The sequence below is a fragment of the Bufo gargarizans genome, chromosome 6, assembly GCF_014858855.1.
Source record: "Bufo gargarizans isolate SCDJY-AF-19 chromosome 6, ASM1485885v1, whole genome shotgun sequence".
Taxonomy (NCBI): Eukaryota; Metazoa; Chordata; class Amphibia; order Anura; family Bufonidae; genus Bufo; species Bufo gargarizans.
Window position 1 is genome coordinate 270,589,928 of NC_058085.1, and position 288,358 is coordinate 270,878,285.

General features: G+C 43.5%; 2 protein-coding genes across 4 annotated transcripts; one reads left to right on the plus strand and one right to left on the minus strand.

Annotated features, from left to right (window-relative positions):
• The first annotated feature begins 233 nt into the window (after window positions 1-233).
• LOC122941032 (neuronal acetylcholine receptor subunit alpha-4-like) lies at window positions 234-66,431 on the plus strand. Its single transcript, XM_044298017.1, has 6 exons — window positions 234-436; window positions 15,571-15,722; window positions 32,919-32,963; window positions 34,504-34,613; window positions 59,874-61,254; window positions 66,292-66,431. Exons 1-6 carry the CDS (start codon window positions 379-381, stop codon window positions 66,415-66,417), a joined length of 1,872 nt encoding a protein of 623 aa, XP_044153952.1. The 5' UTR covers window positions 234-378; the 3' UTR covers window positions 66,418-66,431.
• Window positions 66,432-114,923: 48,492 nt separating this feature from the next.
• LOC122941116 (collagen alpha-1(XIV) chain-like) lies at window positions 114,924-236,491 on the minus strand. Of its 3 annotated transcripts, none has more exons than XM_044298128.1 (38): window positions 236,396-236,491; window positions 233,964-234,046; window positions 207,028-207,138; window positions 206,808-206,951; window positions 205,782-205,895; window positions 201,070-201,231; window positions 200,832-200,987; window positions 200,345-200,464; window positions 200,107-200,271; window positions 199,852-200,016; window positions 199,600-199,772; window positions 199,255-199,384; window positions 198,505-198,647; window positions 198,311-198,434; window positions 186,227-186,363; window positions 183,360-183,492; window positions 172,972-173,111; window positions 172,764-172,896; window positions 165,022-165,081; window positions 162,070-162,117; window positions 157,743-157,881; window positions 149,238-149,380; window positions 147,805-147,914; window positions 147,270-147,428; window positions 138,350-138,427; window positions 137,665-137,751; window positions 137,499-137,552; window positions 134,317-134,412; window positions 132,961-133,014; window positions 132,594-132,647; window positions 129,187-129,240; window positions 120,543-120,614; window positions 119,652-119,687; window positions 119,393-119,459; window positions 118,545-118,733; window positions 117,007-117,084; window positions 116,784-116,927; window positions 114,924-116,206 (listed from the first exon to the last, which is right to left on the minus strand). In XM_044298128.1, exons 2-38 carry the CDS (start codon window positions 234,034-234,036, stop codon window positions 116,178-116,180), a joined length of 4,074 nt encoding a protein of 1,357 aa, XP_044154063.1. In that variant the 5' UTR covers window positions 234,037-234,046; window positions 236,396-236,491; the 3' UTR covers window positions 114,924-116,177. The 3 variants fall into 3 exon arrangements, with proteins under 3 accessions (XP_044154063.1, XP_044154062.1, XP_044154064.1); XM_044298127.1 differs by having other exon boundaries at window positions 205,782-205,898; XM_044298129.1 differs by lacking the exons at window positions 205,782-205,895; window positions 206,808-206,951; window positions 207,028-207,138.
• Between the last annotated feature and the right edge of the window lie 51,867 nt (window positions 236,492-288,358).

Consider the following 288,358-nt stretch of genomic DNA (forward strand, 5'->3'; position numbering starts at 1 on the left):
TATGCCCGGTGAGGATGGAGAAGCTTGGTAGCTCTGTCTCCTGGCACCTCAGAGTCTTACACACCCAGTGCCCGAGGTGGGCAGGTCTTAGAAGAAGAGAAGCAGACTGCCCCTTCTCTGCCAGACACAGCTCTCGCTCATCAAGGAGCCAGCAGCCCAGGAACTCACCACTTCTTCCATGGGTGAGAATGTGAAATGAGAATACTTCAAGAGACTGGAAGACTCAGGTGACATCAGCCTATGGAGCAAAGGGTCAGTTCTAGCAAGGTCCCATTACACAGTGACTGGAGAAGGCGATGATACTCTAGTGGAGAAGACTTCCAGGACTTTCAGGCTGCTTTCCAATCATAGGAAACCCTAGGTCATTTGGTCAACATCATGACTTTCCAAGGTTCCTCTGCAGCTCTTCTCCTGGTGTCTTTGCTTCTGTCTCCAGGTGAGTCTAAGTTCTTTCTTGAAACTCTTAAGGCTCCAGGGGGCACCTACTCTGTAACATGGGAGAGGGTTATCTCTGAGATCTGATGTGCATTCATGTGCCTCCAAAGATATGATGGAGAGACAGGATCTTTGAGGGCTTCCATGATATACAATTTACTTTCCTATTCTATGATGACCTACACACTGACTTTCATACACTCACTGTGTCCTTCTCAAGCTCAGACAGTTCGTAAGGTGAAGGAGTCTTGCTATCAGCACCTTGGTGGAACCCAGTGGACTCCTCACTGAGAGTTAGATGGACAACATAGGAGCAGCTATCTAAAGACTTTGTCACTTGTCCTTTAAGGCATTGCTGTTCTTTCAGCACCATGGACATCTCATAAATACTGCTTATGGACACGTAGTCTGGCAAATGGACTTTATAACAGTACATTTATGGACTTTCATGATATAAGATTGTTGTGCTGCCATATTGTGCACCCTACTGCTATACCATGAAAGTCTGATTACTCTTACGTCATGACACCTTGGTCCACATAAATCTCTTTATGAATGATTTTTAGTGTTGAGCACGAATATTCAAATAGCGAATTTTTAGCGCAAATATCGCCACTTTGAGAATTTGTGAATATTTTGACTATAGTGCTATATATTCGTTATATCGAACACATGATTCCTCTCTGCTTCTTGCTTGTGGGCCAATGAGAAAGAAGCAATGTCAAGTTCCCAATCAGTAATCTGTAGTCAGTCCTGCTAAAAAGTGAAGTTGCACGTAGTGCGAAAAAATATTCTAATCACTGCCGATTAGCGAAATTGCGAATATATTGGAGCACTTGACCCTATCTGCATATAAAGCTATTGTAATGTTCTTCCGTGCCAACCCTTTTCTCCAGTCTCAGGAAACTTCTAGCAGCTTAAAAAATGTAGCCAAAGCGACCCACGCCTGTATTTTGCTTTACGAATTCGCATTACGTGATTTTTACATTGCCGATTTATCGCATTCAATAAATTAATCTTGAATATGACGAATATTCTACAAAATATTTTACAAATCACTAATGATTTTGGCAGGAGTCCATGGTCCAGAAGAGACAGCAGTGTCCTACACTTGATAGAAGACGGCTATGCTGCCATATTGTGCACACTACTTTATAATGAAGTCCAAATTTATATGAACTGCCCATGGTGCAGAAAGCGACAGCTGTGCCAGATGGGTGCTTTATCTTAGACAGCCTGCTCTATCATGAAAGCCCAGTAAGGGTGTTTTCACACTTCGGTTTTTGCCGTTATTTTCGGTGCATTTCTTGCTGTAAAACCACCAGCTCCAGAATAGAAAACTCAGGGCACACAAGCATCTTTTTTTTTATTTTTGCTTCTGGCCTTTTTGTTTATTAGGTGGCATATTTTTATCATTTTGGCTTCTTTTCAAAAACACAGCATGCTGGAGCTCTTGGCGTTTTCTTTTTCTTTTTTTGGGTATTTTGAGCTCACTGACAAATTGCTTATTCTGGCATTTTTTTTAGTGGTCAAGGGACACCAGTGCCAAACTCGCGTGTGTCAGTACCCGTACTCTTATCTAGAAGTCAGATCACTCTAGTCTATGAATACGTCACGATGCTGCCGGAGGTGCTGAAGGGACGGCAGCGTCTTGTGGAGTTCTCCCAGACCATGTAACTGAGCCTAATAAGGCTACGTTCACACTAGCGTTGTGCTGCTGGAACTGCCTGCCGGATACGGAAATCCGTATGCAAACGGATATCTCTTTTTGCCGTTAGACTTATTCATTGAAATACCAGATCCGTCTTTCTGGAATAACGGATCCTGTATTTAATTTTTTTCACAGCTAGAAACAACTGTGCATGCACAGACTGTAAAAACGGATCTGGCGATGCGGCAATTTCCGGAACACTTGGTACCGTATCCGGCATTAATACATTTCAATGAAAATTAATGCCAGATCTGGCAAGTGCGGTATTGTTCCGGGATTTTGTCTGGAAAAAATACTGCAGCATGCTGCGGTATTTTGTCCGGTCAAATACCGTACAAGGGAGGGAACGGAAGACATCCTGATGCATCCTGAACGGATTGCTTTCCAATCAGAATGCATAAGGACAAAACTGACGCTTTTTTAGGTTTTTTTTGCGGTAATGAGACCCTTTACCGGATTTCAATACGGTAAAAGAATAACGCTAGTGTGAAAGTACGCTAAGGCTTCATTTACATCTCCGTTTGGTAAATCCTATAGTCTTTTCTGGCAGAGGAACAGACTACCGGAGTTACCATATCCGGCATAGCCAGACAACACCAGGTTCCCATTCACTATAATGGAATCTGACATAAAAATCCCAGTTTGTCTCATCATTTATACCAGAAACTCGGCAGATCCCATCATAGTGAAAGAGAACCCGGTGTTGTCCGGCTACGGTAACTCCGGCAGTCTGTTCCTCTGCTGGAAGACACTCAAGGAGACGCTAAGGAAGCCTATGCCTGTAAAGGCTTAGCGGCTTGTTTAAGACTCTGCTGATCCTTCAGCTCCATGGACTGCTCCGAAGGGACTGTGCGTAGAGATTTCCATGGGCTGAGGGCATCTGGCTTCTAGATAAGGGTAACTGGACTTCATGATGGAACAGCCATGGGCACAATCTCCCCTTCCAGGCATTCAGTCACTGCAGCACCGTGGACAGGTCCTAAGTGCTGAGACCCAGATTTCCATGGACTGAAGCTTCCAGATAAGTGGCCGCATTTCATTTACAAGATTCCAACACTTGGCGAGTGGCAGAGTAATGGGAAGGTGCTGATGCAGATAGGCAGAGCCGGTCAGCGATAAGGTGCTGTCACCTTATCGCTGCACTGAGAGCATGCAGCTGTAGAAGGGTCATGTTAACTCTTTGCCGACCATAGTCAGTAGTAGTACCAGGATATGATGGAGCTTGTAGTCCCGTCACACGGGAAAAGCAGTGTGCATTTCTGACATCACTGGGGGGTAAGGAGGGTCGATTGTGCCCAAAGTTCTCCCCAGAATATCAATGTCATCTCCTGGAGTAAGGGGTGAGCAATTGAGCTAGAGGTGTAGTGGAGCTGAGTTTGTCATTTACAATTCACAGTGATGTCACAGTAATTATTATTTTTAATATTAATATTTATTTTAAAGTGCGTTCACTCCGGAGTGCTGCACATATCGGAAGGGTTTACATGCTTAATACGAGCCCAATAAACTGACAGACAAGTGCTTACAATGTAGAAGGGAAGAGGCGAGAGTACCATCTCAGGTATTATCTGAAGTACTTAATACAAGAAAGATGACTGCATTATGAGCACCTTCATGACGCAGAAAAAGAGACGATCCCAAAAGACCATTTCAGCTCTGCTACATCATGTCCTATTCCACATGATATAAGTATAACCAGTGGAGCTTACTGTTTTTTTCATTCTTGGGAGACCCCTACTCATCCATAGGCTCGGTTCTTAGTAAAAATGAGGGAAATGATTGTAAATGAATAAGATTTGACCCAAATTTTGTAATTTTAGGGCCAAATTTTGGGTGAGTGGATTCAGGTGAGAGAAAAATTAATAAAGTAATTAGTTAACAAAAAAAAAAGAGAAAAAATAGGAGACCCCAGAGAGTCCTACACAATTTTACAGGCCAATCGGAGAACTTTTGATTTGGGTCGAATCGATTTGGACCCAAATCAAATTGGTGGAACTGAACCGGAAGCGGATTGTGAGCAATTAGCTCGTCTCTAGCGGTTAGTGTACGTTACCTACTGCGTTGTGGGGGTGGAAACCTGTGGGGCCACAATTCAGTTTATTGTCATTATATTTCTATGTCTCAGTAACTTATAGATGTAGCAGAGCTGAGTTTGTTATGGGACTCAGCCAGGGCTGCAGGTAAACCTACTGCATTAATCGATCCCTGCTTCATCCAGGAGGAAAGAGTTAACCTTGCTTGCTTGCTGCACCCTCTGTGATCTGTCTGTATGTGACTGGGGGGCTTGCTGTACACATGTTTTATTGATGCCGATTCCCCCCCCCCCCCCTCCCCCCTCATTTCTACATAAAAATCGCCAACCCTGAGGTTGTTAGTTTAATAAGAGAAGATTATTCCTCGTTTTCATCCGGCTCCGGATTCCCGGGGGTGACATGGGATAGAAAGCTGTATCGTAACACTCATTTTAGCCTCTGCGATTGCGAAGCTGAGAACCCGGCACCCCCCAAGGAGATGAGCCCCCTTTATTGACTCACTGTTGATGACTGAGGGCTCTGCGGGCTGGAGGGCTGCTGTTAAATGGCGCAGTTTTATTATCCAGTGCTGACATACTCTGGAGTGCTGTACAGAGAATACGTTCATTCATGACATTTACTGCCCCAGAGGAGCTGACAATCTGACAAGAAGAGGGGAGGACATGTCTATGAAAAGAACATTGAACATTGAATTCTGGATTATTTATGTAAAAAATTGGCACATGGTCGGTTAAATATTCCGAAGCTGGCCAACCAATTAGAGAGCTGCTGGCAGGGAGGTTTTTGGATGGCACTTGCAATTCCTGGGTCCCTCAGGCCCTGCACTGGACATAACTCAGTATTTCAGGTTTGCATAGTGGTCCCTTTAAAGGGGTGATCTGCTTTGAACAATGCCTTCTATTAGAATCGTCCCCCGATGATAAGCTGATTACTGCGGAGACCCCCAGTGTTTGGCCGTCATCTGCTGGGAAACGGGCAGCAAGTGTTTAATTTCCCTGCAGCACCTCCACAGGGGAGATGAAGCATTACACGGTTCTCACTGAAATCAATGAGCAGTTCATGTGATGCCTGGATGTGATGTGTCCTCCTGAGAGAAACACTCTTTGTAGAACTGCTCTCCCCCTTAATAAATGAGGCCCCTCAACAAGAGATTCCCATATATTTACTCAAATCCCCTCACGGGTATTTTAAATGGGGTTTCTTAACCAAACAACTCTTTTAAAGGGGTTGGCCGCCCATATGGGAAATTGATGGCATATCGCTACAATATGCTATCAATGTCAAGTTAGGGTCCCATATGTGGGACCCGCTCCTATCTTCAGAATTTGACCCCCACAACGTAAGCAGAAAGCAGCCGGTGTGTGTGCGCCGCCACCCTCCACTCATCGTTATTACACCGCCATGGTGAGCACTGGCTCAGCTATTTGCGGCAGTCCCATAGTAGTGAATGGTGACGTGTTGTGTGATGCCCCCTCCACTATGGCAGCCCGCTCAGCTCTCTTTGGAACTGCAGTAGTAATGAATAGAGAACATCCTGTGCAAAGGCTGCCTGCTCTCCTTCACTTCAAGGGCCCGTTCTCTAGATAAAAGTGGGTCCCAGGGGTGGGATCCGCACATATCTGACATTGATGGGATATCCCAGTGATATGCCATCAATTTCCAAGGTGAGCCAACCCTTGTGTAATGGAGAGCACTGCAACTAGAATTTTCCTCACCATGCTCAATATCTCTGTCTGCTGTCAGTGAATGTTTTTTTTTTGTCATTTCCATTCACTGATGTTAAGCAGAGATCTTGAAAATGGTAAAGAATTCAAGACAAAGTTTATAAGAACGTTGCAGGACTTTGGCGATTTAGGTTTGTTACATAACCCCCTTGCTTATGATGGTGCTTTCCTGCATTATGTTGCTTACTGCGGCTGTATGACTGCTGCATGAACGGTTGGCATGTGTACGTTGGCATGGGGATACACATTATGTATGGCACAGAGCTCGCAGCAAACAGTCACACTTCCAAATATCTACCTTAAAAATTCAAGACATCATCCAAATCCTCTTCCTTCAGCTGGATTCCCTACCTGCTGCTTTCATAATATCTAACACCTGCTCCCCTCACTGCTGCCCCCTGCCCTCACACATCTGTGCCACCTTGTCATCCATTCCCCTTCCTTCTCCCGACTCTTCCTCTCCTCTCTTCCTCTCCATACTGATGATCATATATTTCTGCAGTTCGTTTTGCAAAATTTTGAATTAGCAGATGGGAAATACGACGTTGTCTGTAATGACTACACAATTATGCTGTTGGGGGCGCTGTATTTTAGAGTGTCCCTCATTATTATAGCAATTTTCTGTCTGACTTTCTCCTCCTTTGAGATGAATCAAAAGAGGAGGAAAAAATAGTATTTCTATCTCCCAGAGACTATGTGGGCTCTCATGTGGACATCTATATCTCTCTGTCCTAGACTAGAGGAACAACTGCATTGAGGGATCCATACTGTAAGGACAGACACAGTGGCATAACTTTGGGGTCGTTTCACTTCAGCAAATAGCATTTATCATGTAGAGAAAGTTAATACAAGGCACTTACTAATGTATTGTTATTATCCATATTGCCTCCTTTGCTGGCTGGATTCATTTTTCCATCACATTATACACTGCTTGTTTCTATGGTTACAGACCACCCTGCAATCCAGCAGTGGTGGTCATGCTTGCACACTATAGGAAAAAGCATCGGCCTCTCTGGTGTCCGGGACCATGGGAGCACACATAGGCTAGTGCTTTATCCTATAGTGTGCAAGTACGACCACCACTGCTGGATTGCAAGGTGGTCATAACCATGGAAATCAGCAGTGTATACTGTGATGGAAAAATAAATCCAGCCAGCAAAGGAGGCAATATGGATAATACAAATACATTAGAAAGTGCCTTGTATTAACTTTCTCTACATAATAAATGCCATTTGCTGAAGTAACACAGCCCTTTAAGACTCTGGGCCCCAATGTCAAATCTGTAACAAGGCCCTCTCCTACCACTTGCTGTTCTTCATCTTTTATGGCAGATCAGTATTATCAGGATTCAACCAGTACCTCCTCACCCCTTATAGATGCACTATACTATGGGGTGTTCATTGCTTAGGTCAATGTAAAGGAAAAGTAAGCAAAGAAATCAATTTAAAAAAAAAAACCTACCCAAAGTGATTGTGAGTGTAACACCCCAGAGTTGTGTTACTACACTCCTTTACCCCGCTACTATCTTGTAAGAGCCTTTATACTGTCATCAGATATAATTTACATTATGTCTTCCACAAATGTGCATATAAATCTATGTTGAATGCAATTGTTCATGTAATTTGACTGGTTACCAGTACAGGTACAAGCTACAGTTTAGTGTATCTAAGCTGGAATGGATTATTCCAGCTTAGCTCCCCCTCTGTGGAGAGGTGGGCTGGTCCCACATCCTAGGTGGGCTGGTCCCACATCCTGCAGTGTACTAGCCACCCCTGTTGGGGAAGACTGTGTGATAGTGTCCAGGAGACCCCCTGCATATGGAAGACAGCAAGGACCTAGTCTCAGCTGAGACTTGGCCATATACCCAGTCTGAGCACCTTCAGCTCAGCTGGATGAGGAAAGCAGAAACTACAGACAACCTCCAGAGTTCCAGGAAGAAAGCATCCCCTGAGAATCCATCTGTGAGATAAGTCCAGAGACCTAGGAGAAGCCAATTGCTCCTCAGCTAGTCTGTCCCCATACAGCAGAAGGTACCAGATAAGTGCAGAAGCTAACCCTGCCACAATTACAGAGCTACCAAGCAGACGATTATCCTGCAAGCTCCACATTTAAAGCAGATGTATTCATTCCTGCCAATGATTGCCAAAACCTGCTGGGACCAAGAGACCAAAGCTGTATACTGCTTGGATGCAAGTTATTTTAAGTAAAGCAACATTTGTACTTTATCTAAAGGTCTGGACATAAATTATTCTGCCAAGTTCCTCTATTACTCCTACTATCCCTACACTTAAACTTATTGCAAGTGAGCCAGGAGCCAGGAGTCCAGCCGTACCAAGGTAGGAGACACCGTGACACAACTATCACTAACCTACAGTGACATTATAGGCCATTACACCGCTCTGGCATTCCTAATCTGGGACGTGCGTTATACCACCTTGGAAGGGCCCTGGGATAGTACCCTGCGCACGCTGCAATTGGCGTCACGACAAATACAGGATATATTATCCAGCTGACCCTGACCCTCCAGAAATTATCTTCTAGTAAATGGTAAATTTTTTTAATAAGGGGGTACTGATCTGCAGAATGGGTGGAATGTAGTGTTACTGGTCTTCTATTGCAGTCAGAGCAGTGGGGGAGGGCTTCTGTTGCAGATAACTGCCTTACAGCCACACAGAGGTTTATAAGGAGGAGAAGGGGGATGACTGATCTCCTGGGATGTATCTCTCACAGTTTTACAGGGTCAAAGAAGAGGAAAATATTACGCAGAATTATTTACTGTTCCTTTAAGGAGCGGTGATATGAGTGGGTTGGTAGTGGCAGGGTTTTGAGGGACATGTCAAAAATCTCTTCATCTAATCATAATCTGGTATCAAAGGCAATGTTCAGTCCTTTGTTGCAGTCATTGACCACCATCACAATAGAAGCGCAGAAGATGGGCAGATGCCTCCCAAACAGAGCAGTCTCCATTGTGTATTGGATTTTTGGATGCCATACTTTTGGAGGGCATACTGTGAGCTGATTTGTAGGCTACTGATTCCATTCCATAAGGAGGAGAGACCTCGCGCCTCCACCACATCACTTGTTTCTACTAATTAATGGGCTGAAAGGCAGAGGGGTAACTGTGTGCAGACTCGGTAGCCCTCTCTTATCTGGTAGAGGGACTTTTGGGCCTGGGTGTGACCTCAATCTCTGTACCGCCCGTACCGCTGGTCTCCATCGACGGCTTTCCAGGCTGTGGCTCAGGGCATGCTGAGAGTTGTAGTTTTCCCCCAGATTGGAGACCACTGCCCCTTCTGGAAATTCTGTCATATTTAGGCATTCTTGAATGATTTTAAGCACAATCTGCCCCACATCTAGAAATTCATACATCTACCTTGCTCCTGCCCGAACGCTGGATATCATTAGGGTCATGGCTTACATTCAAGGACATCAATAACAGACGGCCCACTTTTTTTTCTCCTCTTCACTCAAATAGAACGCGGCTGGCTGTACATAGCTGTATATCGGATGCTCACAAAGGAATCTGTGATGTCCTTGACAGTTTTCTGCGCATTATGTGATCTGTATGGAAAATGCAATATCGGTGGTTGCTATGCAGAATTCTCCCGGTAACTGCATTAATAATGTAAATATACGCACTTCTCACATGTATATCTATTCCATCAAGTGGTGACTTGTAACCAGGCTTGGACTGGCCCACAGGGGTACAGGTGAATCCCCGGTGGGCCCCTAGTCTCCCACCCCCTGCACAAGTGGCACATAACACAGTAGACTTACTGCACTACATACATATATTCAATGTACAGCACCTCAACCAGCCTGTGTTCATGTAAAAGAAACTACCCAGTTTATTATTATAGACACAATCAGAGCTGAGATGACTTCTAGGTATAGAGGAAAGCTGGCCAGTGTCCTCTTCTGCCCAGGACCTACCTTCTCAGAGTTACTGCAGGGACCCCCATATTCAATCACCTGGTAGCATCTTGCTGCTGTGTGAGCAGGTAATATGTGAATGTATCCGTACGGTGGGCCCCCAAAATACATTTTACTGTGGGCCCTTGGAACCCCTAGTCGGACACTTGGACAGCTTGTAACCCTGGACTGTTTCATCCTCACACTGATTATGAGTGCAGCGAGCAGCCACGTCGCTTCCTATGACCTAGACCACAGGGGGTCGATATAGTGGTTCATATAGCGATCCAATGCGCTTTTTGTTTTAGACATTTCAGGTAGAGTAGACTCTTGGCTGCTGCAGCAGTGACCTCCCTCCTCTGCTCCGTGCCAGACCGAGCTTCGTCCACTTTGGCTAAGCATGGTCCTTTTGATAACCAATGGTGGCATATTCAGGTTCAAGGAACTGAAACTTGGAGAGCTCTTGGGCTTTCTGTAGACCTGTTTAAGCCGTTCAAGTGTCTCATGACTCGTTGGGGACGGATGTTGGGGACTAACTGCAGTTAAAGGGGTTGTCCCACAAGAAATATTCTACAGTTTTCAAACCAGCACCTGGATCTGAATACTTTTGTAGTTGCATGTAATTAAAAATGTATTATAATGACTGAGTTATTCACTAAAATCTATCTGTACAGCGCCACCTGCTGTTTGTTCTTTTTCTAATTTCTGTGTCCTGCTCACTGAGATGGAAGGACATGCTCAGTTCCGTCCTTCTTCTGCCACTAGTGTTGAGCGAATCGAAGTATCCGAAGTGGATGTTGATCCGAATTTCAGGAAAAATTCTAAGCCAAATTTCCTTTTGCTAACAAATCAATTTTTCCCAAAATGATGGCTGAAAGTAAAAAAAAAAAAATTATACTCGCCACATCTATTTGATGAGAGGCCATGTCCGCGATCAAGTGGTGAGGTGAGTATAAATCATTTTTTATTAACCCCTGAGAAGCTAAATGTGAGTCACAGATGCCGCAATCAGCATTGAACGTGGCATCTGAGTGGTTAAATTACTGGGCACAGCGCGATCGCCGTTCCCCGTCATTGTGCAGGCTCCATACAGTTGAAAGCGGTTTGTGACAAAGTAATTAGTAACAAATCTAATTTCTTGTCAAAAGTCTGTGAAACTGCCGGATCGAATTTTTCTAAATTTCGCTCATCTCTGTCTGTCACCAGCGGCCCCAGTAGAAAGGACACGCCCCTTGATATAGTCCAGGGATGGCCAACCTGCGAATCTCCAGCTGTTGTAAAACTACAACTCCCAGCATGCCCAGTCTCCCTACAGGTATCAGCCTACAGCAGGGCATGGTGGGAGTTGTAGTTTTACAACAGCTGGAGAGCCGCAGGTTGGCCAGCCCTGATATAGTCCATGTCTCCTGAGAAAGGACACGTCCCCTAAGCTTACAGCTTGAAATAAATTGGAGCAATGAATGGGGAGATCTCTGGATCCATGTGAGGTACAGGGCTGGTTCTGGCTTTGTTAGAAAGAGTTTGTCATGTACTAGATTACGTATAATTTTCTTTTTTTACATTAATCATTGGATAACCCCTTTACGTCTTTCTTTTCAGCTTCTAGATTGCCCACAGTTACGCAAGGTCACCTGTGATTTCTCTCGAGTAGGTTCTTACCCATTAAAGAAAGGTCATAGATTATGCATGTCGTTCCCTAGAGACTGGCGACCCACTTACCAGCGATGCCTCCTGCCCTTCCTCTAAGAGTGCAGAGATTTTTTAGCGCAGGTCTATTATTAATGATAAAGGGTTAAATAACCATTACAGTTTAGAAAGTGATGATGTACACCAGCAACTCAGGTGGCACGAAATGTAACATACACTGATGTAGCAGAGATGAATCTGTCATTGAAGTTGTCAAGTGGCACCTCAAATAGGGATATAATAGTGTATTAAACACCGACTTAGGACGGTTTTATAGAACACGTAGCTCTGGGCAATAAGCATGTCATCAGTTTTTCTGCATATATAAAATAATACTACCATACAGTGCCTACATAATACATTCATAAAACTTAAGGCCTCTTTCACACGACCGTATGGCTTTTTCAGTGTTTTGCGGTCCATTTTTCATGGATCCGTTGTTCTGTTTTTTGTTTCCGTTGTATTTCCGTTTATGTTCTGTTTTTCCGTATGGCATATACAGTATACAGTAATTACATAGAAAAAATTGGGCTGAGCATAACATTTTCAATAGATGGTTCCACAAAAAATAGAATGGATACGTAAGACATACGGATGCATTACCGTATGTGTTGCGTTTTGTTTTTGCTGACCCATTGACTTGAATGGAGCCGCGGAACATGATTTGCGGGCAATAATAGGACATGTTCTATCTTTCAACGGAACAGAAATACGGAAATGGAATGCATACAGAGTACATTCCGTTTTTTTTTTTTTGAGGAACCATTAAAATGAATGGTTCTGTATACAGACCGTATACGGTACGCAAAAAAAAAAAAAACGGTTGTGTGAAAGAGGCCTAACAGAAGATATGGCTAATGGCAGTTGAAGATTTAAACTCGGCACATGCGACCCCCTCAGTGAGGTGGACAAAGAAATAAGAAAAAGAACAAACAGCAGGTGGCGATATACAGATACATTGCATTGAATAACTCAGTGGTTATACAAAATTTTGAATCACATGGAATTACAAAAGTATTCAGATTCAGTTGCTGATTTGAAAAATGTTGAATATTTTCCGTCGCACGACCCCTTTAAATGCATTTAACATAGGGATTGTTAGGCATAAACATAAATTCGGCCTGCAGTTGTGCAGCTTAAAGGTCATGATGAAGCTGTGGGTCTGACTCCCAGCACCTTTGATATGTATGAGATTATATATGGAAATGGACATGGGAAACTTATGGCTCCTGACACTCCTTTTCTTGGAGCACAACCAAAAAGTCAGCAAAAGGGTCTTTGGCATCTCCTCTCTGGTAGAAGATATGAATTGAGAAGAGGTGATCCAGAGTATGAGCAGGACAACCACTTTCCATCTACGCAATAAAGTGAAACAAAGCAAAAAGAAATTATATATATATATTTATTTAGCAAATGGTAGCACATATTCTCAGACTAGTAATAATAACTTGTGTGGTGTCCTTTCTAAGTGTTAAGATGTTAACTCATTGATGTTCTTTTTTAAAACTGAGCTGAAGATGATCAGAAATGGTGAAGGTGGATGCTCTAGTTTTTCATTAAATCCATATTTTGGGGGTTGTCTTCTGTACAAATGGTCTGATATGTGACCTGTCATCATCACACTGTCTACCTGCTATGAGTTGTCAGTTTACTATGTCCAAAATTGGCCCAATCCACCACTGTCAGTAGGATTAGTTGATAACGTAAACTGGATTGGGGCTTCCTGACTGTCCCCGATGGTCATTGTCAAGTGAATGAAGGCTCAAGAATGTTGGGTTTCCCCAAACTGCTCCTTGGTTGCTCTGCACAAGGTGCTCCTTTATGACAAAAATAGCCATTGATTACTATTAGAGTTGAGCAAACCCGCCTTTTGGTAGGTTCGGGTTTGGGGTTTAAGTGAATTACGTAATGGATTCTGTTCTCCTTTAGAGGCATTCCGTTTTGCATGCCGTCATAATACAAGTGTATGGCCAGAAGAACGGAACCCTCGTTGCTGGCCATACACTTGCATTATGCGGCAAGCCGACATTGAATTATGTGATGGATTCTGTAAGAACGGAATCCATTACGCAATTCACTTAAACCCCCGAACTTGCACCTGCCAGAAGGCAGGTTTGCTCAACTCTAATGACTATCTTATGTGAATGGTCAGTAGAAGAGCTTGCTCAAACGCCCTCCTTATCCAGTTGCATCGACCTCCTGAGGAGCCGGTGTAGAGGATAGGAGTGATAGTGGCCGTGATGAAGTGTTGTGTCACTGTGTACTCCCTCAGGCTGTTGTTCACTGGGGATCAGCGCGGTGGAATTATAGTACAGAAGAATGAGGACATACATGAGTTAAAAGAAGCAAAGTCTTTTTTACTAAGTGCAATGGAGAACTTGAAATACATATAGTAGCAGCAAGCTTCAGCGCAGTTCTTCTTGGGCACCAGCAAGGATGTGGAGGAAGGTTGGTTGGTGGTAGTTCAGCACTCAGGTGATACTGGTCTAGTAGTTGTTTGGTAATGGGTGCCTTGGCTGTAGTCCCTCACCTTACAGCAGTGTCTGTACATGCAGAAGTAGCAGATCACTCTGCTGTCTGGACTGTCAAGGCTTTACTTGAGAGCAAATTGAAGTAATTATCTCTGTGGAGTCTGTAAGAGAAGCAGGAGAACAGCAATTCACTTCCTCTCCACTCTGAGGCTTCTAAGGAAGCAGGACCAGCTGACTCCTACCAAGACGGGAGAAACAGAGTGGTTAACCCTGTTCCTGCCAACCTTTGCCATTCCTTCCTTGCTGGTCATAACTGCCAGGAAAAGAAAATGCAAATTAAACACTATTAAACCGTGCGCCCAAATTGAAAGCACAGATGGTTCGTATGGCCAAAATATCAGGGAACACATTACATGCAATAGTCGGGGGGGTAGTTTATGCAATAACCTGGCCGTGCAATAAGATATATATTGGATGCACAAAAAGACAATTGAAAAAAAGAATGGGTGAGCATGTATATAACATCCAAAGAAAATTTCAGGGACACCCATTATTATGACACTATAAAGACAAACATGAAAGAAAACTTTATAGGTTCAGCTTTCTGTAGATTAGAAATATTTTTTTTTAATATGGGCTTAAATACCGAGATTGAACTGTTTGGTTTAAAATAGTGATTTTAGTAACTTAAGAAGGAAAAGAATATGGGGGTGGGGGGACGTAGGGGGAACTATGTTTTAAGTGAATCGGCGAAGAAAGAGTTGAAGCAGGTTGGAAACAAGAGTATATATACAAGGTATCGAGTGGTGCCAAGCAGAATTTCTGACAAAGGATAGCGATCTATCCGAAACGCGTTGGTAATTTGGCACATCCAGCCATTTTTAGCTCAGTGACATCACTTTCTACCGAGAAGCACAAGTTTTTGATAGAGAAATGGAGCTGAGCCACAATCCGGGGCACGCTCCTAAAAGTAGATACCGACCCAATATACTCTAGATTCTATTACTGCGTACAAGAGAAGGGAATACGCCGTGGACTTGGAACCTGTAACAAGGTAAAGATTCCTTAGGCATAGTGGTTTACATTTGTGGTGATCTTTTCGTGGTGATACCAGGTGCGGTGTAAGCGCGTTATCATTTGTATTATTGATAACAAATAAAATGCACAACATAACAATATAAACAATTGGTAGTACCCCCAGGCCTGGGGTCCTACACAGTCATTGATTCCCTGACCAGCATGTCCTCAGCTAGAAGCTACAAAGACGTTGGTTGTTTGACACTGAAGTATCCTTTGTTGGGCTGCTTTAGATCAATGGTATAACTGGGGGGCTACTGGTGGGCATGTCCCCTGTGTGCTGGTGTGACAAGCTGCACAGGTTACTTTGCCTTTTCCAAGGTTTTTAGATGCAAGGTTTGGACCGTGAATTGAATATTTGCCCTGGGTAAGGAAAGCCTAGCTACAACCTCTTGCTCATAGTATGAACATCTTGATCTTTTTGTGTGATCTTTTTGGGGTTGATGGTATAATGGAGTGATCTTAAAAATTGCAGTCCAAGGAGATATCATAAATTAAGACATACTTGCTCTTTCTTCTAGCTCTGTGTCACATCGAGACCCGTGCTCATGCAGAGGAGAGACTGTTGAAAAAGCTTTTTGTGGCGTACAACAAGTGGTCGCGTCCTGTAGCTAACATATCCGATGCGGTTCTTGTGCGATTTGGTCTTTCCATTGCTCAGCTCATCGATGTGGTAGGTGGTCTTTATTTCTCTTGAGAAACATTTTACTGTTTTTGAATGGGTTGTGCAGTGACAATAAAACATGTTTTCTTCCTTAAACAGTGCCACACCTGTGTACAGGCTCTATGTGGTATTGCGGCTCAGCCTCCTTCTTCTCAATCAGGTTGAGCAGCAAAACCATGTGACAGAAATAGCAATGTTTCTGGAAGAAAACGTAACCACTTGTCTTTTACTGACACGTATATTCTGCTCAGCTAGACATTTGTTCATTCGGCGGAGATTAGGGGCTGTCAGACACCTCTGGCTCTTCTTATCTCGTGGGAAATAAGAATATTGGACAAGGCAACATTGGTGCAATGCTCTTTATAGCCTGCTGAGTATGATTAGGAGGTAGTGGACACCAGAACAAGGCTTGCCATCACTATAGGAACATAACCTCTCAATGTTCTCTGTGGTGGGAAGTTTTGTGCGGGGTTCAATTCCTCCCACTGTGGAATATTTTAGGTTCCCCTGGAAATCAGAGCTAATTAATGGGTATCTCTGCAACACAACTCTCTGCAACCCCTTTGTCTCATTTCTAAAAAAAAAAAAAAAAAATGGGCAGAAAGCCTCTTTGAACTGCTTGTACATGATTGTCTGAGATGTACCCTAAACTAGGACACTATGCCCCTCACTGAAACACCTCCTTTCAGATCTGCCTTTTGAAGCAAAAACCTTGTATTCTGTTGGCTGGTGGACTGGGTAAACTGGGAGAATTGTCACTGAGCATGCATTTCTAAGATTGAAACTGTATTTCCAATTAAAGAATTTGCTCTGATCCACATGAGAAAGAGCTCCGTGTTCTGTACTTATTGGAATATTGTTGGTTCCACCTAATTATTACTTTAGTAACATAGTTTATAAGGCCGAGAAAACACATCTGTCCATCCAGTTCGGCCAGTTATCCTGCAAGTTGATCCAGAGGAAGGCAAAAAAAAACTGTGAGGTAGAAGCAAACTTTCCTCACTTAAGGGGAATTAAAAATTCCTTCCCGACTCCAATCAGGCAATCAGAATAACCCCCTGGATCAACGACCCCTGTCTAGTAGCTATAGCCTGTAATATTATTACGCTCCAGAAATACATCCAGGCCCCTCTTGAATTCCTTTATTGTACTCACCATCACCACCTCCTCAGGCAGAGAGTTCCATAGTCTCACTGCTCTTACCGTAAAGAATCCCCTTCTATGTTTGTATACAAACCTTCTTTCCTCCAGACGCAGAGGATGTCCCCTCGTCACAGTCACCGTCCTGGGGATAAATAGATGATGGGATAGATCTCTGTACTGACCCCTGATATATTTATACATATTAATTAGATCTCCCCTCAGTTGTCTTTTTTCTAAAGTGAATAACCCTAAGTTTGATAATCTTTCTGGGTACTGTAGTCCATCCATTCCAGTTATTACTTTAGTTGCCCTCCCCTGAACCCTCTCCGGCTTTTTTCCTTCATTTTATCATACTGGCATCTACAACAGCTACTGGGAGAGATGTTTCTGCAAGACTTCCCTTTAATCTCCCTCTGCTCGCTCCCAAGACTTTGACTGATGAATAAATAAATATTTGGGCTCTTGTACAGATGTCATTTCCCCTGGAGCCGCAATTAGGATGTGTTTATAATGATTAAAACACTTGTTTTTCCTAATTAGTCAGGGCCTTACCCAGTTTTTAGGGATCCCAGAAGGCTCCTGGAGGATAAGAACTCACTTCTAAAAGTCAATAAAACACAACAAGGGAGATTATATAAAAACTAGTCTAGAGATTGCAAAAACACACGTTGTGTTTGGTAACTATTCAGTTTTTCTTTTCATAAGCAGCTCCATAACGACGCTCTTATTTTATAATTTAGAGTCTTAAAGGGATATCTTTAGTGGCCCTTTAGAAGTTAACAGTGACTATTGTTGCTAAGTTATGGCAGTGGGTGTGTCAACCAACAGATTTGGCTTTGGGCCACTCCTAAGGGTGTTATCCTGGCAGTCCCCTGTAAGATTGACAGCTGAGCCACAGGAGTCAAGACTCAAGCCAGTGCAGGGCACTGAAGGTTCATGCAAAATCATGATCAGGGACAAGCTGAGGTCAGGACAGGCAAAGTACATGCAGCACAGTAAACGATGCAAATTCAGGGCAGACAGCAAAGGGTCAATATGGAGGTCAGGCATGATATGGAGGTCAGGCATGGGCCATGTCAGATAGCGTAGAGTCACTATCCAGGAAACGGGTAGAAAGATAGTACATGCGCAGACAACAGAAACAGCACACCTACTCAGGATACTAAAAAGCTAGGACATCTATTGCTCAGGCACTGTTCCACAGAAGAAGGTGCCTTAATTACCTCTTGTGTAGAGGTTGAGAGGCCTTGCTGGCAAGCAGGCCGCAACCTGCGTGAAGGGACAGAGAAACCTCGGCAGTCAGGCCATTTGGGAAGTTGAAAGCAGGAGGCAGGTCTGCACCGCTGTGATACAGAAACCCAGGGCTGGTAAGTTGGCAGCAGTGGCCACAGGTTGCTGCTGTACCATGGGGCTGCTACTGGTTCCAAGAAAAATCATTCAATTGTTTCCCTAGCAAAAGATTCTTTCATAATCACTGATCGAGTTCAGATGATTTGCCAAACATGGTAGATTGGTGAGCATCCCGGCTCATGAACCCTATCTACATCAGCCTTGATCTTCATGATCAGAAGACAGTTCAAAAACACTAAAAACAAAAAAATTTCACGATTGGTGAAGAGCATGGTTGATCCAAAAGTGCTGGGTACCACCAATGGAACATGGCTGTTCATCATGTAAAAGGGACTGTGTTTTGACGTACTGGATTGTATGTCCTTCTGGTAAGGTGGACCGTACAATATGTCCCCTACAAGCCTCGATCATGGATGATCTAAAAAGTCAGGACTTTAAAACTTCTCCTGGTCTTGTAGACATCTTCCAACTTCCCCTCACAGAGGAGAAGAGAAATTAGTGGTTTACTTTGCTGCTTCCTATTCCTGTTCGAACCTGAAAGGCATTTGTGACCAACAGAGGTCGTCATAGATTTCTGATTAGTTATGTAGTGTATGATACGTACCTCAAGTGAGGCTGGACGAATTAAGGGAGGCTGACATGATGGGTTTTGGGGTACAGGGCCGGGAGGTAAGGGGTTAGCAAGGAGCTAGTCGGGCAGGCTGTAAGAAGGGGCGGGGTATAGGTAATAAAGGGGGGTGGTCGCGTGCAAGGTGGTGCCATTTTGTAGAAAACATAGAGGAGCAGGCATCTGCATCTCACCATGTCCGACGTGGATGAAGTTCTGGCGAGGCTGAGGGCGGCAGCGGAGGCCAGAGGTTCGAGCTGGCTGCAGGACCAGGTAGCCAGCTCGTTGCAGGGGGAGGCGGTGGGTACTGTCAGCCCACCGCCGAGCGAAAGACAGCCACGGCGGGCCAGGCCGCCGGCGCGCTTTATCATGGAGGACACCCCCAGAGTCCAGCGCCGGTTAAGGAGCCCCTCCGGGCCGGGGGGGACATTCTCAGCCCCTCCCTAAGTTCTCCCGGCTCGGGAGGAATCCAGGCGTGCGGCACGACTCAGCGAGAGGCGGGGGGCAGCGGACGACAAAGCTGAAGGACCAGGTACTGCAGGCTCCTCTGTGGGGGGGGGGGAGGCCTGCTCGGCGGGGGAGAGCCTGCAACATCAAAAAGCACAGGGCTGTGCACCAGACGGTGGCACCGGTGCAAAGGCCCCTTCAAGATGGCGGACAGCCCCTGGCTGGTCCTTCCGGTGTGTCCAGTGGAGCAGGATCCAGGTCAGCGCAGAGCGCGTCCAGCACAGAAGAAGGTGGGACGCCGGGAGACAGCGAAGTTTCATCACCAGCAAGAGGGTCCGTGTTGGTGCGGTCCGAAGTGGAGCGGCGGGAGTCCGGATCAACGGCTTTAGGGTTCACAGAGCCCGGGCAGCTAGGTGAGACAACATTGGGGACACTTTAATTCAGGGTGTTGTTGTGGGGGTGGTCAGTCTGAAGTGATTGGGGGGTTGGGCCGGTTGTTAAGTGGTCTGGCGGGCGTGGGGTCGGGGTCCGGCGGGGCAGGGCCTTTGCAAGCGTGGGAGGTGGGGACGGGGATTGGGGGAGAGACGGCGGTTGGTGGTGGGGTATCGGTGCAGACGCAGGGGGGCGGGGGTTGGGGGGACGACGCGAGACACGGGTGGTGGGGGAGTGTCGGTGCAAACGCAGATGGGGGGTGAAGAGGATAGGCCCAGGGTGGATGACGCGGCTAGGGGGGAGGTGTACGTGTGCTTTGAGAGCAACTTGGGGGCGCACTTAAAGCAGGAGATGAGGGACAGGATATAGAGGGGGGAATACGTGGATATTTTCTCGCTTCTTCCTCTAGAGCGTTTTAATTTGGATGTTGTTAGGAAGGATGTGGGAAAAAAGGAGGAGGAGGAGAAGAGGCGGTATCGGCTGATTCCCTGCACCTTTGGGAATTGGCTTCAGGCTTTCGCTATTTTGGCAAGTGTGATTGGCGAAAGGGCGCCGGATAGCTGATCTCCGCTTTTTTGCTACATGGATGCTATAGGGGAAGCTTATAGGGTATACGGGGGTTCAGGGTGGTTGCGGTATGACGTGCAGTTTCGTCAGAAGAAAGCGGTCCGCCCCAGCATGCGGTGGGACCATAAGGATATAGGATTGTTAATGAGGGTGATGGCGCCGGTGCGGCAGGGGCAGCTTTTTCGAGGGGAGCAGGGGGGGCAGTCCGGTTTTGCGGCGGCTTCGGCCAAAGGCGTGTGTTTCTTATTCAATGAAGAGAGTTGCAAGTTTGGACAGAAATGCAAGTTCAAGCACGAATGCTCTGTTTGCGGGGGAAGTCACGGGGCCAGTCGTTGTTTCCGGGGCCCCAGGCCAAGGGGTGGAGAGGCGGTTGGAAAAGGGGCAGACGCCGGTACGAGTGGACGTGATGGGGCAGTATTTAAATAGATACCCGGATAGGGCAGTGGCAGAGTTTTTGAGGAGGGGTTTCGAGGAAGGTTTTGCTATTCCGTCTTCCCCTTTGGAAACGGTGGTCAGGAAGCTTAAAAATTTGCGTTCTGCTTTGGTGCACCCGGAGGTAGTGATGCAAAAATTAACTAAGGAAGTTGCTATGGGGAGAATGGATGGGCCTTTTGAGGATTTGCCTATGGTGAACTTACGGGTTTCGCCTTTGGGTGTGGTTCCAAAAGATGAGCCGAACGCTTTTCGTTTGATTCACCATTTGTCGTTCCCAAAGGGGGCGTCAGTGAATGATGGGATTGATCCGGAGCTGTGTTCGGTGGTGTATACGTCCTTTGACACAGCGGTCGGTTGGGTGCGGAGCTTGGGGCCGGGTACCCTGTTGGCAAAGACGGACATTGAGGTGGCGTTTCGTTCGTTGCCAGTTCATCCGGATAGTTTGCATTTGTTGGGTTGTTTTTGGAATGGGGGTTATATTGTTGACAGGTGTTTACCAATGGGGTGTTCTGTCTCGTGTGCGTATTTTGAAAAGTTTAGCTCCTTTTTGGAATGGGTGAGGAAGGACTTGTCGGGGTGTGCTTCGCTTATTTATTATTTAGATGATTTCCTGTTTGGGTCCTGTGGATTCCAGGGTATGCGGTTTGTTATTGGCGTCGTTGCAGTCGGTGTTTGAGTCATTTGGGGTGCCGTTGTCGGCGGAGAAGACGGTTGGTCCTTATACGGAATTATGTTTTTTGGGCATAGTGTTAGACACGGTGCGGATGGAGTGTAGGCTGCCTGAGGACAAGTTGGACGACCCAAGGGCTGCGGTACGGACGGCGAGGGGCGGGCCAAAAATTTGTTTGAGGGATTTGCAATTTTTGTTGGGGAAGCTGAATTTTGCTTGTCAGATTATTCCGATGGGCCGAATTTTTTGTAGGAGGCTGGCGGCTGCCACGGGAGGTGTGGTTTCGGGGCATCATTTTATTCGGCTGGGTAGGGAGTTGAGACGGGATTAAGAGGTTTGGGAGGTTTTTTTGGAGCAGTTTAATGGTAGGGCGTTAGTCATGGAGGACACAGTCAAGAGTTTTGAGTTGTTTTCGGATGCAGCGGGCGGGGTGGGCTTTGGTGTCTATTGTGAAGGCTAGTGGTGTGCAGGAAAATGGCCTGAGTCGTGGTTTTTGAAGGGCTGGGTGAAGAATGTTGCTTTGCTAGAGTTCTTCTCTATAGTGCTGGCTGTTGCACTCTGGAGTGACAAGTTCAGGAACAAAAAGGTGTGGTGTCATTGTGACAACTTGGGTGTTGTGCAGGCGGTCAACAGTCTGACGGCATCTTCCCCTGCCATTGTCAGGTTGTTGCAGCATTTGGTGCTACTTTGTTTGCCTTTGAATGCTTGAGTTTTGGCGGTTCATGTGCCGGGCATTGCTAATGGAGTGGCTGATTCTCTTTCTTGTCTACAGTTGAAGCGGTTTCGTCAGCTGGCACCAGAGGGGGAGACGGAGGGGCTGGAGTGTCTGGTTTGGCTCTGGGATCTCTTGGAGGTACCATAGCGGGTTTGTTTAGACAGTCGTTGAGTGCGGGTACGTGGTTGGATTACGGTAAGGCTTGGCGTCGAGGTGGATGGGGGTGAGGCTCCGTTGGTATTGTTTTAGCGTCATATTGTTGAAGCGGGCTGGACGGTGGCGAGGGTGAATAGGTGTTTGGCCGGTTTGGTTTTTGGCTTTAAATTACGGGGCCTTCCGGACGTTACGAAGACGTTTTTACTGAGGCAGGTGTTAAAGGTCTTTAGGCGGGGTAGGCGATTGTCTCCGACAGTAGGAGGCCGATCTCTTTTGATATGTTGTTGCGAATGGGGGTTTGTGTTGATTCGGTGTGTAGGTCGGCAACTGAGGTGCGTTTATTTAGGTTGGCGTTTTTGCTGGCCTTTTTTGTCGTGTTTTGTTTGGGTGAATTAGTGAGCAGGAGTGTGGGCAGTCCTGGGGGTTTGGGGGGGAGGATGTAGATTTGTATGGGGATAGGGTGGTGGTACGACTTCAGGTATCTAAGACTGACAGGGAAAGCAGGGGTTGTAGTGTGTCGTTGTTTGCGGTGCCGGGTTGTTTGGTATGTCAGTTGTTTGAGGGATCATAGGTCGGGGGCTAGCTGGGTGGGTGTGGGCCCTTATTACGGCATGAGGACGGGTCGTTTTTGTCAAGGTTTCAGTTTGTGGCAGTTTTCAAAAAATGTTTGGCAAGCGTTAGGAATGGACTCTAAAGGTTTCACGGGTCATTCCTTCCGGATTGGGGTGGCGACTGAGGCAGCACGGCTGGGTTTGGTTGATGAGGTGATCAAGAAGATTGGGAGATGGGTATCTGTTTTTCTTTATTTTATTTTTTTTACAAAGATGTTTATTAGTATTGCGTTATGATCTTGAGAACCCGTACAGTGTCATCCAGAATACAATAAAGTTCACAGTTCCATAATCTTACATGTCATACATAGTAAATGACACATCGTTGTCAGGATACATCAACACAATACAATTTTTTTTTTTTTATTCCCCTCCCACCCCCTCCCTCCCACGTACATGAAAGAAAATCAATAATAGCAAATCAAATGCAACAGTCAAGGGAAAACATATCTCTCTGAGCACCTTCTTGTTCGCCACCAGCTCTAACCCCAAATCCTGACCCATCGTTGGCTCCTCCGACTTGTCCTGTTCTAAACCCCTAACGACTGCAGACCCTAAGCCTACCCAGCCGTCCCTTGATATCCTCCAAGTTTTATACAGCTTCTTTCCGGCTATTTCTTTTTTACCAATTGCCTCCAGCCACTCTAAATGAAGCATATGACGCAGACGTCTTAGTAATTCAACCTTTGATGGAATCCTTGGCTCCAGCCAAGTAGACAACAAACATCTTTTGGCCTCAAGAACTATCCTATGCCCCACTGCTGTGAGGCCTCTGTTCTGCCCACTTCCTCCCTCATTTGACTCCTCCTGCTTTCCTGCATGCAATATTGCCACTTGGATATCCAGTTCCTCTTTATAATTACTACCCTCCCGTAAAACCAGACCCACCATCTTCCAATACTCCTCTAATTTTGTACAACTCCACAACCCATGCAAAAGGTCAGTTTCAGGAGTAGAACACCTAGGGCAAGCCACTATCCTATTTGGCTTTGCACTAGTTACTGGCATATCGAATCCATACAAAGCATGATGTATAATTTTAAAGTGAGTTTCCCTCATCGTCTCGTTCACCACTGCCGTGTGCAGGGCTGCTATACCAGTTCTCACAATTGGTTGTACCTCTACTAGATCCAATTTGTTCCCCCATCTCCGGAACAATCTTTGAGAGATAGAGTCCTCCCAAAGGGACCTCAAACTGCCTGATAAATGTGATATAGATTGTCTGTTGCCAGAAACAATGAGTGAATCAAATTTATTCCGGTTCCACTCACCAGCCATGTTAATAGCTAGATTTTTACAATAGTGTTTGATCTGCAGATATGGGAACAAATTAGATCCAGTTAGCCCCCACCTATCCTCCAGTTCTTGTAGGGTCGCCCACCTATTTTCCTGGTTATAAAACAGATCGCCTACTGTCCTAATGCCCTTGATCCTCCATTCCCGGAACGACCACTCGGATTGCCCTGGTATAAAAGCTGGGTTATTATGTAAAGGGAGATGTTTCGACATCTGGTACGATAGTTTGTACATCTTTCTAAGGTTCTTCCATGTTATAATGGAGTCCCGTAGGATTAGCGAGCATCTAGCTAAGCAAGGTAATTGAGATAGTTTGGTATGCACAAGAGCCTTTAAATCCCAGGGTGCCGCCAACTGCTTTTCCAATCTCAGATTAGAATAATGGGAAATCTCACTAAACCAATCTATCAGGTGTCTACTCAAGCAAGCCAAATTGTAACCCCTGACGTCAGGAACATTTAGCCCTCCAATCTCCCTCTGCAGTTTCAACTTCCTCAGTCAGACTCTTGATTTCTTGCCATTCCAAATGAATTTTGTAAAACACCCCTCCAGATTCCTCACATCTACATGCCGTAGGAGTATCGGTATGGTCTGGAGTGGATACATCAGTTTGGACATTGCTAGCATTTTAATTAAATGGCACCTGCCCATTAACGATAGTGGTAACTTTTGCCATCTGGCCAGATCTTCTTTAATTTTATGAAGTAAAGGTGGAAAGTTTAACTGATAGATGGAATGCGGCGTCCGTCCAGTAATTTGGGATTTTATTAAGGCACCCATAATGCCCCTATTACCATCCGCCTCATACTTAGTCCTCTGGCCTATCGGCAGAAGTTCACATTTTGACTTGTTTACTTTGTACCCGGAATATTTCCCGAACCTCTCCAAAGCCTTAAAAATGTTATCAATCTGCCCCTGTGGTTTTGACATAAATAAGATAATATCATCACGAATAATGCCGCTTTCACTTGTGTCTTTCCTATTCTAATACCTTCAAATAAGTTAGACCTGCATTGTTCTCTAGCCAGGGGTTCGAGTGCCAGGTTAAATAATAACAGGGATAATGGGCACCCCTGCCGGGTCCCTTTTTGTAGATCAAACGATTTAGATAAGTGTCCCTGCGTAAAGACCCTCGCCTGCGGCCTATGATACATTTGTGACAAGACTACCCTAAAGGTGCCTGTGATCCCCATTCTATCTAGGACCGCCTCCAGCCATGCCCACCTAACATTGTCAAACGCTTTCTCGGCATCTAGTGTGAGCATGGCTGGTGACTCGACCTTCTCTGGATCATGTTGCACCCTATCCAAAACGGTAAGTACTGTTCTAATATTTGTCACCGCGGCACGACCCTGGACGGAGCCCACCTGCTCCTGTCCTATCAATGATGGCAGCACTTTGGCCAATCGATCTGCTATGATTTTGGATAGAATTTTTGCATCTACATTTATCAGGGAGATGGGTCTGTATGAACCCGGCGATAATGGATCCTTCCCAGGTTTGGGTAGCAATTTGATATAGGAGAGGTTAGTTCCGTCCAGGGTCAATCCACCTCTAAACATGCCATTATAAACCTCCACCAACACAGGTAAGACCTGAGTACATAAGGCTTTATAATACTCTCCAGGATAACCGTCCGGTCCAGGAGCTTTAGAATTACCTAGCCCCTTTATCACTCCCTGCAGCTCTGTCGCAGTGACATCTGCGTTTAAAGCATGTCGTTGTTCCTAAGTCATCTTAGGCAAGCCAATTTTGTCAAGAAGGGTGTCGCTTAAGTCAGCACTCTCCCCGTCCCCATACAGATGCTCATAGTACTCTCCCAGAATGGAATTAATCCTTGCCGGATCATGTGTAATTGTCCCTGCAGAATTTCCCCCCCCCCCCCCCAACTTTCCTTTCACTTTCTTCCGATCTGCCACACCATGTAGAGCCGCATTAAAATCACCTCCTATGATCTTATTTATACACGAATCTCCTAGCAGCCTCAATTCCAGATCTTTTAGGAAGGAAGAATTCCCAGTGTTAGCACAATAGACATTGTATATGCTATATTGCGTATTCTGCACCTGTAGCAGAGTGTGTACCCATCTTCCCTGAGAATCATTGGTCTGTTGTAGAACCTGGCAGTTCAATTGCTTATTAATAAATGTTATTACCCCCGCCTTTCGGTTGAATGACGGGGACCCAACAACTCTACCCACCCATAACTTTTTCATTCTATCAAAATCATGTGCCTCAAGATGGGTCTCTTGTAAAAGAACCACATCTGGCTTGAGTTTTTTAAGGTGCCGTAGAATCATCCACCTTTTATGAGGAGATTTCAAACCCTTGATATTCCAAATTATCATTTTCATGTCTGTCACCTGTTTTTTTATTACGACCTACCGAGCCAAGGGTCCACGTCACTCACCAAAAACGCCTAGAGAGATCCCTTACAAATAAACAAATGTTAGATCACCAACAGTTTTTGTTTTCCTCTATCACGCACCGTTGATGCCGCTACCTTCCCACTCCCCGAATTGCAACCTATTTAACTACTATGGTAACTTCCCTTTTTTTCTGGGTTGCGGCTTCCTCCCACTATGATAACTAGGAAATTATTCCTGCTTTCCCCACTAGAGGTCTCTCCATTGAATATGTTTAACCTTCTCTCGCGGCTGTCTACGTTGCAGCTGGTATCATCTACCCCAAGTACAGCATTTCATTGGTACTACAAATGACAGATAATAATAACATAACTTGGCGGACTCAACCTAAGCCCCCCCAAACATAGATGTAGTACCAGATCAATCCCACCAACATAATCCAGTAGATAAACCAGTCCCTCAGGAACCCTGAAATATCTTATACATCCCGAGTAACAGGACGAGGGACATAAGTCATCTCCTAGGGTAGGAGTCTTCCCTCCGGCCTGAGGGTCTTCGCCCCCTTGCCCCTGGTTCTGGATGCTCTCGTTCTCTCCGTCTTCTCCGCTCCAGATCACTTGGACTCTCCGCTCTATACGAGCCTCTACCTCCTCTCTGGTCTTCTGCCACCGGCTCCCCTGGATTCTGTACGGACTTAAGCCACTCTTCCACTGCCGTCGGATCGTGGTAGATCGTGCTGGATCCATTGGAGTGCAGCACCCTCAGCTTTGCGGGATATTGCAATTGGAACCTGCATCCCTTTTGATGCAGTAGGGTGCAGATGTGGCTAAATTCTCTCCTCTTCCTGGCCACGGCCGCAGAGTAATCTCCAAAAAGTAGCATAGAATGTCCCAACAGCTTCAATGGGCCTTTCTTAGCCCTGTAGGCTCTTAGCAGGGCTTCTTTGTCACAATAATCTAGATATTTCATAATGACCTGGCACGGTTTAGGACCCAGGCCTCTAGACGATCCCGTCTGCCCCTGCTGTTCCTCCATTACCGGGCCTATTCTGTGCGCCCTTTCCACTTTACAGCGCCCCTCCAATCCAAGTGCCCTTGGTAAATCTTTCTCAAAAATGTCCATCAGGGCCTGCGGTTTAAACTTCTCGGGTAACCCCAGTAAACGTAGGTTACTCCTTCTGGACCGGTTTTCCAGATCCTCCACCCGGTCATACAGAATCGCATTCTGTTTGGAAAGCTCATTCATTTTTTGAGCATATGCAGCTGTTTCATTTTGAGCCTGTGACACTCTCTGCTCCAGCTCCTCCAGCCTCATGTCATGCTGGGAAACTGCCTCATGTAATTGTTGTAGCGAGGCAGACAGAGTTGTGGTGAGCGTGTCCCTTATGTCGGGGGCTAAATGTCTGGCCACCTCTATAGCCAGCAGCTTATAATCAATGTCCATTGAGGGGTTCAGCTGGTTAACAGGTTCTTCTATCTTACCGCCTTCCAGCAGCACTTGTGTCAGCGGAGAAGGGGAAGAAGGGCCCGAGTCCGCCATCTTGCCGAGCGTGTCGTCTATGCTTCTGCCCCGTCCCCTGGAAATCCTCCTTTTGCCGCTCCGCAGTAAGTAGCGGTCCATATACTTATGGACTCTAGGTGTTCGGGGACCAGGACGCACTGGTCGCAGCCCCCTATTGCCGGTATATCACGAGCGGGGTGTAATAATTAGTGAGAGGTCACCGGAGCTCCCTCACGCTGCCGCCTGCATCCCAGCGCCGGAACCAGAAGTAATCTGTTTGTTTTAAGTCATATGTTCGTTTAGGGGGTTTGTAAAGCGCTGTTGTTTATTAATGCCGTGTCTTGTCCCCTTTTTCTTTTCTCCTTTATGTTTCAGGTGGTGCGGCTGCGTTAGTATGGATTCTGGGGCACTCGTTCTTTTTTTAGGGGGCTCTTCGCGCAGACGTGAGGCCGAATGGGCGACAGTTGGGGATTGGGAGAGAGGCGGCGATCATAAGATGGATCGGGCTACTATGGCCCCGGTGCTTGTTTTGCTTCCTTTAAGGCTGCAGCACTCCTGGTTACCACGGCGGCCGGCGGCGAGCTGCGTCTGCCCGGAGAGAGAGGACAGACTCGGGGCACTGGATGTTACCATTGGACAGCCGGCTCCCTATCATTGGGCTTCCCCCCAGTAAGTGTCATCCCGCTGCCACTCTCTGCTCTGTTATTATGTGTACATAACGCCGGGCACTGCCTGAGCTAAGCTGCCGCAGTCCGCTGTGTGCATGGGCTGAGAGCGGAGCCGGGCTCCGGTACCTGTGCTCTCCATCCCGGTCTCCGGGGAATGGCACCTTTTATAATAGGTGCTGTTGCAGCCGGTTTAACGGGCAATCCCCCCCCCCCCTTCTTCATCTCTGCCGACAGCGGAGGGGTTAATATCCACTTGTCTTCCCCCAGCTCGCAAGCCCATTGGACGAGGCGCTGCTACTGGACACATGACGTCACCTGCCCGGCGCTTCTCAATGAATTGTCTTGTATTGATGGGTTCTAGTGGGATGAGGTCTGCACTGCAGGTAGGTGGCCCGGCGTGTGCAGGGGCAACAGAGCCCGGAGGGAATGGTAGGTGAAGGGATGAGGGACTGACCGGGGCACGGACAGGAGCGCTGTGTTTACAGTTACAACAGGAGTATTGTGACGTCACCTGATTGACAGGTCGCCCTGCCAGAGGGAAAAGTCGCTAGCGGCTGTCAGCGGGAGGGGGGGGCCTCCATGTCTATTTTGCTTAGGGCCCCCAAATTCCTTCAAACGGCCCTGTGTGGGGGAATGTGATGGGGGAGGTGCATCATCATGCTTGGCTAGTTCGATCCCTTGATATCCTGGTGCTGCATGTCGGGGGCAATGATCTGGGTGTGCGGTCATGTAGGGAGTTGATCAAGGACATAAAATTTGACCTTTTGAGATTGTGGTCATTGTTCTCGGCTTTAATAACAGTTTGGTCGGACATTGTGTATCATAAGGCGTGGCGGGACGCGAGGTCAGTGGAGCATGTGAATAAGGCGCGGATTGAAGTGAATAAGTTTGTGGCCAGGAATGGGGCTTTGGTGGTTCGGCGCACTGATTTGGAGGCGGGTACCGGAGGTTTTTGGAGGGCTTATGGCGTTCATTTGAATGCAGTGGGGATTGATTTGTGGTCCTTGGGCCTGCAGGGGGGTATTGAGAGGGAGCTAGATGTTTAGAGGAACCCGGAGGCTTGAGGCACAGGAGTCAAGCTGCGCGTTGTTGGCGGTGGAAGGTCATAGAAGCTGGTGGTATTGGATGGTATGGAAAATGGGAGGGCCTCCAGGATGGGGGCTGGACTCTCATAGTTGAGGCATTTGGTTCGTTCAGAGAGGTGTCCATCAGTTGGTGTCTCCGAGCTGGAGTTTTGCGGCTGGAGGCAAGATGGAATTGCCGTGTTGGGGTGTTTATACATATATGATTAAGAATTTGGGGCTTCTATGACCTCCCTCGTCAGGGGGTATGTTACTGTTATTGATATATACATGTTTTGCATTTATTTATTTTATTAATAAAACGGCTGCTGTGGCAGATTTAATCCAACCCTGGCTGTGAGTGTTCTTTGGGTAGAAGGGTTGGGGTTCAGATTATCTTACTGATGTGAGAGGCCCTGGGGAATAACCAATAACCCAATCATGCTAGCATTGATCCTTGACTAGGCAAATAAGAAGATGGGTGCCCGCTGTGATGGTCTTCACATAGGCTATTCTTTGACTGCTAGTGGACTGCACAAAGTGTACACAGTACCAGCTGAGTGTCAGCCTATATGGGGACCATCAGATATTTGACACCACATTTCCTACAGGGGTGGTCATCCACCTTTTCCATGTTCTTGTAAAGCAGTTTTAGAAAGTGAACATACGTCATGCCCAAATGCTCCATAGTTTTCTACTAACTCTTGAGGACCGTAAGAAATCTGTACCAATCAAATGGTGTATAGAGACCGATTGCCCTCTGTAGGTATATACCTCAAACGTAGTCAGTGCCCTCGCTCTGTTGTCATGACAGTCTTATCCGCCCCCCACACACACAGATTTATACTTTTGTATATAGTAATGACAGAGCTTAGTGTTGTGAAGCCGCCTCAATAATTGATAGTGGTTAGGATGAGTCACTAATGGTATTAAGGCCGCCTCTAGCTCTATGTTTACCCATTTTACTCTTCATCCGGATAATCAATTATCTGCAGGCTTTTTTGGCACATACAGAATGGGCTCAGCATCACTGTACACACTGCGCACCACCGGCAGAACAACCCTCTGTAGCAGGTGGTGCTATGGCGAGAGCGGAAAAAAGGCTCAGCCTGGGGCGGCCATGAGAAATGTACAGCAGAAATTAGCTGGCATCCTCCTAATTATTGTATGTGTATGTGGGGGGTGGATACGTGCAGAAAGGATATGAATTCCACAAGAAATAGCATATAGAAAACCAAGCTGTGTCTAATGAGACTGGAGCCACAGATACCAGCAAGCCCTGCCAACTTAAACTAGGCCTCATGCACACGGCCGTTGTTTTGGTCCGCATCCGAGCTGCAGTTTTGGCGGCTCGCATGCGGACTCATTCACTTCAATGGGGCCGCAAAACATGCGGACAGCACTCCGTGTGCTGTCCACATCCGTTGCTCCATTCCGCGGTCCGCAAAAAAAAAATATAACCTGCTCTATTCTTGTCCGCATTTTGAGGACAAGAATATGCAATTATATTAATGGCTGTCTGTGCCGTTCCGCAAATTGCGGAACGCACACGGACGCCATCCGTGTTTTGCGGATGCGCAATTAGCGGACCGCAAAACACACAACGGTCGTGTTCATGAGGCCTAATGAGTAGGCTGGAGTCATTAATTAAACAGGTTCTCCACTTTTTTTTTTGTTAGAAAGGTGATTACAGGTTTGCACAATGTTGTTCCCCCAATGAGCCGTCAGGAAACCCAAGTTCCCATGTGATACATGGAATATTGTATAGAGCTATATGGGGGGGAAGGGGGCAGTCAAAGAAGAGTTAAATGGATGCTGAGTATCTGAGCACTGCTTGGTCATTGCACCTAACATCTACAAATGCTCAGAGCTGGTCAGGTCACAAGAGCTTCAAGTTATACATTTGTGCTGTGGCTCCAGAGAAGCGGAGTGTAGGATGAGAGTGGTGGTGGCTCTGGCTGCAATTCTTCCCTGATAGCAATGTATGGATGTAGGCAAAGATGGTGGTTGTAGTACTCATTTTCACTCCAAAGGCTCTCTTTCTATGAAGAATCTAAGACTGGCAATAAGGTTCCTGCAAACTTATCTGCAACACTGAGGCTGAGGGATACAGGATAAGGATACGGCTGGCCAGGATAATGTGAACGTTTATTAGCAATGTTCCTCTCACTGCAGTAAAGTCTCTAACAGCCTTAAACAGCAAATATCTTACCGCCATGCAGATTCTGGACCTTCTAGTTCTTTCTGGAGTTCTGTGAAGTAGAGATAGCTATCTTGATGAAAAGTTCCAAGTAGTGAGCACATCTAACTCCTCTTACTTCCTCAGCTAGCACTAGAGTCACAGACTGAACTAGGGGCAGACCTAAGTCCATCACCTAGCTTCCTAAAGAGGCAGAATCAGGATTTTTAACCTTGACAAATCCATAAAGACATTAGAACAACAAGAAACAACTTTGAAAGTATCCTGTTCTTGTGTAATGCATCTATAATGTTCATATCACTTCCTGGGGCTAACAATCTAATATCTTAGATGCAGAAAACACTGCAGAACCAAGAGGAATCACATTTGCCTTAAAATAGAGGATTCATAGATAGTGGCTCCATGCTGCTCCAGTCCTCCTCGCTGCCTCTGCTTTCTCCATCTTACGATCCCCGCGCTGTTTTCTTCTGGTGGTACATGGACATGATCACATGCACTAATCCAGCCAATGATTGACATCAGTAAAGACAAGCTGCTTGTGGCCACATCACTGCTGAAGCCAGTTATTGGCTGGAGAGGTGCATGTGACCATGTCCATGCGCTGCTAGAGGTAAACAGTGCAGGGACCGGAAGGTGGATAAAGCAGAGGCAGCGAGGAGGAGTCTTCTATTTCAGGGAGCAGGCTGCTGGCACTGAAAAATCAATATTACTGAAAAAAAAAAAAAAAGGTTGGGTTCACGTTATATTTTTATTATCTGGATACCAGCAGGAGGACACTTTTTGCATCTGTTTTACATAGAATTGATGCAAATGGATCACTTTCCTGTTTTTGCCTCTTTTGGGGAATCTGTTAAATGAATCTGCTCAAGACATGATGTGATTATCGTCAATCAGGGTCATCCCTTGTGTATGATCTCAGCCGAGCTTGTCAGTGTCATGGTCCATATTAATATGCCAATGACCTATTTATGTTCTCTGCAGGACGAGAAGAACCAGATGATGACAACCAACGTCTGGGTGAAACAGGTGAGATACCACAGGAGCCGTCACATGATGCTGGACTGATAGGTATAAGAACAACCTCTGCAAGGATGATAAAACCCAGGGGGTTACCACCAACAATAGCCCTGTCCTTGATACATGACCTTCCTATGGCAGTAACAGTAGTCCTCTCTATATTTCGTGCTCTGGCTGGCATGGGCATGTCCAGCGAAGACGTGCCCCTGCACACCCTTCCCCTAGCTGAGGGTGAACTAGACTGACTCTAACTGGTCCCCACCCTTCCTGCAGGAAGTAGGAGTAGCCCACTTCTCTCTAGACTAGAGGGTGGTTAGAATGTAATGTAATGCTCCATTCTACCTAAGTACAGCTCTGCAGTGGTTGCTGCCACCTGCTGGTGAACCAGGCATATTACATGAACATAACAGTTGCAAACAGATTAGGAATGCACAGTGTGGAGGACCTGGATAAAATACGTAGATGTCATTGGTGTTAGCCCAACAAAGACAGTAGCAGGGTGCAGGAGTGGTAACACTACTCTGGGGTGTTACAAATGTACATGGAAATTATCAGAAATTTGCTGCTGACAGATCTGTTTTCTATACATCTTCCTCAGTTTATGACATTGTGCTGTAGGTCTTAGTGGCCCATTAACACCTTTATTAACTCAACATTATTGTTCATTTTTTATATAATAATCAGTTAGGCTACTTTCACACTAGCGCTAATATTTTCCGGTATTGAGATCCATTATAGGGTCTCGATACCAGAAAAAAACACTTCAGTTTTGTCCCTATTCCTTGTCCAATGTCAATGCTCCAAAATACGTTCCGTTTTCATACCGGAGAGCAGCATGCTGAGTTTTGCTTTTCGTCCTAGGATGTGGAGCAAGACGTCATGACCCACAATGCAAGTCAATGGGGACGGATCCGTTTTCTCTGACACAATAGAAAACTGATCCGTCCCCCATTGGAGTTCATAACGGATCCGTCTTGGGTACGTTAAAGACAATATAACCGGATCCGTTCATAACGGATGCAGATGGTTGTATTATCAGTAACTGAAGCGTTTTTGCTGGACCCTGCCGTATCCAGCAGAAACACTAGTGTGAAAGTAGCCTAAATAGATCTTCATCCCTAACATTTTTGCTCTTTCACTTCTTCCCATACTGTAATGTAGAAGAAAACTTGTATGGAAACAATCAGCAAGCTATTGTTAATGGATCTATTATTACTATTATGATCCCTTGTTCAGTGTGCTGTGGGTGGGTCATGGATTCATGAACATCTTAATTACCTAAGCATTGTGCTCATTAACAGATGAATGTACTAAGTGATAGGCATTCATATGTAAATGCGATTATTTGGATGCCCATGTGTTAATTGCTATGTAACCATACCCTAACATAGGTTATATGGGTAGTATCACATGGGGACCCTTGGTCTACTTTAAGTGACAGGATTCTTTTAAGGTTGACATCCATTGTATTGCCACCTGGTAATTATTGTAATGGTCTTTAACGTGAGCTGGTAATTTACCTATGTGTCATCTGCGTCCCCTTCGGCAGGAATGGCATGACTACAAGCTGCGCTGGGACCCCCTGGAATATGAGAATATCACATCGATCAGAATCCCCTCGGAGCTGATCTGGAGGCCAGACATCGTCCTGTATAACAAGTGAGGCAACCGTCATTATCTTCATTCCATATGTTTATTGTTTATTGGGGGTACAACTTTTGGGTTGCTTTGCTGGTTAAGCTTCGTGGGATGCCCACAGATTTTCGTGTATCTGTAGTATTCTAGCAGGGTAATATGTCTTACCCTAAGGACTCACGTACATGGCCGTTGCTGTTTTTGCGGTCCTCAAATTGTATATCTGCAAAACACGGATACCGGCCGTGTGCATTCTGTATTTTGCGGAACGGAACATCCGGTCCCTAATAGAACAGTCCTATCCTTGTCCATAATGCGGACAATAATAGGACACGTTCTATATTTTTGCGGAACGACCATGCAGACACAGAATGCCCACGGACTCATTTTAAGTGAATGGTTCCGTATAAGGGCCACAAAAGAATTGAATAGACACAGGAAAAAAGTTCATGTGCATGAGCCCTAATTCAGTTGCATCCATACATTTTGAACCATTTCCCTCCAAAGACAAACTGATAGGGACCTTAGATTGGGAGCCCAATTGTGGACAGCTTGATGCCAATGTCTGCATGCGCATGAAGCCGATGCCCTCGGTGGTTTTTGCAGTGCTTATGCCCGGGCCTGGCGGTGAACTGTGCACGCAAGGGTTCTCCGCTGTTGGAGAGGATGATGTAAGATGATTACAGGACTGGAAAGACGAAGCTGGGGAGGAGTTAGGAGCGTAAAACGCCAAGCGGCCTGAGCTCTCATTTGCAAACCATTAAAACCTTGTATTTGCAACTTTAGAAAATCGGACTAAAACCACAAAGGTACCGTTATGATCATCTGTGTGTGTGCAAGAAGCCACTATAAACCGTGTAGAATGTGAACAGTTGGTGACAGACTCTCTTTAAGTGGGTATCATGAGGTTAGCTGTTTATTATGATGTTCTGCAGCAGATGAGGTGTGTATTATGATGCCCTGCAGGAGCTGCGGTATCTGTTATGATGTTCTGCACCAGTTGAGGCAGGGTCGGACATACCATATGTGCAACCTGTTCAGCTGCACAGGGGCCCAGGAGGTAGTGGGGCCCACTCTCATCTTGAAAGTTGCTTTCTGCTGCCTGTTAGACTGTATGTAATGTACTGAGCTAAGGAATTTCATCCTCAGGCATTGTGGGGCTCTATAGTGAGCAGTTTGAGAGCAAGGGGCCTCTTTGCTGGTCTTGCACAGGGGCCCTCTCCTGTCTATGTCCGCTTTTGAGTTGAGGTATGTATTACGATGTTCTGAAGTAGTTGGGGGTTGTATTATGATGTTCTGCAGCAGTTGAGGTTTATATTATGATGTTCTGCAGCAGTTGAGGTATGTATTATGATGTTCTGCACCAGTTGAGCTATGTATTATGACAGGGATGGCCAACCTGAGGCTCTCCAGCTGTTGCAAAACTACAACTCCCAGCATGCCCATACTGTTTACAACTATTAGCCTACAGCCAGGCATGGTGGGAATTGTAGTTTTGCAACAGCTGGAGATCCGCAGGTTGGCCAGCCCTGTATTATGATGTTCTGCAGCAGTTGAGGTGTGCATTATGATGTTCTGCAGCAGTTGAGGGGTGTATTATGATGTTCTGCAGAAGTTGAGGTGTGTATTATGATGTTCTGCAGCACTTGAGGTGTGTATTATGATGTTCTGCAGCAGTTGAGGTGTGTATTATGATGTTCTGCAGCAGGTGAGGTGTTTAGTATGATGCTCTACAGAAGTTGAGATGTGTATTATGATGTTCTGAAGCAGTTGAGGTTTGTATTATGATGTTCTGCAGCAGCTGAGGTATGTGTTACGATGCCCTGCAGTGAATGAGGTGTGTATTACCAGGTTCTGCAGCAGCTGAGGTGTGTATTATAATGCCCTGCAGGAGCTGCGGTATCTGTTATGATGTTCTGCAGCAGTTGAGGTGTGTATTATGATGTTCTGCAGCAGTTGAGGTGTGTATTATGATGTTCTGCAGCAGTTGAAGTGTGTATTATGATGTTCTGCAGCAGTTGAAGTGTGTATTATGATGTTCTGCAGCAGTTGAGGTATGTATTATGATGCCCTGCAGCAGCTGAAGTATATATTATGATGTTCTGCACCAGTTGAGGTGTGTATTATGATGTTCTGCAGCAGTTCAGGTGTGTATTATGATGTTCTGAAGTAGTTGGGGTTGTAATATGATGTTCTGCAGCAGTTGAGGTGTGTATTATGATTTTCTGCAGCAGTTCGGGTGTGTATTATGAGGTTCTGAAGTAGTTGGGGTTGTAATATGATGTTCTGCAGCAGTTGAGGTGTGTATTATGATGCTCTGTAGCTGCTGAAGTGTATATTATGATGTTCTGCAGCACTTGAGGTGTGCATTATGATGTTCTGCAGCAGCTGAAAAGCATCTTAACATCAATTAGTGTTTGATACAATAGAAGTTACGTCCTGCATAGGGATCTGCGACAGCTTCTGCAAGAAGAGAGAAGCCGCATCTATGTAGCACTGCTTATCTCTGAATGAAGATCTGACCTGTATAAAGGGTACAGGCTGGTAAGGAAATGTAAATTGTGATGTCAACATTCCAAAATTTGTTAAATTAAAATGTCCGATATTTAGAAATATCTCCATTTGATGGCAGTGCTGGTGTTTTTCATGTCATGTTTTTTCATCTGTCTGACATTTCATTTATGAAATGCATTATCTGAATGTCATTTACCGCTTGACAAATCTTGTGAATTTATCGAAAAGTGCAAGATCTTTGTAGGGGAGTAGGATGTGGGCATACGCGCTGTGTGCTCCGTACAGAGAATGACCCCACAGAAGAGTCCTGGGCCGCAGGTACCGTAATAAAACTTGGATTGGATCCCGCATGAAAAGCACAAGCCGGGATTCTGCTTTATTACAATAATCTCTCATCCCTTTTCACTGATTTCCATACAGTAAAGGCATTTAAACGCACTGAGGATAAACTGGATTATCTGGAGATGCTCCGAAAATAGAACATGTCTTCTGTTCCTCAAAGTTAAAGGGAACCTGTCAGTATTTTCAAACAGGTTGCAAACACGGATTGAGCAGTGAGCACAACTACATTACTTTCCTGTTCTAATCCCCCATTACATCCTGTGTTAGGGTATGCGCACACACATTGGATTTGACACAGATTTTAAAGCTGATTCTGTGCTGAAATCCATGTCAAATGCAACAGCAATCTGCATCCCATGTATACGTGCGGTGAGCCAGACCGACAGGGGGATTATACGTGAGGTCACGGTGTGAGCATTAGGTGGGCCGAGGTAAATACAGTTCTGGTTACTCACGGTTATGTCGTCCCGGGGCAGGCCTGCACAAGTGATGAGGAGAACGGCACAGGAATTCTCTGGGGCACACTCTGGTGTAAGGGACACAGGCCAGATCGTGGTTTGAGGTGCCCTTGATGGTCTGTATTAACCACCTCCGAACCGCCTAACGCACGGATGCGTCCGGAAGGTGGTTGATTCATTCCTCCTGGACGCATCCGTGCGTCATCTCGCGATAGCCGAGATTTCCTGTGAACGCGCGCACACAGGCGCGCGCGCTCACAGCAACGGAAGGTAAGCGAGTCGATCGCTCGCTGGCAGGCTGGAGATGTGATTTTTTTTTTAACCCCTAACAGGTATATTAGACGCTGTTTTGATAACAGCGTCTAATATACCTGCTACCTGGTCCTCTGGTGGTCCCCTTTGTTTGGATCGACCACCAGAGGACACAGGCAGCTTTGTAAAGTAGCACCAAACACCACTACACTACACCCCCCCCTTTCACTTATTAACCCCTTATGAACCACTGATCACCCCTGATCACCCCATATAGACTCCCTGATCACCCCCCTGTCATTGATCACCCCCCTGTCATTGATCACCCCCCTGTAAGGCTCCATTCAGAGGTCCGTATGATTTTTACGGATCCACGGATACATGGATCGGATCCGCAAAACGAATACGGACGTCTGAATGGAGCCTTACAGGGGGGTGATCAATGACAGAGGGGTGATCACCCATATAGTCTCCCTGATCACCCCCGTCATTGATCACCCCCCCGTAAGGCTCCATTCAGACGTCCGTATGATTTTTACGGATCCACGGATACATGGATCGGATCCGCAAAACGAATACGGACGTCTGAATGGAGCCTTACAGGGGGGTGATCAATGACAGAGGGGTGATCACCCATATAGACTCCCTGATCACCCCCGTCATTGATCACCCCCCTGTAAGGCTCCATTCAGACGTCCGTATAATTTTTACGGATCCACGGATACATGGATCGGATCCGCAAAACGCATATGGACGTCTGAATGGAGCCTTACAGGGGGGTGATCACCCATATAGACACCCTGATCACCCCCCTGTCATTGATCACCCCCCTGTCATTGATCACCCCCCTGTAAGGCTCCATTCAGACGTCCGTATGATTTTTACGGATCCACGGATACATGGATCGGATCCGCAAAACACATACGGACGTCTGAATGGAGCCTTACAGGGGGGTGATCACCTCATATACACTCCCTGATCACCCCCTGTCATTGATTACCCCCCTGTCATTGATCACCCCCCTGTAAGGCTCCATTCAGACGTCCGTATGTGTTTTGCGGATCCGATCCATGTATCCGTGGATCCGTAAAAATCATACGGACGTCTGAATGGAGCCTGACAGGGGGGTGATCAATGACAGGTGGGTGATCAATGACAGGGGGGTGATCAGGGAGTCTATACGGGTGATCACCCCCTTGTCATTGATCACCCCCCTGTAAGGCTCCATTCAGACGTCCGTATGATTTTTACGGATCCACGGATACATGGATCGGATCCGCAAAACACATACGGACGTCTGAATGGAGCCTTACAGGGGGGTGATCAATGACAGGGGGGTGATCACCTTATATACACTCCCTGATCACCCCCTGTCATTGATTACCCCTCTGTCATTGATCACCCCCCTGTAAGGCTCCATTCAGACGTCCGTATGTGTTTTGCGGATCCGATCCATGTATCCGTGGATCCGTAAAAATCATACGGACGTCATAATGGTGCCTGAAAGGGGGGTGATCAATGACAGGTGGGTGATCAATGACAGGGGGGTGATCAGGGAGTCTATACGGGTGATCACCCCCTTGTCATTGATCACCCCCCTGTAAGGCTCCATTCAGACATTTTTTTGGGCCCAAGTTAGCGGAAATTGTTTTTTTTTTTTTTTTTTTTCTTACAAAGTCTCATATTCCACTAACTTGTGTCAAAAAATAAAATCTCACATGAACTCACCATACCCCTCATGGAATCCAAATGCGTAAAAATTTTTAGACATTTATATTACAGACTTCTTCTCACGCTTTAGGGCCCCTAAAATGCCAGGGCAGTATAAATACCCAACATGTGACCCCATTTCGGAAAGAAGACACCACAAGGTATTCCGTGAGGGGCATATTGAGTCCATGAAAGATTTAAATTTTTGTCCCAAGTTAGCGGAAAGGGAGACTTTGTGAGAAAAAACAAAAAGAAATCAATTTTTGCTAACTTGTGCCCAAAAAATTAAATTCTATGAACTCGCCATGCCCCTCATTGAATACCTTGGGGTGTCTTCTTTCCAAAATGGGGTCACATATGGGGTATTTATACTGTCCTGGCTTTTTAGGGGCCCTAAAGCGTGAGAAGAAGTCTGGGATCCAAATGTCTAAAAATGTCCTCCTAAAAGGAATTTGGGCCGCTTTGCGCATCTAGGCTGCAAAAAAGTGTTGCACATGTGGTATCGCCGTACTCAGGAGAAGTTGGGGAATGTGTTTTGGGGTGTCATTTTACATATACCCATGCTGGGTGAGACAAATGCCAACTTTGTATAAAAAAATGGAAAAAGTTGTCTTTTGCCAAGATATTTCTCTCACCCATCATGGGTATATGTAAAATGACACCCCAAAACACATTCTCCAACTTCTCCTGAGTACGGCGATACCACATGTGTGACACTTTTTGCCGCCTAGGTGGGCAAAGGGGCACATATTCCAAAGAGCACCTTTAGGATTTCACAGGTCATTTTTTACACATTTTGATTTCAAATTACTTACCACACATTAGGGCCCCTAGAATGCCAGGGCAGTATAACTACGCCACAAGTGACCCCATTTTGGAAAGAAGACACCCCAAGGTATTCCGTGAGGGGCATGGCGAGTTCCTAGAATTATTTTTTTTTGTCACAAGTTAGCGGAAAATTATGATTTTTTTTTTTTTTCTAACAAAGTCTCATATTCCACTAACTTGTGACTAAAAATTCTAGGAACTCGCCATGCCCCTCACGGAATACCTTGGGGTGTCTTCTTTCCAAAATGGGGTCACTTGTGGGGTAGTTATACTGCCCTAGCAATTTAGGGGCCCTAATGTGTGCGAAGTAGTTTGAAATCAAAATCTGTAAAAAATGGCCGGTGAAATCCTAAAGGTGCTCTTTGGAATGTGTGCCCCTTTGCCCACCTAGGCTGCAGAAAAGTGTCACACATCTGGTATCGCCGTACTCAGGAGAAGTTGGGCAATGTGTTTTGGGGTGTCATTTTACATATACCCATGCTGGGTGAGATAAATATCTTGGTCAAATGCCAACTTTGTATAAAAAAAATTGAAAAGTTGTCTTTTGCCAAGATATTTCTCTCACCCAGCATGGGTATATGTAAAATGACACCCCAAAACACATTCCCCAACTTCTCCTGAGTACGGCGATACCAGATGTGTGACACTTTTTTGCAGCCTAGGTGGGCAAAGGGGCACACATTCCAAAGTGCACCTTTCGGATTTCACCGGTCATTTTTTACAGATTTTGATTGCAAACTTCTTCTCACGCATCTGGGCCCCTAAATTGCCAGGGCAGTATAACTACGCCACAAGTGACCCCATTTTGGAAAGAAGACACCCCAAGGTATTTTGTGATGGGCATAGTGAGATCATGGAAGTTTTTATTTTTTGTCACAAGTTAGTGGAATATGAGACTTTGTAAGAAAAAAATAAATAAAAAAAAATCATCATTTTCCGCTAACTTGTGACAAAAAATAAAAAGTTCTATGAACTCACTATGCCCATCAGCGAATACCTTAGAGTGTCTACTTTCCGAAATGGGGTCATTTGTGGCGGTTTTCTACTGTCTGGGCATTGTAGAACCTCAGGAAACATGACAGGTGCTCAGAAAGTCAGAGCTGCTTCAAAAAGCGGAAATTCACATTTTTGTACCATAGTTTGTAAACGCTATAACTTTTACCCAAACCATTTTTTTTTTTTGCCCAAACATTTTTTTTTTATCAAAGATATGTAGAACAATAAATTTAGCAAAAAATTTATATATGGATGTCGTTTTTTTTGCAAAATTTTACAGCTGAAAGTGAAAAATGACATTTTTTTGCAAAAAAATAGTTAAATTTCGATTAATAACAAAAAAAGTAAAAATGTCAGCAGCAATGAAATACCACCAAATGAAAGCTCTATTAGTGAGAAGAAAAGGAGGTAAAATTCATTTGGGTGGTAAGTTGCATGACCGAGCAATAAACGGTGAAAGTAGTGTAGTGCAGAAGTGTAAAAAGTGGCCTGGTCATTAAGTGGGTTTCAGCTAGCGGGGTTGAAGTGGTTAATGTGCCTATGGCAAGGTCCCTTGTAGTCGTGATGCCAGTACCTTTTATGGTGGTACAACCATTTACTGTAGTGTTAACTGAGGAATTGGAGACTGAGACAAGGATGGTGCAATCCAGAGTATAACTTTTACTGAACGTTGCTCCTGATACATCCAAGTATAAAACAGTCTCTAGTATATCCAGATATGAAATACAGTCTCTTTAAGATGGATAAAGCTGCAAGAGGTCCACTGCTTACAGGTGTTATGTCTGTCTCTCAGGCTATTAATGATATAGGTTTTATGCTTACTGGTAGAGGACTTCTATGCTGGTCCTGGTTATCCTAGTGCAGGATAGTGAGGCTGCTGGAGGCCGGTAAATCCTTCACTTTTAACTCCAAAGGTCCTAAGGCGCTTATAGAGATTGCCGTAACCCTTTGGGTCTCTGTTTATTTAGTGCTTTCTGTATTAATATCCTTTCTGAAGCTAAACTTCTAGCTGATGTCCACCAACTCCTAGCAGAGTTCTGAGTAGGATGTGGACCACTTCAGCTCAGGGCTGAAGACTGAGAGCTAAGACTGAACTGCTAAGACTGACTAACTAGGCCTGAACTGGGTTATATATACAGTACAGACCAAAAGTTTGGACACACCTTCTCATTCAAAGATTTTTTTTTATTTTCATGACTAGGAAAATTGTAGATTCACACTGAAGGCATCAAAACTATGAATTAACACATGTGGAATTATATACATAACAACAAAGTGTGAAACAACTGAAAATATGTCATATTCTAGGTTCTTCAAAGTAGCCACCTTTTGCTTTGATTACTGCTTTGCACACTCTTGGCATTCTCTTGATGAGCTTCAAGAGGAAGTCACCTGAAATGGTTTTCACTTCACAGGTGTGCTCTGTCAGGTTTAATAAATGGGATTTCTTGACTTATAAATGGGGTTGGGACCATCAGTTGCGTTGTGGAGAAGTCAGGTGGATACACAGCTGATAGTCCTACTGAATAGACTGTTAGAATTTGTATTATGGCAAGAAAAAAGCAGCTAAGTAAAGAAAAAAGGAGTGGCCATCATTACTTTAAGAAATGAAGGTCAGTCAGTCTGAAAAATTGGGAAAACTTTGAAAGTGTCCCCAAGTGCAGTCACAAAAAACATACATCCTGTATTATACTCCAGAGCTGCACTCACTATTCTGCCGGTGGAGTCATTGTGTACATACATTACATTACTTATCCTGTTCTGATCCTGAGTTACATCCTGTATTATATCAGAGCTGCACTCATTATTCTGCTGGGGGAGTCATTGTGTACATACATTACATTACTTATTCTGTTCTGATCCTGAGTTACATCCTGCATTATACTCCAGAGCTGCACTCACTATTCTGCTGGTGGAGTCACTGTGTACATACATTACATTACTTATTCTGTTCTGATCTTAAGTTACATCCTGTATTATACTCCAGAGCTGCACTCACTATTCTGTTGGTGGAGTCACTGTGTACATACATTACTTATCCTGTACTGATCCTGAGTTACATTCTCTATGGAATCACTAGCAGAATAGTGAGATTAAAATGTATAACCTTTTGTCCAGAGTCAGTGTAGGGGCTCAGATTATTTGGGGGAGGGTCCCAATAAATTAACTGCCCCCTGTATTAGACACCCTTAATCTGTCCCTGATAACCCTGATCAACAGCAAGGCAGGGACTCCCCATTTGTCATTTTTAGACAGCTTTTCTTGTCATTTCAAATCTCTGGTCAATAAGTTAAATGAAATGGTTAATTGTTAAAATATTCGGGGACAAAATATGTAACCTCAGCACCTGCTATAATTACTCCCCTCAGCAAACTGTCTTAAAAAAATTCCTTCCCCTGATGGCCACTTTTGGATAGTATTATTTTGTGTCTCTGGTTATGTGGCAGAGAGGACACACTATGGTCCCAGGGTCTATGTTCAACTACATGTTCCAGTAGGTAGAAAGAAAATTCTGCTGCCTGGCACCTCTGCTTATCTCCTATGGAAACAAAGGTTCAGGCAGGTTGAAATCCACATGCTCAGTCCTTTCTCTTGAGATCTGCCATTAGGGAGGCACATTGGAACACCCCAATATACCGTACATTAAATAGTCTACCATTCTCATCATTAGGCTACTTTAACACTTGCGGCAGAGTGATCCAGCAAAACGTATGCGAACTGATGGCATTTGTAAGACTGATCAGGATCCTGATCAGTCTTAAAAATGCCTGATCAGTCAGAAAAATGCATTGAAATGCCGGATCCGTCTTTCCGGTGTCTTCCGGCAAAATGGATCCGGCATTTATTTTTTTCACCTCTTTTTCCATCTGCACATGCGCAGACCGGAAGGACGAATTCGGCATTCCGGCACTAATACATTCCTATGGAAAAAAAATGCTGGATACGACATTCAGGCAAGTCTTCAGTTTTTTTTGCTGGAGATAAAACCGGAACTCAGTGCCGGAAAAGAAAAACGCTAGTGTGAAAGTACCCTTAGAAGTTTCAGTTGACTTTCCTATAAGGTATAAGATTCCATAATGTACCGAGGTCAGTCCAAATAAGATGATGGTTAATAATTCTTAAATTCAGCTTTAATGCTTAATTTTACCCAAATTGCCAGGGATAAAATTGTGCATTCTCAGTGTGTATTATCCAGATATAGAACCTGCCCAAATCAAACACTAGGCAAGAACAAAAGCTTGAGCCCTCACAGATCCTCATTATTGTTCTTGAACAACCAAGTTCTTAATAGCTCTTAGTTTTGTCTTTGCAGACTGTTCCCACCGGAGGTTGTGTCCTCTGCTAGTTAAATAATCTGTTACTGCTCGGAAATGCTTGCAATACACTTTAAAGTAGTCCCTGGTTCTGTTCCAGTCATTTAGATTCCACTGTAATTAACACAGGAAAGCTGAAGTAGAGGATTGTGCTCCTGCAGCAAACCTTCTTGTGGTCTTCATTTTCCAAGAACACTCCAGGGACACAAGAGAGGGGCCGGCTGCTTCGATAAGCGTTAGCGAGGGAATTACCACTTATCATGAAAGAAGCTTGTGATTATCAAACAGACCTTTCAAGATCTGCTAAAACTGAGATGGAAATGTTTGTACGGGACAAAGTCTTTCTGTATTTTTTGTGATGTGTGATCGTGGTTCTCTTATCTCTCTTTCACTCCATTTGTGATTAGCTTATGAATGCAGAGATCAGGCATAAGGGGATGATAATCTCATAAGAAGGACTACGTAACTATTAAATTGACTGAGGGACAGAAGACGTTCTTTTTCTTTCTAGAGATGTTTTGTATTTATATAATCACTTCTGATGGGATTTATCCTGATAAGAAGGTCAAGAACTCAATCAGAGTGGAGGATCATAAAGGTTAAAAGACTATTAGAGGCAATCAATGGTGAGATGTACAAGGTTATAAATTACGTGTGTGGTAGACCCAATCAATGCCTTGAGTATTGTAAAAAGTTCTAGTGAGGGTTTAGTAGACCCAACCAATTCCTTTGGTAGAGGTTATTTGTAGAAGTTTGAGGACCCAGTCAATGGTTACAGTTCAAGACCTAATCAATTAGTCACGTAGAGGGCTGTCTATTGTTTATGGTAAAGTCTAGTAGACTTAAGACCTGTCATTAGTGTTGGTCGAGCAGCAAAGTGCTTGGGTGCTCGAGTAGAACACCTCGGGATGCTCGGGTGCTCTACAGAGCACCCGAGCACAATGGAAGTCAGTGGGAGAACCAGAGCATTAAACCAGGCACCCGCTGCTCTGAAGAGGGGAGGGTGTCTGGTTCACAGGAAAAGGTCAGAAATTGATGGAAACACCACTGAAATGGTTTGGGAACAGCATGGGGAGGATGTCTGGATGCATCTTGGACTCCCAGGTCGCTGCTGGGAACGATGTTGTCGAGTAGTACGCCACTTTTACAGACTGACAATAATACGCAGAAAACCGAAGATTAAATCGATTTTAGAGGAAAAATTGTTAGGAAACATTCTTTTCTGTATATTTACTTGTATATAAAGTGCAAGTGCTGCCAAAAATTACAAGGAAGAGGCACTCTGATACAACCTGTATACCACATAAATGAGGGCCTCATTCACATTGTGGTACAATTGTTCACGTAGTGGAACTCCTACACTCAAAGCATATGCACTACGTGAAAGGGCTGCCAAAAATTACAAGGAACCGGTACTACAATACACCCTTTATTATACATAAAGGAGGGCATCCTACACACCCTTGAAAAATTATGATTGATGGCCTGCTGGTGACCCTCAAAAACATTTAGGAGCAAGGGCCTGCTGCTGACCCTCAAAAACGATTGGAGCAAGGGCCTGCTGATCTGACCATCTAAAACATTAGGGACGGGGGCCTGCTGGTGATGTGATCATCTAAAACATTATGGGTGAGGGTCTGCTGCTGAGCTGACCCTCTTAAACATTAGGATCGAGGGCAGCCTAATAAGCATGTTGATATGATGGAGGAGGAGGAGAACCAGAAAAGGGAGATTGAACCATATACTATTTTTAGTGTTGGAAGGGGTGCATGGGAATCAGTGGCAGATCTAGAGCCTAGTCTCGGGAGGGGCACTTCCAGATTGTTTTGTGGCGGCGGACAGAAAATAATGTGGTGCTTATAGAACAGACTACATACACAGTGTAGACATATACTGTATATTGTGTGGCATAGTGTATGCTATATGTGTATAACATAAACATATTTAACATGAAAACTTACAATTACTTGGCTTGGCCCTTGAGGATCTCGAACACCACTTCAAAACTTTGGCTGGGGGCTAGGTGGAGCGGATGTGTTTTATCCTAAAGGATTTGGAGAAGGGGCAGAGGGATAGCAGAGTAGGGAGAGGCTGGTGCTGCTACTAGGGGGCTCATACCATGGGTGAGAAATAAAGCCCACCATAATGCGCCCGAGTAGAAATAATTCTCCTTATAATATATACCCCTATATAGTGCCCCCAGTAAATGCCCCCATAGTGCTCCTCGCCCCCCTTCCTCCTAGAGCCCCCCATAATGTACCAGTATAAAATGCCCCATATATAGTGCTCCAGTAGAAGCCCTCAGTTTCCCCCATAATTTTCAAGTATAAAATTCCCCTTCTTAGTGCCCCCATAGATGACCCCATAGTACTCCTCTCTCCCCTTCCCCATAGTACCCACCATAATGTGTCCCAGTATAAAATGCTACTGTACAGAGCCCCTCATATAAAATACCCCTTCTTTGTGGCTTCAGTAGATGCCCCTATAGTGCCCACCAATAAAGTGCCAGTAAGAAGTGCCCCCATAGTGCCACCCAATAATGTGCCAGTAAAAAGTGTCCCCAATAATGTGCCAGCAATAAGTGCCCGTAATAATGTGCCAGTAATTAGTGCCCCCAATAATGTGCCAGTAATTAGTGCCCCCAATAATGTGCCAGTAATAAGTGTCCCCATAGATGCCCCCCAATAATGTGCCAGTGAGATGTGCCCCCATAGATGCCCCCAATCATGTGCCAGTAACAAGAGCCCCTCTTCCAATCATGTGCCAGTAACAAGAGCCCCCCCAATTATGTGCCAGTAACAAAAGCCCCCCAATCATGTGCTAGTAACAAGAGCGCCCCCGAATCATGTGCCAGTAACAAGAGCACCCCCCAATAATGTGCCAGTAACAAGAGCACCCCCCATCATGTGCCAGTAACAAGAGCCCCCCATCATGTGCCAGTAACAAGTATTGTACATATAAAAAAAAACTGTTATACTTGCCACCATGTCAGCGATGCAGGCCTCTTCTGGCCTGTGTCCCACACTGTACGGCTCTGTACCGGCCTCTGATAGGCTACCGGCCTAGTGCTGGCAGCCTATCAGAGGAACAGGGAAGGGAGACGCCTTTCCCTCCCCTGCCCTGCCGCAGCACAGCCATCTGTATCGCTGTCCTGAGGACAGCGATACAGATGACTATGGAGATGAACGCTTCCACAATGGAAGCACTCATCTCCCTGTGCCCTGCCACTGCTGCCCCCCACTTTTCACCAGGGCCAGCTCGGGGGGAGGGTTGAGGGGCAATTGCCCCGTTGGCCCCCCTGGATCTGCCAGTGATGGGAATACAGTGTATTCAATACACCAGAAAAGCCACATTTAGAGTGCCTTTATGTTCAGCTGCTTTCCTTTGGTGTAGTAGAGAAGTCAGGGGCAATCCAGGCCTTGTTCATTTTAATAAGAGTCAACCGGTCAGCATTTTCAGTTGACAGGCGGATACGCTTATCAGTTATTATTCCTCCAGCAGCACTAAATAGACACTCTGACAAAACGCTGGCAGCGGGGCAGGCCAGCGCCTTCAAGGCGTAGAACGCCAGTTCATGCCACGTGTCCAGCTTGGATATCCAATAGTTGTAATGCACAGAGGGATCACTGAGGACGCTGACGTGGTCTGCTACGTACTCCTTCACCATCTTCCAAAACTTTTCCCTCCTTTTGACACTAGGCCTCGCATCAGAGCGAGGGTGCTGGCTGGTTGTCATGAAACTGTCCCAGGCCTTAGAGAGTGTTTCCCTGCCTCTGTTGGAACTGCTGTGTGTTCCCCTCGTCTCTCCTCCTCAGTTGCCCAAGGAACTACGTACTCTGCCGCCAGCGTTATCAGCTGGAAATTTTTTAAACAATTTTTCCACAATGACCTTCTAGCATTGCACCATTTTGCTAGTCCTCTCCACCACAGGAATGAGAGATGAGAAGTTCTCTTTGTAGCGGGAGTCGAGAAGGGTGAATAACCAGTAATCGGTGTTGGCCAAAATGCGTATAACGCGAGGGTCACGGGAAAGGCAGCATAACATAAAGTCAGCCATGTGTGCCAGAGTCCCAACAGACAAGACTTTGCTGTCCTCATCAGGAGGATGACTCTTAATCTCCTCATCCTCCTCTTCTACCCATCAACACTGAACACAATTGGAATAAAACTTCCATGGGTACTACCCTCTGTAGCGGAGGCAACCGTCTCCTGCTCCTCCTCCTCATCATCATCATCCAATTCACGCTGAGAAGACAAACTGAGGGTAGTCTGGCTATCACCCTGTGTACTGTCTTTCCCCATTTCCACCTCTTCCACATGCAAAGCATCCACCTTAATTGTGAGCAGCGAGCGTTCTAGTAGACACAGAGGTGGCATGGTTACGCTGATAATAGCGTTATCGCCACTCACCATGTGTGTTGATTCCTCCAAGTTGTGTAAAACCTTACAGAGGTCAGGCATCAATGCCCACTCCTCGCTTGTGAAGAGCGGAAGCTGACTGGAAAGGTGACGAGCATGTTGCAGCTGGTATTCCACTACTGCCCTATGCTGCTCACAAAGCATGGCCAACATCTGGAACGTGGAGTTCCAGTGCATACTCTCGTCACACAACAGTCGGTGAGCTGGCAATTGCAAGCGCTGCTGCAGCGTTGCCAGACTGGCGGAAGCTGTCGTTGACTTGCGGAAATGGGCAGGGCACACACACACACACACCTTCACCAGTAGCTCAGGCAAATTGGGGTAGGTTTTGAGAAACCGCTGAACCGCTAGGCTGAACATGTGGGCTAGGCATGCTATATGTGTGAGCTTGCCGAGCTCCAAAGCCCCAACCAAGTTACGGACATTATCAGACACAACCATGTATGACTGGTGCTCTAAGATGATAACTCAGATGTGTAAGTGGAGGAGGAGGAGGAGAAGAAGGGGGTGTTGCAGCCACTAATGTAGGTGGTGGCGTAAACGCTGATGGAAAGAGGGTCTGCAATCCTTGGCGTCAGTAGCACCTGTGACATCCCAGGGTACGACTCGCTCCCGGCCTCCACAACGTTCACCCAGGGTGTGCCGTCAGGGAAATGTAGCATCCCTGGCCAAAAGCACTTGTCCATATGTCAGTCATTAAGTGGACCTTCCCAATAACTGGATTGGTCAGGGCACGGGTGATGTTACGGGACACAGGCTGGTGTAAGGCTGGGACTGCACACTGTGAAAAATATTGACGGCTGGGAACAGAGTAACGCGGGACGGCCACCGCCATCAGGCTGCGGAAAGCCTCAGGGTCCACAAGCCTAAATGGCAACATTTCCAGGGGCCAGCAATTTGGAAAGGTGGGCATTTAGTGTTATGGCCTGTGGGTGGGTGGCGGGGTATTTGCGCTTTCGTTCAAAGGCCTGGGGTATAGACACCTGTACGCTGCGCTGGAACACAGAAGTGGATGTGCTAGATGATGGTGCTTGCTAAGGTCCAGGTGCATGGCGGGAGGCATCCGGGCCTGTGTCTTAGACAGGGGATTGGCCAGCACGTAACACAGGGAAAGAGTAGGTAGTGGTGTGACCCGCAGACACTGATTGTGGACCCAGGCGTTCGGCCCACCTATTAGGGTGCTTTTATGCCATGTGGCGGCTCATGCTGGTGGTGGTGAGGTTGCTAGTGTTCACGCCCCTGCTCATTTTGGTACGGCACAGGTTGCAAATGACAATTCTTTTATCGCCCGCACTTTCCTCAAAAAGGCACCAGACTGCGGAACACCTACCCCTTGGCAAGGGAGATTACCGCAAGAGGGGACAGGTCTGTTTTGCGTGGCCCGCCTTCTCCAGTTTGCCACATCACTGCCTCTTCCAGCCTGTTGCGGTGAAGCGGATCCCTCCCCCTCTGTACTGCTGTCCTCGCTCGGCTTGCCACCTTCCCAGGTTGGGTCAGTGACTTCATCGTCCACCACCTCTTCTTCCTTTTTCTCACTCTGGTTATCCTCCTGACTTGTTGACATAACAACAACCTCAGTTATTGACAGCTGTGTCTCATCCTCATCATGAACCTCTTGAGACACTAATTGCGGTTGACTTATTGGCAACTGTGTCTCATCATCATCATCCACTTCGTGAAACACTAATTGCCGTTCCCCAGCGTCATCTTCTTTTGACTGTGGATGCTCAAGAGTTTGGGAATCAGGGCACAATATCTACTCATGTCTCTCTTCAAGCAGGCTTGTCGAGAGGCCCAAATCAAGGAATGGCGATGAAAAGAGGTCCTCGGAATATTCGAGTGTGGGATCACTTGGTTGCCAAGACTCTCCATGGTGGGAGGAAGGAGTATCAGGGTGAGGATTCTGTTGACCAGACTCTTGGCTACTGAGACTGGACTTTGTGGAAGACAGGGTGGTGCTTAACCGACTAGAAGCATTATCTGCTGCAATCCAACCGACCACCTGGTCACACTGGTCTGACTTTGAGAGTGGTGTCCTGCGCCGCCCTGCAAACTGGGACATGAAACTAGGTATCGTGGATGCGTGTGTTTCTTGTGCTCTGGCAGCAGGCACAGTTTCTCCGTGCCCAGTGCCACGGCCTCTGCATGCACCATCAGAAGCATGGCCACTTCCCGTCCGTTACTGCTCGCCTTGTGCATATTAAATGGTATATATGCTTGCAAGTATGTCACACGTACAGTAGCACAGGTTTTGTAAGTGTATGCGCAAATAAAGTACACAGAATGTCACAGATATTTTTAGGATGCACACACGTTAAAGAGGAGATGTAGCGCAGGTAATGTCGCTGTCCGCAGTGTCTATGAAAAAAGTACACTGAATGTCACAGATAATTTTAGGATGCGCAAACGTTATACAGGAGGTATAGCGCAAGTAATGTCGCTGTCACCAGCGGCTAGTAAAAAATTACACTGAATTAATATCACTGATATTTAAACTGTGCAAACGTTATACAGGAGGTATAGCGCAAGTAATGTCGCTGTCACCAGCGGCTAGTAAAAAATTACACTGAATTAATATCACTGATATTTAAAATGTGCAAACGTTATACAGGAGGTATAGCGCAAGTTATGTCGCTGTCACTAGCTGCTAATAAAAAATTACACTGAATTAATATCACTGATATTTAGGATATGAAAATGTTATACAGGAGATGTAGTGCTGGTAATATCTCTGTCACCAGCGGCCAAACAATTGCGCTGAATGTCACAGATATTTAGGCTGCGCAAATGTAAAATAAAAGATGTAGCAGAGGTTGTGTCACTATCAGAAGCGGCACTAACAATTGCACGCAATTTAGTGCAGTTTGCGCTAATGATATTGCAGCCAGATACAACTATAGTTCTTAAAAAGACTTTTGGGTCTCTAACAATTCCACGCAATTTAGCGCAGGTTGCGCTAATAATTATATTGCTGTCAGGTACAACAATAGTCCTTAAAAGGACTTTTTGGTCTCTAACAAGTTTTTTCACAAAAATATTACTATTTCACTCCCTACACTATCTGTCCCTTCTTCAGCACAGCTCTCCCTGACTAAGACTGAGCCGAACACGTGTCATCGGGTGACGTGTTCCGGCCAGCCAATCACTGTAATGCCAGTAGCCAACATGGCTGTACTTACCTGCACGTTTATTGGCTGCGTAGCAGCCAACAAAGTGCGGGGAGGAGACTCGAGCATCGTGCTCGAGCACACACAGAGCATGTTCGCCCAACACTACCTGTCATCTCTCCTGACTGTCCAGTTTGGTAACTACTTTCATACCCCAAGTAATCACAATTCATGTAGTGTCATTCATTTATTATTCCTGCTAGAAATTTTCAATGAAGGTCCAGATAGGTGTTACGGAGCCACCAAACAGATTCAGTTAAATTAGTTGAGGGGATCATCATACCTATCTTTACATTTTCCTTGATGCTTGATTTCCTTCATACTTCAGCCTCCATGATAAATGTCTGTAGGTTGCATAAAGCTTCAGAGTGTGATGTGAGGGCATAGTTACTGGTCGTGCAGAGGTAGATGGAGGCCCTGTTAAAGATTTAGTTTCAGAGCCCAAGAGGTTCAAGTTATGTCTCTGCTGACAATCGATATGGTCACCTTGATAGCACCCACAGAGGTTATCACCCATCTCTCCTACAGCCCTGCACAACATATTTGCCTAGTTCTGCCCTAGCATATTAGTGATGATACATGGTCTGCCATGCTGCTGTTAATTTAAGATACTACCTGAAGGATATAAATTAAATGAAACCACTCAACTAAAATGACCTAGTTCTCTCCAGTAAACACGCAGCATAACGCAAAGTGTTTAGTCCTTCCACACAACATCTTAAGGTGGACTGCTAGGTGGAAATAATGCTTTTCCCATGTCCTAGAACCAGAGAGAGAAGCTGAGAAAGGGCAACTATTTATAGGGAGATAATTTCCCCCTTCCTTACACTGCCAGTTCTCCTGGGCCTCCATCTCTCTTATACTCAAGAGGTTCATCCGTTCCCATCCTCCCTCCTGTGGAAAGCTTAGTATGGGGGTCAGGATGGTGTAGTCTGTGCTATCATTAGTGGCGAATGACGGAAAATCTGGCAGTACCGGCTGATTGTGACAGGAGCCTGGGAGCAGAGATGCGTCTCGCTGTTTCATCCTGGATTCGGATACAGTGCAGAGAGCGTCAGATGTCAAACTGTCTTACACGGGAAGTGAGAGATATGATGTGCGTAGAACAGAAGTGATCTGCACAAACTGGATCAAACTTCAGCCTCGCTCTATATATATCAGCACGTCATTAATATTATAAGAAATGCCAATCTACAAAGGGAAGGAGAGTTTACAGCAGTGGTCACCAATGAGTGTGTGTGTGTGTGTATCTATAGACTCACATATACACACACATTACACATACATACATACACATTACATAAATGCGCAATTTATGCATGTTACGCAAACATATACTTTACACACACATGCAGTTACGCATATACTGCATATACACATTACAGTTACACACATTACACATACTTACCTGTCCTCCAAATCGTTGTCACTTCCCACAAGTGGAGAAAAGCCTTGTACAGCAGAACCAGCTTCCTACTTGAGTACCTCTCTGCATTCTCTCGCCCTTCCTTTTTTGTCCACCCTTTGTTCTTTGTCCAAGCCAGGGGCGTAACTATAGGGGATGCAAAGGTAGCAGTTGCTACCAGGCCCAGGAGCCTTAGGGGGCCCAAAAACCCTTGTGCCACATAAGAAGACACCAATATTATAGAAAGGGCATGCTGGTCAAGTTCTGGCTAGAGGGAAAGGGGTAAGGTCAATAATTTTGCATGGGGGAGGAGGTGCCATTTCAATTTTTGCCTTAGGCAGCATGAAGGTTATGTGCTTCCCTGCCCCTGGCCACAAAGCACTGAGGGAAGGGGGGCCCAAGCTGAACTCTTGCACCAGGGCCAATGAGCCTTTAGCTACGCCCCTGGTCCGAGCTGATGCCTAGATCAAGTTACAACAGCCAGGTGCTATTACATTGCCCAATGTACAGTTAGTGCGAGTGCAGATGGATAAGAACACATCCATCGGTGCTCATTGCAGCGGCCTGGTTACACAGGCCAATGCAAAAATAATTCTGAAGGAACAACTGCTTCCGCAGGCGTTCCTCCCTCATGTTCTATTCATTATTGAAGGCACATCCCTGATTACACAGGGAGATGTGCTGCCAATAATTGGGCATCTTTCATCCTCAAATGTTCTTTCATCGGCTGATTGGCTGCTTGATTATACAAGCCAATTATCGCAAATGAGGGGGAAGGCAAGACTTTCAGAGACCCATGACCTGTGCTATGTCCACATCTCTACCTGTGCCAGAAGATTTTAGGGCTCCCGAACTGGAGAGCAACTTCACTGTTCTATACTGTATTTTACATGCAGAGAGCACAGAGGCTTTCTGACCTGGGGCCACATTACCTACTGGCATTAGGTGCCAGCAGAGTATAGGGTGAAGGATTTAGACTGCTACCATTGATGGTATATGGTTCTCCATATACCTTTCCTGGACTAATTTCAATCCTAATAGATTACTTTTTCTATGCAGAATGTAGATTCCCCTGTATAACAAAAGCAGTAATGGTTGGAGGACAGCACTAAAAGTCCCTCAAATTAATCTGAAATTGTCACGACCCCTGGTCATGGTCGTGACTCCTTGGGAGCCGCATGCAGTTATCCGCGGTCTGGTGTTGTCGCAACCGCAGCTGGGGGCACTTAGTGGTTTGCCTCAGGTGCGGTTGCCGCGAATAACAGGCATGCGTGCGGTTGCCCTTGGCAACGTGTTTTGGTGTGCACGTCCTTCATCTGTGTTTATGTGCACTCCCTTTGTGTGTTTGTTGTGCACGAGATTGTGTGGGTTGTATGCACTTGGACACCTCCCACCTGCGGTGGTCCTCGGCAACGTCTGGTGTTGTGTGCATGTGGTGGCAGGGTCTCGGCCTGCTGGTTGTTCTTCAGGTCACGGCTGCCACGCATGCCGTTGCCAGCGGTAACTGGTGAGTGAGTGTGTGTGCTATTTCCCTTTTAGTTGGTGTTTTCCCTTCTCTTCTGTGGTGTAGGAAGGGTTAACTCCCTTCCCAGTGTGTGTGAGTCTCTGGGTGTGTCTGGCCGTTTGGGTGTGGCCACTTGGCCTATATAGCCTGAGTCTCTTGCAGGCTTCAGTAGGTTGCTCTCAGCCATGCTGGCTGGAGCAGCCTCCTGTCTCCTCCATCTGCCTGGTGAGGACCATCCTTCTGGTCATAAAACCTTGTTAGTAAAACCTTTGTCAGTAAATCTTATGTTTCATGGTGTTATCTAGGTGTGTGTGGGGTTTTATGTTAGTGCAGCTTGTGGTCCTGGGTTCCTGTGGGATGTCTGGTGTGTGCTGTGTTCGTTGGTGTCTGAACCGCAGCACCTGCACATGGGATCCAGGGTTTGTTGTCTGTGGCAGGTGAGTGATGTGTTGGTCCCATTTGCCTGTCACTGCCATAAGTCTGTTATTGTATTCCCCTGTGTTGCTTGGCCGTTGAGACTCCTGCTCCCCCGTGCCTAGGAGGAGCAGGTCGTCTCACTCTGTCCCCTAGTACAGGGCCGACTTGAGGGCTCGTAGGGACTTTAAGGTTCCGGCGTATGAGTCCTCCTACCACCAAGGTCGGCTCATACAGATAGGAGACAGGGTCAGCGTTAGGGACGCAATAGGAGGTGACCTGTTCCCTAACTCTGTGGTCCCGGCCTAGGGGTAACCCTATCAACTCCTGGCACCGCACGGCTGGGGGTTTCCCCCACCGCCAGCCGTGACAGAAATGCAGCAGAAGGCCACAGTCCACCAATAGTCCAAGCGCAACAATGGAAACTTGACATCGGCATATCGTTCTTTCCAGCTTCATTCTTTTCCCATCACGAATACAGTAAAAAAGGCAATGTTTCAGCTTATAGCAAGACATATGCTGAATTGTTGCCTGTTTCACTGTATTCAGCACCATACAGTAGGTCTTGTCCTAGTGAAATGCTGTGGAGAAGACTCATGTAGAAGCTAAAGCAAGCCATTTTATGTGTAACAAACCAGTAAGGGGCCACTACCATCATTTTTTTTCCACCATAACAGGTGAATGCTTACAGAATTATTTGACGCCACTCCATGTATTCTAGTTCCTGTCCTGACTCTTAACTTTCTTCTTTGCTTGGACTTTTAGCACGGCAAAGAGCCTCGCTTGATTTTCTCTCTCAGACCATTCTCTGTGGCCAGAAAGAGAAGGTGGATGAGTGAGGCAATTACAGCATCACACATTACACTGATAAGTGCAGTGCTCTTCTGTGGGCATCTTTATCTAGTCCTATCATGAGAACAATAGAGCTGTCATGCTGTCACCCTGATTCTACAATCTACTATTTTACTAACAGATAACATCTTGACATTGCAGAAAAAGCAGCAATAAAATAACAATGAGATCCCTATCTATATAGAAGTTTTATCTCTCTGTGCTGACTGCTACAGACGGACAGCACTTTGTATTCAATTTTCAGTGTTCACAAAAAGGAAAACGGCTAACATTTCTTTAAAGACTTGTTTTCTATGGACATTGAGTTTGAAAAAATATCCCTTTCTAAGGGAAGTGTCCCTTTAATAAAACCAACGTACATCTTTAATTGTAGCAAGCTACCGAACTGCTTCTGTGAGGACCACAGGCTTCAAGCTATACACTCGCTGAGAGGTGTTTTCCTGCTCAGTAAGCCAAGAGCTTTCTCTATTTAAATGCAGAAATACGGACAACCTTTTACTGAGCCTTTTAAATATGCAATGCAGCGCAGGAGCTAATAAGTCAACACTAGAGGATTTGCAGGGCTTAATGCGTAAGTGTTAAAATTCGAGAATGCCGCTTGGAATAAATGCCTGGAAATTACAAGTCTAGAGTAAAAACAAGTATGAGGTTAGTAAGATGTTAATACATATCTATATGATAACTTCCTGGTGCTCAGTACCTGGATGCATAGTATATATGAGTATTACCTTTGATTTGACATCATTCCATAAGGTGAAAGAGTCATCAGTTTCGATTGAGAACTTAAAGGGAATGTCTAAGACTAAAAAAACATGGGTGCTTACTTAAAAAATAATAGTACCACGCTTGTCCCCAGGTTCTGTTTGGTATTTCAGCTAAATCCCATCACTTTAAAGGGCTTCTGTCAGCCCACTAAACCGTTTTTTTTTTTTTGTTAATATTAATCCCTACACTGCAAGCTCCCTGTACATATGCTAAATATTCATTTTTGTTCAGTAGATTTTGTTAAAAATCAAGTTTTATAATAAGTAAATTACCTTGCTACCAGCAAGTAGGGCGGCTACTTGCTGGTAGCAGCCGCATCCTCCTCTCATCATGACGCCCCCTCCGCCGTTTGATTGACAGGGCCAGGGAACGGGATCGTTCTCTGCTGGCCCTGTTTGAATTCAAAATATCGCGCCTGCGCCGTACCTGTCTTTAATCGGCGCAGGCGCACTGAGAGGCGGCCACTCCATCCTCAATGCGCCTGCGCCGATTAAAGACAGGTACGGCGCAGGCGCGATATTTTGAATTCAAACAGGGCCAGCAGAGAACGATCCCGTTCCCTGGCCTGGCAATCAAACGGCGGAGGGGGCGTCATGATGAGAGGAGGATGCGGCTGCTACCAGCAAGTAGCCGCCCTACTTGCTGGTAGACAGGTAATTTACATATTATAAAACTTGATTTTTAACAAAATCTACTGAACAAAAATGAATATTTAGCATATGTACAGGGAGCTTGCAGTGTAGGGATTAATATTAACCAAAAAAAAAAAAACGGTTTAGTGGGCTGACAGAAGCCCTTTAAGGGAGCTGAGCTATAAGACCACACACATACTGTAGGCAAGTGTGCTGCAGCTTCTGGAAGAAAGCAGCCATGTGTTTCTAATCCTAGACAATCCCTTAAAGGGGTTGTCCGAGTTATGAAAAAAAAATATATAGCACTGTAAATCTGATGGGCAGCAATATATAACTAAGCTAAGCAAGTTTTAGGCAAAAAAAAATATATATTTCCTAATTTCCCTGGTTTTCTTCTGGCCCTTTGTTTACCTGCAATAACAACAATCTCGGCCCCTTCCCCTGCTCTGCAAAGGGAGTGAGTACAAGTGCTGCCTTGAGTGACATGTCTGCCTGCTGGGAGACTCTGCAGCATGTTGTATTTGTAGGACTGCAATTCTCAGCTGTACAATGACACTGCTGATACACATAGGATCTTCCCCCTACCTGTTTTTGTGTAATGTTTTACAGAACTCCTCTGTCAGCTCCTGTGCCCAGCATTTGTCTCCTCACTGCCTGCATCTACTCAGTAAAGCCTTCAGCCCTGAGTCTGTGCAGCTGAAGGGGTTAATGTTTTTCCTCAAGAATCCATGGAGAGAGCAATAAGCAGCAGCCGGCAGTGCAGGGGGGCGTGGTCATCACAGTGAGTCTGGTGTACAGACACAGATCTCAAGCTTGTGCAGAAAACATCATCAAAGCAGGGAGAGAAGCTGACATCACAGGTCATGTGACCCTCAGTTAAATTTGAGAAAGGAGCAACTGGAGATAAAGTAAGTGAATTGTAAAGTCCTTACATTTGCCTATATAACTCAGGCAACCCGTTTAAGGTAAAGTAAAATGCTGGCTTTCCTCCACAACTGGTAGGATGGAATGTCTGGTGTCCATGGTCATCCCATACCAGTGAGTATTTGGATTGTATCCCACCAGTTGTTCACTACATCAACAGTAACCATGTTTAGTAGTAAGTTGCAATGAGTATTGGAAAAGTATGACAATCCATGACCTGGGGAAGACAAGGTCTTGTGTACATGGCAGAGCAGTGTGTACTGAATCAGCATGGTGGCACAACGATACACCCTTACAGCACAATATTAAGGTATTATTTTCTAGAAGTAATACCCCTCCATAATATGTCATCTTAGAGTTGCCCAATAGATTTGCCATAATATTGGAATCGTCCTGTGGCTTGCATAAGGCCTTTAAGTTCACTCGACCAGCTCAGTGTCATAAGCAGATTGTGTTACCTGCTCCACAGATCTTTTCCAGCAAGGTTCCCAACTAGACCACATTGTCTAGGAGGAGTAAAATGGAGTTTCTAAGACATTTTAGCTGCTCATCCATGGACACTGTTTGATGGCTACTCTCTCTCTTTCCTTCCTGGGCATGTGATTGAGCCTGTACAGTAAATAAGTCAAATGAGACTCAATAAAATACCAGTATTGATTCATTATCCAAGCCTGTATTCATCTTATACAAGAATTTAAATAGCCATCTTTCATTATTGTGATTTGCCACTTTTCCAAAATGATCATTCAAATCTTCTCAAATACATTTCTTCTTCTTTTTCCTTTAAGTGCTGATGGAGATTTTGCGGTTACTCACCTGACCAAAGCTCATCTCTTTCACGATGGACGCATAAAATGGATGCCTCCTGCCATTTACAAGAGCTCCTGCAGCATTGATGTCACATTTTTTCCCTTTGACCAGCAGAACTGCACCATGAAGTTTGGGTCATGGACTTACGATAAAGCAAAAATTGACCTAATTAGCATGCACAATCACGTTGACCAGCTAGACTACTGGGAGAGCGGAGAATGGGTCATTGTCAATGCTGTTGGCAATTACAACATCAAAAAGTATGAGTGCTGCACAGAAATATACTCAGACATTACATATTCCTTCATCATTAGAAGGCTTCCTTTATTCTACACAATTAACCTCATCATCCCATGCCTTCTCATCTCCTGCTTGACAGTGCTAGTCTTCTACTTGCCTTCAGAGTGTGGAGAGAAAATTACTTTGTGTATTTCAGTGCTACTATCTTTAACTGTCTTCCTCCTCCTCATTACAGAGATCATCCCTTCCACTTCTCTGGTAATCCCTTTGATTGGTGAATATCTTCTGTTCACTATGATCTTTGTTACTTTGTCTATTATAATCACTGTATTTGTGTTGAATGTGCACCACCGCTCTCCTCGCACACACACCATGCCAGCTTGGGTACGTAGAATATTCTTAGATGTGGTACCTCGGGTACTATTCATGAAGCGACCAGCAAAAGATAACTGCAAGAAGCTAATTGAGTCTCTACATGCTAGACGACTCAGTCCTCCACCCAGGCTGTGGCCTGAGACTGAGATTGAACCAGCCTTCCAGAGCTCATCATCAGCGAGTCCCACCAGTCAGAGAGCCTCACCTACATCTTCCTGCTGCCACCAGCTAGAACAAACAGCCAACACCCAAGTGATCTGCAAGTCACCATCAGGGCAATATTCAATGTTGTGTGAAGAATCAACACTGACTAGTTGTCCTTCTCCACAAAATAAAACCCACCTTCTTGCAGAGCCTCATATCAACCTGATGCCAAAAGTACGTTCTGTAAGTGTCCAACAGATGTACACCCCCAAAGAAATCAATGAGGGCACAATTCGTTGTCGCTCCAGAAGCATACAGTACTGCTACCTTCACGAGGATTCCTTTCAGGCCAATGGCCAATCCAGCAACTCTCCATTGTCTCAGAGATGCCATGTTAATGAAGGACAGCAAGGGAGTCAAAACTCCCAATGTAAATGCAAGTCCAAAACTCAAGAAAAACCAACTGGTGCCAGTCAAGTTACCAAAACGATTAGTGCCAAAGAGCAGCATGTACTTCTAATGTCCCCATCTCTCAAGCTGGCTATAGAAGGAGTACACTACATTGCAGACCACCTGAGAGCAGAGGACACTGACTTCTCTGTAAGTATACAGATGAATACTTACGTAGTTGTGGAAAGTGAATCTATACATAATGGTCAATATACTGTATGTCTTCATATACAATTGGTAAATGTATCTGTAGGAAATATATTAGGAGTCCTCTTTAAATGTATGCATCTTGAAAAATCTATATATTGAAGTGCATTATACTGAGGTGCATTTCAGCGGTTTTCCCACATTTTATACCGGTTATCCTCTGAATAGGTAATCAATGTCTGATTGGTAGGAGTCTGACACCTGGGACCCCAACCGATCAGGTGTTTGAGAAGGCTGGGGTGCTCCTGTGAGCGCTGCGTCCTTCTTAAAGCTTACTGAAGCGCAGCTCATTCCCTTTCAAGTGGATACATTGTACAGTGCTGGATTCCCACCAATCACATACTGATGACCTATCCTGAGGATAGGTCGTCAGTTTAAAAAAGTCGAAAAAACTCTTTCAGATGAGGGAATAAGCATAAGTCCTGCAGTCAAGATAAGTAAGGGATAATTAGGGACAGAAAGCTTATTTTATGAGGAGAAAGCAGGCATTTTGTATTAAATGATGTGTGGAGATGTGTGTGGGGGAGAGGAGGTGTTTTGGAGTGAGGACATGTGGATTACTTGGGTGGCTATCGTACTATTAGGTTTTGGGAAATAGTGAGAATGTAAGGAACCTGGTCAACCAATGGTGGTTTGATGAAAGTTTTGTAGAATTATAAAGTCTGGTGAATCATTATGGCTTTGTATGGATTGTCTTGATTGGGTTTTCATCACAATTGACAAAGTGTTTGGTATAATGTGCAATGGGTATCTTGGCCATTGATGGGCAAATGCTTCCCTGAGATTCACATCCATTTTTATCCAAAATAGTATTTGTCTGAGGAAATTCCTAGACTTTCTTTGTGTAGGATTAGTCACTTAAGATGATCAGAGCCCCTTCATTTCTTCCACTCTTTTTACACGCTCCCACGTGATCACTGCTTCAAGACATAATATCTGGCCTTCTATGGTCACATTAATTAACAGTGTTCCCAGCTTTGCACATTGCATACTTTTTAGAAGTGTTGCTCAGCAATAAGCAAAAAACAAAGTAATCCCTGCAGTGACCCAACCCTCCCTCCTTCACAGCAATCAGCTGTATAGAAACTTGTGAATAAGTGTTCGGTTCCCCTGCAGAGCCCTCACAGAGGAAATTAAGCATTATACATGTGCCCATTCAAATCTATGAACTGTGTGAAATGCAGGACAGGATAGGTCCTCCAGAACAAGACACCCTCCATTCTGGCCAAGAAATGAAGATCTTAAGTACTAGACCTCTTCTATTCAGGGGTTCTCTGGGCTACAAATATCAGGATAGGTCATCAATACCATATTGGTGGGGATCCAATACCCAGTACCCCTATGGGTCAGCTGTTTCCGGCTGCCACTCTGCTGGAAACAGTTTACAGAGTGGAAGTAGAAGGCTCTGTACACTGTGCCATTTCTAGTGCCAGCATACTGGAGCTCAGCTCCCATTCACTTGAATGGGGGCTGAGCTGCAGTACCTCAGTACAGCCACTACACAACGTATGGAGCTGTCTGCCTCAGCCTCTATACAATGTATAGCTTCGCACACTAAGCCCACAACAGCTGATCGGTGGGGTGTCAGGTGTCAAATCCCCACCGGTCTGATATTGATGACCTATCTGGAGAATAGATCATCAATATCTGTAGTCCAGAGAACCCACATTTAATTCGGAATTCCCTACTAGGTTACGTTCACACATAGTGGATACGCTGCAGACTCGCCTCCGTAGATTTGTGTGTGTCAAATCCACAGTTTTATATAGTACCAGCTAAAAAAAATCTGCAGCAAGTGAGTTTATGCTGCAGATGTCCACCACAGATATCACAAATGATAAAGTCCGTGACAAATCCATATGTAGCGGAAAATCCAACCCATGTGGCCGTATGCCTAGGTTGTACGCAGGGCCGGTGCAAGGATTTTTGCCTACACAAGCAAAGCTACATTTTGGCACCCCCGCAGCTCACCTGACCCTGGTCCCATCTGCAGAAGCTGGCTTCTCCTCTGTGTGGTCCTGGTATCTTCTCTCTGCTTCATACAATCGCTAGTTTGAGGACCGTATTTTTCGCCCTATAAGATGCACTGGCCCATAAGACGCACCTAGGTTTTATAGGCGGATAATAAGAAAAAAAAAATTTTTTCATTACACCTCAGGTCAGACCACCAATCAGACACCCAATGTTAATCAGACCTCAGATCAGCCCCCCATGTCAGCCATCAGCCCCCATCCATCAGCCCCCCATGTCAGCCATCATGCCCCCATGTCAGCCATTAGTCCCCCATGTCAGCCATCAGCCCCCCATGTCCGCCATCATGCCCCCATGTCAGCCATTAGCCCCACATGTCAGACATCATGCCCCCATGTCAGCCATTAGCCCCCATCCATCATACCCCCATATCAGCCATCATGCCCCCATGTCAGCCATTAGCCCCACATGTCAGACATCATGCCCCCATGTCATCCATTAGCCCCCATCCATCATACCCCCATGTCAGCCATCATGCCCCCATGTCAGCCATCATGCCCCCATGTCAGTCATCATGCCCCCATTTCAGCCATTAGTCCCCCATGTCAGCCATCAGCCCCCCATGTCAGCCATCATGCCCCCATGTCAGCCATCATGCCCCCATGTCAGCCATCAGCTCCCCATGTCAGCCATCAGCTCCCCATGTCAGCCATCATGCCCCCATGTCAGCCATCATGCCCCCATGTCACTTTTCTCCCCCTCTATGTCACATCAGCCCTCCATGTCACATTTCTCCCCCATGTCATATTTCTCCCCTCCCATGGCACATCACCCCCATGAGCCCTACTGTGTCACACTTCTCCCCCCCCTTCCATGGCACACCATCCCCCCATGACACATTTCTCCCCCTCCATGGCACTGCCACTGGCGCTCACCTATCACTTCAGTCGGCAGTCTGGCTGTGTGTGACTCACAGCATGAGTCACCACCAGCTCCCTCCAGTTCCTGCTGCTGCCCGCCTCCGCGAGCCACTCCAGTCACACCCCCTGACCCCGTGACCGGCCGTGCTCACTCACGGCGCCGCACACATGCATGCAGCGCAGCTGCGCAGGCTGGGGCGCCCAGCGGCGCTGTGGTGAAGTGAATTGCGCCGCTTGGTCTGCCTTATGGTAGCACCGGGCCTGGTTGTACGAAAATGCATCTCACCTTCACCCACTTGACTAAGACTAAGCTGCGATACCAGGTGCAACCCATGTACAAGAGTGATGCTGTTCATGGATAAAAGTGGCAATTTTTTTACTGATCCTGTACAGCCCCTTTAAAACAGAGAGTTAAAGATATCTAAAACTCCCTCACATCAATGCCATTTCGACATGAATTCCTACAATGGACCTAATCACACGGACCCATGGCGTATAAGCATATTAGACGGGTGGCAGAGGGATATGTCTACGTGGCAATACTTGTGCTCTTTGATTCTTGAGCCACTAGTCTTGGGGTACACCGCACTTCCTTATTGTTCAGTCTCGGCCCATACAGAAGACACTGCTGACCTTGTCACTCCATGCAGGCCTGCGTTATTCAGCTTTGGTCATTATGTGGCAGGTGCAAGCTGTGCTGTCTGATAACTTTAAATGGAAGCCATTGTCAGCAAGCTACTCACAGTGTGATAAAGTGAGCGCACAGCCTGCAATCATTTAGTCTATTTCCATCTCAAGTGGCTGTTATCTGTCTTTTCTCTCAGCATCTTCCTCCAGACTGTAGCTTTCAATCCCCTCTACTAAGATTGTGTATGCCAAATCTTTACTCCTTTCTTCCTTCCCCCCACACGTTGCTTTCTATTTTACATTCTGCCGTTGACTGGTTTTCAGGCTCATAGTTCTGCTTGACTTCTGAAGGCCTTCCCTTGTGTCTGACATTCTCTGGCCATGACTGTAACACACATCACTCTCAAACATTTGTTGCTTCCACCCTTCATACGATTGCTGTTGTGAAGCATACCATGAGTGAAGGCTTGACGTACACATACTGATCAAACTGGACTTCCACTGAATTCCCCACCTCTTGTTTTGGATCATTGCAGTCTTACATAGGTCCCATCCTACCTAATAGCAAAGGGAATGGGTCCAACCGTGGATGTCCCCCTTTTCTCTTTATTCTGATAGTGAATGACAAAGGCAATGCCTTCAACAGGGCCCCCCAAATCAAAGGAAAGGGCGCCGTGAATAAGCAGCATGCTCTCCCATATCAAGCATGGACACCTTTCTATTTACCTGTGAGGGAGTTCCGGAAATAGCTGAGCCGGCTCTCAGCTATTTTCGGCACTCCTGTAGAAGTGAATGGAGGGTGACTATGCTTGCGTGGTGCACTCTTTTTCACTTTGGGAATCCCATTTTACAGATAGGCGCAGGTCCCAGAGGTGCAACCTCTACCTATCTGACATTGGTGGTAAATCCTAGCCATATGCCAGCAATGTGTGAGATAGGCCAACCCCTTTAAAGCTGATGGCTGGGGCTCTCAACAGCAAGGCAACCTTTGATTACCTTATGTTTATGACCCCTTTAACAAAAAGGGATTGTGTAAAGAGGACAACATGTTAAGTCAAGCCTGGACAGTTCATAAGTGGAGGACCACCTCTGTTAGGTACCTACTGTATGTTCCAAAAATATATTTTCGTTTCCTGGAGATTCAAGATTTTGACTCCTGTTGTCTATATTTCTCCAAAAATGTCTTACTTCAGTCATCACAAAGGAAGAAGGTTCGTTGATGGTAATGTTCAGCAATGTAACAGAGTATATCAGTATGTAAGTTGAAGTTGACCCCATATTGGAGGGGATGTCCAGAATCTGCTTTCTTTTCAAAAATACCACCACACTGGTCCTTGGATTATGCCTGGTACCCAACCATTGTTGCAATAGATATATTGAACCTCCCATAATCACAACTATCTCTTATACCACCTATAAAACATGTATTACATATATGTAACTTGGCCTCTCGTTCCTTCAGGTAAAGCAGGATTGGAAGTATGTCGCTATGGTGATTGACCGAATCTTCTTATGGATGTTTATCATCGTCTGCCTCTTGGGAACCGTTGGACTGTTCCTCCCACCTTGGCTGGCCGGAATGATATAATCCCATTGACCCAGGAAAACGCACAGATCATTTTTGCTAACTGTGGGTGGGGAACATTGGATTTGGGTGGGAATATGGGGAGCATGAATGCATGGTATATGCAGGCAGGCTTGACCGGACAGAAGAGCAGATGAAGATACTTAAGAATTCAGTCAAAACTAGGACACAGCAAAGAAGAAGAATGACCAGAGTGAGAAAGCGTGTGACAGTGTCTGTAGTATATGAATATTTAATCTTATGTCTGACTCGCATGAGTGGGTTTGGAAAGCTCCTGGGGTTACCCTAGGGCAGAAACCATTTCAAAGGCATTCCCTGCCTCCATGGCCAGGAATCCTCCATTAAATATTTTCTGTACACAGCTCACTGCACAAAGCAATGGGGTTATCTAAACAGGGGCTAACTCTGCTGGTCTTCAGCAGGTAAGTGAATAAACATGAACTGAACCTTCAGGCTTCTGTAGTTTTTCTTTCGGTTTCTATGTACAATTGTCCATACATTTACATGACCTGTACATGACATCATGCTCTGATGAGGAACTCAGTGGCTTGTGCCTTCAAGACATCATTAGGAAAATCTCTTTATATCAATCTCTTTAAAGTCAATCTCTACCTAATATCACCATGACATTTTAGGTCAGACTAGTTACTTAATATACAGCTGATACAGTGCCCAAATTTCACTCCATAGACTCAGGATTCAATTCTGGCTTTCTGCAGCCACCACTAGACCGACCATAGGTGTATACTGGTTTATTATTGGCGATGAATGGAATGGCAGAGCATATGCTCAACCTGCCACACCATTCATAGGGGGGAATGGAGACTCTATTGTGATGTTCAGTGGGAGTCCCAAGTCTAACAGTGATCTCTTATCCAGGGGACAGGGGTTAGAAGGGAAAAAACATCCTAATGTATTTGCCTTTAAATCTCAATACATAGGCAGCGTGTACAGTGATATCAGATCATCTTTTATTCGCTGCCCTAGTAGATCTTGGTAAAGAAATGTATAACAGCTCATATTGTCTGAAGGACATGTTTAAAGCTTGGATGCATCCCTCGCCGCTGGCAGAGCAGGCATGTGACAGCAACGAACATTCAACTTAGCAAAACCATAGGGACTTGTAGAGAAAAGGGAACATGGCCGTTAAATCTGTGAAGGGTACAGTGTGTGTAAAATAAGGTATTCAGATCATCCTCCTTGAAAAAATTCTTACATCCCTATTACAAAAACTGTGAGAAGAAGCGAGAAATGACTCAATGGGCTTGTCATCGAAGAGTAATTTTGTAATGTGCCTTAAATAACACTAAGGCCACATCAGGACTGATTGTAACATCCATGGTGAAGAAACCTGCTCGGTTCTCAAAGTATAATAGATGTATTATACTGGTACAAATGACTATAGCACTACCCTAAAAACTACTAAAATATGTTGCTATGGAGAAGAATACAACTTTTATCATGTCCCCTATATACAAGAGTATACCTACTATAATACTGATCCTATGTAGAAGAATATAACTACTATAATACTGTCTCTATGTACAAGAATATAAAGAATATAAACACTTAATGTGATTGAGCTGAGATTGTTGACAAATTATAGACTTTAGTGGTGCTTGGTCAATGTTCACCCAACCAAGGTGGTGCACCCTTTATTTTGGGTTCTGCAGCAGGGTATATGTTGTGGCAGGGTCAAATTAATACTGAATACTGGAAAATGAAAAAATAATGATTAAACTGAGATCCAGTATCTGTATGATGGCATCCCCCTTGCATCACATCAAGGGGAGATGCCATCATACAGATACAGGATCTCAGTTTAATCGTTCTTTTTTTTTTTTTTCCAGTAGTGTATAATACTGCCACCTATGTACATGAATAAAGGTACTATAATACTGCCTTCTATGGACAAGAATATAACTACTATAATACTGCCTTCTATGGACAAGAATATAAGTACTATAATACTGCCTCCTATGTACAAGTATAAAACTATGGTAAGACTGACCCCCTATGTACTGGAATATAACTACTATAATACTGTTCTCCATGTACATGACTATAGCTACTGTAATATGGTCCCTGTCTACAAAAATGCAATTACTATAATACTGCTACCTATATACAAAAATTACTATAATACTTCCCCCCATAGCCAAGAATATAACTGCTCTAATACTGCCCCTTAGTAAAAGAATATAACTACTAGTGTTGAGCGAATCAAAGCATCCAAAGTGGAATTTAATCCGAAGTTTACGAAAAATTTGATTCGCCACTAATCAGAATTTCCTAGCGCTTCGTTCTAATGAATATATTTTTTTTTTCTAAAATGGCAGCTGCATGTGTTACAAAATCAAAGAAGCCTGAAAAAGCGAGATCAACCATAATGCCAGCCAATCTGCAGATAGCCATCCCCTGTGACGGCACAGCCTTATAAAAGCCTCATCTTGCGCGGTCTCCGCCATATCACTGTCGGCAGGACTATTTTTTGCGTTCTGTATAACGGAAACAAACGGTACCGTTATTTAGCCCCATAGACATGTATAAGGACGGAGCAAACCGGATGCCTCTTAAAGTCTTCCGTTGTAAATTCGGTCCTAGAATTGTGTTATATTCTGTTATAACTGTTATAACGGAACCTATAACAGAATTCAATAATGCCAAAGTGAACCTGTCCTTAATCTGTTATTTTATACATATACTTACTGTGCCTCAATATTAAAGGGCAGTCTAATATATCGCAAAAACACAAATGCAATCGCACTCTGCAAACCTCTGCCCTGCCTCTATGCTGGATGTTGAATAAGGCATTGGTGTACATTTTGGCCAAAGCGTAATAAGCCACTCACCACGTCAAGGTCACCTTCATGAGTGGTCCCTAACACTAGTTCCTACCTGTTATGGGCCATGACAGCCACACAATGTCCAGGCAGTGCAGGTACAGCATGCACGCCAAGCACACTCTGCTTTTAACCCCGTCCGGTGCCATTACAGCTTTCATCGGATCCAGGGATGCAAGTACCAACATGCATGCTGAGCCCACTGTATACTTCTCCTGGAGCCAAATGGCTACTGGTAGGTGCTATATAAGCAGACTCAGTTCTATACTGACTTTAAAACCAGCCTCCAGGGCAGACTAACTGGTCAGGTGTGCATGACTGCTTGGAGATCGCCACGCCTCCAATATATACTACAAAGAAAAAAATGTGGGGGATTCAGCCCGCACAACCCTGTATGCAGGTGCACATTGCTATGGCGAAATACAGATACAAACGCAAAAACACAAATGCAATCGCACTCTGCAACCAGCACTCTGCCCTGCCTCTATGCTGGATGTTGAATAAGGCATTGGTGTAAGTTTTGGCCAAAGCGTAATAAGCCACTCACCACGTTAAGGTTGCCTTCATGAGTGGTCCCTAACACTAGTTCCTACCTGTTATGGGCCATGACATCCACACAAAGTCCAGGGAGCGCAGTCTAATATATCGCCACGTGGATCTTGGCCACAAGTAACAGCTGAAGAAGGGGGTTGCAGCCGCAACAACAGGCCAGAGCTGCCACTGTCATCCAGTGGTCATGTTTTGACCAACAATCCAGCTGTACTGAAATGGTTGACTTGTTCTTCAACTTCATCTCAAGTGACAACAGATACACATGTAGTGTCCCACTAGGTAAAGGTGGGCACTACACAAGGGTTAAATATGTCTATTGCATTAAAGGGAATCTGTCACTAGCATATTAGCAAACATTTTTTTTTATGAATCCATGTGTAATAAAGTACCTTATTTCCATATGTCTTGTTCTTTTTATTCTGTGTCTTGTCATTTCTTTAAAAAAACGCTTTTTATGATATGCAAATGAAGCTGTAAGGAGCCCAGAGGGGCGTTATTCTTTGTCCATGGTGCCCAGGAACGCCCCTCTGATGTGGCGTGCCCGCCTAAATTTGAAAACTAAGAACTCCTCCAAGATCGCCTAAATCGCCTCCCAGAGGCGAGGCTAAGTGCTCCCCCCCCCCCCTCAGCGCCGCGCTCTGCGGCAAACACCCCCGATCCTCCTCTCGCCCGCACCTGAAATCCCGTGCAGGCGCAGTGCCGGTGATTTTCTGCGCCTGCGCGATGATAAGACGACTGAGGGCAACAGCTTCCAGCTGGCTGAGGAAACAGCGAACACGTCACTGGGATCGGCGCATGCCCAGTGACGCTGTTGAAGCTGTTGCCCTCAGTCGTCTTATCATCGTGCAGTCACAGGCAACCACTGGCACTGCGCCTGCGTGGGATTTCGGATGCGGGCGGAAGGAGGATCAGGGGTGTTTGCCGCAGAGCGCGGCGCTGAGGGGGGGAGCACTTAGCCTCGCCTCTGGGAGGCGATTTAGGCGGTCTTGGAGGAGTTCTTAGTTTTCAAATTTAGGCGGGCACGGCACTTCAGAGGGGCGTTCCTGGGCACCGTGGACAAAGAATAATGCCCCCCTGGGCTCCTTACAGCTTCATTTGCATATCATGAAAAGCGTTTTTTTAAAGAAATGACAAGACAGAATAAAAAGAACAAGACATATGGAAATAAGGTACTTTATTACACATGGATTCATAAAAAAAAAATGTTGCTAATATGCTAGTGACAGATTCCCTTTAATGTGATGTTGTATGCTCATTTCCCTGTGTTATCTTGGTATCAGGCCTGTTAGGGTGTAGTTCAGCCTCCTAGACGTTAGAGGGAGCTAGAGAGCCCTGAGTATATATAGGTAGGCCCAGACAGGGAAGAGGTAGTGCAGTCCAGGTGGCTAGAAGTGTAACTTAGTCAGCCTGAAGTTCCTGAGTCTAAGTTTAGCTCAGAAGAGTCACTCCAGTAGAAGAGTTTGCCTCCTGGGAGAAACCTGCAGTACCCTCAAGCCAAGCCAAGCAAAGCCAGTGTATCCAGCTAGACTCAAGTAAGCTGAAGGGCAGAAATATTACCAATATAGTGCAAGGATAAATACGGGAGGAAGATTATTTTGCCAAGGATAAAAGCCAGCATTTAGGCATACGGGCCTTGGGATACAGCCAGCCAGAATAGCTATGAAATAGTGCAGCCTGGTCTGAGAAGCATTGATCGTTTATCCTCTGAGTATCTTGCAAAGAATATACCTGCCAGTATTGGAAATAAGCCTGCTTGTGAAACACTTGATGTAAGGGACTGTATTACCATCATATTGTACAAAGTTGGACTGTTCCAAGTAAAGCAAAGTTTGGTTCACCATACCATCTGTGTACCTCACTTATTGCAACTAGAAATCGGTGTGCCACCGTTACAGGCACTGGCATCACGATTCTTAAGGGACCTTGCCCCAGGCACTCAAAACACCCGCAACATCCAGGGCACCTCATCCACCATCAGGCCTGGTCCCTACATACAGAGTGTGCCCCAGAGGAACTTTGTGTCAGTCTCTCCTTCACTGCTGCATGCCTGCCCAGGGTTCTCCTACAAACAGTGAGTAATCCTCGATTGCCCATAACCGTGACCTCACTTCGCAATACCCTGCAGGTCTGGCGTGCTGCACACACAGCCAGGAATCGGTGGGTTCCTCTAACACCACACTTGGTTGGCATGGCTCAGGAACTACCTTTGTGCTCTCACCTGTCCAGAACCTGCCCTTTTCTTTTGCTGCTCTTTCTGCTTTTTAGCGAGGATGAGCTTTGTGAGGACAGTCAGCAGTTACAGGCCACCCCAGACTTGGAGGAGAGGTCTGCTGCAGACTCCTCTAGGCGTGCAACTACTGATGCTAAAAGTTGGGTGGGAGCACATGTTGCAAAAGGTCAGGGAAGTGCGCAAGAGACAGGTGAGGGTGACACAAGTGACAACCAAACAGATGTAGATGATGTAGCTGATCGCATGTGGGAGCTTTGTAAAAAGGGGTAATCATCATCATCAAGGGGCGAGAGTGGCAGCATGCCTGTGAGCCAACAGGGTTGAAGAGTGCCGCTGAGACAGCAGGGTGAAAGCAGTGGGAGATCTGCAGTCAAACGCAGGAGGGGGTACACCGTCTGATATTTGGGAGACTACCTGTGAGGAACACACTAGCACTTCACGGGTTCATAAAAGCTGTGGCAAGCAGGCATCACGCAGTGATGGAGGGAAAATGCCATACTCGCCAGTGTGGGAATTTTTCACCAAGTCGCTGGAGGATGTTAGCGTGGCAGTGCACTCATCCAGCGGCGCAGAAGCTGAACATGGATCTGGCCAACCAAGAATATTCAGGGGGCACACCCAATAAGTATAACAGAGTGAAAGCCACTGTATTAGTAAAAGGCCAAGAAAGCCAAGAGAAAAGAACTACTGCAAACAAGGCTGCACCTCTTTTATAAAAGTAATAATTTATTCAAAGAATACAAAATCCCAAAAAGGTTAAAATCACTGTATACAATTTACATCATTGTGTGTGGACTGCAAATATGTCAACCACACATACCTGCAACACTCAAGTTCCAAATGGGAACACACATAAGCCGTCAGACAGAATACACAGTAAGTGAATAAGGCATCAATACACAATACTTATCAATTGCACAAGATGGCGGACATGGTAGGCAGGTACTACAGTCCCTCCGTTTCCATATAGTTGACTAGGGAAATAGAATGTAGGATGTGTGGACAGAAGGTGAGGCATGGCCAGGGTGCTAATGTTGGCAAGACGGCCCTGCGTCAACACATGGTGCGTTATTAGAGATGAGCGAATCGAAGCTGATGAAGTGGAGATCGTTTAGTATTTAAGGAAAAAATTAATTCACAACGAATGCGAATTTCATCACGCTTCGTGGTAACAAATCGCATTTTTCCAAAAATGGCGGCTACACATGTGAGGACATGGGGCAAGGAACTCTGGGAAGGCTGGATCACCCTGTTTGACATGCCTGCATGCAGCCAATCAGCAGCCAGCAAGCCCTGTGATGTCACAGCCCTATAAATACAACAGCCATTTTAGATTCTGCCATTTTCCAGCGTTCAGAGTGCAGGGACAGCTAATGGAAAAACGATTTTTTTTTAGAAGTGCAGGGAAAGGATAGGGAGGAATCATTTCACAGCATCTTAGTGCAGGGAGAGACGTCAGAAGGCGCTAGGGACAGTGCTAGAAAACCGATTTACAAGTGCAGGGAAAGATTATTTGGGGATCCAAATAGCCATTAGACAGCTCTGTCATTCCAGCAATTTGTTATTGGGCTGCAAGTCTCATGTTGAAAAGCCTTTAGAGGCTTATGTCTTAGTATCTTATTCAGTACTACAAGAAAAATATATACGCATTTCACTTCTGCAGTTATTTCTGTTGAAAGCATGTAGGGGCGTATTTCAGTAACAAAGAAAAATATTTACGCACTGCACTATTGCAGTTATTTCTGGTGAAAGTGTATAGGGGCGTATTTCATTAAAAAAAGAAAAATATTTACGCACTGCACTGTTGCAGTTATTTCTGTTAAAAGCATATAGGGGCAAGAGTTAACCATGCCAATATGCCACTTGTTGTCCTGTTTTATTGCTGCCCGGATCTCTATTACTGAGACCTGGTCCGTAAATGCGGATGTGCTGCCGCTTCCTATGTTGCGGGTTACAGGAATTTTTCCTGTGCCTCAGGTCCTGCTTGGGGACCACCAAAAGTTATTTTCTTTGTTGGAATTATTATGTTTACGGTTTATTTGGGGTTAAGATCTGCAGAGAGATAGTACATGCAATTGTTCTTTTGCCATACGGTGATTGCTTTATGTGGGTGTCTGGATCGCCCTTTCTCTTATGCATCTCATGGAATGATGGCGGCTAAAACTCACATTTTGGTATGGAATGTTAGAGGCCTGGGAGATCATACTAAACGTCAGGTGGTTTTTATGGCTGTTCAGAAGTATCAGCCAGCCATAATGTGTCTCACTGAGACTCAAACAATCCCATAGGCTGCTTCATAAAACATGGATCTCACAGGCCTTTCATTCCACCTTCTCTACACATGCTAGGGGGGTTAGTATCCTAGTTCATAGAGCTATTCCCTTTGAGTGTCACTCTAGCAAAATTGACACTGAGGGCCGATATGTCTGTCTGCACTGTTCTATCTTTGGGGTACAATTTCTTCTAATTGCCATATACATTCCACCGCCATACTCAACCGGTGCAATAAAAGAGGTACTGACATGGATAGCACAGGGCCCACAGGCACCGGTTCTGATGATGGGTGACTTTAACAAATATCTGGACCCTTCTTTGGATAAGTTCCCGCCACCTCATAACCTAACAAATGCTGGGAAGACCTCTTTGGCAAAGTTACTCAGAGAACTGGACCTACACGACCTGTGGAGAATTAGATTCCCTCAGGAACGGCTGTACTCCTGCTTCTCTGCGTCCCATAATTCCTTGTCCAGAATAGATTTACCCATTGGATCCCTAAAAGCATTGCCATATACCTCTGTTATAGAAAATTTACCGCGGTGCCTCTCGGATCACTCACCCCTACACATAGAACGGATCACTCACCCCTACACATAGAATTGAGGTTTGAAAAAGACCGAGGGCGTTGTGGTTCAGCGCTCTGGAAACATAATCCTTTTTGGATACATTTGTTAGATGAGGAAGATCCCCTGACAGAATACATAAGGGAATTCTTAAATTTTAACATAGGGTCAGCACCTATAGGGACAGTATGGGACGCCATGAAAGCATATGTGAGAGGTCTCTATATGCAGAAAATTAACAGGCGTAAAGTTCAAACTAGGGAACTCACTAAAGCTATACAGCAGGAAGTGATAAGGAGTAAACAATTATATATAAGTACACCCTCCCAGCAGTCTGAGGCAGTATGGAAAGAAGCGCAATCCAAATTCACTGACCATTTGTTACATATAGTGGATAATAAACGGTTCTTTACCAAACAAAAATACTTTGAGGCAGGAGAGAGTACAGGTAGTCTGCTAGCTAGGGTGGTCCGGTCACAAGAAGGTGCATCCAGAATAGCAGCAATCAGAACCTCTGATGGAGAACTTTCAGTGGAAAGTTCAGTCATCCTTGATACGTTCCACAACTTTTATAAGGAATTATATTCCTCTAAATTGTCCATGGGAAAAGAGGATATTAAAAAATATCTTGGCCAAATACCTATCCCTAAATTATCCCTAGAATCTGCCGCATACCTGGATGAACCCCTTACTTACTGGAGGAACTTGAAATAGCTTTAGGCTCTCTCCCCAATGAAAAGGCCCCAGGGTCGGATGGACTACCGGGGGATTTCTTTAAACAGTACCGGGACTGTCTCCTTCCACAGCTTCTGGAGACCTTTAACGATGCGCTACGAATCAGAAAGCTACCTGCATCTATGAGGGAGGCGATGGGGTTATTCCAAAGCCCAATAAGGACCGAGTTAGACCTGACTCATACAGACCTATTTCTCTTCTACCTAATGATGTGAAATTGCTAGCTAAATTACTGGCCAATCGGCTTAATAAGGTAATGACTCCTTTAATACATAGGGATCAGGCTGGATTTATGCCGGATAGGAGCACGGCCAATAATCCCCCTCGACTGTTTTTGAATCTCCAGAGACCGATAAATACTGGGGGATGTCGTGCAATAATGTCCTTGGACGCTGCCAAGGCTTTCGACAGAGTAGAATGGGAATACCTGTGGGAGGTCTTGGAGTCCATGGGATTTGGGCAGGGTTTTGTCTTCTGGGTCCAATTACTGTATAACTCCCCGTTAGCAAGGATAAGAGCGAACGGGCTACTTTCCGAACGCTTTCCTTTACACAGGGGCACACAACAATGTTGTCCCTTGTCCCCCCCTGCTATTTGCGATAGCAATTGAGCCCCTAGCCTGTCTTCTACGAAACTCTCCACATTGGAAGGGATTTCCAATAGGCCCCCGGGAAGAAAAAGTCTTATTATTATATGTGGGAGACCTGCAGAAGTCTATAGATCCAATAATGAAGGAGATTGTGGATTTTGGGACATTTTCTGGGCTTAAAATAAACTGGGACAAGTCCACAATTCTCCCATTAGATCCCACCCCACCACAATTAGACCTCGTCTGTATACCCCTGCTGTAGACCACTCACTTCAAATATTTAGGCGTAATGATAACACCAGCACCAACTGAATACATAAAACTGAATTTAGAGCCACTAATCGCTAAATTTGTAGTCAAAACTAATGTTTGGTGTAAGCTGCCCCTTACGGTAATTGGCCGCTGTAATTGAATTAAAATGATATTCATGCCACAGCTATTATATATACTACACAACTCGCCGGTATAAGTCCCACAGAGGATATTCTAAAAAATTCAGGGGATTTTTAGACCATTGATCTGGAAAAAAAAAGCAACCGAGAATTTGCATAGAAAAACTCCAAAAAAGTAAGGAAGAGGGCAGCTTGTCCCTCCTGAACCCATGGTCCTACTTTATAGCTGCACAATTGCAGCATGTTGGGGGATGGATTAGAACAGTTGATTTAGACTCCTCGGCTGATATAGTTGCTCACAGTATGAAACAGAAAGCACCTATTGCTTCGGTTGAAGTGAGTGGGCAGCACCCTCTAGGTAGGAAACTTCCCACATTATTCCTTATAACCAAAGTTTGGTCAAAATTCAAGGAATTGGCAAATCTAACAGGTTTTAATGACAATACGCCATTATGGCGGAACCCCCAATTGCCAGAGATATTCAGACTAAAAGGATATTCCCCATGGGAGGAGAAGGGCATACTATTTTTGGGCCAAATTCAATCTCAAGAAATGTTTAAATCTTTCACCCAGTTCCAGGAAGAGTTTGGCCTACCCAAAACGGCATTTTTTCAATTCCTCCAATTAAGACATGCATGTAAAACGCAATTTCCGAAGGGTATGGTGGTTGCCACCTCCCCTCCTGTGGTGAAACAGCTAATGGAGGGCAGGTCCACAAAAGGCCTGATTTCACGGCTATACAAATTTATACTTGATGCCAATGCCTCCTCAACTCCCTTTGTGGTAAAAGGAAAATGGGAAGAGGATGTAGGGACAATGTCTCAAGATTAATCGACTGATGTTCTGGCTTTAACTACTAGTCTTACACTGAATGAATCTCAGAGATTGTCTCAGCTATACTTAATACACAAAGTGTATAGAACCCCAAAATTTATATTCAAGATAGGCACATGACCGAACTCCTCATGCCCTCGATGTGGAGAAATAGAAGCGACATTGCTTCATATGGTTTGGAATTGCCAAAAATTGGGAAGATATACGTGAAATCATATCCGTTACGACTCAGATAAGATTGCCTAATGATCCAAGAGTTTGTGTATTGGGTATTCTGAACTCTTCAGGAATAAACAATAATCTGTCACTATGCATTCACAGAATGCTGTTCCAGGCGAGGGTTTTAATTGCTAAACACTGGATATGGGAAAATCCACCCAACAAACAGGAATATATAAATAGGCTGAATATAGTTTTACGCCTCGAAAGGGGGGTCTATGTCAAGAGAAAATGTCCAAACAAATTCCTGTTGATATGGAGGGGCTGGTTGGAGGCTGGGAGTTTGGCTTCTGCGGCACTGTCTAGAGATTGCATACGAGGGCAATTATCTCTACTGGGGCAGTTATCTTAACACAGGCTGTCTAAAGGGGGATGTCGCTTGCTCACTTTAATTTCAGTTCTCTTTGAAATGGCCTTCTTGAGACATAACTACTAGATAAATAAAAGTGATGTAACTGTCTCTCTGCAGGATCAAGCAAAAGATGGTCGGATGTTAAAAAATTATCTAACAATATTTTTGCAATGTCCTGTATTCTTATAATACCAAGTTTCTGTCTATATATTACATATTACACTGATTTAGGCTATTTTCACACTTGCGCTCAGGGTTCCGGTTGTGAGTTCCGTTTGAAGGTTCTCACAAGCGGCCCCGAACGGATCCGTACAGCCCCAATGCATTCTGAATGGATAAGGATCCGCTCAGAATGCATCAGTATGGCTCCGTTTCGCCTCCGGTGTCCGCTCAGCAGGCGGACACCCAAACGCAGTTTGCAGCATTTTCGTGTCCGCCTGGCCGTGCGGAGCCAAACGGATCCGTCTGGACTTACAATGCAAGTCAATAGGGACGGATCCGTTTGACGTTGACACAATATGGTGCAATTGCAAACGGATCTGTCCCCCATTGACTTTCAATGTAAAGTCAGGAGTCCCTATTAATATACCATCGGATCTGAGTTTTCTCCAATGCAATGGTATATTTTAACTTGAAGCGTCCCCATCACCATAGGAACGCCTCTATGTTAGAATGTACCATCAGATTTGAGTTAGATCGTGAAAACTCAGATCCGACAGTATATTCTAACACAGAGGCGTTCCCATAGTGATGGGGACGCTTCAAGTTAGAATATACTAAGGACTGTGTACATAACTGCCCCCTGCTGCCTGGCAGCACCCGATCTATTACAGGGGTCTGTGATCCGCATAATTAACCTCTCAGGTACCGCACCTGTAAGCGATCAGGTGCTGCCAGGCAGCAGGGGGCCAGACCCCCCTCCCTCCCCAGTTTTAAATTCATTGGTGGCCAGTGCGGCCCCCCTCCCTCCCTCCCCAGTATTAAATTCATTGGTGGCCAGTGCGGGGGGGGGGGGGGTGATTTTAATTAGGGGGGGAGAGGGGGGGCCGCACTGGCCACCAATTAATTTAATACTGGGGAGGGAGGGGGGGCTGCACTGGCCACCAATGAATTTAATACTGGGGAGGGAGGGGGGGCCGCACTGGCCACCAATGAATTTAAAACTGGGGGGAGGGGGGCCTGGCCCCCTGCTGCCTGGCAGCACCTGATCTCTTACAGGGGGCTATGATACGCACAATTAACCCCTCAGGTGTGGCACCTGAGGGGTTAATTGTGCGGATCACAGCCCCCTAGAAGAGATCGGGTGCTGCCAGGCAGTTATGTACACAGTTCTTAGTATATTCTAACTTGAAGCATCCCCATCACTATGGGAACGCCTCTGTGTTAGAATATACTGTCGGATCTGAGTTTTCACGATGTGAAAACTCAGATCTGAAAAAGATGTTATGCAGACAGATCCGTTCTAAAACAGATGCAAGCATTTGCATTATAGGTGCGGATCCGTCTGTGCAGATACTAGACAGATCCGCACCGAACGCAAGTGTGAAAGTAGCCTTAATGATAATATGATGATAGACTCATTATGTTGTTAAGAATCTGATGTATGGACTGAAAGGATCTTTGTTATTGTATACAAATCTTTTTTTTGTTAATACCTTTATTGATAACCAATAAAAATGATTCTGATAAAAAAAAAAAAAGCATATAGGGGCGTATTACACTAAAAAAAGAAAAATATATACGCACTACACTGTTGCAGTTATTTCTGTTGAAAGTGTACAGGGGCGTATTTCAGTAAAGAAAGACAAATATATACGCACTACACTGTTGCAGTTATTTCTGGTGAAAGTGTATAGGGGCGTATTTCAGTAAAATAATAAAAATATATACGCACTGCACTGTTGCAGGTATTTCTAGTGAAAGCGTATAGGGGCGTATTTCAGTAAAAAAAGAAAAATATATTTTCAATGTATTTCTGCAGTTAATTCTGGTGAAAGCTTAGAGGGGTCTATTTCAGTCCAACAAGAAAAATATATGCTCAGTTCACTTCTGCAGTTATTTCTGTTTAAAGCGTATAGGGGCGTATTACAGTAAAAAAAGAAAAATATATACGCATTTCACTGGTGCACTTATTTGTGGCAGTTATATGTGTTGAAAGCGTTTAATGGCCTATTTCAGTACAAACAGAAAAATGCATTCTCAGTTCACGTCGGCGGCGGTTATACAGTGAGAAACAGAAGTATTTAAACACCCTGCGATTTTGCAAGTTCTCCCACTTAGAAATCATGGAGGGGTCTGAAATTCACATTGTAGGTGCATTCCCACTCTGAGAGACATAATTTTTATTTTTTTATTCAGGAACTCACATTGTATGATTTTTAAAGAATTTATTTGTCTTGCACTGCAGAACATAAGTATTTGAACACCTGAGAAACAGCAATTCTGGCTCTCAAAGACCTGTTACTGTGCCTTTAAAAAGTCCACCTCTACTCCACTCATTAATCTAACTTAGTAGCACCTGTCTGAGCTCGTTAAAGACCTCTGTCCACCCCACAGTCAGTCAGACGCCAACTACTACTATGGGCAAGACCAAAGAGCTGTCAAAAGACCCCAGAGACAAAATTGTGGACCTTCACAAGGCTGGAAAGGGCTACGGGGCAATTGCCAAGCAGCTTGGTGAAAATAGATCAACTGTTAAAAAATGGAAGTCTCCCTCGGACTGGGGCTCCATGCAAGATCTCACCTCGTGGGGTATAACTGATGATAAGAAAGGTGAGGAATCAGCCCAGAACTACAAGGGAGGAGCTGGTCAATGACATAAAGAGAGCTTAGAACCCTATGCTGTCATGGTTTCAAATCATGCATTGCATGGAAGGTTCCCCTGCTCAAGTCATCACATGTCCAGGCCCGTCTGAAATTTGCCAATGACCATCTGGATGATCCAGAGGAGGCATGGGAGAAAGTCATGTGGTCAGATGAGACCAAAGTAGAACTTTTTGGTCTAAACTTCACTCGTTGTGTTTGGAGGGAAAAGAAGGATGAGTTGCATCCCAAGAACACCATCCCTACTGTGAAGCATGGGGGTGGTAAGGCTACTTTCACACTTGCGCTTGATCGGATCCGTTCTGAACGGATCCGATCATATTAATGCAGACGGAGGCTCCGTTCAGTACGGATCCGTCTGCATTAATAACTTAAAAAAAATTTGCAAGTGCGCAAGTTGAGCCATATTGTGGCATCTTCAAACGGATCCGTCCCCATTGACTTACATTGTAAGTCTGGACGGATCCGCACGCCAAGCAGCGTTCAGCTGTCCGCCTGTCCGTGCGGAGGCGAGCGGAGCGGAGGCTGAACGCCGCCAGACTGATGCAGTCTGAGCGGATCCGCATCCATTCAGACTGCATCAGGGCTGGACGGAAGCGTTCGGGTCCGCTCGTGAGCTCCTTCAAACGGAGCTCACGAGCGGACAGCCGAACGCTAGTGTGAAAGCAGCCTAACATCATGCTTTGGGGGTGCTTTTCTGTGAAGGGGACAGGACGAATGCACTGTATTAAGGAGAGGATGAATGGGGGCATTTATTATGAGATTCTGAGCAACAACCTCCTTCCCTCAGTCAGAGCATTGAAGATGGGTCGTGGCTGGGTCTTCCAACATGACAACGACCCGAAGCACACAGCCAGGATAACCAAGGAGTGGCTCCGTAAGAAGCACATCAAAGTTCTGGAGTGGCCTAGCCAGTCTCCAGACCTAAATCCAATAGAACATCTTTGGAGGGAGCTGAAACTCCGTGTTGCTCAGCGACAGCCCGGAAACATGACAGATCTAGAAGAGATCTGTGTGGAGGAGTGGGCCAAAATCACTTTTGCAGTGTGTGCAAACCTGGTCAAGAACTACAGGAAACGTTGATCTCTGTAATTGCAAACAAAGGCTTCTGTACCAAATATTAACACTGATTTTCTCAGGTGTTCAAATACTTATGTTCAGCAGTGCAAGACAAATAAATTCTTAAAAAATCATACAATGCGATTTCCAATTTTTTTTATTTTATTCTGTCTTTCAGAGTGAGAATGCATCTACAATGTGAATTTCAGACCGCTCCATGAATTCTAAGTGGGAGAACTTGCAAAATCGCAGGGTGTTCAAATACTTCTGTTTCTCACTGTATGTGTTCAAAGCGTTTAGTGGCCTATTTCAGTACAAACAGAAAAATGCATTCTCAGTTCATGTCAGCGGCGGTTAGATGTGTTGAAAGCGTTAAGTGGCCTATTTCAGTAGAAATAGAAAAATACATTCTTAGTTCACGACGACAGTGGTTATATGTGTTGAAAACGTTTAGTGGCCTATTTCAGTACAAACAGAAAAATACATTCTCAGTTCACGTTGGCGGTTATATGTGTTGAAAGCATGGCTGGGATTTAACAGCGTGGCAGCAGTGGGAAATCGGGAGCCAAACGTGCCCGGGGTAGACCACCTGCTTCGCAGCAGCCTATCTACCTGGAAAGTAGCAGGGGTTCACGGAAGTAGTGGTGGTAGCAGTCAGTCAGTGTGGTCGTTATATGTGGTAAAATCTTTATTGAAGTATTTTGGTCGAAAAACAAAATGTATTCAGCAGTCAGCGCTGCGGTTATATGCGGTTAAATCTCTATGATGTCTCCATGATAAATCTGCAGCGTGGCTTCTACACACTTTAAAAATAATCCTTCAGCGGGGTGAAGGGGTGAATAGATGCCGGATGACCTTCCCAAGAACTGCTGTCAGGAGCATCGGTTTATTTCTGAGATGTCCGTATAGTGTGGAGGTAATCCGAAGACCCTTTCCATCTCCGTGCTCCGTTATAGGTGGTAAAATCTTATTGAAGTATTTTGGTGGAAAATGAAATTTTATTCAGCTTTCAGCGCTACACTTATATGTGTTAACCCCTTCACACCCAGCGCCGTACATGTACGGCGCAACCGGACGTGACTTAACGCCCAGCGCCGTACATGTATGGCGCGCTAATCGGGCAGGTGCAGGAGCTGCGCCTGCCCGATCAGCGGCAGGGGTCCAGCAGTCACTGATAGCCAGACCCCTGCTGTATAACCTCTTCTGTATGACCCCTGCTCAGCCGTGGTCAGCACTGATCGCGGCACGTGCGATGTCAGTGCAGGGAGGAAGCAGCCATCGGGTCCCCGCACTGTTGTAACGGGGACCCGATGGCAGCTCGATGCCTTCCGTGACAACCAGTGAAATCCAGCCCCCTGGATCTCACAGGCAGGAAGGCTGTAAGTGTATTACAATGTGTAATACACTTACAGCCAATGCATGACAATACAGAAGTATTGTCATGCATTGTAAAGGGGATCAGACCCCCAAAAGTTGAAGTCCCAGAATTGGACAAAAAAGTATAGTGAAAAAAAAGTAAAAAAATAAAGTTTTACAAAAAAGCGTCCTTTTCACAAAATAAAGATATATTTTTTTAATTATGGAAAAAAGAAAAGTACACATATTGGGTATCGCTGCGTCCGTATCGACCGGCTCTATACAAATATTACATGACCTAACCCCTCAGGTGAACACTGTCAAAAAAATAAAATAAAAACAGTGCTAAAAAAAACATTTTTTTGTCACCTTACATAACTAAAAGTGCAACACGAAGCAATCAAAAAGGCATTTGCCCCCCAAAATAGTGCCAATCAAACTGTCATCTCATCCCGCAAAAATGATACCCTACCTAAGACAATCGCCCAAAAACTAAAAAAAACATGGCTCTCAAACTGGAGACACTAAAACATGATTTTTTTTGTTTCAAAAACTATATCATTGTGTAAAACTTAAATAAATAAAAAAAAGTATACATATTAGGTATCGCCGCGTCAGTAAGAACATATTCTATAAAATTATCACATGACCTAACCCCTCAGGTGAACATCGTAAAAAAAAAAATATTAAAACGGTGTAAAAAAAGCCATTTTTTGCCACTTTACATCACAAAAAGTGTAATAGCAAGCGATCAAAAAGTCATCTACACCCTAAAATAGTACCAATCAAATCGGCATCTCATCCCCCCAAAAATTTGGCCCTACATAAGACAGTCGCCCAATTTTTTTTAAAGAACTACGGCTTTCAGAATGTGGAGACAATAAAAAATCTTTTTTTTCAAAAATGCTTTATTACGTAAAACTGAAACAAACAACCAAAAAAGTTGTCATATTTGGTATTGTCGCATCCGTAGCAACCGGCTATATAAACAAAAACGTCAGATGAATGTTGTGAATAACAAAAAATAAAAACGGTGCCAAAACAGCACAAAAAGTGTAATATAACAGAGAGCAACCAAAACTCATATGTATCCTAAAATACTACCAAGAAAAGTGCCACCTTACCCCGTAGTTTCCAAAATGGGGTTACTTTTTTGGAGTTTCTACTCTAGGGGTGCATCAGGGGGCTTCAAATGGGACATGGTGTAAAAAAAAACAGTCCAGCAAGATCTGCCTTCCAAAAATGATAGCATAAGCATTCCTTTCCTTCTGCGCGATGCCGTGTGCCCGTACAGCTGTTTACGACCACATATGGGGTGTTTATGTAAACTACAGAATCAGGGCCATAAATATTGAGTTTTGTTTGGCTGTTAACCCTTGCTTTGTTACTGGGAAAAATGGATTAAAATTCTGCTGCTATATACACACTATGTCACCTTGACACTCTGTGGCCTCCTGATGCTGCTGCCATATCCACACTATGTCACTTTGTGGTATCCTGCTGCTGCCATCTCCACATTATGTCACCTTGCCAGTCTGTGGTCTCCTCATGCTGCTGCCATCCCCACACTATGTCACCTTGCCACTCTGTGGTATCCTGCTGCGTCTGTCACCTTCAAACTATGTCACCATGCCACTCTGTGGTCTCTTGCTGCTGCCATATCCACACTATGTCACCTTGCCACTCTGTGGTCTCCTGATGCTGCTGCCATCTCCACACTATGTCACCTTGCCACTCTTTGGTCTCCTCATGCTGCTGCCGTCTCGACACTATGTCACCTTGCAACTCTGGGGTATCCTGCTGCCATATCCACACTATATCACCTTGCCACTCTGTGGTCTCCTCATGCTGCTGCCATCTCGCCACTCTGTGGTCTCCTCATGCTGCTGCCATCTCGACACTATGTCACCTTGCCACTCTACAGTATCCTGCTGCCATCTCCACACTATATCACCTTGCCACTCTGTGGTCTCCTCGTGCTGCTGCCATCTCCACACTATGTCACCTTGCCACTCTGTGGTATCCTCATGCTGCTGCCATCTCCACACTATGTCACCTTGCCATTCTGTGGCCTCCTGATGCTGCCGCCACCTCGCCACTCTGTGGTCTCCTCATGCTGTTGCCATCTTTACACTATGTCACCTTGCCATTCTGTGGTCTCCTTATGCTGCTGCCATCTCCACACTATGTCACCTTGGCACCCTGTGGAATCCTGTTTCTGCTGCTGCCATCTCCACATTATGTCACCTTGCCACCCAGTGGTATCCTGCTGCTGCTGCCAACTCCACACTATGTCACCTTGCCACTCTGCAGCCTCCTGATGCTGCCGCCACCTCCAAACCTTGTCACTTTGCCACTCTGTGGTCTCCTGCTGCTGCTGCCATAACCACACAATGTCACCTTGCCACTCTGTGGCATCCTGCTGCCATATCCACTCTATGTCACCTTGCCACTCTGTGGTCTCCGGATGCTGCCGAAACCTCCAAACTATGTCACCTTGCAACTCGGTGGCCTCATCATACTGCTGCCATCTACAGACTCTGTCATTGTCTCTTTAAAAGTGTTTTTTTTCGGTAAAAATGTTGATGTGTGACTGCAAAACTCCTTTTGCTGTATGAACCGAATGACTTTGTGTGAGGTCGTGTAACGTCTGACAGTGTGAAGAAAATATATATTATGAGACAGCAAATTGACAAAACGTACATGAAAACAATGGCAACCTCCTGATGCTGCCGCCACCTCCAGACTCAGTCATTGTGTCACTTGGTGGCCTTCTCATACTGCTGCCACCTCCAGACTCTGTCATTGTGCCACTCGATGGCCTTCTAATGAAGCTACTGCTGCATCCGCCAGCTCCAATTTCTGTCCTTGTGCCACTCTTTCAAAGTGTTTTTTTTCGGTAATGTTGATGGGTGACTGCAAAACTCCTTTTGCTGTATGAACTGAATGACGTTGTGGTGAAATTTTATTTTTCAAATACATTTTTTTCAGTAAAAATGATGGGTGACTGAAAAACTCCTTTTGTTGTATGGACCTATTGACGTTGTGTAAGGTCTGAAAGTGTGAGGAAAATATATATTATGAAACAACAAATATACAAAATGATGTTGTTGCCACCTCCAGACTCTGTCATTGTGCCACTCGGTGGCCTTCTCATGATGCTGCTGCATCCGCCACCTCTAGACTCTGTCATTGTGCCACTCGGTGGCTTTCTCCTGATGCCGCAACCTCCAGACTCGGTCATTGTGCAACTCGGTGGCCTCCTCATATTGCTGCCAAATCCAGTTCCTGTCATTGGGCCACTCTGTGGTCTCCTCATGCTGCTTCCACCTCACCACTATGTCATAGGTTCACTCTGTGGACTTCTCATGCTGTTCCCACCCTCCCCACTTCATGACTGGTCCACTATTATGCCTTTCGGCCTGGCTGACATCATCCTTTATTTGACCTTTCCTTTGATCTGTCAGAAGGAAGGAAAAATTAGACGCACAACGGATCCTGTCTGTGTAGCAGCTGTAAGGCCTGTATGGTCCCATCAGAATTGGCTTAGGATTTGGTAGCCAAAAGCAGGAGTGGGTAGAAAACACAGAAGACATGCAAATATTCCATTCACGTGTCATCTCTGTTTTACATCCACTCCTGTTTTTTTTGGCATTAGCAATACTGATGGATTATTGAGAAAATGCTGACCTAGTGAAGGCATATGCTCCACAGACAGGATCCATTTTTTGTGGGTTATTGCTCTGACGGATCAGAGGAAGGGCAGAATAATCAGTGACTGTCTGGGGGGCTCTACTTGTATACGCGTTTAATAGAACAGGTTTTGATAACATCTATGTGGAATCAGCTGATGACGGTGTAAAAGGAGTGCACTTTTTCTTGAAGCTAACATCGACCTGTAAGGTTGAGTTCATACTTGAGTTATTTGGTCAGTTTTGGCCCCATGACTACCCTAATAAGTAAAGTGTGATTCTAAGAGCAACGCCTGTCATCTGCATGTCATACGGACTCACAGTATTATTTTACTACTATAGCAGACTCCCTATGCGAGTTACTACAATGTACAGTGTTGTACACCACTATAAAGGCCCTCAGCAGCCAGGAAATAGCCATTTATTAATGCGATTTGGCGCAAATAAGTTTGGATTGAAGCAAATTTTTCAGAAAAATTCGGCGAACTGGCCGAATTGAGTTTTTTAAAAATTCGCTCATCTCTATGCGTCACCATGAAGTGACATGGGAAAACCGTGTCACTTATTTAGTGTTACAGCCTAATGCAGCAACCACTGCTTCTCCCACCGGCCTGCACCCCCTCTTCAGCAGTCAGGCTCGTCAAAGTCAGCTGAAGGAAGCTATCATTCCTTAGCATGGATTTCAATGTCATCCATTGCTCCTGATGCTCCTACTCCTCCTCCTCATTACTTGTTTCAACAGCAATCGATCACCGAGGTTGAAGACAACAGTATGTGTGCACTCACCCAACAGCGCAGAAGCTGAATGTGCATCTAGCCTATTTGCTGGTACTACAGTCCCTCCCTTTCCATGTAGTTGACTATGGAATTTAAAAGTAGTAGAATATGTAAATATATATTTTTTTATGCACCCCTTAGGGGGGCCAGGTCTCGATGAACATCCTCATCTTTTGCTGGCTATATTTCTTTCAAATCACCTTTTGCTGTCTCCATGTCTGAGAAAAGTCAGCAAAATGCAGAGAGAGGCAGAGCCAGATATTCCTGATGACATTATCATCTGCATTAGATGACGTGGAAAAGGAGCAAAAAGCAAATTGCAGAAGAAGGGTCTTCCACCTGTAGGACAAGAGGGAAGTTGGGGTGTTGGAGAAGTGGGTTCACAACTAAGGGTGGGGGGGGACTTTCTTCTTCTGTTACTCCGGTTATGCCCCTTGACCATTTCTCTCTCCCCTTTTATCACTTTGTTGGATTAAACTGCCGGTCACCTGCTGTACCACATGGTACTATTCATATGTAGTTTCAGGATGCATAACTTTAATTATTAGGTAAATGTATATAGTGGTCAACTATTGGCCCCATGTGGTCCCCTTATGTAATTCTCATACAAAAGGGGCATTTTCCGGAGATTGCAGACCACAACAGCAATAATTTGCATATTGTGTTACGCACCTAACCAGCCAAACCCCATACCAGCAACAGCTGTTTGGCCACATATTATATGACAGCTACTAGTTTTCAGGCTCCTGTCCCTTAGGCCACATACACATGGCCATTGCTTAGCTGTTACGTGCATTGAGGACTGCAATTTGCAGAAGCACTCCATAGTGCTTCCGAAGGGGAATCTGTGTCTCCGTTCCGCAATGCACCTTCTGGATTGTGGACCCATTCAAGAGAATGGGTCCGCATCCGTGATGCGGGGTGCACACAGCCGGTGTCTTTATATTGCGGACCCGTTGTTTACGGGCCAAAATACAGGCACGGACGGGCAATGCCCGTGTGCATGAGGCCTTATGGCAATAATCCAGCAGCCGTGTTTGATCCATCCACTATATTGGGCCATCTGGTTTTAACCCTAATACATTTTTATAAAATAAAAAGTATTTTGCAGCGCTCACCTATCTCCGGTTTTCAGATGAACGGACGTTGCCTGGACTCAGCTACGAATAGAAAGAAGAAGAAAAATCCAGCTTCTAAAAATCCGATCCTTTATTCCAAAAAGTCAAAAACGTTTTCCAAACACAGGATAAAAGTACACGGTCTACATGTTTCGGACACTCAGATTACGGTCCTTACTCATGACAAGTGCACACAGCAGAGATCACTCCATATAAACCTACACACCTGCCATCCAAAGGGAGGGGGCTAGTAATGTGGCTCATTTGGAATGAAATCTTAGACAATCACCAACAGGTAACCCTTGACATAACAAACATCTGAAATTAAAATACCCTAAAAAAGATCTACCATAAACATATGGCACAATTAACATATATACTGACATAAATGGCAGCAAAAAATAGGTGACATCAATATTGCAAGATTAAGTCTTGTCTCCTATTTAATCCCTTCGGAACACAGGTGCTGAGCTCATACATCCAGAAAACTTCAAACGTTCAAAAGTTTTTTCTTATGATCTCCTCCCCTTATTTGTGCAGTCACCCTTTCAATTTCCTGTACACGGAGACCGGATGTATTTCCTTGGAGCCAGTGGCGTAGTTACAGGGGTCGCAGCGGTCGCAATTGCGACCGGGCCCCTGAGCCAGGGGGGCCCACGGCCCCCCCACCGCCTCCTATTCAAAATCTAATAGTGCCGGGGGGCAGGGGCAGTGCGCACGGCGCAGGCTGTAGCAGGCAGGCACTAGGCAGCTCACGTGTGTCTGAGGGGGCGGCCGCGGAAGCAGACATTGAGTGAGGTCTGAGTGAGGAGGAGCCGGAGGCGTGGTTTCCGCGCATCTCCGGCTCCCTCCCAGTCAGACACTCAGAAGCAGCAGGCGGCAGTGACTGTGCGGACGTGCGGTGGCTGGCGGGCCCCCGCCACCTCACACCGTCCGCTGCTGTCATACACACCGTGATCCCCTCTCCCTCCAGTAGGTTTGTAGCTGTGGAACGTGACGTCACTAGAACGTTCTACTTCCGGGGTTCTGGGTCGCGTCCTGTGATTGGCTAGAGCTGTGGTGACGTAGTAAGCATTTAAATCTGTGTTTTGTATGAGGAGGCGAGTGGCCGTTACTGTGACATTCACTGGTGCTGGCGGCTGAGTGAACCGAGGTCTCGTCAGTGTCCTTCAGTATGGGGAGCGCTAGAACCTTTCCTCAGCAGGCAGTGAAAGTACGGGGTACACTAACAGTATTTATGTGTGGTGACTTGTGTGTGGTGACTTGGCACCTCATGCCATCTTCCACAATATGACACTCTGTAAAAGGAGATAAAATGGCAGAAGTACAGACTGAGGGCTCATTCACATGACTGTTGGATGTTTTACAGTCCACAAATTGCAGATCTGGATTTTACGGAACGTCCTGCCCTCTATAGACCTGCCCTATCCCCCTCTGTACAGTGGACGAGAATAGGACATGTTCTGTCTTTTTGCGGATGCATTGGCGCACACGGTTCGCTGTCTGCAGCTTTTGCGGCCCCATTTATGTGAATGGATTTGCAAAAAATGCTGGTTGGATGCGGGCTGAAACAACGATCCTGTGCGCGAGCCCTAGGACCTCATTCACATGTCTGTGACGTCTTGTCAGTGTTTCATCTGTGCCTTAGGCTACTTTCACACTTGCGTTCAGAGCGGATCCGTCTGGTGTCTGCCCAGACGGATCCGCTCATATAATGCAGACGGTGGATCCATTCAGAACAGATCCGTCTGCATTATATTGTAGAAAAATTTCTAAGTGTGAAAGTAGCCTAAGACGGATCCGTCCAGACTTTACATTGAAAATCAATGGGGGACGGATCAGTTTGAAAATTGAGCCATATTGTGTCAACTTCAAACGGATCCGTCCCCATTCACTTCCACTCCGCAGGACAAACGCTGCCAGACTGATGCATTCTGAGTGGATCCGCATCCACTCAGAATGCATTAGGGCTGGACGGATGCGTTCGGGGCCGCTTGTGAGAGCCTTCAAACGGAACTCACAAGCGGAACCCCGAACGCAAGTGTGAAAGTAGCGTAAAGGGTCTGTTTTTCGCCCCCCCCCCCCCTGTGTGTCAGCCATATTCCATGTACACTGCTAGGCTGATTATTGGTTCCAGAGCATCTCCTAGCGGTGGTCAGTGAAAACCACTGTCAGAACACTGATGCCAGGGGCGTAGCTATAGAGGGTGCAGAGGTAGCAGTCGCTACCGGGCCCAGGAGCCTGAGGGGGCAAAGACCCTTGTGCCACATAAGAAGATACCAGTATTATAGAAAGTGCATGCTGGTCAAGATATAGCTCTGGCTGGTGGGAAGGGTTTAGGTCAAGAATTTGGCATAGGGGGGTTTACTGTTAATTTTTTTTGCCGCAGGCAGCGTGAAGGCTATGCCCTTCCCTAGCCACAAAACACTGAGGGAAGGGGGCCCAAGCTGAACCCTTGGACCAGGGCCCATGAGCCTTTAGCTACGCCCCTGCTTGGAGCGTTACCGCAAAGTGTGTACTAACTGCTGAGACATTCCTTGTCTTGTAGTACGGTGTATCAGAGATGCGTTTACGCACTCTAGTTTTTATTGCATTAGATGTACATCCCATGTATTGTAAATCGCATATTGTGCATGTGATGAGGTAAATAGCAAACGGAGTATTGCAATTTAAATACCACCCTATTTTATAGGTATTCCCATTGACTGTGGAATTATATGTGGTGCCCACCTGCATATGATTACAGCAGATGCATGTCCACATTTAAGGCTTCCAATGGTTTTAAGCCAGCTGGGTTTTATAGTAGGACAATCATAAAAAAGGCTTGGGCTCAATATTGGACCAAGATTAGGTGCCCTACGAGCGAAGCATCTGATGCCATCAGACACTATTCCATTCCAATCTTTGTCAAAGTTGAGCAGTGGTAAATGACTTTTTATAATCTTACAGATTTCTGTGTATTCTTTGCTAAACTGCGTGACAAATGTAACTTGATTATGTTTGGAATAATGTGTATTCTGCCTCTGTTTAGACGGTTCACCAGGGAAAACCAGAGAACGTCTCTCCAAGGAACGTGTCTGGTTAAGTGCCCTCTGTACAGACTGTGCGGTATAATTCCTACGACAAAGTCGTTCTTTTATATGTTTTGCCTCTAATATAAAAGTGTCAGTACTTGAGCAATTTCGCCTAGCTCTAATTAGTTCACCTTCGGGTATATGTTCTCTAATATGTGAGGGATAACAAGACGTCGCAAGGAGAATGGTATTCCCTGCTATCTCCTTTCTGAAAGTCTTAGGGCTGTTTCACATGAGCGGATGCCGTGCGTGACATCCGCTCCGTGAATGACAGCCAAGACCCGATGCGGACAGAAGCATGGAGCATTAACATGATTGATAATCCTCCGTGCTTCTCTGTGATCTCTTTACTACGAAATCACAGCGAGATAAAGTTGTCACTGTGATTTCGTAGTAAAGAGGTCACAGAGAGGCACGGAGCATTATCAATCATGTTACTGCTCCGTGCTTCTGCTGTCCGCATCGGGTCTTGGCTGTCATTCACGGAGCGAATGTCACGCACGGCATCCGCTCGTGTGAAACAGCCCTTAGTCTTAACCTTCACATTTGTTTCATCACCTATTAGTGTAAGATCAAGAAAGGAAATAATATTTGCGTCAAAATCCAAACTGAATGAAAGAGAGCTACAGCAGCTGTTAAGGTAGCCCTTGAAGCTAAATATACACTCACCTAAAGAATTATTAGGAACACCTGTTCTATTTCTCATTAATGTGATTATCTAGTCAACCAATCACATGGCAGTTGCTTCAATGCATGTAGGGTTGTGGTCCTGGTCAAGACAATCTCCTGAACTCCAAACTGAATGTCAGAATGGGAAAGAAAGGTGGGCTACAACAGCAGAAGACCCCACCGGGTACCACTCATCTCCACTACAAATAGGAAAAAGAGGCTACAATTTGCACGAGCTCACAAAAATTGGACTGTTGAAGACTGGAAAAATGTTGCCTGGTCTGACGAGTCTCGATTTCTGTTGAGACATTTAAATGGTAAAGTCCGAATTTGGCGTAAACAGAATGAGAACATGTATCCATCATGCCTTGTTACCACTGTGCAGGCTGGTGGTGGTGGTGGTGTAATGGTGTGGGGGATGTTTTCTGGGCACACTTTAGGCTCCTTAGTGCCAATTGGCCATCGTTTAAATGCCACAGGCTACCTGAGCATTGTTTCTGACCATGTCCACCCCTTCATGACCACCATGTACCCATCCCATGGCTACTTCCAGCAGGATAATGCACCTTGTCACAAAGCTCGATTCATTTCAAATTGGTTTCTTGAACATGACAATGAGTTCACTGTACTAAAATGGCCCCCACAGTCACCAGATCTCAACCCAATAGAGCATCTTTGGGATGTGGTGGAACAGGAGCTTCGTGCCCTGGATGTGCATCCCTCAAATCTCCATTAACTGCAAGATGCTATCCTATTAATATGGGCCAACATTTCTAAAGAATGCTATCAGCACCTTGTTGAATCAATGCCACGTAGAATTAAGGCAGTTCTGAAGGCAAAAGGTCCAACACAGTATTAGTATGGTGTTCCTAATAATTCTTTAGGTGAGTGTATATCGAACATCACCTGACCAAACAAATAACAAGTCGTCGATCTATCTCCCGAACCTTAATGGCATGGAAAAAGGGATTAAGATCAGTATACAGAAATAGTTTTTCCCACCATGCCATATAAATGTTCGCAATAGATGGAGAGAATTTCGCCCCCATCGACACTCCGGAGATCTGTAGATAAAGCTGATTGTTAAACATGAAGTAATTATGTTTCATAAGAAAATCCACTGCTATACAGATAAACTCCTGGAGTGTCGATGTGTAATCAAGGTATACTTGAAGAAACCACTGCAATGCCATATTGCTTTATCATGCGGTATATGTGTGTATAAAGAAACTACATCTGCAGTGATCCAAGTACAGTCATGTGAAAAAATTAGGACACCCTTTGAAAGCATGTGGTTTTTTGTAACATTTTTAATAAAAGGTTATTTCATCTCCGTTTCAACAATACAGAGAGATTAAAGTAATCCAACTAAACAAAGAAAACTGAAGAAAAGTCTTTTCAAGATCTTCTGTAAATGTCATTCTACAAAAATGCCTATTCTAACTGAGGAAAAAGATAGGACACCCTCACATGTATTCCCTCTTAAATTGGCTCAGATCTCACACAGGTATATCACACCAGGTGCACATAATTAGTAGATCGTTACTCTGCATGTTGAATGAGGCTTGCCCTATTTAAACCTCAGACATTTAGTTTGGTGTGCTCCTGACTGTTGAAGTGAGAGTGAGCACCATGGTGAGAGCAAAAGAGCTGTCAGAGGACTTCAGAAAAAAGATTGTAGCAGCCTATGAGTCTGGGAAGGGATTTAAAAAGATCTCAAAAGATTTTGAAATCAGCCATTCCACTGTCCGGAAGATAGTCTACAAGTGGAGGGCTTTCAAAACAACTGCCAACATGCCCAGGACTGGTCGCCCCAGCAAGTTCACCCCAAGAGCAGACCGCAAGATGCTAAAAGAGGTCTCCAAAAACCCTAAAGTGTCATCTCGAGAACTACAGCAGGCTCTGGCTACTGTTGATGTAGAAGTACATGCCTCTACAATCAGAAAGAGACTGTACAAGTTTAACTTGCATGGGAGGTGTGCAAGGAGGAAACCTTTGCTTTCCAAGAGAAACATCGAGGCCAGACTGACATTTGCCAGAGATAAAGTTGACAAAGACCAGGACTTCTGGAATAATGTTCTTTGGACAGATGAGTCCAAAATTGAATTATTTGGACACAACAGCAGAGAACATGTTTGGCGTAAACCAAACACAGCATTCCAAGAAAAGAACCTCATACCAACTGTGAAGCATGGAGGTGGAAGTGTCATGGTTTGGGGCTGCTTTGCTGCAGCAGGACCTGGTCAGCTCACCATCATAGAATCCACGATGAATTCTACTGTGTATCAGAAGGTGCTTGAAGAACATGTGAGACCATCAGTTAGAAAATTAAAGCTGAAGCGGAACTAGACCATGCAACATGACAATGACCCAAAACATACTAGTAAATCAACCAAAGATTGGCTGAAAAAGAAGAAATGGAGAGTCCTGGAATGGCCAAGTCAAAGTCCAGATTTGAATCCCATTGAGATGCTGTGGGGTGACTTGAAAAGGGCTGTACGTGCAAGAAACCCCTCAAACATCTCACAGCTGAAAAAGTTCTGCATTGAGGAGTGGGGTAAAATTTCCTCAGACCGATGTCGAAGACTGGTAGATGGCTACAAGAACCGTCTCACTGCAGTTATTTCAGCCAAAGGAGGTAACACTCGCTATTAGGGGCAAGGGTGTCCTATCTTTTTCCTCAGTTAGAATAGGCATTTTTGTAGAATGACATTTACAGAAGATCTTGAAAAGACTTTTCTTCAGTTTCCTTTGTTTAGTCGGATTACTTTAATCTCTCTGTATTGTTGAAACGGAGATGAAATAACCTTTTATTAAAAATGTTACAAAAAACCACATGCTTTCAAAGGGTGTCCTAATTTTTTCACATGACTGTATACCCTTTTTTCCAGTGGAAATGCATAAATGTCTGTAAAACTCTATTAGTATCCTTGATATAACCCGGGATGGATGAAATTAAAGGTTGTAGAAGGGATTCCACCCACTCACCGAAACGCTCAGAATAAGCACCTATGCCTGCCACAATAGGTCTCATGGGTGGGGAGAATCCCTTCTTATGTACTTTAGGTAAGGCATGAAAGATGGCAGTAATGGGATATTTAACATGCATATAGTCCAGGGCTGGCCAACCTGCGGCTCTCCAGCTGTTGCAAAACTACAACTCCCAGCATGCCCAGTCTGCCTACAGCAGGGAATGGTGGGAGTTGTAGTTTTACAAAAGCTGGAGAGCCGCAGGTTGGCCAGTCCTGATATAGTCTCTCTTTCTGAGACAGAATACCAAGAAAAAAAACTTTTTATAGTATTTGCGATAGAAGTTTCTGATAAATGGGGAGAGGGTCGCAAGCCAGTGGATGGTAGGTGGTAGTATCCTCCAACATCGAAACCACTTGCGTTTTATACATCTGGTGATCTAATATCACGACTGCCCCCCTTTAGCAGCCCTTCTTACTACTAAATCTGATCTTTGAGTTCATTCAGTGCCCGAATTTTATTTGCATTCAGATTATTAGTGCACTTTCTACATTCCCTTTCAGAAGAATTGTAGGTATTTTTCTTTTTCCGTGCAGTAAGATCTTTTTCAATTATATCTTGGAATTTATCCAATGCCGGCGACGTGGATTGCACAGGGTAAAAATCTTTATTGGTTACTCTAAAGTGAGCTGATGAATTAATGCTTTAATTTCATCCATCCCGGGTTATATCAAGGATACTAAGAGTTTTACAGACATTTATGGATTTCCAGTGGAAAAAGGGTATACTTGTATCACTGCAGATGTCGTTTCTTTATACACACATATACCGCATGATAAAGCAATATGGCATTGCGGTGGTTTCTTCAAGTATACCTTGATTACACATCGACACTCCAGGAGTTTATCTGTATAGCAGTGGATTTTCTTATGAAACATAATTACTTCATGTTTAACAATCAGCTTTATCTACAGATCTCCGGAGTGTCGATGGGGGCGAAATTCTCTCCATCTATTGCGAACATTTATATGGCATGGTGGGAAAAACTATTTCTGTATACTGATCTTAATTAGGGATGAGCGAACTCGAACTGTATAGTTCGGGTTCGTACCGAATTTTGGGGTGTCCGTGACACGGACCCGAACCCGGACATTTTCGTAAAAGTCCGGGTTCGGGTTCGGTGTTCGTCGCTTTCTTCGCGCTTTTGTGACGCTTTCTTGGCGCTTTTTGAAAGGCTGCAAAGCAGCCAATCAACAAGCGTCATACTACTTGCCCCAAGAGGCCATCACAGCCATGCCTACTATTGGCATGGCTGTGATTGGCCAGAGCACCATGTGACCCAGCCTCTATTTAAGCTGGAGTCACATAGCGCCGCCCGTCACTCTGCTCTGATTAGCGTAGGGAGAGGTTGCGGCTGCGACAGTAGGGCGAGATTAGGCAGATTAACTCCTCCAAAGGACTTGATTAACTGATCGATCTGCAGCTGTGGATCATTGAGCTGCTGATCCTCAATTGCTCACTGTTTTTAGGCTGCACAGACCGTTTGTCAGTCTCATTTTTCTGGGGTGATCGGCGGCCATTTTGTGTCTTGTGGTGCGCCAGCACAAGCTGCGACCAAGTGCATTTAACCCTCAATGGTGTGGTTGTTTTTTGGCTAAAGCCTACATCAGGGTGAAGCTGTGACACCAAGTGCATTTAACCAGCAATAGTCTGTTCATTTTTTGGCCATATACAAAATCAGGGGCAAGCTGCGCCTGTCACCAAGTGCATTTAACCCTCAATGGTGTGGTTGTTTTTTGGCTAAAGCCTACATCAGGGTGAAGCTGTCACACCAAGTGCATTTAACCAGCAATAGTCTGTTCATTTTTTGGCCATATACAAAATCAGGGGCAAGCTGCGCCTGTCACCAAGTGCATTTAACCCTCAATGGTGTGGTTGTTTTTTGGCTAAAGCCTACATCAGGGTGAAGCTGTCACACCAAGTGCATTTAACCAGCAATAGTCTGTTCATTTTTTGGCCATATACAAAATCAGGGGCAAGCTGCGCCTGTCACCAAGTGCATTTAACCCTCAATGGTGTGGTTGTTTTTTGGCTAAAGCCTACATCAGGGTGAAGCTGTCACACCAAGTGCATTTAACCAGCAATAGTCTGTTCATTTTTTGGCCATATCCCAGTCTAATTCTGTCACTAAATCCATACCGGTCACCCAGCGCCTAAATACTAGGCCTCAAATTTATATCCAGCTAAATCTGTCCCTAGTGCTGTAGCTGGGCGAGTTATTTAGTGTCCGTTCAAGCACATTTCTTGTTCTGGGTTGAAATACAATTCCCAATTTAGCAATTTCATAATTTAGTGGTTCCTGCTATATCAGAGCTATTTGAAATCTATCCCAAAAAGGGTATATAATATTGAAGGTGCACATAGGGTCATTCAGAGTAACTTCACACACACCCGCTACTGTGTATTTCCAAGTCTAATTCTGTCACTAAATCCATACCGGTGACCCAGCGCCTAAATACTAGGCCTCAAATTTAATTCCCTCTAAATCTCTCGTTACCCACCGCTGTACTGTTGTTGCTGGGCAAGATATTTAGTGTCCGTCAAAGCACATTTTTTGTTCTGGGTTGAAGTACAATTCCCAATTTAGCAATTTCATAATTTAGTGGTTTCTGCTATATCAGAGCTATTTGAAATCTATCCCAAAAAGGGTATATAATATTGAAGGTGCACATAGGGTCATTCAGAATAACTTCACACACACCCGCTACTGTGTATTTCCAAGTCTAATTCTGTCACTAAACCCATACCTGTCACCCAGCGCCTAAATACTAGGCCTCAAATTTAAATCCCTCTAAATCTCTCGTTACCGTTGTCCTGTTGTAGCTGGGAAAGTTATTTAGTGCCCGTCAAAGCACATTTTTTGTTCTGGGTTGAAGTACAATTCCCAATTTAGCAATTTCATAATTTAGTGGTTCCTGCTATATCAGAGCTATTTGAAATCTATCCCAAAAAGGGTATATAATATTGAAGGTGCACATAGGGTCATTCAGAATAACTTCACACACACCCGCTACTGTGTATTTCCAAGTCTAATTCTGTCACTAAATCCATACCGGTGACCCAGCGCCTAAATACTAGGCCTCAAATTTAATTCCCTCTAAATCTCTCGTTACCCACCGGTGTACTGTTGTTGCTGGGCAAGATATTTAGTGTCCGTCAAAGCACATTTTTTGTTCTGGGTTGAAGTACAATTCCCAATTTAGCAATTTCATAATTTAGTGGTTTCTGCTATATCAGAGCTATTTGAAATCTATCCCAAAAAGGGTATATAATATTGAAGGTGCACATAGGGTCATTCAGAATAACTTCACACACACCCGCTACTGTGTATTTCCAAGTCTAATTCTGTCACTAAACCCATACCTGTCACCCAGCGCCTAAATACTAGGCCTCAAATTTAAATCCCTCTAAATCTCTCGTTACCGTTGTCCTGTTGTAGCTGGGAAAGTTATTTAGTGCCCGTCAAAGCACATTTTTTGTTCTGGGTTGAAGTACAATTCCCAATTTAGCAATTTCATAATTTAGTGGTTCCTGCTATATCAGAGCTATTTGAAATCTATCCCAAAAAGGGTATATAATATTGAAGGTGCACATAGGGTCATTCAGAATAACTTCACACACACCCGCTACTGTGTATTTCCAAGTCTAATTCTGTCACTAAATCCATACCGGTGACCCAGCGCCTAAATACTAGGCCTCAAATTTAATTCCCTCTAAATCTCTCGTTACCCACCGCTGTACTGTTGTTGCTGGGCAAGATATTTAGTGTCCGTCAAAGCACATTTTTTGTTCTGGGTTGAAGTACAATTCCCAATTTAGCAATTTCATAATTTAGTGGTTTCTGCTATATCAGAGCTATTTGAAATCTATCCCTAAAAGGGTATATAATATTGAAGGTGCACATAGGGTCATTCAGAATAACTTCACACACACCCGCTACTGTGTATTTCCAAGTCTAATTCTGTCACTAAACCCATACCTGTCACCCAGCGCCTAAATACTAGGCCTCAAATTTATATCCAGCTAAATCTGTCCCTAGTGCTGTAGCTGGGCGAGTTATTTAGTGTCCGTTCAAGCACATTTCTTGTTCTGGGTTGAAATACAATTCCCAATTTAGCAATTTCATAATTTAGTGGTTCCTGCTATATCAGAGCTCTTTGAAATCTATCCCAAAAAGGGTATATAATATTGAAGGTGCACATAGGGTCATTCAGAGTAACTTCACACACACCCGCTACTGTGTATTTCCAAGTCTAATTCTGTCACTAAATCCATACCGGTGACCCAGCGCCTAAATACTAGGCCTCAAATTTAATTCCCTCTAAATCTCTCGTTACCCACCGCTGTACTGTTGTTGCTGGGCAAGATATTTAGTGTCCGTCAAAGCACATTTTTTGTTCTGGGTTGAAGTACAATTCCCAATTTAGCAATTTCATAATTTAGTGGTTTCTGCTATATCAGAGCTATTTGAAATCTATCCCAAAAAGGGTATATAATATTGAAGGTGCACATAGGGTCATTCAGAATAACTTCACACACACCCGCTACTGTGTATTTCCAAGTCTAATTCTGTCACTAAACCCATACCTGTCACCCAGCGCCTAAATACTAGGCCTCAAATTTAAATCCCTCTAAATCTCTCGTTACCGTTGTCCTGTTGTAGCTGGGAAAGTTATTTAGTGCCCGTCAAAGCACATTTTTTGTTCTGGGTTGAAGTACAATTCCCAATTTAGCAATTTCATAATTTAGTGGTTCCTGCTATATCAGAGCTATTTGAAATCTATCCCAAAAAGGGTATATAATATTGAAGGTGCACATAGGGTCATTCAGAATAACTTCACACACACCCGCTACTGTGTATTTCCAAGTCTAATTCTGTCACTAAATCCATACCGGTGACCCAGCGCCTAAATACTAGGCCTCAAATTTAATTCCCTCTAAATCTCTCGTTACCCACCGGTGTACTGTTGTTGCTGGGCAAGATATTTAGTGTCCGTCAAAGCACATTTTTTGTTCTGGGTTGAAGTACAATTCCCAATTTAGCAATTTCATAATTTAGTGGTTTCTGCTATATCAGAGCTATTTGAAATCTATCCCTAAAAGGGTATATAATATTGAAGGTGCACATAGGGTCATTCAGAATAAGTTCACACACACCCGCTACTGTGTATTTCCAAGTCTAATTCTGTCACTAAATCCATACCGGTGACCCAGCGCCTAAATACTAGGCCTCAAATTTAATTCCCTCTAAATCTCTCGTTACCCACCGTTGTACTGTTGTTGCTGGGCAAGATATTTAGTGTCCGTCAAAGCACATTTTTTGTTCTGGGTTGAAGTACAATTCCCAATTTAGCAATTTCATAATTTAGTGGTTTCTGCTATATCAGAGCTATTTGAAATCTATCCCTAAAAGGGTATATAATATTCAAGGTGCACATTGGGTCATTCAGAATAACTTCACACACACACGCTTCTGTGCATTTCCAAGTCTAATTCTGTCACTAAATCCATACCGGTCACCCAGCGCCTAAATACTAGGCCTCAAATTTATATCCCGCTGAATTTGAATACAATACATTGGGCCAAATAATATATTTGTTGTTGTGGTGAACCATAACAATGAGAAAAACATCTAGTAAGGGACGCGGACGTGGACATGGTCGTGGTGGTGTTAGTGGACCCTCTGGTGCTGGGAGAGGACGTGGCCGTTCTGCCACATCCACACGTCCTAGTGTACCAACTACTTCAGGTCCCAGTAGCCGCCAGAATTTACAGCGATATATGGTGGGGCCCAATGCCGTTCTAAGGATGGTAAGGCCTGAGCAGGTACAGGCATTAGTCAATTGGGTGGCCGACAGTGGATCCAGCACGTTCACATTATCTCCCACCCAGTCTTCTGCAGAAAGCGCACAGATGGCGCCTGAAAACCAACCCCATCAGTCTGTCACATCACCCCCATGCATACCAGGGAAACTGTCTCAGCCTCAAGTTATGCAGCAGTCTCTTATGCTGTTTGAAGACTCCGCTGGCAGGGTTTCCCAAGGGCATCCACCTAGCCCTTCCCCAGCGGTGAAAGACATAGAATGCACTGACGCACAACCACTTATGTTTCCTGATGATGAGGACATGGGAATACCACCTCAGCATGTCTCTGATGATGACGAAACACAGGTGCCAACTGCTGCGTCTTTCTGCAGTGTGCAGACTGAACAGGAGGTCAGGGATCAAGACTGGGTGGAAGACGATGCAGGGGACGATGAGGTCCTAGACCCCACATGGAATGAAGGTCGTGCCACTGACTTTCACAGTTCGGAGGAAGAGGCAGTGGTGAGACCGAGCCAACAGCGTAGCAAAAGAGGGAGCAGTGGGCAAAAGCAGAACACCCGCCGCCAAGAGACTCCGCCTGCTACTGACCGCCGCCATCTGGGACCGAGCACCCCAAAGGCAGCTTCAAGGAGTTCCCTGGCATGGCACTTCTTCAAACAATGTGCTGACGACAAGACCCGAGTGGTTTGCACGCTGTGCCATCAGAGCCTGAAGCGAGGCATTAACGTTCTGAACCTGAGCACAACCTGCATGACCAGGCACCTGCATGCAAAGCATGAACTGCAGTGGAGTAAACACCTTAAAACCAAGGAAGTCACTCAGGCTCCCCCTGCTACCTCTTCTGCTGCTGCCGCCTCGGCCTATTCTGCTGCTGCCGCCTCGGCCTCTTCCTCCGCCTCTGGAGGAACGTTGGCACCTGCCGCCCAGCAAACAGGGGATGTACCACCAACACCACCACCACCACCTCCGTCACCAAGCGTCTCAACCATGTCACACGCCAGCGTTCAGCTCTCCATCTCACAAACATTTGATAGAAAGCGTAAATTCCCACCTAGCCACCCTCGATCCCTGGCCCTGAATGCCAGCATTTCTAAACTACTGGCCTATGAAATGCTGTCATTTAGGCTGGTGGACACAGACAGCTTCAAACAGCTCATGTCGCTTGCTGTCCCACAGTATGTTGTTCCCAGCCGGCACTACTTCTCCAAGAGAGCCGTGCCTTCCCTGCACAACCAAGTATCCGATAAAATCAAGTGTGCACTGCGCAACGCCATCTGTGGCAAGGTCCACCTAACCACAGATACGTGGACCAGTAAGCACGGCCAGGGACGCTATATCTCCCTAACTGCACACTGGGTAAATGTAGTGGCAGCTGGGCCCCAGGCGGAGAGCTGTTTGGCGCACGTCCTTCCGCCGCCAAGGATCGCAGGGCAACATTCTTTGCCTCCTGTTGCCACCTCCTCCTTCTCGGCTTCCTCCTCCTCTTCTTCCACCTGCTCATCCAGTCAGCCACACACCTTCACCACCAACTTCAGCACAGCCCGGGGTAAACGTCAGCAGGCCATTCTGAAACTCATATGTTTGGGGGACAGGCCCCACACCGCACAGGAGTTGTGGCGGGGTATAGAACAACAGACCGACGAGTGGTTGCTGCCGGTGAGCCTCAAGCCCGGCCTGGTGGTGTGTGATAATGGGCGAAATCTCGTTGCAGCTCTGGGACTAGCCAATTTGACGCACATCCCTTGCTTGGCGCATGTGCTGAATTTGGTGGTGCAGAAGTTCATTCACAACTACCCCGACATGTCAGAGCTGCTGCATAAAGTGCGGGCCGTCTGTTCGCGCTTCCGGCGTTCACATCCTGCTGCTGCTCGCCTGTCTGCGCTACAGCGTAACTTCGGCCTTCCCGCTCACCGCCTCATATGCGACGTGCCCACCAGGTGGAACTCCACCTTGCACATGCTGGACAGACTGTGCGAGCAGCAGCAGGCCATAGTGGAGTTTCAGCTGCAGCACGCACGGGTCAGTCGCACTACAGAACAGCACCACTTCACCACCAATGACTGGGCCTCCATGCGAGACCTGTGTGCCCTGTTGCGCTGTTTCGAGTACTCCACCAACATGGCCAGTGGCGATGACACCGTTATCAGCGTTACAATACCACTTCTATGTCTCCTTGAGAAAACACTTAGGGCGATGATGGAACAGGAGGTGGCCCAGGAGGAGGAGGAGGAGGATGAGGAAGAGGGGTCATTTTTAGCACTTTCAGGCCAGTCTCTTCGAAGTGACTCAGAGGGAGGTTTTTTGCAACAGCAGAGGCCAGGTACAAATGTGGCCAGCCAGGGCCCACTACTGGAGGACGAGGAGGACGAGGATGAGGAGGAGGTGGAGGAGGATGAGGATGAAGCATGGTCACAGCGGGGTGGCACCCAACGCAGCTCGGGTCCATCACTGGTGCGTGGCTGGGGGGAAAGGCAGGACGATGACGATACGCCTCCCACAGAGGACAGCTTGTCCTTACCCCTGGGCAGCCTGGCACACATGAGCGACTACATGCTGCAGTGCCTGCGCAACGACAGCAGAGTTGCCCACATTTTAACCTGTGCGGACTACTGGGTTGCCACCCTGCTGGATCCACGCTACAAAGACAATGTGCCCACCTTACTTCCTGCACTGGAGCGTGATAGGAAGATGCGCGAGTACAAGCGCACGTTGGTAGACGCGCTACTGAGAGCATTCCCAAATGTCACAGGGGAACAAGTGGAAGCCCAAGGCCAAGGCAGAGGAGGAGCAAGAGGTCGCCAAGGCAGCTGTGTCACGGCCAGCTCCTCTGAGGGCAGGGTTAGCATGGCAGAGATGTGGAAAACTTTTGTCAACACGCCACAGCTAACTGCACCACCACCTGATACGCAACGTGTTAGCAGGAGGCAACATTTTACTAACATGGTGGAACAGTACGTGTGCACACCCCTCCACGTACTGACTGATGGTTCGGCCCCATTCAACTTCTGGGTCTCTAAATTGTCCACGTGGCCAGAGCTAGCCTTTTATGCCTTGGAGGTGCTGGCCTGCCCGGCAGCCAGCGTTTTGTCTGAACGTGTATTCAGCACGGCAGGGGGCGTCATTACAGACAAACGCAGCCGCCTGTCTACAGCCAATGTGGACAAGCTGACGTTCATAAAAATGAACCAGGCATGGATCCCACAGGACCTGTCCGTCCCTTGTCCAGATTAGACATTAACTACCTCCCCATAACCATATATTATTGGACTCCAGGGCACTTCCTCATTCAATCCTATTTTTATTTTCATTTTACCATTATATTGCGATGCTACCCAAAGTTGAATGAACCTCTCCTCTGCCTGTGTGCTAGGCCTAAATATATGCCAATGGACTGTTGCAGTGGTGGCTGACATGAAGCCTGATTCTCTGCTATGACATGCAGACTAATTCTCTGCTGACATGAAGCCAGATTGTCTGTTACGGGACCTCTCTCCTCTGCCTGGGTGCTGGGCCTAAATTTATGACAATGGACTGTTGCAGTGGTGGCTGACGTGAAGCCTGATTCTCTGCTATGACATGCAGACTGATTCTCTGCTGTCATGAAGCCAGATTGTCTGTTACGGGACCTTTCTCCTCTACCTGGGTTCTGGGCCTAAATTTATGAAAATTGACTCTTACAGTGGTGGGTGACGTGAAGCCTGATTCTCTGCTATGATATGAAGACTGATTCTCTGCTGACATGAAGCCAGATTGTCTGTTACGGGACCTTTCTCCTCTGCCTGGGTTCTGGGCCTAAATTTATGAAAATTGACTCTTACAGTGGTGGGTGACGTGAAGCCTGATTCTCTGCTATGATATGAAGACTGATTCTCTGCTGACATGAAGCCAGATTGTCTGTTACGGGACCTTTCTCCTCTGCCTGGGTTCTGGGCCTAAATTTATGAAAATTGACTCTTACAGTGGTGGGTGACGTGAAGCCTGATTCTCTGCTATGATATGAAGACTGATTCTCTGCTGACATGAAGCCAGATTGTCTGTTACGGGACCTTTCTCCTCTGCCTGGGTTCTGGGCCTAAATTTATGAAAATTGACTCTTACAGTGGTGGGTGACGTGAAGCCTGATTCTCTGCTATGATATGAAGACTGATTCTCTGCTGACATGAAGCCAGATTGTCTGTTACGGGACCTTTCTCCTCTGCCTGGGTTCTGGGCCTAAATTTATGAAAATTGACTCTTACAGTGGTGGGTGACGTGAAGCCTGATTCTCTGCTATGATATGAAGACTGATTCTCTGCTGACATGAAGCCAGATTGTCTGTTACGGGACCTTTCTCCTCTGCCTGGGTTCTGGGCCTAAATTTATGAAAATTGACTCTTACAGTGGTGGGTGACGTGAAGCCTGATTCTCTGCTATGATATGAAGACTGATTCTCTGCTGACATGAAGCCAGATTGTCTGTTACGGGACCTCTCTCCTCTGCCTGGGTGCTGGGCCTAAATATATGCCAATGGACTGTTGCAGTGGTGGCTGACGTGAAGCCTCATTCTCTGCTATGACATGCAGACTAATTCTCTGCTGACATGAAGACAGATTCTCTGTTACGGGACCTCTCTCCTCTGCCTGGGTGCCGGGGCCTAAATATCTGAGAATGGACTGTTCCAGTGGTGGCTGACGTGAAGCCTCATTCTCTGCTATGACATGCAGACTAATTCTCTGCTGACATGAAGACAGATTCTCTGTTACGGGACCTCCCTCCTCTGCCTGGGTGCTGGGCCTAAATATATGCCAATGGACTGTTGCAGTGGTGGCTGACGTGAAGCCTCATTCTCTGCTATGACATGCAGACTAATTCTCTGCTGACATGAAGACAGATTCTCTGTTACGGGACCTCCCTCCTCTGCCTGGGTGCTGGGCCTAAATATATGCCAATGGACTGTTGCAGTGGTGGCTGACGTGAAGCCTCATTCTCTGCTATGACATGCAGACTGATTCTCTGCTGACATGAAGCCAGATTCTCTGTTACGGGACCTCTCTCCTCTGCCTGTGTGTGTGCTGGGCCTAAATATATGCCAATGGACTGTTGCAGTGGTGGCTGACGTGAAGCCTCATTCTCTGCTATGACATGCAGACTGATTCTCTGCTGACATGAAGCCAGATTCTCTGTTACGGGACCTCTCTCCTCTGCCTGTGTGTGTGCTGGGCCTAAATATATGCCAATGGACTGTTGCAGTGGTGGCTGACGTGAAGCCTCATTCTCTGCTATGACATGCAGACTAATTCTCTGCTGACATGAAGACAGATTCTCTGTTACGGGACCTCCCTCCTCTGCCTGGGTGCTGGGCCTAAATATATGCCAATGGACTGTTGCAGTGGTGGCTGACGTGAAGCCTCATTCTCTGCTATGACATGCAGACTGATTCTCTGCTGACATGAAGCCAGATTCTCTGTTACGGGACCTCTCTCCTCTGCCTGTGTGTGTGCTGGGCCTAAATATATGCCAATGGACTGTTGCAGTGGTGGCTGACGTGAAGCCTCATTCTCTGCTATGACATGCAGACTGATTCTCTGCTGACATGAAGCCAGATTCTCTGTTACGGGACCTCTCTCCTCTGCCTGTGTGTGTGCTGGGCCTAAATATATGCCAATGGACTGTTGCAGTGGTGGCTGACGTGAAGCCTCATTCTCTGCTATGACATGCAGACTAATTCTCTGCTGACATGAAGACAGATTCTCTGTTACGGGACCTCCCTCCTCTGCCTGGGTGCTGGGCCTAAATATATGCCAATGGACTGTTGCAGTGGTGGCTGACGTGAAGCCTCATTCTCTGCTATGACATGCAGACTAATTCTCTGCTGACATGAAGACAGATTCTCTGTTACGGGACCTCTCTCCTCTGCCTGGGTGCCGGGGCCTAAATATCTGAGAATGGACTGTTCCAGTGGTGGGTGACGGGAAGCCAGATTCTCTGCTATGGAACCTCTCTCCAATTGATTTTGGTTAATTTTTATTTATTTAATTTTTATTTTAATTCATTTCCCTATCCACATTTGTTTGCAGGGGATTTACCTACATGTTGCTGCCTTTTGCAGCCCTCTAGCTCTTTCCTGGGCTGTTTTACAGCCTTTTTAGTGCCGAAAAGTTCGGGTCCCCATTGACTTCAATGGGGTTCGGGTTCGGGACGAAGTTCGGATCGGGTTCGGATCCCGAACCCGAACATTTCCGGGATGTTCGGCCGAACTTCTCGAACCCGAACATCCAGGTGTTCGCTCAACTCTAATCTTAATCCCTTTTTCCATGCCATTAAATGGTTTGGGAGATATATCGACGACTTGTTATTTGTTTGGTCAGATGATGTTCGATATATATCTAGCTTCAAGGACTACCTAACAGCTGCTGTAGCTCTCTTTCATTCAGTTAGCATTTTTTTTTACGCAAATATTATTTCCTTTCTTGATCTTACACTAATAGGTGACGAAACAAATGCAAAAGGTTAAGACTGAGACTTTCAGAAAGGAGATAGCAGGGAATACCATTCTCCTTGCGACGTCTTGTTATCCCTCACATATTAGAGAAAATATACCCGAAGGTGAACTAATTAGAGCTAGGCGAAATTGCTCAAGTACTGACACTTTTATATTAGAGGCAAAACATATAAAAGAACGACTTTGTCGTAGGAATTATACCGCACAGTCTGTACAGAGGGCACTTAACCAGACACGTTCCTTGGAGAGACGTTCTCTGGTTTTCCCTGGTGAACCGTCTAAACAGAGGCAGAATACACATTATTCCAAACATAATCAAGTTACATTTGTCACGCAGTTTAGCAAAGAATACACAGAAATCTGGAAGATTATAAAAAGTCATTTACCACTGCTCAACTTTGACAAAGATTGGAATGGAATAGTGTCTGATGGCACCAGATGCGTCACTCGTAGGGCACCTAATCTTGGTCCAATATTGAGCCCAAGCCTTTTTTATGATTGTCCTACTATAAAACCCAGCTGACTTAAAACCATTGGAAGCCTTAAATGTGGACATAAATGCATCTGCTGTAATCATATGCACCACATATAATTCCACAGTCAATGGGAATACCTATAAAATAAGGTATTTTATAGGTACAGTTTGCTATTTACCTCATGACATGCACAATATACAATTTACAATACGTGGGATGTACATCTAATGCAATAAAAACTAGAGTGCGTAAACGCATCTCTGATACACCGCACTACAAGACAAGGAATGTCTCAGCAGTTAGTACACACTTGGCGGTAACGCTCCAAGGAAATACATCCGGTCTCCGTGTACAGGGAATTGAAAGGGTAACTGCACCAATAAGGGGAGGAGATCATAAGAAAAAACTTTTGAGCAGAGAAGTTTTCTGGAGGTATGAGCTCCGCACCTGTGTTCCGAAGGGATTAAATAGGAGACAAGACTTAATCTTGCAATATTGATGTCACCTATTTTTTCCTGCCATTTATGTCAGTATATATGTTCATTGTGCCATATGTTTATGGTATATCTTTTTTAGGGTATTTCAATTTCAGATGTTACGTCAAGGGTTACCTGTTGGTGATTGTCTAAGATTTCATTCCAGGTGAGTCACATTACTAGCCCCTCCCTTTGGATGGGAGGTGTGTAGGTTCATATGGAGTGATCTCTGCTGTGGGCACTTTTCATGAGTAAGGACCGCAATCTGAGTGTCCGAAACATGTAGACCGCGTACTTTTATCCTGTGTTTGGAAAACGTTTTTGACTTTTTGGAATAATGGATCGGATTTTTAGAAGCTGGATTTTTTCTTCTTATTTTTAAAGCGAAATACCATCTGGTTCACAGTATATATTTGTATAGTTTTCAATTTTACACTTGGAATATGGAAATCATTCTTATTTTAAAGGGATTCATGTCTACAGTGTTAAGGGCATTCTGTCATCTGGATTTTGCCTATATAGCAGCGGACATGCGCTGCTAGATCACCACTAGCTTGTCCGCAATATACATTCCCCATAGCTCTCAGTGCTTTTATTGTGTCCAAAAAACAATTCTATATATATGTAAACGAGGCAAGTAAGGTGCCCAAGGGGCTGTTACTAACGTTTCTGGTGCCCAGCCACCCCACTGTGAAGGAGCCCAGCACCGCCCGCATCCTCCGAATCTCCGCCTAGTTCCCCGACGTCACAAAGTCGGAAAAGTGTGCAAATTTCCAAATTTCAGTTTCTCTACTTCATAATAGATAGTAATAAGGGTACTTTCATATTAGCGTTTTTCATTTCCGGTATTGAGTTCCGTCCTAGAGGCTCAATACTGGAAAAAAACTGAATCCGTTCAGTATGTATCAGGATGTCTTCAGTTCAGTCACTGTACGTTTTTTGTACGGACAAAATACTGCAGCAGGCTGTGGTATTTTCTCTGTCCAAAATTCCGGAACACTTGCCGGAATGCCGGATCCGGCATTATTTTACATTAAAATGCATTAATGCCGGATCCGGCCCTAAGTATTCCGGAAAAATGGATCCAGTTTTGCGGTCTGCGCATGCGCAGACCTTTAAAAATGTGAAGAAGATTAATAATACCGGATCTGTTTTTCCGGATGACCACCGGAGAGACGGATCCGGTATTGCAATACATTTGTGAGACGGATCCGCATCCGGATCAGTCTACAAATGGTATCCGTTTGCATACAGATGGCCGTAATCCAGCGACGCTAGTGTGAAAGTGCCCTAACTCCAAAAATAGTTATTACTTTACATTCACTATATGTCTACTTCATGTTTGGATCATTTTGTGAATGCCATTTTATTTTTTGGGGACGTTAGAAGCAAAACCCACTTTTTAAGGACCAGTTCAGGTCTAAAGTGACTTTGTGAGGCTTACATAATAGAAACCACCCAGAAATGACCCCATTTTAGAAACGGCACACCTCAAGGTATTCAAAACTGATTTTACAAACTTTGTTAACCCTTCCATTTTAATCAGTTTTTTTTTCCACTAACAAAACAAGGGTTAACAGCCAAACAAAACTCAATATTTATTGCCCTGATTCTGTAGTTTACAGAAACACCCCATATGTGGTCGTAAACTGCTGTACGGACACACAGCAGGGTGCAGAGGCAAAGAAACGCCATATAGTTTTTGGAAGGTAGATTTCACTGGGATAATTTTAAGCTGCCATGTCACATTTGAAGACCCCCTGATGCACCCCTAGAGTAGAAACTCCAAAAAAAGACCCCATTTTGAAAACTACGGGATAAGGTGGCAGTTTTGTTGGTACTATTTTAGGGTACATATGATTTATGGTTGCTCTATATCACACTTTTTGTGATGCAAGGTAACAAAAAATAGCTGTTTTGGCAGCGTTTTATATTTTTTTTATTTACAGTGTTCATCTGACAGGTTAGATCACGTGGTATTTTTATAGAGCAGGTTGTTACGGACACGAAAATACCATATATGAAAACTTTTTTGGTTGTCAAAAATATTTTTTAGTGTCTCCATATTCTGAAAGCCATATTTTTTTTTTTTTTTTTACAGTCTTATATAGGGGCTCATTTTTTGCAGGATGAGGTGACGTATTCTGAGAGCTCTGAGAGACATATTTTTTTTTTTTTGGGCAACTGTCTTAGGTAGGGTATCACTATTTGCAGGATGAGATGACGGTTTGATTGGCACTATTTTGGGGTGTGTATGACTTTCTGATCGCTTGCTATTACACTTTTTGTGATGTAAGGTGACAAAAAATGGCTTTTGACACTGTTTTTATTTAATTTCTTTTACGGTGTTCACTGGAGGGGTTAGGTCATGTGGTAATTTTATAGATCAGGTTGTTATGGATGCGGCGATACCTAATATATCAACTTTTTTTATTTATTTTTTACATTAAACACAATAAAAGCATTTTTTAAACAAAAAAAATCACGTTTTAGCGTCTCTATAGTCTGATAACCATTGTTTTTTATTTTTTGGGTGACTGTCTTAGGTAGGGGCTCATTTCTTTGCGGGATGACGTGACGGTTAGATTGGTACTATTTTGGGGGGAATACGCCTTTTTGATCGCTTGGTGTTACACTTTTAGTGAAGTAAGGTGACAAAAAAATTTTTTTTTTAGCACAGTTTTTACTTTCTTTTTTTTACGTTGTTCATCTGAGGGGTTCAGTTATGTAATATTTTTATAGAGCCGGTCGATAGGGACACGGCGATACCTAATATGTCTACTTTTCTTTTTTTCCCTATGTAAAAAATAATAATTTAAATTTATTTTGGGAAAAGGACGCTTTTTTTTTTTTACTTGAAACTTTTAATTATTTTTTATAAACTTTATTTTTAACTTCATATTGGAGGTTTCTACGGACATCAGCGTTATCACCGATGCTGGTGGATGCAGCAGGGATCTGGCTGTCAGTAACAGCCGGATCTCTGCCGCTAATCGCGGCACCGCACGTGAGGGAGAGGAGGGACCACAGGACGCAAAGTTCCGGCCCTTTAGCATGAGCATTCTCGTCCTGGGTCCTTAAGGGGTTAAAATAGCAATCTGAACTGAGCTTTGGTACTGGCTGTTTTTCAGTACGCAGATAAGCATACAGTAGTAATTCACCGAAGTGTTGCGCTATGTCGGGCAAGAAGAACTTGGGCTCCATGGAGCTAATACATTTTAATGCTGTATGGATAAAGCATTCAAATCAAAGTATTTGAATGAATCGACTTCGGATTTATGATCTTAAGGGCTCATGCACACGACTGTATGCCCTCCAATACATATGGTCCGTGAGCGGGCCATATGTCCCGGAGCGGCATACATCGTGCGCACGGGAGCGCACAGCATCATAGGTTACTATGATGCTATCTGCATCGGGCCGCCTATATGATATTATGAGTGCGGGACAATAGCCCCACGGGCAGCCCGATGCGCACAGCATCATAAAAACCTATGATGCTGTGCACTCCCATGCGCACGATGTATGCCACTCAGGGACATATGGCCCGCTCACGGAACGTATGTCTCGGATGGCATATGGTCGTGTGCATGAGCCCTAAGATTGATTCGCTCAAGCCTAATAACTACTATAATATTGTAATCTATGTACAAGAATATAACTACTATACTTACCCCTATGTACAAGAATATAACTGCTATAATACTGCTCCTATGTATAAGAATATAACTAATATTATACTGCCTTTATGTACAAGAATATAACTAATATAATACTGCCCCTATGTACAAGAATATAACTAATACTGCGCCTATATACAAGAATATAACTAATATAATACTGTGCCTATGTACAAAAATATACTATAGTCCTGACCCCTATGTACAAGAATATAACTACTATAATACTGTTCCAGTGTACAGGTCCTTCTCAAAAAATTAGCATATTGTGATAAAGTTCATTATTTTCTGTAATGTACTGATAAACATTAGACTTTCATATATTTTAGATTCATTACACACCAACTGAAGTAGTTCAAGCCTTTTATTGTTTTAATATTGATGATTTTGGCATACAGCTCATGAAAACCCAAATTTCCTATCTCAAAAAATTAGCATATTTTATCCGACCAATAAAAAAAAAGTGTTTTTAATACAAAAAAAGTCAACCTTCAAATAATGATGTTCAGTTATGCACTCAATACTTGGTCGGGAATCCTTTTGCAGAAATGACTGCTCCGATGCGGCGTGGCATGGAGGCAATCAGCCTGTGGCACTGCTGAGGTGTTATGGAGGCCCAGGATGCTTCTATAGCGGCCTTAAGCTCATCCAGAGTGTTGGGTCTTGCGTCTCTCAACTTTCTCTTCCCGATATCCCACAGATTCTCTATGGGGTTCAGGTCAGGAGAGTTGGCAGGCCAATTGAGCACAGTAATACCATGGTCAGTAAACCATTTACCAGTGGTTTTGGCACTGTGAGCAGGTGCCAGGTCGTGCTGAAAAATGAAATCTTCATCTCCATAAAGCTTTTCAGCAGATGGAAGCATGAAGTGCTCCAAAATCTCCTGATAGCTAGCTGCATTGACCCTGCCCTTGATAAAACACAGTGGACCAACACCAGCAGCTGACATGGCACCCCAGACCATCACTGACTGTGGGGACTTGACACTGGACTTCAGGCATTTTGGCATTTCCCTCTTCCCAGTCTTTCTCCAGACTCTGGCACCTTGATTTCCGAATGACATGCAAAATTTGTTTTCATCCGAAAAAAGTACTTTGGACCACTGAGCAACAGTCCAGTGCTGCTTCTCTGTAGCCCAGGTCAGGCGCTTCTGCCGCTGTTTCTGGTTCAAAAGTGGCTTGACCTGGGGAATGCGGCACCTGTAGCCCATTTCCTGCACACGCCTGTACACAGTGGCTCTGGATGTTTCTACTCCAGACTCAGTCCACTGCTTCCGCAGGTCCCCCAAGGTCTGGAATCGGTCCTTCTCCACAATCTTCCTCGGGGTCCGGTCACCTCTTCTCGTTGTGCAGCGTTTTCTGCCACACTTTTTCCTTCCCACAGACTTCCCACTGAGGTGCCTTGATACAGCACTCTGGGAACAGCCTATTCGTTCAGAAATTTCTTTCTGTGTCTTACCCTCTTGCCTGAGGGTGTCAATGATGGCCTTCTGGACAGCAGTCAGGTCGGCAGTCTTACCCATGATTGCGGTTTTGAGTAATAAACCAGGCTGGGAGTTTTTAAAAGCCTCAGGAATCTTTTGCAGGTGTTTAGAGTTAATTAGTTGATTCAGATGATTAGGTTAATAGTTCGTTTAGAGAACCTTTTCATGATATGCTAATTTTTTGAGATAGGAATTTTGGGTTTTCATGAGCTGTATGCCAAAATCATCAATATTAAAACAATAAAAGGCTTGAACTACTTCAGTTGGTGTGTAATGAATCTAAAATATATGAAAGTCTAATGTTTATCAGTACATTACAGAAAATAATGAACTTTATCACAATATGCTAATTTTTTGAGAAGGACCTGTATAAGAATATAACTAATATAATACAGCCTCCTATGTACAAGAATATAACTACTATAATACTGTTCCAGTGTATAAGAATATAACTAATATAATACAGCCTCCTATGTACAAGAATATAACTACTATAATACTGTTATGTGTATAAGAATATAAGTATAATACTGCCTCCTATGTATAAGAATATAGCTACTTTAATACTGTTCCTATGTACAAGAATATAACTACTATAATACTGCTCCTATGTACAAGAATATAACTACTATAATACTGTTCCTGTGTATAAGAATATAACTACTATAATACTGTTCCTGTGTATAAGAATATGGTTATTGTAATGCTGTTTCTATGTACAAGGCTATAACAACTGTAATACTGCCTCCTATGGCCAAGGATATAATTGCACATTAGTGACATTATTGATGCACATGCTAAACTCTGAAGTGAAGGCATTATATTCAAAATATAATTTTATTGTGAAAATAATGAATTTTGAAGACTATTTATACAGAATCCTGTCTTCGTCTATATCTTTTCCAGTTCTCATATTTTACCTTCTTGCTGTATATTTATTTTATGTTTCATCTCCATTCCAGTACAGCACTTAAGGTGACCACACTCACATTAGGTAGAAATAGGCACTGAATGATTGATCGTCTCGTGAACGATTATTGCAATGAAGCAGCCATAAACATTTTAGTCCATACTGGCCATTGCAGCCATTTATATGGGCCAAACATGTTCAATGACACTAGGCACAGGGGAAACAATTTTTCGGGGAGCCTTCCCAAAATGTATTTCAGGGAAAGATCTTTCGTGGACTATCCGACACAGCCAACTTCTTTCCTGATAATTACTGCGTTATCAGTCAGATGAAATGATTGTTTATTGTTAAACTGCAGCTGACAAACATTCATTTCAGTTGAATTAACGTTTTAATCAACTTTAGACTAATTATGGGCACCTTTAACTTGTGAATGAGACAGATCATCAATACCATATTATACATGTATAAGAGTGACGCTATATCAGGAAAATATGAAAATCTATCCCTATTTGCACAAATTTAAAGGCATTGTCTAAAACTACAGAGTCATGGTCTAGAACCATTCGTTTGCCTTCGATCCATAAACTCCCACTCAGTTGTGAGAATTTCCTATTTGTCACCCATGGGATGTCCTGGGAATAGTAACATAAGGAATGTTAGAGGTTTAAGTGCCGTAGGTCACCATCACTGCTGTTCATGAAGACATCAATGAGTACAAGACAGAAATGTGTATATAGAGGCATAATATAATGTAAGAAAGTAGGAGGTCATCAATACTCCTGTACATATAGAAGAAACATCCTCCTTTCCTTAAAGGAGCTCTACAGAACTACAAAAACATAGCTGTTTTTTCACAAAACAGCACCAGGCCTGTCCAGAAGTTGTGTGGTATTTCAACTCTGCCCCATTCACTTCAGTGAAGCAGAGATGAAATACCTCACACAGCCCAAAGGACAGATGTGGTGCTCTTTTTGGAAGAAAGCAGCCATGTGTTTATAAGGTTGTATAACAAACACAGATCTAACATTTCTTTGGTCACAATACTGTAGATGATCCCTTGATCCTTTTTTCATGTCAGTTGTCCATTGACCTTAAACCAAAACAGGTCATGATTTATATTAAAAATCCAAATGAAGATTGTATTCCCAACATCAAGGAAGGTTTCTTGGTCCCTGCTAGATCTTCTTGATAGATCTAATTGATAGTAGATGCTAGATCTTCTTGATAGTAGGTTCACAGTGGGTTCAGGGAATGACGTTCGGATCTTGAGCAACTGGAGACAGAAGGGTGAATAAAGAATGTCTATCAATCCCAATTCTGGTCCAATAGACTAAAGGCCTAATTCTAGACTAATACCTAATGCAACTACATGTCAGTGTTCATATTAGGTTCACAAGTTCTATCCCACTGCTGATTAATGACCTGAACTATAATACTGTTATCTTGGGTCTTTAGATCCATGGTCAGGCCAGGACTCTCACCCATAAAAACAGTGGCTAAATGACAGCCACATTACAGACACCAAAATGAGGCTGCGTTATGGATATCTGAATCGGGCCCAACATGAAAATCATGATGAATGTTCACTAATTTGCTCCAAGGAAAATAGTTAAGGTGGAAGACGATCAACTTCATAGTCTCCAACATAAAAAAGAACCAATGAGGTCCCAATGACGTCAATGTTGGAGAAAGTGAAGTTAAATTGGATGACAGATGGAAAAACTAATGACAGATGACAGCTGTCACTAGTGTCCTCAAGTTTTAGTAATTTAACATTTGTTTTATCACTACCAGAACCAATTAACAACTACAGACTGTACAGCAGTTTTGGTTATTTCTTAGTAAAGTACCTGGAAAGCATGGTGATGAATGACAGTCTCCTGTTACTCCAGGAGTTCCATAATGGCCAGAAATACCAGGAGCTCCAGGAGGACCAGGAACCCCAGGAGAACCTATAGGGCCACGATTTCCAAAACTTTCTGTTCCTGGTGGACCTGTAACAGATATGAAAACCTGAGAATCTGAAAATATTACCTATTACAATTGAAATTTGAGAAGCAAGAAGATGCTGACCAATTGCACCTGGAGGTCCTGAGGGTCCTTCTTTCCCTTGCCCTAGAGCACCCTTCTCTCCTTGAGATCCTTTGTGACCTATGATAAAATATGAATGTTATATGATGAGGAGTATAGATAGTACATTAGGAAAAGAGATGTCCAATACATAAGGCATGAAAGGCATGAGATGTCCAATACATAAGGCACTAAACCTGATTGAGGTAGCCATAGAAACACATATGATAAAAGTTCTTCTGCATAAAGCATTGTTCCAGGTTGTAGTCTAGTATTAAAAACAACTACTCTCCAAGCCTAAAGCAGATGCTTTCATAAACCAAACACAATAGGACTGTAAAATTCAATTTTGAAGATGGTGGCTAGTCTTGAGACCTTCACTACCAGTAATTTTAAAAGCTGTAGTTTTCTAAACATTACTTATGGACTTAGGCACAAAAATATATCAGCTACCTCCAAAAGGAAGAACACCACCCAAGATACCACAGTCAACCATTCCTGGCTAAGCATGTCAAAGGCTATTCCTGAGACGATCAACAGGTCTAAAAAATATAAAATGTTGTGGGACATTCACCAATTCTTGGTTAACACCACCATCTGCTAAGCCAAAATGTGTTTTGTTTGTGGGGTTCACTTTCAAAAAAAACCTTGGTGCCCTCAACTGTATGGATGTTAATGGAACCCAATCTCCATCTTGTTTGTGGTACATGTTTATCTTAGGAGGAATTTTATGGTGTAGCACCATTAAACTCTGCTCTCTAATGGAACAGAAAAAGCTATAAAATATGGGTTAAAACTTCGCTAGAATATGCCCTCATTGTCTGATAGGTGTGGGTCCCAGAGGTGGGACCCGCACCTATCTCTAAAACGAAGCCTAACAGGAGGCCGTAAAAGTGGTGGCTGGGGTTGCCGGGTCTGGCCACCACCAAGCCTTAGTATTGGCCCGCTAAAAATAGCCGAACGGCTATTTTCGGAATCCCCATAGAAATAAATAGAAAGATATGTCTTTGTGCGGCCACCGCTCACATTCATTTCAGATAAGTATAGATGTCTCACAGGTACCAATGGGGGTGGAGGAATTTAAAAAAAGAAAAAATCCTAGATAACCCTTTTTTAAAAGGAACACAGCCAAAGCTGATACATGGTGTCATGCCTAGTGCTTGGCCAGAGTGGTGCATGGCATAGGCAAATATCGCCAAAAGAAAGAATGCCTGTCTGTGTTGTGCTTTGCCCTAATGCCCTGCACAAGGCAATACACATTGGGGGCGGGGGGGGCAGTTTTTGGCATAAATAAGTGACAATTTGCACAAAGCCTTGCAGAAAGTTGCAGTTTGTGCAAAAAAAGGGTCACTTTTTACATTGCGCTTGACAAAAGTTGAGAACATGGGGTTGGTTTACTGGGAGCATGGTCTAAAAGTTTTATTAATACTAAAGCAAGAAAATGGCCTACATTTTAGTGCAAATCTAAACCTGCTCATAGCATTTATAAATTTTATTTTCTGACTCCATCAATGTAAATCAAGCCTTAGAGACATCAGCACCTCTTTCTCCTTGATATCCGTTTTTAGCCGGTTGTCCTGATGCCCCATTAACACCTGGTTCTCCTTGTTGCCCTGGTGGCCCTGGGGGTCCTGGTGGCCCTGGTTCCCCCATTTTTAATTCGGTATCCCACACAGGAACAGGCTGTATATCTTGTTCTCTAAGCACCGCGTCCAGCTTTATCAAATGAGCTACAGAAGAGACATCAAATGGAGCACATTGAACCAGTGCACAAACAATATTAACTCTTTTAATATGCATGTATTATAATATCAATCAATTCAAGTTGTTTCAAGGCAGGATATCAGAAGGTTGTTTTTAGAGGAACCGCAAAATAAATAGGTTTTTGACTGATGACCTATCCTCAGGATAGGTCGTCAGTATCTGATCGGTGGGGGTCCGAGACTGCAGCACTTTGGCGAGCGCTGTGGCCTCTTCTTAGGCCAGTAACGTTAAGTGAATGGGGCTGAGCTGCAATACCAAGCACAGCCACTATCCAATGGATGGCACTGTGCTTGGTAAGCTGCAAGGAGGCCACAGTGCTCACCATAGAGCCGCAGCCTCTTAAAACAACTGATTGAGGCATCGAAACTCACAGATCAGATAATTGATTATCTATCCTGAGTATAGGTCACAAGTACAAAAGAAAACCCCTTTAATATTCAGTGCTATGCCTAGTGTGGGGCTTGAAGGGGTGGGGTATGACAACAGGGATAACAAAAATCCAAGGGGAAAAGATGGAATCCCTGTGTCATGCCCTACCCCATCATGCCATACTAAGCAGAACAGATTGTATTAGTTTTGCCTGGAATATTCTGTGAGTGGGGTGGATGCAGTAAGAGGGACTTACCTTGAATTAGTCTCTCGCACACCTGATGCACCAAGTGGTAAATTGTTGCAATGGCCTGAGGTTCCCCCTATGATGAAAGGACTGACCTTTACTTTACATGTCACTGAAATTCTTACAAGTGACTGGCAATCAATGACAGGAGCTCAAAGATGAGAGCTCAGCTGGTCTGCAATGATTTCCTGTCCCTTCGCATTGCACAGGATAAGGAAGATGTTTAATCAAGAGACAAGCAATTAATCTTGTGTTAATTGTCACTCACCTTCTCTCCCTTCTCTCCACGGGTTCCAGGAAGACCCTATGAAGAGAGAGAGGACAACAAATGATTACAAAGGAATATAAATTGGGTCAAAGATAAAACCTAATGAGAGAGTGGATTATAGTCTGAGAGATTGTAAACAGACACCTTGGAACGATTGAGGAACTTTGAGACGTTGGTCCTAGACATTCGTTAGAGTACAGCATGTCTAGCAGTGGTAGTTACCACTAGCTAGGAGTGACTTAATGTTTTTCCATCGGGTGACCAAACAGTGGCATGAAGGGTCTTACTTAAAATTTAAGGGGTTGCCCAAGAAGAAGGAACACAACTTCTTTCTAGAAACAGCACCACGCCTCTCTATGGGGTTGGTATGGTATTGTACTTAGTATTGTTGGAAGAAAGCAGCCATGTTTTGTTTTTTTTATCTAACACTGGTCATCACTTTAACCCTGGGAGTCTTAGTGACATAAACCCAGAGTCCAGATTGAAATGCAACCTTCAATGGTGTAAAAAAAATTAAAAAAAATCTCATACAATGCCATATGGAGCATTACCTCTAAAGGCACCACCTAGTGGAGAGTTCACATACATTTTGGTTATCTCCCTCTGCAGAAGGAGGAGAATAACGAGCAAAAATCACATTAGTTACATTTATAGCAATAAATTGCTATGCCATTGAAGATCATTTTTTGGTTTACATGACATCCAGGTATATTGTAAACTGTTATCTGCTCAGAAACGACCAAGAGAAAATATCAATCAGCTTGAGTCAAAATGTACCATGCAGACTTTACTGAAGACATATTGTACCTACAGCAGGGAAACCAATGGATAGGATCATTAAAGAAATAAGTATATGTCAAATACAGTGTTATAGCCTTGTAATCTACATACCGTGGGCCCAACATCACCAACTGGACCCCCATCACCAGGGTTGCCTTTGAGACCATGAAGTCCTTGTATGCCCTGAGAAAAATATAAGCAATATAATTATCTAGTTCAACCAATTTAGCTGTGCTGCAGCTTCTGCCATGGGTTTTCATGTGGACCATTGTGTTTGACTAAATGGAGCTAAACGGCAGGCTGAGAAGTTTGGAAGGGGTCTGCGTGGTAAACGCCCCAAGAATGGACCTGTACCCTATCCATGCTGAAACCCACGTCCAAAATCCTATGTCTGAACATAATCTTATGGTTTGGTTTCCCAAGTGTTAGGGCTTATTCACACGATCGTTGTTGAATGGGTCTGAGATCCAGAAGGTGCGGTGTGGAACCGATGCACAGAACGAGCAGCACATGTTCGTGTCCATGAGCGCTTACCCAAGATAAAAACTAGTATGGGCAAAGTAATAAAAGGGAGTGGGGGTTCCAGCATCATCTTGGCCATTATTATGTAATTCACATAAATCTACTCAGGAAGATATTCACATAAATCTACAGGCTTCTCAGGAAGATATTCACATAAATCTACAGGCTCCTCAGGAAGATATTCACATAAATCTACAGGCTCCTCAGGAAGATATAGACCCTATCGTTTAAGTTTCATATATGTAGTACTTCACGTCAGGCTTTTATAGAAGCAGTTCTCTGAACATCATTTCCAATCACTGCTTCTTTTTTGCACTAATTATTTTGGGCAGCAAGAGCTGCATGACTTCTGCTCTATATAAACTAGGCCTTGAAGTTATGCTTTGAAGGTGGTGTATAGGATATGGAGAAGTAATGCAATTGTTCTGCTTGATGTTGAGTTGCCCATAACAGCAATAGTCAATTTACAAGTTCACCTTGTAGGATTCAAAGTCACATGAAAAGTCTGAATGAATGTGAACCTGAATCTAGAGGTAGCACTACCAATGTTGGGCCTTGTTGATTGGGTTGGGGGGGGGGGGGGTTACAAATGGTTTGATTTACTACAAGCTATGAAAAGAGTCTTTCAAGTTAAGAAGGTAAGAATCAAGAAGGTAAAGTATTGAGAACTAAGTGGAACTACAGCTGTATTCAAGGTGGGATGGGGGCAATGTACAAGCTTCAAGCACATAGTGCCTCTGGTTAGATTCAAACCCAGGACCCTAGTACACTAAGTTCATGCATACATTGCATATCCAGTACATTGACTGCCCTCTTACCAACATATACTACCAACAGGTGCATATGTTGGCAAAGATCAGCTGTGTAATGGGTGGCACTCTAGAGCTTGATGGTTTTGAATGTTGCGCAGCCATTAGAAGATGCCTTTCTAACAAGTCAGTTGGTCAAAATTTAACCCTGGTCAACAGTAAGAACTGGATAGTTGAGCTGTAAAGTATTTGGTTGCCGGTCTCACTACCAAGTCATCTTTGATTGAAGCATTAAGTTGTATTGGGTTCCTATGGCAGAGCAGTAACTAAAATGTCTGAAATTACAGCGGCAATAGTTTGATGAAGACCTCTTCCAGCCTCTGCATAACAATGCCATTTGAATAATGGAAGGACTAAGAGATTTTGTGAAGAACAATCACATATGGGCATTTAGGTGCCAACATATGGTCATCTAGTTCCAGCAATGTTCATGTAGTTAATGTATGGAATAGTAAAATTGGATCTTGCATTCTATGCATTTTGATTCCCATCTAGTTGGCATAGTATCAACCTATACATTTCTTTGTATAGTACAAGACTTAAAGGGGTTAACCCATGACTAATGTAAAAAATGAAAATCAGACATCATATAGGACATGACATTCTCTTTCTAACAAAGATAGAACCAGCCCTATACCTCACATGGGTCCAGAGATCTCACCATATATTGCTCTGATAGATTTATATCAAGCTGGCAGCTCAAGGGGAGTGTCTTCTGCTGCAGCTAAGGGGGCGTGTCCATGCTCTACCTATCACAGCTCAGGAGGCAGCTGAAGGATGAAACAGAGCATGTGCAGCCTTCTCAGTGAGCAGGTCAAAGAAATAAGAAAAAACTAACAGCAGGTGGCGCTATACAGATAGGTTGTATTGAATAACTCAGTGGCTATGCTAAATGTTTAATTACATGCAATTACAAAAGTATTGAGATCCAGGTGCTGGTTTGAAAACTGTAGAATATTTTTTGTGGGACAACCTCTTTAAAAGGTGTTTTCTGACATTTTAAGGCTGATGACCTATCTTCAGCATAGGTCATAAGTATCTGACAGTTGTGAGTCCCGCCAATCAGACGTTTGAGAAGCCAGCGGGGCTGCGGCCTTCTCTGTGCTTTTCCTAGGCCAGTGATGACACGTTCATCGGTCATGTGGCCTAGGAGCAGCTCAACAGGAGCACCGGTGCCTTCTCAAAACAGCTGATCGGTGGGGGTCCCAACTTATCCTCTGATACTGATGACCTATTCAGAGGATGTCATCAGTATTAAAATGTCGGAAAACCCTTTTAATATAATTTTTTATACCCTGATCCAAATGAGACAGCAAAAGAAAACTATTAGGCCCCTTTCACACGGGCGAGTTTTCCGCGCGGGTGCAATGCGTGAGGTGAACGCATTGCACTCGCACTGAATCCGGACCCATTCATTTCTATGGGGCTGTGCACATGAGCGGTGATTTTCACGCATCACTTGTCATGCTCTATATTGTGCATTTTCCACGCAACGCAGGCCCCATAGAAGTAAATGGGGCCGAGTGAAAATCGCAAGCATCCGCAAGCAAGTGCGGATGCGGTGCGAGTTTCGCGCATGGTTGCTAAGATGACAGTCTATTCACTGTATTATTTTCCCTTATAACATGGTTATAAGGGAAAATAATAGCATTATTTAATACAGAATGCTTAGTAGAAGGTCAATTGAGGGTTAAAAAATAAAATAAATATTTACTCACCTCCTCCTCTTGATCGCATAGTTGCCGATCTCTTCTTACTTCTTTAATCATGAGCTGCCGGCTAAAGGACCTGTGGTGACGTCACATCACATGGTCCACCACCGTGGTGATGGGCCATGTGATGAGCTCAGTGACGTCACCACAGGTCCTTTGACAGATCCTGAAGAAAGAACAGGAGACCGGCAACTACGCGATCAATTGGAGGAGGTGAGTTCATTTTTATTTATTTTTTTACCCTCAATTGACCTTGTACTAAGCATTCTGTATTAAAGAATGCTATTATTTTCCCTTATAACCATGTTATAAGGGAAAATAATTACATCTACACAACACCGAACCCAAACCTGAACTTTAGTGAAGAAGTTCAGGTCTGGGTACCACATTTAGTTTTTTATCACGCGCGTGCAAAACGCCCTGCACCTGCGCGATAAAAACTAAACAACGGAACGCAATTGCAGTCAAAACTGACTGCAATTGCATACCTACTTGCGCGGGTTTGCCACAATGCACCTGGGACACATCCGGACACGCTCGTCTGCAAGGGGCCTTACTTCCTTCTACCACACACCCAAAGAGTTATGTTTCAAATTAGAAATTGAAAAATGTCGCTACTTCTCCCACAAGAAGTGCCATACTTGTCGATGGTGACTAGTATCACAGATGAATGGAGCTGAGCTGCAATACCACACATCACTCATGAACAGGTGTGGCACAGCTTATACAGAAGCCATAGACCAGGAAAGGACCTGAATGATGTTTATCTGTGCAGATTATTCAGAAATCCTTTCTAAATACAACGAACCAAGTGTGAAAAGGTCATTCATTTTGGTCATCTGTGTTCATGCAGCACCATATATCTCAATGTACTTATTTCTGACTTATCTAGATTTCCTGGTGTTCCAGCTCTAAATGTCTGTAATATATTATATGTAATGAGACCAATTTGAAATGTCTCACAGTTGCACAGTATTTTCCCGGCCTCGCTTTCCTGGTCTCTGGCTATGTATTATGTATTATAAGAATTCTATATATAAATGTTGCCCTATATATTAGGCTTATTGCCACTATGACAAATAGATCTTCTATTCACATAGACAATACAATTCAATCTGCAGGCACCATGTTATAAGATAGGATTGATATATAGGTTTGTAAGAAAAGATTCAGTATAACTTGTTGTTTTTCCAATTTAACCTCTGCTAAGGCTACTTTCACATCTGCGTTTTCAATTCTGGTTTTGAAATCCAGCAGAGGACCTCAAAACTAGAATTACACAGTTCAGCTGTGTCCCCATTCATTGTCAATGGGGACAGAACTGATCAGGATGCATAAGTATGCATCCATTCTGTAACTTTTGTAGCGTTTTGGTGCAAACTGAGGTTTTCTGTCTGGTTTGCGAAACGGGGAAAAAAAAACGGATCCATGAAAATCAATGCAGCTCAGTGGTGCCGGATCAGTTTTTTTTTTTGTTTCGTTTGAAAAAAACGGATCCGGCGCATATATTGGCTTACAACAATTTTCATACTGGCCGAAACTGATGCATCTGGATGTATTAAATAGCAAGGATCTGGAATTAACAACGCAGATGTGAAAGTAGCCTCATTCTGAGCTTAGTAGTCATGTGGGTGGGTCTTACTCCGTGACTGACATATGGCACTATATAGGTTCAAAAAATGTGACGCATGTTCAAAATTTCACATTTAAGAATTGGTGCAAGACCTGGTTCAAACATATTAAGTGAGGTCCCAAATCCAACCCACCACTGATCTACATAATACAACACTATAGATCAGCAGTACCCCTGACCTGGGGGGTATCTGCCAAAAAATGTATTGTTATGTATAGTGTTATGTTATATATTTTAAGATTTGGCAGAAAGTACCAGCCAGAAGAGGTATGGATGGCAAAAGGTTGTCAGGAGCAGGGCTGACCACCCCGTTCCTCCCTTCTTCAGTAGGAATGAGCTGGTCGTGCTTCCTGCCAGAAGGGGGCGTTCCAGAGAAGCTACAGTGAGGAGAGGAAGCACACTCTAGAGCTCCTGCTCCTGAGAACAATATTTACGTCTCCAGAGAGACCAACACCTTTGAGCTTCAACAGAGCACTTGAGAGACAAGACAGCAGAGTGATCAGCAAAATTCTACATAACAGACAATGCTGCGAGGTGAGTGACTACTGCTCAGGCACCCATCACCCAAACCATCGCTAGGCCAGATAAAAGGTCAAGTCTGAATCTTACAGTGGACATTTATTCTCACAAGAGCCAATATTTAGTCATCCAACCTGCCACCATACCTCCTCATCAGGTGCCAGAAACTGCAATTTGAATTTGCTGCTGCATGATGTACCACAAGTAATATTTTGTACTAAGTAAAAAGAGACTGTTATGCGTTTCCTTTTGGCCTCCTTCTAGCCTGAAGGAGTACACTGGTACACAACATCTCATCAGGGCCACTACCACTCCCATCCTCTGCACTAGCTCCTCAGGGGCTCGCTGCAGATCTCTATAGGGATCTACATCTTGTATCTGGATCAGCTGACCTCTTAAGTGTATTTAAAGTAGCACCCCTTATCCCACTTCTAGAAAGGAGATGTAGATCACCAAGAGCTTTGTCCTTCTTGCAGAGTTTTCTGACTTCAAGACCAGATATAGTATATACTTTATCACGATGTCTCCATATACCTATGATGTCCACTCTAAACCATAAGAAGCAGAGGCGTTGCTAGGTGAAAACTTTCGGGGCCTGGGCCCCTGATGTTTTGTCCCAGGCCCCGAATGTCATGCCTGCCAGCTAGATACAACTGTATTGCCCTGTTCAGGATGGGTTGAGAAGGACCTCCGATGATGTCACCATAATGTGACCAGTGCAGGAGAGGAGGTTAGTTAAGAGGAGAAGTCATGGGGAAGAAGCTGTGGTGATGTCTGCTACATGAGGAGAGGTAGGTGAAGGGAGAGGTTGAGCAATGCTGGGAGTGGTGGTTATTTAACTGGGACTATATGTTAGGGCTGAAGGGAGGGATATTATTTACATGGCACTATGTATTAGAGGTGGCTGGGGAGAGATTGACGTTATTTACATGGAACTGTATGTTGGAGATGGCTGGGGAGGGAGCCATGTTATTTACATGGGACTGTATGTTGATGGTGGCTGTAGGAGGGAGAGATGTTATTTACATGGGACTGAATGTTGGATGGATCTGGGGCAGGCGGATGTTATTTACATGGGACTATATATTATGTGGGCTGAAGGGAAGAGAGTGATGTTATTTACATAGGACTGTATTTTGGAGGGGGCAGGAGAGATGCTGTGATGTTATTTACAGGGGACTGTATGGTGGAGGCAGGAATATAACTACAGGGGGCACTACAGGGGGCGGTATTAATACTGGGCGCACTGTAGGGGTATTATAAATACAGAGGACATTATAGGCATTCTTATTACTACTGGGGCTCTATAGGAGGGACTTATAGATCCGCCTTATTTCTACTAAGAGCACTATGAGGGCCTTGTTACTGCTGAGGGGTTTGTAGAGAGCGTTATTACCACTGGGGGAACAATAAGGGGCTTTATTTCTACTCGGGGCTCTGTGAGGGTTTTATCAAAGGGGTTTCTCAAGACGCAGTTTTATACTTACCTGCTCCCGGCGCGCTGACCACTTCCTGGTTTCGGCAGGGGGCGGGCTTCATCTTTATTGATGTCTTCTCCCGGCCGGGTCGCGCGCTGTACTGAACGCGCACGCCGAGTCCGAGCATGCGCCCTGGTGACTTCTTCCTGGCCAGTATAGTATACTTGCCAGGAAAAAGTCACCAGGGCGTATGCGCGGACTCGGCGTGCGCGTTCAGTACAGCGAGCGGCCGGCCGGGTAGAAGAAAAGAAGTAGTCTGCGCACGCGCGGCCACCGCAGTTCCTGAGAAGAGCGGTGGCCGTAACCGGGGAGACGGAAGACAACAGTCAGGTAAGTATAGGTTTATTTTTTTCTAAGGGGTGGGGATTTGTTAATGAACTATATTTAGAAAAATGATCACTGTTAAATCATTAACAGATTTAACAGTGATCATTAAGATGATTAATACTGGAGGGCTCTTCTACTAATGGGGGCACTCTAGGGGAGCATTATCACTGTTGGCGGGCACTGTAGGGTGCAGTATTACTAATGAGGCCATTCTAGAAGTTCATTATTATTGGTGGGACTTTGAGGAGCACTATTACTATGGGGGGCACTAATTTTTCTTCAGGATAGTATTTGGGGGTATTGGGGAGCACAGCGAGCAGCAGGATAACACTGTGGTGGCTCCAGGTTGGGAGATGATAATAGAAATGTGAGGAAGCCAAGATGTCTGTGCGTCACAGTCTGCAGAGACGAAGCGGCTGAGAGAAGTTATACGGATCACCTGGGAGGTCCGGGATATGAGTGGTATGTGCTGCTGTACAGCAAGTACAGCAAAATGCAGTGTGTGGGGGGAGGGGGGGGGGCACTTAGAGAACTGGGCCATATTCATTGGGGCTTGGGCCCCGGATCTTTTGAGATCCTAGCAATGCCCCTGATAAGAAGTATATACCATATGTTTTATTAAATGGCGTTCCAAAGAACCCAACTTGGATGACTATAGAATTCTATAGTGATCTGAGTTGGGCTCAGATTAACTGAATACAAGTGTAGACGTTGCAGACATAATTCACGGTCTTAGGATGATAACTGCTGTTGAACAAATCAAAATGAAGCGAATTGACTGATCTGAATTTCTGGAAAACTTTGATTCACCACAAAGCCAAATTGCCTCGTGGTAACGAATACATTTTTCCTGAAATGGCGGTAAAAAAAAAACATACTCATCTCATCCATTTTCTCACGGAGAGGCCGTCGCGGCCATCTTAATTGAAGAAACCATGCAAAATCTTACGCGTGGTGACGTGTGATGTCACCACATCAGCACACTAGCCGGGCACGAGATTTTGAACAGTTTCTTCAATCAAGATGGCCGCAATGGCCACTCCACGAGCAAATGGATGAGGGGAGTATATATATATATATATATATATATATATATAGAATAAAAGAATTCCGCAGCACATCCACGTAGTAAGGAAGTAAAAAAAACTTTATTCACCAAGCATGCGACGTTTCAATCCTCTCAATGGGATTTTCCTCAAGCAGTGTCACTGCTTGAGGAAAATCCCATTGAGAGGATTGAAACGTCGCATGCTTGGTGAATAAAGTTTTTTTTTACTTCCTTACTACGTGGATGTGCTGCGGAATTCTTTTATTCTACATTTTTGGAGGTGGATCGCCTACTCAGCCGCTGGCACTCCGAGTATACTATACAGACAGTGGTGCTGCCCACATTCCATATATATATATATATATATATATATATATTTCTTCTTTTACCCTCGATTAACTCTTGAAAGGCCTTAATGTTACTGGAATGCGATTCGGGACAAAGTAATTCGTAACAAATTTTATTTCTTGGTGAAATTCGTCAAAGCAGCGGAATCAAATTTTTCATAACATCATTGACCTCTAATGATTATAGCGTTAAGTTGGCCACATGGAAAACAACTCATTGGGCTCATGGAGTAATGGAATCGGTGTAAAGAAGCGTCACTGGATAATTGTAGGTGCTGGGCTCTTAAAACATTCGCTCGAGAGATCAGTTATCACCAGAGCATGATATCCTACGTTAAAGTGATGGTTTATGCTTCTTACCCGAGGTCCTGGTGGTCCTGGCATTCCAGATATCCCCTCCACACCTCGTATACCCTGGAAATATATAGCGGTCAAATAATATAGTATTAGTACATCTGAATTATGAAGTCAATTAAGGTTGTAGGCACCTGCAAATGGCTAATAATGTATTATACAGGCCTTCTCTAGCTATGAGTCAACATGACAAGTGCACGGCTATTAGCATTCTTTATCGAAATTACAAAAAAAAGTGATTTATTGAAAAACCAGCAGCTGTTCTCTGCAGTAAGCAAAATCCAACTGTATATTAAAAGGTCACATTTGTCTGGAGAGTTTCAGAAGCATAATGAGCTGTCACTGAGATGCGTGTCTCGCTGCAAACGTTGAAAATGTAAAAAACTAAGTGGAGAAAAGTTCCAAAGAATCCACATGTGCTAAAACTCTGGGTGTGCAAAAAGTTCATCTCAACCCTCCATCATTCAAATGGTAGCCTCAAAAGATAAGATAGCAATAGAAACAAACCCATCAGCAACCAAATAATAGACCTAGTGGTAAATAATTGTCTCCAAAGTCAGCTCCAAGTAGGGTTGTCTTGTGCTGGACATTTTGGGGAGTAAATGCGGGTTTACATGCGCTGACCAGAAAGCCGATCGTTGGGAAGAAAGCTCCTTTCCGACAGACAGCTGATCATCCAGTGAAGCAGACCACTGCCTTTACATGCAGCGATCTCCTTCACAGTATGAGGACAAGGAATCACTATTGCAATCGCTCGTTCCCATACAGCGGCACTGTTTCTGGGCAGCAGAACGCTGTTTAGATAGCACAATCTGCTGCCAGAAATGATGATTGATGTGCCTACATGAACGACAGGATCACCCAATGAACGACCATTTTGCTCGTTCATTGCGTTATTGGTCGGTAAATTTAAAATTGACAGGAACCAGTATTGGCAGGAATTTCCATTCCCGATAATCTGCCCAACAATCAGGTAATGTAAATCTACCTTAACTGTCAAAATTTGAGCCTACTGTCTGGTACTCTAGTAGGCCAGTCTGAACCTGGCAGTAGGGTAACTTGAATGTTGGCTGTAGACATTATCTGCCTTGATAACTGGTAATTTGGGCAATCACTGAAACAATGCAATAATCACTATACTGGAGCAATAACAGCCACTGAAACCCACTGAAGTCAGGCATGAATTTGTCTTGTACAATGCTTCATGGAATGTGGAAAATACTGTCAGATGAAGGGATGAGGTTCTGAGGAATAATGCTAAAAGGACAGGAGTCAATTTCTGTAATGTGATGGCTCTAGGTGTTTTTATGGCACACTTAACTGTGGATATTGGAAATTACTCTGATTGTCTGGGTTATCGCATTCCAGAGAATTGGTGCAGCACGGAAAAAGTCTTGGAGGCGTGAATGGGAAGTTTGGATTATGGAGGACGTTAGTCTTAGATCGTTGGAAGAACATAGAGCACAGGTATGGTGGTAGACAAAGAAGAGGAAAGAGATGGCAGGGGTATTGGTGTAGCAGGTGAATAGATAGAGGAGTCTCACTGCTGCAATCAGGAAAGATTCAAAAGGGGTGAGTTTGGACTTGGGAGACCAATTGTTAATGAGTTATCAAGACAAAGCAAGACTGATTCAGGGCAACAATAAACAGTTTGGTCATTTCTAGAGTGTAAAAAAGGGCAGGACATAGCTAGAGATGGGGGTAAACACTCTGGGTGCTGGGTGCCAGGAGGGTGCCAACAAGCAATTTAGATACAGGACTAAGAGCTGTTTCACACAGGCTCACAATGGGAGTTATGTCAACATGCCTTAAAGGGTTGTGCCATGATATCAACTTATTCCCTATCAGAATTTTGAATAAAGGGAGCAGCAGGTTGAGAATCCACACTGAAGCCCCATTTCCTCTCTACCGGACTACCAGAAATAGCCAAGCACTGTACCTGGCTATCTCCAGCAGTCCCATAGGGAATGAATGGTGTAGCTCCACGCATACTCCATTCATTCAGGTGAGCAGGAGACCGGCGTCCTCATAATCGGTGGGGGTCTTGTAGATAGCGGATAAATGGATTTAATATAAAGTGTAGATGGAGGGGGCACACCAATAAATGCAAGTAATGCAGGGAGTGCAAAGGAGTGGTTAAAATATGATAGGAAACAAATGGACTCAAAGAAGAGCCAAAATAACTACCCATGGGCATCTCTCATTTTGTTCCGATCCACTGCACCAGCTGCTTTCACAGGTTCTGGCTCTTGCTTTTTGACCTCACTGTGGTCTGCTTTTATTCATTAGTGGCCATACCTCATTTAACATTTTCTACATGTAGTCTATAGGTTTATATTGTGTATAGCTGGCATACATTTCATGTCCTGATTTAGTGGACGCTCAGTGGATTCTGTATGTGTCGGTTTTATTCAGTTACCGACACGTTGTTCATATTGTATACAATTTTTTTTATGTCTGTTTGTTTTAGTTGTCAAATAAACTTCATAAATAAACTTCTATTATCTATGGTCATTGTTGGATGTGCATTTATAGGGTGGTTCTTTTGACTCTTCTTTGAGTCTATTTGTTTCGGATAAATGGATTTAGTGGCATAATCCTTTTTTAGAAACACTACTTGTGAATTAGAATCTCATCAAGCATTGCACAAAGAAACTCACGGTGCCTGTAATGGGCCTCACTGTACATTTCCTGTACGAATATCTAGTTATGTCTCCCTTATAGTGTCCAATACAGTGCCCAAATAATATCATCATACAAAAGACAATAAACTAGAGAATGAAGCTCCATCCTATTCAGTTGCCCTTCCATAGTTTTAGGCACCAAGAGATGCAATTTCCAGGTGCTCATGACATCAGGGCCAGTGGTGCCCCTTCCATAATTACAGGAGATGGCACAGGTTGGGCACCCTAAAGGTCTGGCTTGCTTTCTGCCATACTGGAATACAAAAGCAGCAGAACATAAGGCATGTGTATTGTAGTCAGTACATTATACCCTATAAAAATGACGCAGTGACTCAATTTTGGAAATAAATGACCTCCAAGAATATAACAAAATGGACAGAAAAAGTAATCATGTCATTAGGAATCAGAGCTGTGTTCAGTTATATATTGAATGATTGAGGGGCAATGAAAGAATAAAGGCGCAGATGTGCCTTGAAGTACAGTATAATGTGTCCTTAAGACATCAACCATAGACATAGAAAACTGGTTTTATATAGGTGAAAAAACCATTCACAATCAGCTATTAATAAAAACAGCAAGACAGCTAATCCCACAGCTACAAAAATAGCTAAAGTCACACACTAGTCATATATATAGGCACACACATTTATATCTGTGATTACACATGTGATGTAAGCATCATTAGCAGGTTTCTTTAATGAGTATATAGAGCAGTTCAGTCATGCATACCTTGGGTCCCATCATCCCATCTCTTCCTGGGATGCCCTCCAGACCAGGGGGACCCTAAAAGAGAAGTCAAATCATTTATTTATGCATGAACCTGAGGCTCCTTGACCCTTTTTGTAACAGGACCAACCCCTCCCAACCTGTCATCTGCCATTTATAATGCCGGTGTCTTCTCATATGACAGAAGGTTCTATGTTCCCCAGGCTAGGTGTAATGTGACTACTATCTCTGCAACACCGATTACTACTGCCCCACATTGTTTACAGTATTGTTTACAGTGTTTAGTGATAGAAACCCCAAAATCTGAACTAATGCATGAAGTTTCCAGACACAATTGATTCATAAGATAACGTTTTTCATCCTATATTACCTGCAGTCCAGGACTTCCTGTGTCCCCCTTGTCTCCTTTCATACCCGGAGGTCCCTGAAATTAAACAATCATTTGTGTGATGTAGCACAATTGTCCTAGAACCGTGTGTAAGGTGTAAGTTGGAGAAACCCCCCTGAACTCAATTTTATTCAGGACTCCAACTTCCTTGTCTATAAAGATTCTGTGTCTACAAAGATGCTCTCCTCATTGCAGGTGCATATTCAAGTGTGCAGGTACTGTACTTAAAATCAACTCAGAAATCAACTCTACTACAAACTTCTTTGTCAATGTTTAGGTTTCGGACTCAGGAACAATGCAATAAGTGTGTGCACAATCAAATTTGCTCTTTGCTCTTTGGAGGTTTGGAATCTTCAGGTAATCTTATAGAAACATCAAGAGTAGATGGAGATCTAATGCTGCGTGGACTTTTCTTTAACAGGTGGCTACACTGGACTACTTCTGTGCTCCCATCAATCAACCTATGATCAAATTGGTTTACTGTTCGTCTTGGAACCTTGATATTATTTAGTGGAAATATCAGGTGTAGATAAACTTTGTGGTTCTCTGTGATCATCAAATTTGGTAATTATTTTTAAGAGATTTGAAACATTCAAATTATTCTATTTAGGCAAAAGCCTTATGCTATTTATACTCTTCAGGATCCCATCAGTGTGTCTGATCAAATTTGGTCTTCAGGTTTGAGGTATGCTACCTGTAGGCTACTTAGGTTCACAAATGTACTTGTACATGGTCAAACAAAGAAGGCATTGAGGTCATGCATGAAGTAATTATTGAGTCCCAAGATGGTTGTAGACCTGAGCAGGCTTGAAACCTACATATAATCTTGCATGGTTACAGGCATACTGGGGGAGATTTATCAAACTAGTGTAAAGTCGAACTGGCCTAGTTGCCCATAGCAACTAATCAGATTCCGCCATTCATTTTCCAAAGGAGCTGTGAAAAATAAAAGGAGGAATCTGATTGGTTGCTATGGGCAACTAAGCCAGTTCTACTTTACACCAGTTTGATAAATCTCCCCCACTATGTGTCATAGTGAATGGAATTACAACTAGAACTAGTCAAGACTTGGCATTAAATGTAGATATTAACAGTCATTTTCATTATATCTACCTCAACATTGCTAAAGGAAGATGTATGTTACTTTTTCGAAGGGTGGAATAACTAAACAACATTGTAAAATGTGGATTTAGTTTTAGGTCTGTATTTGATTGTTTGCTGCTATCCCATAGTATAACTTTTGACTCTTATTCAAAATATTTATGACAATGAAGAAAATATATAGAAAAATATTTCCATGTGGCTTAATGACTAGAAATTGATTGTAGCTGTTGATACCATTGGTCCAGTAACCATCATCCCACGAGCTCCAGGAGATCCCATTCGCCCTCCAACACCCTCTGGACCCATCTGTCCAGCTACTCCAGCTTCACCCTAAAGAACATGGAAAGGAAACTAATGGTTTAGACTCTGCACTTGAAAAAACAAGAAAAAAATTATGCATCCTACGTCGTTTTCACAGATATTGCCACCTTGTTTTACATTTCATCAACATTTTAAACCAGCGTCTCCCTCGTGTTGATTACATTTCCTCTCAGTTCATTCCCCAATGTGTGATGTGTTGATTTAACGCAGGTGGGTGAGGAATAAAGTTGCATTCAAATCTCAGAGCACAATCTATTCCACAGCTTGAAGCGAGGGGATAAATAGTATAATGATAAAAAAAAATCCTCATTTATAGGTCAGGACGTGTAAGAAACTCCAGAAAATATAGCATGAAAGGTGGAGCAGACCCAAAAATTAAAAAATTCCCTTGGTACCCAGGCGCGTTACCATGACAACAATTAGACACCATAGGAGGCATTTGAAAAAAACCTGAAGGTTTCAGAAAAAGTGGCGCAAATACTAAACACAGGATTGATAGCTAAAATGTATATATTATCATCCTACCTCGAGCTGTTTCAGAGTGGCACATCTGGAAATCTTTGACAGCTGGGCACTGACATCTCTATTGCAAGGTCCTGTTAAAGGGGTTGTCCACTAGCATTCATTTTTATATATGGTCACAGTGGGTTAAAAATAAAAAGGAGGCATACTCAACATCATCTATCTTCTGTTGTTTCCGATACTGCTCTGGTCCCAACTGCTCTCCACGTACAAGTCCCAGCTCGATACACCGAAAATTCCAAGAGATGCCTGCTCAGCCAATCAATGGCCATAGGAGTTACCCCCCTTAGCAGGAGACTGCCTTAGCAGGCATCTTCTGGCATTTCCGGTGTATCGAGTGGGAGCGGGAAGTGGAAAGCAGTTCAGAACGGTAGTATCAGGGGATGGTTTATCTTTTATTTTTAACCTAACGTAAACAATATATAAAAGAATGAATGCTGCTGGACAAATGGTTGTCTCATCTTGACAACTCCTATTCCCTTGGTGATAGCAGCTGATTACTGGAGATTTCTGAAGATGGACCACTGGGGATCAGCTGATTGCCAGGTCAGAATCCCTGAACCTCGCCAGCTATGGATGGCTGATTATACAGACGTGGACAAAATTGTTGGTACCCTTTGGTCAATGAAAGAAAAAGTCACAATGGTCACAGAAATAACTTTAATCTGACAAAAGTAATAATAAATTAAAATTCTATAAATGTTAACCAATGAAAGTCAGACATTGTTTTTCAACCATGCTTCAACAGAATTATGTAAAAAAATAAACTCATGAAACAGGCATGGACAAAAATGATGGTACCCCTAGAAAACACAGAACATAATGTGACCAAAGGGACATGTTAATTCAAGGTGTGTCCACTAATTAGCATCACAGGTGTCTACAACCTTGTAATCAGCCATTGGGCCTATATATATGGCTCCAGGTAATCACTGTGTTGTTTGGTGATATGGTGTGTACCACACTCGACATGGACCAGAGGAAGCAAAGGAAAGAGCTGTCTCAAGAGATCAGAAAGAAAATTATAGACAAGCATGTTAAAGGTAAAGGCTATAAGACCATCTCCAAGCAACTAGATGTTCCTGTGAGTACAGTTGCACATATTATTCATAAGTTTAAGATCCATGGGACTGTAGCCAACCTCCCTGGACGTGGCCGCAGGAGGAAAATTGATGACAAATCTAAGAGACGGATAATCCGAATGGTAACAAAAGAGCCTAGAAAGACTTCTAAAGAGATTCAAGGTGAACTTCATGCTCAAGGAACATCAGTGTCAGATCGCACCATCCGTCGTTGTTTGAGCCAAAGTGGACTACATGGGAGACGACCAAGGAGGACACCATTGTTGAAAACGAATCATAAAAAAGCAAGACTGGAATATGCCAAACTACATGTTGACAAGCCACAAAGCTTCTGGGAGAATGTCCTGTGGACAGATGAGACAAAAATCGAAGTTTTTGCCAAGGCACATCAGCTGTATGTTCACAGACGAAAAAATGAAGCATATCAAGAAAAGAACACTGTCCCTACTGTGAAACATGGAGGAGGCTCTGTTATGTTCTGGGGCTGCTTTGCTGCGTCTGGCACAGGGTGTCTTGAATCTGTGCAGGGTACAATGAAATCTCAAGACTATCAAGGAATTCTAGAGAGAAATGTACTAGCCAGTGTCAGAAAGCTTGGTCTCAGTCGCAGGTCATGGGTCTTGCAACAGGACAATGACCCAAAACACACCGCTAAAAACACCCAAGAATGGCTAAGAGGAAAAAATTGGACTATTCTAAAGTGGCCTTCTATGAGCCCTGACCTCAATCCTATTGAGCATCTTTGGAAGGAGCTGAAACATGCAGTCTGGAAAAGGCACCCTTCAAACCGGACACAACTGGAGCAGTTTGCTCATGAGGAGTGGGCCAAAATACCTGCTGAGAGGTGCAGATGTCTCATTGACAGTTACAGGAAGCGTTTGATTGCAGTGATTGCCTCAAAAGGTTGCGCAACAAAATATTAAGTTAGGGGTACCATCATTTTTGTCCATGCCTGTTTCATGAGTTTATTTTTTTACATAATTCTGTTGAAGCATGGTTGAAAAACAATGTCTGACTTTCATTGGTTAACATTTATAGAATTTTAATTTATTATTACTTTTGTCAGATTAAAGTTATTTCTGTGACCATTGTGACTTTTTCTTTCATTGACCAAAGGGTACCAACAATTTTGTCCACGTCTGTATGTACCATAGTATTACATGCCAGAGATCTAAATGAATGGCTGTGCATGTGATAAATGCATTGGCTGAAGTGAGGGCAGGTTATCTGGCTCCTAGAGTGTCCACTTTGTGACAACAGGGGTTCTGGCAATAGGTTATTTCAGTTTTCTATGCAACTTTCTGAGGGGGCAGAAAAAAAGAATAGGCATCTAAAGCATTCCTAGGAGTGGGGGGGGGGGGGGTGCATGCCAAGCTGCCTTGGGTCCTCCTAATATCATTCATGAATACAATGAATAGAAATGTAATTTAGAAACACTCCTTATTAAAAAAAATTGCATGCTCCAGAAGAGTGGTGCACAAACTTTAATACCATTGGCCCATCTTCACCCTGCTCCCCTTTGGGTCCTCGAGGACCTGGTGGTCCCTGTGGAAAACAGGTAAGATGACAGTGTATAATATTTGCCCATCTCAAACAACAGTATGATATATCAGTTATACAGTATGTCTCATTATTCTACGTCAGGTATGGTTCTTACAGGAAGTCCAGGGGGCCCCGGGGGTCCTTGAACATCTGAGGTGCAGATGCAGGCAGAAGGTGGAGCTGGACAGCTGTCCTTATCCCTCTGAAAGGAGAAAAAGAGCAATAGAGAAGATTTGAGATGGAAAAGGACCTGTCCAAGGTGGGAAATTACCAATCTGAAGGTACTGAGCAAATGGATGAACCTATGACATGGCCACCATGTTGAATAAAATACATACTTGTCCATAAATATATGGCTAGCATTATGTCATTTGTTACATTTAATAGGCTGTCAGGTCATATGTCATACGATCACTGTTAAAGTGTTTGGGATCTACAACTGTGTGGCACGTCCATTGGAACATGTAACCTAAGGTGTAATGAAATCCTTTGTTGCATACACCTTGCCCCGTGCCTGCAGATCTCCCTGGTGCCTTGTATTTCCCAGTATATCTTACAGTATTTCAACATATTCAGTGCAATAAAAACGTCAATGTACAGATCTCACTTCATATGTTAATTAGGAAACTTGTGGAGACTGAAAATTCCAGGCAGCTATAAACCCAAGGGGGAATAGTTACAGAACTGCATCAAGGTACTCATAGTTAAATTTGACATTGGGATGAGCTACCAAGCAGCACTGGGTAGGGGATGTAGTGCAGGACAGCAACAGCAGAGTGCACTTATAGTCTACTACTCACCTTAGCTGGAACATCACAGCACCTGTCTCCTACTGGAATCTGCGAAGTGCAGAATATGAGGAATGACTGGAGCTCCAGCTAAAAGATAAATACAGAAGGGTTTGATCCAGGGATACTTATGTATGAAAGATGCTTAGGATAGATTCTGAATGCCTGATGGGATTCTTATTAGGCATTTTGTCACTTTTCCTTCTTGAAGTCTCTATAACAAATAGTCAGAGTGAGGGACCCATTGAAGAGAGCAATGAAATCATGTACAAAAACAAGGAATACTGGTGGCTGGAGAAATTCCAACTCCTACTTTTTTAAAAAAAATATATTCTCTCAAGCTGCATTGAAGGCTCTGGACTGCTCTACCTCTGGAAAAATAACTTTTGACCATGAAATTAATTTGTTAATGCTATTACATTTGTTCTTTCCGATAAAAACCTTAAAGGTTTATTCAGCTTTTTAACACCAGCTGCCTGCTCCAGAAACTGAACATGAACAGGGACTGTAACACCCCAGAGTTGTGTTACTACACTTCTCTACCCCGCTACTATCTCCTAAGAGCCTTTATACTGTCATCTGATGTGATTCTGCTTATGTCCTCCACAAATGTGCATACAAAACCATGTTAAATGCCATTGTTTATGTAATTTGCTGGTTACCAGTAGGTGGCAGCAACACATTGGCTGGTAATAGTTACAGTTTAGTGTATCTGAGCTGGAATGGATTATTCCAGCTTAGCCCCCCTCTGAGGAGAGTGGGCTAGTCCCTCTTCCTGCAGCAAGGGAGGGAAAAAACTGTTAGAACCAGATTTTATTGAACCCCTGTATAGGGAAGACAGCAAGGACCTAGTCTCGGCTGAGACTTGGCCATATACCCAGTCTGGGCACCTTCAGCTCAGCTGGATGAGGAAAGAAGAAACTACAGACAACCTCCAGAGTTCCAGGAGGAAAGCATCCCCTGAGAATGTATCTGTGAGATAAGTCTAGAGACCTAGGAGAAGCCAATTCCTCCTTAGCTAATCTGTCCCCACAAAGCAGAAGGTACCAGATAAGTGCAGAAGCTAACCCTTCCACAATTACAGAGCTACCAAGCAGACGTTTTATCCTGTAAGCTCCACATTTAAAGCAGAAGTACTCATTCCTGCCAATGATTGCCAAAACCTGCAAGGATTTAGAAACCAAAGCTGTATACCGCTTGGATGAAAGTTATTTCAAGTAAAGAAACGTTTGAACTTCATCTAAAGGTCTGGACATCAATTATTCTGCCAAGTTCATCTATTACTCCTACTATCACTACACTCAAATTTATTGCAAGTGAGCCAGGACCCAGGTAGGAGACACTGTGACACAACTCCCAGAAAACTATAGAGACATTATAGGCCCTGGGATAGTACCCTGCGCACGCTGCAATTGGCGTCACAAACAAATTCAGGATATATTGTCCACCTGACCCGGCCATTGCACTAAAAGTGGCGTCAGCAAACCCGTTCCTGGTCACTGCAGGACTAAAGCAGAAGGCTTTGTCTATTGTGTAGTGGCTGTACTGGCTTACTGCAGCTTAGCTCCCATTAACTTTAGTAGAAAGCCATGGGCAAGTGGGTGAGAGAGTGATGCAAGTGGACCCTCTGGTCTGGTGCTGAGCAAAAATTACGTAGTGGTGTTGGAGAGTATTATGAACTCTAATATTCCAGTAATACTTGGAATGAAAGCATTGTAAGAGTCAGATGGACTTATAGATAGTGTGTTAGGAGAGGACCAAGTTACATAAGAATCATGCCAACAGACTGAGCCTTTGGATACGAGTGCTGCTATTCTTATGGTGTGCTAAGTCATCTCAAGGTCAACAATAACTACCAGTTCCTGTAGAAAGTACAGCTAGAGAGGGCAAAGCTTTCTGCTACAGAATGGATAGTGACTAAACTCCATGGGATGCATCCTGACACTTTCTCTAAAAGTGATACAGACTTTGGGTTGACTCTGACCCCGAAACACAAGATGCCAACTAGGGATGCCAGGCCCATTCATAAGTGCTACCATGACATTCCTCCAGAATTCGGCATATAGGCTAAGGCACTGCTGAAACAAATTTTGGACAGCCACATCATAGAAGATTGGAAGTCTGCTGTTTTGTGTGGCACTTGAATGCATGCACAGAGCATGATGTCTACCTGCTGCCCCAAACAAAGGACAGCCTGGTACTGCTGGGCCATGCTAAGTACTTTGCTACTTTGGACATAGCCAGTGAATACTGACAGGTGCCTGTTTCTGAGAAAGACTACCTTCATCACACTAATGGGGCTGGTTTCCAACACCCTGGCAATGCAGCTCTATCTTGGGAAGCTGAATTTTGAATGCCTGCTAATTTACCTAGATGGCATAAATATCTTCTCAACTAATATGACTAAACACCTAGAGAGATTGGAGTTGGTGTTGATCTGGCTGGAGAGCACATTCTGAAGCTGGAACTCAACAAATGTCATCTATACTTGGTACGGAACTGATTGGGCCATAGCAACAGGAACACTGACGCCCAATCCTGGAACTAAGTGGAAACAGTGACTGGTCCCACTGATGTAGAGCTAGAGTAGATATAGGCCCCAACTTCATGTTGATTGAGGAAAAGGAAGTGTAGGCGAATGATAGCTTGGGGAATGCCCCTATTCTGAGGGCAGAGACCTCAGAAGCTCCAGGGGTAGAGTGAAGCAAAGAAGAGTGGAGAAGCAAGCAATTGCACAGTGCGGAAACAGAGAGAAATTGACACCCTCAGGACAGGGACCGCTCCAAAGATGACGCTCCATGCTGGTGTGCAAATTGTGGTACCAGGGTGGTTCAGAAGATACTCATGAAGGGGCACTTTGGACCAGCAAAAATGTTTAGCTGGCTACAGCAGTTTTATTACTTCCCACAACTAGAGTAATAAGCAACAGCCAGACCTTGTATCCCCTGCAGTAGGTGTTGATATATTATCTGATGGTAAAAGAATACCTACAAGGTCATATGTATTTGCTAGTCACTTGTAGACCACTTTTCCACTGTACAAGCTTGCAGTCGTGGTCCCCACGCAAGACCAGGCTGCAGATTCAGGAACACAGGCCCTGTGGAAGAATTTAATCTTTTTTTATGGTTGACTTGCTCAACTGAATTCAGAAAAGGGGCCTGTTTTGATGGTGGTGTGACTGAAGAGTTGTATTGACTGTATCAGATAAAGAAGATGTGCACTACTCTCTACTACCTCCCAAGAAATTCGGGTGTCTGAACCAGTCTGTGACAACTGTATTAGATGAGAAGGATATGCACTACCCCCTACCACTCCTAGAAAAACCGCACTTATGAGCGCCTGATCCAGGCCCTATTACAGCTCTTCAAAGATGAAGATCGGAAGAAGGAGAGATGGTAAGACTACACTACTGAATTGGTATGAGTATACAACAAAACACTGTCACAGGTTATGCCACTTTGCTGCTGACGAGGATAAAAGGTGTCCTCTCAACGTAATGCCAGCCTGCAGTTAGGGTGAAGAGTGGACACCTCAGAAGTGAACTGAGGGGCATCTAAGAAAATTACAGGAGATGCATGGTTGAGTGTGCAGCGTCCTACTACGTGTGTTTGGGCACTGCTTAAAAATCACTTTTTATATTATTACAAGCACTTGGTTGTTATGTATAACTTTGCATTTGTGTAACTGCAAAATAACTGTTAACAGGCCTATTAGGTGCAATTTATACATCCCACCACTAGATGGGAATGGTCCTATATATACTCAAGTCAGGCCTAGTGAGACAGATTAGTCAAGGCAGATCAGAGTAACTAGGATGTAGTCAGCAGAGACCAGATCTGAGGTAGTCAGATCAAGTTAGTGGGAGAAAAGATAGAGTGAAGACTTCGCAACACAGATTAGTGAGTGGAGCCAACTTCGCTAGAAGGTGTTTACTCAGATGTTTAGGCACAGAAGAGCGTTGTGGCAAAACCAACCTCGCCACAGTGTTTTGGAGGGGGCTGTTTGCCAGCCTCCTGCCCTGGGATTATGGTTATTGGGTTATTGGGTCTTAAGGCACTTGGGACTGAGCCCTCTGTCCCTGGATTGCATCATTGCCTTACTTGCTTGGATGGAGCACATGGTGAGAACAATAGATAGCGGCCATTTTAACTCACAGACACTGTTCTGACTTTTCAACACGGTGCTATCTTGCCTGTATTTGGTGCACAGAGACATCATTCAGTAGTTTGAAACTACCAAACAGGGGACACATTTATTAGTGACTATTTTCTGTATAACTTGTATATTTTCAGTGTAACTGTATCTTCCAAACTGCTGAACGGATGTGGGTGAATTTTGGATATGTGGTTCACCCAGATCCCCCAGTTCCGAGGATATATTGGTTATGGGGTTATTGTATGTTTTGAGGTTCCTGTGATATGTTTTATAAAACTGTATTTCTCTGCCTTTGATAATTATATTCGCCAGTGTGTTCAATAATCATCACCGGTAGAGGGTGTGTTTCTATTGTCCCATTGTGTGTTTAAATGGTGATGTCTGTCCTGTTGTCTCCACATGTGTCTTGGCGACTTCCCTTTGTCCTGAGAGATAATTGGATTGCCGTCGGCTGTCTCCGGGACAGAGAGGAGGAAACCATGATGCATTGTGGGGATGTGTTGTATCTGTCCTGTATTTGCAAGAACTGTAATAAAAACCAGGCTGGGTGTGCCAGCACGTCAGACCACTGCTTGATCCTCAACACGGAGCCTTGTCTCGTTATTGGGGGGATTCCCTGTATGCTGTTAGAGACTGATTGCCAGGAGTGTAAGCTGATTGGATGCTTTTCCTGTTCGTCTGCTGGCAGCTATTCGCGAGGTTCCAGTTTGGAGTGCTATTTTGTATCCAGTTCGGTAGTTTGGTGTTCTGCAGTAGCTGTGCCTGTCTCTCAGAAAGGGGCATATCGCCTAAACGGATTTTAACCCCTTGTCTGCTGAAACGGTCCGTTACAAGAGTTTTCCTTCTGTAGCTGGAATATAGACTTGCATCCCTGACCAGTAGGAGAAGAGTTTGCCTCCCTGGAAAAGAAACAAGCATTCCTAGGAATTCATCGGTGATAAGAGCCATTATTGAGGGCCACATGCATGGTGGAGGTTTATAGCTTCAGGCAGCCACACCAACCTTTTGAGGGACAGTTGAGTTTTCCTGTCTATACAAATTTAGCTTGTAGGGAAAGTCAAGGAATAGGATCCAAGGCATCTAAAGGAACCAGGTACACCTAACCCACTGCTCCAAAACCAACCCAGCATCGTCTCTGTAACATCTAAAGACTGCATAATTGTACCACAGCAACTGAAAAGTCACCAAAGTAAAAGTTGTGAGTTGCATCTTACCACTGTCTACCTCATTATTACTACCTATGGTTGTACCACCATTAACGGTACTGGTGTCACAACAAAAATCATCAAAGGACTCAGGCGCAACAAGCACCCTAAGCACCCTTAACATCAAGGGCACCTCAACCACCATCTTAGCTGATGCTTCCTACCACAGAGCGTGCCCCGGAGGATTTCGTGCTGTCCACCTCAACACTGTGCTGCCAGCCCAGGGAGGCTATCTGCTAACCCTCAGTAAACTGATGAACTGTGTGTTATACCATTTGACCCCTCATCGGTCTACCGTGAACCTCACGTGTACCCCCTGCGACTGGCTGGCTGCAAGTGGTTCAGAGGCTATGCCTCCTTACTCTTACTATCAATCAAAAATTTAAAGTATTACCCCTACAGGTAGGAGAAGAAGTCATTGCCAACAGGGCCAGGAATCTGTATCGGAGGTGGGAACCTACCCATTAAGTGCTTCTGTAGCCCAATGCTCAAATACCATTTTTTTTTAGGTGAAAACCTAAAAGGTAGCCGAGGGCCTATATAGAGAGGATACAAAAATACAGTATATTGAGACCTTCCACATTTGTGAGTTGGACACCAGAATTCACTGCAGCACAGATAACACTGGTGGATGAAGACTGATGGGAAACTCCATGTCATTTAACAGCCTGGTACTGCCAGCACTGACTGGACAATATTAAACTGGGCCAGAACCCCCCTTCCTCCCCAGTGGTGCTGCCCAGTTTTCAATGTATTTATACATGTCTAGGAGGAATAAAGGAGAAACAGCACAAAGCAGAGTTGTAGTAAAAGATGCTCCAGACTTGTTATTTCATGGGGAATACAGAAATATCAAGAGAAGTTGCAGGTCCACTTTAAGGAGTACCAACTTGACTTCCTTTAGATAGCAAGCTCCAGTGAAAAGGGTTCTCTCTTGACCTTTACAATATTTTGCCAGTGCCTGTTTGATCTCCAGAGGTGCTGTTTATGCTATGTGTGAGGCTGTGAATCTTCAGGCATTTTCAACCATTTTGGACTATAGAGGGCTGTCTTTGGTCAGTCACCAATGCATAGATAAAGACTCTCCCTTGCTCTCATCTAATACCTATCTCCCTCTATCAGTTCTCTCGACGTGAAGAACCTTTCCCTGTCTACCTAGATGTATTCAAAAGAGAAAGATGTACCTACTTGAAGACCGCATGACAACCCACATATTCAGAACAGGGTAGTTGCAAATTGTGCTTGATTTTATGTTATTTAATCTGTTCATGCTTGGTATTATGCTTTGTATGTATTCCCAAAAGCTGTCTGTAGGTGGCACTGTTTAGGTAATTATTCCCTTGCTCAGCCGAAGGAATTAGCTTTCCCCTATGAGGGATGAGCTTTCTAGTCAGGACTGCATTAGCCACTTCAGTTTAGCTCTGCCTACCCTTAAGGACAGATGCTAGTTCAGCTCCAGGAGAAACATCATTCCTGTTGGGAGAGAACAATCTCCGAGGGAAAGATGGAGAAGACATGATATAGACTTTGCTGCTTGTGAAAGGATTAAAGGTTAATGGCACCTTTCACACTCTGTTAACGGTTTGGCCAATCTTTTGTAGGATTTGCACCCTGATGTGGGACTACAATACTTATTTTTGAGAGTATTGCACACCTGCGATCATCTTGGGAAGGTTTCAAAGTGTTAAGGCGCTCAGAGACTACTACTCCAATTACCATCATTGTTGCTGTTTGCCTATATACAGAATAGCTATTGGGAAGAGACCACACTGTAACTTACCTTGGAACTGTGCCTTGACATCGTTGGATGCACTACAACTCCCATTCTGCACTTTAGTAAAGAGAGATTTACTAGCAACTGGCTGGTTAATGACTCCAGCACTGTATGCTGGCCACAGCGCCTACATCTCCAGCCTTGCATCCGCATCAAACCCACAACACCAAGGGCACCCCAACTAACATCCACCAGGAGACGCAACCTCCTGATGTGCCCCGAGGGAAGAAAGGGCTGACCCTCATAAAACTGCCCTGACCCTAGGGGGTATCGATATGAGGAATATCACTGTGAATAATTATTGCCGCCAGAGCCACTACCACTCCCATCCTCTGCTCTGCTCTTCCTATCCTTGCAGAGCAAACATCTTTGGAGCTGAAAATGCAAATTAGGAATGCAATTTATTTCAATGGAGGTCAGAGCCTATTTAAGGCACAAAGTTGTGTAACCAGTAGCTGCATATTTTTACACGTTACAATGGTACCTAAGGATAGATGCTACCCGCAGCTCCAACGGTTAATAATTAAATGAACATGTTGATTTAGCGAGGCTTTCTTCTCATTTTGTCCCCTATCAGCGGTCTCTTCTTCACTGACCCATGCCGCTATAAATAGCCAGATGATATCGCCTCTATTTAAACGCCCTCTGGAGAGCTAGACTCTTTCTTCTCCATTCCCTGAGACGCGGCAACCATTCTGAGCCTGAATCTCTTCCAAATGAGACCCATTGATCACTAAAAATTTAAAATGTCTTAGGTTAAATAAATCTAGATGACGGATGAAAATAAGGCATTCTGTGCCGAGGCTGATATGCCGGGAGGCTGCACCGACACAAGGATGACATTGCATTAGGAAGAACAATGAATGACTTACTGATGCCGAGTTTGGACACTATTAGGAAATAGAAACAGGTTAACCATTCCTGTGCTGCAAGAGGTATAACATAATCTACCATAGTAACGGAAATAAAATAAAAAAACGCAACAACTCACTAGTTGGTACAACATGGGCATCTCCTAGCACAGAATTATATATGTACAACTGGTATTAGGCTAGGGCTACACAATGACTTGTAGAAGCATGACAGAAAATCACAACCTCACATTACCACATTGCACCTAATGATAGTGAATAGAGTTGAGCGAACCTGCCGTTTGGCAGGTTCGAGTTCGGGGTTTAAGTGAATTACGTAATGAATCCCATTCTCACGGAATCCATAACATAATTCAATGCCGGCATGCCAAACGGAATGCCTTTAGAGGCATTCCGTTTTGCATGCCGTCATAATACAAGTGTATGGCCAGAAGAATAGAACCCTCTATTATGCGGCAAGCTGGCATTGAATTATGTGATGGATTCCGTGAGAACCTGAACTCAAACCTGCCAAAAGGCAGGTTTGCGCAACTCTAATAGTGAATGTGGTCAAGTTGCGACCCCCAAGTTACAACCCAACAGTTGGCAGAAATCCAGTCCTGCTGGATGTCTATATTACAACATTACCAATCAATAAATGTGACTGACAGTACCACATCTCCGAGCTTAATGGTGCACAGCCACTAGTCGCCTTCCTAAGCCTAGCCTAAGTTATACATCTTTTTGTATACAGTGTTATGAACAATGCTCGCATAACCTGGGCAATTTGAGACGACCAAGACTTTTTGCCATGATCATTTCTGGAAATTGGCCTACACATGATAATCACTGACATAAAGTCAAAAGGCAACATAGTGCAATAGAGACCATGAAGGAATAAAGTGAAAACAGAGGTGGCTTGGCAATCTTGCTCCAGGTATACTTACTGCTGAGGAACCACTCCTTGGACCTCGAGTTCTTGTTAGTTTGCCCAACATCTCAAACCCTAAGGTGGTCAACTTCCCCATAGTTTTGACTGTCTTTTCTGCCACCTTCTGACAATCCACGTGGAGCTTGACATTCCCTCTGTTAATAGCTAATTGTACCTGAAACAAGAGATCAAATAAATTTAAAGGAAATTCCATCTTTACAGTTCGAACCCATGTTGACCCCCAAAAAGAAGGAGAACAACCAAAATCTACAACACTGGTTAGATTTTTGAGAAATGTCACTGATTTCAATAAGTACCATTACCATAATCATTCTATAATGCAGTGTCCAAGATCTTGCAACATGGAAACTTTACCAGATTTCATGCTCTGTGCCTCTTTCCAGGGTGCTATAGCACCTCATGCTAGAAATTCATGGACCTTCATTCAGGGACCTTCATCATGCCCAGATCATTTGTTATGCCCTAGTGTGGTCCACCCCATGACTAGTGGCGCACGGACAAGTATTAAAGGTATATACTTAATATTTTACCTTATGGAAACTTCCATAGAAAATCTTCTTTATGTCTTCTTGATCAAAGGTCACCTCATGCAATTTGCCCTCATTGTCAGGGTGGAAATATGTCAGAGACTGCTTAGTTGCTGTTAATGAAACATAGGAAGACATCTGAAAGGCATACATAGACCACATTTGTGAATTTAGGAGCAACTATCTAATTTGGCTACCAAAGTTGTTGAAAGCTGGTCTTGAGTCATGTTGACCAGTTTGATCCAGGTTGTAATGTTGTGTTGTAATAGTGATTAATAGACAGAAGAAACTTAGGCACTCCTTGATATTTGTTTGAAGTACTGTGCTTATTTGGTTTTCATATGCAAAGCAACTTTAATGTGTACATGTGACGTTTTGGTCCTAATTGGACCTTTTTCAAACATGGGTGGATTGGCAATAGACCTTACAGAAAAAACCTCCTGGTGGGCCGATGCCCTCCTCTCTGCCACTGGCCAGTTACATAATGAGACCTCAGGGGTAATTAAAGGGGTTATCCAACCCCTATAATGCCCCCCAAAATGCCTAGGCCCCTTACACAGGTTATACTTAATTTGTTCCCTGGCACCCGCGTCGCTGCTGATGCCCACGCGGCCAGCACTTTATCTCCCTGGGGAAGAGAGGGCAGCCAATAGAAGGACGCGACGGGGACGCGCCTCACCCGAGATGCTAGGGAGGCTCATTCCCGTCGTGGCCTGCTATTGCCTGGCCTCCCCCCCACCCTTCGCCAGATGTTTTGATCCACGCATGAGAGATATGCGGCGGCTGTACGGGCATCAGGAGCGATGCGGGTGCCGGGAACAAGATACGGTAAGTATAACCTGTGTGAGGGGGCCGGGGGGTTTATGGGGATTGGATAACCCCTTTAACGCTGGGAGAATCAGGTACTCATGTACCCGGCCAGCGATGATACAAGCCCCTCTGAATTCAACTGCTCTGGCCCACAACTCACCTCTTAAGCCCCCTGCTCCGTATCTTAAACAGAGAACAGAAAATAGCAGCTATTGGTGGCCACCACAGAGGGACAGCGTTTGGGGCACTATATTGTGCTGCTCTGTGGTATACAGTTATGATGGGACGGTATTTCACACTATGGTATTGCTGACCCCACCTATTTGTGCTGCCCTGCCTTCTGTCAATACAAGGGGCCAATTTTAAGATTTTTTTCTGGGGCCACTTAACCAGTCTGCCCTCGTTGGCAACACCCCACGGCCTGGTGTTTCCCAACAACCTATGACAGCTCAGGGCTCTTGAAAGAAGCTGAATTGCAATAGCAGACAACTAATGGACAGATGTAGTGCTCTTTTTCTTATACTGGACAACCCCTTTAACCGAATAAAATCAGTATATCCCAGCCCCTTGCAAATTCTAACCCTAGATTTAAGATCTCAAATACTTTTATATTTGGAACACCTTACGGTCCAAGATAATCCCCATGACAGGCTGAAAATCTTCATCTGTTATCTGCCACACAGCAAAGGGTTCCTGGGCCGCATTTGGTGGCAAGCGAAGAAGGAAGCTCAGGCTGTGTTCTGGGGGAAGTCCATTGGGATGTACTTCTCTAAGAAGAGAAAGCAAAGATTCATGGTTGACTGGTCAAATCACCAGTAAATTATCGTCAAGCAACACATGTTAATTTACTAGAGATGACTACAGTCTAACAGGCGAATAGAATCAGGGCAAGCAAGATTTTCCACTCACCAACAGCAAATGGACATTTTTACAAAGGTGAAGCAATAAGACACATCTACTAGAAATTTGCTGAACATTTCATGATGAGAAAAGCTAGGAAAATAGACACATATCTGCTTCAGGGGCTCCATCACAGATCCCATCAAAAAAAAAGACAGAACAAAAAGTAAAGCAAGCTATGTATTTATCTCCTGTAAAATGATGGACACCATGATGGATCCAGCACTGCTGATATTTTCATTCTGCTATTTCTATAATGGAACAGAAAAACGGAAAGTACAGTAGTGAACCTAGCCAAACATGAATTTGTGTGAAGCTGGACGGCCTATTTAAAAAGTCGTGAAATTGTTTAAAATGTAGAATTTTTTTTATTTTTTTATTTTTTTTTAATTAACAGGATGGAACTCGCTGTGGCAATTGCCAATTAAAGAATTTGGAAACCCCTTTAAAATCCAGCCGTAGCTCTATGACCACTTTTGTACATACATTATATCTGCATGCAGTAAATAGTAGTCAACAGCAATAAAAGTGGTTGCTAAGCGACTAATGCATCACAGCCTGCAGAATACATTACTGATGGTGGCAGAAAGAGAAACAAACATATATGATATAGAAGTGTGTAATACCAATGATGCTACTGCTAATGTGTGTTTGGTACTGTAGTGAAGATACACCTCATTCTGCTTATGGTGACTTTTCAGAATACGCTATCATGTGTGTGCATTATATAACTTGTATTCTGCATTCTTCACTGAACTAGTGAAGATCAGCTGCTTTGATGCCTCCCATACACAGCACTCAGAGGAAATAATCCTGCACTGCTATCCCATGGTAGTACACCATCAGACGCAGCAGCAGGGAGAGCATTATACTGCAGTAATGAGCAGGGTAGCTGTGATAATCCAGCAGTCCGACAGCCCCCCGGAACAATGCCAGAAGATGCCAGTAGCACAAAGGTTAAGAAATAACAAGCTCAGATTCTTATCTACAAATGCTCGCAGTTTAGGGAATAAGATCAATGAACTTGAGGCTATAATGGCATCTGAGAATATAGATGTAGTGGCTGTTACTGAGATGTGGTTCAAGGGGAGTAATGACTGGGATATATCAATACCAGGGTTCTCTCTATACAGGAAAGACAGAGAAGGCAAGAAGGGGGGAGGGGTGGCCCTGTATGTGAAAGACAGCATAAAATCTAATTTTATACAAGTTAGCGAGAACAATTTAGAGTCAGTTTGGGTTACCTTGCAGCTTGATAATCATCAGGTAACTCGTGTAGGTGTGATATATAGACCACCTAGCCAAGTCAAAGAATTAGATGATCTACTAGTTGAGGAAATAGCTCAAATGACCTTGAAGGGGGAAGTTATCATTATGGGAGACTTCAATCTTCCTGATGTAAACTGGAAAACCAAAATAGCTAGTTCTGCCAGGAGTACAGATATTCTAAATTCCCTACTGGGATTATCTCTACAACAAGTAGTTGAGGAGCCAACCCGGAAGGAGGCCATTTTAGATTTAGTATTCACAAATGGGAATTTGGTATATGATATTACTGTAGGGGAAAGCTTGGGATCTAGTGATCACCAGTCAGTGTGGTTTACTATAAGTACAGTGAGTCACACTACACAAAAGTTTTAGATTTTAGAAAAACTGACATCTCTAAATTTAGATTAGTGGTATACGAGTCCCTATCAGATTGGAACAGTTTAATTGGAGTCCAGGAGAAATGGGACTACTTAATAGAGGCACTATTGAAGGCAACAGAAAATTGCATTAGGCTTGTCAGTAAAAGCAAAAAAAGGAAAAGACCACTGTGGTACTCAGCAGAAGTTGCCAAAATCATTAAAAACGAAAAGATAGCATTTAGGAAATATAAAAAAAAAAAAAAAAAAACGAGGATGACAGGTTAGTTTACAAGATTAGGAAGAGAGAGGCCAAACAAGTTAGAAGACCTTCTAAAGCACAGGCAGAAGAGAAATTAGCTCAGTCAGGGAAAAAAAACGATAAGGCATTCTTCAGATACATAAATGAAAAAAGGAAACTAAAACAAGGATTTACAAAATTAAAAACAAAAGAAGGAAGGTATATGGAAGAAGATAAAGAACTAGCTGACTGCCTCAATGAATACTTCTGTTCAGTCTTTACAAAGGAAAATGAAGGAAAAGGACCTCAGTTAGGAAAGACTAATGAATCTTTTGATGCATGTGTCTTTACAGAGGAAGAGGTTCTAAGTCAGCTGTCTAAAATCAATACAAATAAGTCACAGGGGCCTGATGGGATACACCCAAAGCTGTTAAAAGAGCTCAGCGGTGAACTAGCAAAACCATTAACAGATTTATTTAACCAATCACTGGCATCAGGAGTCGTCCCAGAAGATTGGAAATTAGCAAATGTTGTGCCGATTCACAAGAAAGGTAGTAGGGAGGAATCGGGCAACTATAGGCCAGTAAGCCTGACATCAATAGTGGGGAAATTAATGGAAACCATACTTAAGGAGAGGATTGTGGAACATCTAAAATCCCATGGTAATCCCAAAGTAAGGCTTTCGATACTGTCCCACACAGAAGGCTTATCAATAAATTGCAGTCTTTGGGCTTGGACTCCCATATTGTTGAATGGATTAGGCAGTGGCTGAGGGACAGGCAACAGAGGGTTGTAGTCAATGGAGTATATTCAGACCAAGGTCTTGTTACCAGTGGGGTACCTCATGGATCTGTTCTGGGACCCATATTGTTTAATATCTTTATCAGCGAAATTGCAGAAGGCCTCGATGGTAAGGTGTGTCTTTTTGCTGATGACACAAAGATTTGTAACAGGGTTAATGTTCCTGGAGGGATACACCAAATGGAAAAGGATTTAGGAAAACTAGAGGAATGGTCAAAAATCTGGCAACTAAAATTTAATGTGGATAAGTGCAAAATAATGCACCTGGGGCGTAAAAACCCAAGAGCAGAATATAAAATCAGTGATACAGTCCTAACCTCAGTATCTGAGGAAAGGGATTTAGGGGTCATTATTTCAGAAGACTTAAAGGTAGGCAGACAATGTCATAGAGCAGCAGGAAATGCTAGCAGAATGCTTGGGTGTATAGGGAGAGGCATTACCAGTAGAAAGAGGGAGGTGCTCATGCCGCTCTACAGAGCACTAGTGAGACCTCATTTGGAGTATTGTGCTCAGTACTGGAGACCATATCTCCAGAAGGATATTGATACTTTGGAGAGAGTTCAGAGAAGAGCTACTAAACTGGTACATGGATTGCAGGATAAAACTTACCAGGAAAGATTAAAGGACCTTAACATGTATAGCTTGGAAGAAAGACGAGACAGAGGGGATATGATAGAAACTTTTAAATACATAAAGGGAATCAACAAGGTAAAAGAGGAGAGAATATTTAAAAGAAGAAAAACTGCTACTAGAGGACATAGTTTTAAAAGTAATATCAGGAAGTATTACTTTACTGAGAGAGTAGTGGATGCATGGAATAGCCTTCCTGCAGAAGTGGTAGCTGCAAATACAGTGAAGGAGTTTAAGCATGCATGGGATAGGCATAAGGCCATCCTTCGAATAAGATAGGGCCAGGGGCTATCCATAGTAGTTAGTATATTGGGCAGACTAGATGGGCCAAATGGTTCTTATCTGCCAACGCATTCTATGTTTCTAAATCCAGCACTGGGTGAGGTAGAAAACTTAAAGCTTCAGCAACATCTGCATCTCTGTGAATCTCTGTCTTCCTCCAGCAGCTCCATCCTTCTCCCTCCCCCTGTCCATAGATTTCTATGGCAAGCAGCTATAGCCACATTCTTCAGTGAGCTGCTAACTTGTCTTCACTGAATTGAGAGTGAATGAGTAGTTAGTGAGGCAGCGTGGGGAGAAGATGTGGCTCATCAGTGGAGAAAGAAGCAGTTTTCCATAATAAAATATATTACAAAAGTTTCTTCACTGGTACTATTGATGCATGAGAAAATGGGTTACTTTTTAAAGAGGTTCGAAACACATGGCTGCTTTTTCCCAGAAACAGTGCCACACCTGTCCATGGGTGGTATGGGGTATTGCAGCTCAGTCCTATTCACTGCAATGGAGCAAAGCAGAAATACCAGATATATGGACAGGTGTGGCACTGTTCCTGGGAGAAAACAGCCATGTTTGTGTAATCCTGAAAAACCACCTTAAAATGGGTTATCAGCTCTGAACCCGGACATATCCCCTTCTTCCCCCACTCTGCCCCTCTGACATGAGCATCATGTTCCGCTGCTCTCCCTTGCCCTGTGCTGAATCATGCAGGGCAAGGGCACCGGGTCTCCATGGGTAAGCTAGGCGGAGGCTGTAAAACGGCTAATGGAACACTGTTAGGCGGAAACCTCTGCTTAGCAATGCAAAACATATAAACCAAACAGCCCTTGCTCTGTGCAATACCTCACAAGGCAAGGGAGAGCATCAGAGCATGAAATGCTCATGTCAGAGGGGCTGAGTGGGGGAAGAAGGGGATATGACCAGATTCAGCTCTGAACCCAGACAACCCTTTTAAAACGGTGTAATGCAGAGATGTAACCTGAAGTTTTTGGGTCCCAGTGCAAAATTTGTAACAGCCCTCCCCACCTACTATGGTAATGTAGTAGAGAAGACTTTGGACCCTAGTGGCGTATCAATCATAGAGGCAGACCACACAACTGCTATGGGGCCTTGGTTGAGGGGGGCATAATGCTGAAATTCTGCTGTTCGTGACCCAGATTCATAGTATTTTCTGGCAGCCACCACTAGGGGAAGCTCAGTGCAAAGAAATTATTTAAACTTCCTGATATCTATGGTTACTGTATGCATTGTGCGCCCCCTGGTGGTGGTTGCAGAAAGACCGTTTTACAATATACTATGTGGAAGGGAAGCAGTTTTATCAGTGTATTTATGCCAGTTGTCCGGCGTAGATACATTGAGAAAAATGGTGTTCAGAATGAATTTATGAAATATCTGTTACACTTTTTTCTGACCCAAATTTTTTATTATTATAAAATGTGTTCCACTTAATTTGAAAAAAATAAATAAAAAATAATATATATATATATATATATATATATATATATGCATTTACTATATATATATATATATATATATATATATATATAGTAAATGCATCAGAAACAGCTTTCTGCGTGTTTGATGCACGTGCAAGTTTTCTATGGGGCTCTATGAGATCTGAGGCCACGTCAGGTATAAGGGCCCTGGTGTAACTGCTACCTCTGCCCCCGACCCGCTACATCACTAGGGTGTAATGGACTGAATTTGCTTGGAACCAATCAAAGCCATGTTTCCCTTTGTGGTAGAATAATATAAACTGAAAATGAATAATTCCAATGTCATTCTCTGCAGCAAAGACATTCATCAACTGAGCTCTCGCCCCCCGCAGATGTGTGGCGCCCACTGCAGGCCAGGAGCAGAGCGCACAGTGGCTGTAATGTTGTCAGCAATCATTGATCAACCATGTTGCATGAGGTTTCTATTGCCAAAGGGAAGCGAATAAAAATACTAGATTATCCTCAAAGCAGGAGGTGATGACAATCTGCAAGCCGCATTCACAGATAACGGAAATAGTTTGAGATTTCCAGATGTGTGACCTGTTATAGGGAATGGCAGCAGCCAGACCATGGATTGCGCCATAGTTCAGTTATCACACTGGGATAATTCACTGTATAGGAGTTGAATGACCCCTCCCCCACCCCATCTGGGGGCAAATGTCAGCCTGGGGGTACATAGGTCTGCGGGATTTGTGCATCCCAATGCTACGTGTTATGTGCATCCCAATGCTATCTCCATATAAAGGAGATTCATGTGATCAGGGCTTTGTAGGATTAAGAGCTGAGGAGACATGAAAAGACCGAGCCCATCGCCGTTCCCTGGAACGCTCACAGCTCACTCTGCCAATTAACTTCATATCCACCAGAAAAGGGGTCTCACATAGGCCAAGAAAATGAGATCAAAAGTGAAGCGAAGCGAGCTGGAAATTACGAAGAAAAGAGGTTCCTGGAAGATGAGAGGAGCAGGGAGAATATAGGAAATTACACAGAGGCCTTGGAAATGGAGGGGAATGCGGGCACGCTGAGGGTGAGAGGGGGGCGACAGATTAGAACGGTGTAGCCATGTGTTGTGGGAAGATTGTGTAGCTGCACCAAACTGAAACCTGACTGGGAACAATCAAAGTCCAGCAATTGAAGCTGTATAATTTTATAATTAGTTTCTGCAGCTTTCTATTAGACTTTACATTTCAATTTCTCACCATTTACAAGATCTCTGATTGCAGTCAGTGAATAGAATTACTTATGACCACATTCAAGGCTGAAAACCTTTACAGACCTAAGGGGGGATTTTATCTGCCACAGTGCAAGAGCTGAAGGATCTGTAATGACATAATGTCATGTAATCAGTGCAGGAGGAACCGAGTTCAGCAGTTGAGAGAAGTGGTAAGGATCTGTGATGATGTCACCGTCATGTGATCAGCGCAGGAGGGGCCGAAGCTCAGCAGTGGAAACAACAAGTGGTAAGGATCTGTGATGATGTCACCATCATGTGATCAGCGCAGGAGAGGACGAAGCTCAGCAGTGGAAACAACAAGTGGTAAGGACCTGTGATGATGTCACCGTCATGTGATCAGCGCAGGAGGGGCCGAAGCTCAGCAGTGGAAACAACAAGTGGTAAGGATCTGTGATGATGTCACCGTCATGTGATCAGCACAGGAGGGGCCGAAGCTCAGCAGTGGAAACAACAAGTGGTAAGGACCTGTGATGATGTCACCATCATGTGATCAGCGCAGGAGGGACCGATGCTCAGCAGTGGAAACAAGTGATAAGGACCTGTGATGATGTCACCGTCATGTGATCAGCGCAGGGGAGGCGGAGTTCAGCAGTGGAGAAGTGGTGAGCATGAAAAACTTTGGAAGTTGTAGTCCTCTCCTCTTATACTCCCTCTCTGGATTGTCCTCTGATGTTCCATACTAATGGCCAGGACATGCTGGAAGTTATAGTCCTCTACTCATACCCCTTTTCTGAAATCCTCTGACACCTCATGAAGGCCTGAACATCCTGGGAGTAGTGATGAGCGAACTTCTGTTTTAAGTTCGGCGTCTAAAGTTCGGCTTCCGGTTAGCGGAGAATCCCGATATGGATCCTGATATGGATTCCGACTTCCGTTGTGGTCCGTGGTAGCGGAATCAATAATGGCCGATTACTGATTCCGCTACCACGGACCACAACGGAAGTCGGAATCCATATCGGGATCCATATCGGGATTCTCCGCTAACCGGAAGCCGAACTTTAGACGCCGAACTTAAAACAGAAGTTCGCTCATCACTACCTGGGAGTTGTAGTCCTCTTCTGTTCCCTGAAATATGAGTAAGGGGGAGTGACCTCCGAAACGTTGCGCTTGAATGTGGTTTACAACTCGGCGAACTCTGAACAAGTGGGCCTGAGAGCCATGCAACACTTTTTAATTGTGAAACAAAGTAAAGAAAGTACCATGAGGTCTTCTGAAGCGTGAGTGGTATTTCTCATCTAACAACAAATGTCCAAAATTTTATATGGCTGAATTGCATATGAAGTCTGAGTGAGTCAAAGTGAGACTCTTAATCAGCCAGAAGTGTAAAATACAAGGGAATACCCTGATTGATTATAGTTCCCTGAAATATCCCATAATACCTGCCTGGGGCTTGTAGTCCTCTCCTCCTTTATACCCATTCTCTAAAATATTCTCTGATGTCACATAATAACGACATGGACATGCTGGGAGTTGTAGTCCTGCCCTCGTATACCCCCTCCCTGAAATATCCTCTGATATCCCATAATACCTGACAGGACATGCTGGGAGTTGTAGTCCTCTACTCATAATCCATCGCTAAAATGTACTCTAATATCCCATAACAATAACATGGACATGCTGGGAGTTGTAGTTATTTCCTCTAATACCTCATCCCTGTAATATCCTCTGATTTCCCATAATACCTGCCAGGACATGTTGGGAGTTGTAGACCTCTCTTTATAACCCCTCGCTAAAATGTCCTCTGATATAACATAACAGCCTGGACATGCTGGGAGTTGTAGGCCTCCTTATGCCTTTGAATGTAAACAATGAATGGGCCACTGCCTCTCCCTGCAAGATCAGACATTTAATATAGATTTAAGACTGGGCGAGCCCTTTACCCCTGCAAGACGCGTGTCTTGCAAACATTAAACAAATATTGCCATTACCTGGTCCATAAGGTCAGCTGGATATTCTCAGCAATTGAATAGATCCTGGAACCTCCTAATACAAAGGTGTTGAGGGATACCCCTCTAATGGAAGAGTAATTTTTCTCATCCAAGCCAAATACCGCCATCATATTGTACCCTAGGAGAGGAGACGGTGAGATCAGTCAATAATATCAATAGACAGACAGACAGACAGGGCACTCTTAACGATACCTCTGTAAATAGAAAACCCTGTGTCTCTTCCATTAGATTGTACAACACTAGTCTTTAGGTATATCTGTTTTGGGGAAAGCTGGGTGGTGATTATTATGAACTACATTAGGTTTCTGAATCTAAATAATGACAACCACAATTGGTTCTGTTAAGTGACACCCGTAGGGGTTGTCATAGGAATAGCACAAAGTTCCTAGGCCCGTACCAGCTGTACTTGTCACATATGTCACCCCAAGGGGTCATACTCAAATGCACATTAGTGTAGTTCCATGTCAATAAAGCTTAAAAGCTATAACTTTCTTATATACTTTGTGCTTTCTCTGCTTGCAGTCAGTTAATGGAGATATTGTATTCTTTATCACAAGCTAAAAAAAAAACATCCTGACCTCACAGCTGAGGGTTTGTTGCAAGTGTATCCTGTCTAGACAATCCTCTGTCGCCTAAACAACTGGGACTCCAGGCTGATACATTGTAGCAAACTATCAAGACAGAAGAGAGGTTTGTGCAGCTGATGTATCCAGTTTAGACAATTGTAACAAACCCTCAGCTGTGATAGGTATTAGGTAAGGATGGGTTTCCATTCTCTAGAGCAGAGGTCAGCAACCTTCGGCACTCCAGCTGTTGTGAAACTACAGTTCTCAGCATGCTCCATTCATTTCTATGAGAGTACTTAGAAGAGCAGAGCCAGTATGCATGCTGGGAGTTGTAGTTTTGCAACAGCTGGAGTGCCCGAGGTTGCCTACCCCTGCTCTAGAGGTAAAAGGAATGTTTCCATTCATTGACAGCAGGAGGAAGTTTGAAAATGAAGATGAATCGAAACACAAAGTATTTTAGAAAGCTTATCCAGGGGCACAAAATGATATACATCTGTCAAGTGCCGTCTTTCAGCAATACTATGACATAAGTGCTGCAAGCCCAGACGAACGGAGGGTGGGAGTGGTAGTGGCTCGGCTGTAATAAACATTCACCGATGTCCACCAGGGCAGTGATAGGAGGGCACATCCCTTCTTCCCTCCGGGCACACGATGTAGGGGCTCCTGCCTGATGATAGTTGGGGGGCCCTTTGTGTTATGAGTGTTGTAAGGCAGGAGATGTAGGTGCAGTGGCTGGAGGATGGTGCAATAACCAGGTCGACTGTGTAAAATAACCAAGTCCCTCTTTACTAACGTGCTGGATGGGAGTTGTAGTACATCCAGCGATATCAAGGCACAATTCCAAGGCAAGTCACAGTGCAGTCTTCCCAATAGCTGTATACAAGCAAACAACAATAACAATAATAATTGGAGTAGTAGTCTTTGAGCTCCTTCTAAACACTTTGGAACCTTTCCAAGATGATCACAGGCGTGCAAAACTCTCAAAAAGTGGTAGGCGCCAGAGACTATAAACCATCCACATGCAAAAAGTCTCGCAATCAGCTCTGCAATTTCCAGAGTGAGGGATGCAGATCGTTAAATAGTCATTGTGAAAGGTGCCACGAACTGTTAGGACTCTTTCACACCAGCAGATGCAGTGCGGGTAATCCGCTGCGTGAAAGAGAGCCAAGCCCCGTTCTAGACAGCAGAGGCAAAGAGCATTAACATGATTGATAATGCTCTTTGCCTCTCCGTGTTCTTTTTACTACAAAATCACGGTGACAACTTCATCTCACTGTGATTTTGTAGTAAAAAGATCACAGAGAGGCACAGAGCATTATCAGTCATGTTAATGCTCATGTTAGTGCTTTCACACAGCAGATTACACGCACAGCATCTGTTCGTGTGAAAGAGCCCTTAATCCTTCCATAGGTAGCAAAGTCTAACAGTGAACACCTTGCTACGTGAACGGCCTTGTGATCTTGGACACTCTATGAATGTCTTCTCCAGCTTTCCTCCGGGAAGGGTTCTCTCTACAGGCATGATGTTTCTCCTGGAGTTCAGCTGAACTGAACTAGCTTCTGTCCTGAAAAGCAGGCAGAGCCATGCTGAAGTGGCTAATGCAATATTAGCTAGAAAGTGCCTCCTTCAAAGGGGAAAGCTAATCCCCTCTGCTGAGTCAAGGCATAATGAACTAAACAGTGTCACCTACAGACAGCTTTGGGGATTACATAAATACATGAACAGATAAAGCATGAACAGATCAAATGAAGAACAACTTGCAAGTACCGTTCTGGGGTACTGCATCATCAGTTGCGGTTGGGGGAGGGGCCACAAGCCAGGGATCCACATGAAGCTGCAAAGCCAATGGATGGGTAACACATCTGCATGACACAGTGGGGTTGTCACTTTAAATCCCCCTCAAAAGTAAGGGGTAATGTAGCACTGAGCTGAATCTTCTGCCTATACAGTAGAGGACTCTCCGTCAAATAGACTAAACATGAATTGAGTAGCTGTCCCTTTAAAAGCTCTTATCCTGGCTGCATATTTTCTTATAATATCTTCACTGCATGTCGCTATTTTCTGGCACAAAGCAGAGGAAGACAATCTTATTACTGCTGCTGATTGACGCCAGGATCTGATGTTCAGATTGAGTGAAATGGCTGTAAAGATAAGAAGAACATGACTCCTCAGAGCAATTCCAGAAGAGTCATTACTTCACTTAGGGAGAACGTTCCTACAAGGAACATTTCCACCTTAAATAATAAACCATATCCAGTAAATATCCATCCGCGAGTTGTCCTCTGAGGTCACATCTGACAAATCCACACAACTGATCAAAACGCAAGAAAATTTATTGATAAGACTATGGAAGCTGTAATGACACTTGTATTCACCCAGTTTTCCCAGCAACATATATTCCCAGACAAGGGTGAATATAAATTTGAGGATAGGATGACTTTAAAGACATACCGGTAAATTAATTGGCAAAAAATCTGTTGAAGGGTCACTAAACTTTCAGCAAACATTTTCGCATGAATAAAGAGAATGGGTGACTATAAGAAATTTTTTAACAGTTCATCTTATTAGAGAAAAACACTTATTTTGCCATCTAGCAGCTCACCCTCCTTCCCCCATCCCATAGTATTCTATTGACAGACCTAGCAGACAACTTCAGTTTAAGAGGTGGAAAGAGGCATTTTTCTCTGATAAGATATATTAAAAGTTTTTTTTATATTCATCCTTACTATTGGTTTATGTAAAGTTTGCTGAAAGAACAGTGACCATTTGATTTTTTACTGATGACCTATCCTCAGGGTTGGTCTTCAGTTTCTGATCAGTGGGGTTTGACTCTCAGCACCCCTGCCGATCAGCTATTTGCAGAGATCGCAGCGCTCCAGCAAGCGCTACAGTCACTTCCTAGGCCAGTGACGAACCGTTCATTGGTCACATGACCTAGACGCAGGAAAATCCTGTTCAAGTGAATGTGGCTGAGCTGCAATACCAAGTACAGCTGCTATCCAATGGACGGCACTGTGATTAGTAAGCTGAGAGGAGGTTGCGGCGCTCACTAGAATGTGAGCAGTGAGGGTCCCAGGTTGCGGACCCCTACTAATCAGATAATGATTGCCTTATCCTGATGATATAGAACATCAGAATTAAACACCTTGAAAACCCCTTTAAAACTATAAAATTCTGACTGTACACAGCAGCCACTAGGGGGAGCTTACTGTTCAAAGCAATGAGACCTAGAATAACCTGTATACATTGAGCTTCAATCAAGTACTAAGACTGGTTCAATGTCTGGTCACAGACCCAGTTATCAGTTGCAATTTCATGATGTATAGCAGTGATGGTGAACCTTTTAGAGACCGAGTGCCAAACTTCAACCAAAAACCCACTTATTTATCGCAAAGTGCCAACACGGCAATTTACCCCGAATACTACAGTCCAATATAGTATATCTTCCATGTACTTTATAATTTGGTTATATTAGCCTGCCTACATTTAGTGCGCTGCTTGTGCTGTACATAGTGTACCCTGCGCTGATGAATGGCGGGTAAAGTCTAAGGCATATTCGTATGCCTTAGACTTTTTCCAGGGTGCGGGTCCTCACAGACAGGGCTCTGAGTGCCACCTCCGGCACCAGTGCCATAGGTTCGCCACCACTGATGTATAGATAGAGGAGGGGTTATCAGAGTTCCTTTCAAAATCCGTACTTCAGCATGGCCTTGTTGTGCCTGAAGCCTGAGAGCTCTTACCATGAAAAGCGTTGCCCATTCCTTTGTCTTCGATCAGTGGACACAAATCTGAAAGATTCAAAGACACAATACTGGATTGCATATACAGCACCATTGATAGGGCCACGGATTCAGTTCTGTCCAGGGAAACAGCCACATATATTCTATATGTTCTTTCCCAGAATCTATATGGGTTTGCCCTGGGTACAGTAGTTTCCTCACCCAAGACAATCCATTTCTTGTGTTATTATCCTACTATACATATTTCAAAATTATATGGCATTTGTAGGACCTGAAGAAATATCCATAAAAATAAAAAAAAATTCTAAAATATGGTATAGCCGAATTCTGTCCAGAAAGACAACAAATTACATGGGTCAAATGGTTTAACACTCAGCACCTGGTGGCCATAGGTAGTACTGCAGCTCTATGCTATTTGTAACAAACATTTCATTAATACCACCAGTGGTCACAGGTGGTATTACACTATTATTTTTGTTATATTCAACTAAGGCCTCTTTCACACTTGCGTTGTCCGGATCCGGCGTGTACTCCACTTGCCGGAATTACACGCCGGATCCGGAAAAACGCGAGTGTACTGAAAGCATTTGAAGACGGATCCGTCTTCAAAATGCTTTCAGTGTTGCTATGGCACCCAGGACGCTATTAAAGTCCTGGTTGCCATAGTAGGAGCAGGGAGCGGGGGAGCAGCATACTTACCGTCCGTGCGGCTCCCGGGGCGCTCCAGAGTGACGTCAGAGCGCCCCATGCGCATGGATGACGTGCCATGCGATCACGTGATCCATGCGCTTGGGGCGCCCTGACGTCACTCTGGAGCGCCCCGGGAGCTGCACGGACGGTAAGTATGCTGCTCCCCGCTCCCCACTACACTTTACCATGGCTGCCAGGACTTTAGCGTCCCGGCAGCCATGGTAACCATTGAGAAAAAGCTAAACGTCGCATCTGGCAATGCGCCGAAACGACGTTTAGCTTAAGGCCGGATCCGGATCAATGCCTTTCAATGGGCATTCATTCCGGATCCGGCCTTGCGGCAAGTGTTCCGGATTTTTGGCCGGAGCAAAAAGCGCAGCATGCTGCGCTATTTGCTGCGGCCAAAAAACGTTCCGTTCCGGAACTGAAGACATCCTGATGCATCCTGAAGGACGGACTGTCCATTCAGAATGCATTATGATAATCCTGATCAGTATTCTTCCGGCATAGAGCCCCGACGACGGAACTCTATGCCGGAAGACTATAACGCAGGTGTGAAAGAGCCCTAAGGGTACTTTCACACTAGCGTTTTTCTTTTCCGGCGCTGAGTTCCGTCCTAGGGGCTCAAATCCGGAAAAGAACTGATCAGTTTTATCCTAATGCATTCTGAATGGAGAGTCCGTCCCTCAGGATGCATCAGGATGTCTTCTGTTCAGTCTTTTTGACTGATCAGGCTTTTCAGAAAAACGTAGCATGCAGTATTTTTACCTCCGGCCAAAAATCCTGAACACTTTGACTGAACGCCGGATCCGGCCTTTTTCCCATTGACTTGCATTAACGCCGGATCCGGCGCCGTGTGTTCAGTCAAAACGGATCCGTCTTTTGCATGTTAAACCCGAAAAATAGGGAAAAAAAGTTAAAGCCCATAAATTCTGGAGTGTAATAATATTACAGGATATAGCTACTAGAGAGAGATCGTTGATCCAGGGATTTATTCTGATTGCCTGATTGGAGTCGGGAAGGAATTTTTATTCCCCTAAAGTGAGGAAAATTGGCTTCTACCTCACAGGGGTTTTGCCTTCCTCTGGATCAACTTGCAGGATGACAGGCCGAACTGGATGGACAAATGTCTTTTTTCGGCCTTATAAACTATGTTACTAAATGGCGGATCCGTTTTTTCCAATGCATTTTTCCATTGTGATTGAAAGCCTGATCAGGATTCAAATGTAATCAGTTTTCACACGTTTTTCCAGGTCCGGCGGGCAGTTCCGGTGTCGGAATTTAACGCCGGATTCAAACAACGCTAGTGTGAAAGTAGCCTAAACCCGAAAAATGTGAAAAAAAAAGTTAAAGTCCATAAATGGCGGATCCGTTTTTTTCACTGCATTTTTTCATTGTGATCAAAAGCCTGATCAGGATTCAAATGTAATCCATTTTCACACGTTTTTCCGGATCCGGCGGGCAGTTCCGGTGTCGGAATTGAACGCCGGATTTAAACAACGCTAGTGTGAAAGTAGCCGTACACTCTAAGGAAACAGCTCTTGGTGGCCATAATTGGTATTGCAGCTTTTTGCATTATTATTTTTTTTTAAGTACACAGGGCATGAAATTTAGGTCAGGGTCATACTTTCTTTAAATGCTTAACCCTTTCCTATCCTGTCTGCTTTGGTGGAACATTGAATTGGTGTTTCTATCAAGTCTACAGGAAACAGACAAAGGATGCAATTTATTCTTCAATTCAATGGTAATTATTCATATCCGGACTCCGCTCATTTCCCTGCATGCTTCCATTTCACTTCAATGGAATAAATAACTTTTCGAAATAGTAATCAAATTGTCATTTGTATTCCAGTAAATCCATCATAACCCTAGAAGCAACAGAAGGAATTTTAATATGGAATTACCAGAAACTATTAAATTGCAAATAAAATTTTATTTCTTTAATTTTTTTCTTTAAAAATTTTATGTTTTCATATATTATTCATTTCTTTCTCTTTATTTTTTTATGTAATTTATGCTTTAAACAACCGCCTACTACAGGAGTCAGAAACCGCCAGCACTCCAGATGTGGCAGAACTACAATTTCCAGTGTGCAGACTTACTTGGCCCTTCGCAGAACTCCCATAAAAGTGAAAGGAGCATGCTGAGAGTTATAGTTTCACAAGAGCAGGAGTGCCGGAGGTTGCAGATCAGTCAATTTCTCTTCCAGTCTGCCATTTTAATAGAAGTTGTCATCTAACCTAGAGGAACTGGGCTGCTCACCATTTGCACGGCTCAGTGTGAATCCACCACGGGCTATAGGCATCTTCCTCAGATTTTCTCCTGCACAGAAGAAAAACGAAGGGTTATACTTTTTCCTATACTAGCCATCTCTGCACATAGAGAACGAGGAGCCACATGGAAGAGATTGGGCTTCCCAATAGTAGACACCTTGCCCAAGGCGATGATAATGACCTGGTTCTAAGGACTTGGACATCAGAATCCAGCAGGCCCTGGACCATAAAGGGACCAGAAGGTCTTTGTGCAGATGGTCTCTACAGGGGCCCATTAAGAGGGCCACATTTAGATAAGCGCTAACAGCTCCCTCCTAACCTTTATCAAACAAGGAGATTTGGGAACCAGCTAAAGGATGACACAAGGGGGTTGATCGGATTGCAGGTTACAGAGGTCTCAAGTACAGGCCTCCATTTTGATATCTGTTAGGGTAGGAGCTGTGAAGGTGGTTAGTGGAGCAGATGACAATGTGTCACAGGGAGGACGTTGTTCAGAGGAGGCCAATTACTTATTATTACCCGGACTAATCACCCTGATAACTAATGACTGAAGGGCAGTTTTCTTCAAAGAATGAAACTATGAAGCCTCGTGATCCGCCTGCTGTGACTTTGAGAGTGAGATCAATCTCTGTCTGACTGAGAAGTAAATGAAGGATAAATGCTGCAAGGATGTTCTCTGTATGGGGTATATACAGCAGCGATGTACATCCCCATGAATTGCGGCCTTGTGCTAACCTAAAATAAAAATCCCCATCATTCTGCACTCAAATTCCCGTAATAAGAAAGTGAAAACAAAATCTTGGAAATCTTTGCTAATTTATTGGAAAGGAAAATCTAAAACCTTGCATTTACATAAGAATTTAGATCTTTTACTCAGGACTTAGTTGAAGCACCTTTGGCAGCGATTACAGCCTCCAGTATTCTTGGGTATTATGCCAAGAGGTTTGCACACCTGGATTTGGCGATTTTCTGCCATTGGATGGGAACGGTCTGTGGACAGCCATTTTCAGGTCTATGCAGAGATGTTAGATTGGGTACAGGGCTCTGGCTGGCTAACACAAGGACATTCACACAGTTGTCGCTTACCCACTCCTGTCTTGGCTCTGTGCTTAGGGTCACTGTTTTGTTGGAAGGTGAACCTTCAGCCCAGTCTGAGGTTCAGAGTACTGGATCAGGTTTTCATTAAGAATATCTCTGTACTTTGCTCCATTCAGCTTTCCCTCGACTCTGACCTGTCTCTGTGTCCCAGACTCTGAAAAACACCCCACAGCATGATGCTGCCACCTACATGCTTCAGTGTAGGGATGGTATTGGGCAGGTGATGAGCAATGTCTGGTTTCCTCCAGACATAATGCTTAGAATTGAGGCAAAAAAGTTCAATCTTGTTTTTTTACAGTCTAAAGACTCGTTCACACAAACATGCCGTTTTATGCTGTCCGCAAATTGCAGATCTGCAAAAAACAGATGCCACCCGTGTGCCTTCCGCAATTTGCGGAACGGAACAGGAGGCGTATTATAGAAATGTCTATTCTTGTCCGTAAAATGGACAGGACTCATAATTTTTGCTAGGCCACGGAATGGAGCAATGGTTGTGGACAGCACTCTGTGTGCTGTCCACATCTTTTGAAGACCCATTGAAATGAATGGTTCTGTATACGGAATGCAGAAAATGGCCCGTATACGGAACGCAAATTACGTTTGTGTGAACGAGCCCTAAGAGTCTTCTAGGTGCTTTATTTGCAAACTCCAGGTGAGCTTTCATGTGTTTTTATTAAGTAGATGCTTCTTACTTGCCACTCTGCCTTAAAGCCCAGATTGGTGGAGTGCTGCAGTGATGGTGGACCTCCTGGAAGTTTCTCCTATCTGCACACAGGAGCTTTGTAGCTCAACCAGAGTGACCTTTTCAGTGCAGCAGAATTTTTTTTTTGCACCCTTCTCCAGATCCTCTACACAATCCTGTCTGAGCTCTTTCCTCCTTGTGGCTTGGTCTTTGCCCTAATATGCATTGTCATCTGTAAGACCCTCCCCCCACACACACCATTTTGCTGTACTTGCTATACAGCAGCACATACCTGTCACATTCACGGCCTCCCAGGTGACATCTCCTCTAATGTAGATCCTCTGTCATCATCTTCTCCATTTGGTCCGTACAATTTCTATCATCATCTTCCAACCTGGAGCCCCCACAATGTTATCCTGCTGCTCGCTGTGCTCCCCAATACACCCAAATACTATCCTGAAGGAAAATGAGTGCCCCCATAGTAATAGTGCTCCTCCAAGTCCCACCAATAGTCATTCCCTTCTAGAATGCCCTCATTAGTAATACTGCCCCCTACAGTGCCCCCAACCGTGAACTCTAACCAAGAGTGCCACCATTAGTAGAAGAGCCCTCCAGTATTAACCCCTTCACGACTGCAATCTGTATATATACGTGATAGCTGCACATACCCCGTGCAGCTACCACGTATATATACGTTCTGGCAGCTCTTAATCCAAGCGCTGCAAAGCGCTTGGATTAAAGCTTCTGCCCCTGCCCTGTATGCTGTCACGGACAGCATACAGTGCAGTAATGCCGGCAAGGGACCAATCAGAGTGGCCCCTTGCCGGCAATCGATCCGATTGGTTAGTCTGTGCAGACTAACTAATCGGATCGCGGTGTGAAAAAAATGCCGGTTTCAGGCTCTGATCTGCGGTCTGCAGATCAGAGCCTGAAATCGGTAATGTGTCCTGAAGCCCCCGTGCCCCCTTGAAGCCCCCGATCTGTGCCCCGTTCTTGTCCTGCCCCCCGATGCGGTCCGCCCCCTCCTGCCCCGACCTGCGCCCCCTTCTTGTCCATCATCTTCTCCTGCTACTTCCTCCCGATGCGGTCCGCCCCTTCCTGCAGCCCCTTCCTGTAAGTAGTGAAATGCTTCCCCCCTCTCCCCAGTTTCCAGCGATGCCGCGTCCCCTGCCCCCGATGCGGTCCCCCTTCTGTGTGTGATGGCGGCGGCTCCATTCCTGAGCCGCCGCCATCAGCAGCGTGTGTCAGCTCTATGCTGACACTGCTGTAACCCCATAGATGCCGCAGTAGGGGCATCCATAGGGTTAATAGAGGGAGAGGGCTCCCTCTCTCTCAACCATCAGGGCTGCTGCGATCGCAGCGCCCGATGGTTGCCATGGCAACCGGACGCTTTGCAAAGGCGTCCGGTTGCCATGGTATAGGCGTCCAGTGCTGCCACCTACAGGCATCTGATTGTATTATACTTTGCAATGCAAGAGCATTGCAAAGTATAGTACAACCATCAGCCCCACTGGATCTTCAAGATCCAAGAGGGAACTGATAAAAAAAAAAAAGTGAAAATAATAAAAGTAAAAATAAATAAATAAAAATGTAAAAAATAAATTTCCTTTTCCTATAAAAAAAAAAAAAAAAAAAAACCACACATATTAGGTGTCACCGCGTCCGTAACGACCATCTCTATAAATATATCACATCATCAACACCGTCCAATAAACACCATAAAAAATAAAAACGGTGTAAAAAAATAAGCCATTTTTGTCACCTTACATCACAAAAAGTGCAACACCAAGCGATCAAAAAAGGCGTATATACCCCAAAATAGTACCAATCAAACCGTTACCTAATCCCGCAAAAAATTAGCCCATATTTAAGACAATCACCCAAAAAATAAAAAGCTATGGCTCTCAGACTATGGAGACACTAAAACATGATTTTTTTGGTTTCAGAAATGCTATTATTGTGTAAAACTTAAATAAATAAGAAAAGGAATACATATTGGGTATTGCCACGTCCGTAACGATCTGCTCTATAAAACTGTCACATGACCTAACCCCTCAGATGAACGCTGTAAAAAAAAATAATAATAATGTTCCAAAACAGCCAATTTTTGGCCACCTTGTCCCATAAAGTGTAATAATGAATGATCAAAAAATCCTATGTACCCAAAAATGGTACCAATAAAAACCTCAACTCTTTCTGCAAAAAATGAGCCCCTGCACAAGACGATCGGTAGAAAAATAAAAAACATATGGCGTTCAGAAAACCAATCCAGCAAAATCTGCCTTCCAAAAACCGTATGGCATTCCTTTCCTTCTGCGCCCTGCCGTGTGCCCGTACAGCAGTTTACGACCACATGTGGGGTGTTTCTGTAAACCGCAGAATCAGAGTAATAAATATTAAGTTTTGTTTGGCTGTTAACCCTTAATGTGTTAAAGAAATTTTTTTTATAAAATAGAAAATCTGCTAAAAAAGTGAAATCTAGAAATTTCATCTCCATTTTCCTTTAATTCTTGTGGAACACCTAAAGGGTTAATAACGTTTGTAAAATTGGTTTTAATTAACTTGAGGGGTGTAGTTTCCATAATGGGGTCATTTATGGGGGTATACACTATGTAAGCCCCACAAAGTGACTTCAGACCTGAACTAGTCCTTAAAAAGTGGGTTTTGGAAATTTTCTTAAAAATTTTAAGAATTGCTTCTAAACTTCTAAGCCTTGTAATGTCCTAAAAAAATAAAATAACATTTCCAAAATGATGCCAACATAAAGTAGACATTTGGGGAATGTTATGTAATAAATATTTTATGAGGTATCACTTTCTGTTTTCGAAGCAGAGAAATTGAAGTTTAGAAAATTGCAAATTTTTAAAATTTTTTGGTAAATATGGGATTTTTTGATAAATAAAGGTGATATATATTGACTCAAATTTATGACTGTCATGAAGTACAATGTGTCACGAGAAAACAATCTCAGAATGGCGTGGATAAGTAAAAGTGTTCCAAAGCTATTACCACATAAAGTGACGCATGTCAGATTAGTAAATTTTGACCTGGACATTGGGGCATCAATGACCCTTGGTCATGAAAGGGTTAATAATGCCTTCACAGAGCCCCCAGTAGAAATAAGGCCCCTCTATTGTGCCCCCAGTGGTAATAAAGCTCTCTACAGACCCCTCAGTAGTACTAAAACACCCATAGTGCTCTTAGTAGAACTAAGGCGGATCAATAAGCCCCTCCTATAGAGCCCCTAGTAGTAATAAGACTGCCTATAATGTCCCCTGGATTTGCAGTGCCTCCTGTAGTTATATTCCTCCCCCCACCATACAGTCCCATGTAAATAACATCACAGCATCTCTCCTACCCCCTCCAAAATACAGTCCTATGTAAATAACATCACTCCCCTCCCTTCAGCTCTAAAATACAGTCCCATGTAAATAACACTACTTCCCTCCCTTATAAAGTTCCATGTAAATATCACACCATCTCTCCAGCTCCCTCCTATATACAGTCCCATGTAAAACACATCCCTCTCTATCTCCAGCCCCCTTCAACATACAGTCCCAAGTAAATATCACCCCCTCCCCAGCCGCCTCCAACATTCAATCCCATATAAACATCACCCCCTCAACATTCAGTCCCATATAAATAACATCATTCCCCCCCCCCCCACCAGCCACCTTCAACATACAGTCCCATGTAAATACCATCACTCCCTCCCACAACTGCCATCAACATACAGTTCAATGTAAATACCATCACTACCTCCCACAGCTGCCTCCAACATACAGTCCTATGTAAAAAACAATCCCCTCCAACAGCCACCTTCAACATACAGTCCCATGTAAATAACATCTCTGCCTCAGCCCCCTCCATCATTCAGTCCCATGTAAGTAACATCACTCCCTCCCACAGCCGCCATCAACATACAATCCCATGTAAATAACATCACCCTGCCCCAGCCCTCTCCAACATACAGTCCCATGTAAATAACATCACTCCCTCCTAGGGTGTTTAGAGAAGAAAACAGCACTACTCACTGGATGTATTCAAAAATCTGTCCCAATGGTAGCGGTGCCAGCGGTGTTAGGTCCAAGCCGACGGGCCCACAGCAATCCATAGAAGAGAATAATTACCGCAGCACTCTGTCTTCAGTCATATTTGGTTTATTCACCAACCGTGCAACGTTTCGACTTCAGTAAGCATATTTCAAGCGTAATTAACTTACTATGAACTCATGTTGGGGAATGAATATAAAACATAAGGTGGAAGAGGAAGAAGACGGTACATGTGTCCCACTGCCTGATAAGTTGGACCTTGTATGGTACCCTTGGATCTTCCTACCTCCATTGAGCTTTACACGTCTTGATTAACTGATTGATAAGCACAAGCTCAGGACTACAAAAACTATTTTAGAGCCTTCAGGCCTTCAGACCTACATGAGATAAGTCATTTTTCATGCTTGAGGAGGGGGGGAGCAGGAACCTGGAGGTCTGGACCAGTACATTTAAAGGGGTTGTCCAAGTTATATTTATTGATGACCTATCCTCAGGATAGGTCATCAATATCAGATCGGCGGGGTCCGACACCCGGCACCCCCGCCGTTCAGCTGTTTGAAGAGAAGGCGTGTGCGGTGTCAGCGCTGCCTCCTCTTCACTGTTTACCTTCTAACCGTTGCATCTGCAGTGGTGAGCAGGTGTAATTACATTCATTTCAATAGGAAGGCTTGGGTGTAATTACACCTGCTCACCACTGCAGATGCAACGGCTAGAAGGTAAACAGTGAAGAGGAGGCAGCGCTGACACCGCACACGCCTTCTCTTCAAACAGCTGATCGGAGGGGGTGTCGGGTGTCGGACCCCCGCCGATCTGATATTGATCTGATACTGATATCCTGAAGATAGGTCATCAATAAATATAACTTGGACAACCCCTTTAAGGAGAAGGGGGGAGCAGGACCGTGGAAGTCTGGACCAGTACATTTAAGGAAAAGGGGGAGCAGGACCATGGAGATCTGGTCTGGAACATTATATAGGGGGGGGGAACAGGACACGAGGTCTGGATCATTATATCTGGGGAGGAGGGGGGAGCAGGACCCTGGAGGTCTGGACCATTATATTTAAGAAGGGGGAGCAGGACCCTAGAGGTCTGCACCATTATATGGGGGGGGGGGGACAGGACACTGGAGGTCTGGACCATTCTATTTAGGGGGGAGCAGCACCCTGGAGGTCTGGACCATTATATTTAGGGAGGAGGGGGAAGCAGGACCCTGGAGGTCTGGACCATTATATATGAGGAGTGGGGGGGAAGCAGGATCCTGGAGGTCTGGACCATTATATATGGTGAGTAGGGGGGAAGCAGGAACCTGGAGGTCTGGACCATTATATAGGCAGGAGGGGGGAGCAGGACACTTGATGTCTGGACCATTATATCTGGGGACTGGCGGTGGGAGATTTAGGATGGGTGTGGGGGTGGGAGGTCTAGGAGGGGTGTGGGGATGTTGGGGTGGGAGGTCCTGGAGGCGTGTTTGGGTGGGAGCTCTGGAAGGGGTGGGAGGTCTGAGAGGTATGTGGAGGTGGGAGATCAGGGAGGGGGGACCCTAAATTTTTTTTTGCTATGGGGCCCAGTCATTTCTAGCTACGCCCCTGCAGACCACAGGTGGACTCCAATCAAGGTGTAGAAGCATCTCATTCACGATCAAGAGAAATAGGAGGCCCCCAGAGCTCAATTTCAAGTGTCATAGCAAAGGGCATGCATACTTATGTCCATGCAAAATTTTAGTATTTCATTTTAATACATTTGTATTTCCTAAAAATTTCAAAAATTATGTTTTCACTTGTTATGGAGTATTACGTGGGGATTGATTGGGGGAAACTATTTTTTTAATTTTTTATTTAAACCCAAGGATGCATTCATTGTAAATAGATAGATATGCGATATTATATTGTTTTTTCTTACCTGTATTGTAGCGTACAGAAGATGCATCGCTCTGAGATCCATCCATGTACCGTGCAGATATGGATACCTGGTATTCTGTACTATACTCCATATCATACAGCACAGCTGTTTGCTCACTGCCAACGGTGGACATCTAGCAAACGAGGAGGACTACAATGACCAGAATGTTTCTCTAGTTTATGAGGTTATTTTGGAACAAATCTCAAACCTGGTTTAGTCTTCCTCCACTCAGTGGAATCCACTTGATTATAAAGGAAGTCACATTGTCTGCTCCTGGATCCCATGATACAGTCGCTTTGTCGCCAGAAAGATCTAATACTTTCAGACCTCTAGGGGGCGGAACTTTCACTGAAAAATATAAAAACAGCAAAGGCTCTAATGGGGGGAAACCAAAGGGGAAAATAATGGGATATGGGAAAAGGTTCATGTCACAGTGAGATCAACCTTGAAGCTTGGACATTGACCACCCAACACCATCGAGCATCATTTTGTAGGGAGAGCCCTGAGTCAGTCCAGATCTTGCTGTTCAGAACATGCAGAGTGGAATGGGCATTAGTATTGGGTCCAGGGGCTACAAAAGTAAGGACCACATAAATGTAATTTTCGCTACCCACATTTTGTCCTTACTCCACACAGCAGAAATATTTCACACCTGTGCTTTCCCTTTCTGCTATTGAGATCTGTCATAGGATCTCAATAGCAGAGGAAAATGCTTCATTGTCAACGGGGACAAAACTGAACGGAACATAGTGCACCAGAATGCAAGCAGCGTTTTTCTGCCCGGCATGGGATGCGGAGCAAGATGGATCCATCATGACATACAATGTAAGTCAATGGTGACTGATCCATTTTCTCATACACAAAAGAAAACGGGTCACTAAAACCATTGTAAGTCAATGGGGGACGGATCTGTTTTCTTTTGTGTTCGATAAAACTGACCAGTCACCATTGACTTACAATCATTTTAGAGACGGATCCGTCATGGCCATTTTAGAGATATCAATGGAATTGTCACGGCGGGGAGTGGGGGAAAACCCCCACCGTGCGGTGTCAAAGGGTAAAAGGGGATCAGCCTGGCCAAAAGGAGTAATAAGGGAGCAGGTCACCTCCTACAACATCCCTAATCCTCTCCCTGACTCCTCACCGTATGAGAGGACCCCGATGGTAGGATGACTCATACTCTGGATTTCTAGAGACCCTAAGTCGCCCTGGTAATCCCTCACCAAGGAGCAGGGAAAAGACGACCTGTTCATCCTAGTCATGGAGGAACAGGAGTCTCTATCTGAGGCCAGGCTGCAAGGAGAGGGGGAACACATACAGCATATGGAGATGGCAGGTAAGCGAGACCCATAACACACTTACCTGCCACAGACACACTGACTGGAACCCGTGCACAAGTGCTGGTGTCCACACCAACATTAAAGAACACAGCACACACCACAAACCACACAGCGACCCAGGACACCCATAGCTGCAATAAACATAAGACAGGGGAATGTCTAGCAAACATGACACCAAACACTACCAGACATGTAACACCAAACTAGACATACAAACACCCTGAACTTAACCCACTCCATACAAATAGGGACAGGAAGGGAAGGAGACACCGGGATAACATTGATGACCACAAGGGTGGCCCTCACTGGACAGATGGAACACCCTGGACTGGAGCAGAGCTCTAGCATCAACAACAGCTGAAGTACAACTGACCTCAGCCAGGGAGCCACAGGGAATAAAAGCCAAGTGACCATACCCAGTCAGGAAGTTAACCCTTACAGCACCAGACAGAGGGAGGCTACAACTTAAAGGGGAAGTGCACACACAAGCATACCAAACACATAACCACCGGCAACAGCATGCGTGGCAATTATGTCACGGCAATCACCCAGAAGGCCGAGACACTGCCACCCCATGCTCTCACAGCAACACGTTGCCGCAGGCAACCACAAGTGTGGCAACAGTGTCACAGCGTACACCACAGACCGTGACAGGGATCCATTCATAACGGATGCAAATGGTTTTATTATCATGACGGATACAGCAAAAACGCAAATGTGAAAGCAGCCTAAGGCTGGAAGTCAATGGAGGACCGATCTGTTTTCAATTGTGTCAGAGAAAAGTCTTGCCCTGCACCACATCGCGGACAAAAAAACGCTGCTTGCAGCGTTATTCTGTCCACGATGGGGCTGCAACCAAACAGAACGGAATGCATTTTAGTGCATTCAGTTTTGTCCCAATTGACAATGAATGGGGACAAATGGAAGTGTTTTCCCCCGCTATTGAGATCCTATGATTGATCTCAATAGCGGAAAGGGAAATCTCAGATGTGAAAGTAGCCTAATGGCATGGCTAACAGCAAGTAAGAAAGCAGCTCTGGAGTATAATACAGGATGTAAATTTAGGATCAGTACATGATAAGTAATGTAATTAGAGGTGAATGAAGTTTTAGAAAAAAAATTGGTTAGATCAGAATTTATTCGTGGCGAATCTCTTTAAAAAAACGGCTATTTCCTGGCTACAGAGAGCCTGTATAATGGTGTCTGCTGTGGTAGTGAAACAATACTGTGAGTCAGTACGACATGCAGAAGACAGGCATTGCTCTTAGAATCACTGCACACTTCACTTACTTGGGCAGTCACGGGGGCCAAAACTGACCAAATAACTCAAGTATGAACTCAGCCTTACAGGTCGATGTTAGCGCCAAGAAGAAGCGCACTCCTTTTACACCGTCATCAGCTGATTCCACATAGATGTCTACAGAACCTGTTCTATTAAACGCTTATACAAGTAGAGCTCCCCCCGACAGAGTGGAGAGCGTGTCAGCAGTAAGTTTGTGTTGACGTCACTTGTAGTGTCCCACTAGGTAAAGGTGGGCACTGCACAGGTTAATGTGTTTCATTGCATTGAATGTCATGTGCATGTTTTCCCTGTATTATCTGGGTGTCAGGCCTGTCAGGGTGTAATTTAGCCTCCCAGACGTTAGAGGGAGCTAGAGAGCCCTAGATACATATAGGAAGGCCCAGACAGGAGAGAGTTAGTTCATTCAAGGGGACTAGAGGAGTCACTTCGTCCACCTGAAGCTCCTGAGGCTAGGATTAGCTCAGTAGAGACACCCCAGTTGCAGGACCCAACCTCCTGGGAGAAACCCACAGTCATCCACCTAACAAGAAAGGACATCCCAGGGAAAGATAAGTAACCCTGATGGGCAGATGCATTAGAAAATAAAGCAAGAATCTAATACCTGAGGAAGATATAATTACCAAGGATTTAAGCCACCCTTTAGGCATCCGGGACTTGGGATAGAAAGCCAGACAGGAGTTCTAGAAAGAACAGTGTACACTATTTCTGAGGAAAGGTACAACCTGCTTCTGAGTGCATTGTGAATTTACCCTCTGCGTATCTTGCATAATTAATACCTGCCATTTTGTGGAGAAAGCCTACTTGTGAAACTGTGATTTAAGAGACTGTGTTACCACCTGCTGTACAAAGTTGGACTGTTCAGTAAAGTAACGTTTGGTTCACTATACTACCTGTGTACCTCCATCATTCCAACTACCAACCGGTGTGCCACCGTCAAAGGCACTGGCGTCACGAATCCAACAGGGACCTTGCCCCAGGCACTCAAAATACCCGTAACATCCAGGGCACCTCATCCACCATCAGGCCTGGTCCCTACATACAGAGTGTGCCCCAGAGGAACCGTGTCTACCAGGGGCTGACTGGCAACTTTTGGCCCAGGGGGCAAGTAACACCCAGAGGCCCACTGAGCCCCCTCCTGCTTTCCCATTTCCCCTGCCTCCTCCTGACCCCCCCCTTGCCACTTTCGTCAGCCATGTAAATTACAACACAGTAAAACAAAATAAACTAGGCATGCTCCGATATATCGGCCGCCGAAACATATCAGCCGAAAATTGCATTTTTGGTATAATGCCGAAAGTGTCATTTTCTGGCTGATACAGTGTTGCATCCGTGTATTCTCTCCTCCCCGCTGGGCGCTGCTCTGTGTCCCCCCCATGACACTTGATGACTTTTGCAGGAGAAACTGTATATTGTGTGGCACAGTGTAGGCTATATGTGTATAACATAAACATATTTTATTTGAAAACTTACAGTTACTTGACCCTTGGGGATCTCGGACGCCACTTCCACACTTTGGTCGGGGGCTCGGCGGAGCTGATGTTGTGTTTTATCCTAATGAGAGAGATTTCATAATAAGGATTTGGAGAAGGGGCAGAGGGATAGCAGAGCAGGGAGAGGCTGGTGCTGCTACTAGGGGGTCATACCATGGGGGAGTAATAAAGCCCACCATAATGCCCCCCAGTAGAAATAATTCTCCTTATAATAGACAGTGCACAAAATACCCCCTTGTAATATCCCCAGTTGAGCTAATGTCCCCATAGTGCCCCCTATAATGTGCTAGTAGCCAGATAGGGCCCCCTATAATGTGCCAGTAGCCATATAGGGCCCCCCTATAATGTGCCAGTAGCCAGATAGGGCCCCCCTATAATGTGCCAGTAGCCAGATAGAGCCCACCTATAATGTGCCAGTAGCCATAGGCCCCCTCCACTATAATGTGCCAGTACCCAGAGAGGGCCCCCCTATAATGTGCCAGTAGCTATAGGCCCCCCTATAATGTGCCAGTAGCCATAGCCCCTCCACTAATGTGCCAGTAGCCATAGCCCCCCACTAATGTGCCAGTAGCCATAGCCCCCCCACTAATGTGCCAGTAGCCATAGCCCCCCCACTAATGTGCCAGTAGCCATAGCCCCCCCACTAATGTGCCAGTAGCCATAGCCCCCCCACTAATGTGCCAGTAGCCATAGCCCCCCCACTAATGTGCCAGTAGCCATAGCCCCCCCACTAATGTGCCAGTAGCCACATAGGGCCCCCCCACTAATGTGCCAGTAGCCACATAGGGCCCCCCTATAATGTGCCAGCAGCCACATAGGGCCCCCTATAATGTGCCAGTAGCCACATAGGGCCCCCCTATAATGTGCCAGTAGCCACATAGGGCCCCCCTATAATGTGCCAGTAGCCACATAGGGCCCCCCATAATGTGCCAGTAGCCATAGGCCCCCCATAATGTGCCAGTAGCCATAGGCCCCCCATAATGTGCCAGTAGCCATAGGCCCCCCATAATGTGCCAGTAGCCATAGGCCCCCATAATGTGCCAGTAGCCATAGGGCCCCCATAATCTGCCATCAGCCCATAGTCCCCCTATAATCTGCCATCAGCCCATAGTCCCCCTATAATCTGCCAGTAGCCATAGGCCCCCCTATAATGTGCCAGTAGCCATAGGCCCCCTATAATCTGCCAGTAGCCATAGGTCCCCCTATAATCTGCCAGTAGCCATAGGTCCCCCTATAATCTGCCAGTAGCCATAGGCCCCCCTATAATCTGCCAGTAGCCATAGGCCCCCCTATAATCTGCCAGTAGCCATAGGCCCCCCCTATAATCTGCCAGTAGCCATAGGCCTCCCGTAATGTGCCAGTAGCCATAGGTCCCCCATAATGTGCCAGTACCCATAGCCCCCCCATAATGTGCCAGTAGCCATAGGTCCCCCATAATGTGCCAGTACCCATAGCCCCCCCATAATGTGCCAGTAGCCATAGGCCCCCCACTAATGTGCCAGTAGCCAGATAGGGCCCCCCACTAATGTGCCAGGAGTAGCCAGATAGGGGCCCCCCTATAATGTGCCAGGAGTAGCCACTAGCCAGATTGTGCCCCCCACCCCCCTCATAAAGTGCCAGGGCCAGTAGCCAGATAGGGACAGAAATAAAGAAGAAAAAAAAAAGTCAGTCAGACTTATACTTACCTCCCTGCTTCTCTGGAATACTCCGGTCCCGCCTCCAGCCAGCACAGATCTAATCACTTTACGGCAGCGCAGCAGCTCAGTCAGGCCGCAGGACCGGCGCAGGTGGCGCGATGACGTCATCGCGCCGATGACGTCATCGCGCCGCCTGCGCCGGTCCGGCGGCCTGTCTGATAGGCTGCCGGCAACACGCCTCCCCTGCTCCCCGTCTCCCTGGCTTAAAGTGGCAGTTCATTCCGGCCCGGCGGCCGGCCGGGGCAGCAAGCCAGGGAGGCCCGGGGGGCAATTGCCCCCCTGCCCCCCGGCCCAGTCCGCCCCTGGTGTCTACCTCTCCTTCACTGCCACGCGCCTGCCCAGGGTTCTCCAATACAGTGAGTAACCCTCGATTGCCCATAACCGTGACCTCACTTCGCTATACCCTGCAGGTCTGGCGTGTTGCACACTGATTATTCTGCCCTTCCTCTGATCCGTCAGAACAATAACCCCCAAAAAACCGATCCTGTCTGTTGAGCATCCTCCTTCACTCGGTCAGCATTTGGTCAGTAATCCATCAGTATTGCTAATGCCAAAAAAAAAACAGGAGTGGATCCAAAACAGAGATGAAACGTGAATGGAATATTTGCATGTCTTCTGTGTTTTGTACCCATCCTGCTTTTGGCTACCAAATCACAAGCCAATTCTGATGGGACCATACAGGCCTTACAGCTGCTACACAGACCGGATCCGTTGTGCGTCTTATTTTTCCTTACCTCTGACAGATCAGAGGAAGGGTCAAATAAATGATGATGCCAGCCAGGCCAAAAGGCAAAATAAAGGCCCAGTCATAAAGTGAGGAGTGTGGGAACAGCATAAGAAGTCCACAGAGTGGCCCTGTGACATAGTGGTGAGGTGAAAGCAGAATGAGGAGGCCACAGAGTGGCACAATAACAGTGGGGAGGTGGCGGCAGCATCAGAAGACCACAGAGTGGCAAGGTGACCTAGTGTGGCGGTGGCAGCAGCATGAGGAGACCACATAGTGGCAAGGTAACATAGTGTGGAGGTGGGAGCAGCATCAGGAGACCACAGAGTGACCCGGTGACAGTAGGGAGGTGGGTGTCAATACCAGTACCAGCTGAAGATGGTGGGTGAAAGAAGGAGCACTTGGCATCAGATGTGTGGCATCAGGCGGGTGGCAGCATCAGAATAGTAGCTGAGGCAGGTAGCCAGAAGAAACCGGTCTCTTTTGTCAAAGTGTTGGTGTGGCACCATAAATGATCTAGTCTGATGCATCAGGCATTGGTGGGTGGAAATCCTAGCTGATCCACACCTGATTCATCTTGACAAAGGTCAGTCTTGGGTGGACAGGCGAATTCTTAGGGTAACTATGACCCCCGCCGCACTAAACACCCGCTCTGATGCCACACTACTGGTCGGGCAGGACAGCTTTTCCAGGAAAAACTCGGGCAGTTGCGGCCACAAATCTAGTTTGTCTGCCCAGTAGTCCAGCGAATCTTCAATGACAGCTGGCAGGGTGCACTCTAAGTATGCCACCCCCTGCTGGTTAAGTTTCTGCTCTATGTCTAGCTGCTGGTGAGTAGTTTCTTCACTATGCGGGTGAAAAAAGCTGCCCATCAGCGACTGACTATATAGGATGTCTCTATAGTAGTTCAGTTTGGCCCCCCATTTTGGACCAGTAGCGAGGATCCAACAAGGTGAAGAGCCAGAGTCATCCCTCTGCTGAATGGTGACAATTTGGCTGTCACAACGCAAGCAAGTGAGCATGCGTCCGGCCATTTGTGCAATTGACTCGGAGGGACCCCCTGCACGGTGTGTCTGGGTCCTCTGCCTCGTCTTCCTTATCGCCGTGTAGCTCCTCTGGCTGCTCCTTATCCCCTGTCACCGGTGTGTAAATACCACCCATTTCTCTACACATTGCTTGTGCTCCAATATTCTCCTCCTCCTTCTCCTCCAGTTCAGCCCCCCAGGATTCGATTTCTTGATGAAGGACACTGAGCAGTTCCTCCCCTGTGTGACTCCGTTCACCTAGGCAAAGGAGGTGTAGAACAGCGTGACAACGCCGTGCCTTGCACATGTGGTATGCTGGAGGAGCACTGTGAATTGTTACTGCATTGGAGGTAGAGGACATGGTGGAGGATGAGGCGGTAGAGGCTGACATTGTCGCCGGACCAATGGCGTGAGAACATGAAGGCGGAAGCGGCTTCACCTGGCCAAGTCGCTGGTGTGGCTGGGCAGGAACCACATTTACCTAGGCAACCTGTTGGATGTTTTTCAATGCATTGCAGAGGGGATCAGACCCCCAAAAGTTAAAGTCAGAAATAAAGTAAAAAACTGTTTTTAATAAAAATAAAAATTCAAGTAAAAAAAAACAAAAAATGCCTCTTTTCCCCTGATTTTATAAGAAGAAAAAAGTGAAGAAAAAAAAATAAAAAATCATATTAGGTACCGCCGCATCCATAACGACTGGCTCTATAAATATATTACATGATCCGCCCCGTCTGATAAACACCATAAAAAATAAAATAAAATAAGAATAAATGTGTCAAAAAAAGCCATTGTCACCTTACATCACATAAAGTGCAACACCAAGCGATCAAAAAGGCGTATGTCCCACAAAATGATACCAATAAAACAGTCACCTCATCCTGCAAAAAATGAGCCCCTACATAAGAAAATCGCAAAAAAAACTATAGCTCTCAGAACATGAGACACTAAAGCATTTATTTTTTTGTTTTAAATGTGCTATTATTGTGTTAAAGTAAAATAAATAAAAATACACATATTAGGTATCGCCGCGTCCGTAACAACCAGTTCTATAAAAATATCACATGACCTAACCCCTCAGGTGAACACCGTAAAAAATAAAAACTGTATCAAAAAAAGTGCTATATATTTTGTTTTTAGAATATTTGTCATTTTTTCCATCTGAACACATGATTCCTCACTGCTTCTTGCTTGTGGGCCAATGAGTCATTGGCCCACAAGCCACTTAAGCAGGGAGGAATCATGACTTCAGATAGAAAAAAATTACGAATATTCGATATAACGAATATATAGCACTATATTCTAAATATTCGCAAATTCTCAAAGTGGCGATATTTGAGATAAAAATTTGCTTTTCGAATATTTGTGCTCAACACTAGTGCAGACACTGACCTCTCCTCCCCTCAGGGCTGGATAGCCGTCCTTTCCCCTGCAGCCCTGACCTGGTGCAGACACTGACTTCTCCTCCCCTCAGGGCTGGACAGCCGTCCTCTCCCCTGTAGCCCTGACCTGGAGCAAACCTCTCCTCATTACATGTAGAGGCCACTTCTCGAATGCAGGAGCTAAAGAAGTGGCCTCTATAGACTTACTCAGGGCAGAAATGATGTAGGCGGAGCCAACTCCTCCCTCCGTATCAGTGATTGGTAGTTTGGGTAAAGCTGCCTGTGTGCAGCACAACGATTGGCTGGAACACCTCAAAGGTCCTGTCCTGCTTCTTCTCACTTGCTGTATGGCAGGTCCTTTCTCTTCTGCTTCTCTCTTCTCCCAACAGTGGGTCCGGACAGCTGGCGTCCCCGGTCCAGATTTGGATCGCAGTCGACCAGTTGAGTACCCCTGTTCTAGAGAAACTAAACTTTAAGTGATTCTCCATCTTTTAGCAGTTTTTAAGGTCCAGCATTCTGTACTGGTATATCTTTATAGTGGTTGTAGATTTTTTTTTTTTTATACAGAACTGCTTACTGCATACTGTTTATACATTGTACTAAGCTCCCTCTAGTAGTGGTTACAGGCAGACAGAATCTTATTACTTATTAAGGATGTTTTATCATCATAAATATATATTGCATACGTGACTACTCTCCAGGAGTTGATAGGTCGAAACGCGTCAGTACTTATGTACAGGAGGGACCTTTGTTTATACTTTTAATGGAAGAAATAAAAAAAATTTCAATTTTATTCGCTGGATGTTTCTGGAACATCCGGGAGGCTCCTGGAAAAAGGAAACACCTTCAAGACTCACAGAACAGTTGGCAAGTCTCCCAGGCACAGTAGGGAGGACTACTTTGTCATGGAAAGTAGTCTATGCACGTTGACCATATGTGGCACTGTGATACTGCATCATCAAATGTGTTCCCAAAGTGCAGTGAGGGGGCAGAGAGGAGGCAGACCGTCATATAGGAAGAGGATGGGGTGTGAAATGGGGCGTGATTTCGGAGGCATGGCCTGCTGCACCCACCGCCCCCCCCCCCCATCCCTAGATTCACATTTTTGCAAGAATGATATGTCATCAATGTAGGTTTGAAATGTTTAAGCATAGGGTTGCACTTATTAACAGGAGCCACGTGTCATCACAGTGAGAAAGAGTTTGCATGGAGTAGTAGTTGTGTGTTGCTGCAGCTCCATAAAGAAACACCCTAGCGTTGCGCTCTATTGTTCCCTGTTATCAGCCGCTTAAGCCTGAAGTGGGTTGATCATTATTATAATCATATCTGTATTGAAACATAATGCTCAAACTGCTGCTGACAGAGACACATTCGGCCATATGTCTGTCCTTGTTGGTCAGCTCGCTCTGCTCTCGATGGATCTGCCATTAAATGTGACATTCCAGAGATCTGTAATTAAAACTAATTGACTAAGGAGACGGGAGCGAAAACATTCCCCACACAAGAGCATGTGGCAGCAAAGACTGTGAAAAGGGAAACAACCTCCTTCAAATTCAGGACAGACAAGGGCATTACTCCCCTGGGACTCTGGCAGTGCCAAGAACAGAATGGGCATGAGGGTAATCGCCTGTCACTTACACGTTGTGATGTTTCCAGTCAGTATAGTCAAGGTCTTTGGACCTCTGTGTTGGAAAGTGACCGTGACAGTGTAGAGAGTCTGTGAGGTCAACGACTTCAAGGTCACAGAGGAGCTTCCATCAGATACTTCAATCTGCAAAGAGATGATGAAAGAGATCAATGGTCTTGTCTAGACTAGATGAAATTGTGTCAAATCCTCAGCTGTGAGAAGCATTAGATTTGGATAGGTATTTAGCATCTTACAGTTATTGCCTCACCTTCTATTCCCGTTTTCCTATGTGGCTGGGTGGACTATGGGCCTCCAATCTGCTGGGGCCTTGTTCAATTGCTACCATGACAGACCTTATAGCTATGAAACTATGCACATCCCTGGGCCACCACATTGCAACAGAATCCACTAACAAGTGAACTTCTTTAGGGGTTGGTGGAGCCTCCTCCCACATTTTTTGGTTAAAAAAAAGGTTGGTTTCCCTAAAGGAAAGTTCCACCATAGTTTAGCAGTTACTAATCACCATACAATTTACATGAAAGTTCAAAATGAAAAGGGATTTCTGATTTTTAAAACGCATTTGTGTCACGGATCAGCGGATGTGAACCCACTGTGCCACTGACTAGCAATACTCTGGAGGGGAGTAACTAAGCAACTACGCAGATTTCACTAGAGCCTCAGATGGTGAGGAAAGGCTTGACCATCGGTAATTGCCAGGGGCTACTCCAGAGCATAAACCAGTAAGTGGCAGCTGATCCAGGAGGTTCCTGCAAAGGTACCAACAGTACAGAAGTGGTCAGACAGGCAGGGTCGTTACCAGGAGCAACAAGACAGAGGAAAAGGCAGAGACGTAGTCAGAACAAGCAATGGATCAGGGCAGGTGGCACAGGAACAAGGTCAGACAATCTGAGTCGGCAACAGGAGATGCAAGCAGGCAGAGATTAGACAATAAACAAAGTCCAGGAACGAAGTATGAAGTCAGGAACACGAGTGGTAAGCAAGCTCTTTAGCACAAGATTAGGACCTTGACTCTGAGGCATCTGGTTAAAGGGCTGAGCCACTTAAATACCTACAGGAGAGCCAGGGTAGGTTAACAAGATCACATGACATGACTCAGCCCCGCCCAGGGAGTGATGTGTACTGCCACATCAGCAGCCGAGTACAAGCAATGTCCAGGTTAAAAGGAAATTGTGGAGCCGAATCCACATAGGTAATACCAACCGCACAGGCAGAGTCCAGAGCTGCAACAGAGGCTGGAAGTAGAGATAACAGATGAGCACGGCGCCCAGGACCACAGTGATGAGTGGGGGAACAGCGCCGCACAGAGGTAGCTGTTGCAATTTGCAAATTCCCCTTTAGGTAGCTAATAGAGGGGGAGCCCCATTCAGGAACTACATTAATTAGCCAGACTAGAAAGAAGGTACAAAAATCCGCTCTTGCTCTGGAGGAGCATTGATTTCTATGACAATTACGGTAATGCCTCATTTCTCCTATGTGGGCACTGCAGTGATATTGAACACCTTGCACACAAACAGAGGGGAAAAAATCTGATCAGACAGGGACCCTCTATAATCAGCTTGTCATTAGGGTAACAGAGGCATAGCTTGAAGCTCCTGGGCTCAAATGAAAAATGTGTAACAGGGTCCACCACCTACATGGGCCATTTAGAAGATTAGTGTCTTCTTATTAAGCCTCATGCATATGGCCGTGCCGTTTTTTGCGGTCCGCAAACCGCAGATCCGCAAAAAACGGAAGCCGCCTGTGCTGCCTTCGGCAATTTGCGGAACAGGCGCCGGCAATATAAATGCCTATTCTTGACCACAAAGCGCAGACAAGAAGAGGACATGTTATATTTTTTAACGGGGCCATTGAAGTGAATGGGTCCGCATCCGAGCCGCCAAAACGGCGGCTCGGATGCGGACCCAAACAACGGTCGTGTGCATGAGGGCCTTAGGCTGAGAAACCTTTGGGCCCTGTGGGCACAAAGACCTAAGTGTGAATTTTATGTCTGAAACCCCTTTACCTAGACCCCTTACAAATAGATCATCCACAATGGACAACGCCATTAAAGGGGTTGTCCAACAAAAAATATTCTACATTTTTCAAACCAGCATCTGGATCTGAATAGTTTTGTAATTGCATGTAATGAGTAATTTAGTATAGTCAGTGAGCTATTCAATAAAGTGTATCTGTATTTATCTCTGTCCACCTCCTTAAATCGGACGCACATGCTCAGTTCCATCCTTCAACTTCCACCAGTCATATCTTATGTTAGAATCTGTGACAGTTGCAGGAAGTGAGCTGCAGCAGAAAGGATACACCCCCTGAGAAAGCATACGCCCCTGATAAAGGACACGCCACCTGAGCTGTCAGCCTGAAATAAATCTAGCAGAGCAATTGGAGCAGTGAATGGGGAGATCTTTGGATCCATGTGAGGAACAGGGCTGGTTCTAGCTTTGTTAGAAAGAGATTGTCATGTACTAGATTATGTATGATTTTCATTTTGTATATAATTCATGGGATAATCCCTTTAATAGGGTGCAGTCATTGGTATAATGGTTCCTTCAGTGCAGCATAAAGATACATGATGAGAACTCTGAAAGCTAAGGGTTACACTCCGTAGTGGATTTAGAAGGAGAGATCTTGGAAAGAGGCGTCAAGTCAGAGGAGGATGAATCACAATATGAACAGTGTCACCTTTGGGGATGGATAATTTAGAAGCATCAAGCCTGTCATGCTAGGGATTAGCTGTGACTAGATCCCGGGGCCTCGTGATATCATCATCTCTGCTCAGAGGGGCTGCATGTCACTCTCATCATCTCCACAGAGATGCTCATAAACAGTGATAAGGACCACAAGACGGACACTTCACACTCACCTCTCCATGCTGAGCACCATCTGTGTGAGGGGTATATGACACATGCTGGATCGGTCCATCGTCGGGCATCTTTTCCCATTTGACAGTGACAGAGCTGTGTGTGATATTTGTGAAGTCTAGGTTTCGGGGTACTGGTTCTGTAAGATGTTTAAAGGGGTTGGTCAAGATTAGAAAAATGTGTCTGTTTTCTTCCAAAACAATAAAGTGCATCTGTATATATCTCTGTCCACCTTGTTGAAGTGGACGCACATGCTCAGTTCCATCCTTCAACTGCCACCAACCAGCCTTATCTTTTCTTAGAATCTGTGACAGTTGCAGGAAGTGAGCTACGTCAGAAAGGATACAGGAGCTGTGTGTGACATTTGGGAAGTCTAGGTTTCAGGGTACTGGTTCTGTAAGGGTGGGTTCACTCTAGCGTTAAGGAGTCTGTTATGGCTTTCCGTTATAACGGAACATAACAGAATCCATAGGATGGAATGCAAAACGGAAGCCTTTAAGAGGCATTTCGTTTTGCTCTGTCCTAATAGAAGTCTATGGGAAAACATAACGGAATCCATAAGACGGAAGGACGGAGCCGTTCCGCCCTTCTGTCTTATGGATTCCGTCATGTTCCGTTATAACCCTGTTATAACGGAAAGCCATAACGGACTCCATAACGCTAGTGTGAACCCACCCTAAGATTTTTAAAGGGGTTGGTCAAGGTTAGAAAAATGTGTCCAAAAACAGCGCCACACCTGTTCATAGGTTGTGGGCGGTATTGCAACTTACATCCATTGAGCTGAGCTGTAATATCTGACACAATTCATGGGCATGTGTGGCAGTGTTTCTAGAAGAAAGCAGCCATGCCTTTCTAACCCTGTATAACTCCTATATTATTCATTAAAGGCACTTATACATAGTGCATCCGATATCAGCTTTTGACCTGGGTCTCCACCACAGAGTGTAGTTTTAAAGGGGTTTTCTGGTTTGCATCAACGTCTCTTAAAGGGGATCTGTGACCCGTGACCTCTCTATGCAACCATTAGCCTAGACACATAGCTGTGATTCACCTGATTAAAATGCTTATTTTCATTTTTTTTTGTTGATCTGAAGCTCCGTTCCCAAGTTATTATACTTTTTCTTAATATGCAAATTAGGTATCTGGTGCAACAAGGGTGTCACCATTGCTCTTGCACCCAAGCTCTGCTCCATTCTGTGGCCAGCCCTTCTCTTGCTCATTTGCTACGGCCTGGCCCTGTCAATCAAAGCTGCGAGGGAGGTGCTGCCACAGAGATGAGTGGAGCTTGGGTGCAACAAGAGCAATAGTGACACCCTCATTGCACCAAAGGCCTATTTTGCTTATTAAGAAAAAGTATCATAACTCAGGAATGGGGCTTCGGATCAACACAAGAAAAAAATTTTGATAGGGAGATTCCCTTTAAAATGCTAATTTATGAAGGTAGCTGTAATTGTGTAATATACTTCTTTTGCCTTTATTGCTCCTATCTCCCGTTCTGGGTGGTGGTCACATGACCATGTCCAAACAGTTATTTGTTATTTTCTGTGATGCTATGTTCATGGGCGGGGCAGTGACTATGCAACTGTCTGGGTGGGAGGAGCCATAAACCAGCTTGGTGTTGTTTGGGGCGGTGCTGGAGCTGTGGCAGAGAAAGGAGAAGTGCATCATGGGTTTGGTTTGATACGGTAACAGGAAGTGCTACCTACAGGATGTATAGAAACCAGAGTGATCTGTTTACATGGTGAAAACGGGTCAAAAGAGTTCAAATTAAAAAAAAAACACGGGGAAGATGTACAAGAGGTAAGCAACTATATAAGCCTATGTGTTGAAAACCATAGCAATCATGGAAAACCCCTTTAATCAGTTATTTGGGCACTGTTTGGCACTGTTAATAATGCACTAGTCAACACCACTATGTGGGCACACTGGTAGTTCTTGGTATACCTACTCTTAATATTGGCTGTGCCCTTTCCAGTAAGGGACTGGGGTACAATACAACCCCACACTCCATGACTGGTGGTAAATAACACAACAGTAGTCCGCTTTACTATGAAAGAGCTTAGGTGTACCTGTGCCACTCTCCTCACGTGGTCCTGTAGCAACATATAAAAGGGGATGTCCTTCTTAAACATGGAAGGAGCTTGGGCAAGTGCTCCTGTTGTAATTACTACACCCCCTTTGTGATGAGTCAGGTATTAGTTAAAAAGACACGTCCATCAAAATGTTCTCACATCTTCTCAGAGCTGGTGCTACGGGTGTGCAGTGTTTCTGGCTGGGTACCACAGTACCCATGTGGCAGTACCAGCTATACAGCAACTAATGGAGAAGGAGGCACCGGCCTACAAGCAGGTCTTAGGGAGACTTGTAGGTCTTAGGGGGACTATGCACAATACTGTCATAACTAGAGTTGAGCGAACACCTGGATGTTCGGGTTCGAGAAGTTCGGCCGAACATCCCGGAAATGTTCGGGTTCGGGATCCGAACCCGATCCGAACTTCGTCCCGAACCCGAACCCCATTGAAGTCAATGGGGACCCGAACTTTTCGGCACTAAAAAGGCTGTAAAACAGCCCAGGAAAGAGCTAGAGGGCTGCAAAAGGCAGCAACATGTAGGTAAATCCCCTGCAAACAAATGTGGATAGGGAAATGAATTAAAATAAAAATTAAATAAATAAAAATTAACCAAAATCAATTGGAGAGAGGTTCCATAGCAGAGAATCTGGCTTCCCGTCACCCACCACTGGAACAGTCCATTCTCAGATATTTAGGCCCCGGCACCCAGGCAGAGGAGAGAGGTCCCGTAACAGAGAATCTGTCTTCATGTCAGCAGAGAATTAGTCTGCATGTCATAGCAGAGAATGAGGCTTCACGTCAGCCACCACTGCAACAGTCCATTGGCATATATTTAGGCCCAGCACCCAGGCAGAGGAGGGAGGTCCCGTAACAGAGAATCTGTCTTCATGTCAGCAGAGAATTAGTCTGCATGTCATAGCAGAGAATGAGGCTTCACGTCAGCCACCACTGCAACAGTCCATTGGCATATATTTAGGCCCAGCACACACACAGGCAGAGGAGAGAGGTCCCGTAACAGAGAATCTGGCTTCATGTCAGCAGAGAATCAGTCTGCATGTCATAGCAGAGAATGAGGCTTCACGTCAGCCACCACTGCAACAGTCCATTGGCATATATTTAGGCCCAGCACACACACAGGCAGAGGAGAGAGGTCCCGTAACAGAGGATCTGGCTTCATGTCAGCAGAGAATCAGTCTGCATGTCATAGCAGAGAATCAGGCTTCACGTCAGCCACCACTGCAACAGTCCATTGTCATAAATTTAGGCCCAGCACCCAGGCAGAGGAGAGAGGTCCCGTAACAGACAATCTGGCTTCATGTCAGCAGAGAATTAGTCTGCATGTCATAGCAGAGAATGAGGCTTCACGTCAGCCACCACTGCAACAGTCCATTGGCATATATTTAGGCCTAGCACACAGGCAGAGGAGAGAGGTCCCGTAACAGACAATCTGGCTTCATGTCAGCAGAGAATCAGTCTGCATGTCATAGCAGAGAATGAGGCTTCACGTCACCCACCACTGCAACAGTCCATTGGCATATATTTAGGCCTAGCACACAGGCAGAGCAGAGAGGTCCCGTAACAGACAATCTGGCTTCATGACAGCAGAGAATCAGTCTGCATGTCATAGCAGAGAATGAGGCTTCACGTCACCCACCACTGCAACAGTCCATTGGCATATATTTAGGCCTAGCACACAGGCAGAGCAGAGAGGTCCCGTAACAGACGATCTGGCTTCATGTCAGCAGAGAATCAGTCTGCATGTCATAGCAGAGAATGAGGCTTCACGTCAGCCACCACTGCAACAGTCCATTGGCATATATTTAGGCCCAGCACCCAGGCAGAGGAGGGAGGTCCCGTAACAGAGAATCTGTCTTCATGTCAGCAGAGAATTAGTCTGCATGTCATAGCAGAGAATGAGGCTTCACGTCAGCCACCACTGCAACAGTCCATTGGCATATATTTAGGCCTAGCACACAGGCAGAGCAGAGAGGTCCCGTAACAGACAATCTGGCTTCATGACAGCAGAGAATCAGTCTGCATGTCATAGCAGAGAATGAGGCTTCACGTCACCCACCATGTCCGACCATGTCCACGACCATGTCCACGTCCGCGTCCCTTACTAGATGTTTTTCTCATTGTTATGGTTCACCACAACAACAAATATATTATTTGGCCCAATGTATTGTATTCAAATTCAGCGGGATATAAATTTGAGGCCTAGTATTTAGGCGCTGGGTGACCGGTATGGATTTAGTGACAGAATTAGACTTGGAAATGCACAGAAGCGTGTGTGTGTGAAGTTATTCTGAATGACCCAATGTGCACCTTGAATATTATATACCCTTTTAGGGATAGATTTCAAATAGCTCTGATATAGCAGAAACCACTAAATTATGAAATTGCTAAATTGGGAATTGTATTTCAACCCAGAACAAAAAATGTGCTTTGACGGACACTAAATAACTTTCCCAGCCACAACAGGACAGCGGTAACGAGAGATTTAGCAGGATATAAATTTGAGGCCTAGTATTTAGGCGCTGGGTGACAGGTATGGGTTTAGTGCCAGAATTAGACTTGGAAATACACAGTAGCGGGTGTGTGTGAAGTTATTCTGAATGACCCAATGTGCACCTTGAATATTATATACCCTTTTAGGGATAGATTTCAAATAGCTCTGATATAGCAGAAACCACTAAATTATGAAATTGCTAAATTGGGAATTGTATTTCAACCCAGAACAAGAAATGTGCTTGAACGGACACTAAATAACTCGCCCAGCTACAGCACTAAGGACAGATTTAGCGGGATATAAATTTGAGGCCTAGTATTTAGGCGCTGGGTGACAGGTATGGGTTTAGTGCCAGAATTAGACTTGGAAATACACAGTAGCGGGTGTGTGTGAAGTTATTCTGAATGACCCAATGTGCACCTTGAATATTATATACCCTTTTAGGGATAGATTTCAAATAGCTCTGATATAGCAGAAACCACTAAATTATGAAATTGCTAAATTGGGAATTGTATTTCAACCCAGAACAAAAAATGTGCTTTGACGGACACTAAATAACTTTCCCAGCCACAACAGGACAGCGGTAACGAGAGATTTAGCAGGATATAAATTTGAGGCCTAGTATTTAGGCGCTGGGTGACAGGTATGGGTTTAGTGCCAGAATTAGACTTGGAAATACACAGTAGCGGGTGTGTGTGAAGTTATTCTGAATGACCCAATGTGCACCTTGAATATTATATACCCTTTTAGGGATAGATTTCAAATAGCTCTGATATAGCAGAAACCACTAAATTATGAAATTGCTAAATTGGGAATTGTATTTCAACCCAGAACAAGAAATGTGCTTGAACGGACACTAAATAACTCGCCCAGCTACAGCACTAGGGACAGATTTAGCGGGATATAAATTTGAGGCCTAGTATTTAGGCGCTGGGTGACAGGTATGGGTTTAGTGCCAGAATTAGACTTGGAAATACACAGTAGCGGGTGTGTGTGAAGTTATTCTGAATGACCCAATGTGCACCTTGAATATTATATACCCTTTTAGGGATAGATTTCAAATAGCTCTGATATAGCAGAAACCACTAAATTATGAAATTGCTAAATTGGGAATTGTATTTCAACCCAGAACAAGAAATGTGCTTGAACGGACACTAAATAACTCGCCCAGCTACAGCACTAGGGACAGATTTAGCGGGATATAAATTTGAGGCCTAGTATTTAGGCGCTGGGTGACAGGTATGGGTTTAGTGCCAGAATTAGACTTGGAAATACACAGTAGCGGGTGTGTGTGAAGTTATTCTGAATGACCCAATGTGCACCTTGAATATTATATACCCTTTTAGGGATAGATTTCAAATAGCTCTGATATAGCAGAAACCACTAAATTATGAAATTGCTAAATTGGGAATTGTATTTCAACCCAGAACAAGAAATGTGCTTGAACGGACACTAAATAACTCGCCCAGCTACAGCACTAAGGACAGATTTAGCGGGATATAAATTTGAGGCCTAGTATTTAGGCGCTGGGTGACCGGTATGGATTTAGTGACAGAATTAGACTGGGATATGGCCAAAAAATAAACAGACTATTGCTGGTTAAATGCACTTGGTGTGACAGCTTCACCCTGATGTAGGCTTTAGCCAAAAAACAACCACACCATTGAGGGTTAAATGCACTTGGTGACAGGCGCAGCTTGCCCCTGATTTAGTATATGGCCAAAAAATGAACAGACTATTGCTGGTTAAATGCACTTGGTGTGACAGCTTCACCCTGATGTAGGCTTTAGCCAAAAAACAACCACACCATTGAGGGTTAAATGCACTTGGTCGCAGCTTGTGCTGGCGCACCACAAGACACAAAATGGCCGCCGATCACCCCAGAAAAATGAGACTGACAAACGGTCTGTGCAGCCTAAAAACAGTGAGCAATTGAGGATCAGCAGCTCAATGATCCACAGCTGCAGATCGATCAGTTAATCAAGTCCTTTGGAGGAGTTAATCTGCCTAATCTCGCCCTACTGTCGCAGCCGCAACCTCTCCCTACGCTAATCAGAGCAGAGTGACGGGCGGCGCTATGTGACTCCAGCTTAAATAGAGGCTGGGTCACATGGTGCTCTGGCCAATCACAGCCATGCCAATAGTAGGCATGGCTGTGATGGCCTCTTGGGGCAAGTAGTATGACGCTTGTTGATTGGCTGCTTTGCAGCCTTTCAAAAAGCGCCAAGAAAGCGTCACAAAAGCGCGAAGAAAGCGACGAACACCGAACCCGAACCCGGACTTTTACGAAAATGTCCGGGTTCGGGTCCGTGTCACGGACACCCCAAAATTCGGTACGAACCCGAACTATACAGTTCGAGTTCGCTCATCCCTAGTCATAACTACTAGCAGGTCTTACGGAGACTCTGCAATGTAAAGCCACCATAGAGCCACCCACCCCTGAATCATGGAAGTTGCATCATGTGGGAACCACCACTACCACAACTATGAGTTGGACTGTTGTAACATCTAAGAACTGTGCCTGTCTTCTGAGACTAACTGTACAGTAAGTGGCCAGACCACCTCTCCTGTGAGGCCTCCTTGTTAACCTGCCATTTTACAGTAAATTTAAAAGATTTATTTGGGAGTAGAACATTGATGTCATCAGCATTTGATCATTGGGGGTCCGGGCTATTTGAAGACGCTGCAGCGCTCCTAGCCTCTTCCTAGGCCAGTGACGTCACTTTCTTGGTCACATGACCTATCTGCAGTTCAGTCCCATTCAAGTGAATAGGCCAGGGCTGCAATACCAATCACAGCCACTATACAATGTGAGGCGCTGTGTTGGTATGCTTTGAGGAGGCCACAGCATTCACCAGAGCACCACGGCTTCTTCAAACAGCTGATTGGAGGCAGTGCCAGGAGTTAGACCATCAATATTCTACTCCCGGAAAAGCACTCTGTGCTAAATATTTGTGACCCGACACTTACAATGCACTATATGCATAAATAGTGTTGCAAAAAAACTTTTTTATGTTTGAGGATTCCTTTTATATACAGAAACAAGGAACCGCAATGGGGTCACATGCAGCGCCACCTTATGCTAATGCATATATGACAAGATTCGAGATAGAACACATATATCCACAGGATCTATTTAAACAGCATGCTAAAATCTGGAAAAGATACATAGATGATATTTTTTGTCTATGGGAAGGTTCGGAGGAGTCACTTACAAATTTTCATTTATATCTTAATTCTATCTACCCAGAGTTACAATTCACAATACACTATGATCAGCAAAGTATTAGTTTTCTTGACACCTTGGTTCTTAAACAACAGGATGGCTCCCTACATACAGATCTGTACCGTAAACCTACGGACAGAAACAATTTACTTCATTATAGGAGCTGCCACGCACCTTCAACAAAAAAATCATTACCCAGATCACAATTCGAGCGTATCAAAAGAATAGTAACATCAGAGGAAAATAAACAGAAAAGATTATTAGAAATGACCTCCAAATTCCAGCAGAGAGGATACCCTCAGGAAATAATCTCACCAAAACCAGATTCCAGTCCACAACGAAGAATAGAAAATAAAAAAAGAATCCCTTTTGTACACACCTATCATCCACATTCCTACAAGATTATGAATATTCTCAATAAACACTGGAACGTACTCACTCGTTCCTTCCCCAACATAGAGGAATTCCAAACACGATGCCTACCATGTAGTAGGAGACCTAAAAATTTACGTGATTGGCTTGTCAGAGCGGATATTGGCCCGAGCAGTACCACTTTACATCAGCGCTTACTTGGTAAAGCCAGACAGGGTACGTTTCCCTGCCTACATTGTGCGCAATGTTCCAACGTAATGAAAGGGGACAAAATTCATCATCCACAGTCTGGTGAATCCATCCAAATCAAGGGGTTTCATACTTGCCAATCCAATTATGTAATCTATCTTCTGAAATGCCCATGTGGCCTGATTTATGTAGGGGAAACTACCCAAAGTGTGAGGGATCGTATCTGCCAACACAAGTCTACTATTAGATGCGAGAACCTATTGCTCCCAGTCCCTCACCACTTTCACAAAATGAAACACAGCGTATCCCAATTGAAATTTCAGGTAATAGAAAAAATTGAATTACCTAGAAGAGGAGGTAATAGACAACAAATACTTAAAAAACGTGAGGCGTATTGGATACACAGGCTACAGAGTTTAGAACCTAAGGGACTCAACAGAGATTATGAATTGTCCTCTTTTATTTAAATAAATGTAATGTCATTGGTATAGGTGTTACTTAGTGGAGATTATGACTAATTATCTACCTTTTGTTTTTTTCAGATGCATTAAGAACCGGACCCCCACCAATGTTTGCCATTTTTATCTATATCCTTTTCTAGGTGTTGGTTCTTTTATTTCTTTCATTTTTTCCCCCTCTTTCCCCCCCCCCCACCTTTTTCTTTGATCGCCATTTTCCTTCTATTCCTTCTGTTCTCTTCCCTTTTCTTTTCCCTCTTCTTTCTCTCTTTCTATTTTCTTCCCCTTTTTCTTCATTTTATACCTCCTTCCTTTCTCTATTCCTCTAATTTCTCATCTTCTCTTCCCTCACTAGCTTTACCTTAAATCAGGATTTTTCCTATATTTATTCTGTCATAGGTGTAGATTGTATATCCCAAACACATATATTCCACACCATTTATTCCAACTCAGCTCCAATTATAGACACTGACCTAAGCTTAAAACTATGATCGCATTCGATGCGTTCCAAGCTGGAACGCATTTGCTACTTCCGGTCGGGGCCGGAACACACTTCCGGTTCGCGATCTCCTCAGGATAACACAATACATATAGTCACACCCCACATTAGAACATTCCTTGTCTCTACACCAGCAGCGCTATTATCCAATATCTCCCCAGGACGTATATATAGATTATATTCACCGGTATAGATGGGGCGACATGCGTTCCAGCATGGAACGCATGGGCACTTCCGGTTTCGTCACTTCCTCCCGGGCCGGCTATATTAGAACACATGTACCGCCTAGCCATAGCGTTCATATGGGTGTGGATACACCATCAGCTTTATTTCTCCTATGGTTTCTCCTCCTTCTTATGGCAACTTGGTAAGTGTTGTTTTGTTGAAATGGGGGCACCCGGTTCTATAAGAATTAGCCTCAATTGCATCTGTCTGTACTTATAATGTGCATTGTTCACTCTGTTAATTCTAATCTGGGACAGAGGTCGTTTTCTAAATTGTAGTTCAAGCTAGTTATATCAAAGGATCGCATATTCACTCTTTTACTCATCTGTGCATACTAATATAATTAGAATATCTATTTACCTTCAATGGAATAATTATCCTTAACGTCGATCCACTATATACGGAGTGCCAAGTTTTTGGATGCTTCTGATAATTCATGTAAATGAATATGACCACATTGCCGTAGTAGCGGTTTCTGTATTATTTCTGAATTTTTATTATTTTTTTCATTTTTCCATTTTGTATTTCTTACTTTGAATATTATTTTTTATTTTTTATTATTATTTTTTTCTGGATTATTCTGACTTTTATCGGAGTATCTTCTATGTTAAGTGCCAGTATTATATGTCAAAATAAGGCTCTATGGTAATTGTTGATATTGCCTTTATACTGTATATTTACCGAATTATTCTCTTATTATCACAGTGTTTGATAAAGGTCGTATGACCGAAACGTCACAAATTGGTGAAAGTTGCCCAAAATAAAAACGAACACATAAGAATTCAATTTGAGTGCGGTTGTTATTCTGTTTAAATGCACTATATGCTATATAAAATTTCAATCAAGCTAGTAAAAAAAAATGGTACATCTGTAAATGATTTCTTTATTACTCTTAATGGAGACATTTGATGTCTACTGCATATGAAGGATTTGGCAATTTATGGACATCTGTGGACAAAAGTGTTGTCTCAGGAGAGAAATAAATTAACAACTTCTCAGATTTACAGCATAATCCATTATCAGGAAATAAATTCAACATCATTGAATACTTCTCGCTTTCTCAAATGGACAAGAGATTTAGAATTAATGTATTCCCTAGATTTAAATGGTAGGAAAAAGAATACTAAAAAGATGGGTAATACTTTTTAATTAAATCAGAATTATTAAGAGATGTTCTGGAAAATACATTTTAGAGTCTACAGAGGTTGTGATATTAAATTCAAAACTGCTCTTAAACCTAATATTGATATCAATGCTTCTACAGATGATGTTATATACAAGATCAACTGCGCATATGTCGATTGTACTGTCACCGACATATTCTCAAGATTTCAGGGCCAGGCATAAAGGCAGTGAGGATGGTTATTCCTGTCAATCAGTGGAGAAGAGGCAGTGGAAATGGGGGAGAGGAGAAGGATAAGCAGGGCTCCAAGGGGTTAGGCCAGCTCTTCGGTGCTCCGAGCACCTAATTTGCATAATAACAGTAGTAGGAACTTCTTTACATTGGCACATTTGATTGCAGCAAGATAGAGCTTGTTGCACTTAGCATGTTCAACCTTAAAGGGGTTGTCTCACTTCAGTAAGTTGCATTTATCATGTAGAGAAAGTTAATACAAGCCACTTACTAATATATTGTGATTATCCATATTGCTTCCCTTGTTGGCTGGATTCATTTTTCCATCACATTATACTCTGCTCGTTTCCAAGGTTATGACCACCCTGCAATCCAGCAGTGGTGGTCATGCTTGCACACTATAGGCAAAAGCATCGGCCTCTCTGGTGGCCGGGACTATGGGAGTGCACATAGGCACAGCGCTTTATCCTATGGTGTGCAAGCACGACCACCATTGATTAATTGCAGGGTGGTCATAACCATGGAAACGAGCAGTGTATAATGTGATGGAAAAATGAATCCAGCCAGCAAAGGAAGCAATATGGACAATGACAATACATTAGTAAGTGGCTTGTATTAACTTTCTCTACATGATCAATGCCACTTACTGAAGTGAGACAGCCCCTTTAATAGGTAGTATGCCTGTTTTAATAGGGTTGATCATGCTGACAGTGCCACTGATAGAATTACAGTTTAATTCATGCAGAGTTGTTGGCAGCTAAAAAAACATAGTTAGTGGATCTCCAAAAATTCACCAATGTATCCCCAGCTTATAAATATAATAAAAATGATTTTCTACAGTGGAATGGCTGAACATACACATGCAAAATATCAACAAAGGAAAAGATGGGTTAAACGTACGAGCTGCTTATTCAAGAAGCAAGAAATGGATAATTTAATCAAGCTTTAGCTGCGTGCCCAGGGAATGGGTAGGAGGATTAGATAAGGATTAGAAGTAAAATCTTTTCATCTTTTTTTCTTATAATGTCTTCGCCACATGTAATAGTTTTATATATGTAAAAGGCTATAAAAAAATTATATATATCTTTAAAAAAAAATGCTCTGCAGGAGACAGCACCAGCCCTACATCTAGCCACCAATGTTATCATCATCAATGTCATCAGACTGACTACTAGAACCTACCTGTCCTCTGCTGAATTGTGACAGGGTCACTGGACTCCTCCCCAGACACCGCCACTACAGTTACACTATGCAGGGTCCTAGGCCATAACCCAGACAGAGAGAACTTTGTGTCTTCCACCTTATTCTGCAAAGCAAATGTTTGTTTTAAAGAAGTTCAGTCAAACTCTAAGGGGGCAATGTGGAAACAGCATTACCTCTGTCACCTCCAAACCCTGATCAGTCTCTGCAGAGTAGGTCACCAGGTAGTGTGTGGCTCCCTCCGATGGCTGCCAGTGTAACTGCATGGATGAGTCTGTCACTTGATCCGCAGAGAGAGCACGGGGAGCTGTCAGTGGTACTGAAAGAGACAGCAGAGGATATGTACTAGATTTTAGTCAAGCAGTTTTAATATATATATATATATATATATATATAAATGGCAGCACCTTCTACAAAAAATGAGTGGGAAAAAAAATACTTTATACACCCTTTATAGACCCTTTCTCAAGCTCTATGGATGAGCTGAAATGTTGCGACCACATGGAGGGATAAAGTATTTTTCTTTCCACTCATTTTTTGTGAGAGTGCTGCAATTTCTCTTTTTATATTGTCCTGGATTTGTTGCCAGATCCATTGCCCTGCATATTTATATTTGGCCTGCTGTGCTGCCTTTGTCTTATATACATATATATATATATATATATATATATTTATATTGCACTTATTCCAGTCCTTTGCCCCCTTGGGCTGTCACTCAAACACTCAGTATCTTGTCTGAGTGACTATTTGAGTATATGGACTTGCAGGTAGTGGCCACAGGAAGTTCTGGCTGCTATACATTATACTGTGTCTGTATTACACAGAGAACTGGAAGCACAGAAAGAATGAAATCGTTCATCTTCAGAACATACAAGTATAACAGTGGCATAAGAATACTGTAGATATTTTGTTTAGTAGGAACTTACAGGTTGAGGTGATTCCACGAAGCCCTGCACCCACACCACTGATATAGATGGGGAACACAGACACCAGGTAGTCTGTACGAGACGTTAAGTTCACCAGAACCGCAGAAGAAGAGTCTCCATCTAGTACTACCTGCAAATAAATAGTAGAATGGAGGGGTCAATTTTCTGATAGAGTAAAGGCTACAAATATGGGTTAGGTCATCAAGTAAAGGTGGAGGGGTGGAATAGTGACATTAGACCAGTATAGGACAGAATTTAGTAAAGAGAAGAGAATGGAGCAGTTCATAGGAAATGTATTGTAATTAATGGAGCTGAGTCATGCAAAAGAGTAATATGGGGTTATACCTCTTGCGGAGTTCCTCCTCGTGATGGATAGTAAACTATACGATACTTATTGACAGTCTGTTGAGGAGGAGTCCAGGAGACACGCATGCTCTTAGCTGTTACATCTGAGACCACAAGCTGTGTAGGGCTGGGATGAGGGTCAAGCAACCCTGTTCCAGCAACATTCCAAGACCCTGTATAAGAGGCACAAGTATCACTAAGAAGCCAAGATTCAGTTAAAATAAAGTCTAGTCCATATTCCACATGTCATACCAAAATCTGCTTCCCTCCTCCTCTCCTTCAGTCTCATGCAGAGAGCTCGAGACACATCCCCCACCAAGGAGCTTAGCATTGGGAAGTCAGGTACCATATGTAGTGTCAGCTCTGTTGGCTCTGATGCTATTTGTCTCAACTCAGATTCATCAGCATTCTTAACACCTACAAATCCAAAATGCCCAGAAAAATAAGAAAGGAATATCTATGGTGGCGAAAAGACAGACTGAGGATCAGGTGGCCTCCATTCCTTACCAATGGCAAATATATAAATTCCCGATTGTTTGAGACTTTTTGAAACTGTAATTGCATCATCTTGTGACTTCCCATCTGTCAGTAGGATTAATACCTTCCCTGCCAAGGACCGGGCCCCCGAAGCTGCTCTGAGATTTTCGTCCAAGACATGGATAAGTGCCATACCTAGTCATACACCAATCCTATATGTTATAAGGGTACTGGATCATGGCAGAATCAAAAGAAGTACATTACATACCAGTAAATGTGTTGCCTCCTTTGTATTTCACTCTTTTAATGGCATCTAAGACTTCAGATTTGGAAGAATATGTATTCAAGTCCCACTCTGTTTGTGGCTCTCTGCTGTACTGAGAAAGCCCTAAAGATGAGAATCAATAATATATGTAAAAACATTGACGCACACATTGGTAAGGACCTACAGTAGAAAATCAATGGCCATATACTATATAACATATTATGTCTATATATTGCTCTCTTTCATTCTTCATACACTTCCTATATTCGAACATTGTCAAATCCCTTCCACCATCATGACATTTCCCAGTTTTATTCTTTTCTCCTATTGTAGACAAGAGCTTTCTTTCCTTCATGTTATGTCCCCACAGTGTACTAGCACTAGCCAATATACATAAGTATGTGGCCAACATCTTCACATTACCATAAGCTATTTTAATTTATAATATATATACTATTTATCCCCTACGACCATGTAAGAGTCACAGTACCAATGCGAATCTTGTCCCGGGAAATGTGGAGGGGGCTAAGTATTCCCCAGAGAAAGTTTTTCACAAGCCGGAAGTTAGTGCGTCCTACACTCCATGAACTATCAACCAGTAAAATGATGTCCCACTCAAGTGCAGTGTCACAGTGGTGCATTGATCCTGAAGAGAGAGACAAGAACAATTCATTCAGGAAGAGGTAATGAACTTTGGTTGACTGTCAGCCATAGGATGACTTTATCACCTCTTCGCAGGGTACCAGATGTAGCAGAAACATCTCTTTCCATTTTGGAGGAAATCTTAGGCAACATGGTTTCATTTTCAGAGCCATATTTTTTAATTTCAGGACCAGACCCCTGTGGTCTGGTACTCAGGGTGACTGGGTGATAACTTTCTGTTGTTCTCTCTAGAAACAAAGAAAAGTTGATTAACATGTTCTGCTTTCACAATGCATCTACTGGTAGTTTAAGCCATGGATGTCACTAGCATGCTTAAAAGAAAAAAAAAACTCTGGAAAGGATGGAAAGAAGGAAAGTGAGACGTGTAAGAAAGAAAATACACAGGATATGTGAAAGATAACAAATGAGAAAAAAAACTAAGAATAAAGAAGTGAGTAGAGGAGAAGGGAAGATATAAGAGGAGACAAAATAAGAGAGAAGAAGATGACAAGAGAAGAAGGGTGGTATACTGTGCAAGAAGAGAGGAGCAGAGGCAGGAAAAGCGAGAAGATGAGAAGAAGAGAGAAGAGGGACAAAGAGGACAGAAGTGTAAGAGAGAGGAGAAGAAACAAGTGGAGAGAAGAAGGAAGCGGCAAGTAGAAAAGATGGGAGAAAGAATCTAGGAAAAAAGGCAGAGGAAAAAAAAAGGGAAGGAAAGAGGAGAGAATAAAGAATAGATGAGACCAAACAAGAAGAGAAGGAAATAAAAGAAAAGAAGATTTAATAAGTTGCTATGAAGCAGATATGGATCTGCAGTGTATACTGAATAGATTTTACTTGGAGCTACTCCTAATGGCGTTATCTAAGTGCCCCCCTGGTCTTTATCCTTTATCCTATTATCTTTAACCTCTCTGGAGGGATCTGGACTCCACCGCATGACAACCACCAGGCCTCTGCCTTTTTGAGTAGTCTTTGTTCAGTAGACTGCTGACCCACAGAGGTCAAGAGGTCCCAATACAAAACACTGAGGGATCAAGCAAAACCATAGTCAGGAACAGGCTGGAGTCATGGTAAGCAAACTTTGTGCAATCCAATAAACAGTCTAAGGTCAGGCCAGGAATTGCAGGGTCAGTACAGAGATCAGGCAAAGGTCAGGTCAGGGAGTGATTGGTACACAGGCAAATAAACAAGGCAACAGCACACCTTTGCAGAAAACTAGAGTACAATTGCTCAAGCACCCCATGAGTGCTTTACGGGCAGGGAAAAGCAGAGCTTGTACGAATCAGGCCTCAGTCTCCATGGACAGGATGTAGCTGTTCTACCCTGGTGGGCAGGGGAGCAGAGGAATGCCAGTGAGCTGGGGAAGAAGAGCAGGCAACCAGGTGAGCACTCCAAGAGCTTTGTCCAAGGACAAGATGGTGGCAGGTGCAGATCGCCAACGCAACAGAGAGGGATGGAGCAGGACGAAGCCTTAGTGGAGGCCCAGACAAGACTGGGTTTGTAGGTAGGATAGGACAGGAAAGGGTTAATTGGGAGATAAGGCAGGAGTTAGTGGAGAGGGCCAAAAGAAGCAATAAGTGGAGACAGAAGAGGAGGCGGAGTGTAGGTACCTTCATTAAAGGGTCCATGAGAGAGGTGTCTTCACTTTCCACTAAATCCAGACCTGAACAACTTGCCCCTTAAAGGGAACCCATCATCAGATTTGTGATATGCAGGTACTAATGTGGTGCTGTAGGTCACACCATAGCAAAACCATTGGACTTTAAAAATGTAGCTGTCGATATGTCAATTTGTGAAATGGAGTCATTAGGGTGTCTTCTTACACAGCTGGAGTCAAAGAGTCACCGCTGCAAGCCTGCCAATCTCACAGTGATTCACACTAGTATGCTCTTAAAGAAACAGTTTTTATTATTTTATTACCAAACCAAATAATTCCCAAAGCAGATCCAGGTCAAAATGGCTGCCGTATACGAGGTAACAATAATCGTACAAAATAACTGGACATTCTGGTCCTTTATTAACAGTAAGGGCTCATGCACACAACCGCTGGCTGTATTGCAGATCCACAAAACACGGATACCGGTCATGTGCATTCCGCATTTTGCAGAATGGAGCAGCCTGCCCCGAGTAGAACTTTCCTATCATTGTCCGTAATATAGACAAGAATAGAACATGTTCTATAATTTGGCAGACTTCACATAATGGACGTGTGGAGAAATAGATAGATGCAGACCAAAAATACATTTGTGTGCCCTAAATCTGTATAATGCAAGGAGTATGATGCCTTCCTGGATCGCTTTCAATCACAGTGAGATGGGCAGGCTTGCAGCAATGACTCCTTGACTCGGGAAGTGTAAGAAGACACCCCAATGACTCCATTACCCAAATCTACATATGGAAAGGTACATTTTCAAAGTGCATTTACATAAAAATGCCCAGGCTGAGAGTTTTAACAGATACAACAATTGTTTTGCTGTGGTGTGACCTACAGCACCATATCAGTAGTTGCATATTGCAAATCTGATGACAGGTTTCATTTAAGTCCGATATGATGGTGTGTGGTGCAAAGGTTATGCAATTTCACTTACTGTCACAGCAGCTGGCAATGAGGAGGTCGTAAATGTAACTTGCTGAAGGGCTTGGGGCCCATCAGGACTAGGACCGTTGGCATGTAAGAAGATTTTGCTAGTGATTCTGCTGGGAAGTGGTTATTGGAAACAGGTTCTGCAGAACTAATGATTGTGGTATCCTGACATACACTACCTGTCCAAAAAAAAAAGCCGCCACCTGGATTTAACTAAGCAAATAGATATTATCTTTCAGCTGGCAACAAGTTATTTAACCTAAATTGGTGAAATGAGTTGCTTCTCATTTCTTAAACAACCATGTCGAAGGACACATCTCGTGGTCGTGGAAATGATGTTAGTCTGTTTGAGAAGGGTCAAATCATTGGCATGCATCAGGCAGAGAAAACATCTAAGGAGATTGCAGAAACTACTAAAATTGGGTTAAGAACTGTCCAACGCATTATTAAAAACTGGAAGGATAGCGGGGACCCATCGTATTCGAGGAAGAAATGTGGTGGGAAAAAAATCCTGAATGATCGGCGATCACGTAAACGTTTGGTGAAATCAAATCGAAGAAAAACAACAGTAGAACTCAGGGCTATGTTTAATAGTGAAAGTAAGAGCATTTCCACACGCATAATGCGATGGGAACTCAAGGGATTGGGACTGAACAGCTGTGTAGCCGTAATAAAACCACTAATCAGTGAGGCAAACCAGAAAGAAAGGCTTCAATTTGCTAGGGAGCATAAAGATTGGACTCTGGAGCAATGGAAGAAGGTCATGTGGTCTGATGAGTCCAGATTTACCATGTTCCAGAGTGATGGGCGCATCAGAGTAAGAAAGAGGCAGATGAAGTGATGCACCCATCATGCCTAGTGCCTACTGTACAAGCCTGTGGGGGCAGTGCTACGATCTGGGGTTGCTGCAGTTGGTCAGGTCTAGGTTCAGCAACATATGCACCAAGAATGAGGTCAGCTGACTACCTGAACATACTGAATGACCAGGCTATTCCATCAATGGATTTTTTCTTCCCTGATGGTACGGGCATATTCCAAGATGACAATGCCAGGATTCATCGGGCTCAAATAGTGAAATAGTGGTTCAGGGAGCATGAGACATCATTTTCACACATGGATTGGCCACCACAGAGTCCAAACCTTAACCCCATTGAGAATCTTTGGGATGTGCTGGAGAAGGCTTTGCGCAGCAGTCAGACTCTACCATCATCAATGCAAGATATTGGTGAAAAATTAATGCAACACTGGATGGAAATAAATCTTGTGACATTGCAGAAGCTTATCGAAACAATGCCACAGCGAATGCGTGCCATAATCAGGTGTGTGACCTTTTTTTTTTTGTTGGTGAAATTTTTTTTGGGGGACAGGCAGTGTATTTGTCAACTCAGATTTGGTGTGGTGCGACTGGGGATCACATTTTTGGTATAATGAAATAGGACCTTCAAAGATCTTTGTTTTAACTGTTCTTCTCAAGGTGCTTATAGCTGATAATGTTAAAGGGGTTGTCCGCTTTTTTATATTGATGACCTATCCTCAGGAAATCAATATTAGTCATCAATATCAGATTGGTGGGGGCGGATTAGCAGTGAGCAGGTGTAATTACAACTATGCCGTCCCATTCACTTCAATGGGACGGCTCCAGCTTCAAGGGAATAGGAAGGAGTCATCCCACAGAAGTGAATGGGGACAGCATAGTGGTAATTACACTGCTTACCACTGCAATGTCAATGGCGAGCAGGTAAACAGTGAAGAGAACACAGCGCTGCGGTCTCTTCAAACAACTGATCGGCGGGGTGTCGGCAGTCATCAATATAAAAAACTCAACAATCCCTTTAATGTTATGTAATTGGATGTTTATACTTATTTGTCAATTAAGAAGCTGCTGTGACCGATATATTCCATCGCCACGCAGCGTGTCCGTGTGTTTTATTTGGTTATTTAAGAATTGGTGGGGGTCAGGTTTGGGGTACAAGAAGAGGAATTTCTGACAATTATACAATACCCTAGTCAAGTGATGTATAGAGAGAAGAGGAGTGGAGAAGAAAGATAAGGGGCAGTGGAGACAGAAGACAAGAGGAGAAGAGAGAGGAGGGAGGGGATAGAAAACAATGGGGAAGATAATACATGAGAGGAGATGAGAATGCAGAAGAGGGATACAAGAGAGAAAAGCATAGGAAAAAAAAGAATAAAACTATTTGTTGACTTCCTGCAGACCTGTCTGAGATGTGCTGCTCCTTACAGATGGGGAAGATTCCATCTCATAGGTCCTCAGGGTTGGAGTTATTTCTGGTTTCTTCTTATCAGTCTTGAATTGAGCTTTCAAATCATCTACTATGTTCATATAATAGACACAATCAGTTATATAAATGTTCACACATCCAAACTACTTAGATAACCATCCATCTCCATGGCAGTTTCTCACAAAATGTCTAACAACTTTCTGCAGCACTTTCGTAAGGGAGGAACAAAGGGCGCAGCACTTTTGTAAAGTGGGAACGAACTAAGGGGGCAACACTTTTGTAACATGGGCACTAAGGGGGCAGCTCTATTGTTAGGGGGCACTAAGGTGCAGTTTTTGTAAGGAGGCCCTAGTGGGTCAACAGTTTTGTAACTTTGGCACTAAGGGGGCAGTTCTATTGTTAGAAGGCACTAAAGTGCAGTTTTTGTAAGGAGGCTCTAGTGCAGGCATGTCCAAACTGCGGCCCTCCAGCTGTTGCAAAACTACAACTCCCAGCATGCCTTGATAGCTTACAGCTATTAGGACATGCTGGGAGTTGTAGTTTTGCAACAGCTGGAGGGCCGCAGTTTGGACATGCCTGCTCTAGTGGGTCAACAATTTTGTAAAGGGGGCACTAAGGGGGCAGTTCTTCTGGGAAGGGGCACTAAGCGGGCAACACTACTGTGAAGCAGCAAAATTGTGTGGGTGCACTAAGGAGTAAAAACTACTGTGTGGGGGCTGTATGGGATTGGGCGTGTATAGATAATCATTGGATTGAATTACAGGAGTGGCTTAGTTAAAAAAAAATAAAAAAATTCCGCCACTGGTTTTACCCCTTTTTGGGTTTACCAAAAATTGAGAGGTATGCGTTTAGGCACTAAGACTGAAATTGTAGATGCAGCATCTTCACCAGCTTTTCAGAAAGTCCCTTTTTATTGGAGCCTCTTGGACTTTCCAACCTGGCAAGTATACTATCTTTGGCCCTTTGCGCAGTTCCCCTTTAATTCCACACAGTTACTCACTGATAAATCTCTTCTTTGCTATCAGAATGTCGTTCTCTCCTTGAATCACATGTATCTGGAGAATATATTCCTTTCCAGGATCCAGACCACCTACTGTCACTTTGGGGGTCTTGGTTTTCAGCATTACCTCTTGCTCTGGGTCCCCTGAAATAAAAGAGACTGGTCTTCGTCTTGTTGGTTACAGGTGATACGGGGATCCCATCAATCTTCATAATCTCACCTGTAAGTGGTTTAACTAGGACCTTGTAGCCATTGCTGAGTCCTTCTGCCTCTCTCCATTTCATCTGTAGTCTATCTTCAGCAAGGACTGATAGTCTTAATCGCCCGATGCCTTTGAGAAGGAACAAAAAGTATCTGAACAGTGACTGGAGCTTAAAGAGGATGTCTGGAATTCTGATTAATAGGCGGAAGTCCCATGTTCAGGACCCTCATCTACTGGCTAGATTGGAAACCTGCCACAAAGGGCGTCTCTCTTACTCTACTACTAGAGGGACAGCCTATTCATTTCAGTGATAACTGTGTAATGCCTTGTTTCCCCTGTAGTGGCGCTGTAGGGAAACTGAACACATGCTGCCAGGTTCTTCTACAAATTCCAGCTCATTGTGAGGGTGAGACAGGATACCAGCTGATGAATTTATCACTGGAGGACCTTTCTAACAAAAAAGGCTTGCTAAAATAGACAATCTATTTATTATTCTGCAAAAAATGTAGAAAACAAATTGTATTACAGTTGTATTATATTTTTTATATTCTATAACTCATAGTTTCCAAGTCTCAAAGCAAAATCTGCAACAGGGCTCTCTCCACCTATCATGTGCCATTTGTTATACTGTTGACTTCTTCTTTGGCCCACTTCAATCACCAGACCTGGGTGTGACTGTTGTCTCCTGGTATCCAACATAACTACACCCATGTTTATGGAGCCACGACACAGTGACCCCTACAGGAGTATCTAGAAGTAAGATTTATATTCTTGTGAACTCTAGTGGCCAAGTAACACAAAATGTTTTTGTCTTTTTTCCCCATTTATTCAACCCGTTCAGCACTGGATGATTTTTTGTTTCCGCATTTACATTTTTCACTCCCTGTCTTTCGGGATCTATAATATATATTTTTTTCTGTTCACATGAGGGCTTCTGCCGTTATGTTGGAGGAAGCCAAGCAGATTGATACATAGTTTTGTGGGAAACGATTCAGTATAAATTATAATATATACATATTAGTCTTAGTTCATGCTGAGTTCCACATGTGTACATTTTCTGCACAGAAATGTATCTGTGGTGCAGATTTTAAAATGTTAATTTCTGCTGCAGATTGATTGCAGATTTTCCCATTGATTTGGAGGGTGGCTGCACATGTGCGCATGCAGTCTGTTCACTTCTGAGGTCCCGTTCTGGAGAGGTGAGACCAGCACCTATCTACAGTGCCTTGCAAAAGTATTCACCCCCCCCCCCCCCTTGACTTTTTTCATATTTTGTTACATTACAGCCTTAAGTTCAATGTTTTTTTTTTTTTTTATTGGGAAAACTTCAAAACATTTACAGTAAAGAAAAAAGTTTTTACAATCTCTCAATTCTTAGTGACCCAACTAATTATATATAAATATGATTATAAATATATTCAGCTAATCTTTTCATAGCGTTTAGAAAACCCTCCCCTCCCTCCCCCCCAATTTGTGGTGCGTCAAAGTAGGACCCCTGTACATAATACAACCTGACCTCAGCTAATCAGTCCTCCAACCACTCCATATCCTACTCCACTGGTATTCAATTTCCCTCCGTCTGTATATTATTTTCTCGTAGTTCTTTACCTTATCAATTAAGTTTGACCATGTATTTATATCTGGAATGGATCGGGCAAACCAGGTCCGACTAATCAGAACTCTAGCCAACATCAGTATTCTACTCAGGAAGATCTTTTGATACTTATGATTTTTTAGTTTGGAAAGATCATTAAGAACAAATACTTGTGGTTCAAAAGGAATTCGAATCTTTAGTTTACACATAATACAATTATTAATACCATTCCAGTAATTTATAAGTTTTGGACAGGTCCATATCATATGGAGAAAGTCCGCTCCCACAGTGTCACATTTGGGACAATTGGACGTAACTCTTAACCCACATTTATTCATCCAAAAGGGAGTGATATATAATCTGTGACAAATATAGAATTGTATTAGAACATGGTTAAAGTTCTGGGACAATAAAGATAAATTCCCAAAAATATTCTCCCACCCTTCTCCCTGTAAATTCGGACAGTCCACCTCCCAAAGTTTTTGTCCTGGTGAATGTATATCACTAAACCGTGCCTTAACTAATAACTTATATATATTTGAAATTTTTATTCTAGAAAGTGTGCCCCCTACCCAATCATTCAGAAAGGATAAATTATCTATATCCAACAGCCGCTTATCATCCAGGCTAGATAGTACAGATCGCAATTGAAAGTACCTAAACCATGAAAGATTTTTTATATTATGTGCCATTTCTATATAAGGTTTAATTTCTCTATTTTTAACTACCTGTGAAATATATAAGATTTTATTCTTCTGCCAAAATTTGTCGGCTGCAATTTCATCCAGCCTTTGTAAATATAAATTGTGCCAAAGAGGCGTAAATGTGAGTGAACCCTTAACCTTCAACCATGTCCTAATTGTAGCCCACACTCTAAGGAGTAATTTTATAGTCTCTCTATAGCCTTGCTCATAACTCTTCAATAAACCAGATTCCAACAAGGTAAAGATGTTATTGTGAGCATAGCTAGTTACCAACTTCCCCAGCAGTGCGCTGTTCTCTGCTTCATAGCACATCAATAACTGGGCTGCAATAAAATACCCCTTAAAGTAGGGGAGATTTAAACCCCCACAATCCACTGATTTATACAAATATTCCAACTTAATTCGCACTCGCTTTCTTCCCCATATTAGGTCATTTATTATTCTTTCCATAAGTTTAAAATATTTGTCTTGTATCCAAATAGGTGTATTCCTGAGCACATAAAGAAATTGTGGTAATATCACCATTTTAACCAGTGAAACTCGATCAGCTCTAGATAGGGGAAGTTTCAACCAAATCCCTATTTTAGCTCTAATCTTTACCATGATGGGGATCAAATTAAGTTCTACAAAGTTTTCAACCCTAGATGATATAATCAAACCCAAATACTGAAAAGTATCAACAATATCCAACTGAGTAACAGGAACCTCTTTCTGTGGCAGGGGGTCTATTGGAAGCAGACTAGTCTTGGCCCAGTTTATAAGAAGATCAGACACCTCACCAAATACTTTAACCATTTGAATAATCCTAGGGAGAGTAGTTTCCGTATGGTCTATAAAAAACAGAACATCATCTGCGTATAATGAGATGCGGTCTTGTGTTCCTAGCGTACCAAATCCTTTGACCTGATCGTCCTGCCTGATGGCCATCGCAAGGGGTTCAATATATATATCGAATAGTAAGGGAGATAATGGGCAACCCTGACGGGTGCCTCTGTTTAACTCGATACTACTACTCAAAATTCCATTAAGACTCAATTTAGCCCTTGGAGATCCATACAATACCCTAAGAGTGCGTATAAACCTTTCTCCAAAGCCCATCCTAGCAAGAACCTTCCAGAGGAAACGCCACTCCACCCTGTCAAAGGCCTTAGAGGCATCCAATGACAGGATGGAGCGGGCGGTCCCCCCAGGGGCCTGGATATTAGAAAAGAGCCGATGTAAATTATGATGTGTGCCCTTATTTTTAATAAAACCGCTCTGATCCGGATGGATTATGGAGGAGACGACCCCAGAAAGCCTTGTAGCAAGGACCCTCGCCAAAAGCTTTACATCTGCATTAAGCAGTGAAATTGGTCTATAGGATTCTAAATCTAGAGGGTCCTTGCCTTTTTTTGGAATTAGTATCACTGTAGCCTCCATCATTGAATCTGGCAACATCCCATCCTCCATTGATTCGGCAAAAACCTCCAATAATCTAGGAAGAATACAGTCCCCGTATTTACTATAGAATTCATATGGAAGCCCGTCTGAACCAGGAGTAGAATTAGCTAAACATAATTTAATAGCTCCCTCAAGTTCATGAATTGAGATCTCCAGTTCCAATGCTTTCTTTTGCATCTCAGTGATAGTTGAAAAGTTGATCCTATCTAGATAGAAATCTATCTTATCATCTGTAATATTAGAATCAGCCTTGTACAGATCTAGAAAATAATCAACAAAGGCCTTCTCCACCGGACCCTGTCCAGAAACTATCCTACCATCCCTCATTCGAACCTTGTCTAAATGTTTTTTGGGTTGTTGATTGGAGATTACTCTGGAGAGGAGTCTACCGGGTCGCCCAGACTCTGAAAAATATTTTTGCCCTTTAAAAAAGAGATTCTGTTGAGCTTTATCCAGTAGAAAATTAGCATATATTTGTGTGGCTTTTTGCATATTTTCCCTATTATTCTCCGTCTTATTTATATGAAAGGATTCTGTCGCTGACACTACATGTTTTTCTAGATTTTTCTGTTTTTTTCCATATTCCCTTCTAAGATTCGTGATATTACTAACCATCAATCCCCTCATGTACGCCTTAAAGGTATCCCATACCACTTGAATTTTTGCTGAACCGTAGTTAATATCCCAGAATCGGCCTATATCATTTCGAATTATTTCATGTGTCTTTATAACTGATAGCCAGTAAGGGTTTAGTCTAAAGGGCGGTCTTGGTGTATATCTTTCCGGAGACAAGCATAATTCTAGTACTAACGGGGAATGGTCAGATATTGACCTTGTTTCATATTTCATTCGTTTTATCAATTTCACATATTTACTATTTATCAATACAAGGTCTATTCTGGACAACGATTTACCTGCTTTACTAAAGCATGAAAAAACCCTTTTCCCCTGTCCCAGATATTCCCAAGCGTCCTCAAATCCAGCCTCCAGACAAAACCGTGCGAGGGGAGACCCCTGGACCGGACTGTCACTCTTAGCACTCATAGAGACCCTGTCACGTAGAGGATCGATGACACAGTTAAAATCGCCAATAATCAGTGTTGGACATTCTGGCCATTTATCCATAAATAATAAAAGAGAATTAAGAACCAAAAGAGAAAATGGCGGAGGGATATAGACAAAGGCCAAAATACATAACTCTCCCCCTAACCTGCAATATAAAAAAATAAATCTCCCCTGTTGGTCGACAGAGGATGCCTCACAAACGAAGTCAATAAGTCTGTGTATCAACACCGTAACACCTCTCGAGTAGTTGGAGAGGGTAGAATGATACCTATGCACAGCCCATCCCCTGTCGACCATTCTAGTGGTCTCCTCAGTGAGATGGGTCTCTAACAGGCATACTATTGCTGGTAAATGGGCCTGAGTCAGGTCGAAAACCGCTTGTCTCTTACCTCTTTCCCCCAAACCCCGTACATTCCAAGCAAAAATTCTAATCATCGTCATTAACAATGGTTAAATGGGGGATCCGGAGAGAGGGAAAGAGGAAAAAACAAGAAGAAAAAAAATTTGTAAACCAAAAAAAGGGGAACCACATCCACTTTGACGCACCACAACCCAACCCCCCCCCCTCACCCCCCTCCCACAAACAATCCACCACATATGGTAGTAGATTTCTTTCCTATGACCAACCCCCGACCCTCCCCCCACTCAGCCACCCCCACACCGCCAATAAGAAGCAAAGAAAACTACATTTAGGGGTATAAGCCCCTTATAATACTAATTATTCCCGCCAGATCATAACCCAATTGTATCATCGATTGTTTCGATCAAGCCAATCCGCGGCTTCTTCTGCGGTGTCAAAAAAAAGGGTTTTATCATCAAAAAAAGTTCAATGTTTTGTTAATCTGAATTTTATGTGATGGATCAGAACACAATAGTCTAAGTTGATGAAGTGAAATGGGAAAAATATATAAATATGTATTCATGTATTCATTTTTTAGGAAGCCCATAAAAATCTCTGGTGCAACCAATTACCTTCAGAAGTCACATAATTAGTGAAATGAGGTCCACCTGTGTGCAATCCAAGTGTCACATGATCTGTCATTACATATATGAACCTTTTTTGAAAGGCCCCAGAGGCTGCAACAGCTAAGCAAGAGGCATCACTAACCAACAACTGCCATGAAGACCAAGGAACTCTCCAAACAAGTAAGGGACAATGTTGTTGAGAAGTACAAGTCAGGGTTAGGTTCTAAAAAAATATCCAAATCTTTGATGATCCCCAAGAGCACCATCAAATCTATCATAACCAAATGGGAAGAACATGGCACAACAGCAAACCTTCCAAAAGACGGCCGCCCACCAAAACTTATGGACCGGGCAAGGAGGGCATTAATCAGAGAGGCAGCACAGAGACCGAAGATAACCCTGGAGGAGCTGCAGAGTTCCACAGCAGAGACTGGAGTATCTACATAGGACAACAATAAGGTGTACGCTCCATAGAGTTGGGCTTTATGGCAGAGACACCAGAAGAAAGCCATTACTTTCAGCTAAAAACAAAAAGGCACATTGTGAATTTGCGAAAAGGCATGTGGGAGACTCCCGAAAATGTAGAAAGGAAGGTGCTCTGGTCTGATGAGACTAAAATTGAACTTTTCGGCCATCAAAGAAAACGCTATGTCTGGCGGAAACCCAACACATCACATCACCCAAAGAACACCATCCCCACAGTGAAACATGGTGGTGGCAGCATCATGCTGTGGGGATGGGACTGGGAAACTGGTCAGAGTTGAGGGAAAGATGGATGGTGCTAAATACAGGGATATTCTTGAGCAAAACCTGTACCACTCTGCGTGATTTGAGACTAGGACGGAGGTTCACCTTCCAGCAGGACAATGACCCCAAACACACTGCTAAAGCAACACTTGAGTGGTTTAAGGGGAAACATGTAAATGTGTTGGAATGGCCTAGTCAAAGCCCAGATCTCAATCCAATAGAAAATCTTCAAAGTTGTGGGCATGTTCTATAAATTACATGATGCAAATCCTCAAACAATCCATGTTAATTCCAGGTTGTGAGGCACCAAAATACTAGTCAAGGGAGGTGAATACTTTTGCAAGGCACTGTACATTGATGTCATATCCTAGCAATATGCCATCAATATTTGAGATGGGTATAACCCAAACTTCATGAATGATTATAGATTCTTAAACCAGTTCTAAAAATGTCTCTTTGTCAAATATTTTTTATCTACCCAGAGTACCCCAAATCCTGCATATTTTACCCCATATGCCAGTTTTTCATGTCTTTCTTTCTCCTGCCCTTGGCATCACTGCATCCTGGCAGGATGTTTACATACAGAACATCCTGTTTTCATAGCTTCCTGCTGGGATTTCTAATCAAACCTAGCATGCATTACTCTGTAATGTTTCACAGGGCTTACCCTGCCCATCTAGGGAGTGTGTAGGGATTGTGACTACTGCAGAGGGAACAGTATGGTAGGGGGAGCAAGCCCTGTGAAACATTACAGAGAAAAGTATGCTGGGTTTGGTTAGAAAATCCAACAGGAAGCTGATGACAACAGGAAGTTCTGCATGTAAACATCATGCCAGGATGCAGTGATGCTGAAATCAGGGGAAGGAAAGTGATGACATGAAAAACAGGTATATGGGGCAAACATATGCAGTGTTTGGGGTGTTCCTGGCAGTTAAAAATGTTATTATAAAGTTGCAAAACCCCTTTAAAAGGCCAGGAAAATGGAGAGAGGCTACAAACAGTCTATCTTGTTAGGTGACCAGACACGTCCATGCATTACAGGGACAGACGGACCATTACTCTCCACTACAGCTATTAGACAAAGGCCCAAAACAGGGAACCCCCTTCTATTTTTTGAGTATTCTCTAACATGTTTAGGTTCCAGAAATAGCACCAAACCTGTCCAGAGGTGTTATTGCAATGGTATTTACTCCAATGAGGGTGAGCTGCAATACCAGAAACCAGCAGGCATGCAGCTCTTCCTGGAAGGAAGCAGCCATGTTATCTAATCCTTGCCAACCCCTTTAAGGATATATACACTAGTAAATGGCCACAGGTTGTATCCAAGCTCTGTTCATACATCAGAATTTATATTGCGAAAGAAAATGTTCTCAATGAGAAAGTCTCCACCTCGTGAAGACTTTAATGAATGCAAAAATTCAAAATACCGGGAATGAAATGGCTCTATTTTGAGCAGTCTGAACTTTTATCGCAATTTGTATTATAAAAAGGAATAATCAGTTTCAATTACCATCAGCCGTGTATCATAATTGGCTGTAACTGGCGTCAAATTGGCAAATGTTCCACCAGCAGCAACGAAAACAAGCAATGATGATATATTAAGAACGTAGAAAATGAAAACTTTTATAAATAAATCTGATCCTTGAGATTGCATCCGGCAACATCCACAATGGGAGCTATTTCTTCCATAGTCCTTGAAGGGGTGGCACAGTATTAGTAAAACATAGATGCTTGCAAGAGGGTGGGAAACAGATTTGTTCTTCTTACAAGAAAATCCTTTGCAGTTAAAGGGGTTGTCCAGGATTATAAAAAGAGGACTGCTTTATTTAAAAAACAGCACCTCCCCTGCCCATAGGTTGTATCTGGTATTGCAGCTCAGTTTCATTGAAGCATTTGGGGCTGAGCTGTGATACCACACACAACCTGTGGACAAGTTTGGTGCTGTTTTTGGAGAAAGCAGCCATCTTTTTCTAGTCTTGAACAATCTCTTTAAACTTGTCACTTGATCTAAGTTCAATTATTGACCTGTTAAGTGACTGCAGCAGCCAAATCACTGAAGAATATGCGAGTCATGCATACATTGTGGCATCAAAGTCCTCCAAATAATGTGAGTAAAAAACTGTTTTAAATTTTTTGACACTTGCTACCATGTTTGATACGCCATGTCTACTGTACCTTTTAGTTTGATGTGAGATGCCAGCAAAGTAATATCCTACCATGGGCCTGGTACTGCAGAAGAATGCCAATAAGGGTACCATAAAAAAGTATTGCACTAAAGTGGGTGGAACATCCTGTGTGCACAGGCCCTTGTACATAGCTGCACAATGATGGCAAATGTCACAGACGGCCCGTCACAGCGAATCACATTAATATTGCCTCGGGCAGAATGCAATGGATATCGCAGGTGAACAGCATTGGAGGCAGTGAGAAATGCACTGTGATACAAATGTATGCACTGTAAATGTGAAGAAGCTGCACTGTACATGTATACATAAACACACTGTGGTTATGCTGCCACCTAGTGACCATTTGTAATATTGCTGTTGGATAATATGCTGGCAGCTGCACAAGGACCTTTGATCACATGATCTAAATATGCAGGTCCTGCAGCTTTGTCTGTGAGATGATAAATAGCAGAGCCTTGCAGACTTCTTGTATGTAGAAAGTAAGGAGAGAGGATTTGCTTGCTGAGGAGAGGCTACAGCTGCAGACAGTTCCAGTTATACTCCTTCATTTTAGACAGGAAGCCAACAGCACCATCCCATGTGTAGTCACCATGTAGGGTTACTGCAGCTCAGCCCCCATTCTAGTAAAATGGAGCTGAGATCTGTATATTGTGTAGGTTCCATGACAGTCCTGGAAAACCCCTTTAAATGAATATCCCTTTACTCATAAACTGTGCAGAGCCTAACTGGTATGACGCAGGAATTCAATGAACACCAAAGAAAACAGCCATACACGGTCCCTCAGACCCTGCACTGTAGTTGGGGGTGGTCCAGGAGCAGTCACCCCTTTCACCCTCCCTATAATCTAGCCCTACTAATATGTGCAGCGTGCCAGTCCGCAGGGGCAAAACACGTGAGGTTCACGGTGGGCCGGAATGTACATACAGTTCATCGGTTACTCACGGTTTAGCAGGCACCTTCACAGCAGTGCAGTGAAAGGGAGGACAGCACTGGGTTCTCTGGGGGCACACTCTATTACAGGGGACACAGGCCAGGTGGTGATTAAGGTGCCCTTCATGGTGAATGGGTTTCTGAGTGCTTGTGCGGCTGGGCCCCTGACTTAGGTATTGTCGTGACGCCAGCACCTTGATGGTGCAAAATGTTGAGAGTGGTAGTGGTATGAAGTTAGAAGAATGAGGCAGGTTTAAATCCAACTGGGAACTTTACTATAACCAGGTTCTTGATAACAGTTTACATCCAGTAATAAAGCAGTCTCTGGTACACATGCAAGTTGGATGTGATGAATGCCAGTAACAGGCTGTGCTGGTAGTAATGTGTCAGGCTAGGGTAGTTAGTTAGGTACTCACTGATATTCAGCTCCTTGCCTTGCTTCAGTCTCAGTTGAGGCAATTCCAGTCTTGATCTTCTACACAAGTGATACAACAGAACCCATATCTGTCCTTAGAATAACAGTGAGGCTGCCGGAAGCTAATAAGTCCTTCACCTAGATACAAAGGCGCCTAGAGCCTAGAATAATGGCTTTGTCCTTTCTTTGTCTTTATTCTTTATCCAATAATAAACTTACATCACCTTCAGACCTTGTTCACACCATAGGTAGCGTAGTGGTAGGACCCCTTGCCATGCTGAGAGCCGTGACGTGGTGCATGTGGGCTCCGATATCTTCCTGACAGGAATATATTGGCAAAAGTCTCAGCTTTTAATATCTGCATTTATGACTAGCCAGTATAGTCAGTGGCATATCCGTTTGGTGCATTTTTTCTGTGATTTATGATTATATTTTCATCCGCACAATGCTCCGTTTTGTGTAGGATGCCTTTGTGGTGCATGTGGACAGCGCCGACATCCTCCACCGTATGCAAAATATTTTTTGCTGGGGATAGTCGTTTGCTGCGGTCCACATGCGGTGGGGCTGCTCCCCCAATGAAAAACACGCTACAGTGTTAGGGGTTGAGCAGCTCCCCCAGATTTGCCACTATATTTCTGTGTTTTTGTCTAATAATAAACTTGACCAGAAAATTACTTGTTACTCCTGAAGAGTAAATAGTAGAATGTAGACTTTCCTCTGCCTGTCTTCCTGGCTTTGATACTGAGGCGTACCATTGCTCCTCTGGGCCGTCGAGCTCCAGAGAGATCTGAGAGGAGAGGGGACCTCTCCTTCCCCCTTAGCCCCTCACTCTATCTCCTTCTCCTTCACCACTACCAACTCTAAACTCCCTAACTAGGCCTGAACTGCTCTGTATATACTGTGGTGTTACCCCCATCTAGTGGTGAGATGTATGTGGTGCACCTAACAGCCTGGTAAAAAGGGATTTCACATGTTAACACAATACAGCGTGAAATTACAGAAGACAATAAGAAGCTTTTGCAGTTCCCACATAAGCTAGTGGGACGCTGCATATACCACATTGTGCTTATAGAGGATTGTCTAGACTGGATACATTGAAACAAACCCTCTACTGCAAGCATGATCCAGATAATGCTTTCCATGTGACTGATCAGAAGAACATCTAACAGGAGCTTGTACATATAGAAGAACAACGGAAGGAAGATAAAAACTGCAACAGCTTTGCAAAGTGCAGTAGTGTCAGCGGCTGTGGAGGCCGTCTTGTTAATGGGCCTCTGTTACCATGGTGACGGCGAAACTAAAAAGTTGAGTGATAAAGAAGAAAAGAGATGAGGACCTAGAAGGTGGGGAGACTGATTAGATGGCTTATATACAGAATATTATGTAAAATCAGAGTAGTGGGCCATGGAAACAACAAAACTCCTATATCTGATCAGTTAAAGGGAATATCAATTGTGGAAAAATAGTTTTTGATAGGAAGGAACCCACAAATGTAAGTGTGGCTTGGCGGGGGAACCCACAGAGATAAGATGTAATCTGTGGAGGGACCATAGATCAAATATAAAATTTTCCTGCAGCGCCCCCACAGGGGAGATAATGCATTACATAGTCCTCATTTAAAGGGGTTATCCAATTTCAAGAACCCCCCCCCCCCACATGTGCCGGGCCCCTCACTGGTAATATACTTACCCCGCTCCCCGTGCCGCTCCTGGTCCCCGCTGCTTCTCCCTGCACATGGATGAAAACATCCAGTGTAGGGGTGGGGGGGGAGCAGCCAATGGCAGACGGGGACGAGCCTCTGACAATCATTGCCAAAACCTGCTGGGACCAAGAGACCAAAGCTGTATACTGTTTGGATGCAAGTTATTTCAAATAAAGCAACGTTTTAACTTCATCTAAAGGTCTGGATTTATTCTGCAAAGTTCCTCTATTACTCCTACTATCACTACACTTAAATATATTGCAAGTGAGCCAGGAGTCCGGCAGTACCCAGGTAGGAGACACCGTGACACAACTACCACAACACTACAGAGACATTATAGGCCATTATACCACTCTGGCATTCCTAATCTGTTACGTGCGTTATAACACCTTGGAAGGGCCTTGGGATAGTACCCAGCGTACGCTGCAATTGGCATCACGACAAATACAGAATATTATCCACCCGTGCCTGGCCATGGCAACAAGTATCTGAAGCAATGCTGACTGCAGTGCATCCCACAGCTGCTAGAGGGTGGATTGGGGAGGATCTGTAACACCCCAGAGTTGTGTTACTACACTCCTCTACCCCGCTACTATCTCCTAAGAGCTTTTACATTTGTCATCTGATATGATTAAGCTCATGTCTTCACAACTGTGCATTTAAAACTGTTAAATGTAAATTTCCTTGTAATTTTCCATGTTCACCAGCAGGTGGCAGCAATGGATTGGTAAGGAACGAGTTACAGTTTAGTGTATCTAGGCTGGAGTGGTTCATTCCAGCTTAGCTCCCCCTCTGTGGAGGTGTGGACTGTTCCCACATCCTGCACTTGGGTGGGGAAGGAAGTTAGAGTCAGTGTGCCAGCCACGCCTGTTAGGGAAGGCTGTGTGGTAGAGTTTAGGATTCCCCCTGCATAGGGAAGAAAGCCAGGATATTGTCTCAGCTGAGACATTGATCACCTCCCCAGCCTGAGAACCTTCAGCCTCTGCTGCATGAAGAAAGCAGACAATCTCCAGAGTTCCAGGACGAAAGCATTCTCTGTGAGCCTATCTGTGAGTAAAGTCCAGAGACGGAGAAGCCATATTCCTCCTCAGCCAGTCAGTCCCCATACAGCAGAAGATAAAGAGAAGTGCAGAAGCTAAATTCCTACCACAGTTATAGAGCTAACAAGCAGACGTATTTTCTTGCAAGCTCCTGATTTATAGTGCAGAAGATTTATTCTTACCAACCATTGCCAAAACTTGCTGGGACCAAAGACCAAAGCTGTATTCTGCTTGGATGAAAGTTATCTTCAGTAAAGCCAAGTTTGAATTTCACCTAAAGGTCTAGACATCAATTTCTGCTGCAAAATTCCTTTATCACTCCTCCTACCACTACACTCAATTTATTGCAAATGAGCCAGGAGTCCAGCTGTACCCAGGTAGGAGACACCGTTGACACCACTATCGTCACCCTATAGAGACATTATAGGCCATAACACCGCTCTGGCATTTCTAACCTGGGACGTGCGTTATAACACTTTGGAAGGGCCCTGTGATGTACCCTGCGCATGCTGCAATTGGCGTCACGAACAAACTATTAATCACCCATATCCTGACCCACTGCATAAGTGGCGTCAGCGCGTTACCCCAAATCCTGCTCATTGCAGATCCATAGAGCAAACATGACGATTGAGGTGGTCCCACAGATGCCTAATTGGTTCAAGTCTGGGAAATTTGGGAACAGGGTAGTACTTGGAGGTCTTGGTCATGCTCTTCCAACCAATGTAGGACATTTCTAGCATTTGATATGTCGCATTGTCTTGCTGGAAGATCCCATCCGCTCCAGGGAAGACAATCAGCATGTATGGGTGTGCATGATCTGCAAGGATTGTTTCATACCCAGATGTCTTCCACATGGATGATTGGGCCCAGAGAATGCCACAAAACATTCCCCAGACCATAACGCTGCCACCACCAGCTTGTGTTCTTCCAGCAATGGTTACAGGGTGTTTGTTCTCTGATGTTTCTCACCTGACACTCCAATGTCCATCCAGTCAATGAAGCAGCAAACGTGACTCATCGGAGAAGGCGACCCTTTGGCAATCAGCGGAGGTCCGATTCCGACACTGCTACATAAATTGAAGCCTTTTTTGCAGATACAACCTTGTCAGCAGAGGCGCAGTGACCATCTGTCTGCTTCGGAGCTCCATACACAGTAGGGTTCACGGAATAGTTGTTTTAGACACACGTCTAGTAGCCCCCTGGCTCATTTTGATGGTGAGCTTCTCCACTGTAGTTTGTTGGTCCACCCTCACGTACCTTCGTAGCCGACGTTCACCTCACACAAAAAAGGCACATGGTGCTCCACAGTTTCCACGTTGCTTATTCACAATGCTGCCATTTCTCCACTCACCACAGCAATACGAGAACAGTTCACAAACTGCGCAGTTTCAGAAATACTGGCACCCTTGGCCCGAAAGCCAATAATCATCCCTTTATGCAATTCTGCTATATCGCCCCTTATACCCATCACAGCAATAAGGGATATGTTGTCCTGGAGTGTGTGCATGCTGGATGCTACAGATAAGTCTGTTCATTTATTTGTGTTTTCCTGTTTGCTTGATCCTAGGTGACCCTGACTCCCTCCATATTAGGTGTAGGGAGCCAGTGGTCGTGTCCCCTCACTATTATAGGGTGTTCAGGTGTCATACAGTCGAGGAACAAGGGTATACAATTATCTACCATAGAGATTTTTGCATAGGCTGAGCAGTAAGGGAGAGCTCTAGGGATGTTACAGGGCTTACCCTTTGGTTCCTTCGTTTTGGATCAAGCCAGTCGGATCTTCATTTGTGTCTTCTAGTTTTCTGTAACACCTTCCGTGACATTTGTGTTCAGATTTTGTCTGTTGCCCTGATCCATCATCCTCTATGGGCAAAGTTTTCAGGGCTTCCAGAACAGGTTCCTGGTCTATGGAGGCCCTTGGAGAATAGATTTGCAGAGGGACCCCTATGTTCCCCACCCTTCATTTGACAATCACATAGCATGCCTGCCAATCTAGTCCAGAGAACACTGGCAGTATGAACAATCACAATACATTAGTAAGTGCCTTGTATTAACTTTCTCTACATGATAAATGCCATTTGCAGAATCGAGACAACCCCTTTAAGAGAGTAGGGTAAGATGCTGCTGCCTCCTACTGTTGAAAAGCAGAGCAGAGTGATGGCATAGGTCAGCAAGAAGAGTTGGCTCCATTCTGATTTTTTATTTTTTTGCTACAGCGCCCCCTACCTGGAAAGTGTCACATTACCAAAACAAAATGCATTTAAGTATATGGAGCACATGCATTGTGCAAAGCAGAAGGTTCATAGTAATATATCTATATGTGCCTGCAGATATGGAATCCAGTATGTGAGGACTGCTCTCCGTCCAGGCACTTTCACACAGACCTTTCTCCAGCTGGGACTGTGCCGCCTGAAGACAGCTGCTGGGGACTGAGGTGGAAGTAAGAGGCAGTGACAGCATCAGAGCGCAGCAAAAACCAAGGCGTGAGGTGTGTGCCTGAAACCAAGGGAAGGAGACAAGATACAGTAGAAGAAGAGTAAAAGGAAAAGACAAGAGATGAGGAGAAAGTGATAGGATAGAGAGAGACAGAGAAAGAAAGATAGAAGAATACAGAGAGCACAGAGACAGACAGGGCTAGAGAGCAGGGGATAGAGGGGCACACAACGGAGAGACGTTGCACATTCTCTATTCCCCTCTACTTTCTATTAGTTTACTTTCCTCATACTCACTCATTTTCCTCTTACTCTCTATCAAACCCTTAAATTCTCTGTTCGCTACCTCTCTACCCCTTCTCTCTATTCACCTCTCTCTTTACACTCTCCACTCACTTTCATTATCTATGACCCCATTCTCCTTTTTCTTGTACCCTCTTTCTATGTGTATTTCTAAGAGAGACATATAGAAGAGGAATATAATAGATAGATAGATAGATAGATAGGAGATGGATAGAGAGATAGGATATGGGACTGGATAGATAGATAGATAGATAGATAGATAGATAGATAGATAGACAGATAGATAGGAGATGGATAGAGATATAGGATATGGGACTGGATAGATAGATAGATAGATAGATAGATAGATAGATAGGAGATGGATAGAGAGATAGGATATGGGACTGGATAGATAGATAGATAGATAGATAGATAGACAGATAGATAGGAGATGGATAGAGAGATAGGATATGGGACTGGATAGATAGAAGATAGATAGATTGATTGATTGATTGATAGAGATATAGAGAGATAAAGCAAAAGTTGGGCAGCACTGCAGTTTTTTGCGGAGTGCCTGCGGCTGAGGACACGATCCCCCTCCAAACAATATAGATGAAGAAATTCCACGGCACATCCAAGGAGTAAAATTAAGTATTAAGTACTTAATTTTACTCCTTGGATGTGCCGTGGAATTTCTTCGATAGGAGATGGATTGATAGATAGATAGATAGATAGATAGATAGATATTAGATAGGAAATGGATTGATAGATAGATAGATAGAGAGATAGATATTAGATATATAGATAGATAGATAGATGATAGATATAGATACTGTAATAGACAGATAGATGATAGATAGATAGATAGATATATAGATGATAGATAGATAGATAGATAGATAGATAGATAGATAGATAGCTAAATACTGTAATAGATAGATTAAAAGAGAGGAGATACGAGGGACTAGAGGTAGTTAGGTGCGAGCAGCACTTGTCTGGTCCCGTCATCTTCTGAGCTCTATCGGCTGGAAAGCGCTATAAATTCATACGTCGGACAGTGCAGATCTCACACGGCTGGAGAGTCCCGGGGACTGATATGGATGTGATTTTACTACCAGCCCGCACTGTCTTCACGCTATCACCGCCTAGAGACATTATGAGTTGACAATGCCCAAACTCATCACATCCAGGAGGTTAAGCAGCTGTAAGCATGGTCAGCACAAGCCAGGCCGCAGAGCTCTGTGTGGTGGGACCTCGCTGCTGCGGGGCTAGGAACACATTGCAGGGCAGAACAATTTGTGTTAGATCCGGAATATAGTGATGGGGAACAACCACTCCCCTCCTCTGCCGCTGGGAGTAATACATGAATAGTCAGAGCATCCATTATGATTTTGGCCTGGGGAGTGACGTCTTTTCTTCCTTCCATCTTGCCAGACAAACTGAATTCATTGTCCTCAAAAAGCTATATCTTCCCTTCCGCAAGGGATTAACCCTTTTGGGTGTGTAAATGTCACAACTACTGGTGTAAAGAAGCTCTGTTTCACTCAAAGTGACAATTTATGTATGTTGGACTGCTCAGAGAACCCAAAGTGTAATATAAAAAGATTTCCCCAAAGATTTTGAAGCCAAAAAACAAAATTTTCTGATGATTTTATGAGCACTATCAGTCTATGCTTGGTGATATGGTACACTATGTGGTGGTATAGGTAGACTATTAGCGGTATAGATACACTATGGGTAGTCGTATGAGTACACTATGGTAGGTAGTATGGTACACTATGTGGTGGTATAGGTAGAATATAATTTGCGGTATAGATACACTATGGGTAGTTTTATGAGTATAGTATGGTAGGTAGTATGGTACAGTATGTGGTGGTATAGGTAGACTATTAGCGGTATAGATACATTATGGGTAGTCGTATGAGTACACTATGGTAGGTAGTATGGTACACTATATGGTGGTATAGGCAGACTATTATTAGAGGTATAGGTACACTATGGGTAGTTGTATGAGTATACTATGGTAGGTAGTATGGTACACTATATGGTGTTATAAGTAGACTATTAGCGGTATAGATACACTATGGGTAGTCGTATGAGTACACTATGGTAGGTAGTATGGTACACTATATGGTGTTATAGGTAGACTATTAGCGGTATAGATACACTATGGGTAGTCGTATGAGTACACTATGGTAGGTAGTATGGTACACTATATGGTGGTATAGGTAGACTATTATTAGCGGTATAGGTACACTATGGGTAGTTGTATGAGTATACTATGGTAGGTAGTATGGTACACTATATGGTGTTATAGGTAGACTATTAGCGGTATAGATACACTATGGGTAGTCGTATGAGTACACTATGGTAGGTAGTATGGTACACTATATGGTGGTATAGGTAGACTATTATTAGCGGTATAGGTACACTATGGGTAGTTGTATGAGTACACTATGGTAGGAAGTATGGTACACTATATTGTGGTATAGGTAGACTATTATTAGCGGTATAGGTACACTATGGGTAGTTGTATGAGTATACTTTGGGTAGTGGTATGGATACATTACGTGATGGTATAAGTAGACTATAATTAACGGTATAGGTACACTACTGGTAGTTGTATCAGTATACTATAGGTGGGTACGCTATGGGTGGTGGTATAGGTGAACTATACTGGGTGGTATAAGTAGACTATGGGTCATGGTATAGGTAGACTATGAATGGTTGTATGGGAGACTATGGTTAGAGTGGGCAGGGAGATACAGATACCTTTCCAAGACCCCTCAGATAAAGGCAATAGAGCAGTCCCAATGGTATGTTTTTCTATTACGTAAAGCGAATAATATCCACACTTCCCTGAATACATTCCTAGGTCTCTTTTCCTTATAATATTCCATCCTTTGCACATGAAATCTAGTCAATGGAGAGTGAGTAATCCAGTACATATCACTATTACGTCATTCAACATTCTGCATTGCCTAACTATACACAGACCATGTCAACAAAAACTGTAAAAATGATCTACCTAAGGTATCATTTATAATGTTCATCTGCAGTCCCGAGGCTACCTAAGGCATTAGGGGGTAACTTGAATAATGCTCTTTTCTATCAATGCTCTTTTAGCACTGGCCAAATGCCTTTACAGCTTCAGCAAGAAGCCAACACAATTGTCCAAACCTTCCCTATGAAAATGTTATGTAAAGAGGTATCTCCCATCTTTCCAGTGCCACCCATTTGAAGTGGTCCCCTGTGAGTCAAGATCTGAATTTTCAACAAGCCTTGGGATTTGACAGGGGAATATAGCCAAGCCAGATATCGATCCCTATACAGCTGTTTTGGCAAGGTTGTCCTCATCAGCACCCTAAGCTACTTCCAAAATATAATACGAGCCAGCCAAAATCCTAATACTGATGAGGGCAAGCACCCGAAACAGCTGTCTACGGATTGATATCTGGCTTGCCTATATTCCCTTGTAAAATCCCAAGACTTGTTGCAACCAACCACTGCTTTGGCCCTCTCCCTGGAGGAGTTTCCCCCTCTTGTCGCTGCAGGTACTCGGAAGAGGAAAGGGAGAGACAGCCTCAGCGCTGAGTCATCCAAAAAGAAAGTGGAGGTCATCAAGGACCTGCTGCTAGAAGAAGAGGTGATGGAGCAGTTGGTGGAGGTTCTGGTGTCTGAACCACAGTTTGTGGAGCTCCAGGACTACCAAGAGCCTTCCCTTCTTGATCAACTAGAGAATGAGGGACTGCTAGAGCTCCCGGAGCAAGCAGTCCCCAAAGTTAAGGATCCACCTAACAAGAGTGGTAATTGAGCAGTATGGTTTGCGCTAACCACCCCCTTTTTCTTTCAGTATGTCTAACTTTAGCATCTTTAGCATCAATGTGAGAAGTATCAGGGATAGGTCTAGACTGCAGACTGTGGCAACCTTTTTGCCTTCACAGGTTTATGATATTTATATGCTGCGGGGATGTGCCTTGCCTTCTTTCAGGCACTACAACCATCTGGCCAGGCAGTGGTCTCACGGCACTTTCTACTGGTCTGGTGGGGCCAGCACGGGTGCTGCAGGAGTCACTATCCTTATCAGGGGGTTCTCTTTCATGCTTGATTCTGTCCATAAGCTTCTCTGCGGCAGGCTTCTGGTCGCAGGCAGCTCATGGGCGGGGGGGAGGTTAGGGTCATCAACATGTAAGCCTCCCTGGTCAGGAGTAAGCACTTAAAGCTTTTCAAGCTCCTGCGGACCCAGCTTGTCACCACTAGGGCAGTGGTGCTGGGCAGAGACTTCAACTGCTCCATCGAAGAAGACAAGCGCACCTCAGCAAGAACCAACTTGGATGCTTCCTCAAAATTGCTCATCAAGATGGTGACTCAAGTGTCCTTTCGGAACGCTGATGGCTCGCAGCGGTCTCGCATAAACTTTGTGTTCACTTCTCGGGAGGTGAAACACCTTGGGTATTCCATGGTCCCCTGCTTCTTCTCTGACCACAAGGCCATTAGGCTGCCCTGGGCTTTTGTATGGGGGGAGTTGTTAAGGTGAAGTTTCGTAGTTTCTTTCAGAGAAAAGGTCATCAACAAGCGTGTGAGTGGAAGATGAAGTTCAGGGATCTGCAGAGACCTACACCAGTGCGGCTGGGATGTCAAGAATGAGCTGAAGGAGACCAAGAAGGGCCTGAAAATACACTTTGAGGAGGAATCAAGCGTATGAACTTCTGTTCCAAAGCAGAGCACTTGGAGAAGGGTAAGAAATTTAACTCTTTCTTTTTCTAAAAGCTCCAAACCAGGCACACACCCTGGACTGAGCTGTGAGTCGAGACTGGAAACATCACTGAGTCGTCCAAGACTACAGCAACCTCCCCGAAGACCACAGACTCAAATGCCGTTGATAAGTTTCTGTCAGGTATTACTAACACCCTTGATCCTGCAGGTGCGGCAGCGATGGGAGCTCACTTGACAGTTGAAGCCGTGCAGTGACAGTCTCCCAGCAGAGCTCTATGTAGCACTGTAGGACCTCACTGGCCCGGACCTGTTGGAGCTGTATTAGGAGATGGTGGTGGAGGGCAGAATGTCTCTATTGTTGAGTGAGGGAATGATCACGATCTTGTATAAGCAGAAGGTGGAGAGATGGGATTTAAAAAATTGTGGTCCCTCTCTCTCCTGAATGTCAACTACAAGATTTTGCCACGGTACTGGCCAATCGGCTGAAGGCTGTCATTGGATGGATCATCCACCTGGACCAGACCTGTGGCATTCCTGGCCGCAGGATCACAGAAACCCTCGCCATCATTAGAGACACTGTCAAAGCCCGTCACATGTCCATGGTCCTGGTCATGAATTGGGAGAGGATGTCTGTCCAGGACTGCCCAGAGACCATTCCATCATGGATGGTCCTAACATCGAAGAGGAAACCTTTTTCCGTCTTCTGTGTGTCTGTCTTTCAATAAAGCTTCAAGCCTGTGACTCCCCTCCCTTTCCTTTCCCTCTTACCCCCTTCCCCTATCACTGCCTGTTGATTGATGTGCTATATTTTTTATTTTATTAGAATATCAGTGTAGTACTGTGCATAGTGTATAGTACAGTATCTGTGCTGTATATTACACCCATGCCCTAGATGTTTACGTGTAGTATTTATTGTACTGTGTTCCAGTCTGCATTGTCTCGCAGTATAATGTCTGTTTGTCCTGACTGGTTGTGAATAAATTCTATTTTCAATTTAAAGAAATTGACAGACTCACTGACTTCAGTGGTCTGCCACTCATGAACTAATATTAAGAAATTGCTGATAACTTACTGTATAATCATTGCAGCCCATGCCAAAGAAGAGTCACAGGTTAAATTGGTATTATTATTCTTCTCCTGATCTCCCTAGGTGAAAACTACCAATCATCAGCAGGTAGACGGGGAGAGCAAGAGCTCATGAATCACCACGACTCTTCTCAGGGAACCCATAACTCTTCTCCAGGACAGGCTGTGATAATTATACAGTAGGTTTTCAGCAACCACCTAGTATCAGCTCATAAGTGACAATCAGCGCTTCTGTCACTACTTTATCCTGCCATCAGTGAAAGCAGCAAAAAGTTGATGAAGCTTTTCCATGCTATATGTCTATTGGCATATTTAGAAAACCCATTTCCACATATCTTATTAGGACATGGACCATTCATCGAGTGGAAACATCTACAATAAATGCCTTTCACTCTGGAGGACCAATGATTTCTACAAGCACAGCTCATTTATTTCAGTGTAATGCTTAATTTCCCCTGGTGGTGGTGCCGCAGGGAAATTTATCACTTCCCTTGCAGATTGTAGATGATCACTGGTGATCCCGTCAGCAGGAGAACCTGTTGGTGACTTATGATAAAAAGAAATTAACCAAAAAGACAACCTAGTTTAAAGAACAATCTACCCTAAAATAGTCTTTAAAGAAGCTCTATCAGCATGGTCAACCCTATTCAAAAGCCATACTGCCTGGTAGAACTCATTAATGATGAAAACAATACTGCTGAATATGTATTAGCTTTCTAAGCATATCTCAATATGGTAAGGCTACAGTAAGCAGTGTATATGATATACACATGCTAGGACACAGCTCTGTGCTCACTATGCTGGTCTAGCCCTGTCAATCAAAGGGAGGGGGTAGTGTCCAGAGTACATGGGTTGTTACAATGCAGTGCTCCAAGGATTCAGCCCTGTCCCCTGGTTCTCCAACTTGTTATTTTGCATATGAATAAAACCTCAGATATCTCTGCAGCTGTCTAATATACAGACATATGAAAGGTATCAACCGCATGATGAGCCTTACCAGGTAGTATGCCTCATTTAATTTATTTTTTTCATGCTGAGAGATACTCTTTAAATTAAGCTCATTTGACAACAGGGCAAAAATAATTTTTAGGCAATTTTTTGTGATATCTGTCTTTGGGAAAGCTAGTTAACAACTAATGTGTGTGGAATTAAACTCCCGACAAGGTAGGCCCTCAGCTTTCCTAGAATTCTGAATGGTAAATATAGAACCCCCTCCTTTTATACCCTTACAACCCCCCAATAATAATTCTCAGATCTAATGCCATCTCTAGGATTTCCGTTTCTTGCCCACTTAGAACAGAGATGGCCTCTCAGTATAGGAACAAGGGCAGCCTGTCTGCAGAGAACAATGGCAGATATTATCTCAAGCTCACACTTAGGCACTTGCCGTTTCGCAGCTGGGCCATTACCCAGTCTCTAGGGTCAGAGACAGTGTGACATTGACAGGTTGGGGCCCCCTCCTCACACCCCATTACTGCAGACACGGCCCAGGAATGTGTCAGGACATGTTTGGTCAGAATCTAATTGTAGCAGAGCGGTGACTGGGGGTCACAGAAAAGCACAACGCTCGCAAGTAAACACATTTCATAACTTTGTTCTGAAAATTAGATGTTAACAAACTTTCCCCTAAATCTGTGTTCCTCGGCTCCGGTCCTCATGACCCCGCAGCAGGTCACATTTTCAGGATTTCCTTGGTATTGAGCAGATGATGTAGTTATTGTCAAATAGGACTTACCACAGGTATTCATTCTGTGGGATATTCTCAAATCATAACCGGCAGGTGGGCCCTGAGGACTGGAGCTGAGAAACACTGTGCTAAATAGTCTCTGACAAATGTCTTCCAAGATGTCAAACAGTCGATGAGACTCTCATAAGTTGTTTGACCGCCAGCACACAAACCGCTATAACACTGCAACATAATCATAGTGGGTGATATATCTATTACTGCTGGATCAACACAGACATAGAAAAAAGGGAAGCTGGGGTGGAAAGGGGGACAGGGCGTCCACAAAAATGACCAAACACCCGACAGTCAGGACTCACTGATGGTCCCAATAGGATTGGACATACCGCGAGAAGGGAAAGTATACACAGTGTCCAAGGTTATAGTGCACCTATAACTGTGACACACAGGGTGCCAATAATGATAGCCATAATGGCAAGAGCCACTCTACCCCCATGACAATAACAGACATAGTATCTATCTAACAGTGTCACCATAACTAAGCCACCTACAGAACCGTGACACCACTATCCCCCATAGTAATGAAAGCCATAAATATACAAGCAGCAATAAAGTTCTGAATAACATTTCACATTAATATTGTAAGCCTGGGTAAGGTTTTTGTTGGCTGCCATTGCTGGTTGTACTGTATGTCACCTGTGGAGAAGAGACAGATACCACTGAATAAAATGAGGATTATACACTAATCGGAAAATGAAAACTCTGATGTCACCATCTACTACCAAGGCAGAACCTGCTTTCATAGCTAAACAGAGTTTGCAGGAGGGCTGGAAAGTGCCTACCTGCCATCATGCATAGTGCGGAGACAGTATCCCACAGTATGCAGGATATAGTATTGTATATAAAATCAGTGATACAGTCCTAACCTCAGTATCTGAGGAAAGGGATTTAGGGATCATTATTTCAGAAGACTTAAAGGTAGGTAGACAATGTCATAGAGCAGCAGGAAATGCTAGCAGAAAGCTTGGGTGTATAGGGAGAGGCATTACTAGTAGAAAGAGGGAGGTGCTCATGCCGCTCTACAGAGCACTAGTGAGACCTCATTTGGAGTATTGTGCTCAGTACTGGAGACCATATCTCCAGAAGGATATTGATACTTTGGAGAGAGTTCAGAGAAGAGCTACTAAACTGGTACATGGATTGCAGGATAAAACTTACCAGGAAAGATTAGAGGACCTTAACATGTAAAGCTTGGAAGAAAGACGAGACAGAGAGGATATGATAGAAACTTTTAAATACATAAAGGGAATCAACAAGGTAAAAGAGGAGAGAATATTTAAAAGAAGAAAAACTGCTACATAGGACATAGTTTTAAATTAGAGGGGCAAAGGTTTAAAAGTAATATCAGGAAGTATTACTTTACTGAGAGTAGTGGATGCATGGAATAGCCTTCCTGCAGAAGTGGTAGCTGCAAATACAGTGGAGGAGTTTAAGCATGCATGGGATAGGCATAGGCCATCCTTCATATAAGATAGGGCCAGGGGCTATCCATAGTATTCAGTATATTGGGCAGACTAGATGGGCCAAATGGTTCTTATCTGCCGACACAGTCTATGTTTTTATGACACACGACCACCACAGGTGTCATGCTGTGGGTTGTCATTAGCTACCGTGGCCATTCCTGTCTGGTATTTGTGGGACATAATATGTCCAGGACATAATAGAACCAGTCCTTCTATCTATTGTGACTGAGGAGACATGGTGTTCCAACAAGATAACACTCAGTCACACACTACCCGCACTACACAACCAATGGTAGATTTTAATAGGGACATTTGAGGCAGTAGCCCTGGGCCTGATGTCTCTGTAGGGCCCATCACCGCCCAAAATGCAGATTTTAAGGAAGGAGAGGCTCCCTCACTTCCTAATGAGAAAATGTCAGGGTCCAGGCTGTCTGCTCACATTCACTGAACCAGCACTGAGCCTGGACCAGTGCTGCACCATTTGACTTGCAGTGTTGGATGCTCATAGGAGAAAGGACCTGTGATGATGTCATCACCATGTGACCAGTAACAGGAATGTTATTGGTCACACGGCAACGATGTCATGTCAGGAGAAGGTGACAGAGCGTGTTATACTATATACTGCACACTGTTGGGTACTGCATACTGTTAGTTGTTATACTGTATACTGCATACTGTGGGTGTTATACTGCATCCTGTGGGGTACAGCATACTGTATACTGCATACTGTGGGGTACTGCAAACTATGGAGTGTTATACTATATACTGCATACTGTGGGTGTTATACTGTATACTGCATCCTGTGGGGTACAGCATACTGTATACTGCATACTGTGGGTGTTATACTGTATTCTGTATACTGCATTCTGTGGGGCACAGCATACTGTATACTGCATACTGTGGGGTACTTCATACAATGGAGTGCTATAATGTATACTGCATACTGTGGGGTGTTATACTATATACTATGGGGTACTGTATATTGTGGGTCATTATACTGTATTCTGTAAGATACTATATACTGTATACTGTGGTGTGTTACACTATATACTGCATGCTGTGGGATACTATATACTGCATACTGTGGGGTGTTATACTGTATACTGCATGCTGTAGGGTACTGCATACTGTGGGATATTGTACTGTATACAGCATACTGTGAGGTACTGCATACTGTGGCATACTATATAGTGTATACTGTGCTGTGCTATACTGTATACTGTGAGGTACTATATACTGTAAACTATGAGGTGTTATATTATATACTGCAGGATAATATATACTGTATACTCTGGGATGTTTTACTATCTACCGTATACTGTGGGGTGGTATACTATATACTGTATATTGTAGGGTGTCATACTATATACTATATACTGTGGGATAATATATACTGTATACTCTGGGATGTTTTACTATCTACTGTATACTGTGGGGTGTTATACTATATACTGTATATTGTAGGGTGTTATACTTTATACTGTAGGGTGTTATATACTATTTACACATATTGTGGGATGTTAAACTATATACTGCATACAGTGGAGTGTTGTACCATCGACTCTGTACTGTGAGGTGTTATACAGTACTATATCCTGCATACTGTGGGATACTATATATTTTACTGTGGGGTGTTATACTATCTACTGTATACTGTGGGGTGATGTATACTATATACTATAAGGGACTGGGGGTGGTATACTATATACTGTGTGGGGCTGAGGGTGTTATACTATATACTGTGTGGGGCTGAGGGTGTTATACTATATATGTGGCATAGTTTTCTTTAATATTTACCAGAAGAAAAAAAAAAAAGGAAAATATGGGGAAACTGAAAGGGGATGGGGGGTGATCAGTGCAAATGGAGGGAGGGGGCCCATAACGGGCAAACATCACCGGGCCTATGATACAATTAATCCACTCCTCTACATAACGCGCTCTTCATGGTATCCAGGAGCTCCCCTGACCAACTTGATCACCAGACCTCTCCCTCATCAAGAAGGTCTGGGACTGGATGGGGCGACCGATCTCCCATGCACAGCAGCCAACAACCAGCTTGGCTGAACTACGGCTACAAGTTGAAAGAGTTTGGAATGACAGGAGGATAGCCAGCATCTGTATGACCGTTACCATGCCAGAGGTGAAGCCTGTATCGCTGCAAGAGGACATGTCACCTAGTAATAATGTGACCCTGCCTCAGTGTATACCCTGCTGTGGAACCTAAAATAAAGGCTGCACCACCTTGGTTGTGTGATCATTGACCGAGCATCTCTAGCAGTTTAGACTTTGACAATCTCAGCTCAGTCACACTTTTCCAGGTGTTCTTTCTCCATTTTCCAGTGGTGTAGGAGAGAATACCAATATTTTACAGTGTGGATGAAGTGCAATCTCAGGCCTGGGGACACTGTCTGCACTCCATACCCTGGGGTCTCATCATCTTACCTGGGTTCTGGTGACTTCTGACAACCTGGAGGAAAACGGCTGTGAACAGGAGCAGACAGGATGGGGGCGTCATGGTGACTGATCTGTGAGGACAAATGGAATGAGACAGGTGAGGCCTGAAATATCTCATATTCAAAGACCTTACTGTAATATTACGCCTCCTCGGTAACTTGCACTCACAGCAGATGTGTTATATAGGTTTCTGGGAAAGTTGGGTGTCTATCTACCAATCTTTACATCGCCAACAGTGGCTTCGCACCCAGATTTCCACTGCCAGCTTTTACTGTCACATATTGCTACACAAAGTAGGCATTATATTATTTTGGAACCTGGGAACGCTGGGTAAGATCCCTTGTATACTATGCATGTATAATAGTCGCCATATTTATTGGTTACCACCCAGCTTACCCCCAAAAAGTTATAAATGACCAGCAATATGGCTACCATTATAGCTCCCTCAGAGGTCGTTAAGCAGCTTTCTCAGGCTCTAGAACAGTGGTGGGCAACCCCCGGCACTCCAGCTGTGGTGAAACTACAACTCCCATTTACTTGTACTTCTGAGTGCGCATGCTGGGAGTTGTAGTTTCACTACAGATGGTGTGCCGGAGGTTGCTGATCCTCACTCTAGAATGTCGTACCAATGCAGCATGATAGGATATATAACTGCATCACTAGATAGACTCCAAATGGTCTTCTCATTTGAGGCAGAGTGACCTGGATGTGCCTTCTTCCTCCTCACTCCCCCTATTCTCCCTTCAGCCCTGTCTACACGCTCGTTCCTTAAGCTTCAGGTAAATAGTGGTGCTGTGTCTGGGATCTAGATCGCAATCACATAGATCTGAGAGCGGAGACAGAAATGAGACACTGCATTGTCTACTGGGGTCCAAGGTTAGAAAAGCCCACCTGTTATGATAGCAAGATCTGGTAGGGGTTTCAGGCTACTGCTGACTATTAGCCCTTTGAGCCATTGGTCCATAGGATGCAATGTACAGTATCCTATCTCCAGTTTTTTTATATCCTGTAAGTTCCTCATCAGATCTCTGCTTGCTCGCAGGAAATAAAAACATGCATTGCTTACAGGTCCAAAGTTTTTACAAATTTGAGCTCTGGTACCCTGTAACAATTGATGATTTTTACAGCTTTAGACCGGGTTTACACATTTCTATTACAGTGCTTTTTCAAAAAGCATCAGAAATGCGCTGAAGAAAAAAAACACATAATATGCCCCCCCCCCCCCCCTCATTTTATGTGTTTTTTTCTTTAGCGTTTTTTTTCTTAGGCGAAACATGTAAAAATCAATTTGTTTCTGCTTTAAAAACTGCATAGGCTATTACCACAGTGATTTAAGATGTTTCGTCTTTAGGAAGAAAAAAGCAATTGCTAAAAAAAACAAAAAAAAAAACATGCATTTTTTAAAATCTTTTTAAAAAGCAGCACAAAAGCAATGTGTAAACCCAGACTTATAATTGTAGCAATAACATTATTTTGGAGATCTGCTAGTTCTGCAGTTAGGACACGGATGTACAATGGCCAGGGACAAGTATGGTCAATGGAAGCCTCTGGGCAAAACATATATGTCCTGTTGCTTACCTTTTTTTTTTTTTTTTTTTTTTTTTTGAAACAGCAGTATTTCTATAATTTCTCCAAATAATAGTGCTAAACACTGCCAAGATACCACCATATAGTGCCTGCCTAATTCTGCCATAAACTGCCTGCATAATGATATAATAATTGATGAACATAATGATGCTGTACAGTGCCTACTTAATACTGCCATATAGTGCCCACAGAATAATCCTACAGTGCCCAGAAATGCTGAATGATTGTCTACTAAATAATGCCATACAGTGCTACATAAAGCTGGCCACATAACGCTGTGCCTATAGTGGTGCCAAACAGTCCTTGTGCCATAGACTTCACACATAACACTTCTGTACAGTGTGCCCACCTAATACTAGTATAGAGCACCCACATAATATTGTACCTATAGAGGTGCCACACAGTCCTGGTGCCATAGAGTGCCCACCTAATACTGACATAGAGCACCCACATAGTAGTGTTCCTACAGTGGTCCCACCCAGTTCTGGTGCCACAGAGTGCCCACATAACGCTTCTCTTCAGTGTGTCCACCCAACATTAATATAGAGCAGCCACATACTGTATGGTGTGCCGAAATAATCCCTCCATACAAGACCCATGTAATTGTGTACACAATAGTGCCACACAGTTCCCATAATAGTGCCATACATACAGTGAGCACATGTGCAATACAATGTATAAACAATAGCACTAAACTCATGTTTCTTAATTAAGTATACCTTCAATGGGTGGTGGTAGAGGCCTTCAGCCCATGCACTATACTCACACCGTGCATCATATACCATCAGGGTGCAGGTAGATTTACAAACGCACCTGCCCCCCCACTCACTTACCCGCCAACAGTAGTGTCTCCTCAATGTCCCACCAGTCACTCCATAATATGAGGATGGTCCCAGCTCACTGTCTGTGAGATATAGAAGAGATGACAGATTATATCTCAACACCTCCCACTACCCAACCCTGAAGCACATCTCCCAGACACCACATCCCACTCCTACAGCAAACACCAGGCGACAGCAGCAGCGACTGAGGGAAAACTTCCTGACATTCAGGATAACAAGAAGATTTATTAAGTTCTGCCCCCCCCCCCCCCCCCCCACACACACACACACAAAATCAAAGCCGCATGAAAACTAATATGGACACCATTACATATTAAACAAGAGTGGTCATCCAACTCTCCTTGAACCTCGAATGGCCATTCACCTACTTAGGATCCATTCACACATCCGCAATTTCGTTCCGCATTTTGCAGAATGGAATTGTGGACCCATTCATTTCTATTCCGGTCCCGAAAAAAATAGAACATGTCCGCAAAATGTGGAACGCACATTGCCACTGTCTGTGTTTTGCGGATCCGTGGATCCGCAAAACACACAAGGATGTGTAAATGGACCCTTAAGAAGCAATAGAGTAAATGTGTCATTGACTACAGACCTAGGCAGAAATCTGAGAAAGCTGGGCGAGAGTCAATATGGTGACCATTCCAAACGGTGATGATCACCTATCTTTCTTAGGTTACTTTCACACTAGCGTTATTCTTTTCCGGTATTGAAATCCAGTAAAGGGTCTTAATACCGGAAAAAAACGCTTCCGTTTTCTCCCAATGCATTCTGAATGGAAAGCAATCTGTTCAGTATGCATCCGGATGTCTTCCGTTACGTCCCTTGTACGGTATTTGAATGGACAAAATACCGCAGCTTGCTGCTGTATATTTTCCAGCCAAAATTCCTAAAATTGCCACATTGCCGGATCCGCAGTTCTTTCTAGCTTTGATGACACCGGAAAGACGGAACCGGTATTTCAATGAATACGTCTAACGGATCCAGAAAAAAAAAAAGATATCCATTTGCATACGGATTTCCAGGTCCGGAAGGCAGTCGGATTCCAACAACGCTAGTGTGAAAGTATCCTTAACCCTCTAAAATGTATTTACTGCAATTAGAATGGTTGACAACCAGTATAGTCATAGATTATACAAAGAGTTGGCAGTCGACTTGTCTAGACCCCTGAACAGTAATTTTGTCTAGTGAAGGAGCATTACAAAACTTAGGGATATGTCATTCCCTACAGGACTAAGAAAACATCTAGAAAAGCTGGGTGTTAACCAATATAGTTTCCAATACAGCTTCCAACATGGCTTGTCATCCAGCTTTCTTAGACTTTAGAAAGATAAATCTGTATTACTGCATAACTAGAATAGATAATGTAGTAAGGCAGCTCTCACCTGCGTTGGTTGTGAACACCCCTTGTGCACGGATGCCGCACCTGGATGCGGTAAAGTCCAGAAATTTGAAAAAAAGAGTATCCAGCTCAATTCAGGTGAAATTAAAAATGACCTTTTAAAGGTCATTCTTAATTTTACCTGAATTGAGCTGGATACTCTTTTTTTTAAATGACTGCATAACTAGGTTACGCATTTTATGAAAATTAAGTTTAAATAGTCACAGTTGTGTTACAAAACTTAGCATAAACCAATAATACAGATACATATAACAAACTTTGTAATATATCTTATCAGAGACACAGTCATTTGGCTTTTCAGAAAATGTGGAACATACCAAAAAGGTAATATTTACATCCAAAGTTCTATGGGAATAAAGATAAGTAATATACGGTAATAACGAACCCTAATGATGGTGTTTAGGTGCATGGTGACTTTAAAATTGAGACTTTGAAAGTCACGTGACCCTGTGATGTCAAAAGGTCCTTATGATACATGGAGTTTGTAGACTACCAACCTGTCTTGTGAGACTAGCCCACACTGTCAGCTCACTGAAGAATCAAATTACAGGCTGCTCATGTAAGTCTGTGGAGGGGAGGGGGGTAGGAGGAGTAAGCTGCAGTGGCAGACACAGACAGATGTTGCAGCACCCTAAGTGCTTTATTCATATCAGTACTGTTCAGTGCTTTTTTATAATGTCCGATATGGTGCTTCCAAGTTATTCAGAGTGAAAGAAACAGAGTTAGGGAGTAAAATATCCTGTTTTCCCCATGTGCTGTCTATAGGAAACATGATGTCAGCTAATCTCCACCGACCTGGTTAGGGAGAACTGAGAATTAGAGATAGAGCCTTCAGAGAGGAAAACTGTTAAAAATGCAGGCTACACGTGATATCATGGCAGAAAATAGTGCTGTTATTCATGTACACACACACATGGCAGCTTATTCTGAAAAGTCATATGAAAGTGTGGGTGCGCCTTAGTATACTAGAAAGCCATACAGCTTTCCTCAGTACCTACCCATCTGTCACGCCACTGGTGCCGCTGTTTGCACTACGCTCAGACTGGTTGTGGCTTCTTCCACTCAGATACAGATTGAATGTTTTCCTGTCTTCCTGTTCAGCTTCGTTTACACTATAGGCCGCTGAACAGGAAGACTCTGGAACACATCCAGTCAGGACCTGAGTGAAAGAGTCCACAGTCAGTCTGAGTCCAGCAGAGACAGCGGCAATGGCAGCACCACAGAGGGGTAGGTACTAAAGAAACAATCTTTCGTCCACAGGAGAGAAGACTCCAGGATTTTCTAAAAAAAATAAAAAGTATAGCGAACCCTTTTAACTTTATTCACATGAAATTTGACAAAGTGACAAATTCTACTTGCAGGGAAGAATGTGGCAGAAGTTAGAAAAATATAGAATCAATCTGTTCTCGTGTCAGGGGCAGAGGACACGGATTTTTGTGGATTTATGTAAGGAGACAGCAGTGCTCGGTGTTATGGGGGAGGATGAGTGGGAAGACAATTTACATAATGCGACAGTCAGATCAGCCTCTGCTGCGCAGCGTCACCCTGGCGCTGAGGAGCACTCATTAAACGCTGCTCGGCACTGATTTGGAGCAAAAGTTACAACGAATAACAAGTTCCAATCATGGAGAGACAACATCTACATAATAAAAAAAAAAACAGCAAGGCCCCTTGAAGAATTCAAATGAAAAATTCCAATTTCTTTTTTAAAGTGCCGGTTTTCATTCACTGAAAGCAAGCAGAGATCTTGAAAACACATTTCTTCTGCAGAAGACCCCTCCCTTGGGCCATGGCTCATAGGAGGGAGTCACAAACAGGAAATCTTTGTCTCCATAATGTCTACATAACCTAATACAGACAGTGGTCATAAGCAAAAAACCCCTTGAAGATTTACTTTCAGAAAACCATTTTAAGTGAATTTCCAGTTATTTTAATGTTTCCTGTGAATCTGTGCTGCATAATTTAGATTTTAATTTGGCCTACTTTATTGAGAATCTCCTTCTAGAGATAGGTGCAGGTCCAGGGGTGGGGCCGACATCTGTCAGACATTTACGTCATATGCTGTGGATATGCCATAAATGTCTAAGATGGGAATACCTCTTTAAGGCTACATGCACACGACCGTATTTTGTTTCAGTGTTCAATCCATTTTTTTTTGCGGATAGGATGCGGATCCATTCATTTCAATGGGTCCGCAAAAAACACGGACAGCACACCGTGTGCTGTCGGCATCAATATGTCCATTATGTTGCTCCGCTAAAAAAATAGTGCATGTCCTATTTTTTTCTAGTTTTCGGACAAGGATAGGCATTATTATAATGGATCCGCAAAAAAAAACGTTTGACATCCGTAACATCATCAGTTTTTTTTGCGGACCGCAAAACACATACGGTTGTGTGCATGTAGCCTAAGTTGGTCACACTCATTACATGAATGTCAACCTTATCTGTCTGCAGGACCAGCTAATCATTTCTAACATGTATAATAGTGTTCAGAGTGTCTCCCAATTGCAGCTGTCAGGGCAAAGAGAAATCAAACATGTTGGATGCCCCATCCAAGGTATCAGCAGAGGAGCCTGGCAGTGTCTCATTGCCCTCTCCATAAGGCAAGAGGAATTAAATATTGCTGCTTGCATGGTGCGGATGGAAAGGATTGAACTGGTCATGGACCCTACAGGGAAATTTCTCTGTTGACCTGTGCCCATGGGGCCACATGAACCCTTCTCACTGTCAATGGCTAGGTACAAAATAATCTGATGCTCTCAACATTAATTAATGAAGGATCATCAGGTTCTAATGCACCTGGTTTTCCTGAATTAAACTGCATCGCCATCCTCAGGACAGTGATACACTTGAATACTTCAGTGAGGAAGACAGTATTTTGTGCTGAACTGTTGTATTTGGTTCTGCAGGGGTGGTATTTTGTGCTGCACTACAGTATTGCTGGACCTGCTTACGTGTGTTGTCCCTGCTTACTTGTGTTGCTCAGCCTTCTATCAATTTGGACTTGCCTACAACAAGGGGCCGCTTTAAGGTTTCCACGGCCACTAAGTCTCCAGTCTGCTCCTGCTAATGGGTATTTAAAGTGTGTGGCCACCTTGAGAGATGAGGAACATTCATGAACATATGGAAGTTCCTTATTTGAGTCATTCCATTGGTGGTCACTGGGGCCTGCTGGATGTAATGGATTGGAGGAACTAGTAGATGATGGAGGAACTTTCTAAAGACTTACAAAGAGATTGTCCAAGGATTGAATAAAACATGATGCTTTTTTCCAGAATCAGAGCTACTCTTGTTCATGGGTTGTGTCTGGTATTGCAACTCAGCATCAGAAAACCTCATATGACTTCCAGAATTTGACCCAGCTCACCAAGATCATAGCATCTAAGTTGTCAAAGGAAGGAGTTTTTACTGTGCCAACCACCTTGTTTTTATTACTTATCAGTCTGTTATTCTCCATCTACATCTACCTAAGATGATTTGGCTCTCTTTCCAACATTGCCTTAACCTCAAATAAAAACTGTTACCAACCCTTTATCCTTCAACATCTTTCATAGGAAGATGTCCAGACAAGATACCTACTAACATGGAGTCATGTTTGGACTTTATTTGTATTTCACATAATCAGCAGAATGGTGTCACTTACATGGATGTGAAGACAAAACCAGAGCACACCACTCAGGAAGTTCTTCTAAGGAACAAGGACCACCAAGTAATGTCTCAGTGCTCTTCATGGGAGGGATCACTGCCACTTGTACGAGATCAGGATAGGCATGGTCAGGGTGGAATTATGGCCTCACGACACAGGGAAGGAGAAGATTAGTCATTGGAAAGGGTCCAAGGATGGACCACTATGTTTATGTATGTGTCTGGTAACAGAAAGTGAGAGAGATGACCCTGTTGACCATCTTCATGAACTGGTGGACCTGAAACAACAAAACGATGAATCATATAAAAATAACAATATATGATCTACACAGCTTTAGGGGTATCAATCACATGTCCGATGATCACTCATCCTATCTCTACCTTCATCCCAGCAGCAGCTGGTCCACAGACCCAATTGCACCAAATCCCCAACCCACATTATCACTCACAATTATAACAACCTCTTTGCACTGAGCTCCCTTAGTGGCAGTTGCATGAAAATGTTGTGTCCACCAACTCCCACCACCCAGGCCCCAAAGCAGCTGCCTGGTCTGCCTCCATGGATGGCACACCACTATGATTCCAGAGTACAGGGAAGTACCCGCCACACCTACCTGTAAACATTTTGGCTTCTTGTTGCAACCACTAGAGGCTGTTGTGTTTAGCGCTGTATAAGGCTTCCGCTGATCTACATACAGATCGCCCCCCAATGGCAGTAAGCGGAAGCTGTCTAGACCTGCACTAGATTTATCACAGGAGCTCAGGCTGGATGATAAATCTGATGCAGGGACAGACACTTTTTTCTAACTCTATACCAACCATTGGTTGGCTTAGTTTGAGAGAGAATTTTATATTGGAATGTGCCGCAATGTTATGCTAAATTTCACATTAGGCCGCTCCCCATTTTCCACAAAGCCACACCCACTTTCAGTAAGTCACACCCCATGGAAAGCCAGGTGCAGAGGTTTTCTAAAAAACTAGATGCACGCATTGCAAAATATAGGGCCAATGTGTACCAAATATTGGCGCAGTTCACAACATTGTGTAGGTGCAGTGACATCAAATGTGTTAGAAAAGTATTAAAAATGATTCATCTGCATTTTTTGTTTTCTTTTTACATACACTTTGTGTTAGGAGAACCTTTGCACCTTTCTTTTTACACCGCCTGTGAATTTCCGAGAGGAGCCGTGAATCAGGATGCTGAGCGAGTGGGCATGCTGGATGCAGAAAAGTGACAACAGCCCACAGGATCCAAATAGAGAAGCAGGCGAGAGGAGGGTCACAGCCCTCAATAAGGGGCCTCGAGCCCACGCTTAGGGTTTCATTCCAGTTTTGTACAATATAAAATTCACATAAAATCTTTAGAAGCTTTCCTTACTTTTCATATGAGGATCTCATTTGATACTCCATTCACCTCAAAAGCTACAATCAAAATTCTGCTAATTTCTTACTCCCTGATGGTTACATAGTAAGAGCTCAGGTCGTAAGTCTTAGGCCTCTTTCACAGGAATGATACGGATTAGGTCCGGATGCGTTCAGTGAAACTCGCACCATTTTGCAAGCAAGTTCAGTCTGTTTTGTCTGCGAGTGCGTTCAGTTGTTTGTTCAGTTTTTTCAGCGCAGGTACAATGTGTTTTGATGCGTTTTTCACTCTCGAGATAAAAAACTGAAGGTTTACAAACAACATCTCTTAGCAACCATCAGTGAAAAACGCATTGCATGCGCACTTGCTTCCGGATACAAAGCGTTTTTCACTGAAGCCGCATTCACTTCTATGGAGCCAGGGCTGCGTGAAAAACGCTGAATATAGAACATGCTGTGATTTTCACGCAAAGCAGAACTGATGAGTGAAAAAAAATGCATGAATTAAAATGAATGGGTCAGGATTCAGTGCGGGTGCTATACGTTCACGTCACGCATTGCACCCTCGTGGAAAAACTCGCTCGTGTGAAAGGGGCCTTCACACACAGCACATTTTGTTGCAGACAATTTCAGCGACTGAAAATAATTTCCATTCCTTTGAAGGGGGAGGTTTTGGCGGCAAGCACATGACTTATTGCAAGCCCCATTCAGCTGAATGGAATTGATTTTCAATCGCAGATATTTTCTGCAGAAAAATCTGTCATGTGTGAAGGCTCCCTTTCCACAGCGGGCTCATGCACATAACATATTTTTCTATTCTCTGCATTTTTTGCAGATAGCACACTGACCCATTCTTTTCTGTGGGGATATGCACACATCCGTTATCTTTGCAGATTCGTGTGGCCGTTCTGCACATTATAGAACATGTCCTATTCTTCTCCGTATTGCAGACAAGAAGAGCCCTTTATAGTGTAACCAATATTATAGCTATTTATTGCGCTTTGCTGCCACCTGGTGGCCAGAACTTGCACAAGCACCTTATATAGTCACAGAAATAATGCCAATATTGAACCATGTTTAGTTCTAGCAGCTGGACTGCACTGATGGTCTGCACCTTTTTGCTTTCCATGGGTCCCAATGCAAATTATATAATCCCAATCTCCCATCAGCATACAGCTGCACTTACAGATGATGGCTGGCTGGCGTAGTTTTTCACTAATATTTACACTTTTTTCCAGGCGTAAATGTTAGTAAATTTGCCGGGTCTGGAGTCTCGGCCCCTGACACCCCCCTGTCACACCCAACTGGCAGACACAGCGTAAAACAGGCCGTGCGACTAAATATTGTCACACAGCCAGTTAAAAAAAAGGGGAGATGCAAGTATTTTAGCCTAAAATAGTTGCAAGTCCCTTAGTAAATGTGCCCCATTCCATTTAAATGTCAGAGAAACCTATTTTGGAGAGGGTAGGAGAGCCTTGAGGGTTTAATGGAGGAGGCCGTCAATTTTTTTAGGTGTGCCTTTAAACAATTTCCTTAGGCTCCTTGCAGACGAGCGAGTACAGGTGAAACTTGAAAAATTAGAATATCGCGCAAAGTTCATTTATTTCAATAAAGCAACTTAAAAGGTGAAACTAACATATGAGACTCATTACATGCAAAGCGAGATATTTCAAGCGTTTATTTGGTATAATTGGGATGATTATGGCTTACAGCTTATGAAACCCCAAAGTCACAATCTCAGGTCCCCTTTGCTCAGGGGGTATGGATGAATTAGCTGACTAGAGTGTGACACTTTGAGCCTAGAATATTGAACCTTTTCACAAAATTCAATTTTAAGCTGCATTAATGCAATTCCTTTTAACCTCTTGGGGACACATGACGTACCGGTACGTCATGTGTAGTTCCGATCACCACCGTGCGGCGGGCGGTTATCGGAACTGGTTGCCTGCTCAAGGCATCCTGGGACAATGTGCGTGGGGGGGTCCTGTGATCCTACCAGAAACCCAACCCCTCCCCCGTGTCGGCGATCGCAGCAAACCGCAGGTCAATTCAGACCTGCGGTTTGCTGCGTTTTCGGGTTATTCGGGTCTCTGAGGATAATACACCACCAATCACCATCCTGCAATCCTGAGAGGTGATGGTAACATCACCTCTCAGGATCAGCTCTGGCTGCATCGCTGCATCGGATCTCCAGAACCAGCACCCCTAGCATCCCCAGCACCCCCTTCTGACCCTCCACAGCGCCATCTGGCACTAAAAGGTATTTAGGTAAAGGTTAGGTTAGGCAGGGATATTGAGGGAAAGTTTAGTGGAAAAAAAAAAGTGTTTTTAACTGTTGCATCACCATAATCGGATGTCTGCGGTCCACAGCACAGCTGTGTGACCCTAGACCCCCACAGGGGTGCTGCAGCTTGCCCCCCCCCCTACCCCCCCCCCCCCACACACACACACACACATGTTTTGGGCGCATTGCACAACCCACCGCTGATCAGCTTCGGATGGCTGATCAGCGAGTTTAAATTGTAATTTTTTTTCACATTTTTTGGCCTTTATTTTTTTTTCTGTTTTTTCTGTTCTGTTTTAGGGCAAAGTCCGCGAACACCCGTGCCCCCACACACACGCACACTAAATAAAGATTTCCATGCACACTATGGCCCGCCGGATGTTCTGGGCCGAGGAGGCATACGCCCAGCTTGTCTCCGACTCCGAGAGTCCCAGTGAGGACGATGATGACCCCACTTTCCTTTTGACATCCGCGTCCTCCTCTTCATCTACCGATGACGATGAGCCCCCAAGTCGCGGAGACGCCGCCAGGCGGAGCAAGGGGACTGCCATGCTAGGGACCCTGTGGCCCACACTAGTACGAGAAGCTCTGGGGCTCGTACTAGTTTTCTGGCCCACCAGTTAAGTCCACCGGAGCCCCCTACCGGTGAACTTGCATGGTTTACCCCAGAGGATTTTGAGCCTGCGATTCCTGATTTTGTTGGCCAACCAGGAATCCAGATTCCCACAGTGGGTTTCACTGAATATGACTATTTTTTTCAGTGACCACTTTGTGAACCTGATGGTAGAGAAAACGAACGTGTTCGCCCAACAGTTCATTGCTCAACGCCCGGGCTCCATTTTGGCTCGGGCCCATGGCTGGACTCCGGTCAGTGCAGCCGAGATGAGGACGTTTTGGGACCTCGTGCTGCACATGGACCTAGTAAAAAAAACAGTGTCAGGCATTACTGGAGTGGGGAAGTCCTCTACCAGACCCCACTTTACAGTACGGCCATGACACGTACCCGATTTGAGGCCATCCGGAAATGCCTGCATTATGCAGATAATGCAGTATGTCCCCCCCAAAGTGATCCTGCCTATGACCGCCTGTACAAAATCAGGACGGTCATCGATCACTTTGGGGCCAAATTTTTGGAGGCCTATGTACCTGGAAGGGAGGTCGGGGTTGATAACTCATTTTCCGCCAGTATGTTCCCTCTAAGCGGGCAAGGTATGGCGTAAAGCTGTACAAACTTTGTGAGATTACAAATACAAATAAGTCACAGGGGCCTGATGGGATACACCCAAAGCTATTAAAAGAGCTCAGCGGTGAACTAGCAAAACCATTAACAGATTTATTTAACCAATCACTGACAACAGGAGTCGTCCCAGAAGATTGGAAATTAGCAAATGTTGTGCCCATTCACAAGAAAGGTAGTAGGGAGGAATCGGGCAACTATAGGCCAGTAAGCCTGACATCAATAGTGGGGAAATTAATGGAAACCATACTTAAGGAGAGGATTGTGGACCATCTAAAATCCCATGGATTGAAAGATGTAAAACAGCATGGGTTTACTTCAGGGAGATCATGTCAAACTAATCTTATAGATTTTTTTGATTGGGTGACTAAAATAATAGATGGAGGAGGTGCAGTAGACATCGCTTATCTAGACTTTAGTAAGGCTTTTGATACTGTCCCACATAGAAGGTTTATCAATAAAGTGCTGTCATTGGGCTTGGACTCCCATATTGTTGAATGGATTAGGCAGTGGCTGAGGGACAGGCAACAGAGGGTTGTAGTCAATGGAGTATATTCAGACCAAGGTCTTGTTACCAGTGGGGTACCTCAGGGATCTGTTCTGGGACCCATATTGTTTAATATCTTTATCAGCGAAATTGCAGAAGGCCTCAATGGTAAGGTGTGTCTTTTTGCTGATGATACAAAGATTTGTAACAGGGTTGATGTTCCTGGAGGAATACACCAAATGGAAAAGGACTTAGGAAAACTAGAGGAATGGTCAAAAATCTGGCAACTAAAATTTAATGTTGATAAGTGCAAGATAATGCACCTGGGGTGTAAAAACCCAAGAGCAGAATATAAAATCTGTGATACAGTCCTAACCTCAGTATCTGAGGAAAGGGATTTAGGGATCATTATTTCAGAAGACTTAAAGGTAGGCAGACAATGTCACAGAGCAGCAGGAAATGCTAGCAGAATGCTTGGGTGTATAGCAAGAGGAATTACCAGTAGAAAGAGGGAGGTGCTCATGCCGACCTACAGAGCACTAGTGAGACCTCATTTGGAGTATTGTGCTCAGTACTGGAGACCATATCTCCAGAAGGATATTGATACTTTGGAGAGAGTTCAGAGAAGAGCTACTAAACTGGTACATGGATTGCAGGATAAAACTTACAGGAAAAATTAAAGGACCTTAACATATATAGGTTGGAAGAAAGACGAGGCAGAGGGGATATGATAGAAACTTTTAAATACATAAAGGGAATCAACAGGGTAAAAGAGGAGAGAATATTTAAAAGAAGAAAAACTGCTACAAGAGGACATAGTTTTAAATTAGAGGGGCAAAGGTTTAAAAGTAATATCAGGAAGTATTACTTTACTGAGAGAGTAGTGGATGCATGGAATAGCCTTCCTGCAGAAGTGGCAGCTGCAAATACAGTGGAGGAGTTTAAGCATGCATGGGATAGGCATAAGGCCATCCTTCATATAAGATAGGGCCAGGGGCTATTCATAGTATTCAGTATATTGGGCAGAATAGATGGGCCAAATGGTTCTTATCTGCCGACACATTCTATGTTTCTATGTTACCTCAGGGTACACTTACAAGTTTCGTGTGTACGAGGGGCGAGATTCCCGTATTGAACCCCCAGAATGTCCCCCCACTCTGGGTGTTAGCGGGAAACTGCACCCACTGCTAGATAAGGGTTACCACCTGTACGTGGATAACTTTTATACTAGTATCCCCTTGTTCCAGTCCCTTGCCGCCAGATCCACGTCCGCTTGTGGGACCGTGCGGAAAAATCAACGCGGCCTCCCTACCCACCCCCTCCAAGTACCTATTCCCAGGGGTGAGACCCGTGCCCTTACCAGTGGAAACCTGTTGCTGGTCAGATATAAGGACAAGAGGGATGTCCTTGTACTGTCCACAATTCACGGTAACAGCATCACCCCAGTCTCTGTGCTAGGTACTGTGGCAACGGTCCTCAAGCCCGATTGTATCGTCGACTACAATCGGTATATGGGAGGAGTTGATCTCGCTGATCAAGTCATCAAGCCATATAATGCCATGCGCAAAACCCGGGCATGGTACTAAAAAGTTGCGGTCTACTTGGTGCAGGTTGCCTTGTACAACTCTTTTGTGCTGTCCCGGAGCGCTGGAAACACAGGGAAATTCCTGCAGTTCTATGAGGCAGTCCTCAAGGCCCCAATCTTTTCTGACCAGGAAAGTGCAGGCCGGAGTACCTCGGGAACTGGAGGCGCCTAGATCGTCCCTACCCAAAACTTTCCAGGTGTGGTCCCCCATACTGGAAAGAAGGGACGGACCCAAAAAAGGTGCAAAGTATCACAGTGACATCTGCCCCAATCATCTGGGGCTCTGCATTATTGGTTGCTTCAGTGAGTACCACACTTCCATGGAGTACTACATTTATAATCCCCTTCCCCAATTTTAATTCCATTTAGCCACTGACAATCGGAAATAAAAAACTATGGTTCTCAGACTTGAGACACTAAAACAAAAATATTTTTTTTTTAAATATTATTTTGTAATATTTACGTCCGTAAGAATCTGCTCTATAAAAATATCCCATGACCTTACCCCTCACGGTGCAAAAAAAGGTATTTTTTTGTCACCTTACATCACAAATAGTGTAATAGCAAGCAATCAAAAAGTCATATGCCCCCCAAAATAGTGCCAATAAAACCTTCCTCTCATCCTGCCAAAAATGAGCCCCTACCTAAGATAATCGGCTAAAAACAAAACAAAAAAAAATGACTCTTAGACTATGGAGATACTAAAATGTTTTTTTTTTGTTTATAAAAGGATAATATAGTGTAAAACCTAAATAAATAAATAAATAAATAAAAAGTAGACATATTGGGTATCGCCACATCCGTAAGAATCTGCTCTATAAAAATACCTCATGACCTAACCCCTCAGATGAACACTGTCAAAAAAATAAAGTAAAAACGGTGAAAAAAAAAGGTATTCTTTTGTCACCTTACATCACAAATAGCGTAATAGCAAGCGATCAAAAAGTCATATGCCCCCCAAAATAGTGCCAATAAAACCATCCTCTGATCCCGCAAAAAATGAGCCCCTACCTAAGATAATCGGCTAAAAAAAAATAAAAAAAAATGACAGACTATGGAGATACTAAAATGTTTTTTTTTTGTTTATAAAAGTATAATATAATGTAAAACCTAAATAAATAAATAAAAAGTAGGCATATTAGGTATCGCCGCGTCCGTAAGAATCTGCTGTATAAAAATACCCCATGACCTAACCCCTCAGATGAACACGGTCAAAAAAAATAAAATAAAAACTATGCCAAAACAGCTATTTTTGGGCAAGTTTTCAATTTTAAACAGTTTTTTTCCAATAGCAAAGCAAAGGTTAACAGCCAAACAAAACTTTATATTTATTACCCTGATTCTGTAGTTTACAGAAACACCCCATATGTGGTCGTAAACTGCTGTATGACCAAACGGCAGGGCGCAGAAGGAAAGGAACGCCGTATGGTTTCTGGAAGGCAGATTTTAAATGGCCTTTTTTTGGCACCATGTCCCATTTGAAGAACCCCTGGTGCACCCCTAGAGTAGAAACTCCATAAAAGTGACCCCATCTAAGAAACCTGAGAATGATGCTATGATTCACTTTCAGTCAGTGCGTGTCCACTATTGTAAATGACCAGGTCTTACCTTACGAGAACGAATCCCATTCCCTGCATCCACTAGGTGTATTCTCTGCATATTCTGCCCTCATTGGGCACATGGCCAGGATGTGTGCTGAGCCCCATTAATAAAGAAGTCAGAGAGGCTGAGAGTGAAGAGAAGCGACTATCCTATAAAAAAAAACATCCACGCTTCAGAAAACTAAAGTCAGAAAGAAATGAACGGGGCATTTGTTGATCTCATGTCATAGACTAACCTGGCTGCAGTCCGGTGCTGCTCTGTAGCCTCGCTACTCCCATCTCCACACTGAATGAATGGTCACTGCTAAGCTCTTTTACCAGATAAGAAAGGAAAGAACAATGACGAGCATTATAAAAATAGGGGACAGAATAAATACTGGGGCACTTCAAGGAGAGCATAATAACAGTAGGGGGCAGAATAATTACTGTGGGATTGTAGGGAGTCGGACCCCCACCAATCAGATACTGATGACCTATCCTAAGGACGGCCATCAATATTGAGCTCCCAGAAAAACCTCTTCAAACTCTACAGTGATCGTGTCTGCTAAGATTCTGCCATCAATGGTCGTGGGATCCCTTTTCTTCCTATAACTCCAGGTCGAATAGGCATTTATGGTGGTATAAACTGTGACCATACCTGTATTTAAGTACATACACAGCACAGCTGGGTGAATGAGGTGCAGGAGCTGATGTTCTTTTATTACAATATTTGGCTACATCATTCGATTCTATGCCTGTTCAAGGTATTTAAGATAGTAACAGACTTTATAAGGCCGTAAAAAGACATCTGTCCATCCAGTTCAGCTTGTTATCCTGCAAAGTTGATCCAGAGGAAGGCAAAAGAAACCCTGTGAAGTAGAAGCCAATTTTCCCCACTTTAGGAGAAAACATTTGTTCTCTCTTCCAATCAGGCAATCAGAGTTACTCCCTGGATCAGCGACCCCTCTCCAGAAATCTAGTGACTATAGCCTGTAATATTATTACACTCCAGAAATACATCCAGGCCCCTCTTGAACTATTTTAGTGAATTCATCATCACCACCTCCTCAGGCAGAGCGTTCCATAGTGTCACTGCTCTTACCGCAAAGAATCACACAAAAAGTATACAGCACCAGTCACGTATTAGGCCTGTTTCACACTTACGTTTTGGTGTCCGGTTTTGAGATCCAGCAGTGGATCTCAAAACCGGACCAAAATGGTTCCATTTGATGCTAACACATCCGGATGCATCCGTTCCGTTAGGATATGGTTGTATTACATCGAAACCGAAAAAAACTGATCCAACACTAAAATCTTTGTAAGTCAATAGGGGGACGCATCTGTTTTTTTCGGATCCATAAAAAACAGATCCAGCATCATTGACTTACATTGATTTTGTTCCGGCTATTTCGCAGACCAGACACAAAGCCGCAGCTTGCAGCGGTTTTGTGTCCAGTCAAAAAAGGGAACAGAATGCATCCTGATCATGTGGCTTGCCAGAACCGCAGGGGCTACACATGAGGTGCACGGTGGGCCGATGAGGGTCAGTAACAATACAGTTCATCGGTTTACTCACGGTTAGCAGAAAGCCTCCCTGGGCCAGCAGCACAGTGATGAGGAAGACAGCACAAAATCCTCCGGGGCAAACTCTGTGGTAGGGAAGCACCAGCCTAGATGGAGGTTGAGGTGCCCTTGATGACGGCGGTGTTTAGGGTGCTTGTGGCGGCTGGGTCCCTTGATGGTATTTGTCGTGACGCCAGTACCGTTTATGGTGGTACAACCAGTTGTAGTAATATTGAAGAATGAGGTAGACAGTGGTAGGATACAACTCACAACTTTTACTGTAGCTGGTTTGAGTTGTGGCATATACATCCAGACAGAATACAGTCTCTCGATATTTAGAGGAATTCTGTTGATCCACTGTTAATAGGTTTTGGCCAAGTTCTGACTCAGGCTGTGGTTCAGTATAGGACTTACTGGTAGGTGACTTTGCTTCAAGGTATCTTTTAAACCAGTGTAGTTTGGTGAGGTTGCCCGTGGCTAAAGAATCCTTCACCTGGATTCCCAAAGGTCTTTGATGCCTGGGTAGTGGCTATTATCATTTGTTTTTTTCCTTTCTTTGTCCCTTCTTGGACTAGACTTTTACCTGAGCAGTTTTGTGCTTGATCTGCACACTCTGAAAACTAACAGAAGACTGACTACAGATAAGACCTGAGCTGGGCTAGATATCCCAGACTGGTGCTATCCCCATCTAGTGGTGGGATGTATAAAGCACACTTGACCAGCCTATGAACAGGGATACAACAGGTATTGTAATGCAAAATGACATGCAACACAGTAATGCAGTTTTACAATAATTTGGTAGTTCCCACGTGTCCTGAGTGGGATGCTGCAATCAGTTTTGTCCCCATTGACAATGAATGGGGACAAAACGGATCCGTTTTGGGCCAGTTTTGAGATCCTCTGCCGGATCACAAAACTGGAATGCAAGTGTTAAAACGCCCTAAAGGGGAACCTGTCATCAACTTTTTGCAGACCTCACTGAGGACAGCATAAAGTAGTGACCGAAATGCTGATGTCAGCGGTGTGTCACTCAGGAGCTAATAGTAAGTGGTTGCCGAGATCCAGCTTTATAATCATTGCAGCCCAGGCCTTGAAAAGAGTCAAATCTACCTGAGAAGAGTCATGGTTATTCATAATCTCCTGCTCTCAAACCCGTCTGCTGATGATTGGCAGTTCTCTCCTAGAGAGAATGGGAGAAAGCTAGGTAGAAGACTGTCAGACATCAGCAGGTGGGCAGGAGAGCTGGAACCTATGAATACCCAGGACTCTTCTCAGGTGGCCGGGACTCTTTTCCAGGCCCAGTCTGTAAAGATTGGTATGTTGGTTCTCGGCAACCAGTTACTAGCTTTTAAATGACAGACCACTGATATCAACTCACCGGTGTCTACTTTATGTTGCAGTTAGTATGGGCGGCATAAAGTTGATGACAGGTTCCCTTTAAGAAATAAAGCAGCACAGAATTGGGAACCTAATAAAACTTAAAATAAATGAAGCCATTCATCAGTGAACATTCAATTTTAGGGATCTAAAATGAATAAGTCGATAGTCAGGCCTCATAAGTAGTATGACACTGCGGTCATTCTGGTGAATGGTGGGCCATGTAATACAAGTGCTGTAAGCCTGGGAGCAACTGAGCGGAGGATGGGAGTGGTAGGGGCTCTTGCTGTAACAGTCAATCACAGTGGCAATCCTCACACCATTTCTACCTAGGTTCAATGCAGTGACAGGAGGGCACACCTTTTCTTTCCTCAGGGCACACCCTGATGTTGGGGTGCCCGTGATATTATGTATTTTGTCAGGGTGCAAGGCAGGAGGTGCAGGTGCTGTGGCCAGCGTAGACTGCAGACAACTGACACACCTCACACAAACTCCTGTCTCTCTGCCTGGAAAAACGACAAACAGCCAAGTTTTTGTGGGTGAAAGGTCGGTCACAGCTTTATTCTTATTTTAGCTCAATCCTTTAAGAATAACCCAACAATAACTGCCCGGCACAAAGCCGGTCCCCGGAGTGCGAGAAGCGCTATGCCACACCAAACATTGGTGCGCAAGTCCGCCTTCCCCTCCGCTGTAACTTTTGTAATCCTCCGACCTCCAGCTGTGACTTGAATCAGAACTGAAAAGAAAATACAAAAACATCGGAACAATAACCAAAGGGAGAGAGGGTGGGAAGCTTCCTTCCAGAGGTGCCGGAGACTGAGAGGCAGGACACAGGGATGACCCTCCTTTTTATTGACTCTAAGGGGTGGTGCCTTCACCTATTACCCTGCCCCCCCAAGGGAGGGGGGGAGCGAGCACTTACCAGCTATGCTACTACAGCAGGACGACAGTGGGATTTAACTCCCAAACTGCCAGCAGTGTCTGCAGTCCGGCGCGCCTGCGTTATACACTGTGGCGCTGGTAGACTGCAGACAACTGACACACCTCACACAAACTCCTGTCTCTCTGCCTGGAAAAACGACAAACAGCCAAGTTTTTGTGGGTGAAAGGTCGGTCACAGCTTTATTCTTATTTTAGCTCAATCCTTTAAGAATAACCCAACAATAACTGCCCGGCACAAAGCCGGTCCCCGGAGTGCGAGAAGCGCTATGCCACACCAAACATTGGTGCGCAAGTCCGCCTTCCCCTCCGCTGTAACTTTTGTAATCCTCCGACCTCCACGGAGGAGCCCGTGTAACTCTACACGGCGCTCCGACCCCCACCCAACAAAAACAAGGCTTGCTCAACACCATCCTGCAGGCCAGAGAGGAAAATATCTAATCCGATATCATTGAGGTGCACACCATCGGGCCGCATCAAACGCTGGTTGTCACCCTCCAGCTGGTAGTGGCGAATAACTACTCCTCCCCGGGATCGAACAAAACGGGATATTCTAGCATTAACGGACCTTCTGGCCCTCTCAACTGAACCAGAATCCCTCGCACCCTGCCAAGTGACCCTGGGAATCATCTCTGACCACACAATAATGACTTCAGGAAAGAAAGTTGGAATTCTTTCTAAATCTGCTCTAATGAGGGTAATGAGCTCTGCTACTTTCAGCAAGCAGAGGTCATTACCCCCAGCATGGATCGCAAGGATCACAGGGGGGCGTGCCAATGTGCTGAGGTGAACCGATTCCGGCAAAACCTGCGACCAGCGAAGGCCACGGATGCCACGCCAAATGACTTCCACATTCCGGAAACCCAAACTCCGACCGCCGGGTCTTGTTTCAGCTCTCTGACCAGCCCAGAACAGGTACGAATGCCCCACAAAACAGACCGTGGGTCGAAGGGAATCTGCAAGAAATTAAAGCAAGTCAGGGCGGACATAAGACACAAAACAATTAGACTTCCAGCGACCAATCCGTTGCACTTCAGCATCAGGTAACCCCGCCCTGGCAGCCTCCGTCGCCGCGCCAATCCTGAAAGAATGTGACCCGTAATCCGCCGGCCGGCGACCGAGGGCAGTTAGGCAGCGCCGGAAAACCGAGCAAAATTGAAAGCGAGTGAGAGGGGTGGACGTTGCATGGCACAAAAACGGGGGGCATAAGGGCCGGGACGCTGCGAATTCCAAGGTTGCCGAGACTGGGCAAGCAGGGCCGGGAATGCGATATAACGACACACTAGAACCCCGGCCAAAAATGTCTGTCTTTGACCGGCGGAGGCGAATGCGCACCAAGGAATCCGTAATAAGGACATCATCTTGCAAAACACCACCTGGCCGGAACTTGGACGGGGGGGGAGCTCGCTTATCCGAAAAGCCCCGAAAAACGCCAGGCAAAATGCAGCGCGAAACAATAAGGCTTCCTGCGGGGAAGGACAAACTTGTTGCAAGGCCTGAAGCAGTTGGACCAGTAGGTGAAATGAAACCGGGCGCCGGTGCTCTTTCCGCACGGCCTCCTTCCGCCAGCCCTTAAGGGCCTGGCGAACTAAGAAAAATTTGGTGACGTCCGCCCAACCCAATAACCTAAAATAAAAGCTAACCCCGGCTAAGCGGCGTTGGATAACCGCCGCCGAAACGCCTGCTTCCCTTGCCTGCAAAATAAAGTCGATGGTTACGCGCAGCCGATCCGACACTGAGGAATGGACCGGATGAGTCCCTGCTAGCGCTACCCAGCCAGCCCAGGCCTTACCATAACCCGTCCAGGTCCTAGGAGCCACTGAGGCTCTAATGAGAGGCATCAATCGCTCAGCGGGATGTCCCAGAGATGGGCCGGGCACATGGATCCCTCCTGTGAAGCTGCTGGCACTAGGGTCCGGAACTCCTGCCAATGAAAGCGAGAAAGCGCATCAGCAGCACTGTTAAGGATACCTGGAACATGAGAGGCACGAAAATAAATATTATCCTGTAAACATCTCAACACCAGGTGGCGCAACATCGCCAAAACAGGGGGGGATGAGGAAGACAACCGGTTAATGCAATGAACAACAGACATATTATCCGTCCAAAAACATACCCGCCTATTTTGTAGCGAGGGACCCCATAATTCAATGGCCACAATAATGGGAAAAAGTTCCAACAAAGTAATATTGGAACAAAGGCCTGCTGCGCGCCACTCTTGAGGCCAGGGGGATGCGCACCACTGGGTACCTAGGATGGCGCCAAAACCGGCAGAACCCGCCGCATCAGTAAACAGAGACAGGTCGTGGCTGGAAATTTCCGGGAGCTGCCAGCACGTATGGCCGTTGTAAGAAAACAGAAAACTGCGCCACACCTGAAGGTCCTGTTTAAGTTTGCGCGTTAAGCGTACATGGTGCCGCGGGTTAGTGATGCCCCGAGTCGCCAAGGACAAACGCCTGGAAAAGACTCTGCCCATCGGCATGACACGGCACGCAAAAACAAGGAGACCCAGTAGGGACTGCAACTGCTTGAGCGTGACAGATTTAACAGAGCAAAAACCTTCAATAAGTGCTAACAGCTTGGCAAGCTTATCACAGGGGAGCCGGAAAACCATAGCTAGTGAATCAATTTCAATGCCTAAGAACACAATGTTGGTGGACGGGCCTACCGTTTTATCAGGAGACAGGGGGACCCCGAATCTAGACATTAGGAAACAGAAAGTGTCTAACAGGAACTTACACTTGGGGGAATCACCTGGGGCTATGAACAAGAAGTCATCTAAATAATGAATTATGGAACTAGAACCCGTCTCAAACCTGACGACCCATTCCAAGAAAGAACTGAACAATTCAAAGAAGTAACAAGACATTGCGCATCCCATGGGCAACCGGGTGTCATAATAGTAGCAATTATCCACCATGCAGCCTAGCAGATGGTAACAATCCGGGTGCACAGGGAGCAGGCGGAAGGCAGATTCAATGTCTGACTTTGACAATAAGGCACCCCGGCCTGCCGCTCTCAGTAAAGAGACTGCCCTGTCAAAGGAAACATAAGAGACTGTAGCATCCTCCTTAGAAATACCGTCATTAACAGACTCGCCTTTGGGGAAGGACAAATGATGGATAAGTCGAAAACTGCCTGGCTCCCGCTTCGGTACCAGGCCCAACGGAGAAACCCGGATATTATCAAAAGGAGGGGTGAAAAAGGGGCCCACTATTCTACCTAACTCAACCTCCTTCCGAATTTTAGACCGCAACACCTCCGGGTACCGGGAGGCAGACGGAAGGTTGGCCGCCCAGCTAGGGCGCCAGGACAACTGAAAAGGAATGAAAAAACCAAATGAAAAACCAAACCTAAGCTCAGCGGAAGCCCTTTTATTGGGGTACAGCTCTAACCACGGGGACATCTCTGCTACGCTCACTGGGCTCTTTTGCGGTAGAGGAAGCATTGGATCTGGCCGGCTGCTGTCTAGGGCATCGAATGGCCGAATGAGATCCCCCACAGATGGAACACTCATGTTTGAATTTACATAGGGCGAAGAACCTGCAGTGGCCTTCGTTATACAGCCAGCAGGATCCTGGCCTGCGGATTGACACCGGCCCCTGACCGCTGGAAGTGAGGCCGGGGGCCGCTGACTGAAAGGGCACAGATTTTTGTGACAGCATCAGTCGCAACCAGAGGTCTGTGGATTTGACACCCCAACCGATATCAGGCTGGAGTGCCAAACGCCTACGGAACTCCTCGTCGTAGCGCCACCAGGCAGAACCGCCGTGGGACTTATAGGCGCTATAAACGGATTCCAAATACAGAAAGCTTCCTTCCAGAGGTGCCGGAGACTGAGAGGCAGGACACAGGGATGACCCTCCTTTTTATTGACTCTAAGGGGTGGTGCCTTCACCTATTACCCTGCCCCCCCAAGGGAGGGGGGGAGCGAGCACTTACCAGCTATGCTACTACAGCAGGACGACAGTGGGATTTAACTCCCAAACTGCCAGCAGTGTCTGCAGTCCGGCGCGCCTGCGTTATACACTGTGGCGCTGGTATGATACTGGGGTCAGTAACCAGCTGATTGTAGAAAATTAACAGGTCTCTGTTTAATAAAGTTCAGAATGGGAGTTGCAGTACACCCAACAATATTAAGGCACAGTGCAGTCTCTTGCTAATAGCTGTACATAGGCAACTGTCAACAATGATACTAATAGGAGTAGTAGTCTTTGATCGTCATCTAAACCTTTCTAAGATGATGGCATGTGCGCAAAACTCTAAAAAATGTGGTAGACGTCCCAAACTACAAACTATTCACACACATAGCAGGAAAGTGTGGTAGGCGCGAGAGTAGGGTTGGCACCTTTCCCAACAGAAAATACCAGTGGGCCCCCGCCGATCTGATATTGATGAATTTATCCTAAGGAATAAAAAAAGAGGACAACCCATTTAATGGGGTTGTGCCAAGTTTTCAAGTTATTCCCTATACAAAAAAAGGACAGGGATATCAAACTCATGGCGCTCCAGCTCTTGCAAAACTACAACTCCCAGCATGCCCTGATAGCTGTAGGTTGCCTGAGAATAATGGAAGTTGTAGTTTTGCAACAGCTAGAGGGCCACGAGTTTGACATATGTGGAATAGGGGAGAACTTACTCATCTGTGGGGTCTGAACCCTGTGACCCATATGATCCCGATAACAGCGTCCTGTGTTCCCGCAGTCTCATGGAGCGGCAGGTTGAGCAAGCACCCTGCTATTCCATTCTTTCTCTACAGGAACGCCGGAAATGGGCTCGCCAGCGCTCTCAGCTATTTCTGGCGTTTCCACAGAGAACAATTAGAGCAGCAGGGCCAGCCGCTCCACCAGAAGGGGGAAACAGGCCCCTCTTCTCAGAATCAGAGTTACAGTATTTTTTGGACTTGAAAAGGCACCTACGACTTAGAGGAAGAAACTAAATAAAAATATATATTTTTCATCATACCTCGGAGCAGACCTCAAATCCTCATCAGACCCCCAACCTCCATCAGCCTCACATCAAACACCCGCTCCCCCCATCAGACTAAATAACTAAACTGACCTCTCCTGCTCTGGGAGGCACTGCTACTCTGCAGATCCACTCACTGCTCTGTGGTCTTTTTCCGGACTGCGCTGCTCTGTGAATGTACATTGCACAGTGTCAGTTCATAGTGAGTGCCCACGTGCAGAACATCCTGACCGCGTACAGCAGAGTAGACCCCCGAAGAAGACCAGGGAGAGGCGAGTACAGCCAGTACAGAGCTAGACTCATTGCTCCCCACACCTCCTGCATACTAATGACCGCTTCCATAATGCAAGCAGTCATTAGCATTGGCTTCATAAGACACACTACAATATTTGCACCACTTTTTGTGTGTCTTATAGGGTGAACAATATGGTAAATATATACAGTTGCAAGAAAAAGTATGTGAACCCTTTGGAATTATATGGATTTCTGCACAAATTGGTCATAAAATCTGATCTGATCATCTAAAGTCACAACAATAGACAATGACAGTCTGCTGAAACTAATAACACTCAAAGAATTAAATGTTACCATGTTTTTATTGAACACACCATGTAAACATTCACAGTGCAGGTGTAAAAAGTATGTGAACCCCTAGACTTATTACATCTCCAAGAGCTAATTGGAGTGAGGTGTCAACTGGAGTCCAATCAATGAGATGAGATTGGAGGTGCTGGTTACAGCTGCCCTGCCCTATAAAAAACACACACCAGTTCTGGGTTTGCTTTTCACAAGAAGCATTGCCTGATGTGAATGATGCCTCGCACAAAAGAGCTCTCAGAAGAACTACAATTAAGAATAGTTGATTTGCATAAAGCTGGAAAGGGTTATAAAACTATCTCCAAAAGCCTTTCTGTTCATCAGTCCACGGTAAGACAAATTGTCTATAAATGGAGAAAGTTCAGCACTGCTGCTACTCTCCCTAGGAGTGGCCGTCCTGTAAAGATGACTGCAAGAGAACAGCGCAGATTGCTCAATGAGGTGAAGAAGAATCCTAGCGTGTCAGCTAAAGACTTACAAAAGTCTCTGGCATAGGCTAACATCCCTGTTAGCGAATCTACAATGCGTAAAACACTAAACAAGAATGGATTTCATGGGAGGATACCACAGAGGAAGCCACTGCTGTCCAAAAAAAACATTGCTTACAGCTTCCACAGCAGTACTGGCAAAATATTCTGTGGACAGATGAAACCAAAGTTGAGTTGTTTGGAAGAAACACACAACACTATGTGTGGAGAAAAAGAGCACACCAACATCAAAACCTCATCCCAACTGTGAAGTATGGTGGTGGGGGCATCATGGTTTGGGGCTGCTTTGCTGCTTCAGGGCCTGGACGGATTGCTATCATCAAAGGAAAAATGAATTCCCAAGTTTATCAAGACATTTTGCAGGAGAACATAAGGCCATCTGTCTACCAGCTGAAGCTCATCAGAAGATGGGTGATGCAACAGGACAACGACCCAAAGCATAGAAGTAAATCAGCAACAGAATGGCTTAAACAGAAGAAAATACACGTTCTGGAGTGGCCCAGTCAGAGTCCTGACCTTAACCCGATTGAGATGCTGTGGCATGACCTCCAGAAAGTGATTCACACCAGACATCCCAAGAATATTGCTGAACTGAAACAGTCCTGTAAAGAGGAATGGTCAAGAATTACTCCTGACCGTTGTGCACGTCTGATCTGCAACTACAGGGAACGTTTGGTTGAAGTTATTGCTGCCAAAGGAGGTTCAACCAGTTATTAAATCCAAGGGTTCACATACTTTTTCCACCTGCACTGTGAATGTTTACATGGTGTGTTCATTAAAAACATGGTAACATTTAATTATTTGTGTGTTATTAGTTTAAGCAGACTGTGATTGTCTATTGTTGTGACTTAGATGGAGATCAGATCACATTTTATGACCAATTTGTGCAGAAATCCATATCATTCCAAAGGGTCACATACTTTTTCTTGCAACTGTATATATAGACACATATAACACACATAGATTGATTACTTTCCGCCCTAATGTAGGGTTGCTACTTGTCCGGTATTTTGCCGAGGTCAGGAAGAGAAGACCTCTATGCATGCCGTCAGCGGTGCTCCCCCTCCTCCGTGCCCCCTGACTGCTCCTCCCCTGCAGCCTCCAAGTAGGTAGGGTTGCCATCTTTCCAAACTAAAAATACTGGCCAAGTTAATCCACACCCCAAAGGGGGTGTGGTTGTGGGGCATGGCTTAAAATGGGGTGTTACGTCGTTGTCGTAATATTAATGCCTCCATTGGTGCCCCCCAATAATATAAATGCCCCCATTAGTGCCCCTAGTAATATTAATACCTCAATTAGTGCCCCCAAAATTAATAGTGCCCCTAGTAATAGTTATGCCTTCATTAGTGCCCCCCAGAATTAAAGGGGTTGTCTGGGACCAAATGTTTAAAAAAAAAAAAACACGTTTACTCACAATGTACATCTAAGTTAAGGCCTCCATACATTTTCAGCTATTTTTGCCACTTCTATGTGGCTCCAACGGTCCCCCACTCATTGTTTATATATCTGTTTATCTTTACCTGACTTCCGGCTGCACTGCCCTGTGGGTCCTGGGGCAGCGCAGCATCAGGTGGTTACAGCTGTCTCTCTGCTCCGCTGTAACTCCGCCCCCTCATCAATATTCACCTCAATTAATTCTGAAGCTCACCGGACTGGAGGGGCGGGGCTGATTGGGTTAAGGGGCGGGGCTTAGCGGGATGTCGGCCAGCCGCTGTAACTCCGCCCCCTCATCAATATTCACCTCAATTCATTCTGAAGCTCACCGGACTGGAGGGGTGGGGCTAAGCGGGTTGTTAAGGGGCGGGTCTTAGCGGGATGTCAGCCAGCCGCTCTAACTCCGCCCCTCATCAATATTCACCTCGATTCATTTGCTGCCAGTGACGTCACTGGGCTCCCTGAGCAGCGGAAGAGGAAGCTTTGCTTGCCTGCAAGGGACCCGGTACGTCACTGAGGAGAAGAAACCAGTAACTTCCGGCCATGAATTTCAAAGATGAAAACGGGGCTGCAGAAATCTGTGCCAAAGGTACTACCTGCTTGTATGTAATGTGTATGCCACACTTGTACTATTAGAGTAATGTACAACCCCTTTAATAATGCAACCATTAGTGCCCCGCAGTAAAAATAATGCCCTATTAATAATGCCCCCAGTAATAGTAATGCCACAGTAGTGCCTCCCACAATTAATAATGCCCACAGTAATAATAATGCCCCATTAGTGCCCCCAGTAATATCCCCATGAGTGCACCCCAGAATGAATAATGTTCCCCATTAGTGCCCCCCAGTAAGAGTAATGCCCCCATTAGTGCACACAGGAGCCGCTGTGTGAGGTGACATGCCATCAGTGAGATCTGTCTCTCACACTAAATCTTTCTATTACCCATGAGATACCAATTCTAGAACATCTTTACTTAGAATTCTGTTTTGGGGCGTTTCTCTGTTATTGTTCCTGGAAAATATAAATGTTAATTGGAGTCACCATCCACCAATAGAATTGCTCAGGATTACCATGTTAATAGCATTAGCCATCCACCAATAGAATTGCTCGGCATTACCATGTTAATAGGAGTTGCCATCCACCAATAGAATTGCTTGGTATTACCATGTTAATAGCATTAGCCATCCACCAATAGAATTGCTTGGCATTACCATGTTAATAGCACCATCCACCAATAGAATTGCTTGGCATTACCATGTTAATAGCACCATCCACCAATAGAATTGCTTGGCATTACCATGTTAATAGCATTAGCCATCCACCAATAATATTGCTTGGTTTGAGTTTGAAAGAAAAGTCGGTTGTATCCAGGCAGTTGCTCCGCTGAGCAGTAAAGATGGACGTCTCCCGTCTCTGCCCAGTGCAGCAGGATCGTTGTGCAGATCATCGCGTCATATCGTTGTCATTTTGGTTGTAAGAAAAGCTTTCTGTATCCCAGGAAAATTATTGTTTATAATATTAAACGGTAGATACTAAAGAGCATCTGTCAGCATGATCAACCCGACTAAGCCAGGCGCCTGGTAAGGTTGATCATGCTGATTTTGTATATGTAAATGAGCAAGTTTGAGTGCTTGGAAGGCCACTTTGTAGCGCCCCTGTGGTCTGCACACTCCCCCATCTCCTTGATTGACATGGCTAGAGACCCTAATATTACATGGAGATCTATATATATATATATATATATATATATATATATATATGTGTGTTCATGCATTTAAACACACGCAGGAATAAATCCACTTTGATTTGTATATGTACAGATTGTATACATACAGGAGATATCACACAGCATGGACATGTAATGAGACTATTGATTTTTTATGCTGCATTTGCTAGGCTGTAGGTAGTGTATACGCAGTGATGCTAGGACATCGCTCTAGGATAAATGTGACGCTCCGAATATATAGGTAATACTCCCAGATCTAGTGGTAGATCTGTTTCTCAGTGTGAAGGTAAAGTCTGGCCCAGAGCTGAGTGTCACAGATATGAGGAGCAGGATGGCATCTGCTGCTTCTGCCCGGACCATGTTTGATGTCTAGCCCTGTCAATCAAGGGATGGGGGACGTGTGCAGAGCAGAGAGACATTAGCACCATGTACATTATGTGTAGTCTGTATAGAATTTGTATAGGGTAAGTCTAGTGTATATAGTGTGTTTATAGGGCAATTGTAGTCTACTGTATATACTGTTTGTATAGGGTAAGTGTAACCTACGTAGTGTGTATGGGGTAAATAGCATATAGTGTGTAGTCTTCACAGTTTGTATTTTTGTAGGGTAAGTGTAGTGTATATAGCATGTGTATGGGGTAAATTTAGTTTTTATCATGTCATCATATCATGCGTGCATAGGGTAAGTGTAGTGTGTGTATAGGATACGTGTAATCTATACTATATTTGTACAGGGTAAATATAGTCTATATAGTGTGTGTATATGTAAGTGTAGACTATACAGTGTTTAATATGGAAAGTTTAAACTATATAGTGTAGTGTATATAGCATTTGTATAAGGTCAGTGTAGTGTATATAGTGTTTGTATAGGGTAAGTGTAGTCTATATACTCTGTGTATAGGGTAAGTTACTGCACATACTTGTATTAAGTAACTAATCTTCATTGTGTGCATATGGTAAGTGTCGTGTATGTAGTGGTTGTACATACTGTAGTAAGTTTATATAATACATAGTTGTACATAGTAAGCCTATATATTAGTTATACGGGTAAGTGTAGTTTGAATAGGGTAGGTACAGTGCATTTAGCTTTTGTATCGGGTAAATGTAGTCTATATATTTTTGTAGAGTATAAATATAGTCTATATAGTGAGTGTACAGGGTACGTTGCTGCACATATTTGCATAAAGTAACTGTAATCCTCATATTGTGATTATGGTAAGTGTAGTGCAGGCATCCTCAAACTGTGGCCCTCCAGCTGTTGTAAAACTACAACTCCCACAATGCCCTGCTGTAGGCTGATACTTGTAGGCTGCTCTGGCATGCTGGAAGTTGTAGTTTTGCAACACTTGGAGGGACGCAGTTTGAGGATGCCTGGTGTAGTGTATAAAGTGGTTGTATAGGGTAAATATAATCTATATTGTCTGCAAAGAGTAACTTATATATTTTGTGTTTAGGGTAAGTGCAGTGTATGACCTTATGGTGTTATATATAGTGTTTGTACAGGGAAAGTGTAGTGTACATAGTGTTTGCTCATGGTAATTGTAGTGTATATAGTGTTTCTACAGGGTAAGTGTACAGTTTATAGCGGTTGTACATGGTAATTGTAGTGTATATAGTGTTTCTACAGGGTAAGTGTAGAGTATATAGCGGTTGTATAGGGTAAGTGTAGTGTACATAGTGTTTGTACAGGGTAAGCGTAATGTATGTGACAATTGTATAGAATAAGTAAAGTATATACATCATACTGTTTCTATAGAGTAAGTGGAGTGTATATCATGCTTGAATAGGATAAGTGTAGTGTATATACTGTTTGTACAGAGGAAGTGGCGTGTATATAGCTTTTGTACAGGGAAGTGTAGTGTATATAGTGATTGTACAGGGTAAGTGTAGAGTATGTAGCAGTTGTATAGGGCAAGTGTAGGGAATAGGGTAAGTGTAGTGTATATAGTGTTTGTACAGGGAAGTATAGGGTATAAAGCGTTTGTACAGGGTAATTGTGGTGTATATAGTGTTTGTACAGGGTAATTGTAGACTATATAGCGGTTGTATTAAGTGTAATGTATGTAGTGTTTGTTCAGGGTAGGTGTAGAATATACAGCGAATGCATAGAGTAAGTGTAGTGTATATAGCGCTTGTATGGAGTAAGTGTAATGTATGTAGTGTTTATACAGGGTAAGTGTAATGTATAAATGTATAAAGCGTTTGTACAGAGTAATTGTAGTGTATAGTGTTTCTACAGGATAAGTGTAATGTATGTAATGTTTGTATAATGTAAGTGTAGTGTATATAGTGTTTGTACAGGGTAAGTGGCGTATATATAGCGTTTGTACAGGGAAGTATAGGGTATAAAGCAGTTGTACATGGTAATTGTAGTGTATATAGTTTTTCTACAGGGTAAATGTAGTTAATGTGACAATTGTATAGGGTAAGTGTAGTGTGTGTAGTGTATACAGTGTTTCTGCAGGGTAACTGTAGTGTATATTGCGCTTGAATAGGGTAAGTGTAGTGTATATATCATTTGTACAGGGTAAGTGTAGTGTATATAGGTTTTAAATAGGGTAAGTGTAGTGTATATAGCTTTTGCACTGGGTAAGTGTAGAGTATATAGGTTTGAAATAGAGTAAGTGTGGTGTATATAGCATTTGTACTGGGTAGGTGTACAATATATAGGTTTTGTATAGGGTAAGTGTAGTGTGTATAGTGTTTGTATAGGGTAAGTGTAGTGTATATAGTGTTTGTACAGGGTAAGTGTAGAGCATATAGCTGTTGTATAGGCTATGTATAGGATATATAGGTTTCGATTAGGGTAAGTGTAGTGTATATAGCGTTTCTATATGATAAGTGTAGTGTATGAAGTGTTTATACAGGGCACGTGTAGAGTATATAGGTTTTAAATATGGTAAGTGTACAGGGTAAGTATAGTGTATATAGCGTTTGTATAGGGTAATTGTAGTGTATATAGTGTTTCTACAGGATAAGTCTAGAGTATATAGTGGTTGTATAGGGTAAGTGTAGTGTATATAGTGTTTGTACAGGGTTAATGTAGTGAATATAGTGTTTATAAAGGGTAAGTGTAGTGTATATAACGTTTGTATAGCGTAAGTGTAGGGTATATAGGTTTTGAATAGGGTAATTGTAGTGTATATAACGTTTGTACAGGGAAGTGTAGTGTATATAGTGTTTGTACATGGTAAGTGTAGAGTATATAGGTTTTGAATAGGGTAAGTGTAGTGTATATAACGTTTGTACAGGGAAGTGTAGTGTATATAGTGTTTGTACATGGTAAGTGTAGAGTATATAGGTTTTGAATAGGGTAAGTGTAGTGTATATAACGTTTGTACAGGGAAGTGTAGTGTATATAGTGTTTGTACATGGTAAGTGTAGAGTATATAGGTTTTGAATAGGGTAAGTGTAGTGTATATAGCGTTTGTACAGGGTATATATAGTTTATATAGAGTTTGTATAGGGTAAGTGTAGTGTATATAGTGTTTGCACAGGTTAAGTGTAGAGTATATAGTGGTTATATAGTGTTTCTACAGGGTAACTGTAGTGGATATTGCGCTTGAAAAGGGTAAGTGTAGTGTATATAGCGTTTGTACAGGGTAAAAATAGTGTATATAGCATTTGAATAGGGTAAGTGTAGTGTATATAGTGTTTCTACAGGGAAGTGTAGGGTATAAAGCGTTTGTATATGGTAATTGTAGTGTATATAGTGTTTGTATAGGGTAAGTGTGTAGAGTATATAGTGTTTGTACAGGGTAAGTGTAGTATATATTGTGTTTGTACAGGGTAAGTGTAGGGTACATAGTTTTTGAATAGGGTAAGTGTAGTGAATGTAGCGTTTGTACAGGGTAGTGTAGGGTATAAAGTGTTTATTATACCCTATGCAGACAATACTGTCGTTAATCAGGCAAGCGGATATCCAAACGTTAGAAACAGCGTTTCGCTACTTTCTCTGGAAAGGAAAACGGCCGAGAATCTCACTGCGGAAACTGCAACTTCCCAAAGAAAAAGGTGGGGTGAACTTCCCAGATATTAGGAGATATAATCTTGCCAGTACTCTTAGACATGCTCTGGTTGACAGGTAAAAGCATTTACTCAAACTATAAATTGGAATCGCATTCAGCTTCTCCTTGGTCTCTAACCGCACTGCTCCATACTAAGTATGCCAATCTGCCTCAACCTCTGAGAAAAAGCCTCATTATAAAAGACACGGTAGCGACGTGGAAAGCAGTTCGCAAAGAATTCGGGTTGCCATATTCTTTGTCCAAGCATATGTCTATTTGGGGACACCCCGAATTCTTGGAAGGCAGGTTTAACAAACAATTCCAGGAATGGAGACCTAAGGGAGTACGAACTGTAAAGGATTGTCCAAAATGTCGGGTGGAGAACACCAACTTGCATCATGGGTTGTGGAAATGCCCACAAATAGTAGAATTCTGGAAGGCCTTCACACAATGGCTAAAAGAAGTAATGCATATTACGATTCCATTAACCCCAGAATTAATTCTGTTTCACTATTACCCCGAGGATGTGCAATTATCACAGCTAACACATGTGTGTATTATGGCAGCGAAACACTGTTTGCTTAAGAATTAGTTACTCCAGGCGACCCCCTCAATCAGGGAGATTGTCATCCAGGTGAAATGGTGCCTAAATAGGGAATTCTTTGCAGCAGAACAAGGGGCAGAAAAGCTAATCAAAAAGCCTATGACCAGATAGAGGGGTTTTATCATTAATGTGTTGGAGCTCCCTGAAATTAAAGAGCTCATGGATCCATTAAAGCATACAACCTGGTATTTGATGGAGCAACTGAAGGGTACTCTGCGTAAATTAGAACAGTAAAACTTTGTTCGGCCTTATTATTGAGCCGTCCACCAGAGGATCTCAGGGAACTTGGAGAGTTCTGGTACATGATCTTCTCAGATTTATTTTAAGCTGGGGAATGGAGGGAAGGGGGGTATGTTAGTTACTGTGATAGTTATGTAAAATATTAAGTTTGTCCTTTTGATGTGCCAGGATTTAAAAGACGCTTTACTGTAACAATGTAACTACGAAATACGTTTTTGTGATCACTGGATAAATGTATTTTATATGATTTCCTGCCGAGAGACAAACTAAATAAAATTTGGTTAAAAAAGAAAAAGTGTTTGTACAGGGTAATTGTAGTGTATATAGTGTCTGTACAGGGTAAGTGTATAGAATATAGCGGTTGTACAGGGTAATTGTAGTGTATATAGTGTCTGTACAGGGTAATTGTATAGAATATAGCAGTTGTATAGGTTTTGAATATGGTAATTGTAGTGTATATAGCATTTGTATGGGGTAAGTGTAGAGTATATAGTGTTTGTACAGGGTAAGTGTAGAGTATATAGAGGTAGTATAGTGTATGCATAGGGTATATAGGTTTCGAATAGGGTAAGTGTAGTGTATATAGCATTTTAATAGCATAAGTGTAGTGTATATAGTGTTTATACAGGGTAAGTGTAGAGTATATAGGTTTTAAATATGGTAAGTGTAGTGTGTATACAGTTTTTATAGGGTAAGTGTAGTGTATATAGTGTTTGTACAGGGTAAATATAGTGTATATAGCGTTTGCATAGGGTAATTGTAGTGTATATAGTGTTTCTACAGGGTAAGTGTAGAGAATATAGTGGTTGTACAGGGTAAGTGTAGTGTATATACTGTTTGTACAGGGTAAGTGTAGTGAATATAGTGTTTAAAAAGGGTAAGTGTAATGTATATAGCATTTGTATAGCGTAAGTGTAGGGTATATAGGTTTTGAATAGGGTAAGTGTGGTGTATATAGTGTTTGTATATGGTAATTGTAGTGTATATAGCGTGTGTACATGGAAGTGTAGGGTACAAAGCATTTATACAGGGTAATTGTAGTGTATATAGTGTTTTTACAAAGTAAGTGTAGAGTATATATGTTGTAAATAGTGTAAGTGTAGTGTATATAGCGTTTGTATAGGGTAAGTCTAGTGTATATAGCATTTGTACAGGGAATGAATAATGTATATAGAGTTTGTATAGAGTAAGTGTAGTGTATATAGCATTTGTATAGGGTAATTGTAGTGTATAAAGCGTTTCTATATGGTAATTGTAGTGTATATAGTGTTTGTATAGGGTAAGTGTAGAGTTTATAGTGTTTATACAGGGTAAGTGTAGTGTATATAGTGTTTGTATAGGGTAAGTGTAGAGTTTATAGTGTTTATACAGGGTAAGTGTAGTGTATATAGTGTTTGTATAGTGTAAGTGTAGGGTACATAGGTTTTAAATAGGGTAAGCGTAGTGTATAAAGTGTTTGTATAATGTAAGTATAGTGAATATAGTGTTTGTATAGGGTTATTTTAGTGTATATAGTGTTTGTACATGTTAAGTGCAGTTTATATGGCGTTTGTATAGGTTAAGTGTAGGGTATATAGGTTTTGTATAGGGTAATTGTAGTGTATATAGTGTTTGTACAAAGTAAGTATAGAGTATATAGATTTTGAACAGGTTAAGTGTAGTGTATATAGTGATTGTAAAGGGTAAGTGTAGAGTATATAGTGGTTGTATAGGGTAAGTATAGTGTATATAGTGTTTTTACAGGGTAACAATATTGGATATCGCGCTTGAATAGGGTAAGTGTAGTGAATATAGAATTTGTACAGGGTAGGTATAGTGTATATAGCGTTTGTATATGGTAATTGTAGTGTATATAGTGTTTGTACATGGTAAGTGTAGAGTTTATAGTGTTTGTATAGCGTAAGTGTAGTGTATATAGGTTTAGAATAGGGTAAGTGTAGTGTATATAGTGGTTGTATAGGGTAAGTGTAGTGTATATAGTGTTTGTACAGAGAAGTGTAGTGTAAAAAGCATTTGTACAGTGTAATTGTAGTGTATATAGCGGTTGTATAGGGTAAGTGTAGTGTATATAGCGTTTGTACATGGTAATTGTAGTGTATATAGCGTTTGTACAGAGAAGTGTAGTGTAAAAAGCATTTGTACAGTGTAATTGTAGTGTATATAGTGCTTGTACAAAGTAAGTGTAGAGTATATTGGTTTTGTATAGGGTAAGTGTAGTGTATATAGTGTTTCTACAGTGTAACTGTAGTGGATATAGCATTTGTAAAGGGTAAGTATAGTGTATATAGCATTTGTATAGGGTATTTTTAGTGTATATAGTGTTTCTACAGGGAAGTGTAGTGTATATAGCGTTTGTACAGAGTAAGTGTAGAGTATATAGGTTTTGAATAAGGTTAGTGTAGTGTAAATAGTGTTTGTACAGGGTAAGTGTAGTGTATATAGCGTTTGCACAGGGTAAGTGTAGAGTTTATAGTGGTTGTATAGGGTAAGTATAGTGTATATAGTGTTTGTACAGGGTAACTTTAGTGTATCTGACAATTGTTTAGTGTAAATGTAGAATATATACGTTTTGAATAGGGTACGTGTAGTGTATATAGCATTTGTACAGGGTAAGTATAGTGTATATAGTGTTTGTGTAGGGCAGGGATGGGCAAACTGCGGCTCTCCAGCTGTTGTATAACTACAACTCCCAGTATGCCTAAAGCTATCAGCTGGGCATGATGGGATTTGTAGTTTTACAAAAGCAGAAGAGCCGCAGATTGCCCATCCCTGGTGTAGGGTAATTGTAGTGTAGATAGTGTTTCTATAGGAAAGTATAGGGAATATAGTGGTTGTACAGGGTAAGTATAGTGTATATAGTGTTTGTACAGGGTAAGTATAATGTACAGTTGTATCATCGTTAGCGCTCCCTGCAGACTCGCATCAGCGCATAACGATAGCGAATTTCATTTGTAAACCCGAAACGCTTGGTGGTGCAATTTTGCTGAGTGAACACCAGATGGCGCTTAGAACTACCCGGGACCCGCTTGGAACTACAGTACATGGGAGAGTAGGCTGTAAACTGCAGTGCCCCTGTATGTGTACAGTAAGCACCTACAGTATATCATTATCTACAGTACTTGCGGCTGCGTTAAGCCGTATGATCTGTCGGGTAGCCGACTTCATCATCCTCCTGTTCCCTATACTCTGTTGGACTCTGTATATAGTGTTTGTACAGGGTAAGTATAGTGTATATAGTGTTTGTATAAGGTAAGTGTAGTGTGTATATACTTTTTGTATAAGGTAAATGTAGTATATATAGTGTTTTTATAGGTTAAATGTAGTGTATATAGCCTTTATTTCTGGGAAAGTGTAGTGTATGGTGTTTTTACAGGGTAAGCAGTGTATATAGTGTTTTCACATGGTAAGTATATTGTATATGGCGTTTGTATAGGGTAAGTGAAATGTATATAGCAGTTGCATAGGGTAAGTGTAGTGTATATAGCATTTGTACTGGGTAAGTGTAGTGTATATAGCATTTGTACTGGGTAAGTGTAGTGTATATAGTGGTTGTATAAAGTAGGTGTAGTGTATATAGCATTTGCACAGGTTAAGTGTAGTGTATATAGTGTTTGTACATTTTAAGTGTAGTGCATATGGCATTTGTATAGGGTAAATATAATGTATATAGCGTGTGTTTATGGTAAGTGTAGTGTATATAGCGTTTGTACAGGGTAAGTGTAGAGTATATAGTGGTTGTATAGGGTAAGTGTAGTGTATATAGTGTTTCTACAGGGTAACTTTAGTGGATATCGTGCTTCAATAGGGTAATTGTAGTGTATATAGTGTTTGTACAGGGTAAGTATAGTGTGTGTGACAATTGTATAGTGTAAGTGTAGAGTATATAGGTTTTGAATAGGATAAGTGTAGTGTATATAGCATTTGTACAGGGAAGTGTAGCTTATACAGAGTTTGTACATGATAATTTTAGTGTATATAGGGTTTGTTTAGGGTAATTGTAGTGTATATATTGTTTCTACAGGGAAATGTAGGGGATGTAGTGGTTGTACAGGGTAAGTATAGTGTATATAGCATTTGTACAGGGAAGTGTAGCTTATACAGAGTTTGTACATGATAATTTTAGTGTATATAGGGTTTGTTTAGGGTAATTGTAGTGTATATATTGTTTCTACAGGGAAGTGTAGGGGATGTAGTGGTTGTACAGGGTAAGTATAGTGTATATAGTGTTTGTACAGGGTAAGTATAGTGTATATAGTGTTTGTATAAGGTAAGTTCAGTGTGTATAAGGTAATTGTAGTATTACCTTATACTGCGGCTCTCCAGCTGTTGTAAAACTACAACTCCCAGTATGCCTACAGCTATCAGTCTACAGCAGGGCATGATGGGATTTGTAGTTTTACAACAGCAGGAGAGCCGCAGATTGCCCATCCCTGGTGTAGGGTAAGTGTAGTGTATATAGTGTTTGTACAGGGTAAGTGTAGTGTATCTGACAATTGTTTAGTGTAAGTGTAGAGTATAAAGGTTTTGAATAGGGTAATTGTAGTGTAGATAGTGTTTCTATAGGGAAGTGTAGGGACTATAGTGGTTGAACATGGTAAGTATAATGTACAGTTGTATCATCGTTAGCGCTCCCTGCAGACTCGCTTCAGCGCATAACGATAGCGAATTTCATTTGTAAACCCGAAGCGCTTGGTGGTGCAATTTTGCTGAGTGAACACCAGATGGCGCTTAGAACTACCCGGGACCCGCTTGGAACTATAGTACATGGGAGAGTAGGCTGTAAACTGCAGCCCCCCTGTATGTGTACAGTAAGCACCTACAGTATATCATTATCTACAGTACTTGCGGCTGCGTTAAGCCGTATAATCTGTCGGGTAGCCGACTTCATCATCCTCCTGTTCCCTATACTCTGTTGGACTCTGTATATAGTGTTTGTAGAGGGTAAGTATAGTGTATATAGTGTTTATATAAGGTAAGTGAAGTGTGTATATAGTTTTTGTATAAGGTAAATGTAGTATATATAGTGTTTGTATAGGTTAAATGTAGTGTATATAGCCTTTATTCTTGGAAAGTGTAGTGTATATGGCGTTTGTATAGTGTAAATATAGTGTATGTACTGTTTGTACAGGGTAAGCAGTGTATTTAGTGTTTGTACAGGGTAAGTGTAATGTATATAGCGGTTGTATAGGGTAAGTGGAGTGTATATAGTTTTTGTACAGGTTAAGTGCAGTGTATATGGCGTTTGTATAGGGTAAGTATAGTGTATATACTGTTTGTACATGGTAAGTGTAGTGTATATAGCGGTTGTATAGGGTAAGTGTATATAGCATTTGTACTGGGTAAGTGTAGTGTGTATAGTGGTTGTATAAGGAAAGTGTAGTGTATATAGCATTTGTACATGTTAAGTGTAGTGTATATAAATCATTAATAATTGAGGGGTTGTAAAAAAATTTGCTGTTAATGTTTTGTAATTTTTCCAATAAACTTAATTTAAAAAAAAAAAAAAAAAAAAAAGTGTAGTGTATATAGTGTGCACATTTTAAGTGTAGTGTATATGGCATCTGTACAGGGTACGTGTAGTGTATATAGCGTTTATACAGGGTAAGTGTAGAGTATATAGGGGTTGTATAGGGTAAGTGTAGTGTATATAGTGTTTATACAGGGTAACTTTAGTGGATATCGTGCTTCAATAGGGTAATTGTAGTGTATATAGTGTTTGTACAGGGTAAGTATAGTGTATGTGACAATTGTATAGTGTATGTGAAGAGTATATAGATTTTGAATAGGATAAGTGTAGTGTATATAGCATTTGTACAGGGAAATGTAGGGTATAAATAGTTTTTACATAATAATTTTAGTGTATATAGCGTTTGTTTAGGGTAATTGTAGTGTATATATTGTTTCTACAGGGATGTGTAGGGGATGTAGTGGTTGTACAGGGTAAGTATAGTGTATATAGTGTTTGTACAGGGTAAGTATAGTGTATACAGTGTTTGTATAAGGTAAGTGTAGTGTGTGTATATAGTGTTTGTATAAGGTAAATGTAGTATATATAGTGTTTGTATAGGTTAAATGTAGTGTATATGGCATTTGTATAGGGTAAGTGTATTATATAGTGTTTGTACAGGGTAAGCAGTGTATATAGTGTGTGTACAGGGTAAGTGTAGTGTATATAGCGGTTGTATAGGGTAAGTGCAGTGTATATAGTGTTTGTACAGGGTAAGTGTAGTGTATATACTGTTTGTACATGGTAAGTGTAGTGTATATAGTGTTTGTACATGGTAAGTGTAGTGTATATGGTGTTTGTACAGGGTAAGTGTAGTGTATATACTGTTTGTACATGGTAAGTGTAGTGTATATGGCATTTGTATAGGGTAAGTATAGTGTTTGTACATGGTAAGTGTAGTGTATATAGCGGTTGTATAAAGTAAGTGTAGTGTATATAGCGTTTGTACTGGGTAAGTGTAGTGTATATAGCATTTGTACAGGTTAAGTGTAGAGTAGATAGTGTTTCTACAGGGAAGTGTAGGGGATATAGTGGTTGTACAGGGTAAGTATAGTGTATATAGTGTTTGTACAGGGTAAGTATAGTGTATATAGTGTTTGTATAAGGTAAGTGTAGTGTGTGTATATACTTTTTGTATTAGGTAAATGTAGTATATATAGTGTTTTTATAGGTTAAATGTAGTGTATATAGCCTTTATCCTGGGAAAGTGTAGTGTATAAGGTGTTTGTATAGTGTATATACTGTTTGTACAGGGTAAGCAGTGTATATAGTGTTTCCACATGGTAAGTATAGTGTATATGGCGTTTGTATAGGGTAAGTGAAGTGTATATAGCAGTTGCATAGGGTAAGTGTAGTGTATATAGCATTTGTACTGGGTAAGTGTAGTGTATATAGCGGTTGTATAGGGTAAGTGTAGTGTATATAGTGTTTGTACATGGTAAATGTAGTGTATATAGTGTTTGTACAGGGTAAATGTAGTGTATATGGTGTTTGTACAGGTTAAGTGTAGTGTATATAGTGTTTTTACATGGTAAGTGTAGTGTATATGGCATTTGTATAGGGTAAGTGTAGTGTATATAGCGGTTGTATAAAGTAAGTGTAGTGTATATAGAGTTTTTACTGGTTAAGTATAGTGTATATAGCATTTGTACAGTTTAAGTGTAGTGTATATAGTGTTTCTACAGAGAAGTGTAGGGGATATATTGGTTGTACAGGGTAAGTATGTACTATATATAGTGTTTTTATAGGTTAAATGTAGTGTATATAGCCTTTATCCTGGGAAAGTGTAGTGTATATACTGTTTGTACAGGGTAAGCAGTGTATATAGTGTTTCCACATGGTAAGTATAGTGTATATGGCGTTTGTATAGGGTAAGTGAAGTGTATATATCAGTTGCATAGGGTAAGTGTAGTGTATATAGCATTTGTACTGGGTAAGTGTAGTGTATATAGCATTTGTACTGGGTAAGTGTAGTGTATATAGCGGTTGTATAAAGTAGGTGTAGTGTATATACCATTTGCACAGGATAAGTGTAGTGTATATAGTGCTTGCACATTTTAAGTGTAGTGCATATGGCATTTGTATAGGGTAAATATAATGTATATAGCGTGTGTTTATGGTAAGTGTAGTGTATATAGCGTTTGTACAGGGTAAGTGTAGAGTATATAGTGGTTGTATAGGGTAAGTGCAGTGTATATAGTGTTTATACAGGGTAACTTTAGTGGATATCGTGCTTCATAAGGGTAATTGTAGTGTATATAGTGTTTGTACAGGGTAAGTATAGTGTATGTGACAATTGTATAGTGTAAGTGTAGAGTATATAGGTTTTGAATAGGATAAGTGTAGTGTATATAGCATTTGTACAGGGAAGTGTAGCTTATACAGAGTTTGTACATGATAATTTTAATGTATATAGCGTTTGTTTAGGGTAATTGTAGTGTATATATTGTTTCTACAGGGAAGTGTAGGGGATGTAGTGGTTGTACAGGGTAAGTATAGTGTATATAGTGTTTGTACAGGGTAAGTATAGTGTATACAGTGTTTGTATAAGGTAAGTGTAGTGTGTGTATATAGTGTTTGTATAAGGTAAATGTAGTATATATAGTGTTTGTATAGGTTAAATGTAGTGTATATGGCATTTGTATAGGGTAAGTGTATTATATAGTGTTTGTACAGGGTAAGCAGTGTATATAGTGTTTGTACAGGGTAAGTGTAGTTTATATAGCAGTTGTATAGGGTAAGTGCAGTGTATATAGTGTTTGTACAGGGTAAGTGTAGTGTATATACTGTTTGTACATGGTAAGTGTAGTGTATATACTGTTTGTACATGGTAAGTGTAGTGTATATGGCATTTGTATAGGGTAAGTATAGTGTTTGTACATAGTAAGTGTAGTGTATATAGTGTTTTTACATGGTAAGTGTAGTGTATATGGCATTTGTATAGGGTAAGTGTAGTGTATATAGCGGTTGTATAAAGTAAGTGTAGTGTATATAGCGTTTGTACTGGGTAAGTGTAGTGTATATAGCATTTGTACAGGTTAAGTGTAGCGTATATAGTGTTTCTACAGGGAAGTGTAGGGGATATAGTGGTTGTACAGGGTAAGTATAGTGTATATAGTGTTTGTACAGGGTAAGTATAGTGTATATAGTGTTTGTATAAGGTAAGTGTAGTGTGTGTATATACTTTTTGTATTAGGTAAATGTAGTATATATAGTGTTTTTATAGGTTAAATGTAGTGTATATAGCCTTCATACTGGGAAAGTGTAGTGTATAAGGTGTTTGTATAGTGTATATACTCTTTGTACAGGGTAAGCAGTGTATATAGTGTTTCCACATGGTAAGTATAGTGTATATGGCGTTTGTATAGGGTAAGTGAAGTGTATATAGCAGTTGCATAGGGTAAGTGTAGTGTATATAGCATTTGTACTGGGTAAGTGTAGTGTGTATAGCGGTTGTATAGGGTAAGTGTAGTGCATATAGTGTTTGTACATGGTAAATGTAGTGTATATAGTGTTTGTACAGGGTAAATGTAGTGTATATGGTGTTTGTACAGGTTAAGTGTAGTGTATATAGTGTTTTTACATGGTAAGTGTAGTGTATATGGCATTTGTATAGGGTAAGTGTAGTGTATATAGCGGTTGTATAAAGTAAGTGTAGTGTATATAGTGTTTTTACTGGTTAAGTGTAGTGTATATAGCATTTGTACAGGTTAAGTGTAGTGTATATAGTGTTTCTACAGAGAAGTGTAGGGGATATAGTGGTTGTACAGGGTAAGTATGTACTATATATAGTGTTTTTATAGGTTAAATGTAGTGTATATAGCCTTTATCCTGGGAAAGTGTAGTGTATATACTGTTTGTACAGGGTAAGCAGTGTATATAGTGTTTCCACATGGTAAGTATAGTGTATATGGCGTTTGTTTAGGGTAAGTGAAGTGTATATAACAGTTGCATAGGGTAAGTGTAGTGTATATAGCATTTGTACTGGGTAAGTGTAGTGTGTATATAGCGGTTGTATAAAGTAGGTGTAGTGTATATAGCATTTGCACATGTTAAGTGTAGTGTATATAGTGCTTGCACATTTTCAGTGTAGTGCATATGGCATTTGTATAGGGTAAATATAATGTATATAGTGTGTGTTTATGGTAAGTGTAGTGTATATAGCGTTTGTACAGGGTAAGTGTAGAGTATATAGTGGTTGTATAGGGTAAGTGTAGTGTATATAGTGTTTATACAGGGTAATTTTAGTGGATATCGTGCTTCAATAGGGTAATTGTAGTGTATATAGTGTTTGTACAGGGTAAGTATAGTGTATGTGACAATTGTATAGTGTAAGTGTAGAGTATATAGTGGTTGTATAGGGTAAGTGTAGTGTATATAGTGTTTATACAGGGTAACTTTAGTGGATATCGTGCTTCAATAGGGTAATTGTAGTGTATATAGTGTTTGTACAGGGTAAGTATAGTGTATGTGACAATTGTATAGTGTAAGTGTAGAGTATATAGGTTTTGAATAGGATAAGTGTAGTGTATATAGCATTTGTACAGGGAAGTGTAGCTTATACAGAGTTTGTACATGATAATTTTAGTGTATATAGCGTTTGTTTAGGGTAATTGTAGTGTATATATTGTTTCTACAGGGAAGTGTAGGGGATGTAGTGGTTGTACAGGGTAAGTATAGTGTATATAGTGGTTGTACAGGGTAAGTGTAGTGTATACAGTGTTTGTATAAGGTAAGTGTAGTGTGTGTATATAGTGTTTGTATAAGGTAAATGTAGTATATATAGTGTTTGTATAGGTTAAATGTAGTGTATATGGCATTTGTATAGGGTAAGTGTATTATATAGTGTTTGTACAGGGTAAGCAGTGTATATAGTGTTTGTACAGGGTAAGTGTAGTGTATATAGCGGTTGTATAGGGTAAGTGCAGTGTATATAGTGTTTGTACAGGGTAAGTGTAGTGTATATACTGTTTGTACATGGTAAGTGTAGTGTATATAGTGTTTGTACAGGGTAAGTGTAGTGTATATAGCGGTTGTATAGGGTAAGTGCAGTGTATATAGTGTTTGTACAGGGTAAGTGTAGTGTATATACTGTTTGTACATGGTAAGTGTAGTGTATATACTGTTTGTACATGGTAAGTGTAGTGTATATGGCATTTGTATACAGTAAGTATAGTGTTTGTACATGGTAAGTGTAGTGTATATAGTGTTTTTACATGGTAAGTGTAGTGTATATAGCGGTTGTATAAAGTAAGTGTAGTGTATATAGCGTTTGTACTGGGTAAGTGTAGTGTATATAGCATTTGTACAGGTTAAGTGTAGCGTATATAGTGTTTCTACAGGGAAGTGTAGGGGATATAGTGTTTGTGCAGGGTAAGTATAGTGTATATAGTGTTTGTATAAGGTAAGTGTAGTGTGTGTATATACTTTTTGTATTAGGTAAATGTAGTATATATAGTGTTTTTATAGGTTAAATGTAGTGTATATAGCCTTTATCCTGGGAAAGTGTAGTGTATATGGTGTTTGTATAGTGTATATACTGTTTGTACAGGGTAAGCAGTGTATATAGTGTTTCCACATGGTAAGTATAGTGTATATGGCGTTTGTATAGGGTAAGTGAAGTGTATATAGCAGTTGCATAGGGTAAGTGTAGTATATATAGCATTTGTACTGGGTAAGTGTAGTGTATATAGCGGTTGTATAAAGTAGGTGAAGTGTATATAGCATTTGCACAGGTTAAGTGTAGTGTATATAGTGTTTGCACATTTTAAGTGTAGTGCATATGGCATTTGTATAGGGTAAATATAATGTATATAGCGTGTGTTTATGGTAAGTGTAGTGTATATAGCGTTTGTACAGGGTAAGTGTAGAGTATATAGTGGTTGTATAGGGTAAGTGTAGTGTATATAGTGTTTATACAGGGTAACTTTAGTGGATATCGTGCTTCAATAGGGTAATTGTAGTGTATATAGTGTTTGTACAGGGTAAGTATGTACTATATATAGTGTTTTTATAGGTTAAATGTAGTGTATATAGCCTTTATCCTGGGAAAGTGTAGTGTATATACTGTTTGTACAGGGTAAGCAGTGTATATAGTGTTTCCACATGGTAAGTATAGTGTATATGGCGTTTGTATAGGGTAAGTGAAGTGTATATAGCAGTTGCATAGGGTAAGTGTAGTGTATATAGCATTTGTACTGGGTAAGTGTAGTGTATATAGTGGTTGTATAAAGTAGGTGTAGTGTATATAGCATTTGCACAGGTTAAGTGTAGTGTATATAGTGCTTGCACATTTTAAGTGTAGTGCATATGGCATTTGTATAGGGTAAATATAATGTATATAGCGTGTGTTTATGGTAAGTGTAGTGTATATAGCGTTTGTACAGGGTAAGTGTAGAGTATATAGTGGTTGTATAGGGTAAGTGTAGTGTATATAGTGTTTATACAGGGTAACTTTAGTGGATATCGTGCTTCAATAGGGTAATTGTAGTGTATATAGTGTTTGTACAGGGTAAGTATAGTGTATGTGACAATTGTATAGTGTAAGTGTAGAGTATATAGGTTTTGAATAGGATAAGTGTAGTGTATATAGCATTTGTACAGGGAAGTGTAGCTTATACAGAGTTTGTACATGATAATTTTAGTGTATATAGCATTTGTTTAGGGTAATTGTAGTGTATATATTGTTTCTACAGGGAAGTGTAGGGGATGTAGTGGTTGTACAGGGTAAGTATAGTGTATATAGTGTTTGTACAGGGTAAGTATAGTGTATACAGTGTTTGTATAAGGTAAGTGTAGTGTGTGTATATAGTGTTTGTATAAGGTAAATGTAGTATATATAGTGTTTGTATAGGTTAAATGTAGTGTATATGGCATTTGTATAGGGTAAGTGTATTATATAGTGTTTGTACAGGGTAAGCAGTGTATATAGTGTTTGTACAGGGTAAGTGTAGTGTATATAGCAGTTGTATAGGGTAAGTGCAGTGTATATAGTGTTTGTACAGGGTAAGTGTAGTGTATATACTGTTTGTACATGGTAAGTGTAGTGTATATACTGTTTGTACATGGTAAGTGTAGTGTATATGGCATTTGTATAGGGTAAGTATAGTGTTTGTACATAGTAAGTGTAGTGTATATAGTGTTTTTACATGGTAAGTGTAGTGTATATGGCATTTGTATAGGGTAAGTGTAGTGTATATAGCAGTTGTATAAAGTAAGTGTAGTGTATATAGCGTTTGTACTGGGTAAGTGTAGTGTATATAGCATTTGTACAGGTTAAGTGTAGCGTATATAGTGTTTCTACAGGGAAGTGTAGGGGATATAGTGGTTGTACAGGGTAAGTATAGTGTATATAGTGTTTGTACAGGGTAAGTATAGTGTATATAGTGTTTGTATAAGGTAAGTATAGTGTGTGTATATACTTTTTGTATTAGGTAAATGTAGTATATATAGTGTTTTTATAGGTTAAATGTAGTGTATATAGCCTTCATACTGGGAAAGTGTAGTGTATAAGGTGTTTGTATAGTGTATATACTCTTTGTACAGGGTAAGCAGTGTATATAGTGTTTCCACATGGTAAGTATAGTGTATATGGCGTTTGTATAGGGTAAGTGAAGTGTATATAGCAGTTGCATAGGGTAAGTGTAGTGTATATAGCATTTGTACTGGGTAAGTGTAGTGTATATAGCGGTTGTATAGGGTAAGTGTAGTGCATATAGTGTTTGTACATGGTAAATGTAGTGTATATAGTGTTTGTACAGGGTAAATGTAGTGTATATGGTGTTTATACAGGTTAAGTGTAGTGTATATAGTGTTTTTACATGGTAAGTGTAGTGTATATGGCATTTGTATAGGGTAAGTGAAGTGTATATAGCGGTTGTATAAAGTAAGTGTAGTGTATATAGTGTTTTTACTGGTTAAGTGTAGTGTATATAGCATTTGTACAGGTTAAGTGTAGTGTATATAGTGTTTATACAGAGAAGTGTAGGGGATATAGTGGTTGTACAGGGTAAGTATGTACTATATATAGTGTTTTTATAGGTTAAATGTAGTGTATATAGCCTTTATCCTGGGAAAGTGTAGTGTATATACTGTTTGTACAGGGTAAGCAGTGTATATAGTGTTTCCACATGGTAAGTATAGTGTATATGGCGTTTGTTTAGGGTAAGTGAAGTGTAGTGTATATAGCATTTGTACTGGGTAAGTGTAGTGTATATAGCGGTTGTATAAAGTAGGTGTAGTGTATATAGCATTTGCACAGGTTAAGTGTAGTGTATATAGTGCTTGCACATTTTAAGTGTAGTGCATATGGCATTTGTATAGGGTAAATATAATGTATATAGTGTGTGTTTATGGTAAGTGTAGTGTATATAGCGTTTGTACAGGGTAAGTGTAGAGTATATAGTGGTTGTATAGGGTAAGTGTAGTGTATATAGTGTTTATACAGGGTAACTTTAGTGGATATCGTGCTTCAATAGGGTAATTGTAGTGTATATAGTGTTTGCACAGGGTAAGTATAGTGTATGTGACAATTGTATAGTGTAAGTGTAGAGTATATAGTGGTTGTATAGGGTAAGTGTAGTGTATATAGTGTTTATACAGGGTAACTTTAGTGGATATCGTGCTTCAATAGGGTAATTGTAGTGTATATAGTGTTTGTACAGGGTAAGTATAGTGTATGTGACAATTGTATAGTGTAAGTGTAGAGTATATAGGTTTTGAATAGGATAAGTGTAGTGTATATAGCATTTGTACAGGGAAGTGTAGCTTATACAGAGTTTGTACATGATAATTTTAGTGTATATAGCGTTTGTTTAGGGTAATTGTAGTGTATATATTGTTTCTACAGGGAAGTGTAGGGGATGTAGTGGTTGTACAGGGTAAGTATAGTGTATATAGTGTTTGTACAGGGTAAGTATAGTGTATACAGTGTTTGTATAAGGTAAGTGTAGTGTGTGTATATAGTGTTTGTATAAGGTAAATGTAGTATATATAGTGTTTGTATAGGTTAAATGTAGTGTATATGGCATTTGTATAGGGTAAGTGTATTATATAGTGTTTGTACAGGGTAAGCAGTGTATATAGTGTTTGTACAGGGTAAGTGTAGTGTATATAGCGGTTGTATAGGGTAAGTGCAGTGTATATAGTGTTTGTACAGGGTAAGTGTAGTGTATATACTGTTTGTACATGGTAAGTGTAGTGTATATAGTGTTTGTACAGGGTAAGTGTAGTGTATATAGCGGTTGTATAGGGTAAGTGCAGTGTATATAGTGTTTGTACAGGGTAAGTGTAGTGTATATACTGTTTTTACATGGTAAGTGTAGTGTATATACTGTTTGTACATGGTAAGTGTAGTGTATATGGCATTTGTATACGGTAAGTATAGTGTTTGTACATGGTAAGTGTAGTGTATATAGTGTTTTTACATGGTAAGTGTAGTGTATATGGCATTTGTATAGGGTAAGTGTAGTGTATATAGCGGTTGTATAAAGTAAGTGTAGTGTATATAGCGTTTGTACTGGGTAAGTGTAGTGTATATAGCATTTGTACAGGTTAAGTGTAGCGTATATAGTGTTTCTACAGGGAAGTGTAGGGGATATAGTGGTTGTACAGGGTAAGTATAGTGTATTTAGTGTTTGTGCAGGGTAAGTATAGTGTATATAGTGTTTGTATAAGGTAAGTGTAGTGTATGTATATACTTTTTGTATTAGTTAAATGTAGTATATATAGTGTTTTTATAGGTTAAATGTAGTGTATATAGCCTTTATCCTGGGAAAGTGTAGTGTATATGGTGTTTGTATAGTGTATATACTGTTTGTACAGGGTAAGCAGTGTATATAGTGTTTCCACATGGTAAGTATAGTGTATATGGCGTTTGTATAGGGTAAGTGAAGTGTATATAGCAGTTGCATAGGGTAAGTGTAGTATATATAGCATTTGTACTGGGTAAGTGTAGTGTATATAGCGGTTGTATAAAGTAGGATAAGTGTATATAGCATTTGCACAGGTTAAGTGTAGTGTATATAGTGTTTGCACATTTTAAGTGTAGTGCATATGGCATTTGTATAGGGTAAATATAATGTATATAGCGTGTGTTTATGGTAAGTGTAGTGTATATAGCGTTTGTACAGGGTAAGTGTAGAGTATATAGTGGTTGTATAGGGTAAGTGTAGTGTATATAGTGTTTCTACAGGGTAACTTTAGTGGATATCGTGCTTCAATAGGGTAATTGTAGTGTATATAGTGTTTGTACAGGGTAAGTATGTACTATATATAGTGTTTTTATAGGTTAAATGTAGTGTATATAGCCTTTATCCTGGGAAAGTGTAGTGTATATACTGTTTGTACAGGGTAAGCAGTGTATATAGTGTTTCCACATGGTAAGTATAGTGTATATGGCGTTTGTATAGGGTAAGTGAAGTGTATATAGCAGTTGCATAGGGTAAGTGTAGTGTATATAGCATTCGTACTGGGTAAGTGTAGTGTATATAGCATTTGTACTGGGTAAGTGTAGTGTATATAGCATTTGTACTGGGTAAGTGTAGTGTATATAGTGGTTGTATAAAGTAGGTGTAGTGTATATAGCATTTGCACAGGTTAAGTGTAGTGTATATAGTGCTTGCACATTTTAAGTGTAGTGCATATGGCATTTGTATAGGGTAAATATAATGTATATAGCGTGTGTTTATGGTAAGTGTAGTGTATATAGTGGTTGTATAGGGTAAGTGTAGTGTATATAGTGTTTATACAGTGTAACTTTAGTGTATATCTTGCTTCAATAGGGTAATTGTAGTGTATATAGTGTTTGTACAGGGTAAGTATAGTGTATGTGACAATTGTATAGTGTAAGTGTAGAGTATATAGGTTTTGAATAGGATAAGTGTAGTGTATATAGCATTTGTACAGGGAAGTGTAGCTTATACAGAGTTTGTGCATGATAATTTTAGTGTATATTTGGTTTGTTTAGGGTAATTGTAGTGTATATATTGTTTCTACAGGGAAGTGTAGGGGATGTAGTGGTTGTACAGGGTAAGTATACTGTATATAGTGGTTGTACAGGGTAAGTATAGTGTATATAGTGGTTGTATAAGGTAATTTTAGTGTGTATAAGGTAATTGTAGCATATATAGTGTTTGTATAGGTTAAATGTAGTGTATATAGCCTTTATACTAGGTAAGTGTAGTGTTATCGGCGTTTGTATAGGGTAAGTGTAATATATAGTGTTTGTACAGGGTAAGCAGTGTATATAGTGTTTGTACAGGGTAAGTGTAGTGTATATAGCCATTGTATAGGGTAAGTGTAGTGTATATAGTGTTTTTACATGGTAAGTGTAGTGTATATGGCGTTTGTATAGGGTAAGTGTAGTGTATATAGCGGTTGTATAGAGTAAGTGTAGTGTATATAGCGTTTGTACTGGGTAAGTGTAGTGTATAAAGCATTTGTACAGGTTAAGTGTAGTGTATATAGTGTTTCTACAGGGAAGTGTAGTGTATATAGTGTTTGTACATGGTAAGTATAGTGTATATAGCGTTTGTACAGGGTAAGTGTAGAGTATATAGTGGTTGTATAGAGTAAGTGTAGTGTATATAGTGGTTGTATAGGGTAAGTGTAGTGTATATAGTGTTTCTACAGGGTAACTTTAGTGGATATCGTGCTTCAATAGGGTAATTGTAGTGTATATAGTGTTTGTACAGGGTAAGTATAGTGTATGTGACAATTGTATAGTGTAAGTGTAGAGTATATAGATTTTGAATAGGATAAGTGTAGTGTATATAGCATTTGTACAGGGAAGTGTAGGGTATAAAGAGTTTGTACATGATCATTTTAGTGTATATAGCGTTTGTTTAGGGTAATTGTAGTGTATATATTGTTTCTACAGGGAAATGTAGGGGATGTAGTGGTTGTATAAGGTAATTGTAGTATATATAGTGTTTGTATAGGTTAAATGTAGTGTATATAGCCTTTATACTAGGTAAGTGTAGTGTATATGGTGTTTGTATAGGGTAAGTGTAGTATATAGTGTTTGTACATGGTAAGTGTAATGTATATGGTGTTTGTACATGGTAAGTGTAATGTATATGGCGTTTGTATAGGGTAAGCAGTATATATAGTGTTTGTACAGGGAAGTGTAGTTTATATTGCGCTTGAATAGGGTAAGTGTAGTTTATATAGCATTTGTATAGGGTACAATACTTTATATAATAATTATATAGGGCAACTGTAATCTATATTATGTGTGTACCAGGTAATTGTACTGTATATAGTGTGTATATAGTTTGTATATAGAGTAAGTGTAATATCTTTAGGGTATGTATAGAGTGTAGTCTATATGTATTCTGGGAGCAGAGATGACTTAGCGAGTGATTGCTGTCATATGATCATGCAACTCCTCAAAGCTATGACTTTAAAGGGAATCTGTCACCAGATTTATGGTGTCCTAAGGGCAACCTAATCAAGTGACAGATCCCCTTAACAAAATGTTGGCTCACTTTCTGTACCTAACCAGCTTTTTTGCCAAAGTCTTTTATTGAACAGCTCCAGCGCATGCTGAGTCCTGAATATTCCTGAGCCCCTTGCTTTCCCCTCTCACCTGCTATTCATTCATTTGGGAAAATCAGGGGTAAAGAGGCCGTGATCTCATGACTACGGGGACTCATCAGCGTGCACTGGAGGTGTTAGGGTTTAAAAGTGAGGGCAGCAGAAATCTGGTGATGGAGTCCCTTTACGCAATATTTGGCCAAAAAAAAGGGAAAAAATTGGGTGACAGTTCCCTGGGGTCTTCCTTTTTAAGGAAAATGGAAGGTCCTGTCTTTTATCACACAATTAATAAAGTCGTGTGATCCCATCTGCCAAACCTTATGGCACCTTTATCAGATGGGTCCCTACACTAACACTTTTAGAACAGGTAATGTTAAGTGGAGCTGCTGTAGGCATCTTCTGACCCCAGACCCCACAGACTTTACATTGTATCAATGCCGATCTGTTATCAGGATCATGTGTGCTATATCTCTGGGTGTGCAGTTAAACAAAAAAGTCTTAGGGTAGGGACCCATCTGAATTGAGGTCGCCGTGACGGGGCAGATGGGCTCGCACAATTTCATTACATTGTGCGCTAAGAACCTCATGTTACATTTTGAAGGTGTAGGGAGAATATGTCACTCCACAGTTTATATAAATACGGAGTATACCTGAATAATAAGTCACTTTGGTTCTGTTCACATCTGCATCATGGTTCCTTCCAGTGACACCCAACAGATCACACTGATTTATAGTGGGGTCCACTGAGGTGTTTGCCATTGTGATATGAAAAATAGCCTCCAACACAGATGTGTAAATAGCCTCAGTCATAGTCATTCAGTAGAACAGGGATGAACAACCTGTGAAACTACAACTCCCAGCATGCACACATACTTGTCTGTTTTTATTACTCCCATACAAGTGAAAAGAGGATTCTGGGAGTTGTAGTTACAGAACAGCTGGCGTGCCAGAGGATGCTGATCCCTTCGACAGATTAAGGGCTCATGCACACGACCGTGTGCTGGCCGTTCCGTGCATTGGGGACCGCAATTTGCTGTCCCCAATGCACGGCAACATCCGTGCTGCGGCCACAGACAGATACAGACCCATATAACTTGAATGGGTCCGTGATCTGTCCGCACCGCAAAAAAAGTAGTGCATGCACTACTTTTTTGCAGTGCGGAGGCACGGACAGAAAACCCACGGAAGCACTCCTTAGAGCTTCTGTGGGCTTTGGTTCCGTGCCTCCGTTACGCATCTCCCGGATTGCGGACCCATTGAAGTGAATAGGTCTGCGATCCGTGATGCTGGATGCACACAGCCAATGCCGTTTATTGCGGACCGACCGTATGCGGGCCACAGCCCCGTAGAAATGAATGGGTCGGTATTCAGTGCGGGTGCAATGCGTTCAACTCACGCATCACATCCGGGCGGAATACTCGCCCGTGTGAAAGGGGCCTAAGGGTTGTATAGAGTACAGCATGGATTGGCAGGATTTCTGATGAATTTAGGACTTTTTTTTATCAAATGGAGCACATTTTTTATAATAAAGGCCCTTTTCCACTTTATCGGACTACTATATTTGAAAAAATAGGTGCTTCATAAATATGTCGCTTATTCTGAACATCATATATTTCTGAATGCATTTACACCAGACAACTAGCATAAGTACAGTCAGAAATCTCCCCTATACAGTTTTATGGGGGTCATTAACTAAAGACTGTCATTTCACATGGCAGTGTTAGTAAATAGCCCGCCAGCATAAGATGCAACCAATTTATTAAGATCACATCTGTGATGTCCGTGTAACAGAATCTGAAATCTATACCAGATAAGAGCTGGCGTAGATTTCAGTTATAATTTATGACAGTTTTCAGGCCTCTTTCACACTTGCGTTGTCCGGATCCGGCGTGTACTCCATTTGCCGGAATTACACGCCGGATCCGGAAAAACGCAAGTGAACTGAAAGCATTTGAAGACGGATCCGTCTTCAAAATGCGTTCAGTGTTACTATGGCAGCCAGGACGCTATTAAAGTCTTGGTTGCCATAGTAGTAGTGGGGAGCGGGGGAGCAGTATACTTACCGTCCGTGCGGCTTCCACTACACTTTACCATGGCTGCCAGGACTTTAGCATCCTGGCAGCCATGGTAACCATTCAGAAAAAGCTAAACGTCGGATCCGGTAATGCGCCGAAACGACGTTTAGCTTAAGGCTGGATCCGGATTAATGCCTTTCAATGGGCATTAATTCCGGATCCGGCCTTGCGGCAAGTGTTCAGGATTTTTGGCCGGAGCAAAAAGCGCAGCATGCTGCAGTTTTTTCTCCGGCCAAAAAACGTTCCGTTCCGGAACTGAAGACATCCTGATGCATCCTGAACTGATTTCACTCCATTCAGAATGCATT

Coding starts and splice junctions, on each gene's coding strand:
- LOC122941116 (XM_044298127.1), bottom strand. CDS start 234,036: ATGACGCCCCCATCCTGTCTGCTCCTGTTCACAGCCGTTTTCCTCCAG. Junction 133,015..134,316: donor TGATGGTTACTGGACCAATG/GTATCAACAGCT, acceptor GTTTAATTTCAG/GGACCTCCGGGTATGAAAGG. Junction 129,241..132,593: donor ATGGGATGATGGGACCCAAG/GTATGCATGACT, acceptor ATATATTTCCAG/GGTATACGAGGTGTGGAGGG.
- LOC122941032 (XM_044298017.1), top strand. CDS start 379: ATGACTTTCCAAGGTTCCTCTGCAGCTCTTCTCCTGGTGTCTTTGCTT. Junction 437..15,570: donor GTCTTTGCTTCTGTCTCCAG/GTGAGTCTAAGT, acceptor TCTTTCTTCTAG/CTCTGTGTCACATCGAGACC. Junction 61,255..66,291: donor CAGAGGACACTGACTTCTCT/GTAAGTATACAG, acceptor TCGTTCCTTCAG/GTAAAGCAGGATTGGAAGTA.